Below are 285,706 nucleotides of genomic sequence, written 5' to 3'. Positions count from 1 at the left end.
GCAAATACCATCAGCCATGTTTTACGAACTTAGTAAGCAGAGCTCAGAAAGGCCCCACCTCCTAATACCATCAACTTAGGTTTTCTTTTTTTTAAGTAAATTTATTTATTTGCTTTTGGCTGCATCAGGTCTTCGTTGCTGCGCACAGGCCTTCTCTAGTTGCGGTGAGCAGGGGCTACTCTTCGTTGTGGTGCGCGGGCTTCTCAGTGCAGTGGCTTCTCTTGTTGCAGAGCACGGGCTCTACACACGCGGGCTTCAGTAGTTGTGGCGCACGGGCTTAGTTGCTCTGCGGCATGTGGGATCTTCCGGGATCCGGGCTCGAACCCGTGTCCTCTGCATTGGCGGGAGGATACTTAACCACTGTGACACAAGGGAAGCCCTCAACTTAGGTGTTCAATGTTACAGATTTTAGGGGGACACGAATATTTAATCTATAGAAATAGCTTCAGGCTGACTCAGGCAGACCATCCTTGAGCTAATCCCCAAGGCCGGCCTTGCCTCTCCGTCATTCCAGGAGGCAGGATGCTGGAATCCAGACCCCGTGATCCTCTCCGCTGAAGAGGAACTTGCTCAGGTTCCTGACTGGACGGTGATGGTGCTTCCGTCTGGCAGCACAGGCTCACAAAGTGCTCAGCATGCCTGTCAGCTGTCTTTTCTCACATGTGACGCCTCTCGAGTTTATGTTTATCAGCTCCCCCACTGGAAGGCCAGCTTCTTGAGGGCATAGGCTGATTCATTCACAACAGCAACTTCAGCTCTTAGAGCGCCTCCTGGCACGTAGCAGGTGTTTCATGAAGATTTGGGAACACCTGATTGCACAGCAAGGTACCATGGCAAAGACTGGGAAGGGTTCGTTTCTTTGGTGGAGCCGCACTTTAAACCCACACCAACAGGGTGCCCATCCTGGCTGGGCCCCTTATCTGCTGTGTGGTCTTCGGCAAGCTGCTTGCCGTCTCTGGGCCACAGTTCTTCATATGTAAAAAAGTTCTGGGGCCCTGTGCCTGGGGCCTGGCAGACATTGATTTCCAAACTTCACACTGAACATCCATATTCAGGTGAAGAAACTGATGATTGGGAAGTGCAAGGCTTTGGCACAAGGGTATTAGGCTACAGATACGTAGGATCAGGCAGTCCTCGTATGTAAACTCAGATCGCTCTGACTCCAAATTCAATTCTTCCTGCCTCCCTCCCCGATGTGTTCATTGGTCCCACAAAGATTGGATGATAAGATTTGGCAGGCAGGCATCACTTGGGTCCTTGGCCCTGGAGTGACCCAGCTCTCCCATCGCCTCCAGCCATACAGCCACAGCCTTCGGGGGAGGGCGCCAACTGAACGACGGCTGCTCTTTCCAGAAGCTGCCCGGCCGCGTGATGAAGGGTCATTTTCCTTCCTCTACAAAGGATAACTTTGGGGACAGCGTAGTTGCCTATTGTAACTGCTGTTGGTTGTTGTCATTTACATAACTTTTTAATCTGAAGTCATTTAAGACTCACAAAAAGCCACAGAAATAGTTCAGAGTTCCCACATACCCTTCACCTAGCTTCCCCTCATGATAATATCTCAAGTAACCAAAGTACATCGTCAAAGTCGGGCAACGGATGCTGGCACGATATTATTAACTCAGATGCAGACCTTACTCAGATGTCAGCAGTTTTTGCATGCGTGCCAATGGTATTGTTTTTAATTTCCAATTTTTGTCAGTTACCCAGGCTCCTAGTTAAGAGAGTGAGCTGGTTTAGGAAGTTAGTTAAGACAAGCGGCCGTTTCCAGCCCTTCTGCCCTGCGCTTCCTCTTCTCCAGAAACGGCCACTTCACTTCCTTCCGCTGATCATTCTGTGTTTAGCTCCCAATGGCTCCATAACCGACTTTTATCGCTATAAGTATTTTTTCAGTGTTAGGCATTCTCCATTGCTTCCCTGCTGTAGAACATGCAGTATTAAATCTCTGTCCTCTCCTGCTCCAACCCCACACTTCCATCCCTCCTATCCTCCCCAAATGGCTATGCCATAGCTTTGGTGACATTGGTACTCCGTGTTACAACTGTTATGATTTCTTCATTTGCTTAGTTTTCTGTGCCCTGATCACTCATTTTTTTCAACCTCAAACTTTGCCAATTGTCCCAGGCTTTCTCAATACTTTCATTCACATCCGACTTTCTATTAATTTCATCATCTTGAAAGAAGTCTCTCCTGGAACCTTCTGGCATTTCCAAACTGGACGTGCTGCCCTCTGCAGCTGGTACTCTGGGATCTCCCCTCCCTCCACTCCCCACCCCTGTTGCCCAGCCCCCATCAGCTTGAGGATCCCTTCACCTCTCTTCGGAGCTGGAATTCCTGCTTCCTGGATTCCACGTCTCCCTGTTTCTTGCTTTGCTCCTCATTTCAGTGGAGAGCATCCTCTCTCAGTTTCCTGAGAAAGAGTAGGTGGGAGGTACCTTTCTCGAGTGTTTGTCTGTCTAAGGATATCTTTACATTTTTGGTGTGGCCTAGAACTCTAAGTTAGAAACACTTTTCTTTCAGAATGTGAAGGTTTCGTTTCTTTATCTTCCTTCCAGAGCTACTCTCGAGAAGCTTTAAGTTATCCTGACTCCAGTTTTACTTCTGTGGAAGTCAGCCAACTCTTCCCTGTGCTGCAGATGTCCTGAGATTTTTCCCTTGACCTTCCCTGATGGAAGTCTGGCTTGTGCGCTGTGCTCAGCACTTGTGGGGTCCTTCTGATCTTGGGGTTCACATCCTTCACTTTGGGGAAATTTTCCTCAACTATTTTATCAATATTTCTTTCCTGTCATTTTCCTTGTCTTTCTAGAACTCCTACGATTTGAATATTCGAGTCCCTGTACCAGTCCTCTAATTGTCTCATCATTTATCTCCTATTCTCAACGATTTCTTTTGCTATATATTCTTGAGAAATTTTCTCAACTTTGTCTCCCAAACCTTCGACTGAGCTTTCTGTTTCTGCTATCGTATTTTGTTTACCAAGAGCTCTTTTGTTCGCTGTGTTTCTTTTTTATGGCATCGTGTTCTTTTTTCATGGATGCATTATCGTCTATCTCTCTCTGGATCTAGAGGTTTTTGATTTAATTATGATGATTTTTTTTTTTTAAAGAAGATGTTGGGGGTAGGAGTTTATTAATTTACTTATTTATTTTTGCTGTGTTGGGTCTTCGTTTCTGTACAAGGGCTTTCTCTAGTTGCGGCAAGCGGGGGCCACTGTTCATCGCGGTGCGCGGGCCTCTCGCTATCACGGCCTCTCTTGTTGCAGAGCACAGGCTCCAGACACGCAGGCTCAGTAGTTGTGGCTCACGGGCCCAGCCACTCCACGGCATGTGGGATCCTCCCAGACCAGGGCTCGAACCCATGTCTCCTGCATTAGCAGGCAGATTCTCAACCACTGCGCCACCAGGGAAGCCCATGATTATATTTTTTATGATTTTTTCCATGCTTACTGTCTTCCATGTCTACTGCCCGTTCTGGTGCCTTTGGTCTGTGTGTCTGTTTAGGTCTCTAAGTTTGCACTAACAGCTTTCAGACATGCCCAGTGATCCTTCATTGTCTGCTTTTGATAAAGAGCCAGCCGTAATAAAGGGTGGGCGTGTTGAGCATCTGTGGGGAATACTGGATGTCAGGGTCCTTAGATCTTTCCTCCTGATCTGTCAGCTCCCCAGGGAAGACGCTTCCATTCTCTTGTCTGGAAATTTGACGTCTGGCTGACAGTGTTCCTTATGATACATTCACTTAACCCCCTGTTTTCAGTATGGTGCCCCATCTTCCCCTGTGCCTGGAGCTCTCCAGGACAGAGACTCCTGCTTCATAATCATCAGAGAACAAACATGGAGTCCTCTGTCGGGTGGGGAGAAGCCGTCACCCTGCAGCACAGAACTGGGGAGAGGATCTGGGAGTGTCCCACTGCTTCTTCAGCAGCTTTCCCTGATAGCCCTTTCCTCTCCCAGGGCACCCCACTGCTTCCTGGTCCCCCCCACCCCCAGGAGCCCAGGAGGATATGACCATTTCCTCTTTCACTATGTCCCCAGGACCGGCCTGGGTTTGGTCCCCAAGGAAGAGAAGTGGCTTTTTAAAGTGAATCAGGCCAGAAAGAGAGCTCCAACCTTGATGGAGACAGGCCTCCTTGAGCCCCATCCACGTGTCCCCAGGCCTCAGGAGCACTGCAAGACCAAGCACAGGGCTTCCTGTTACTTTCCTGAGCCTCTATTTCCCCCTCTGGCCAACAGGAGTTACAATGTCTCAGCTCTCATTTAATGGGACTCTTAAAGTACAGACTGAAATCAAAGCTGAAAGATTAGAATCTGCAAATAGAGACCACATGTGCTTTCCCTACCTTCCCCCCACCACCATGCTAGACGTGGCTAATCAATCATGACACCGTTTCCCACTGAGCCTAGAGAAGAATTTCTCCCCTTGGGCAGACTGCCATTTGGGCAGGGTAATTCTCGGTTGTGGGGCTCTGCCCAATGCATTGTAGGAATTTAGCAGCATCCCTGGGTTCTACTCATTAGATGTCATTACCACAGGCACCCCATTTGTGACAACCAAAAACGTCTCCAGAAAATGTCAAATATCCCCTAGGGAATAAAACTGCCACTGGTTAAGAGCCACTGACCCAGACTCAGCCTCAGCATCCTTGTGGACACAGCACTCCAAGCAGCCACCGTCAAGCTGAGCTGGACCATGGAATGAAACCTGTTTGGCGAGCAGAGCTGACACTTCACATAGGGCCAGACCCTAGTAGGTCAACAGCCTGATTTGGCAATTCTGTGACCCAACTTAAAAGCCTTCTATTTGAGGGTAAGAGCAGCCCCAACCTGCCACTACTTGAGAATAGACAGAGAGCAGGGTTGGACTTGAGGGTCCCAGTCCTGCTGTGTAAGTCTCATGCTGACAGCCGTGGAATTGATCCCCCAGGGCTCCCAGACCACCTAAATGTACCAGGGATGCAGACTAAGGTGTTCTTTGTCTTGTCTGCAGAGTATGGAGAGAAGATGTGCTGGTGACCAGATGTCATCAGGGTCCCCCTCCAGACCTCTGTCTCTGGACAGTGCCTGGCCCCAAGCAGGGAGGTGGGATGGCCTAAGGGTGATCTTTAAAGTCTGACCCCAGATCTGCATCTAGATCACCTCTGGTGCCTGTCAGCATGCAGGTTCCTGGACCCCACCCCAGAGCTTCTGAATCAGCATTTTGGGTGTAGGATCTGGAATCTTCCTTGTTAACCAGCTCTCTGGGTGAAAACTAGTTCAATGGGTAAAACACAGACGTTGATCTTGATTCAAGTCCTGGTCCTTCTTCTTGGTAATATACAATCCAAATAGCTGATATGACTAAGAATGGCTAATATTTATTTAGTGTTTATTATGTACTAAGCACTCTGCCAAAATTGACTGTGCATTGGCCCAGTTGGTCAATCACTCTGTGTGGTAGGTTCTAGTTTTAACCTCCATAGTTTAAATGGGAAACTAAAGCTCAAGGAGGTTAAGTACATTGCTCAAGTTCGCGCACTTGGAAGTAAGTAAAGCTGGGATCTGAACTGAATGTTCCAGTGCAGGACCCTTCACAACTGTATGAGTCTAAAGAGCTGAGCACAGGTTTTAGCAGTGTTCTTTGCCCCACCCAGGAGGAGACCACAGGGATGACTTGGTAGGGACCACCACTCCCTGAGCGGTGGGTTTTGTAGTAGCCCCAGGATAGATGGACCTTGGGCAAGATACTGAGCCCCACAGTCTCCAGTCCCTAGTGAAGATGCCACTGGGTCACCTTGGAGCCAGGAACCTAGTAAGCTCCAGGGATGATATCTGAGAACATGAGACTATTCGGAAACTGAGATTTCTCCTCTCTGTCCCCTTGCTTAATTCCCCAGAGTCACTGGCTGTCAGAAGAGAAGGAGGAGGCAGCTCAAAAAAGACATGAAAATAGGTTTAATGTTTATGACATAACATTCTCAGATCCTTTTAGTCATGAGGCTCTTCTTCCAGGTCAAGAGAGGGTGTGTGTGTGTGTGTGTGTGTGTGTGTGTGTGTGTGTGTGTGTGTGTACATGCATGTGTGTGTTGTGGGTAGAGATTTATTCACTCATTCCATAAATATTTGTGTATGTGCTATGACCCAGTTAGGGACAGGCCATTTTATATAGCACCATTCATTGAGTATTTACTAATTTACTTCAAGTAAATTAAATATAAATACTTATTTTACAGCAGAATGGGTAAAATTGTGGATTCTGGAATTAGATGACTTAAAATCCTGCTCCTGTTTTCTGCTAGTGATGTGATCTTGGCCAATGTACTCAGTTTCTCTTTACCTCTTCTGCACATTGGGTATCCTGCCAGAAAATACTCTCACAGAACCATGTACTTCTGCATCATAGCACGAATCTTCATCGCAATTATATTCTTTTTTGTGTGCTTATTTTATTCATGATTGTGTCCACTAATAATAACACTTATGGAAATTTCTACTTCCAGAAAGGATATAGAGAGATGTAAAGACCTTTGTTCCTGTGGTAGCAACAAGAAAAACCCAGAAAAAATGAAAAGTATAGCTTTCTGTGTTACTAGGGAAGACTAGTGGACTCAAAGAACTGAATTCCAGAAAGAAACAAGCTCTTTATGGGGGAGCGAGAGTTTCGTGACAGCTTCCACACTTGGAGGAGGTTCTGGTCTGTGTATGTAGACAGAGGAACATCAGCCATAGATGGAGAGACTTTGCAGGGACAAAGGAAAACCATTCCAGCTTTGGACCAGGGTGTGGGATGACAGGTCAAGTTGGGGTCTTGGATGCATCCTGAATGAAACAAGACATCACTCAGCCCATCAAGATGGACAAGCCATCTTCTCAGTGAAAGAAGAGATCGTTTGGTCCAGCAATTCATCCTCCCAACCTGCCCTACCTAATCTTTTCTGAAAGGCAGCTGTGGAGGAAAAGTACATAAGTAGAGAAAAATTACATAGTCTTGTGCGTTCTCACAGTGATTGGAATGCAGGTAAACCAAAAATACCTGAAACTGCACCCAACTCCCTCCTAGCTCACATACTGACAAGATAAAAAAGGCAGAGGATGTTGGTGGTTGGGCTAATTACAGGCAACTAAGAATAATTGAAGCCATTTCTCAGCCCCAGCTCAATTATACTCTAAGCAAAATCTGGATGAGCAGCCTCTCAATCCAGCCATTAGACAGCAGAAAGGTTTAGACTTTCTAGGAAATAAATAAAACAAAACATTAAAATGACACTTCAATCTCAATTGTTCTTTTATACACACTTTTAAGAATATAATACAATTAAACACTAGACAAGAGAATAAATAGAAAAATGTGACCCATAACTAAGGGAAAGCAGAAGTAATAGAAGCAGACAGGTACCAGTTAACAACAACAACAACAAGACCTTAAATACATATATAAACATATGAAGACATTTGTAGGGAAAGAAATAGATAGAATGGTGAGGAGATGGGATTTTTCAGGATATCAGTGGAAAATCTAAAAAAATAACCAAATGGCAATTCGGGAAATAACAGTTAAAACATGAGAACTGAAAAGCTTATTGTATAGATGGTAGATTTGACACAGTAGAAGAGAAAAGCAGTAAATTTGAAGAGTGGTCAAAGTAAATTTAAACTTAAGCATAGAGGAAAAAAGATTGAAAAATAATGAAGAGAGCATCAGTAAGCTACAATATAATATCAAGCAGTTTGCAGACATATAATTGGAATCCCAGAAGGAGAGGAGAATGCAGTATCAACACAAAGAAAACCATAACTAGGCATATTATAGTAATGTTGATAAAAACCAGTGATAAAGAGAAATATCTTACAATCATCCAGAAAAAACAAAAAAGATGCATTACTTGGAGGGAGTAATGCATTACTGGGTAATGCATTACTGAGTAATGCATTACTGGGTTCTAGGCTTTCACAACTTCTTGCAAGGCTTACCTTATTTCAAAATAAAGAGTTTTTAAAAATGCAGCTCCCTCCAGGAGACAGGGATCAACTTTAATCCTGAGCTGGCAAATGAATTTCAACTCCTGTGCCAATTGCAACCAATTGATAGGGGTTCTCTGGATTACAACCCACAACATGAAGGATTCAGAGCCTGTATCTGGGCCCGGTGGGAATGAGTGCATTAATCGATTAGTGATGTCTGCTGTGGCCTCTGGGAATGACATGGGGGAGCATGCATCAGGTGCATGGCTCTCTGTGTGCCCAATTCCTGACAGCTCAGTGTGAAGCAAGGCCCCGAGAATAGGAAGACACTGACCTGAGAGAGGGAGGGAGGGTGGGGAAGGGCAAAAGCGGGCAGCAGGTGCACAGTATGATTCCATTTACATCCAGTTCCAGGACAGGCAACATGAAATAGTAGTGGCTTCTGGTGGTGGGGGATTGATCAGGAGGTGATGAAAAATGTTCTATTATCTTGATTGCAGTGTGGCTAAATATACAGTGTTCCAGCCACTTTGTAAAACAGTTTGGCAGTGTCTTTAAAAGTTAAACTTACTATACAACCCAACAATTCCACTCCTGAGATATTATCCAGGAGAAATGAAAATTATCCATGCAACGATTTTTACTGGAATGGTCATAACAGCATTATTCATCATGTCCTCAAAGTGGAAACAATCCAAATGCCCATCAACTGGTGAATGGATAAACAAAACATGTGATATAATCATACACTGGAATATTATTTAGCAATAGAGAGCAGCAAACGAATGATACAAGCTACAACATGGACGAACCTCAAGAACATTATGCTACGTGGAATAAATCAGAGACAAAAGACTACATATTGTATGATCCCATTTAGATAAAATGTCCAGAAAAGGCAAAACTACCGACACATGAAGTATATTACTGGTTGCCTGAGGCTGAGCGGGGGAGGGCGATGGTGAGTTACTGAAATGAGCACAAGGGATCTTTTTGGGGTGATGGAAATTTTCTAAAATTGCTTTGTGACAATGATTGCACAGCTCCGTAGATTTACTAAAAATCATTGAGTTGAACACTTAAAGTGGCTGGATTTTATGCTATGTAAAGCAAACCTCAATCAAGCTGTTAAAAATGGACTATTATAAGCAATTATGCTCCAATAAAGATATTTAAAAAAAAAAACCACGAAAACTAAAAAAAAAAATTGACTCAAAAGCAAAAATAATAGCTGTGTGCTGTAGGATTTTATATCACATACGGAAGTGAAACACTTGACAAGAGCACAATAGGCCAAAAGAGGGTAAGGTGGAAGTATGATGTTTTAAAATCTTACATTATAAGGAAAGTGTATAATATTAATTCAAGGTAGAATATGATAATTAAGGATGCATATTTTAACCCCTGGAGATGTCCCTAAAAATAAATAAAACAAAAATATATAGCTTAGGGCTTCCCTGGTGGCGCAGTGGTTGAGAGTCTGCCTGCCGATGCAGGGGACACGGGTTCGCGCCCCGGTCTGGGAAGATCCCACATGCCGTGGAGCGGCTGGGCCCGTGAGCCGTGGCCGCTAAGCCTGTGTGTCCAGAGCCTGTGCTCCGCAACGGGAGAGGCCACAACAGTGAGAGGCCCGCGTACCACACACACACACACACACACACACACACACACACACACACACACAAATATATATATATATATATATATATATTAGCTTAAGGCCAATAGAAGAGATAAAATGGAATACTAAAAAATTAATAATACTTGAGTAATTTAAAACAAAGTAGGAAAGGCAAAACCAAGGGACAAAGAAGAGACGATTACAAACAGAAGATAAATAGTAGGATGATAGACTCAAACTCAATGTATCAAAAATTACAATTGAATTAAATAAATGAGCTCAACAATCCAAATAAAGGCAGAGGTTTTCAGAATGTGTTAAAAAGCAAAACCCCCTCTGTGTCCTCCATAAGAAACCAATTTTACATATAAATACACTTTTCCCAGTAAAAGGCTGAGGAATGATAAACCATGCAAACACTAAGCATAAGAAAGCTGATGTGGCCATATTGAGACCTGATAAAGTACAATATAAGACGGGAAATACTATCAGGGCACTTCTTAATGATAAAGTGGCCAATTATCAAAAAGACCTAATACCCGGAAATGTCTATGTACGTCGTAATAGAGCGTCAAACTGTGTGAAGCAGAAATTGACAGAATTAGAGGAAGAAATAGAAAAAAACCAGAATGTTAGTTGGGAATTTAACACTCTTAATAATTGAGAGGCAAAATATTAGTAAGATTATAGGAGATGTAAACGAGTTGACATTTGTAGAAATTATACCCCAAAACTACAGAATATGCATTTTTTTTTCAAGTGTGGAAAGTTACAGATGATGTGCTCAGGCAAAAAAGATCTCTCAAGAAACGTCAAATGATTGTAATCATTTTTTATAAGATTAAACATCCATTACCTTATGACCCAGGAGTTTGTTTTCTAGATACCCAAGAGAAATGAAAACATGTCCACAAAGAGTCGGATGCAAGAATGTTCATCGCAACTTTATTTCCAATTACCCTCATGTGTGAACAGCCCAACAGTTTATCAACAGAAAAGCGGATAAACAAACTGTGGAATGTTTATATGATGGAATGCTGCTTAACAATAACAAAGGACAGACCACTGGTACACACAACGAAATGGATAAACCTCAGAAACATTAGGCTGAGCAAAAGCAACCAGACCCCAAAAAAGTACACACTGTATGAGTCCATTCATATGAATTTCATGAACATTTTCTAGTGATAAATAGTTACTATTCTAGTATCTATCACTACAGATCTAACACTATCTTGGGGAGGGAGATGGCGGGAATTGACTGGGAAGGGGCACAGGGATCTGTCCGAATGGTGAGAACGTTCCATACCGTGATTTGGGTGTGGGTTACCCGGATGGAGATTGTATACATAATTTGTCAAAATTCTTCTCACTAAACATTTAAGATATGTGCATTTCACTGCACATAAACTATACCTTGATTTGTAAAGAATACAAATAAAAATAAAACTCTTGAATGTCACGAATACCAGTCACAGATCCAAATTGTTCACATGCATTGACTCACAAAAGCTTCACAGGTCTTACAAATGGGGAAACTGAGACACCCAAAAGTAGTGTCACTTGCTCAAGGTCACACAACTCACTCATAGCACCACCCAGAGGCAAGCTTTGTGTCTGGCGTGCCCACCCTTGTGCCCAATGCGCAAACAGCAATAGAGGGTAGATGTGTTATTAACAACGCTTTGAGGCAAGAATCATTAGCCCCGTTGCCTGAAAGAAACTGAGGCTCAGAGCGGCTAAGTGACTTCTCTAGAAGGTGGTAGAGTCAGGATTTGAACCCAGGTCTGTGTGACTTCCAAGGCCTCTCAAACTTCCTCTGTTGAGTCACTCCCGTGCCCACTCTTGCGGGGCAAGTATGATCCAGGTGCAGCCCCTCCCACACAACCAGGTGAGTTTGACCTTTACACCTGCCCTTTAGGAGATGTTCTCATGCTCTGTGCAGGAACTCACCCTGTATCATCTCCACCTCGACCCAGATGGCCACAGACACTCTGTGGCACGGGGGTGGGTGACTTCAATGAATATGGTGAATTTTAAGGAAGAGGAGTTCAGGCTTTCTCGATTTCTCACCAGTTCACTCATTCAACAAATTTGTGTGAGCCCCGACCATGTGACAGGGCTGGGGATCCAACAGGAACAAAATAACGGGACTTATATCCGCTGGTATGAAACAGACATTCAAGCACATGAAATATATGCTCTATAACGCCTGATGGTGTGATGAAAAATAAATTAGGGGAAGGGGAGAGAGAGTGACGGAGAGGGGTCAGGGATGGCCACTCGCAGGAGGTGATAATTGAAGGGGTGACCTGCAGGAAGCCAGGGAGTAAGCTTTGGTTCTATGGGGGCAGGGGAGAGGGACCTCGGGACTGCAGGGGAGAAAGTGTGTAAGAGAGGGTGGGGGCAGAGGGGTGAGCGCAATATGACTGGCTGAGTGAATATAAGTCATTCCCAAGGAAATGGTCCTGGCCAAGTTCACTTGAGGTTTCCAAGACAATGAGGAGAAAAGGAAGTCACCAGCTCCGGCCAGACCAAAATTAGGTGACAGCTGAGGAAGGACTAGGGCCTGGCTTTCTACAAGGAGAGCAGAGAGACTTCCTTCCCTGGTGGCCTTGAGCACTTCTGCATGAGAGCAGGCCCAGAGCCCCACTGCTCTCCCCCAAGCACAGAGCACTTGGAGAACTTTCTGCCATCGAGCAGGTAATGAGGTCCTGCCATGTTGCAGGAACTCCATCAGGGGTTGTACACGCTGCCTCACTAAGCCCCCACAGAAATCCAGAGGTAGGAGATAGTGATTGCATTTTCCAACTGAGGAAACTGGAATTAAGCTCATTGTTGAAAGGTGCAGAAAAGGGGCTTGAGCACAAATCCATGCAGAATCCAGGTTCTTTCTATTCCGTGGTGCAAAGACCAAGAGCTTTAGAGGCAATTACCCAGGCTGCAAGGCGAGAAGCTCATAACATCCTGCGCCTTCAGTTCCTGTTCACTGGATGGATGGAGGGATGGATGGATGGATGAGTGGAGGGATGGATGGATGGATGGATGGATGGACGGATGGATGGATGAGTGGATGAGTGGATGGATGGATGGATGGATGGATGGATGGATGGAGGGATGGATGGATGGATGGATGGATGGATGGATGGAGGGATGGAGGGATGGATGGATGGATGGATGGATGGAGGGATGGATGGATGGATGGATGGATGGATGGATGGAGGGATGGAGGGATGGATGGATGGATGGATGGAGGGATGGAGGGATGGATGGATGGATGGATGGATGGATGGATGAGTGGATGGGTGGATGAGTGGATGGATGGATGGATGGATGGATGGAGGGATGGATGGATGGATGGATGGATGGATGGATGGATGAGTGGATGGGTGGATGAGTGGATGGATGGATGGATGGATGGATGGAGGGATGGATGGATGGATGGATGGATGGATGAGTGGATGGGTGGATGAGTGGATGGGAGGATGATAGACAAAGGGATTGACGGGCAAGTGGATGGATGAATGGAGAGATGGACGGATGGATGAGGACACAGATACAAATAGGCAAGCCGACACTTTTCTATAACTTATGTGCACGTATTTTCAAAAAAGATACTTCCCCTTTCTGAGTTTCATGTCTCCTTCCAGAAAATTAGACTGCAGAACTTAAGTAGTTGTTTTCAAACTTTGGTTTTAGTCGTGAAATCCTGTCTTCAGAGGCTATGTAATGAGCAAAGTTGGGCATGATAACAGAGAAAAAGAGGACGGGCAAAGAGGTGGGCAGAGTACCAGAAGCTCTGTACTCATGGACCTCACCATTATTCTCTGTAGGAGCACCAGAGACACCTTTGCAAAACCAAGGAAGGCCTAGGACAAAGGCGATACAGAACATTCTGTTTTCAGAAACAAAGACAGACATACTGGGGAAGGATGACAGAAGGATGAGGACCTTAGCCAAACCCTTAGCCTTTCCTGCCCACATCGACTGTCACTGCCTATCGGGTCAGCAAGGGTCCACCTAGCTAAGACCAGCCTAACGGAGCACAGCAATGTCTGCTTCTGGTTCTGAGGATGTACAAATGGGGGTACTGGGTGTCATCTAAACCCTGCCGAGTCATTCATTCAGCCCAGGGAGACACAGAGAGGAGTGAGTAACTCCGAGCAACCTCTGCCGCCTACTGTGTCCCATTTGAGGATCAGACCACAGAGTGGGAGCTGATCAACAGGACCAACCTCACTCACCGGGTGATGGGCTCTCTCCAAACGTGGGCCTGGACCAGGCACAACTTTCACTCGCTCTGACTGGGGCTATAGAGCACCAACCAGGCTGGGAGTTGCAGGTGGCCACTGGAGCTGGGTGGGGGGACCATTCTGCGTGCTGGCCTGGGCTGGAGGTTCGGAGATAGCACTCTTAGTTGGGTGAGGTCCAGTCCCAGAAAACTGGAGAAGGAATCCGTGTAGGCAGGATTCCCATAAAGTTCTTGGGAGATGAATGTCATAGTTTCTCTGTTGCACAACTTTCTGTTGAAAGCATGGTGCTGGGTGCTTGGGTATATGGAGTCAGCAAGACCTGGGCTTGAGTCCAGCTCTGTTGTCTACTGTTCAGATGACCCCCAGGAAGTTACCCATCTTCTCTGAGACTGAGGGTGGAGATGGGCATGCCTAGGGCTGTCTGGCCTGGCTAAACCCTATTAACTTAGGATGGAGTCCCAATTGCTTGGCACGGCTGACCTGGCCTCAGTCTACCTACCAGCCTTCCCTGGTATCACTCTCCTCTCTCTCTCTCTCTCCCGCTCCTTAGGGCTTTTATACTCGAGGTTTCCTCCAAAACGCTCCTCTCCCTTTCCTCTCCTTCTCTCTTCATGGGGTGTATTCTTCATTCCCTTTAAAGAACATTAGCTACTATAACAAATTAATTTCAAACATCCATGGGGTAAGGTAAGAGGAATAGACAGTGGGTGTTCCTGTCCGTGGGCAGCTCTCCTCCATGCAGTCTTGGGGATCCAGCCTCCTTCCGTCTGTGGTTCTGCCATCCCAACAGCATCTGTGTCCAGTTCTGGGAAAGAGATACTGAAGAAGACACACCTACTTCTTAAAAGCCTTAGCCCAGCAATGGCACATGTAACTTCCACTCATGTTCTACCAGCGAGATCTCGTCACTGGCTCACACCGGCAAGGAGAGGGCTGCGAGATGTAGCCCCCTTCCAGCGACAGTCCTACACCATGGAAGGGGAGAATGAATTTGAAGAGACAAACATGGCTGGTTGTCTCCACCATATCTGGCTAACTTCCCCTTATCCTTCAGGTGTCAAGTTAAACGTTGTTTCCTCCAGAAAGCCTGCCCTGAGTCTCCAGGTACGGGGAATTAGGTGTTTCTTATACGTGCGTCCAGCACCCTGTCCTCTCCTGTATCATATTGTACTGTTTTCTTGTTTGTATCTAGAAAGATAATATAAACACTTTACGGTTAAATTCTGTGTTTAACTGTGAATCCCCGGGATCCAGCCTGACGTCTGGCACATAATGGGCACAATATATTATGGGATGGATGGATGGATGGACAGGTAGACAGATGTATAAAAGGAAGGACACACACATCTTCCTCACAGAAGCCTTCAAGCTTGCCCATGCCTCAGCTGCTTCTTTTTTCTCTGAAAACTGGCAGTGGACTGGATAACTCCTGGCTATACATTCTCATGACAGCGCTGTGAAAACTCTAAAGTGAAGAGCCCCTTTCTCTTTCCAGGGGAAGGGCTCCGCGAACCCCACCAAATCCTTCTTCCTGCATCCCCTGGACAACTTCCGCTTTCCCTTCTGGTCCAGCCAGACCTCCCCAGTGCTGTCACAGACTCATTTTAGACAGAAATGGCATCGCTTCTTTGCCGCGTTGCTCTGTTCATGGACCCTCCATGGGGAACTAAACACCCCCAGCAGGTAGGGGGCAAGACTGCACCTGAAGGGTGAGATCATTCCTGGGCGCAGTGACCAGTATAAACACATGGCTCTCCGACAAGGAACTGGGAGGAAGGGACGTCGATGGAGGACAGAGGGCTTGAGAGCTCTCTTATCTTGTCCAAGATAGTGAAATATCTAGATGGTGCGCGTAAAGATGGCATCCCTTTACAAGGAGATCATCCCAGGGCTAGGGAGCAGAGAGTCTAACAGTGGGCATGCAGGTGGAGACAGGTGTAGGAGGATGGGGCCTGGGCTAGAGCTCACTCTGTGAGATCCAGACTACCTTGGGGAAGCCACATGGTGTTTACTTCCCTGTCATCTTCCTTTTTTGAGTATCCAGTGAGTCTCAGGTACGCTGCAGGAAGTCTGCCCACCCTGGCACCAGAGTGCTAAAGGGGGACGGACAGCAGCTGTGAGCCACGGGAACCAAAAGGAGAAGGAGAAGAACCACAGCCGTCACAGCAGCTAAGATCTACTGAGTGCGTACTGCGCACCAGGCAATACTATTCTAAGCTCTTCACTTAACTCACTTAATTCTCAGGCAGGCACTATTGCCGTCCTCATTTTACAGCTGAGGAAACTGAGGCAGAAAGATCTGACAACTTGTCCAAGGGCAACCAGACAGTAGATAGCAGGGTTAGGACTTTACCCCAGAGAGTCCCATCACCACGGGGCTGGTGAAACTCACGCCTGTCTGAGTATTTGGTCCTACCACCCCTCCCCCACCAGGAGGGATTCCTTCCAGTGAGAGCATTGGAAGTTGTTATGTTGTTATGTTGTTTTAGTTATGTTGTTTTAATGCAAATGGTTATGTTGTTTTAATGCAAATGGTTTTCCTTTCAGAGTTTTGCCCCTCCATCTCCTTCTTTTTTTAATAGAGGTATAATTTATATGTAATAAAATGCAAAAATCTTAAAGTATAGGTCAATAATTTCTAACAAACATACACACTGGTGTAATCACACTGCAATCAAGATAACAGAACATTTTTCATCACCTCCTGATCAATCCCCCACCACCAGAAGCCACTACTATTTCATGTTGCCTGTCCTGGAACTGGATGTAAATGGAATCATACTGTGCACCTGCTGCCCGCTTTTGCCCTTCCCCACCCTCCCTCCCTCTCTCAGGTCAGTGTCTTCCTATTCTCGGGGCCTTGCTTCACACTGAGCTGTCAGGAATTGGGCACACAGAGAGCCATGCACCTGATGCATGCTCCCCCATGTCATTCCCAGAGGCCACAGCAGACATCACTAATCGATTAATGCACTCATTCCCACCGGGCCCAGATACAGGCTCTGAATCCTTCATGTTGTGGGTTGTAATCCAGAGAACCCCTATCAATTGGTTGCAATTGGCACAGGAGTTGAAATTCACTTGCCAGCTCAGGATTAAAGTTGATCCCTGTCTCCTGGAGGGAGCTGCATTTTTAAAAACTCTTTATTTTGAAATAAGGTAAGCCTTGCAAGAAGTTGCGAAATTGGTACAGAGAGTTCCCATATACCTTTCCTCCAGCTTCCCGATGATAACATCTTACATAGCCATAGTCGATTATTAAAATCAGGAGACTGACATTGGTATAATACTGTTAACTATACTACAGATCTTATTCGGATTTCACCAGTTTTTTGTATGTTCATTTGGTGAGGAGGTGTAGAGTCCTACGAAATGTTATCACATGTATAGGCAAAGAAGCTCCCCTGCACTCCCCCTGGATAGTCACATCTCCCTCTCCCTGTCCCATAAGTGGATCTTCCATTCATCTCTGTGTCTCTCCTTCTGCCAGTATCACACTGTCTCGATTACTATAGCTACAGAGCAAAAGAACTGCATTTTAATGGGAATTCAAATCTTAAGGCAAAAGTTAGATGCTCTGATAGTGAAATTTTGTGAAGCCTGGGTTCTAGGCTTGAGGCTGTGTGATTTGGGGCAAGTCACCTTACAATACTGAGTAATTTTTCTTTATTAGTAAAGTAGGGATAATAAAAATAACCCTTTATGTTGTAGAGCTGAAGTGAGGAATCCAGGAAGTTAAATAAGAATATTCTTTGACCTCTGAAGTGCTAACAAGGTGTTAGTGTTGATGTTTTTGAGGGGGCCTGATAGATGCCTCCTCTCTTCCCTGAGTTCTGAACCAATTAAGAAATAAGAGAAAAATATTATCATTATTACTGACTAAGCTGATAATGGCAATTGTAACTTATCATCCTGGAGAAATGAGATGCCTAACGCTGAACGCTGGAATTAGACAGCTCTACCCCCAGCCCCACCGGAAACCCACCCCCCGCCAAGGAGCTCTGTGCACCACCCATCTGCCCCGGGACGGCTTGGGCTGCGGCGTCAGTGCCGAGATGGAGAGAAGTGGGTGATTCTGAGATCTTACGTGGAGGCGGAGCTGCTGACAAGGACTGCTGATGGATTGGATGTGGGTGGTGTGGGAAAGGAGGGAAACCAGGATGGCTCTTATGTTTGTAGCCTGGGGAATTGCTGGGAGGTGGTACCATTTACAGAGATGGGAAAATGGGGATTGGGACAGGTTACCTGGAAGGGAGGGAACCAACTCAGCCCCAGACTGAGTGATGGGCCACAGCTGGGTACTGACCCCAATTAGATGGACCCTTAAGCCTGGTCACTCTCTAAGTCCTCTCCCTACTGATGTCCCCAAACGTGTGCCTTTGGTGTCCAAAAGGTCCATGGACGAGTGTGAGCTAGAGAGGGTGGGACCCTGGGAGCACCATTTAGTGCCTCTCCAAAAGGTCAGCTGTCACTAGGCATCCCTCTGCCCAGGCTCCCACATTCTCAATGCAAGGGGCACCTCAAGGACTGACGGCGCACCAGGCCCTCTAGCGGGCCCTGGGGACCACAGATAAATAGGACTCTGGTCTTGCCCTTCAGGAGGGGACAGCCTGGTGGGAGAGGCCCACCCACGCTGAGGTTACAGCATCTTTTAAGAGGCTGAGTGGCCCAGACTCAAGCCCTATGACCCCCACCCAGTGCTTTTCCTGCTCCATCCACCTCCCATTCAGGACAATCCCCTTTCTGCCCAGGACACCATTCCCCAGGGGCTGCCCTCTCCCCCATCAGAGGGGACAATTGTAATGACACGATTGTCCTGTGGGCACCTGTGTGATGCTGTCTGTGCTCATAGGATACTGAGGATTGCCCCGTGCTCTCTGCCTCCTTCATTCCTTACAAACTGTCCCAAGGTCACTCCCAGGAGCGTTACCCCAAGTCACATACAGATTGTGTTCAGGAAAATATTGTTCTCTCCCCGCAGGGAGCCCAGCAAGCGTTGACGGCTGGGGTGGGTGGGGAGGGGTGTGTGAACTCAGCCCTGTGGGGCAGGGGTGCATCCCAGGCACTAACGACCAAGGGCAGAGGCCCTGCCTGCGTAGCATGAAGTCTGGGCAGCTCTCGGCTGCCTGATCCCGGCTTCAGCCAGGCTGACCTGCGAAGGCGGCAGGGCGGATGGCTTTGTGAGTCACGATCGGGAAAAACAACCACAAGGAAACCAGAGAACCACCTGGAAGGTGAGCTGAGGGCAGAGGGAAACAAATCTGAGTTCAGCACGCAGGTGGTTCCACCTCCCAGCTGCCGCACTTGCTCAAATTAGGAAACTGTACCACGATCCCAGCAACCAGGAACTGAAAAATGCAACTGACTCTTCCTTGGCCCATAAGCCAGTTAACGATGCATTTATTTAGTATTGTTTTTAGTGAATAAAATAATGTCATCTATTGAGAGTTCACTCCACTCCAGGCACCAGGCTAAATCCACTTATGCTTCAGCTCATTGGATTCCCTCATCAACTCTGGGGCCGTTCTTATCCTCATATTACTGAAATGATTTTAGAGAAGGTAAGTTCATAACCCAAAGTCCTGGCTAGGAAGGGGGAGGTGAGAACTGAACCAAGTTTCCCCATGCAAAACCCACCCTGTTTTAATTATTGTCACTCGATAGTGTGCTTTGGTATCAATTCGGTAAAATCTCCTTATCATTTCATCATTATTCTTGTCCAAAATCTTCTCGGCTATCCTCAAGCAATTACTCTTCCGCATGAAGTTTACATCCCCGCTGCTCTTTTCCCTGGAACTACCTTATGTTTGTTAATTATATGAGAGAGAATTGACATCTTTACATTTGGGACTTCCTTTCTAGAAACACCATTACGTCTCTGTTTATTCAGATATTCGTTTTTGTTCTTTTCCTGTAGTAAAGTGTTAATAGATCTCCCTCCACAGCCCTTGCAACGCTTCTTGTGAAGCAAATTCCTGATACGGTTTTCAGCATTTTCTTGCCATTATGAGTGAGATCCTTTTTCAAATAACACTTTTAAATTAAATATAGCAATTAGCTGGGAAAACAATGAATGTTTACTTAATTCTCGTATCTATGTTTTTTACTAAACATTTTTACTAGTGCTAATCATTGCTACCCAGGCAGAGTTGTCTGGACTTTTCAACTTAGAAATCACATCATCAGCAAATTGTTACCATTTTTGCCTTTCTCTTCCATGTTTATAATTTCTCTGTGTTTTCTTGTTCTTGGGACCCCCTGGAGCCATTCTCTCACGTGCTGAGAGCAGAGCCACATCCTAGTGAGCTAAGAGCCTAACACCCTTGTACATATCATTTACATTTCATATTTTGCACCTTCACATACACTAACTTATTTGATCTTCACAACGGTCACTTAGTCAATCAAAAACCGCGTGCCAAGCACCTCCTATGTGCCAGGTGGCCCGAGACATGTGTTTCTTGTCTCCATGGAGTGCACGGTCCAGCGTGAACCCAGGAAGTAAACAAGTGCACACATTAACTAAACAATCACAAGTAAACAAAACACAGGCCAGAAAAAAACCATAAAGCATCATCACCTCCATTTTACAGATGAGGAATCAAGACCCAGGGTGGGGATGTGACCTGCACAACGTCACATGGCAAATTAGTGGCTGGGCTGAGGTGCAAATGCTTTCTTGCCCCCTGAAGCTGGGGGCGACCTCCCAGCTTTCTCCAGTCTGTGCACGTGGTCCTTCCTGGGCCCAGAGGGCCAGCTATCTTCCAGGCAGCGCCAGTGTCTTTGGCTGGGGGCCGAGGAGAGAGCTCTCGGGATTTCCTCACCAGCCAGCCAGGGAGGTGAACGTTGCCATTGGCAGAGCTTCTGTGGAAAACCTTGAACACCCCAGCTGTTGCCGCTCGCCAAACCCTCAGAGTTTGCCCTGATGCTGAGTCCCACTTCCCTTCCTAGAAGGCTCTGCCCTAGGAAGTGAGGTCTGGCTGTGGGTTGTGACCTGGTTCCAGGACATGTGGCTTCAGGCCCAGCTGAGAACTGAGGCCAATGCCAGGCCTTCTAAAGTGGGAATGAGTGTGGCCATCGGAAACGAGGTTACACTCGTCTGTATGTTCCCAGTGGCTCCACGGGGGCTCAGAACATGGGGGTTGGGAAAGAACTTTCTATGACTCTTCTTGCAAGAGCAATCCTAAAGCTCCCACCCTTCGACTCTCCTCCGTCTGGTCCAGCCACATTTCTTCCTTCACAGCCTTCATGTTCAAGGCCAAATGGCGCTGTTTCCTGTTCTCCATTTGCTTTCCTAACTTACACCCTCTGTGTGTTTGCTCACTCTCTTCCCTCCACCACTCACTTTGTCTCCGTCTCATCCCAACACCCCCAGTCCTTTGTCTACATGACCAAACCCGCTCCATCCCCCACACCTGAGGCCGAATGTCTCCTCCAGGCCTCACGCACCCACCCCTGCTGGGAGTGCTCTTGCTTCCTCTGAACACCAGGTCAGACAGCCAGGTATTCTGACTGGGGGAGCTGGTGGACCTCTCTGAGCCTCAGCTTCTCTATCTGCAAAATGGGGATGCTAGTCCAGCTACCTCAGAGAATCATAGACTCGGAGACTAAAATAACAGTAGCTTTACAAAAGTTGGTGCTCTCCTTTCTCCTGGTCTATGAAGAGAGAACCAAGGTACAGGGAAGTGAAAGGACAGGTTCAAGGCCCAATCCACAGCTAAGGTGAGACTGTGCGAGGGCAGCCTGGCTCCAGCTCTCTGCTCTGAATCACCGTGTGATAAGCAATAAGTGTGCGTGTGTGCACCTGTGTATATGCATGTGTGTAGGCATGTGTGCGTGTGTGTGTGTGTGTGTGTGTGTGTGTGTCTATGTGTGTCTGTGTTATATATGTGTGCCCATGGGTAACATTTACTTTCATCGTTCCTTATCTCTGCCTCTCTGACTTGGCCCCTTCTACTTCATTTTATAATTCTTGTGCTCATAGCTTATCTCCATACTCAAGCTTCAGCTCCTGGGTGGTGGGGTGGGGAGGGCTGAATCTCCAGGGCTTAACCCAGGAGCTCTGACACCCTCCCCCACTTAGATTGTCTTTTCCATCTGTCTGAAGTGCACACATCTTGCTGGTTTGCCAGAGAGAGCCTTGCTTGGCAAACGCATCCCACGGCCCTGGGTGCAGGAGGGCCCCTGCTGCACGTGCTCTTCCTCTGACTCTTAAAAGGGAGGGCTTCTCCTCTCATTTAAGTCTCAACTCCAGTGTCACCCTCTCAGGGAGGCGCTCCCTGGCCACTCTTTCTAGAATGGTCTGCTTCTCATCGCCCTGTTTTACTTGCTTTGTAGAACACATTGCCATCTGAGACGATCTCATGATATCTATTTATTTGTCTGTTTCTGTCTCCCTTCCACTGGGATCTAAGCTCTGTGAGTAAAGGGTCCCTGTCCGTGGAGGGGTTTAGAGCAGAGCTTTTTACCTTATGGTGTGCAGGCAAATCACCTGGGGATCTTGCTGAAATGCAGATTCCAATGGAGCAGGACCAGGGCTGGACCTGAGAGTCTGCCTGTCTGACAAGCTCAGGTGATGCTGGAGTAGCCGTGCCCCACGCTCTGAGCAGCCAGGTCCCAGTGCTGTGGTTCTCAGCCCTATGGAATCAGAAGCTCCGGGGTGGGGCCCAGGGGTGTGAGTTTTAACAGGTGGTTGTGAGGCACGCTCAACTGTGCAAACCTCTGATCCAGAGCTGTGCTGAGGGAACCAGCCCCGAGCCAGGGCTGCCTCGGTTCAAATCCTAAGGTGACTCCACTTCCCTGCGTCTCTGTTTTTCCGGCTGTGTAATGGGGAGGATAACGGTCCCTTCCTCATAGGACTGTTTACAGATGGAGTGAGTTAACGCGTGTTCACTGTCACCACTCTGGCCGTTTGTCCAACGAGTGATTGGGCGTCAGCCAGAAACTGTCAACCGGAGGCGATGGGCGTCGGAACTGAAGGCTGTGCCAGGCTGGGCAGGACGTTCTGGCCCGCCTGCCTCCCTGGCTGATGAGGATTCCTGTTGCACTGACTCCTGTGCTCCAGCAAGGTTACAGGGTTGACCTAAGCACCAGACCACACGTACTCTGCGGCATTTGCCGGAGAGTTGGCCACGCAAGAAAGGAGAGGCCCTGGGTTGCCAGCAGTGATCCTTTACCTGGTCTTGTTCCGGGGACGCTGGCCTGGGGGTTGCCTGGGTACCACAGAGGAGGAGAGGTGGCTCTGTCATCAGCCCAGATGAGTGACATGTCACTGTTTATTGTGCTCTTTCCCAGGTGACCTCATTAGAGTGTGTGTCAGTCTGTGAACTGGGCCTTATTATCCCCATTTTACAGACAAGGAAACCGAGGTTCAGGAGAACTCCTGGAAGGATCCACAAACCAAGCTACCTGTCCCTGGTTGATGGGGAGGCTAGAAGGGCTGGTCCTGACCCAGAGGAATGTAGGTCCAGAACCCCTGCCCTAGGCATCACCATCCTTCATCCACCGACCTCTGCAGGCTGAGGGCGGCCCCCCAAACAAGCTCAGGGTCCCAAAACCTGCCTTGTAACTTAACACAGGGCCACAGGCCTGGCCCCGACAGCCGACTGAGAGCCAAAAAGAATCAGACAGTGTTATGCCCACTGGGGCAGAAGGTGAGCCAGACTCTTATAGGAGGTTGTGACCTTGTCTCTGTCATGGACCCCACTGGCTGCCTGTAGGAAGCCCCAGCGGCAGGTTTAATAACTAACATAATTTCAAAGTAGTGATAATAAATGATGAGCACAAATGATATTTCAAGGTGCCTGCACACCTAGCATGCAACATGGAAACACCTGGGGTTTCTCACAGCAACAAAGTCGCAGGTGCTGTTAATCACTGTGGTTTGTTGCCTACACACACTTGAAAGAAATGGTAAATTTCAAAGAATAAAGATGGGATTGTTTTCTCCATTCGGATCCATGGACCTCAGTCAGACGCTCTTTAAAGGAGGCTGGGGCTTCCCTGGTGGCGCAGTGGTTGAGAGTCCGCCTGCCGATGCAGGGGATACAGGTTCGTGCCCCGGTCCGGGAAGATCCCACATGCCACGGAGCGGCTGGGCCCGTGAGCCATGGCCGCTGAGGCTGCGCGTCCGGAGCCTGTGCTCCGCAACAGGAGAGGCCACAGCAGTGAGAGGCCCGCGTACAGCAAAAAAAAAAAAAAAAAAAGGAGGCTGGAGCCCAGGGGTAGAGCCCCGTGGCGTGATGACTGAGGGGGCTGCGGCTTTGGGTGGAGGGAGACAGAACATCACCAGGGCCCTTTGCCTTTGACCATCCCCTCTCTGCACCTCCCGGTCTGACCACAGATGCTCACATCCTGTATTTCACACTGCTTTGTCCCCTGACTTCTCAGCATAGTCTGAGCTGCCTTTGCAAAGGTCCCTTTGGGGAGAATGGGCTTATGGGGAAAGTCCCCTCCCAAGCCCATTCCCAGAGTCCACCTCCCCTGGATTTGCAAAGGATGTCTCCTCGCCACAACCAAGGCCAACGGCCCCTGGGGAGAGAAGTGGGGGTGGGAGGGAGAGCAGTTGCTGCACTGCTGACCAAGTCCACCCTTGGTAACAAGTCCTTGCTGTTTACAGCATTTTCTTGCTCGTGGTCTCATTTCATCTCCAGCGCCTTCCTGTGAGTGAGCACTGCCATCTTCATTCTACAGGCGAGGCTCAGAGAGGTGGAGAATTTGCCCAAGGTCACACAGGCAGGAAGCGTAAGTTGCCTCTGTGGCTACCGTCCTTTGCTTGGGATTCCTGCTGCTCAGAGTAGAAGGCGGGTCTTCTGTTTCTATGGCTGTGGCTGGCTGGCTGGGAAGCTGGAATTTCTATTTTGTATCTGGCTTCTTTCATTCAGTCATTCACTCATCCATCCAACTATTCATCCATCCATCCATCCATACATCTGACAGTCTGGCTGTGTGGAGCTTACGGTCTGGGGAAAACGACGCAAATAAATAGAAGCGGCAACAGTGCCAAGTGCTCTGAGGCAGAGGTGTGTGGCCAGGAGAATGTCCGCTGGGCTTTAGCAGAGAATGTCCGCTGGCTTTAGCGGGAAGTCAGGGAGGGCCTCCCAGAGCTGAGATCCAAAGGATGAACAGGAGACAGCCAGGTGAAGGGTACCAACTGGTGGGAGGGTGGGGTCAGCTGTGTAGAGAAGGGGTGAAGTGTGCAGGCTCTGGGGTCGGGCTGGATTCAGATCCTGGGGGTATCACTGACCAGCTGTGTAATTGTGATAAGCCTTCACACCTTGAGCCTTGATTTCCTGAAAATCAGGATTATAATAAGCATACCTACTTCACAGGAGGGTCATGACGATTTAATGGGGTGAAGTGAATAAAACTCTCAACGTGGTGCCTGGCCCCTGGTAAATGTTCTGATTCAGCCCTTAAGCTTTTAGGGAGTGTGGACACAAAAAAAACGAATCCATAAAAGCCCTTCAAAGGGAGGTCTGCCCACAGCGTAAACTGAAGGGGTGTGTGGAAAGTTCTACTGGATCGCCTAGCAGTGCTTCCAACTCGGCCGCATGTTAGAGTCATCCGGGTGCCCAGGGCACACCGCGTATCGACTAAATAACTAGGGTCTCTGAGGGTGCGTCCATCACCTGTAGCATTTAAAGCTCCCCACATGATCCCAATGTCCAGCCAGGACCAAAAGCCACTGTCTGGTAGGGAGGTTTCGTTACTGTGTGCAGCAGCTGGGGAAGGGTTCCAGGGAAGCTGGTGATCGAGGAGCTCTCCAAGAACAGAGAAGCTTTAGATACACAGAAAGGACCAGGGAAGGAATTTTAGACTTTGGAAAGAGGCTGAACAAAATCTTGGAGATTGGGGTGGAGCATGGCATTTGGGAAATGAGGTCTTTCTTTTTTTTTTTTTTTCCGGCCTTGCCGTGCAACCAGGGATCGAACCTGCGCCCCCTGCAGTGGAAGCGCAGAGTCCTAACCACTGGACTGCCAGGGAAGTCCCTGGGAAATGAAGTAAATGAAGGAGAATGCACTGGCTGGGGAGGAGGCTCACACAGCCGGGCGGTTGGACACAGAACTGAGTCAGCTGCTGAGGAGGCTTGAGGGCTAAGAGAGGCCTTTGGTCAGGTTGGACTGGGAATGTCGGGTGCCGTTGTTCCCACCGATCGGAGTAGCTGTTTAGAGCCCTGTGTTGAGAGAGATTCTGAGCCTGCATCTGAGTGTGGTAATTGATTAACAGTGGTGGCCAAGGACTTCCCTGGCAGTCCAGTGGTTAGGACTTTGCACTTCCACTTCAGAGGGCACAGGTTTGATCCCTGGTCGGGGAACTAAGATCCCACAAGCCTCTCGGTGCCGCCAAAAAGAATAAAGATCGATTTTTAAAAAACCCAAAACAACAACAAAACTTTGGTGGCCAACGGTGTGGTAGCCATCATGGCGGCACATACGCCAGGCACTTACTAGCCTGGCCAGGTGGGGCTGCAGGCAGCCGCTAGGGTAGAGAGTAGGCATTGGTTTTTACTTCTCTTCTGCGGTACCTTCCCAGAAGTTGCTTCAAGTAAGAGGACCTTCCCCACATCTTGGCCATGAAGAAGCCAGCCAGGGGAAAGGAGGTGGGTCGGAACTGGATAAATTACAAGGTGTGGTCAGGAAAAATGGAGGGCTGAGCTTAGAGATTCCCAAGATCCCTTCTAGTTCTGATATTCAGTAGAGAGGAATTTCCCAAAATGCCTTTGAGAGTTTGTGAGATCCTCGTCCCTGGAGGCATTCAAGGAAAAAGCTAGAGGACCAATGGACTGAACTGCAGAGAGACCCACATATCAAACAAGGTTGGTCAAGAGGACCTCCTGGGGGGATCCCAACATGGTGATTCAGTGATAACAGCCATCAGCTGACCAGGAGACTGAAAAGTGACTTGTTCCTGGAGGCAAGAGCAAGGACTGCAGAGGGCTGGGTCTGTGCCTGAGAGGCCCGGAGAGCAGAGCTTAGGACCCAGAAAGAGAAGGGTGAGAGAGGAGGAGGCACATGGAGCCCAGAGCCTAAAATAAAGATTGTTGACTGCATATCGGGTTCACCCGCCCAGCCCGGGCACAGGAGCCAATGGTGAGCAAATGGCCTCTCTGAGTTTCCTTCCTCTGAGCCAGATTTGGCCTTGGAGCTATTTGGGGCCTGGGCTGGTCTCCCCGGAGGCTCCATTCCAAACACAGCCTGGAATGGCCAGCTCTGCTCTGACCAGCCCTGTTTGCAGGGGAGAGGAATCGCTGACGGGGCACAGTGAACTTCCAGGACCATCCTTCCCACTATGGACTTGGGGCGCCCGAGGCAACGGAACAAGCGTCACCAAGCGATGCTCTGCACACGTTTTGAACCACAGGCTCAGCCTCCAGCCCCACGATGTTGCCTCTGCTCTGCATTCCCTGGGACCGTACAGAGCAGCCGCTAAGAGGCAACATGGACACAGAACCACCTCAAGACAGACACAGCTGCACACAACGAATTCTCCCTTTTGTGTAAAACATAAATTAATTAATTAATCTTGAAAAAGATTTTACTTGGCACTTTTATTAATTTTTTAAAATTTTGTCACATAAACATTTTTAAAAAAATTTTTATTGGACTATATTTGATTTACAATGCTGTGTTAGTTTCAGGTGTACAGCAAGTGAATCTGTTATATATATATACATATACCCACTCTTTTTTAGATTCTTTTCCCATATAGGTCATTACAGAGTACTGAGAAGAGTTCCCTGTGCTAGACAGTAGGTCCTTATTAGTTATCCATTTTGTATATGGTAGAGTGTATATGTCAATCCCAATCTCCCAGTTTAATCCTCCCCCTTCCCTTTCCCCCTGGTAACCATGTTTGTTTTCTACATTTGTGATTCTGTTTCTGTTTTATAAATAAGTTCATTTGTACCGTTTCTTTTAGATTCCACATATAAGTGAAATCATACGATATTTGTCTCTGTCTGACGTACTTCACTCAGTATGACAATCTCTAGGTCCATCTATGCTGCTGCCAATGGCATTATTTCATTCTTTTTTAAGGCTGAGTAATATTCCATTTTATATATGTACCACATCTTCTTTTTTTTTTTTTTTTTTTTTTGCGGTACGCGGGCCTCTCACTGATGTGGCCTCTCCCATTGTGGAGCACAGGCTCCGGACGCGCAGGCTCAGCGGCTATGGCTCACGGGCCCAGCTGCTCCGCGGCATGTGGGATCTTCCCAGACTGGGGCATGAACCCGTGTCTCCTGCATCGGCAGGCGGACTCTCAAACACTGTGCCACCAGGGAAGCCCGTACCACATCTTCTTTATCCACTCCTCTGTTGACGGACATTTAGGTTACTTCCATGTCTTGGCTATTGTAAATAGTGCTGCAATGAACATTGGGGTGCATGTATCTTTTCAAATTATGGTTTTCTCCAGATATATGCCCAGGAGTGGGATTGCTGGATCATATGGTAGTTCTTTATTTAGTTTCTTAAGGAACCTCCATACTGTTCTCCATAATGGTTTTACCAATTTACATTCCTACCAACAGGTGCAGGAGGGTTCCCTTTTCTCCACACCCTGTCCAGCATTTATTTGTAGATTTTTTGTTGATGGCCATTCGGATCGGTGTGAGGTGATACCTCATTATGAATTTAAAATACATGTACGTTTATCCACAGACAATCTCTGGAAGGGTATTCAAAAACCAGATACTCGTGGTAGATATTTCCTCGGAGGGAAACTGGGTGGCTGGAGGACAGGGTGAGGAGAGAGTCTGGTCTCTCATTATATTTCTTTTTTGTATCTCTTGAATTTTGTACCGTAGCACGAATTGCTATTCAAAATTAAACAAATCGTAGAGTACCGTTCTGCAGTCAGACTCTCTGGGGTCAAAGGTGAAGGATTGAGCACGTTACTTAGCCTCTCTGTGCCTCAGTGTCCTTTTCTGCGAAGATGTGACGTTAGCAGCACCTGGCTCAGAGGTTGTTGTGAGAGTTCACGAGCAAGCTCAGCACAGTGGTGTCCGGCACGCAGGAAGCCGGTGATGATGCTGAGCTACTGTGGTAACGATTGGTTAGCAGAACCATTTCCATCCAGGGAGGTTTCTGATGAGGAAACTGAGTCTCAGAAAAGTTAAGTGACCTGGCCGAGGTCACACTGTCGGGAGCTTGTTCTGGACGTGGGACCCAATGAGAAACGGTCCCTTCCCGTGTTGGAGGGTGAGGTGGGGACACACACAGACCGTGAGGACAGCTGTACCCAATGCAGTAAGTAGTGAGACAGAGACCAGTACAAAGGGCTATGCAAATGCAGAGACGGGGCCATTGATTCTTCCCCGGGAAAATGAGGGGCGTTGCTATGGACTGGGTGGATGGGTAGGCGTGCCAGGTGGAAGGCACAGCATGTGCGAAGCCTCAGAGGCCCTGATCAGCGGCATGTGAAGGGAAAGTGGAGAAGCTGAGTGTGAAAGGAACCAGCGAAAAAGAGAGATGACTGGGGAGGTGGCAAATTAGCACAAAGAAGTAGGACAGGAGGAAGCAAACAGGAACAGGAGACCAGCATGAAGTCAATGGGAGGGGAGGCTGAGCCAGAGTAGAAAGACAAGAATAACATTTTCTCTCATCTCCAGTCTCCTCTGCCTTCATCTCCCATCCATCTGATGGATGAGTAGGCGTCTCCCTTTACAGACACACACACACACACACACACACACACACACACACATATACTCGTACGTGCACAGAAGCACACTCAGCCTTCATGCTTCCCTCGTCTGGGGTGCAAGAGACAGTCACAATTTGGCACCAGTTTTATTGAAGCGAATTCGAGGACATCGACACGTGGATAGACGAAGCAAGATGAAGCTCAGAAGCCAATGTCGTGTCCTCCGCGGGGCCGTGCCGAACACGCTGTGTAAACCACAGCAGCCCTCCTCCACCGTCCCGCCCTCCGCGTTGTCCATCATCTTCCATCCTTCTGATAATTTACTTATTTGTTTATTGTCTGTCTGCACCAAAATGAACACTCCATGAGGGTGTGGGTCTGTTTTGTTCTCCTGTTGATCCCCAGGACCTAGAACTGAGCCTTGGACACAGTAGATGCTCAAATAACATTTGCCATGATTGGACAATTCTATGCTGATCAATTCTCATGCATACTTTATTTTACTAATTATCACAATCCCACACTGGGAGGTGGGTGTTCTGAATCCCATTTTACAGAAGAGGAAACAGAGGGTCAAGAGGGATCCAGTAAGTCACCACGATTTGAATTCACCTCTTTGGGTTCAGCCACACCTTGGAAAACCTCTGGGCGTGTTTCGGGCCCCTCAGAAGCAGGGAGGGGACAGCCAGGCTTCCATCACCCCACCCAAGCTGGGCACGGACGCCTGCAACTGGCCGGCCTGCGGGCCTGCAGGGGTTAGTCACTCCCACCAAGGACCCCTTCCCTTGGCCTCAGCCCCTCCTTCCGTAGCTGGAGGCAGCTGTGCACTGGGTGGTCACACGGGCTCTGGAGCCAGGGCATTGGATGCCACTTCGTACTGTTGGCCGTGTGACCTCAGCCCCACTTTCCCCGAACGTGGAAAATGGGTCGTGAGAGGTAAATAAAATAATTGAGTACAGTTTCTGACACATGCAGTAGTTGTACTAGTCAGGACCTCACCGGAAGTAGAGGCACACTCAAGGGTTTAACTGAAGAGAATTGAAGGAAGAGGCTCTTTACAGAAGGGTGCTATGCAAATGATCACACGTTTCTCCCTTAAAATGACACAAATTTACTCTGGTTCTGGAGGTCAGAAGTCCAAAATGCTGGTTCCTTCTGGAGGCCCCAAGGGGGAATCTGTTTCTTATCTCTCCCAGCTTCTAGAGGCTGAGGGCTTTTTTTTTTTTTTAATCCTTTTACTGAGGAGGAAAAAAGATATTTAATATTTTTGTTGTATAAGGAATAGCACCTAAGGCAGGTACTTCTACTCCTGACCTCAGCCCCAGGCGCTCCTGCTTTATAAAGCTATAGGACGGAGCAGAGTTGGAATGGAAAAGAAAGGTAGGGTAGAAGACAACAGATAAATTGTAAGGGAGCAGGGGGACGCAGACAGCATGATAACAGCCACAGGTGTGAGACTGAGGGCTTTTCCTAGCTCCTGCCCACATCACTCCAATCTCCGCTTCCATCATCAAATCACCTTGACCCTCTGTCTCCCTCTCACGAGGACCCTAATGATTACGTCCTTGGGCCCACCTGATAATCCAGGATAATCTCCCCAACTCAAAACCCTTCATTTAATCATACCTGCAAAGCCCCTTTTGCCATATAAGGTAACATATTCACAGGGTCCGGGGATTAAGGCGTGGACATCTTGGGGTCATTATTCAGTCCATCACATGTGGAAGTGGATGGAGAGGCAGCTGGGGATTAGCATCTGTGGGGAGCTGTCACCATCCTTAAGCCTGGAGTGGAAGAGGGAGAAATGACAACTGGCCTTCTCTCCTCCTGCCAGTACCTCTCATTGGCTGAAGCCCAACCAGAGGCAGAGGCACAGGGCAGGGCAGGGAAGGGATGGGGGTGAGGAGACGGAAAACAAGCAGCACAGTACTTGAGTTGTCTTAGCTATGACTGTGCTTGAGGCCTGGCCTTTTGAAGACGTGAAAGGCTTTCTGAAGGCCTTTTTACGACCCAGGGCCTCGGGCTGCCTGCCTCTGTCTGTCCTACCTTCCAGGGAAAGCAAAACCTCCTACATCATCCCAGGGCACTGGGTGCAGAGTCTGTTCTCCCCAAGCTGCACTGTTAGGATTTGGGGCAAAAGAGCTGCTGGGGAAATTCAAAGCAAAACAGCCAGCAGGCTCTTCAAAGCCCATCTCTGGAACAAAGGACTGAGAGAAGAAAAAGGTGCAGGCTTGCGGGGGGCCAGCCGGAGGAGCAATTGCCAGCCGGAGGAGCAATTAGAACCACAAAGGCTCTCTGATCTTCTGCAGAACCCCTCACAGTCCCTTCAACAAATCCCTCCAGCGAGCCGGAGGCTGAGCAGTGAGGGGCAGGGAGCCCAGAACTGGGAATCTGGGGACTGGGATCCAGACCAGCTATGCCCTTGAGTCGCTATGTGACCTTGAACATGTGATCCCCTGTGCACCTCGGTTTTCTCATCTGTAAAATGGGGATAATGGGACCCGGTGACTTAGGTCAGGTTCTCTAGAAACAGAGACTGAGACAAGGATTCTTGTGCAAGTGATTTATTGGGGGAAACCTGGAGGGGAGTAAAGGAAATGGGATGGGCTGGGGAAGAAGCCAGGCACAGCTGTGGGTTCAGCTGAAGTCTGGGCTCAGTCTGATCCCATAGAAGTGCGACTGGCACCACAGAGTTGTTCCCCTTGAGACAAAGGTAGGGCTTTTGTACCCATCTTGGGGGAGTCACATGCCCCCACCCTTCTCCCACTACAGTGGACTGAATAATAACCCCCAGAGATGTCCACATCCTTATCTTCAGAACCTGTGAATATGTTACCTTCTAGGTAAAAAGGGGGACTTTGCAATTAAGGGCATTGAGACAGGGAGACTATTCTGGGTTATCTGAGCGGGCCCAGTGTTATCACAGGGTCCTTATAAGGGGAGCAAGCAAGAGGGCCAGAGTCAGTAGTGGGAGAGGTGACAGTGGGAGCAAGAGGCTGCAGTGATATAAGGAAGGGGCCACAAGCCAAGGAATCCACACAGCCTCCAGAAGCTGGAAAAGGCAAGGAAATGGATTCTCCCCAAATGTCTCCAGGAGGAGCTCAGCCCCGATGACACCTTGATTTTCGACTTCTAACCTCTAGAACATTATGGTTTCAAGCCACTTTGTTAAAGCAGCGATAGGAGACTAATACACCTGCCAAGACACGGTGGCCACACAACTTGCCCCAGGCTCAAGGGTCCTGGTCCAGCTCTGTGCAAGAGCTGGCATGCTCCCACTTAATGAGGAGGTGGCCCCGATCCCCTTGGATCCTCTTGCCAATTTCAAGTGCCCTACCTCACCCCCCCTCCCCCTGGCTTCTGTGCACTTTGTCCTCTAACAGCCCGCAGGCCTGGAGACGCTTTGACCTTGGTGCAGAGATGGGGAAGCTAGGGTGACCTTGGGCCAGTGACTGATGGCTTTGCCTCGCGTCTGAGCAACTCTGAAGGGTAATCTACACTAGAGAGCGCCCTGACTCTGCACCTTGGGTCCCCTCCCCCTGACCCTGACCCTCACTCCCACCTGTTCCCCTGGTTCCCCTGGAGCACATCCCTAATGGACTCATTACACAGGAGCCCTCCTCTCGGGCTCTGCTTCCGGTGGGGCCAGCCTGAGCGGCCCTGTACCAGGAGCCTTTTCTATCTGCTCATCACAGTTATGAACCCAGGTTGGGAGGATGATGATTCTCATTTCACAAACAAGGAAAACTGAGGCTCTGACCAGCTCCCGACCACAGGGGTTAAGGCAGAATCTGAATCCAGACACAGGAGACAATGCTTGAATCCATGGACCCTGCCACCTTGCAAACATCTCCTTCCCCCGAGAGGGAGGGAGGGACTTTGCCCTTGGGAAAAATCATCTGCATTTCCTGGGGACAGAAGTGGTTGGGAGCAAAGAGCTGGGTTCTGTAGGAGAGGGATGCCTGTGGGTCCCTGCCCATCTCACCATTTTGGCCCCAGCCTGGGTCCCCGCAATAGGACAGTGGGGGAGGGGAAGGTCTAGGAACACCGTCAGACCCTGGAACGGGGTGTCAAAGCCAAGGCTCCGGGCTTCCCTGGTGGCGCAGTTGTTGAGAGTCCGTCTGCCGATGCAGGGGATGCGGGTTCGTGCCCCGGTCCTGGAGGATCCCACATGCCGCGGAGCGGCTGAGCCCGTGAGCCGTGGCCGCTGAGCCTGCGCGTCCGGAGCCTGTGCTCCGCAACAGGAGAGGCCACAACAGTGAGAGGCCCGTGTACCTTAAAAACAAAACCAAAAACAAAAACAAAAGCCAAGGCTCCGTGAAGCCATCAGCTGAAAGTCACACTGGCTTCACATAGATTCTCGGGCCAAATCCAAATCCTGCCCAAATGGAAAAAAGACACTTCCAGCAGCTGTGGGGCTTTCACCTTTCTTTTTCTGGATTAACAGGCCTGGAATGAGGGATCCATCTTTCTCCCTTCTTGGGGCTCAGAAGCCCAGGACAGACAGGGCAGGCCAGAATTGGACCAGCTGCCAGGACAAGGGGTTCCCTTCATCCCTCTGCCCTCTCAGCAGCACACGAGCTTCACCCTCTCTCCCATCAGGCAATCCAGTGGCCAGGCCAGAAGCCCCTCGTTGCTTCCCATCACATCTAGGAACTCAGCTGGGCACTGGGCCAACCTGAGGGGGCTCGGCCAATCGATTTTCTAGGCAAAACCGAAACTGGGCAGGGGAGGATTGGGGCCTGAACTTGAACCACCTCCTCTGTTAAAGGAAACCAACCTAGAAAACAGAGTGAAAACCTCCAGACCCACCTGCAGGGGCCTCACGCACGGGTGGTTGGTTCCAGCGATGCTGACCGTGCTGGTGGTCCTGGCTCCGGGCGGTGCCCAGGCTTAGGGATGAGGCCACACATTCCCACCCCTGGGACTGTCACAGCCTAATGGGAAAGAGACTGAAGGGGCTCCAGTGTCGAGGAAGCCAAACAACGCCCAGGGTACACAGACACGCAGCGAGGTCTGGCTGAAGAGGCCAAGGTCGCCGCTGACAGCAGCACACCGCGCAGCGCATCTCCTGTCCCCAACACGAGCCTCTCCGCCATCGTTGCTTTCGCTGGCTCCTCTGCTATCAGTCAGGGCCTTCTCTTTCTTTTCCTCTTCTCCTCCCGGAAGCAGTCCCAGCATCACTGGCTTCCGTCTGCTCTCTCCTAGACCCTCCTCCCACCACGCATCCCCTGCCTCCCTCCTCGCATGCTCCACATCCCCCCTGCATCACCTTCTGTTACTTGCATGTCCCCTCTGATCCTCCCACTGCCACCACCATCATCACCCTCCTCCCTCCCAAGCCAAGAGAATTCCAGAAGGGAATTCCAATGACTACAGATTTCTCAGCCTGATTTTAAATCAAAGGAAGCTCAGCTTTATCAAGGCTAAACTGCTTAGGAATTTTTAAGCTTAAACACATTTCCTGCTAATGAGATTAAATGAGATAATTTGTGGAGCTCGGCACACTTTCTGTGCTGACAGAGGCTGCTTGGACCGAGCCCTCGGGCCACCACCACCTGGGTCCTTGCTCTCCTTTGCTGTCAGGGCACTTTGGAGGGGAAGCTTGCAGAGCCTCGCAGGGTACGTGATGCTGGGGAACGCAGGAGACAGGGAAGCAGGGTCATACGGCAATCTTCAGGCACGAGCGTGTAAAGGGGCGTGTGTGCCTGTGACCTAGAGGTGAGGAGAATAGGAAGGAATGATGTGGGAGCGATCCAACCATGTCCTGCTGAGCCTCAGGTCTCCCTTGGGGTCTCACTCAGCTGCTGTCTTGCCACCACCACCATGCTGGCCTCAGGAGGTCACTGTGGTCAGCACAGTCCCCTCCGGCTTGGCCTGAGCCCCTTTCTCTTCGTTCCCCTCAACTGATCCAAGACCTGCTGTCATTTCCAAAGTGACTCTGTAGGAAGAAGAAGGTGAGCACCCAGTTACGTTTCTGCTGGCTGCACGCCCAATAGTTATTTCTTAAGGCCAGGTTTCTGGTTCCAAGAGCCCCCAAGGAATCAGCAAAGACATCTGCGGGCCTCCGATTTTCCACTTAGGATAACCACAGAGGCACATTGAGTGCCCATCCCGGGCCTGCAGGCATCCTCTGGACGCTCTCTACTAAGAAGGGTCAACTGTGGTCCATGGGCGTCAAGCAGGGGGAAGGCGACTTCCACACACTGAATTCCCACACTGCCCAGCCACCGTGCTAGGAGCCTCATGTGGTGAACTCACCCATTCCCCGTAACAGCATTGTGACACAAAGTCCAGATAGAGCAAGGCCCTTGTCTAAGGGCACAGAACTGGAAAGAATGGCTCCAGCTATGGAATGTCCTCTGAGTGGAAAGCTAATTCGTATCATAAATGTGATAGCACTGGACCCTCCCAAACCGGCAGTAAAAGGTTAGGTGCTATTCTTGTCCCCATTTTACAGATGAGGAAACTGAAGCTCAGGGAGGGGAAGCGATCTGTTCAAGATCTGCCAGCTGGCCAGAGGTAGTTCTGGGACCGTGGTCTGGGAGTGGGTGAGAGAAGCCGCTTCCCTTTATCCTCCCAGGCTTCTTGAGAAGGAAATGGGCAAATGCGGCAGCTCCTGACTTTCTAAGGGCTTCGGCTTCACGTTCCTACAGTCAATTCAGATATTCACAAGGGCTCAAGCTCAGTCTAGGCAAGAAGTGGGGGACTTTGGGGTGTAGCCCAAAGGAACTTGTAAGCCTCTGCAGGCCTCCTTCCCCCTCCCCTTCTCACCTCTCCCCTCCCCTGAGTCCTCCTACCCCAGCCTGGGCCACCTCCTGGGTCTCCGGGCAGCCCTCCCTCCATTCTAGCCCTCTAGCAGGATGTCTGCTATCTCCTCCAGCAGTGTGACCTGGAAAGGTAGGGCCAGCACAGCTTCCAGCACCAGGACCCCTGGGCTCCAATCCCAGGCCTGTGTGACCTCAGATATATTAACTCACCTCTCTGAGCCTGTTTACCCCCAAGTTACAATTAACAGTAGTACTCTACCCTAAAAGATGATGCAAAGCTTTCATCACCTCCACCCCTTCTTTTTTTTTTTCATTTTCAGCGAACACTATTTATATAGCATGTACTTTGTGCCAGACACTATTGTAAGCATTTGCATCCTAACTTAATCATCATCCCAACCCTATGAGGGAAGCACTGTTGCTATCTTATTTTACAGATGAGGACTCTGAGGCACAGAGAGGTTAAGTAACTTGCCCAAGGTCACAGAGCTTTGGGGGGGGGAAATGTAATTGACATATAACATTACACACAGCTTTTAAGAGGCAGAGGCAGGACTCAAAGCCAGACAGGTCGGCCCTAGAGTTCAGGCTTTTAACTTCCTACTCTGTACTGAGATAATGTGTATAAAGCATTTTAGTATTAAACTCAACCAAAGGGAAATGCTTACTTAAATAAGTGGTAGCTGTGGTGGCTATGTGACCTTGGGCAGGTCATTTTACTTCAGTAAGTCTCCATTTTTTTAATCTCTAAAATGGGACTAGGGATACTTCTCTGACAGGCTTGTGGGAGTACTGGGTGTGCAGTGTCCATCACAGACCCTAATGCAGAGCCGGCCACGGGCTCTCGGTGGTCTTCCTCTCTGGAAGGGACAGGAGGAGAGGGCCCAGGGCTGACTGTAGTTAGACACACCCACTGAGCCAGCAAGAGCAAGGTGTAGAAAAAACCACAGGCCTTGGTGTGGGGGAGGGCAGGTGAAGCAACAGGTAGCACAACAGATGTGCAGAGCATAGGTAGGTACAGGGCCTCTAGGGAGGTGGCATCTGGGGGTCCAGACAGGGGGAATCGGGGAGAAGGATGTGAACACTGATGGGGCCGTCTAATCCTCTCAACAACCCTGAGAGAGGGGACGTGACACACTTCTAGAAGGGGTGGCGATGAGCTTTGCATCTTAATACAACTTTGTGGTTTCTTTCCCGCTTTCAGCAGAATGAAGGGCCCCAGCTACAGAGTCACGGTCCAGGTCAGGAGGACCTGTTTCCTCTGAGGGTCCAGCACAAGAAAGGTGAGAGTGCCTCCTGAAGAAGTGTCTTAAACAGGCAGGTGCTGCCGTGGGGCACTGGGCTGGGCAGGAGGAGGGGTCCAGCTAGGACAGGGCAGGGGGATGGGGTGAGCCAGCAGCAGGGGTGACTCGGGCCAGGGAGGACACAGGGCCCAGCTAGAGTGTGGGGGGATCCCCATCTCAGAGCAGCTGCCACTCGGGGACCCAAACAGCTAGGGGGTGATGGGATTCCTTTCTAAGGAGGCTGTCTGTTGTCCTCAGAGACAGGAAAGCCACTTCCTGTAGGCCCAGCTGTGCCCCGTGAGAAACCAGTCCCCGGCCCAGCAGCCTCTGTCCTCACTATAAACCAGAGGAGGCCTGGGAGGGATTTACCCAGAGCCATTGCCCTAGGAGGGCAGATGCATTTTTTCGGGAGAGCATCTTCACAGCTTATCCATTTCCTCTGGTGGCAATGACAGCCCAGCCTGAGCCCAGTGGCCCCAGAGTGAGGTCACCACACCGAAGTCTGACCTCAGTGTTGCCATGGGAACCCTTAGGATGCCACCACCACCTGCGAGCGGTGGCAGGGAGGGCAAGCGGGAGGGGATGGTGTCTGATGTTGACTGTGTGTCACCCAGCTCCTGACTGCTGGGATTGTTTGCCCCCAAACATATGTTGTCAGATCTCAACCAAGCACGTTGGGCAGGGAACGTGTGGGGGGCCTACTGGCTCCATTGTGTGTGTCTGTGTGTTTGGGGCATGGGGGAGAGGTGTTTATGAGACCTCCCGGGGTGCTTCATTTTCCTCTCCCCCTGGACCCAGCTAGCGTGCTGACCGCTGTGCTCCTCCTGGATCCAGACTGACATTCACAGCAACCTGGTCTCCATAGCAACCAGCTGTGACATCACAAGGACACTACAGACGCTTTAGCTGAAGGAGGAAGCATGAATGCGTGTTCAGGGCAAGAAAGAGTGTCTGCTTCCCCTCCAGCAGCCCCCCATGTGATAGAGGAAGTGGGCGTAGAAACACGGAAAGGGCAAGGGACTCTTCTTGGAAAAACCAGGTTTTTCTGTGAGTTGCAAACCGAGGCTTCTCTGGAGGTTGAGTGGAGTCTAAATGAAGTCGCTCCCTCCCTTTCTTCCTCTTCTCTCTGTCCAACCCTTAGAAATTACATCTCAGTTTCCTCAACTTTAAAATGGGGATAACAGACATCCTTCTTTATTAAGGGCTTATCATGCGCCAGCCGCTGTTTTTAAGCACCCTGTGTGAATTTCCTCCTTAATCTCATAACAATGTAGTCTAGTATTTTCCTCTTAGTACTCCCCCTCTTACAAGTAGAGGAAAACGAAGCACAGTAAAAGGATTTGAACTCAGACAGTCTGGCTCGAGAGCGCATATTCACAGCCTCCCAGGCGCTCAGCGGCACCTCTATTTTCAGCCATGCTGTGGCAAACAGTTCCACGCGGGCTTCAATTCACTTTGTACTGACAGCATCTCGCCTTATGTGAGCACGAGGCATTTTTCTTTTTCTGCCCTGGGGCTTGTGCGGTGCCCAACACAGGCTGCTGGCAGGAGTACGCTCAGCGTGAGGATGTGTGGAGAGAAGCTGGCTTCCTCCTTGCCAACCTCAACCAGTGCGGCCCGGGAGCTGCGGGATGAATGCCCCGGCCAGCTCGCCATCTGGCCGACAAGTTGGAGCGTCCTTCCGTACGCTGCTTTTAGAAGGTCCCGGCAGCACTGAGCCCCAGTCACCCACCGCAGGGACCCTGTGATGCAGTGCTGCTACCTTGGATTTTCGGCTTTTCTTTTTTCACTCGGATTGGTCCCTCGTTTCTGCTTTCTGGGATCACCTCCAAAATAACGTCCCTGTACCCATGTCCGTGCACTGGGTCCTATTTTGAGGGGACTCTAGGCCAAGACATTTGACACTAGAGTGGCCCTAAGAGCAACAGCACAGGGTGGCATTCTGGACCTGGATCGCTTGGTGAGATATGGTGAGGACCCCATTGCAGTGTGATGGGCGGGTATGACAAGCTGCCGTACTGAGAGTCACAGGCATTGAGATAGTTGGCAATGGTAAGGATCGTGGGGCTGACTAGCTCTGCTAACTGCTTTGGAAGCCTTAAAGAAAGAAAATAGCAGGCTCATGTCAATCATGTGTCAATTCACGGCATGTCGTGAAGACCCGAACCCTCCACGGTACTGTTTAAAGACTCTCTCTTCCTGCAGCCCAAGGGAGGCTGCACCCTCTACAGCCTGTCCAGGGTGAAATTGGAGGGGGCGCGTAGGGCTGCAAAGGAGACTAGTGCACAGTCTAGACAGATCTCTGAAGCAAAGTCAGAGCCCTACTGGGGAAAGAGTGGGACCCTGAGACCTGAGATGGGGACCCTTGGGTGGGTGATTCTGAGAATCTTAGAGACCCAGATTCCTCTGAAACTTTGAGCACTGAACCCCTACAACTCAACAAAGCACTCCTTGGCCAGTTGGGGCAGGGGGCCACGGCTGGGCTGCCTCCAGGGAAGGCTGCCATGTCCCCCCACCCTGTCCCCTTCTCAGGATCAGGTCTGATGGAGAAACCCCAGTCTGGGACGGGTAGTGTACCTCCTCGAGCGGAACACCAGGCTCCCCAGCTTGTCTCGTTCCAAATGAGCTTGGGATTCATCTGGTCTTGAGCGGAAACACAGCCTGGCAAAGTGGGGACTAGACCTGGGCTTGAGCTCAGCAGGACCTGGGTTCGAATCCTACTCGGGGCACAGGCAGAATGCTGCCCGGTCAATCCCACAGGCAGAATGCTGCCCGGGGACTCTTAGGGAAGCTTGTGGATCCAAAACTCAGTATTGGTGGCCGGACAGGTATTCACGGTGTGCCAGGCACTTTGAGATGGGAGGCTGCCGCCGTAAGTAGCCTGTCTGTCTTTTCGAAGCACTCACAGTCCAGTGGGGAGCACAGACACACATAAGCAAACTAAATAACAGCAACAAATCGGCTTTTTGAAATTTCACTAAACGTCAGGCTTTGTACGGAGCCCTTCAGGTACGTGGTATTATAAGATCCTTAGAAGTACTCCATGCGGAGATTTCTATCCCCATTTCACAAATGCAAACAGGTGGTGGGGTTGGGATTCGAACCCACCTTACCTCCCTCGAAGCATGTGCTCTGCCCACATCCGCAGTCTGCTTCTTTCGGAGCGTGTGACAGCCACAGCAGAAGGATGTCCAAGATGCAGAGGAGAAAGACCATGCTGGTCTGATGGGTGGTCCAGGAACGCTTCCCAGAGGGTGACATGGCAACCCGCACATCTAAAGGGCTGAATAAGTGGGAACCGCGGTTAGGTTATTACTGAGCATCTGTAGTGAGGCCTCTGTCTTGGGATCAAGTTTTCAGAAACGGCTCAACACCACACAGACCAGTACAAGTATGAGCTCTAGCCACTGCCCCATACTCAGATGTTAGAGGGCAGCCCCTGGACGTTGGCAGCTTCTGGGGTTACAGAGCCCCAATTCTGCCCCCAGAACCCGAGGAGAGCAAGCACTCCCCTTCTCAGATCTTCTCTCCCAGGCTATCTGATGAACGAACCCTGGAGATGGGAGCTCCCCCATTGGGTGTTTTCTGGCCTGTACTGGTTGGGCTCTGGAGTTCTGAGTCAGAGAAACCAACTGAAGCTGGGTTCAGCAAAAAGGGGGGCTTCTTTATGAAACCCTGGCGGTGTCTTCCAGATCGCCCACGCTGGACAGGCAGGAAGGGCCAGGTCCGGGGAGACTAGAGCCGGACGGGGAGCCATCGCGACAATCTCTCCCTCCTCCACTCGGCTCCCCTCTGCCAGCTGGCTTTGTTCCTCTCCTTCTTTGCCAAGCCGCTGTTTCCCTTCCTCAGAGGCCCTGGCTGCCCTGAGCAGCTGGGGTCACTCTTTTGGCTCCAGCCTAGCCCCGTGGAGAGACCAGCCGCTGTGTCCCTCCCTCTCTTTCCCTTCCCAAATCCCAGTGTTCAAGAGAGGAAACTGACTGGCCCAGATGGAGTCACAGGTCCAGCTCAAGTCTAATTACCCCTAGCTAAGGTGGGGTCATGCAGTACAATCTGGCACCCTCCCTTGGGGATGGGGAGGGAGGAGTTGCTATAGAGATGGGGGGCCTTCCACTCATAGGCTGTGCAGACCTCCCCAGGAGGGGCTGCGGCCAGAGATCTACCTCCGCACCCACCTCCTACGTTCTCCCCTCTCCCTATCCCCACCCTGGCCAGATGCCCACAAAGAACCTTTTTTAAAAATGTTCCACTGGCCCCAGGTCTCGAGCAATCTGTAATTCATCAGCTGAAGCTCTGTCCCATCAATGGAATTAATATTTTCATCGTTATCCTTATTATTGTCTATCACTGATCGAGGTCTTCCTATCTTCCAGGCACTGGGCATAGCCCCTTACACGAATTATTGTACTTCATTTAACCTTCGTGTCAACACCATGAAGCAGATACTGTAATTATCCTCACTTTATGGAATCAGAAGCTAAGACGCAGAAAGGTGAAGCAACCCGCCGACATCCTGTGGATTGGCAGGGCTGGTACTGAAGCCCTCCAAACGGGCGGGTTCAGCTCTGCGCTGGAGGCTGCCGGGCACAGAGCTGTGGGGTTCTGCTTAGTTAACGAGGCCACGCCGCACACAACAAAGTCACGGCCAAGACTGAATGAGCACACGGCTGTGGCCTGGCTGGAGGAGGTTACAAGACGAGCTCCGAGAGGTCCTGATGGATGAGGAAGGGTTTCCTGGAAGGTGGAAGTTGAGCTTCAGAGGACAGGCGAGATTTGGACGGTGGAGAAGAGACATTTGAGAGAGAGAGACCTGCATCGGGAGGGCCCGTGTGAAGACAGCTGTGGGGTGGCCCAGGCTGGCTGCAGAGCGAACTCAAGGGCAGGCTCTGGGGCAGGTGGGCAGGCACCAGACTCCAGCAGGTCTTACTTCCCGCCGCACCCCTGCAGCCGAGCGCTGCTGAGCACGTGGCTGCCACTAGCATTTGCTGAATTGAATTGACTGGAAATATAGTAAGTAAAGGCGACCCAGAGCAGGAGGAAGGTGGTTTAAGCTGTGGCTGAATGAGACCAAGTCCTCTTACAGGCCCTTTATTTGTGTCTTATACATGCAGTGTCTCTCCAGGTAGATCCCCACAAGTCAGTAATGTCGACAAGGATCACTCTTCCTCTTTTCCAGATGAAGAAACCAAAGCACAGAGAGGTGGAGCAAGTTGTCCAAGGTCGCCCAGCAAGTGGAGGCTCAAACTCAATGCTCCTTATTACAAATTTAGGGTTCCTAGCGGGAGGGGGTTTGAGTGAACCTGGGGACAGGTTTCCAGTGTCTAAAAGAAACCATGAAATGCTAAAACACGGACATGTAGAGACAGAGGGAAGTGTTTTGGACCCACACCAACTTGGGTTCGAATTCTGGCTTTGTCACTTCCTAGGTGATCTTGGGCAAGTCACTTGTCTTCTCTGTGAGGACAACGGCAGTGCCTCCAAGGGTACTTGTGAGAATTAAAGGGGTCAATCGATACATGTGACGCATTCAATAAATTACCATCACAAGTTGCTTAACCTTTGAGCCCCGGTTTTCTCAGCTGTGAAATGAGGGTGAGCATTCAGAAGGTATCCTGAAGAGGGCAGTTGGGAAGACAAAACGAGACAACACACCCAGGTCCCACCTCAGCGCCTTCCCTCCCCCTCAGTCCTCCCTCACGTCAGGTTTACTCTGATAGCATAAATGACGCGCTGCTCTAAGAAAAGCACCGCTTGTGAACTTGAATGCACAGGCGTGAGCTCAGGAAGCATAATGCGTGCTCCCTCTCCCACCTGGTGAGAAAGCCTCCACGGACTTCAGGGTAAAACGGCCGGGTGCTGAGTGGGTACACTGGGTACTGCAGGGATCACGCTGGATGCAGCTCCCAAGATTCTCCTCGGAGCCTGGGGAGATGCAGGGATTGGGACCAAGGCAGCCGGCTCTGGCTGCAGACCTGGGCAGTTGGGGCGCTTCTGCAAGGAGATCCTTTTGGTCAGGGTTAGGTTGACCAGGGGTAGGGAGGAATGTTCGGGGTGCAAGGCAGGGACAACATCATCTCCAAACGACTAAGCGACAGACCTGAGGTCCCTTTTATTTTTCTTTTAAATAAACCAGTTAATGAGTACTTACTAAGTTCCAGGCACTGTGCCAAGCAGTTTACATGGATAATGGCCGCTACAATCTGTGCAGCCTCGGGCAAATTACTTAACATCTCTGAGCTTCAGTCTCCCCATCTGAGAAATGGGCTTAATATGGTGCCTACCTCCTAGGGACACAGTGGTCTTAGTGAATGATTAGATTTTGGGGGTTTTTTTGGTATACATTCATCAATTTAATCTTCATAATGATCCTGAAAGGTTAGAACAATTGTCCTCTTCTTCCCCTTACCCCCAGTTTTTTGTTTTGTTTTTTTTTGGGGGGGGGATGAATATTGAGAGGTTAAATTTGTGGCTCCTGAGTGTTGACCTGACAGCACAAAAATGCACGTGGAGGGCTTCCCTGGTTGCGTAGTGGTTGAGAGTCCGCCTGCCGATGCAGGGGACGTGGGTTCGTGCCCCGGTCTGGGAAGATCCCACATGCCGCGGTGCGGCTGGGCCCGTGAGCCATGGCCGCTGAGCCTGCGCATCCGGAGCCTGCGCATCCGGAGCCTGTGCTCTGCAACGGGAGAGGCCACAACAGTGAGAGGCCTGCGTACCGCAAAAAAAAAAAAAAAAAAAAAAAAAATGCAGGTGGAAAACATGTGATAAACCAAGTTCCTGGGCCTGAATCTGTAGAGGGTGATTCTGTGAGTCTAGGATGGGCCCGAGGGTGCGGTAATATGTTTGTAGTAGCATCCCAGGTGATCTATCTGGAAGTAGGGAGCTGCACTAGGCGATCTGGCAAAGCCGCCCAGAGGCAGGATTTGACTGCGGAAGTAGCGTCATTTACGCGAAGAGCACTTCCACTGGTGGGCGGGCTCCAACCTACCCTCCGCCACTCCCTGGGGCTCTGGCAGTGCATGGGGTGGTGGTGTAGTTCTGGCCCGGCCCTCTCTCCGAGGAGTGGGGCTGCGTGGGGCTCTCTGGAGCAAGGTCCTCCAAGCAGCCACATTCAGGCCACCCTGCCCCCAACATGGCTTCCTTCCCCCAAAGCCACCCAAGCCGCGGCACGCGGGCCCGTCAGCTCTTGTACCTTCTGGAAGGTCTCACCAACGATCAGGGACCTGTCCCCCTTTGGGTACCCACAGACTTCTTCTCCAGGGCCCGTCTCCGGCCTCTGGTGCCACTGTGCATGTGGAGAGCCTCTGGCAACTTCAGGAGCTGCCAGAGCGTTTGGTTACTTTGCTCATTTTATTAATAGATGTGTACTGATGCCAACAACATGGAAACTGCTGTCTGGGAACAGGAGTGGGAGCATGCTCTGGGGCGTTTACTGGCTGGATTGTGGCGACAGGAGAAACAGTGATCCAGGGGGAGAAGGGAGGCAGGCAGCCAGATGGCCCAATTTAGGGCTTCTGGGGGCATCCCAGGACCTCTGGAGTTTGTGAAGACCTTTTTGGGAAAAGGAGAGTTGGGAGGATGTGGAGAGGAAGGAACCTGGTGCCCTGACCCTCCAGTCGGAGCGCTTGGAAATGCTTGGGGCTGGAAGGCTGGCTTAGCCCAGCTGCAGGCAGCGGGACACATCTTCCCCTGGGTCTGCTGGACCCTGAGTGTATGATGAGGGGTGGGGGAGATGGCAGCAGTGCTGTACTTGTGGAGGATCTTAAACCCAAAAGCAATAGGAAAGCCAAGGAGGCATCTTCCCCCAGAGCGGCTGCCAGCCTGATGCTGGGCTCCGAAGGAGGGAAACAGTAATCACACGTGTGAAATGCAGGGCCTTGGTGTAGAAGAGGCCGGCAGGCAAACCTCGCAGTGGGCAAGCTCCTGGCCTCCAGAGCTCCAGCCCCGTGTGCAGCCCCTGGAAGCACCCTCTCCTCCAGCCAGGATATGTGTTCGCTTCTATTACTGGCCAGTGTATAAACAATCAGAAAGCCTTGCCAGGAGCTGCCGTTTACCCTTTAAGGGAATGAACTTCTGTTTCATTTGGGGAGTTTTAAAAAAAAGCTTTCCGGGCTTCCCTGGTGGCGCAGTGGTTGAGAGTCCACCTGCCGATGCAGGGGACACGGGTTCGTGCCCCAGTCTGGGAAGATCCCACATGCCGCGGAGCGGCTGGGCCCGTGAGCCACGGCCGCTGGGCCTGCGCGTCCGGAGCCCGTGCTCTGCGACGGGAGAGGCCACAACAGTGAGAGGCCCGCGTACCGCAAAAAACAAAAAACAAAAACAAAAAAAGCCTTCCCAGACAAAAGCCCTCCCATCACAGCCCAGGGGTCTCCGTCAAGCTTGCTCATGCCCTTGACACAGCAAAAAGTGCTGATCACACCTACTGAATATATTTATTCATTTATAAATAATAATCATGCATTACTGTACTAATGTATTATGAATATTATCAAACAGGCACAAAAATATAAAGTTAAGTTCAATTAAGTCAGATTAAAATAATATTTTTCAATGTTTTAATAAGTGTGAATGGTTTTATGCCATCATCGCTAAGATCGCAAACCAAAACTCTATACTTAGAGTGAGGCTCATTACTAATAATAGTGGATATAAATTCTTATTGCAAATTGTCTTCTCACTCATATATGGACTTTGGGGACCACTTTCTCTTTAGACCCAGCTGGATTATCACAGTGTTTGCTTCTCTGGTGGCTGTCGGAGCAGATGCCAGGGAGTGAATTCGAGTGCGTGCATTATGTTCAGAGTTTCTTCCTTTTTCGTCCCTCTTTTTCCTGCTTTCTTTTTAAGTCTTCTGTCCACTTGGTGAAAAATCACTTGAAGGGTATTCTTATCTAGAAATCTGCTGAACTGGTCTCACCTGAAGAGAAAAGTTCTTCAAAATGCTGACAGCAAAGGAAAAGGCCGGCTGACAGCCCAATCTTCCATGCAGTAATGTTTGACATAAAGACCAAATATGGACATCAGTGTCAATCTAGAAATACTGGGAAAACTGAATTCTTTTCCTTTTTTCTTGGATGAAATAGAAATAACAATTTTTAATATTCCTTTCACCTCAGAGAATTACCTTGCACACCTCCTGGGGTGTTTGCACCCCACTTTGGAGACCTCTGCGTCAGGCTCCGCACCGCCCCCCTCGCTCCCTAACCATCTCTGTTGCACACAGGAGCTGGCGGAGCTTACGAATATGTGGGTTTGATCAAGTCACTGCCCCTTCCTTGCACCTTATGGGCCTTCCATGGGTCTTGGGGACAAAGTAAAACTTCTTATAAGATCTGGCTGCTTCTCCCATTTCCCCTGCATTACCGCCTCCCCCATCCTGTCTCATTCAGCCTCTGCCACGAAGGCTTCCTGGGGCCCCTTGGCAAGTCACCCATCTCCACCTAAGATGACATGTGGCTGGCTCCCTCTCACCCTTCAGGTCTCAGTTCTAAGGTCACCCCTCGAAGAGGCCAGGGTCAGCCCCTCATCTAAAGATTATTCATCTCCCCTCCCTTCCACCATTATTCTCTGTCTCCGTGTTCCTTCATAACCTTTAAAGCATCAATCACACATTGTCACTATGTCAATCTGTTTGTGGACTCTGCTGTCTCTCCTACCAGATGACAAGCTTGGGGGCCACCGGGGAGCCCCCATGTCCACCTTTTTCACTACTATGAGCTGAGAGCCCAGCATGGTCCCTGGTGTATGGTAGGTGCTCGCTAAGCAAATGAGCAATGAAATGAATGACTACGTCTGGGTGAAACTACAAGTGTTTTCTTCGATCGGGCTTGTCTCCTGGCCACCACTAGAAGCTCCGCGACACGGGGAACCGGCTTCCCCCTCCCCGGCCTCAGGCCTCTCCAGCCTCCCTTACACCGGGGAGGCCAGATGTACCTGCACCCATCCAAGGTGCTCAAAGCAAGCCTGGAGTGGTCTTCCAGGGCCAGAAGAGGCTATGAAGCGTGAGGTGTCCACTCCCCTCCTTTGAGGGCCGAGAAGCCAGAGTATCAGAGAGGGGTAGGGTTGAACCTAAAGACACACAGCAAGGGCAGAACAGAGAGCACCGCCAGGAGCTCAGGTGAAGAGATAGTAGGAGTTTTCTTGGCTCCGGGGACCGAGGCAACCGGGAGGTGTGTAGCTGTTGAGGGCAGGGGTGCCGTCGCCTGGGCTGGGCCCCTGCGTGGGGCAGGGGCTGAGGCCTGGCTTCGCCCTCTCTGGGTGCTGGAGTTTGTGCTCACACGACCCTCCTGAGGCCCTCGTGGGGTGTGCCCGCAGCCTGGTCAGAGAAGCACAGATGAGGCTCAGAGACGGGTCTAAGCTCACACAGGCGGTACATAGTGGAGTCTGGACCACACCTGGGTCTGTCCATGCCCGAGGTGACGCCCCTCTCCCTCCCCGACCGCAGCCCCTCTTTGTGAGCCGGCGTTAGGAGGCTTTAGCAGAGCTGGATCGCCCTGTGATTCGCTTGTCCTCGGCACACAGGGAGGGACAGTTGCGGGCCTCACCTGGGTGTTGGCAGGCGCAGCTCCTCCCTGGGCACCGACCCCAGCTTCTCCCGCTCAGCGCTTGCCTCTGAAAAGAAATGAAATCTGACCCTATGGGAAAGCTTAGAGAGAAAGCAGGAAAAACATCTCGCTTTTCAAGAAACAGACCCAAAGGGACCCTGTTTCACCAGTTTCCTTGACAGCCTCTGGTAAAGTGAAGCTCTTTAATATATTTTTAAAGAAAACTGAAGCCCAGGAGAATGACTGGGGTGGGACGTGGTGGGGACCATTTCTAAACATCTTCCCCTTTTGGGGTCTCAGCTACTTCTTTACCATGAAGGGGTCAGCCTTCATCACCCAAAGCCAACAGCACGGGCCTCTCATTTCAGAAGTTTAGGCTCTGAGGATGGGCTGGAAGGTTCCCCAAAAGTGGGAACTTGATTTGGGTCTTGAAGGATTTGCAGCAGAAAAAATGTTCGCGTGGTCACACAGGTGGGCAGGCCAGGGCCAGGTCTGGGGAGGCAGCCTGGGTCTGACTGCAGGGTAGGGAGGAGGGAGGGGGGAGGAGGGAGGGGGAGGGGAGGGAGGGGAGGGGAGGGAGGGGAGGGGAGGGGGGAGGGGGAGGCTGTCGGAAGGGAAGGGGGAGGTATGATAGGAAGATCCTCAAACCGGGAATCAGGACACCTGGGTTCCACTCCCAGCTCTGCCGCTGACTTGCTGGGTGATGTGGAGTGGGGTCTCTGCCCCTTCCCAGGCCTCAGTTTCCCAGTCAGCAAAACCGGTGGGAGAGGTTTAGACTGAGTGAACCCCAAGCTGGCCTGGGCCAGGTGTGGCTCTGATAGCCACGCCCCCTCCCCACTGGGCGCCCTCCTGCCTATCTTTAGCTGAGGCCGCAGGTGTCACACGACTTCCCAGGTCTCTCCCGGTGGCGGCTTGCTGTCGGGCCCCACTAATCCCCCTTAAACCCACATCTTCCTGGCTGCTGTCGCCACGAGTGGCCTTCGGGAGCCTCCGCTCCCTGGAAGAGAGGACTCTGTGACTTGGCAGGGCTGAGGGGGGCAGGCCAGAGGCCTCCAGGCCATCTGTTCTTCAGGCTGGGTCCCAACACAGAGGCCATTCAGCGCTCTCTGCCTGTGTCTCTCCACCTCCCCGGGCCCAGGCCTGAGCAGATGGCCGGCTGCCACCCCACCCCGGAGGCTGGGGAGCCTTGAGGCCCAGCTGGAAGCCGGGGGCGGTGAGGTCTGCCCTCTTCTTACAGAAGTGGTCGTCGCCCGATGCCAGGTCCTGGGCCCCTACCTCACTGGGCCTCTGTTGCCAGGCCTGGCGCCCTCCTCACCACCCTCTGCCCAGCCAGCCCCACCTCTAAGCATTCAGTGAAGCACCATGAGGGTGAGGCCACACCCTCAGACACCACCCAGGCCCGTCCCCTGGGGCCACAAAGAAGGCACCAGCCACCTGCCTGAGGCCACAAGTTCCTCAAAATTTAAGCCAAGACCGAACCCGGGTGAGCCTCACCGCCTCACAGCTGTGGTCCTCAGTCTGCCTGGGCCTCAGGTTGACTTGGGGTGGGGAGCGGTGGTTAGATTCTGACTCAGAAGTTCTAGGGAGGGCCCTGTGAATCTGCATTCTTGATAAACGGTCCAGGCAATTCCCAGAAGGCCTCACAGGTGCTACCATCCTGGTTGTCTCCCCTGTTTATTTCTAGCCTGAAGGGCAGTTAAAGTTCTGTGATGTAGGCAAGTCGTTATTCCCATTTCACGGGCGAAGAAATTGAGGCCCCAAAAAGGCACACAATTTCACAAAGTAAATTTCACACAGTAAGGTCCTTCCAGAGCCAGGCCTGGTACTGAATACTTCTGCCTCCTTAGTTAATGGGTTTTGGACAACAGTCCCCTGCCATCTCCCCAGGGGAGAGTAGGAATGGCCCTGAGATACTCCCACCACTTCTTCCCTCTACCCACTTATAACACTTAAAGCCCGAAGTCCTGGGAAGATGATGGTGTCTCCCTCGATCCCCAGTGCAACCCTAAATAAAAACAACACTAAACTCTAAAATAGCTGTAAGGAAATCCCATGATGACAATAGTACTTTGCATTTTTAAAAAATTTAAATTCTTTAAAAACACCTCCCCTCATTTGATGGCCCACTTCTGTGGTGCCCGGAGCAATATCCTCCCTTCCTAAGAGATGACTCACTGTCCCAGGTGCCCTTTCCAATGTGGGAGTCTGGGCGAGGGGCCAGTCAGCCACTGAGAGCTGCCCTCTCATCCCTGGGCCTGGTCCCTCCCCACCTCCCCACCTCCCCCAGTTCCACCCAATCTCCTCCCCACAGAGCTGGAATGAACTCACCAGGGAAGCCTGGCATCTATCTCAGATGGGCCCTGGCAAGGCAGAGTCTCATTGATGAGGACTTGAAATGTATGCCTCTCATATCCTTGACCATCAGGCTTCTCTTCCTGTGGGGCTTTGAGAGAAAGGCCAGGCTCCCTCCTCACCCCTCTGTGGAAAGGGCTCTTCCCTAATCCCCTTTAGAGAGGGGAGAGAAGGGCAGTCCTGCCAGGGATGAGGCCCAGAAGCTGCCCTCTCTCCTCTTGGGACCACTGGCGTTAGCTGGTACCGGAGTATGGAGAAGCCAGGAGGGACTTCAGGGTCTATGAACCTTACTAAACTAAAACAGGACCTATATTCTAATCTTACCTTATAGGATTATCCAAAGGTGAAAGGAAATAGTACACACAGACCCACACACAGACACACACAGATGCACAGAAGGCATGTAGCACAGAGCCTGACTCGCGGTAAGTATTCAACACACTGTCCTTATTGTCGCTATGAACTAGAGTGACATCAGAAGAAAGAACACTGTAACAGGAGTCAAGGAACCTGCTTTCTAACTGGGGCTATGCCACTAATGGGTAGGTGGTTTTTAGCAATTCCCACAGCCTCCCTGGGCCTCAGTTTGCCCATCTGTAAAATGAGAGTGTGGGGCCAGAAAAGGTCTCTAGTCCCTTCCAGCGCCGACTCTCCCTCACTCCACCACTTTCCATAGCTCCCATTTGTCCTTCCCAGCTTAGTTAAATGTCACCACTTCTAAGAAGCCTTTCCCAAGAGCCCTGAGCTATGTGCCTTTCCAGGCCCCGCCCCCCAGCGCTGCATTCCTCTCACCGGCCCTGTGTAGGGAGACTATGTCCCTCCCATGGTGATTCCCACAGCAGCTGTGTGTGCCACCTTGACCTCTGATTTGCAGCCCCAGGGAGAGTCATGGGATTGTTATTTCCCCTGGGCCGGTATTAGTCCTTCCACTTTATAGGTGAAGACACTGAGTCCTGGGTATTAAACAACCCAAGCGGCGCAACTCAGGGAGCCTGGGAGTCCCAGAGCCTCAGCCTGCTTTTCTGTAGTGACTCAGGGCTTTGGCAATCATTACAGCAGCGATTACTCCTTAAATTGGGTACTTTTCACTGTTGACGCCACTGCTGCCAAGGGGGACTTCTTTTTTCTTTTCTTTTCAGTTTGCATTCACCAGGCGGGGAAGGAGGGTTGAGTGTGAAGCAAAGCAGAAGGGGAAAGAAAAAGAGATGGGGTGGGAAAGCTGGACAGAGCAGAGAGGCCAGGGTGACTGTGGGCTGCCCTGGACCCCTGGTGAGGGTGAGGGAAAGTAGGAGAGGGGCTGCGGGGTGGCGACAGCCGGTATGGGGTGTAATTCAGAGGGTAGCTGCACCCACTGGAGGTCTCATCTGGCTCCCTGGACTCCAGGGATTAAACCTGGGCCGGGGCAGCTGGGTGTGTATAGGAGAGGGGCAGCCGAGACCACCCCTGCTCTCACAGTCTCCCCTCATACCCCCCCCCCCACACACTCCCTGCACTCCTCAGACACCCACCACGTGCTGGCACTGTGCTAGGCACACAGGTACAGCAGTAAACAGACACAGTCCGGCCTGGAAGTAGCTCTCAGCCGGCCACAGGCACTCAGAACCTAGGTCTCAAATCCACCAGTGCCTTAAGAGAGCTGCTGTGGTTGGCTTGGGGGTCTTTGGGAACCCAGACTTGGGCTAGAGTATGGGAGGTGCAGGTGAGAGGTCAGGAAGGAATTTCCAGAGGAAATTCTAAGAGAAGCATGAGCAAGAGCCAGCAGATGAAGACTGGGGCGTGGTGGGGGAAGAGCATTCCAGCAGAGGGAACAGCACATGAGACGGATCCAGACACAGGACACAGCAAAGCACAGGAGGGCAACTGAGAGTAGTATCTACTCAGATGTCTATCTCCTCCATCAAATTACAAGCTTCTCTAATGCAAAAATCACTCGTTTTATGTATGTATATTCCTATATTCATTTTAGCTGGAACAATATAAGTTCATTTAAAATCTTGCAAAATGAAGTGGTAGGTCTATGACGGTCTTTACCCTTGGGCTGCTGGGTACCGCTGCACAGGCTGTGCACTGCAACACTCCCTCCACAGTAGGATTAATACCCATTGGTTCTGCTCTGCATTGTCATTTATTAGTAAATATTCTCAATACCCTTATTAATTTCCCTCTCTCTCTCTCTTATAGAATAAGGTGCTGGGAATACAATGGTGAGTGAGACAAATGACGTTTCTATCCTCAAAGAGGGTATATTCTAGAGGAGGCAGATAAAAGAAACAGATACATTTTTAAATGGAAAGATAATCTTAGATGGTGACACATGCTATAAGTGTAGTGAACAGGGGAAGCAGTTAGGTGATAGGGGTCAGCTGTGATTTGGTGGCTGGGAAGACTCTCCGAGGTGACCTATCAGATGACACCAGTGGTAACAGAGAGAGAGGCAGCCGTGGGAAGGCTTGATGGGAACAGCATTCCATGTAGAGGGAATGGCATGTGCCAAGGGCCCAAAGTGGAAACAAGTTCAGTGGATACAAGAACTAGGAAGGTGGTGGGGGAATTCCCTGGCAGTCCAGTGGTTAGGACTCAGCGCTTTCACTGGGCCTGCTGCGGGCCCAGGTTCAATCCCTAGTCAGGGAACTAAGATCTCGTAAGCTGCACAGTGTGGCCAAAAAAAAAAAGAGAACTAGGCAGGCGGAAGCAGTGTGGGTGGAGCAAAGGGAATGAGAGGAGGGCAGAGGATGCAGGGCCACGCTGGCTACAGTGATGAGTCCGGATTTTACTTGACGCAGCAGGGAAAACCACGTTTCCTAATCTCTGGTCAACTTTTTCAAAGCTCTCTTGGACTGCTGAGTAGAGAGAGAGTTGGAGGATGCAAAGCTAAGAGCTGGGGGACCGGTTAGGAGCAGTCCCAGTGAGAGCTGATCTTGCCTTGGGTTAGGGTTGGGTAGCACGTTAGGGTAGGTGCTGGTAGCTGAGTTGAAGAGACAAAATAGAGAGGGCACTCGTACTGCTCTCAATATGAATAACAACAATAATAAGATGATTCATGAGTACAAAGCACTTTTACAGCCACTTTTCTCACCTTGTGTCATGGACAGGGCACTAGTAATAGGCCCATTTTCAGCTATGTAAACTGAGGGCTCAGAGAGGTGAAGAGTCCTGTTGAAGTTCTCATGACCTGGAGGGGACCCACAGGAACTCTCTCATTGCCTCAAGATCCCCACTGACACCTACTCTCCCTGTAGGCCTGGCTGGGGTCAGATGTCCTTCCCTGCCCCAGGACTGTGGGAGCAGCCAGGCGGAGTGGTCTTCTGTTTACTGCCTTGGGCTGAAAATACATTTTAGCAATTGGCAAAACACACAAGCTGCAGCTCAACATGCTTAGACTGGTAAATGCACACTGTGCCCTTCTCTTAATATAAGGATATAAAACAATAATTTATTCATACTCAGAAACCAGAACACTTCCTTCTGCCAAGGTCCTCCTGCAACCCCTTCCTTCAGCCCCGCACCCACAGAGGGGCTCCCGGAATGGCCTGGGCAAGCAGTGGGCAAAGGGAGCTCTGTCCTGGGAGTTAGAGTGGAGGGGCACACTTTACTGAGCACCTACTGTATGCTGGTCCTTAACTATTTCTCATCCAATTGTCAAAATAATCCTGTAAAAGGGAGATTAGAAAACAGGAGACTTAGAGACTAGGAGCGTTATTTATCTACACAGTGGAGATGATAACATGGATAGAGTCCATGAAGTTGCCCAGCATATAGTAAGTGCTCAATAAGCACTAACTAGCTTCATGAGACTAAGGTTGCCATTGTCCCTCTTTGCTAATGGGAAAACAGAGGTGCAGGGATGCTACAAATTTGCCCAGGGTCACATGGATGGGAGTTGGCAGTGCCAGAGCCAGGGCTGTAGACTTCTGAAGCCAGGGTCTGAAGACTGTCACCAAGCATTCAATCCATCTCAGGGTTGCACCCTCCACCTCAAATTCACCCAGTTCTGGGAGAGGCCGGCTGTGTGCCAGCCTGAGGGTGGCTGTGTGAAGATGTCAGCCACAGAGCCGCCATCCCAGGGATGTGGCTTAATGGGGGCAGACAGATTACAGAGCAGTGTGTCAGGTGCAGTCACCAGGTGCTCCCAGGGCTGGAAGAGACAGCCTTGAAGGCTTCCTGGTACCTGAGTGATGCAGGGGGCGGTGTGCTGGGAAGGACCTCTCAAAAGTGAGACTGCCTGGAGGATGGAAGGAGGGCATTCCTGGCAGAAGGCCCAGCCCCGGCCAAAGGCCAGGAGGGCTGAAGCACTGGAGTGTTTGGGAGTAAGGCAAGGTCGGTTCCTGGGGGTCTGGGCGTGGTCAGGAGTGTGGGGCAGGGCGTGGCGTGCTGATCCCCACTCACCCAAACAGCCACCGTGTGCCCTTGGCGCCAACTGCTCGAGGAACACCAGCCTCCCAGCTGCAGCGCTGCTTGTGTCGAACCCCTTCCTCAGGCCCCGGATGGGGAGATCCACCCTATCCCCAGCATCTCCGCACTTGAACCCTAAATGGGGTACCAGAGGCCACAACTGATCCGCGGTGGTTATAAAGACCCCTTGTGGGGTACCAGGGGAAAACGGTGGGTTTTGGAGCTGACAGATGTGCGGCCTGGCATTCTTGGCGCGTGACGCCAGCCCTCTCTGGCCCTCGGATCCGCATCTGTAAAATGGGCCACGTCGCAGATGTTTGATAGGCAAGCACGGGTCTTGCACCCACAGGTTGCCCAGCCTGTTGTTTGTTCTCTCTCTACCCCAACTCCGAGCGAGGGTGGGGAAGGACGGACGGGCGGCGGTGAGTGGGGCTGGGGAGGCCCTGGCTCAGCCTCCGGGGGCCAGGGGGACTGGGGAGATCTGCCTCTGCGGGACCCCTCCTCCGGAGCGGAGGGCTGTACCCAGCCACGCAGGGGTTAACCTGCCTCCCAGCCGCAGGCTCGGGCGTGGGAGGAGACGAGCGCCGGGTGAGGACTCCGCTGCAGGCGCTCCTTCCACCCGCGCCCCGCCCAGAGCCCTGGCGCCCCGGAGCGTAGCCTCCCCGCCGGCAGAGCCCCCCGCCCTCCAAGTACGGGCGGCGGCCGCGGGCGCCCTGAGCCTCGGGCACGCGCAACCCTCCGCTCCTCCTCGGAGCAATTACATAATGATGCCTCCCGTGCGGTGCGCCTTTGTTTCTGCGATCCGCCTCGGCCGCGCCCCGCGAGTATTAATAAACCGATCACTCAGCACGCCAGGCTGGGCTTTATTTGTGTTGATTTGGGTAGGGACACCTCCGAAAGAATAATAAACACGGCCCGCCGCCTCCCGTGGGAAACAGGGCAGCGAGCTCCCCACCTCTCCCACCCCAGTCCCAGCCCCTCTAGTCAGAGTCCCTTCCCCTCCTCACCTTGGTCAGCAGTCTGGTCTCAAGAAGGAAAAAAGAAAAAAAAATTCAGAACGAAAAACTTGGGGTTCCAGGCCCACCTCTTCCATTTGCCTGGTAGGTGATATCTGGCAAAGAGAGACTCGTTACTCTTACCTGAAAAATGGGCCGAATAATACCAAAGTGTCAGTTTAGATGAGAAAATCTAGGAATTTAGTTTGCTTTGCAGACTCTAAAGCAGTGGTTCTCAAACACTCTAGCTCGACTCAGAATCACCGGGAGGGCTGGTTGAAATGCAGATTGCGGCCCGGGCAACTCTATCCCTTCAGAGTTTCTGATCCTGTGTTGTCTGAGGCGGGACCAGGTATTTGCATTTCTTTTTTTTTTTACATCTTTATTGGAGTATAATTGCTTTACAATGGTGTGTTAGTTTCTGCTTTATAACAAAGTGAATCAGTTATGCACATACATATGTTCCCATATCTCTTCCCTCTTGCGTCTCCCTCCCTATCCCACCCCTCTAGGTGGTCACAAAGCACCGAGCTGATCTCCCTGTGCTATGCGGCTGCTTCCCACCAGCTATCTATTTCCTGCAAACCTGCTTTGAGAACCACTGCTCAAAAGCCATTTATAAATGACCCTTATAAGTGTAAAGGTGATACCCTTGCCCCGAACTTGGATGACTACACTGGGGACAGGGCAGGCCAAGGAGGACCAGCCATCCCTGCCCAGGTCAGCAGCACAGCCAGGGCCGTCTGGGGCACTGGGCCTGGGCTTCCAATCCTGAGCTCACTGATCTCTGGGTTGTGGCCTTGAGCAAGTTATGTAACTCAGTGGGCCTCAGTTTCCTCATCTGTAAAATGGAGCTAATAATGGTACCAACATCATGAGATTTGTTAAGGTTAATACATGTAAGGCACCTAGACCAGGGCCTGGCACATGGTAAGGGCTCAGGAAGCTGTCTATTGAGAAGATGATAGCGCTCTCTAGGGTGTGGTACCCAAGGGGCCTAGCATCCGCTTGGGCAGGAGGCTGGTGAGGTGCTGCTCACGGCCCTAGCTGGCTACCCAAGGCCCAAGGTCCTGACCTCGCAGCCCAGAGTGGCTGCTCTATACTATCACTGTAAAGGGGTTTGGGGGGGCCTCCCAAGCTGAAGATCCACTCCCTGCTGTTCCCCCCCCCTCCATAGCAATTCTTTTTGGTCAGGCCCGGCTCAGAACTTTCAGAGAGCCTGAGGCTCTTATCTGACTTGCAGCAGTGTGAGCTGTGCCCACAAGGGAACGTCCACACTCTGTTCTGAGTTTTGGAAGCTGCCTCTCTCACACCAGCACAGAGCAACAGGTGTCCTGGGCCCCCAGACAGTGACCCCACCGCCCCAAGCCAGCTGGTGGAGGCTGGCTTTCCCAAAGGCAGTCACATGCACCTCCCTGTACCGCCACTGTCGCCTGTTCATTCATTCATTGGGTCAGTGAACATTAATTGAGCACTTACTGTGAGCCAGGCTCTGAGCTCAGGACTTACAGGTTGTACCTCACTTAATCCTCCAAGTCCCCTGTGCCTCGGCATGATTTTTCTCTCTCCATTTGACAGATGAAGAAACTGAGACTCAGAGAGGCTGAGTAACTCGACTAAGGCCACAGATCTAATAAGCAGAATTAGGGCCTTGACCCTAGATCCAGGTTGGTCTAACTCCCAAGTTCTGCTCTCACCTGCCCCCTTGAGCTCTCCCCAGTGGAAGCAGAAAAGCACTGGCTGTGGTCCTCTGGTCCCAGAGCTGAGCTGTCACGTCTTTCCTTTAGAAGGGCTGAGCCTCCCTGCTTCCACCCGCATCCTAATGGGTTGTCTGTCCCACAGGTGAGGAGCTGCTTGACATTCTGCGGTCCTGGAGCAGCAACAGCAGTGGTGGGGATGATTCATAGGCGGGAGGGGGGTGGTGGAGGGAAGGAGGCCTGGACAGTGTCCCTGGCGTGGAGGTAGGGGCCGGGCAGTGTCGGGGAGGCCTGTCTCAGTGTCCCTGAGCTCCCAGCAGCTTCTCCCAGTCCCCAAAGCTGTGCTCAGCCTGGGCCCACTGGAATTGGAGCGGAAAGACCCAGAGGTCTTCTTACCAGACAGGCTCACAGGGAAGGAAGATGCTCTAGAGGAAGTGAGGGGAACCAGCAAAGGGCAGTGGCAGGAGTTATGAAAGCCCAGCTCCTCTGCCTCACGCTGTGTGCTGGGACAGTGGCTCTTTCGGCCTGGGCCAAAATGATGCTCCTTATGGCGGTTTCCACCACCTCCTGGCTTGACAGATTTCACCCCAGAGCTACTTTCCCAGTTTACCAAGCGCTGGCACCTGCGAGGCCCTCTCCCTCCCTCCTTCTTCTGGGCTTCCTAGGAATAATGTCAGCAACAGTTGTCTACTATGTGCCTTCTCTTTGCTAACAGCTTAACATGCATCCTCTCTCTTAAACTCCCAATAACCTCTAGGAGATAGGCTCTCCTATTATTCCCATTTTACAGACCAGGAAGCTGAGGCTTAGAGAAATGAAATCACTGGCCCATCCCTAGAATTTGAACCCAAGTCTGTCAGCTGCAAAACCCCTGGGCTCAACCACCACAGGCCTCTGACAACATCTTTTTCCTCTACACGCACCGCCAGCCCCAGGGAGGGGTCCCTGGTAAGACCTATCCCCTGTCCCTAGCCCCAAAGACTAGGCCAAACCCTCACTCCCCCCAGCCTCTCTCCTTATCTCTTGGGTGCCAACACTAGTCCCACTGCTGGCATCTTTGAAATCTAATTGCCTCTGCATTCTTCTCCAGGGAGTCACAATCCACAAGTGATTTCTAGCCACAGACACGGGCATTCCCTGTGCCCACTCCACCTTCCAACACCCACCTGCACGGGCACACACACAGACACACAGCCGCAAAGGAGGTGCTGCCGCCCCTGCTGGCTGGAACCTGGGCAGATGGAGGCCCAGCTGCTCCCAGGCTCCTGTGGGAGGCTGGAGGGGAGTGACCCTCGCCCAGCCACGGGTCTGGGCTCCACCTCCACCCCACCCCCACCCTCCTGGGGCTTTGAGGGAAACATTTCACAATAATGAGAATCACAATAATCATGATAATAATAGGAATCAGCATTTCCAGTCTGCAAACCCTTTGCATCTCATCACCTCACGTGACTCTCACAAGCCCGTTTTTCAGGAGCAGCAGAGGGTGCCCCAGCTGGTTAGGAGCAGAGCCAGGGTCCTAACCCCCTTCTCTCGCCCTCTCAGTTAATGTTCCCTGTCCTGCACTGTAAATAATGATGACACCTCAGGGCCACAACGTGTCAAGCACCTATTCTTGCCTAGATTTGGGGAGCACTTTACAAACGTCGGTTTTTATCCTCTTTACACTTATGTCCAATGTAAAGATGAGGTGACTCAGAGATGTTAACGGCAGAATGGCAGTCTAAGGAATGTTCTGAAGAAGAGGCACATCACTTTAGAAAATCATATAGGAAGGAAGAGAACAGAGCTTTTAATGGGCTCCTTAGGGAAAGTGGACGCCAGGGGTAATGGAGAATGTCTCTTCCTTCTCCTCCGGCCCCCAAGCACTTTGGCTGTTACTGCGAGTTGTTTCCATTGCTGGGCTTGACTATTTGCGTGTGCATCTGTCTCCCAGGAGCTATAAGCTCTTCAAGGACAGGGACTGGGGCCCCAACAGCCAGCACCTCGCCTGGCGCACGGGAAGGGCCCAGTCAACATTGCCTCCTTCACGAAGGATGATGGGACGGCTTGTGCTCACATCCTCCCATCTGATGGGCCTGGGAGACAAGAACACAGGATCAAGTCACCCAGCGCTCAAGGTTTATCCACATCAAACACCACCTAAGGCATGAACTCCTCCTGTAGCACCCTCATCAACTCTTCCTTGGCTTCTGCTTGCATGCTGCTAGTGACAGGGTGCTCACTACTACTAAAGCAGCCCCTTCTGTGTTGGAGATCTCGGAGCGATGGTTATAAAGTCCCTCCGTCTATTGATAAAAGTCAGGCTCTCAGGTATATCCAATAGCCACACCTAGGGGAGCATTAGTTGTGTCTCCTAGTCAGGGGGGCAATCAGGGGGAACAGCGCACACAAGTGAGGCTGGTGCCTGCCCTTCAGCAACCCAGAGCCCAGAATGCTGGGGAGGCAGAAGGGGTGACAAATGAATTCATCATCCCCGCTTGAGCCAGCTCTGTTAAGACAGTGGGTTGAGACTCTAACTTGTCACAAAGACTACTATCAAGCCCTGAGACTTCAGTCAGGTGGGTTTGGGGTCTGTGCTTCACCCAACAAAGCTAGGAACCATCCTGATCTGCAGTCATATTCATTCACTCATTCGCTCATTGTTGGCCGTCACTGGCTGGGAGCAGGGATGGTGGCACTGTGGGCCACAGCACTGCCTCCGGATCAGAGTTGTTACCTTGGTAATCAGACAGCTAACCGTCACCGGGTGCTTACTATGAGCCAGGCACTTCCTGTTTACTTCTGTGTAAAGGGCATAGCCTCTCCTGCCCAGTCACAGCTGCGGGGAGGGCAACGGGAGCCTGCTTGGCACGCCAGCCCTGAGCACCTGGTACAGTCAGCGCCCAATAAGCGTGAACTGCTGCCATTTAAATCTCCACAACCACAGGTGCTCCTACTATTGGTTGCCCCCAGTTTGTACACCGAGAAAACCAGACACCTAGAGGTGGTTACTTGCCCATGGCCACACAGTTTCCAAAAGGCTGAGCCAGGATTTGGACCTGGGCAGTCTGCTTCCAGAGTCTGCTTGATCAACTCTTAAGGTACGGGTAGAAGCCTGGGGAACCACTCACCTTTCTCTGCCCCCTTTGCTTATCTTGTGAAATGGAGCTTGTCGTCAACCTCGCCTTCCTCTTTCCTCCAGCCCCCTCCCATTGTGACCATCCGCCAAGATAAAGAGATGCAGGTGTTCTTTTCTAGGAAGGAGGTTGGTGGGAGTTCGGGTGGGGACACACATTACTAGTCACAAAGGATTGAAATGAGCTCAGAATCTTGTGGGGGGGGGAATTGCTGTAGGAATCTAGTTGTTTTAGGCTGAAAGGCTCCCAGAGAGCCTCCAGGACCCCCAAATTCCATTCTTACCCCCCTTGCCCTCCACAGGATGTGCGGACACAAAAGGTCTTGCCACTGTGCCTCCTCCCTCCCCCATGTGCCAATGAGCCCCAGCTAAGATCTTTGTGCCTTGACAGTGCAAATTTGTAGCAACTTAGCTGAGGCTGGATTTTAGGATGGAGGATGAAGGTGTGCGTGTGTGTGTGTGTGTGCGCGTGTGTGTGCGTGTGTGTGTGTGTGTGTGGCGGGGGGGGGGTGTTGATGGTGTCATGTTACTTGACATGAGGCAAGGGAGGACTAGAAACGGTGAGCCTAGGCTGGAAGCCAGAAGACTAAATGAAAGCAAATATTAACAACCACCGTCTGTAAAATGGGATCAATCATCCCGGCCTCATATAGGTAGTTGTGAGAATCACGAGTTAACACTTGTAATTCCTTCAGCACACGGTGCCTGGCACGGAGCAGGCGCTCAGCAGACGGGGACCATTGCTGTGTAACTGTGTTATTACACACTTGGGTATCTACCAGCCAAAGCATTCCTTTCCGTTTTAGACACTGGCCTAGGCCCCAGGCGATACCCCAGGGATATTTAAGACAAGGTGGCTTGCCAACCTACGAGGGTGTTGATAGTCTCACGAAAGGGGCGCAGTCTGGAGAATTTGCCACGAAAGTCTCCCTGGGCGGCGCGGGCCCTCTGTTCGGATTCCCAACCGCCTTCCCCCCGGGCGTGAGCGCGCCCCCAGCAGGAGATCTCCGGGAAGGCCTCGGCTGGGGAGCCCGGGAGCCCAGTTCCCCCAACCCTTCTCTCCCGCCCGCCCCGGCGGCCACCCTCGGGGGCTAGGCAGCGCGGCGCGTGGGAGGGGACGGCGCGCCATTGGCTTGTGCACGGAACTGAGAGGAGGGACCAGCTCGGGCCGCCAGACTCGGGCAAAGCCCCGCCGCGCTGGGCGCCGCGCGTAGTCCAGCCGGCCCTGCCCTGCCCGGCGCGGGCGGCGCGATGTGAGTCGACCGAGGGCCCGAGAGTCCCCCTGGCACGCCAGCTCCGCGCAGCGCCGGCGCCAGCAGGCGCTAGGAACGTGAGTTCTGCTCCCCGCCGCCGCTTCGGAGCCTAGCACTTTCCCTTCCCGCCGCCAGCTGGCCGGTGCCTGCGCAGCGCAGCCCATTGGGGCTCCTGCGGCCGCAGGGACCGCCGAGGACAGAGAGGACCCCGTGCGCGCGAGCCGGGCGCCCCAGCACCTCTTGGCGCCGGAGGGTTCTGCCGGGACTCCAGGGATTCCCCCCTCCGCGGTTCTCCCGGGCGCCGTCCCGCAGTCCCTTCAGGTCCTCTCCTTCGCGCTCTCCGCTTGCTCCCTTTCCTCTGACTCGGTTTCCCTCTCTCCCTCGGCTTCCTCCCTCCGCCGTCTCCTCCCTCTACGACGGTTTATTCCGCCCTCCGCCTCCGCCTCTTGGGCTCGCGCTCTCCGCTTCGGAGCGAGGGAGAAACCGAGCGGAAAGCATTTTCTCCCTCCCTGGGGTCTGACTCGGTCCCCGCGCTCGGTTCTCTGTCCCCTCCCCCTCCATCCCTGTCTCCGTCCTCCCTCCATTGTTCCCGGGTCTGGGGTGTGTGCGGCACAAACTTGCGAGTCCCCTTCCTCGCCCCCTGCTGGGTCGAGGTTGGAGGTGGCGGGGTTCCCGCTGCCCATAAGTCTGGCCCGACCTTCTGGTTCGGGGGACCGTGGGGGCTGGAGTGCTGGGCCAGAGCACCGGAGGCGTCCGACAGCCAGGAGCTCCCGCCTGGAGCCCCCAGCCCTCTATGAAAGTGGGTGGGTATCTGGAGCTGGGAGATAAAGGACACATTGAAGGGGGGAGGAGCAAGACCGGGAGACCCCAGTCTCCAGGGGTGGGGGGAGCAGAATCGGAAGCCGAGCCTAAGCCCCAGTTGTTGGGAGGAGGTTAGGGGAAGGACAGGTGGAGACCGACGCTCCCCACTCTCTCCCAAGTCGCGCGCTCGGCGGACGGGCTCAGCGGACGGGGGCAGCGTGGTCCCACTGTCCTGGCGCTGAATAGCCTGGGACTGCCCGCCTTGGGCGGTATGCTCGTACCCACTCCGGGGGTCCGTAGGGGAACCGCCAGGCCGCCTCGCCCACCCGCGACGCCCCTATCACGGTTGGGCACTAGCTCGGCGTCCTCTCGCTCCACCCTCCCCCGCCCCTACCCCGTCCCGGGCTCCCGCCGCCTCCTCGAGGCCCCGGAGGGAGCGGATTTCTACGCGGGAGCGAAGGCGGCGGGGGCGGGGTCCGGGTGGAGGGTGGAGGCCTTGAACCCCGAGGCGTCTCCGTAGCCCAGAGCCCAGCGTCGACGGCCGAGGCCGCCTCGCCGCCCCACCGCCCCGCACTTCCTGGTTGATTTCCTTCAGACAAACTTTTCCCGGTGGGGCTGCCCTGCGGGGAGAAGGCACCGGGGCTGCAGGGATGCCCACCCCAACTGAGAGGCCTCTTGGACCTCCAGTCTTGGTGGTCTGTGGAGAGGGAGCCGACGCCCTCTCTTCCTCCGGCTCGCAGTGCCAGGGACATAGGGATGGGGGAGGGGGTGGGGAGGGAGGTGAGAGGGTTGTTGGAGAGCCAGGGGGAGGCAGAGTCCATTTTTTTAGCCGGGCCTCACACTTAGCCCAGGGGGAGCAAAGATTTTTCTCGTTGGGTTGTTAGTAAATAAGACTACGTATTCTCCAGGCCTCTGTTATCCCATCTGTGAAAGGGGTCCTCTGTCCCCCAAGGTGCCCTCCCGGCCCCATTGTCTTGGGAACCAGCCGACCTGACTTCTCCTTTTCTGCCCACATGCTGTCAGCTTAATCTGCCCTAAATTTGGAGTGGAGGGCTGAGGCCCAAAGCCCTCCACCCATGTTTGGCCGTCAGTACCTCCTGGATCCACAGCTCAGGCCCGCCACCCGCACCCCAAGTTCTCCAACCCCACACTCAACTGCCTCCCCTCCCCCAGGATCTTATGGTAGCCCCCCCCTCTGTGTCTGCTGGAGGAAGGGCCTGCCAGTCCAGGGGTTGGGGGTGGGAGGAACAGTGGAATTGACAGTGACCTGTGATATTCACACAGCGCTGAACTGCTCTTTACTTTCTTTCATTTATTGGACAAAATGTTTGTGAGAGCTGGGCCAAAAATGACTTGATGAACAGAGTGCCAGATACAGTTCTAGGCCCTGAGAGACAGCTGTGAACAAAATTAAAAGATTCTTGCCCTTCTGGAGCTGACACAGTGGGGGAGGGGCAAATAACTAATAAAGTAAATAAGCAAATTGTATAGTATATTGGGAGGTGAGGGGGAAAAGTTGAGTGTGGGGGGGTGTTGAGGCCAGGGGTGAGGTCGCCATTTTAAGTAGGGTGGTCAGGGAGGTCTCCCTGAGGAGGTGACTTATGAGCTAAAGTTTTGAGGGAGTGAGCTGTGGGGATAGCTTCGGGGACTAAAGATCTGGCAGAGAACAGCCTGTGCAAAGGCCCTGAGGCTGGAATGTGCCCGCTGTATTTGAGGAACTGTAAGGAGCCAGTGTAGCTAGGGTAGAGTGAGCGGGTGGGGAAGAGATAGGAGACAAGGCTGGCTGAGAGGGGATAAGCCTCCCCATTTCACAGATGAGGACAGTGATGCTCAGAGATAGCATAAGTAACCCCAGGGCTGGGCAGCCGCAGGGTGGGGTGCCTAATGTTCTGACGCCTAGCCCGTAATAATTTTCCCTTCACCCTGCATCTCAACCATTAATTCACAACAATGGTTGTGCCCCTCCGAAGGCCAGGCCTGGCCAAGTGCTGGGGATGTGGAGGGGAGCCACCCAGGCTTAGTACCCCAAGGGGCTCCGTATTCTGCAGGCTGTTGCCAGCCCCCTTCCCAGGTTCCCCTTGCCCACCTGTTGTCAGTACACTCAGGGCAGCATCTTCCTCCTGAGCCAGAGTGACCCTAGTTCTCTCTCTTCCCATTTCCTTCGTGTGGCCACTGCCTTGTAAGCACCCCACTCTGTATCCACATGTGGCTTCTACAAGGGGACCTGTTCTGAAGTTGGTATGGTCAAGGGGGAAACTGAGGCAAAGAAGTTGAATTTCCTTGTCTGAAAATAAGAGCAACATTATTTTTGAGCGTTCACTATAAACAGGAACTGTTTTAGGAGTTTTTTGTGCATCTTCTCATCAGTGGGAGATGGGTGTCATTATTACACCCATTTAACAGATGAGGAAACTGAGGCCCAGAGAGGTAGTATCACTGGCCCAAGGCCATGCAGCTAATAAGTGGTGGAGCCAGGATATCAGCACAGGCCTTTTGAGTCATGCCAGAGCCCCCCAAACCCTGGGGGAGATGGTTAGTTCTGGACTGTGGTTCTGGCCCATCAGGGTACTGGGAAAAGTACAGGGATCCTTCTGCTTGCCTCCCGCAACCCACCCAAAGGGCAAATAACTACTTGCTTTTGAAAAAGTTGGCTCAAAATAGTGGGACATCTCTTCACGGAAACTCCCTTCCCGCCCTTCTCTCCTCCTCTCCAAGTTTCTGAGCATCTCCAGGGGTGGGGGAGGTGGAAGGAGTGGGAGGGGAGAGGGTTATGGCCACCGCCTTTTCACAAGAGCTCTGGCCCCATGGGATCTGGAAGCACCAGCTGCCTCTGAGGGCCCTGATGTGGTCATTGGGCTGAGGGGGAGGCTGGCCCACTCCTGGTTTGGAAAGGACAGGAATTCTCCATGTGTTCTGCCCTTTGTGAGTGGCAGTAGGGACAGAGAAGCCCCTCTCGGTGACTTCTGTGTGGCAGTGGATGGCCATCCGAGGCCTGGACACCCCCTTGCCCACACAGCAGTTTCAGAGGGTGAGGCCCCCAGGGATGTCCCCTCCTTCTTACCCCTTGTCCTGCCCTGCCCTCTCACCCTCTCCAGCACAGCAGGGAATGTTTATTTTTTCTGTCCCTGAGGGCTTGGAGATATTTGTGATGAAAATGTGGGCTTTCCTCTGTCCTTCTGGAAATTAGGCAGCTTCGAAAGAAAGAGAACTGGTAGAGAAATAGCAAAACGTGTGTTTCCAGAGCCGGTGAGAGAGGTGCTAGGACTTGGGGGCGGGGCAGCTTGTGCTGGGGTCTTTGCTGGAGCTGGAGTGTGGCTGGTGAGTGACAAGGTTTGGAGGCCAGATCCGGAATATCACAGCCAGGAGGGGTCCTGGAGACCACACTTCCGTTTTTCAGGCGAGGAAGCTGAGTCCCAGAGCCCGGCCCTGGCTTACCTGTGATGGCAGAATCTGTTGGTGACCTCAGCTGTCTTGTCTCCCAGCCCAGTGACTCAGGGCTCAGCCTTCCAGCTTCAGTCAAACCCTCCATTGCCAGCTCCTGTGTTCCTGGAGTTCTTGGAAATGGGGTGTGGAATCCCTTTCTTGACTACAGAGCTTTGTCACGGGGACTGGTTTGTACGCCAGCAGGATTCGCATCGTGTTCTTCTCCCCCGCCAGTTCTACTCTGTCATCCTTGCCCTTGACACAGAGCCCTGAGCCCGGTGGTGATGCTGGTACAGAGAGAGATGGGTGATGCAGCCCCGCCTTCCACTGGCTCACCGGCGACTTGAGAGACAAGGCTGCCTAAGGCAGGCTGGCCTTTAGAATAATTGCACTCTGCTCTCGAGGGATACACTGCAAGGAAGCCCTGCCACGTGGCAGCCTCTCCTCAGCTTCTTCCCTTAGCCCGTGTACCCTGAGGAAACGCCCACCAGCAAAACCTGCACCCCAGAGGCCACTGTGATAATAATGTCGGTGAAGCAGCTGTGTGACTTCCTAGTTTAGTCCAACCCTGCTGACAACCTAGTAAGTCAGGCATTGTCACCCCATTTAGAGGCTCCGGGAAGTTAATCTGCCCAAAGACACAGGACTAATGATGCAGAACCCAGAGATCTGGATCCTTGAGGTTTGAGATTCACTCCGCCTGAGGTGGAGGGTTCTGGGCTGGGTTCTTTAGATCGCATCTCGCCCAGGGGGCTGATGGGCTGCCCCGGGAAGGGACCACAGGAAGGATGATGTGGACCCTCCAGTCCCCATGGTCCCCTTGCTGGGTCTCTCCCTACCTCCCCTTCCCTCTGCCCAGGGCCGGGAGGCTCTGTCTCTCACTGCCCCCACTCCTGTGCTGCCTGTCCCAGACCCCATTTCCAGCTATTTTGCACCAACGTGATAACCGAACAATGGGTCTCCTTTGTAGCCCTTCCCAGGTCCTGCTGGAGTCACAGGGCCTTAATCCAAAGGAGGCTGGACCCCAGGGAGGGGTTCAGATGCTGGCAACCTGCCAGGGACTTTCACGGGGAGATGTGATGGGGAAGATGGCTTAGAGCTGAGTTCTTTTTGGATGTCGTGTTCACCACACCACACCCCTGCCACACGCACATGTACATGTGTGCTCATGCACACGCGTGCACGTACACCAGCTTCTATCTGAATATCCAGTTAGGCACAGTTAGCTTAGTTTGAATTTCAGCTCTGACACTTACCCCCAAGAGACACATACGTAAGTCCCTTGGGCCTTAGTTTCCTCATCTCTAAAATGGGAGTCATAGTACAGCTGTTCTCATAGGGCTGTGGGGCTTACATGGAATTCCTGGTCTAGAAGTACTGGTCCCCTGCCTCCTTTCCTTGGGAGGATGTTTTGGGGGCATTTCTCCTTACCAGATGGGGAGGGACAGGTATGCTGCCCCTCCAACAGAGGGTCTTGTTTGCAAAGGTAGTGGCTCTTGGCTCTGACACTCAACAGCAATGACTCCCCCCTGAATCACCGGAGGCTGGTGGGTGCTCTGGGCCCCAGGCCGCTTCCTCTCCCCCAGCGCCTCTTAAGCCAGCCCTCGTGGTGGCACATTCTCCGTGAAGGGGACAGCTCTGCAGTCCATCTGTTTCTATGGAAACCAGGCTTTCTGGGAAGGCTACAGGGGGGTTGGGAGAGGTCCTACAGGACTGGCATGGGAAAGATGTCTCAGCCCCATCGGATCTGCTGCGAGGGCAGCGCCTGGACAGCCACCCCTTTAATATTGTTAATTACTGTCCTTTGGGGAGTGCATACCAGGGACCAGGCCCCTCCACTGCCTTTTCTCAGTCCGTCTGATCACAACCCTGTGAGCTAAGAAGTCGTCGTGTGGTTTCACAAATGAGGAAATGGAGGCTCAGAGAGGTTAAGTAACTTTCCTGAGGTCACAGAGCAATTAAGAGTAAGAGTTGGGGGTTTGAGTCCAAGTTTGCCTCATCATTAAGTATATGCCCACCCCCCGCCCCTCCCCTGACAGTTGTAACACTCCTCCCGTCGCCCCATGAGCCCTTCCCTTCCTGGTCCGATCTCGAGGCTCTGCTTGGCCTCTGTGCCATCACGGCCCCTTCTGTCTTGCCGCCGCCGCTAGGAGCTCTTTGGGGATGTTCTTTTCTGGCCTCAGATGAGGAAGGAGGAAGGGGCTACACGGGGTCAGATCTCGGCTAGCAGGGGGCCTCGAAACCCTTCCCCCAGCTTTACTTTGTCCCAAATTTTTGTTGAGCTCCTCCCATGCCTGGAGCTGTCCAGGCCGGGTGAACAAAAGCATCAGTAACCCCTGCCCGGTGGCACTCACCTAGGGATGGCTGCAGCTCTCTGAGGTGGTAGTGGGGTCTCGCCCAACGTTCTCACCCAACCTCCAGTCATTTCCTGGGCACCCCAGATGCCAGGGAAAACCCCATCTACTCTCCTGGAGTCTTCAGCAGCCCCTGACCTGCTTGTGCAAGGTCACCTGGCCAGAGGAGGCACCAAATTGGAACCCAGCTCTGCCTGACCACAAAGCTCCTTCCCGGCTCTCCTGTGTCACCAGCTCACGTGTGGCCTGGGGCAGAGCTTGTCCGCTCTGGGCCTCAGCTCTCTGGCCTGTCCAGCGTGTCCAGCGTGTGTGTGGAGCAGAGCCTCCCCTTGGGCCCTGCCAGGTCTAACTGAGTGTGATCCTGAGTGTTGTGGGTAGAGTTAGGGAGACCTGCTTGCCTTGGCCTGACCGTCCCTCATTCGCCTCTGCTGCCAAAGTGCCTCTGTGTCCCAGCGGGGCCAGCGGGGAGGTTCTCAGGTGGGCACGATACCAGCCCTGCCTTCAGATCACTGGATCTCGGGGAGCCCTGAAATGCCTGGCCCTGAAATGATGATGAGGATGGTCCGGAAGTGGCCCTGGCTGCCACTGAGGGTCCAGAGAGGGGAGGGGCACTGTGCCCTGGGAAGGCTCCCTGGAGGAGGGGGCATGCAAAGACCCTGAGGAACGGGGGGCATCGGGATGGAGGGAGTGGAAAGCAGTGGTTCAGAAGGGAGAACACTTGCTCGAAGGACAGTGATTTCCCAGTTCATTGGCAATTGAGGTCAGAGAGGCTGGCCAGGGGCAGAATGCAGAGGATCGTGAGCACGGGGTCTGGGGGCTGCCATCCACATTTTCCCTTCTCCTTACCTGGCAGGGCCTCCCAAGTGAGCATCTAGGAGCAAGGGCAGCCCTCCTCCCAGCCCTTCCCCTAGCCTTGGGCAGCCTGGCACCAGCCTGGCCCCCGGGGAGCCCTGGGGGCCCTTCAGGAGGCACAGGGGCCTGGGGAAGGAAGCATGACGGCTGTAACAGGCAGGCTTTTTCCACTGTGCATGGCTGAGTGAGGAGAGGGAAGGAGAAGGAGTGGGGCCCTGCCTGGGTCTGGGCAGGGCACTCTGCCACAAGGTATCGCCTGTTATATCTCCTCCAGCCCTTCTGCAGAGTGAGCCTTCTCATCAGCCCCATTGCACTGGGGCAGCAGCTGAGGCTGGGAGAGCTGCGGTGTCCTACAGAACCAGGATTTGAACCCAGGTCCGGCTGTCCCAAAGCCAGTTCAGCTGGGGTACAAGGAGGGAGTGGGGGAACTGTCCTCTGTCCTCTCTTAGGTTACAATGGGACCAGTCCTACCTGGAGTGACCTTGAAAGGGAGGAAAGTTCATGGGCAGATCAGAGGGGGTGTGTGGTGTGTCTCGGCGGTGGGGTACTTAGGGGCTGCTGTGCGCACACGTGCGTGTGTGTGTGTGTATGTGAGTGTGTGAGTGTGGCAGCTGCCCGCCTGCCCTCTCCAGGTGGGGTCCAGTCCTGCGGATGAAGGAGCAATGGGACTCAGGGCTCAGAGCACTTAACTCTGTAGGGCCAGGTGCTGGGGACCCTGCTCCCTGGACATGACGTTTAAGATCCCACTTTCCCTGGGAGGCTGTAGGGCCCTTTGTTGGTGGCGAGCTTGCGGCTGGGCTCTGGGCTCTGTGTACGGCCGCAGTGGGTCCCACCAGCCCAGGTACCTGATGGCTGTGCCGGAGTGATACCGGAAGTCAAATGGAGCCCAGGACCCTGCCCTGTAGCCCCCCTTCTGTACCAGCCCTGGGCCTGTGGTGCCGAGGGGAGCCCTGTGTCTGTGTTGGTGGGGAGGGACCATTGGGCAGAGGAAGGCAGCCGACCCTCTGAGCAGGGGTCGCTGACACAGCCCAGGCCTGCGGTGCTGTGGTCCGAGTGTCAGCCTTACGCCATGGGATTGAGGTCTGGGGGCTCTGCCCAAGGGGTGGAGACGTTAGGAAATGCTAGTTAGGCCCCTCTCCTGATGCTTCCTGGCCTCCACCCCAGAGCCCCTGCTCCATGGGGGACGTGGGGAGGAGGGGGTGTCTGTGTCTAAGTGCCCATCTCAACCAAGCACTTGGTACGGGCCAGGCACTACCTTACGCCCTTCACGGAGGTCACATCTTATATTCTCACAGCATCCCTGTGAGGGAAGACCCTTTGCTTCCCCAACTATGGATGGGGTGACTGAGGCACAGAGAGTGTAAGTGACCTGCCCACAGGCACACAGCTAAGAAGTGGTGGCCCTGGGATTTGAACTCAGAGAGTGTGGCTTCTGCAGCTAAGCTCTTCTGGCTTTAGCAGTTAGCTGGTACTTTATAAAATACTTGCTGTCCGTTATTTTGTTTCTGCTTTGACCAGGCCTAGGGAAGATGTAAGGATCGTTGTTTCCATTTCACAGATGAGAAGACGGGCTCAGAGAAGCAACTGGCCCTGATTCGTGCCTGACAGATCAGCTTCCCTGTCCCCACTCAGGCTGCAAGCTACTTAAGGGCAGGGACCCAATCCCACCACCTCTACATGGCTCACAGCACGTCCTCACTAAATGCAGTCCTTTCATTTAAATGTGTAGGTGCTGTGCTGCGTGCTCTTGACCAAGCTTCTCCTTTTGCCCCTGGATCTCGAGGAGCTGGGAATTACAGCTCCATTTCACAGATGGGGAAAACCGAGGCTCAGAGCAGTGTGACTTGTCCACTAAGCATAGGCAGTAAGGGACACAGCAGGACTGAGTCAGGCAGCCTGGGCGGCCTGGGTGAGAAGGGTTAAAACACTATGGAGACCTATATGAAGGGTTAAGTCAAGTCTGAGCATACCTGGTGCTGGCGAGGATGGGGGGTAAGGGAACACTCATGCATTGTGGGAAAGCGGAAATGGTTCACTGCTCTGGAATGCAGTCTGGCACTTTCTTCTAGAGTTAAACGTAGATTTACCATATAACTCAATATAATTCCACGCCCAGGTACTTACCTTCGAGAAATGAAAACTCATGGTCACACCCAAACCTGCACATGAATGTTTATAGCAGCTCTATTCATAATTGTCAAACTCTGAAACAACTCAGACGTCCTTCAGTGAGTGACAGGGTAAACGAACTGGTACATTGACGCCAGGTACCGGTACATTGATTCCCACTCTCCTGCTGAGAGGAAGGGAACGTCCATATACACAGCAGCCTGGATGAGTCTCAAAGACATGATGCTGAGTGAAAGAAGCCAGTATCCACGGTTATATACTACATGATTCCATTTATGTAACACATTTGAAAAAACAGAAACAAAACTACAGTGACAGACAACAGATCGGCGGTTGCCTGGGGTTAGGGGTGAGGGGAGGGTCTGACTGGTGATGCAGCTGCCCTGGGTCCTGATTTGGAGGCGGTGGTTGCCTGGATCTATACATGTGCTAAGATTCATATAACTACAGACCCCAAAGAAGGTTCATTTCACTGTATGCAAATTAACAAATAGAAGGCCAGAGCGGAGGCCGGAAGAGGAAGGGTGGCGACCAGCCCGCCTGGGGCTTCCTTCATGGAGGCATGGGTGAGGGGCCAATGGCTTGCTGGCTCCTTGGGGGCAGCCTCCCGCGGGTCCACCTGGCAAGTGGGAGGGACGCCAGGCTGATTATAGCTTCTACCTGGATCCACCAGAAGGTGGTAGCAAGCGGCTGAGGTGTTGTGACAGTGCCCGCCCCCCCCACCCCCCACCCCAGGAGCCTGGTTAAACCCTCGCTGCCCCAGGTGGCTGCCCCGCTGACCAGCGTCAGCCATTCATTGAGCTGCCTTCCTGGTCACCACCAGCCGCCGCCTCCCATTCCCCGGGGTGTATATACGTGGGAGAGGAAAGCATAGCTGCCCCTGTTTTACAGGTGAGGAGCTAGGCCAGGGGGCTTACTTAGGAGGGCAGTGGGGCCTGGACGTTACTCACTAAAGACCTCCAGTAATGACCTTGGCCATTATTTCCAAACTCGAGCTGGTATGCTCCCTGCCCAGTTCATCCAGTGTAAAGCCATGTTATCCAAACACCCCACGTTTGATTCTTTGTTCTGATGTTTATTTGCTGGGTGCTTTATTTTGTTCTAAGACACTGGGTCTTAGTGTCTTAGAGGCTGGAAAACTGGAGGTGACCTGGGGACATTTCTGTGCCCTGCCTCTGGCTGGGGCTGAGAGGGTAAGACTTGCCGGGGGCCACACAAAGACCTGAGTCTGATGCCTGGTTGGGGGGGTCCAGCAAGCCCACCTCAGGTCCCTGGTTGAGGGACAGGCAACTTCTGAGCCTTGTCTGTTATCGGGGGTGGTTTTCCTGCCTTTCTGGAGAGTAGCTGTGGGTGGGAAAGAGGTGCAGGGATATGGGAGGCACCCAGCACTGGTGCAGCACGTGATAGGGTGGGGGTACTACCATTTTTCAACCTGGTCTTCTATCGAGCCTCATTGAACTTGGTTTTCTCATCTGTAGAATGGGTGTAAATAGTACCCATCTTGCAGGGCGGCAAGATCACAGGAGCCCACTCAGGGCCAGCTTCTGGAAACCTTTACTTCACTGTGGTTTACACTGTTGTCTCCTCCACATAGATTTTGTGCTGACTGAAGGTGAGGACGGCCACTCAACTCACATCAGCGTCTCCACTGCCCGGCACACAGTAGGTGCTCAAGAGCTGGTCTGAGGTGGAGCTGGGGGGAGGCCGGAGGTTGGGGGCCATCAAGGATCGTGGGCAGACCTGGGGGGGGGGTGAGGGGAGAGCAGGGAGGGGCAAGGCCCGAACTGCTGCCACAGCCCTGCCAACTCTCCTGGCCATCCCTCCTCTGGCTCAGCTGGGTCCTGGGGTCACCCCCTCCCCTTGTTCTCAGCGCTGGCAGGTTAGAGGGAGGTTGTCTGGGAGGGTGGGTGGGAGGGCTTGCTGGGCAGAGGAATTGTCTGGGCAAAAGCTCAGTGGTGGCCTGGACTCCAGAACTCAGGAGCCCTACCCAGGCTTGGGTAGACCCTTCCCTCTTCTGCCAAGGCTGACCCAGGCCCCAGTTTACCCCCTGCCCCCAGGAACCTTTGGGTACAGTCTATCCAGGCCTGAATGCCTTGTCCTGGGCCTATACCTCCTCCAGGGCTGTCTGTAAGGCTCCCTCCGGCCTGGTTGTCTGGGGTGTGCCACATCCACTTAGGCCAGACGGGCTGGCGGAGCGGGAAGGCCTTAGGACCATCTGCCCTAACGCGTTTTACAGATGAGGAAGCTGAGGCCAGGAGAGGGCAGTGACTTGACCCTTTTAATCACACAGTCGGGTGGTTAGGGAGCCCAGTACTGCACCTGGACCCTCAGATTCCTCCTCCAGTGTCCACCTGCTGCCCCAGGTTGACGGGGAGGCCTCCCCAGGCCCTGGGCTGGGGTCTGGCTGCCCTCTGAGATCTGGAAGCTGGGCAGGACCCGTGGCTGAGGCTGGTGTCTCCCTGCAGCCCTCCTACAGAGGCCGGGCTCCAGGACAAGATGGCAGCCAAGCAGCCCCCACCCCTCATGAAGAAGCACAGCCAGACGGACCTCGTGAGCCGCCTGAAGACCCGGAAGATCCTCGGCGTGGGCGGGGAGGATGACGACGGGGAGGTCCACCGCTCCAAGGTGGGCGGAGCGCGGAGGAGGGGCCTCGAACCGGCCACATGGGGGTCTGCCTCCGAGCACCAATTTGGGGAGGCAGATCTGGCCCACTGTTTGGGGAGAATAGCTGAGACCCGTTGCAGCTGCAGGGAGCCCCCAGATTTAGCTCATATTTTCTAGAAGTCTAATGGATATGTCAGAGGAATAGTAGCAATAATGAAAATGGATCCTTAGAATTAGCTGAGTGCTTATTATTTGCTTCTTATGGCACCAGCTACTTTATAAGCATTATTTACCCTGGGAGATGTAGTGTCAGTTATTAACCCATTTTACAGATGAGGAAACTGAGACTCAGAGAGGTTAAGGACTCTGCCACCAATAAGTGGCAGAGCCAGCCTTCAAGCCCACATCTGGCGGACCTCTGAGCTTTCATCCTCAGCCACTGTATTTTCAGCTTCCCATAAGCCCCGGTGTCAAGAGGAGGAAGAGAGGGTGTGCCTCAGTGTGACCCTCCCAGCCTGGGTGACCCTTTGGCTAAGCAGAGCCACCTGGGCATCCAGGGGCCTCTGGGAGGGGGTGAGTAGGCTGGGCAGGCAGAGCTGCCTTCAGCCTGGTTGCCTCTGACCCCTCTGTGTCCACAGATCAGCCAGGTCTTGGGCAATGAGATGAAGTTTGCTGTTCGGGAGCCTTTGGGCCTCAGGTGAGCATCACGAGTTTGGTGGGGGACAGGGCTAGGGGGCGGGGCTCATCAGCTTGTCCCTGTGTAGTCTTGTCTTTGGTTCCATCCCGTCAAATTCCCTCCCCCAGACCAGCCATCGCTGGGCATCTTGGCTGGAGAGGGAAGGGTTCTGTGGCGCCTGGGGTGGCTCTGACCTTCCTCTCCACGCCTCCCCAGGGTCTGGCAGCTTGTCTCTGCTGTGCTCTTCTCTGGCATCGCCATCATGGTGAGTCCCTGCCTCGCCCCTGGGACCTGGCCCCCTCCCCTGCCCTGGAGCATCCTAGCTCCCATGGTCCGTGGTCCCAACTCCTTGTCACTGGAACCTCAGATCTTCTGTCCTGGTAGGGAGGGGTCGGGGGCAGTCAGTGTCCTGATCCTGGACTGCTACTGGGGAAAGGAAGGAGATGTCCAGGGGAAGTTTCCACAGTGAGCCCCTCACCCTGAGCCTCCCGCCCGCTGTCTGCAGGCCCTCACCTTTCCTGACCAGCTCTATGATGCAGTCTTTGATGGAGTGCAGGTGACCAGCAAGACCCCCATCCGCCTCTATGGCGGCGCCCTCCTCAGTGAGTATTGCTAGGGCAGACTCTGGGGAGGGGATAGGCAGCCGAGGGACCAATAGGGGCCGAGGGAACATGGGGAGCCTTCTTTGTGCAGGGGCTCCCCTTCTCAGAACCCACGCTTCAGCCAACAAGTCTGTCTCTGCTGGGTGTGTGCTGCCATCTTGTGGCCACTGGTAGACTGTCCCCAGGGGATTGGGACTGGCCTCAGCATCATCTGGGACAAAGCACTTATTGAGCGCCTGCTGTGTGCAGTGCACCACCTAGGCATTGGGGTAGAGAAATGAAAGAGGCCCAGGCTCCGCCCTCCAGGGCCTCACAGCCCAGAGGAGGAGGCAGAATCAACACAGTGTCTGTAAAGCCCTCGCCTTTGGACCGCCCATTTGAACCACTTCTGTTTCCTCTCCGACCTGAGTCACACGCAGCAGTGCCTGTTAGGAAGCTAAATGACAGCATTTAAAACCCAGCACTGGGGGTGTCCCTCCTCTTCTCCAAAACATTCTGTGGCTCCCTATTACCCGCAGACTGAAGTCCCAGCTCCTTCCAGTCTCTGATATTCAGGGTCATCTGTGGGGTGCATCCAGCCTTTCTTCCAAACCCCCCTCCCCCACATCCCACGGCGGGCCCCGGACCCCAGCCGCACCTCCTGAGGCCCCCGTTTCAGAAGGCCTCCACGACTTCGCAACACAGTTTCCCCAGCCTTGTGCCAATTGCACTTCTACTTGACCTTCAAGGGCCAGCGCCAGTAGCTCTGGGGTGGGGTTGGGGGGTGGGGACTGGGGCAGCTTCAGGCCCTTCAGCCTCGCAATGGGAGAGCTAGTGTTACGGGTTATGGGTCAGGTTGGATGACGAAGGAGTTTTAATTTGAGCAGTGGGAGTGGGGGCAGGGCATGTCCGGGATCCTGGTTACTTTGTCAAAGGGTGGAGGACCAGGCCCCCTGCCCGTCCCCCAAGGGGGCGGGGGGATCAGGCTACTCTGCCCCCCGCTCCCCTCTTTGTCCCCCACCCCAGGCATCTCCCTGATCATGTGGAATGCTCTCTACACGGCTGAGAAGGTCATCATCCGATGGACCCTGCTCACCGAAGCCTGCTACTTCTCGGTCCAGTTCTTGGGTGAGTCCTGAGGTGGGCAGTGATGGGGAAGCTGATGGGGTACAGGGTGCGGGCAGCTTGGCCCCTGGCCTCCCAACTCTTGCCACTTGTTTTCTGGGAAGCGATGAAAACCTGTGCGAGGGGGAGGGACTCGTGTGGCTGGGTTGACCTGTACACCTGCACACCTGTGCTCACGCAGCTGATAGGTGCCTGTAGCCTCCCGCATACACGCCCGTGCACCCACAGTCCACTGCTCACTTGTGGACCCAGCACAGGTGTGATGACACACAACCAGTTCTGCCCACATGATCGCCCCCCATACCTGCTACGGTTGGCCAGCTGATAGGATGCCCCAGCTCAGGGGGGGGTCAGTCAGGCAGCCACCCTGGGGCCCATGGCATCCCGTGCTGGGGTAAGGGCTATCCCCACCTCTGACCTGTGTCCCCCCGGCCTCTCTCCCACAGTGGTCACTGCCACGCTCGCCGAGACAGGCCTCGTGTCCCTGGGGGTCCTGCTGCTCCTGGCCAGCCGCCTCCTTTTTGTCGCCATCAGCGTTTACTACTATTACCAAGTCGGCCGAAAACCCAAGAAAGTGTAGCCGCCCGCCGGGCCGGGGGCCCCTCTGGGGCAGGGAGGCCTGGGGACCTCGGTTTCCCTTTGGTTCCGGAAGGCAGGAAGGACGCTGCCCCAGGCAGGCAGGAGTAGCCGCCTTCCTCTCCTCCTGGGCACTCCCCGAACGCTGTGATCTCCTGGGCCCTCAGGTTTGGGGAGGGATGGAGCCTCTGCACCCCATCCTTCCCCCCCCACAGTGTCGCCTCCTGTTCATGGGTGTCTCGGCCTCTGGATCCCCTGGACAGATGCGCGAGGACAGAGCCTGAGTCACAGGCATCCAGCCAAGGCCAGGCTCCTGCCCCTCTGTCACAAGACCCTTCTTTCTTGAGAGGCTGTGGACCGCCTCCTTGCTCTCCCCCAGGCCCCCAGCCAGTCTAGTGCCCAAGCAGCTGAACTTGGCTTCTGCCCATGCCTGGAAAACCTTAGAATTTGACCCCGGGCCCCTTCCCTTCCATGCGGGCGCTCTCCACATGTAGGGGACCCTCTGCCCCCTAAACACAGCGCAGCTGCGGGCTGGCAGGCAGGGGTCCGCCTTTGACCCCTGGTGCCTTCCCCTTCCGCCTTCTGTGAGGTGGGCTGCAGGTGGCAGGGCCTTGTCCTCGGCCACGGCCTCTCCTCGGGCCTCGCTCTTGGCTGCTCTGCCTCCACGCAGCTCCTGAAGGCCCCTCGGTGCCCCCTCTCCCAACTGGCCTGGGTCCAGAGGCTGCCAAGGGCCTCAGCCCCAGGCCGGCCCTGACAGATGGACACCCGGGTAACCCCAGATGGCGGCCACCTGTAAGTGACGGGGTTTGTGGTTGAGGAAGAGAGAGAAGCATGTCTCCATCACTCGGCATGTCCTCCAGGGTCCGAGGTGCACCTGGCTCAGCCCCCTTATCCCCCCTCCCCCCCTCCCCAGGGTGCTGCCCTCTGGCCTGGGGTGCCTCTGGGGCCGGCTGGGTAGGACTGGATGCCCTTCAAGCTCAGCAGGGGCAAAAAATAGAAATATTTCAGCAAGCCGCCTCCCCTCATGCCCAGCCCCCATCAGATGCCTGGAAGAGGCCGGCAGCCGGCTCCCTCAGAGATGAAGACCCCTGCAGGCCCAGCAGCCTGTGTGCCCCCCGTGAGGCCTTTACCCGACACCCCCCTTCCCTCCGGCACCCCGGGAGTGGCAGCCCCCGTGTCCTGGGGACAGATGTGGAGAGAAGCAGCCCCAGCCCCAGACTTGCTTCCCGTCTTGGAAGAGAGTGTTTAGGGGGCGAGATTATTGGTCCTTAGGTGCAGCCCAGCTCTGGCTGCTGCGTCCTGGGTCCGGGCCCTGCCCGCACTGGGCCTCGCTGCCCTCCCTGTGGCCTGCAGCCACACGTCCAGGGACACGGCCTGTGCCCAGCGGAGCACGGCACCGCCGCTGTTAACACAGCCGAGGAGAGAGGTCCAGCGGGTTGGGCGCCCAAGGCTGTGCTGCTGGTAACCGCGGCCGAGCGGAAGGGAGGCTGGACACTAAGGAGGGGCCGTCCTCCCCTGGCCTCCGTCTCGCGAGGCTGAAGTTTGTGCCTCTTTGCAGAATCCTGCCCCCAACCGCCGAGCCCCAGGCAGGCCCAGAGCCACGGCAGCCTTTGGGAAGTGGTACTGGCTGGTGGGCAGTGCCCCCAAGCCAAGGCATGTCCTCTGAGCTGACCCATGCTTTCTGAGGCCTGGCTAGCATGCCGCCAAGCGGTGGATGGGCTGTCCTAATGACCGCTGGGCGTGGCGGATAGATTTCCCCCGGGAGGCTAGCAGGGCAGGGGGAAGTCCGGGCGTCCGCGGGGGCTGAGCCAGCCAAGCTGAGGGAGGGTGGCAGGACCTTGTCCCCGGGGGTGGTAATGCGGGCCTGCTGGGACGATGCCGTCCTGGCTCTGTCCCTCCTAAAGGTTTGGGAGAACCCAGAATGCCCCTTCCCCGGTTCACTTGCCAGCCTCCTGCCTCGGCCCAGCTTCCCCACCCCGCCCCCAAACCAAGACCACCTTTCCTCACGGTCACTATTTATTCTTCGTTCCTTTCTCTTTTTGTAAGAAACAGTCACAAAAACCAGTGCAAAACCATCAGTGTGGGCGTCCTGCTTTATATTACAAAAACTCCTCTTGATATAGAATATAAAAAAGGGAGGCTCACAGGAAATAAACTTGATAAATTAGCTCTGCTACCTACCGCAAGGAACACTTAAGAGTTTTCAAAATAGACTTTCAACATAGGACCCACCGGGGAGGGGAAGAGGGAGCTTCTAGGGAGATGGGGGTGCTGGGCCTCGGCCGGTTTGGGGGATCCTGTCTGGGCCCCTTAGGCATGGAGAGGAGAGAGGGGACAAGGGAGGCTGGGGAGGGGCCCCAGTGCCCAGCCACTAAGCAGGGAAGGTGGCCTTCGGTGCTGGGCGGGGTATGTGACCAAGTGCAAGGTCGGGCTCAGGAAGTCTCAGCACAGAGACTTCCTACCCCCCCCCCGCCTCCCAGCAGCCCCCAAATTGCCATCTGCACCTATTAGGGGCTGTGGCCGCTGGCCTTTGCCTTCTCGTGCCCCCGAGAATGGCCGCTGGGAACCTTGCCAATAGCTCCCAGCCTGCGTTCATGCTACAGAGCAGCGACGCCTGCTTCCCCTTTCCGGCCCCAGAACGTGGTCAGCGGGGGCAGATCAGGGCTCCTTGGCCCCTTTCTGGAGAGCCCTTGGGGATGAGGGTCTTACATCTGCCCTCAAACCCGCCTCCCCCAGGTATTCCTCCACGACCAGCCTTTCTTCTCGGGGGCCCGGAGGGGGTGGTGCCCGATGCCCGGCTCTTCTTACCTTGAAGGCCTCAGATTCTCCTGGGCAGTGGGGACCAGATGGGGCCCTGACGCCTGGGGCGCCCCTGGACTGAAGTCACACAGCTGCCCAATTTGACCCTAAGCCCTGCCTAGCCAGCCTGATTTTTTTTTTTTTTTTTTGGTCAACCACACACCAGCCCTCTGCCTCTGCCAGGAAGTTGAAGCCAATTTGTGGGTGGTCTAGAGACCTGCGCTGGGGTGCAAGCTGCACGGCCCCCTGGGTCCTGGGGTTGCCCAGTCGCTAGCGAGTTCATAACATCATTTATGGAGTTGCCAAGGCAGACTGATACAGGGACAATCTGGAAGGACCCAGCCCACAATGGGCCAGGACTGGTGAGGACAGCAGCGTGAGTGCAAGGGGGAAGGGGAGAAATGGGGGGAGGGGCAAACCAAATCTTTACAGCAGGCACAGAGCTCCAGCCGCATCTCAGAAGGGGGTAGGTGGCAGAGCAGGGGAGCGCTGGGCTCTAGGCCACTGCTCTGTCTCCCAGTGGCTGGAAAGCTGGAGGGGAGGCTGGAAGCTGGCACAGGGCCTTTGAGATAGAATGGGCTCTTCCCAGACCCTGAAGAGGGACAATGAAGAGAGGAGAGCAGGCACCATACTGTCCCTTCCACACCCATCCCTCCACAAGCTTGAGTTGTTTGGCAGACATCACTAATCAAGATTACACTGTCCTCCCCCACTGAGCCCAGGCCAAGCCTCCGATTTTCCACACCGCCTCTGGCAGCCACTCCTGACTGATCAGGGTCGAGGCATCTTGCAATAGAGTTGCTAACACTGGTCTAGAATTTGAGACCTGCACATGAGGGGCTGATTTGTGGGTGCTGTGTGGGTGTGAGTAAGTCTGTGGGGAAACCTCTCCCTGCCAGATCCTGGAGGAAACACTCAGAAATGTGCTATGGACAGCGAAGGGACAGGAAAACCGTGTCACAGCAGAAATGATGAGGTGCCCTGGGGTTCTTTAGCCTGGAAATAACGGGGCTCGGGGGGACAACGTGTGGCCTTATCGCTTCGGGAAGGAGAGCAAGTGGGATGCCATGGACAGAACCACAGAAAAACAGGAACCTCTTCCGTGTATTGAGCTGATGTTAAAGTCAGAGCAGTCCAAAGAGAAGCCTGTCTTGGGAGGTAGTAAGCTCCCCGTCCTTGGAGGTGTGCAAGAAGAAGGTGGAGAAGTCTTGGCAGGGATCTTGTGGAAGACATCCGAGTGGCAGTTCTGAGTGAGGAGAGGAGAACCAGATGATCTTGGGGGTTCCTTCCAGCCCTGGGGGCCAGGGAATTGGTGGAGTCGGTGGAGGAAAGGAGGGCAGTTTAGAAAATGGGCTGTGGTGTGTGTGCATGTGTGTGTGTTCCTGGGACTTAGAGATAAGTGTGGGGAGGTGTCAGGGAGAGCAGGGAGGGCAGAGTCCAGAATTTTCTTAGCTGTGGAGGCGGGAAGAGGCAATTCCTGACCAGCTTGCCCGCTCTCTTCTGGGGAAACCAGGATGCAGAGGCCAGGGAGGGGTGTGAGCAGTAGGTCTGCTGGGACCAACAGAGCCTTGGAAGGAGTGACAGGCACCCTGGGGATGGCGGGGTTCTTGTTCAGAACTGTCACGCACGTGCTGTGTGACTGTGGATGAGAAACTGCTCCTCTCTGGGCTTTCCAGATTATTTGCTCCAACAGATGGGGAAGCACGGACCCTACCGGCTGGGCCATCCTTGGATCCAGCATCTGCAGCCCACTCTTGGCCCCAGCCTGAGGCAGGGACAACTCCATCCTCGGAGGACCGGGGACTCCATGTAGGTTCCAAGTCCTCAAGGACATGGTGACCAGATCTCCTCGGCGCCTCTGGGCTTTGCCAACTTCTCCACAATTTTCTTTTGCCTCCTTCTTGCCAAAATCCTTATTACTTCCTTGGCACCAGATCCTGAAGCTGTGAGTTGAGGGCGCAGGTCCCGGGCTGCCAGATCTGGCTGCAGCAAGGAGGGGGCCTGGCCCTGGTGTTGCTTTGGTCTCTAGTGCAGGCTGCATCCTGGGTTCAGGTGCCCGGGCCCCCGCGGAGAACCCCATGGCGCCCGTTCCGGAGTCCAGATGGGCTACATCAGTCCATATTCTTGCCTTCATTTTTTTTGTTAAAAAAATAGCTATTTTCCTCTGCCCCATTTCCTAGCCACTCATCATGGCCTCACCTCCTCCCCCGGGGCCAAGAGGGCAGGGGCGAGGGGGAGGGGAGGGCATTGGGTGCTGGGCAGTGGTGGGTGGGGTGAGTCTTCAATCTTCAGGCCACACCCTCTACTGGATGCCCCGGAAGAGGCACATGGCAAAGACCATGGCAAAAAGCTGCAAAGAAAGTAGGAGTTTGCTTGTCAGGCTGGGCTTGCAGCCCTCCAGGGGGCTGACCCTCCCCAACGAGAAGGGGCTGTCTGCTCTGGGACTGGAAGGGGGGTCCCCCATCACTCTTAGAACACTCCTGCTGCTGGCACTCCTGACACTGCCCTGGGGGCAAGCCCCTCTTGCCAGTCAATGGTCCCCTTCATGCCGTGTAGTCATGAAAAGAAGGGGGCCTTGGACATGGGTTCAAATCCAGCTCCCTTATTTGCCAGCAGCAAACTTGGGCCAATACTCAGTTCCCTTCTCTGGGCCTGAGTATGTATCAAGAGTCTACCATGTGCCAGGCACGGTTCTAAGTGCTGTCTCAGAAGCATTTTCACAGACCAGGAAGTGAGACACAGGGAGGTCAGGTAACCCACCTAAGGTCACACAGCTACAAATGGAGGATCCAGGATTGGAGTCTAGGTATTCTGACTCCAGAGACCATGCTCCTAGCCCCTGCACTCGCCTCCTTCCAACTCACAGGAAGGAGGTGAGATTGAAGTCTAAGGCAATTAACGATGTAATGAGGCCTGTTATATAGTAGATCCTTAATTAGAAGTTACCAGGATTGTTACTAATAGACAAGGAAGATGCAGCCCTTCTCCAAGCTAGGAGCACAATCACTGAACACCTGTCTAAGGGCCCTGGGGTAATGGGGTGTGTAGAGACCCTGACTCAGAGATGCCCATTTCTTCAGACTGGCTGATGCCCCTGTGCCAGAGCTCTTGCAAAAGGTCCCCGAATCATTCTGCCTGGCACAGAGGCCACAGCTGGGCTTGCGGGCTGGGCGTGAGGGCAGTAGGTCAGGAACACAGGCATTGCTTAGCGAGCCCCTATTACACGCCAGGCACGTAGTCCCCGGCACCTGCAAGCCCCACCGTGCCCTAGGAGCAGGCTTCTAGCACCATGTTGCAGATAAGGAAACTGTGGCTCGGGCATCCTGTGCGTGGGGCGAGGCAGAGCTGGAAGGTGAACTCTAGAAGCCCATGTTCTTCCTGCAGGGGACCCACGCCTGCGTTTTCCCAGGGGGTCTGGTACTGATTTGTGTTTCTTGTTCATTGTTTCTTCCTAGGAGAGGACTTGTTCACCTAGAACAGCGTTGGCACACGGTAGGGGCTCAATCTTTGCGTGACGAATGAATGAATGAATGACCCCTCCTTCTCCTCATCCTCAATAGTCTCCACAAAACTGCTCTAAGCAGAGCTGTAGGACACAGTAAGAAGCTAAGCAAGGCCATGTTTATGGTGCCAGGTGGGAGGGGGAAGGCTGAGGATAGGGTGGTCTGACTTCATTTCCTGGCTGGCCGAAGACTGGCAGCCCCTTTCTTGAGATGGGCGGGCCTGGGCAAAGCCCTCTGTCCAACCTCCCAGGGAAGCGGGTTTGAGATCCGGGAGAGGGTGGTAGAAGGAAGGGAAGGGGGCAGCTCTGCCCTTTGGCCAAAGCGCCACCTAGTGGTGGCTCCAAGAGTCTGCGGCTGCCTTTGAGGGGGCTCAGGGCCCTTCTGTCTTCACCTCTGGGGCTCAACGTGCACTTGTGAGGTCCTCAAGGCCCCGCAGGCCCTGAACACCCCACAGAGAATGGGCCTGATCTAGAAGCACAGGCTGTAGCCCCTCCCAGAAATCAGCTGCGTTGATCCTTCAGTCAGAGTTCACTCTGGACCGTGGGTAGGGGTGAGGGCAGCGACTCTCAGGGCCTGTCCATGCCCACCGCCCGCAGACTCGCTCAGATGTGTCCAGAGTCCCAGGGTGACTCGCAGGCAGCAGACAGGCACGGCTGGGCTTACCTGCCCATCGTCCCTGCAGTGGGGACCCACTGGGTCCTGGGTTAAGGCCCTGGAGACGGAGGCAGGCTGGGGGTGCCGGCCATGGGGCATCTGCCTGAGACCCTGTGCAGGTGTCTGTCTTGCTTCTGAGGAGCCACAGAAGCGGGGGCCTTTACTTACCTCGATGGCCAGCACCCCTATGGCGAGGGCTCCGGCCAGGTACACGTAAGTTTCGAAGGCGTTGAGGATCACCGTGTAACAGCCCTGGGAGGGAAGGACCAGAGGTAAAGCCATAGCCAGGAAGGAGGGACAGAGGTCAAGGGCCAGCCTCAGGACAGGGGTTTGAAGCCTGGGAACTGGCATGTGGCCCCAAAGCTCAGGCAGCAGCAGGCCGTCCCTGTCACACCGCTGCTGGGACAGTTTGGAGGGGAGGAGCGGGGGAGGCAGGAGGCCCATAAGCTCAGCCACTCAGCAGCAATGCACCAGAGACCCTCCTGGCCTCCAGCCCCTAAGGCGGGGCTGAAAACTGCCAACCTGCCTGCTGCCGAATCAGCCACAGACCCGTTCTTCTTTTCTGGTTGGAATATTGGGAAATTTCCCATAAATATCTGGGCTCCTTGCTTCTCTCATAAAATCAGAAGATCCAGCGAGGTAAGCCATCATTTCTACGTGGCAGTACCTGGGGACAGGTGCTCCCTGGGGAACCACAGTCGCCACCATCCCCTATTGTCCCACACCCACCCTCTCTACTCCTTCCCATTACTAGCCTGGCAGCTGGATTTTGGTTTGTAGCCTCTGCCCTAAGGAAACACAGCCCATTCTTCAAGACCCAGCACATATCTCACCTCCTCCAGGCAGCCTTCCAAGATCAGCCCAGCTCTCACAGGGCCCCTTCTAAACGGATTGAATTCTTGTGCTATTACTGCTTTCTCAAGCAGTCCTCAGGATGTACAGACTGAGATAGAGATGGACCCAGTAAGACAGAAAGAAAGAGAGGGATGGCATGCGAGCAAAGCCAGGAGCTGCCAGCACGTGACCTCAGCCCCATCCGACCCTGGGTGCCTCACATCTTGGTCATCTTCGTGTCCATGCTCCTTCCCCCGGCACCGTGCTGACCAGAGACTGATGCACAGTAGTTGCCTTGAATGAAATGTATTTTTAAAGGGGGAGAATTTTCTTTCATTTATGAGAAGCTGTATATTCTTTGGGCCCAGCCAGAGGACCTGCAAGGGGAAGAGCCCCCGGGTGTGGGTGGGGATCATGCCTGGTCCCTGCTGAGTGACTCTGGCTGTTTCTGAGCTCTGTTGAGATTCTTGGGTGTTCACGCCCATTGTCAATCACCCAGAAGCCCCGCCTCATTGGCCGGAAGTGGAAATGACGCCCCATGAGGCTGTGCCCAGGCAGGTGGATGGCAGGACGTGATCTGGGCAGAGTGGCCCGGTGGATAGCATGAGACCCTCCTGCTGGAGGCTGATGGGGGCTGGGCAGGGAAGGCTCCCACAGGCCCCCCCTTTGAACACTCAGCAGCAAATAGGATGTACCCAGATAAACAGACCCCTCCAGCACGATGTCCTGGATCCACAGTGCTCTTGGGGCTGACGGTGTGTCAGAATCATCTGGGAGGTGGTTAACAATGCAGATGCCAAGGCCTCACCCCCAAGACTCTGGATCAGGGGGTCTGGTGTGGAGCCCAGGAACCTACGTCGTGAGCAGATGCCCCAGGTGATTTCTAATGCCTTTGCCACGGCCGGGCTTTGAGACACCACAGTCCCGGCAAGGACAGCAAGGAAAGAAGGTCTTAGCTGAACTCGGGCCTTGTCTCAGCAGTGCCACTGGGGGCCCAGCTAAGGGCTGTGTGATCGGAGCCCTAAGGGCGCCCTCCCATGGGCCAGCTGGTCAGGAACCCAGAGTGGCTGGAGGCAACTTCAGAGCTGGCAGGGAAGCCCCATCCACCTGGCCAGGCCAGGGCCATCCTGGATCCGCCTGCAGAGCCGTATCAGGGCAGAACTCAAACTGCCAACCCCCTTGGTCTGTTTAACTCTTTTTAAAGCATCAGAACCCCAACACGTAGAGCCGTGGCAGCAGAAAGCTGGCCTGCTCTGGAGGGAAGGGAAGGGAAGGGAGACAGGGAGGAGCCTGGGAGGGATGCTTCCGGCCTCCCGTCATCCCCTCTGGCTGCCACCTGCCTCCCGGGGCCGACGACAGCACCCACTGCTGCACACCACCCCTCTACCCCGACACTGGCTTTGTCATGCAGTCTGGGGGCCTTCCAGACGAGAAGCACCAATGACCCGGGGAGAAGTGGTGGTTACACCAGCCGCTTGCTTACTGGGCAAACTGATAGGCGTCCCTCGTTTTACTGCATTTCATGGATATCGTGTTTTTTTAGAAATTGAAGGCTTGTGGCAACCCTGCGTTAAGCATGTTGTTGGCGCCATTTTTCCAACAGCATTTGCTCACTTCGTGTCTCTGTGTCACCTTTTGGTAATTCTCGCAGTATTTCAAACTTTTTCATTATTATTAGATGTGTTACAGGAATCTGTGATCAGTGATCTTTGACGTTACTACTACCTCTCGCTGATGGCTCAGATGATGGTTAGCATTTTTTTAGCAATAAAGCATTTTAAAATTACGGTATGCACACTGTCTTTTTAGACAGAAGGCTATTGCACACTTAATAAAGTGTAGTGTAAACATAACTTTTATAGGCACTGGGAAACCAAAAACTTCGTGTCCCTCTCTTTATCACGGTGGTCTGCAATGGAACCCGCAGTATCTCTGAGGTGGGCCTGTACTTACTTTTTCTAGGCCTCACTTGCCCCATCCAGAAACTGGGGCTATGCAGGCTAACTACTTCATAGGATTGTGTGAGGATAAAATGAGATGCTGCAGACAAAGCACGTCGAACAGGGTTGGCAGGGAGCCAGCCCTCGGTCCCGTTAGGACCATGCTGTCTCTCTCTGTGCCCCTGGGTGGTGGGAAATGTCTGAGTGCAGAGTTGGGTGTGTGGGTTTACCCTCCATGGCCCTGGGGATCCGTGCATGAGACACACACACACACACACCCCCTGGGGATCCGTGTGCAAGACACACACACACACACACACACACATACACACACGCCCTGGGGATCCATGAACGAGACACACACACACACACACATACACACACACACACGCCCTGGGGATCTGTGCACAAGACACACACACACACACACACACAAACACATGCCCTGGGGATCCGTGCACGAGATGCACATGCACACACACACACACACACACACACACACACATACACACACGCCCTGGGGATCCATGAACGAGACACACACACACACACACACACACACACACACACGCCCTGGGGATCCGTGCAGGAGACACACACACACACACACACACACACACATGCCCTGGGGATCCGTGCACGAGATGCACATGCACACACACACACACACACACCCCCTGGGGATCCGTGCAGGAGACACACACACACACACACACACACATACACACACGCCCTGGGGATCCATGAACGAGACACACACACACACACACATACACACACACGCCCTGGGGATCCGTGCACCACACACACACACACACACACACACACACACACACACGCCCTGGGGATCCATGAACGAGACACACACACACACACACACATACACACACACGCCCTGGGGATCCGTGCACCACACACACACACACACACACACACACACCTATACTACAAGGGGACAGGAGGAGCAGTGAATCCCTTCCTGAGTTTGAAGCTGATTTTATGTGCCTCACCCGGGCCGGTGGGTGGGAGCTGTCCCCAGAGGGAAGATGTCGCTCACCCCTCATCTGCTGTGGATGAGGCACCTGGGGCCTTAACTGCTCATCTGCTCTCTGTTGGGCTGTGGCACCAAAGACCCTTTGGGTCCCCGGGCTGAATCGAGCGGACCAGTTGGCTGATGGAGGCCCTGGTACTGAGACGCCCTCGGAGGGAGCAGTGAGGGCAGGGGGAGAACGGAAGATGCCGCCAGCACTCAGCGAGTGTCCGCCCTGGCCGGAGCTCTGCTGTGGCCTCATGTGCTTGTTACGACTCAGTCCCCATTCCAGCCCCTCAGGGAAGAGGAAAGAGGGGAGGGAGCAGCTGACTACGTGCTCAAGGTCACACCCAAGGAGGCCTGTTTACACTGAGGGAAGTCCAAGCTCCCGGGAGCTGCATCAGGAAGCCTCGGTTCCCGCTCACCCAGGCGGGGTCCCTGGCTCAGGGCCCGGAGCTGCCTACAGCCCGGGGTATCACCTCTTCCTCACCCTCAGGATGGATGCCCACCCCTTATCCTGACCCTGCCCAGCGAGACGCTGCAGGGGACCATCTCTCCCCCGGCTACCACCACAGACGGTGAGTCCCCTAGCTGTGCCGCTGTCGCCAGCACCCATCCTCCGTCTCTGCAGAGAGAGAACATCCTCCCACCCCTGGCTCCTGACCAGTCGCCCCCCCAACCTAATCTGACAGAGGGCAGCTAGGCCAGAGGTGCCGGCACAAAGGCCACCCGCATGTATACGTCTAGCATGGACCTTCCCCCGAGCCCTCTAAGTCCAGCTGTCCGCTGGCTACCACTGCTTGGAGGCCCCAAAGGCACCTCACACTCAGCTTGCCTCAGACCAGATCTGAGATCTTCCCCCAAACCAGGACCTGTGGAGTCCCCCTCATCACTGCCTCATCCTGCCTTCCCCAAAGTCGGCCTACCACCATGTCACCTCCTGATTCATTTCTCAGATCCGTACACCTCTCTGCGTCTCCACTGCCACCATCCTGGTCTAACCCAGCATTGCTTCTCACTGGGACCAGTGTAAAAATCCATCCTGTTCACTCAGGTCCGCCTCTAACCCCTGGTCGCTGAGCAGCCAGGGTGCCAACATGGCCACAACCCCACGTAGAACTCGACGTGGGCTTCTTTGCTTTTCTAGCATCTTTGCCATGGGCCCGTCAGCACTGCGTGGTCTGGCCCTGCTGACACCCTCGCTTTGAGCTAGTCTTGCCTCATTCACTGTGCTCCAGCCATACTGGCCTTCTCTTGGTCCCTGGAACACACCATGCTCCCTCCTACCCCAGGGCCTTTGAACAGGCTGCGCTCACTCTCTGGCTGGAGTGCTCTTCCCTCGTCAGGACGATGAGAGTGTAGTACTCTATGTCTAGAGGAGACACAGCTGCACCCACAGTCACAACCCACCAGGAAGCGGGTGGGGAGCACTGAGGATAAAGCAGAGAAACAGCGATGCTGTGGGGAGAGAACACTTAAGACCACCCTGACAAGTGGGAAAAATGGATGCTTTCCTCTTGGTGGTCACCATACTGGCCTGGAGTCAAGGTCTAGCAAGATCACCATCTCCTGGCACACTCCCTGATATTTTTTTTTTTTTCCAGCAGGGGAATACATTCTTGACTTGCCTGGGTGACTATTTTGACCCAGGGAAGGCTGAGGAATGAGCAGGAGAAGCTGCCATGGTGGATTCAACTCATACCAATGGAGGAGCCCGTTTATTCATCATGGATCACCTTTGGGGATTTCCTGATTTCTCGTCATTGGCACTCAGTGATAAACAGGGCTGGTGGACTAACTCAACACCCATAGATGAGTGCACACTGCCTTAGCTCCTGACAGCCATATGACTGAGTCCTGGCCAGTGAGACTGAAGCAGAAGTCTGATGGGGGTTTCTGGGAAAGAAGCTGGTGCCACCTTCTTCCTGTCTTCAACATGGGTGGGATGTCTGGAGCCATGGCAGCCATTTTGCCACCATGAAGTACTAAGCACAAAGAAAGGCCACAAGGATCACAGAGACTAGGCCTTGATTGACATGATGGAGCCACTGATAAATAGGAGGAGACACTGTCTTCCAGGATTCTTGCCATTTGCTCCAACCCTTTTAGTTTAGATTTTCAGTTACTTGGAATCAACCATGTTGTTCACTGACTCAGAACCGTGATGAGGATGTGAGGCAAATTCAGAAATGCATCCTGGGCTTCAGGGAAGTGGGCTTTGGAGAAAAATCAAATAGACATAATCCCTCCGCAGAGGCTTTTAAAAGGGAAGAATGCTCAGGAGGGATGCTAGTGTCTCAGAAAAGGAATCCCAGGAGTCAATCTCTGGGAATCCTCATGAGAAACAGGGGAAGAGTCATCGTAAAGAACTAATGTAGCCGCACAGGGACCTCTCTGATGAACTTCAATTTCAAAGCCATACCCAGGAGATGGAAGGAGGCATCATAATGGCGGATGAATCCAGAAATGGGAAGCATGCCAGGATGGAGCCCTAACAGAACAGGGCCCATGGGAAGCCTCCCTGAACACTTCACAAGTGGCCTTAGGATAGAAGCTCGGCAGTGGGCAGCAGGCGGTCCTAACGGTAGAAGTTTGTTTGTCTTTATCAACCCCCAGCTGTGCTGGCTGCTCTGCTCCATGGAGCTGTCAGTGTCCCAGGCGCCTTGATGCTCTGACGTTCTAGAGGGCCACCCTCCTCTGCAAAGTTTGAGGTGGCTGTCACCATGGCTGTCACCAAGATGGCTGTCACCACCAGCCAGGGGTTGGGCGGGGGGGAGAAGGAGGGCAGGCACCGTGCTTCCTCTTAAGGACATGACTCCGTCGCACAGATCACCTCTGCTCGCCTCCCTTCAGCCTGAACAGGGTCATATGGCTTAGCTGCAAGGGAGGCTGGAAAGCGGGGCTTTACCTGGTGGTCATGGGGTCTCTAAACCTCCTCTTTCCAAGGAGGAGAAATGAACCGAGCATGGCAGCCAGCAGTCTCTGCCACTGTGTCAGGAATCTGAGGTCCGGAGCGTGTGTCTTGGCCAAGGTGACACAGCTGCTCACAGCCCAGGTCTGCCTGACATCGCAGCCTGAAACACCCCCCCACGCCCTGCAGCCTCTCCTTACGGCTGAGACCTAACCCCTGGGGCGCTGCCCCTGCCCCCAGCTCACAGCAGCCTGATTCCAGGGCCTTTGTTTCTTTATTTAGGTCTCTTTCCCCCAGTGCAGGGAGGCCGGACCATAAGGGGTAGAGGAATGTGGCTTTGGGGCCTGATGGGTCCTTGGACATGACATGAGCAGGTGCAGGGGAGGAGGGTGCTGAGTTCATGAGGCGAAGCTGAGGCTGGAAAGAGTCTCATCAGACAGTCAGGGTCAGGCCGCAGCCCAACGCCCGCCCCCTCCGCTCCCCGGGACTCTAAGAGGCCAGGCTTGAGCCTTGCCCCCATCCCACCCCAGTCCCTTCTAGCCCATCATCCAGTTCTATTTTCTTTAGAGTAAAATTATTATTTCATGTGAAATTATGACTTGCTATGTGTTGGCTGCTCGCTTATCGTCTGCTTCCTCTAACCAGACTGTAAGCCCGGCAGGAGCAGGGGTCTTGTCTGCTGTCCCCTGCTGTGTCCCCTGCACCTGGCACTCTGCCATGAGAGCCTCATCAAAGGCCGAACCAAGCGAGAGGTGTGGGGCTCAGGTCACCCTCATTCTCCCCCCACTGCTCTGCCTAGCCTGGTCTCACACACACCCCTGAGGCGTATGGGGACTGGTCAGTGGGAAGGGGATCAAGGTCTAGGGCACTGTCTGCCTCACAGAGGGGGCAAAGCAGGTGCCCTTGCGGCCCCCAGAGGTGGCGCACACAGGAAGGGAAAGGGCTTCTTCTGAGACCGAGATGAAGTCCTTGGGTTGTAAAAGAAGCCAAGAAGTCTAGGAGCTTCCCAGACTCTGGAGACTAAGGTCAGGGAAACCTCGCTCCCGTGGGATCCGGAGGTGCTCCCACATGGCAAAGGTGAGCTTCCCTCCAAATAAAATGCACAGCAGAGGAGGGGCCCCCACTGTGTCATTCTGTTTCTGGCTCCTGACACCTGCATTACCAGAAGCTCAGGGAGTGTTCTACCTGGAACACTGGAAAACTCCTAGTCACCCCTGAACCCCAGCCAAAAGGCCCACTCCTCAATCAGTGCCTGATTGATTACTGATGTCTGTGCAGACATGCGAACAAGGCGGGCTCTGGAGGTCAGACACTGGCTGCACCGGGCATCAGGGCTCTGAATGCTCACGGCCATTGATGGACTGTCTGACATTCTCATCCTTTCCCCCTTTTGGTTGGATCTCAGGAGCACGCATGGAGCCTTCCTCAGCCCCCGTTCAGGAGTCCCATATCACAGCCAACATTTCCATGGGATTCCCTCAGTGCCTTCAGACTTTCAGGGCCCAAACTGTCACCCACCCAGCTCTGGCCACCCAAGCCCCGATGGACAGGCTTCCCCTGCCTGGGGGAGCGGGGCTTGGTACCTGCTTGTTCAGGAACAGGTCTCTTCCCAGGAGGCATTCCTCCCTGCTCAGCAGGACCCCGTCCCGACTCTGGGGTTCTCTCCGGCAGCAGGCCTCCGGCACCTCGTCACTGTCCAAAGTCAGGAGTCGGAAAACTGATGCAAACTTAAAGTCTTCAGGCCCGTTGACCCCACAGCAACCAAACTAGGAGGAGAGCAAAGAGAAGGGGGGATGGGAGCTGGACCCAGGTATGAGGGTGCAGAGACACACAGTCACTTCAAAGGCCACCGTGAAGCAGCGGGTGGGAGCAGAGTCAAGACCCAGGTGTGGGTTGGCTGCTCCTCCTGTGCAACCGTGGGAAAGTCACTCAGCTTCTCTGAGCCTCCAGCGTCCTCACCTGTAAAGTGAGGGTGGTGGTAACCACTCCTACCTCACCGGCACTTAGCACTCAATAAATAGTTGCTATGATTACTATCATCGATGACCGTTACAATTGCTCGAGGACTCAAGACAGGGAGAGCAAACAGGTTTCCTCCCGAGTCTGGACTGTGAGGCGTGGGCAGCGGCTGCCAGCTGTGCGAATGAGGGTTCTGAGGCCCGGTCCGGGCTGGGTGGATCAGTGCCTGATTGATTACTGATGTCTGTGCAGACACGTGAACAAGGCGGGCTCTGGAGGCCAGACACTGGCTGCACTGGGCATCAGGGCTCTGAATGCTCCCAGCATCCCTGGGGCCACTCACTGTGATCATGACAGAGTTCCAGGTGGCAGAGAAGACGTCTGTGTCGTTGTTGCCCTGGTAGTGCTTGGTGAGCTCCTTGGTGAAGAATTCGCGGGTGAGCTGGAGGCAAAGGGAGGGGGCAGGCTGAGATCTACAGCAGCTTGATACAGCTCCCCTCCCTGGCCTCTCCAGTGACCTGCTCCGGGGGATGGAGGGGGAAGGCCTCAGCGTCCTGGTGCCAGTGACCCTCCTCCCAAGCAGCTAACTTGGGGCAGGCCCTCACCTCCAACCCCAGGACCTGTGGCCTCCCTGCATCATCAGATCCCCGACATGAAAACGCAGTCTACCCACACGGACCTCGGCAAGCCTGACGCCAGGGCCACCTGGGAACCTCCACCGTCCCTGCAGCTCCTCCCAGAGGGAGGTCTGGTCCACAGTGGGGCGCTCGCCCCCTCATGCCGCCGCCACCCGCCGCCCTGAGCTGTTCCTCAGACAGAGCCAAGTGGATGCGCTGCGTCCCAGGCCCTGGAGAAGCCACCGTGTGAGAGGTATGACCCTGCTCCCTGCTGCAGGGAAGGGCGGGGACCCGGGTGGTTGGAGCCACTGATAAGATGGTCTATAGGGGCAAGTTGCCCAAATTTCATACTTGCCAGGGCCTCGTCCAAGAGGGCTCTGTCCTGTTCTCCCGCATGGCACACATTCTGCGCTGGGGGGACAGACTTTTTTTTTTTGCAGTACGCGGGCCTCTCACTGCTGTGGCCTCTCCCGCTGCGGAGCACAGGCTCCGGACGCGCAGGCTCAGAGGCCGTGGCTCACGGGCCCAGCCGCCCCATGGCATGTGGGATCTTCCCGGACCGGGGTACGAACCTGTGTCCCCTGCATCGGCAGGCGGACTCTCAACCACTGCGCCACCATTGCAGCCCCAAGGGACAGCCTCTTTGACTATCCTCAGACTGTCAGATGACTACTGCTGGGCCACAGCTGGGCAAGGTGTGGAATGGAAGATTCTAGAACCAGGTGCAGGGTTGCACCAGATGCTTGGGAAGAGCAGGGACCTTTAAGGGCCCTCTGACTCTGACCTTCTGGAAAAGCCCTTGCAGAGAGAGGCTCACTGGGGTCTCTCTTTGGGCTGTGGGGCCTTGCTGGGCCGGTGGGTTGTGATTTGGGCTGGAACTACTGGATGAGAGGGCACTGACTCTGTGAGACCCTCTGGGGAGGGAGGGGCTGGCCATGAATGGGGCCGGAGCACACGGGGCCCAGTACGTACGTTCTCCCTGAAGATGAAGGCCAAGATGGCCGCCGAGAGCTCCGCCAAGAAGATGATCAGGATGAACAGGAAGAACTGCAGAGAGAAGGCGGCAGGCCCGTGAGCCCCGAGGGTGGGGGGGAAGGGGGCAGGTGACCGCTTGCCGAGGCACCCTTCCATAGGTCACACGATTGACACAATGTACTGATTCTGAGAGACTGAGGAACTTAACTGCCGTAAGCCAGACATATTTCATAATAAACACACCAACAGTCCATCTTTGGAGCCAACAGGGTTGTCTCTCTCCCGGATCCTGTCTCTTCCAGTCACTTTACCCTCATCCCAGGAAGACCCCAGGTCATATACCCTCCCTGACTTTTCAGCGCTGACAGCAGCTGCCCCATAGAGGTCCCGAGGTTTCTCCAAACTCCTTGGTCTGAGGACTGCTTTCGGGGAGAGCTTAGGACGGAGGGTGAGATGATCCGTCCAGGATGCAGACATGAAACATCTCCTAGACCTGCCAAAGGCATTGTTTTGTTTTTTTCAAAGTCCAAACCCAAGGAGAGCCCCTGGCTTAAACAGATCAGCCAGCACAAGGCGTGCGTTGTTCACTCCTTACCCACAGGGGCTGGGGGTGGGGGGGAGGTCTCGCTAGGTTCAAGCCCATGGTCTCTGGTCTCATAGAGGCTTGCTTGGCATCAGAACCCGACACCTGTCCCATGGTCTCTTTTCTGTTTAGCCCCCATTTCCACAGGGGAGGAAACAAGCCAGAGAAGGAGAAAAACTTTCCTTTCCAAAGGTGTGCAGCTCAAAAATTTGAGACCACATCCTGTCCTCTTAATCCAGCTCCTTTCAGAGCACCACGCTACCCCTTCTCTCTCTCTGCTGAAGAGCACAGTTCAGGGCTGGCCTGGAAGTGGCTCTCCTGAACCCTGGGGCTCTGGTTCCAGCAGGTCAGGGGCAGGCTTGCTGTAGTCAGCTGTGTGGGGTGACCTTGGACTGAGGTTGGGAGTCAGAGCTCCCTAACCAGAAAGGAGAGTGACAGAGGGACACCTGTATCCCCGGGCAGGCTGCCCCTGGCCACGATGCCCATCCCATCCCCCTCCACTTCCACAAGCTCGTCCTTGGGCTGAGAGGTATGTTCCCCACCTCTGCAGCCTCTTACCCCTGTGACAGTGATGGAGGGCCCTGGCAGGGCTCCTGGCATCTCCATTTGGCTGGTGACAGACGGTCATCCAGTTCTCTTTCACGTGGCCTCCACGGAGCCCCGCCCCACCCTCTGCCCTTGCGGTGGAGTTGCTGGCTGTCCTCAGGCTGGCAAAGGGCGGCCTCGGAAATGGTTTCCACCCCAGCGGCGTGACTGAGCTGTCTCTGCCTATCAACCTCGGCCTTAGACAGTTATAAACTATGGATGAGACAGAACTCGGGAACTCCACGTGCTCATAACTCTGGGAGCCTGCGTGTGCTTTCCAGGGGACTTAGCACCATGTCAGCGAGACGATGCAGGTGCAGCGCTGTGCACGAGGCTGGCACGATGTGAGCACGGCTCAGATGGTGGCTCAGAACCAAAAGGAAGCATGGCCTTCCTGAAGACAAGGGCTGGCGTGGGCGATCTCCGGGAAAACAACAATAGCTACAATCTATGGGGTGCTTAACACCTAAGCACTGTGGCTCTTACATGGGTGATTTCATTGAACCCTCTGGGCAGCCTGGAGTAGCAGCTGCTGTTATCAACAACACCTCTGTTTTACTGATGGGGAAACTGGAACCCTGAGAGGGTAGAACTTGACCAAGCTGGCTCAGATGGGATAAACACAGGAACTCTGATTCCAGAACACAGCCTCCTAACATCGTGTTATCCTGGAACCCAGAAGAGCCTCCAAATCTTCAGACTTTCAGATGGCCTGCAGGATCTCTTGGGGATCGACACCAATCCTTTTGCTTTCACATTTATCAAATGCTTATATGTGCCAGGAACAGAGTTAAACAAGATGCATATTTTCTTACTGAACTCTGATCACAACACTATGTCTGGGAAGGAGATATTATGATCTTCATTTTACATATGAGGAACCTGAAGTTCAGAGAGGTTAAGTAACTGACCCCAGGTCACACAGCCAGGAAGTGGCAGAGCAGGGATTAGAACAAGGTTTTTCTGACTCCAAAGCCCATGTTCTTACCCACACCTCTGAGACCACCTCCTCTCTGTTCCTTCATTCTAGGGCTGTTTATTGAGCACTTACGCTGTGCCAGGTACCGTGCTAGGTACTGGTAAACCGATACACATAAGGCAGATGTGGTCCCCATCCTCATGGAGTTTCCACTGAGCCAAGGTTCATGATTCATGAAATGAAATTCATGAGATGAAATTAAAGAATGAACCTGGTAACTCACTCATTGATGGGGAAAGCGGGCCTCCCCAGAGGAAGGGGGTCTGCAGATCTCCTGGCCATTGTTCCTGCCTGGAGAAGGTCTCCCCAAGCATGGGGACTGAGGGATAACATGAGTGTGTGAGTTTAAGTCACCTGAAGGAAAGTGCAGGGCTTTGGGGCCAACGTCGGTAACAACGTCACTTCTGCTAACTTCTCCGGCATGAAATAGTTTTCTCCTGCTTGACAGGGTTACTACTGGTTATTTGGAGGCGTTCCTCCCGGACCTGACCACAGGGCTGATGCTTCCTGGGGCTTCGCCTAACCAGGGCCTTTCCCAGGGTTTGTTTGCCTTGAGTTAATCTGACCTCATCCCATTTGCCTAAGGACACATTTGCCAGTAATTCCTGAACTTACTGGACACATTTGCCAGTAATTCTTGAACTTACACTTATCACACTTTCAGGCTCAGAAAATTAATCAAGGGGTAAAAACTGCTCTTTTGCCTACTTGTGAGCATTTCCAGACTTTTCTAAGCCATCTGCCTACAGCATGTCAGCTTTTAGTTCTCGTTTTTGATAATATTTAGCAAATTTAACTACTTCATGAACAATTCAACTCATTTATCACTTTTAAATTACACTCATCTCTTTTTGCTGTTCTCTTTTCCAATGTAGCAGGTCTTGGTTATAAAATATTTTTAAACTGTGAATCTTTCTAAAAATGGGTTAAAAACATTCCTCGAACTAGTTATAGGTAGGCAACTAGGAAAAAGGGGATGCCACACAATCTCACCAATAGGCTGAAATTGTTCCATGGTACGTGAAAATGCTGTAAAACTGATCAACAGGAGTGTTTGGAAAATGTGTTTTTAGAAGAGTTGATCGTTAGCTGACATTAGACTCACTGTCTCCAGGGCTAAGGGTCACTGACACCCCTTGGGGTTTAGCCTCAGAGCGAGGCAGAGGGGTGCCCAGCTAACTCCTATCCCCAGGCCTCCTCTCTCTGCAAGCCTTTAAGCCACAGTTCCAGAGGTGACTAAAGTCACTCTCTCTTGGCTTCTCTCAAGGTAAGTCTTCCCTCCTTCCCTGAAGGGAAAGGAGGCGGCTCAGACTTCTTAAAAGGATGCAGTGGCCGGGAGGGGTGAGACCTGGGGCCCCTCTTCGGCTGGAACCACCACACAGCTGAGTCCAGTTTGGAAGAGAAAGCAGATCTTCCTATTTCTCATGAATCTTTCTGAAAACCTTCCAGAAGCCGTGGTGGCCCTAGAAACACGCAAGCATGCATACCACACACACATACAATAGGCACAGGCACACACGTGGAGAACCTGACATATTTTGCACCTAATTTGCGGTGAGTTTTGGATCACTTGAGTCCATTCCAGGTTAGGAGCCTCTGGAGCAGCCCTGGTCTGAGACAGCAGACCTGAGTCCAAGATTCCCCTGGCTTTGACCTGCACTGTGACCTCAGGGTTATGTGTGTTAGGGTTCTGAGAGAGAGAGGGGAGGGGCGGGGAAGGGGAGAGGGGGGAGGAGAGGAGAAGGAGAAAAGGAAGCAGGGGAAGTAAAGAAAGACAGAGGCAGGGAGAGGGGGCAGAGGCGGGCGGGGGAGGGGGAGTGGTCCAGGAGAAGGGCAAGGAAAGGCATTAGGCACAGAAACCAAGAGGAAGACAGAGGCCGAGAAAGAGCGAGAAAAGAAAGGGAGAAACGCACATAATGAGACTGAAGAGACAGACGGGAGGAAGGAGGCAGAAGAGGGGATGGGAAGGGGTGACTTCAAGGTTCGGTGGGCACGCCGGCCACAGCCGGGACTTAACTCTCTCAGGGGACTTGGGGCAAACCTCCTCCTACCCTGGGGTCTCAGCCTTCTCCCCTAGGCACTGCGGAGAGCGACGTGTTGTCCAGCTGGCAGGCTCTGCGGGAGCCACTCAGCTCGAGAGGGCGTGCGAGGCCAGAGCCCCAGCCCGGCTTCCTGTCTTGGCTTCAGGAATGAGCCCATTAACGTTGGATGAGCCCTGGGGGCTGAGATGCAGGGTGGGCAGAGGAGTGATGTAGGAAGGGAGCTCTGGTGTGTCCTGGGACCCATACTCAGCTCCTTTCAAAGTCCCCAGCTCCCCAAGCCCAGACTTTTCCCTGCACCGTCGGACACTGTACAGAGCTCTCCACCAGGGGACGCCCTCGGGTTTCTTTGTTTCTCTCCAGAAGGCAAGTTTGCATTGCTTACCCTGCTGCCCAAGGCCAGGGGGACCCAGGGCGCCTGAGTCACACACATCACAGCTGATTTCACTTTCTATCTGTGACATGAATGGAGAGTGTACAGTCTGTTCTAATCTGGGGAGGAGGCATTTGTGCCAGATCTCTGCCTCCCAGAGCCACTGGTGCTGGCTCACCGGCAGGAGCGGACAGACGCCTTGCAAGCCCACGTCACTGACCAGCCCACGTCTCCCTATCACTTAACCCCCGACCCACGCAGCTGCTCACCCATGAGGAGCGTCTGCAAGCTGGCCCTTCCACGCTTCTAAGCTGGGCCGTTTTTAACCTACCCTCCAGCAGGACTGCGCTCTACCCGGTTTTCCTAGCCCGCGGGGGCACAGGACCTCATAGGAGAGGAAGCCCCATCACCAAGGCCAGGGCAGTAAGCAGAGGCCCAAAGGGCCCCAGCCCATGTGAACCCAGAAGACCAGAGAAACAGGACATCCACCGCTTGTCTTGTTCAGCTCCAACCTATAGCTGAGCTGGTTCGTCCCTCACTTAACGAGAAGACACTAAAGCTCAGAGAGGTTAAGAAACTAGACCGGAGTCACATCATTAGTTACGAGACGGAGCAGAGCGCACACACAAGCCCAGGCCTGCCCAGCTCATCCTCGTGGGCTCGCCTGCCTCTCACCAGCCTGTCCACTGGGGAGGGGACGGCCACTCGGCCCCTGATGCATCTATGGCACCTAGTGACCTATGTGGCCTGTAATAGTGGGTCAAGGACTGTTTATTTAATGAATAAAGGCCCTTCAGAGGTCATATCATTTCTATTCTAGAAGTGGAAATGCGAAAGCTGAATGATTTATCTGATAGCTATCTTAGCTCTCTTACCACAGAGGTATATATTCGAGGTCTTACAAGCAAGTAGAAAGCGTCACGAGTCAGCGTTCTCAGCTGACCCTGCCTTGGAGAAGCCTGGCTGTTCAGACCTGGAGTCCAAGGCCGCTGTCCACGGGGGAGCAGCTCACCCACATGGCAGGCACGGGTCCAAGCTCAGATGCATGTAGGAAGGGCTGGTGGTCCTCCCGCTCCTGGAGGATGGCCTACTTGGCTCAGACCTCAGTGTGAGTCCCCCGTAGTGTGGACACAGGGCCCCCAACACCCAGCCCGCGGCACCCATGGGTGGGGTGGAGGATGGGGTACTCACCAACAGCAGCAGACACTTGTTCTCCCGGACGGCCCCGCAGCAGCCCAGGAAGCCGAGCAGAAAAAGCAGGCCCCCCATGGCCAAGAGGATGTAGGCGCCCGTGATGAGTAGGGGGTTGGCGGCCACGATCTCCCGGAAGCCGGTGGGGTCCACCATGACCCAGATGCCGATGCCCAGCAGGCAGGCCCCACCCAGCTGCTCCCCGGGACCAGTCAGGAGAGGGGAGAAGAAACAGGCAGACACGGAGGTTAGACACTCCACACACACACGCCATTTCCCTGAGCGAGGCCCTGGGGCGGAGGCGCTGAGTGCCCGGTGGACTGGGCACAAACTCCATTTGCTGCTCGAGTCAATGTGCTGGCAGCGTTTTCCTCTGCTCTGGATTTCCCTACTTACCCTGACCTGCGGTGTGTCACGCAACCTCCAGATCCAGTCTCAGACCCACGCCCCACCTAGGGCTGCTGAGAACCATGTCATGTAGAGTTTATCCACCAATTTTATATTCTCCTTAAATGTTAGAGCTGCTGGGTAATGAGGTCACTCAGTCCAACCTTCTGATTCCACACTGAGCCCCAGAGGGGACCAACGAACTTACTGAAGGTCACACAGCAAGTTCACGGCAGAGCCAGGGCTGAACCCCAGACCTCCCTGACTCCAGCCTCAAGGACCCTCGCCAAATCCATGAACATGCTCTGACACCTATGCTGGGAAAACACAGACAAAAGCCACCCTCTTTGTCCTCAACAGGAGCTCTCAGTTGGGTTGGGATCACCACTCTCACATCACATTCTTTTTATGTCTTCATCTCCATGGCCCTCGTCTCCATGCCCTACTTATCTTTGGAGAGAGGCAGCTTAGTGCAGAGAAAGGGCTGTACCACTTATTAGCTGTGTGACCTTGGGTAAGTGGCTTAACCTCTCTGAACCTTGGCTTCCCCGTGGTTAAAAGAAGACACTGTTTCCCACCTCCCAGGGCGGCCCCGAATAAGAAGAAGGGACAGAACGGAGGTGAAGGTGCCTAGCAGGGTTCAATAAACATCCGTTCCATTGGTCTTGGGCACAGACCAGTATTGGAAACAGACCTGCTGCAGGAGAAACCCTTTGGCATCATCAGATTTTAAAGGCTGGGAAGTGTTTGAAATCCCCGTGTCATGGGACGACCTGAGGAATGACAGAAACCTGCTGAGTTTTGGCTTGGCTGGGGGGTCTGTAAGCTAGGGGAAGAGCTGGATGGTTTGGGGCAAGAGGCGATATTTTCAGGTGCGGTGGTGGGACGGGGGAGGCAGAGAGGCCTGAGGGACCCCGGGACAGCGAACGACAGAATCTACATTTTCGCCGTCTGCTGCACAACGCCTTTCTCCTTGGTCTCCCCACAAACCTCCAGGGAAACCTCCTCATAGCTGTTGGAGGTTTGGGGGTTTAATAATTGTGTGCTGAGCTCTGCTTCAAGGGCGGGGCGCAGGCATGAACTGGGCGGCCCAGGATGACTCAGCTCCATTTCACCTAGGGACACTGGGGCTGCCCAGGGCCACCCAGCTTGGAAGTTGGGTCTAGAATTCAAGTCTGTGGGGCTCCCTGCTCTTCAGGATTAGGGGCAGGGGAGGGAATCCAGGAGAGTTGCTGAAATGTACAAAAAATAGATGGTGACAGACAGACCGACAAGAGTCAGTCTTGACCAGAAGAGGCCTCTCTTTCCTAGTGACCCTGCCCTGGGGGACATCAGTAGATGTTTACTCATCGAGGTCTTGGCTGCACTAAGGTCAAAGGTTGAGGTGGGGTCACACGATGAGCGTGGCTCTGCTCCTGGGAGAGGCCATGGGTCTGAACGGAGCAGGTGGGCTGTACTACAGGGCGCTGGGCTGGCCACCTGAGCCCCCAGGGCCTCTGTTCTTTCACACGTAGAATCCATAGGTTGGATGGGGATGGAGCTGACACATTCCAGGCACTTCCTAAACTAATCTTGCTTCATTTGCAAAAAACCTGTTGAGGGAGGAGATTAAAGGATGAAGATACTGAGGTTCAGAGGGGTGAAATGTGTTTCAGATCACAGCTGGAGAGATGCAGAGCTGGGCTTTGAACCCAGGTCTCTTGGTCCCAGAGAGGTTTCAGATTTCATCAGGTGGCTCTGTCAGCTCCGCCCATCCAGCTCTGCTGTGCATAACTGCTCTGCGGGGTCAGGGCTGGGTGGGGCTCCCTGCTGCCCTCTGATCACCCCCATCCTACCCCCCGCAACTCCCTACCAGGGGTCAGATTTCAAGATAGTAGCCAGGACTGAGGCCCCTATCTTTTCTTTTTTAGAGTCGCTGAAGCATCATCCCAGGCGCTCTGCAAAACATCTCTGCTGTGATGGTGGGCGCTAGGAGTGGGGTGGGCGCTGCTGGGGGCCTCCCTGCCGTGAGCCCCCAGCTGGGCAGGTAGAGCTGCTTCTAGCACTGGCCCCTGTTCCTGTTCCTGGGACTCAGCCCCATGTGACTTTCAAGCCGCAGTCAGTCCTGCCCACCCCGCAGAGGCCTGGGGAGACCCCGGGAATGTTCCAGGAATACTTACAAATATGAAGAAATTGAACACAAACATCAGATACTTCATGCAGCTCAGACAGTCGCCTTCCATGGTGCTCCCCCTACAAAACAGCAAGGCCCTCTCAGCCTTCCCACTGGGGGACCCCATCCGAAAAGATCTCCTGCCCCTCCCTCCTCTCCTCCTCCTTGGGGTGTCCCAGTGGCCAGCCTGCCCTTGTAGCCGACGGGGGAAGAGGGCAGCTGATAACAACCTCCTTATCACAGGGCCGGTGCTTTGCCCTGTGAGGCCAGAGTTAGGAGTGAGAACTCGAGAGCTAGCCTGCCCGGGTTCAAGCCCTGTCTCTACCGTTCATTTGCTGTGTGGTCTTGGGCAAATTACTCCACCTCTCTGACTGTTGCTCTCTCCAACTTGAAAATGGAGATTAAAAACAGAAGCTTCCTCCCCAGCAGTGTTGGGAGGATTAACTGAAATAACGCAGAAATATGCTTAGCAGCTACTCAGTGTGGCAGGTGCTCAGAGGTGTGACATCATGATGTTACTTGACTGCAGACATGAGCCTCCTATTTGGTAGATGAGACACTAAGGCTCAGGGCCTTGAGGGACTTGCTAAGGTCCTAGAGCGGGATTAGAACCCAGGTCCGACAAACTACCTACTACCCCACATACCCTCCGACTCGAAGGACCTGTCCAGTGAGGAGGGGTGTTGCAGGGAAAGAGCTGCAGGTACCTCCTGGGGCCCCAAGCCCCCAGATGCTCCCCCGCCCTGACTACCTCTATCGTGAGACTTAGAGCATCCCACCTCCCCCTGGAGTCTCCCCGTCCCTACCTAAGAGTATGCCCATGGTAGCGGGTCACTGAATACAATTCTATTCAACAAATATTTATTGTGCGACGACTGGATGCCAGGCACTGGGGCTTGAAAACAAGATGTAGCCCTCCCCCATGCCCGGGGGAAGCAGACGGCATCTGCTATCGCAAGTCATCCCTCAAGGTGCACACGTCACGGTCATATTCAATATACAATGTTCAATATTGCTACACTTTCTTCCTGACAGCCCTGGGGAGAGGATGGGCAGACCCAGGAGGACCTACCCCTTCCCTTGTTCCGGGCCCCATCCTCCCAGCAGCCAGTGGAGGAGGGCTGAGATTCAGTGGGGACCCATGGGTATGGCGGGCCTGTTTCGCTAGCATCTCTTGGTCCATGCCACGCCCACCAGTTGTTAAACCATTATCCTTGATGGTGGGTCATCCTTGTCTCTTGCATCATGCCCAAGCCCAGGCTCTCTTCCTCCAGAACAGGTCCCCACACCAAGCCACCAGCCCTCCGCCATCTCCTCCATCGCTGACCTTCTAGAAGCAGCAACTAACATGCATCTAAACATGGCAGTTCCAAGCATGGGCTCTGAAGCCAGACATACCTGGGCTCCAATCCTGGCTCGTCACACCTCTCTACCTCTGTGTCTTTGGTAAGTGACTTAACATCTTGGGCCGCAGTTTCTTCATCTGAAAGTGGGCATTTAGGACCTGCATCCTGGCGTGTTGTGAGGATTAAATGAGACGTCCTATGTCAGGGCTCTCCACGGCACCTGGCTCAGAGTGGAGTGAACAGCTCTTACTAGGAACACACCTAACTTTACAGTCATAGGTGACTCACTGGGCTATCATTGCCCATGAGATCAGGACCCCAGGACAAAGACTTGCACCCTAGGCACGGCGTGCTGACCCCTCTCCCTTGGGCACTTGGCTGATGCAACTCCATACATCTGCTGAGACCCTGTCGTCCTTGGAAAGGGGGAAGAGGACAGGAAAGAACATTCGTTGAGTACCGACTCTTTGCCAGCCACGCTCCAGCTCCATGAAGTGACTGTCCTGAATCTTTCAACAACCGCATGAGGCAGGAAGCACTGTGCCCATTTTACAGATGAGGACACTGAGCCTCAGGGAGGTGAAGGTGCCCAACATCCTGGAGCTTGTAAGCATGCCCCTCAGCTCACTTCAGATCCTGTGCTCCACCTGGTCCAGGGACCACTGTTCAGGCAGACAGCAGGGCAGAAAGAGCACTGGACTGGGAGTCTGGAGCCCCAGGCTCCAGCTCTGCGAGTCACTTCCTCCCTGGCCTCAGTGTCTTCATCTGCAATGGATGGAGATGCAGTTTGATGGGCTGTCAGCTCCTGCCATCAGGCTCTGACTTGGGTGGGCTTTTAGCGGGCAGGAGGGGCAGCCCCAGTGAGATGCTGAGAAGTCTGCAGGGGGGCCAGGCTCTGGGGCCCCCTCCTCTGCCTACCCAGGCAAAGCTGTTCTCCAGGGTCTGATCCGGCTTCAGCTGGCTCTGGCTCTCTGGCATTTAAGGGGCATAATAAATATGGCAGCTCATAAACGGGCTACCTGTATTTATTATGTACCACATTCATTAGAGATTACATCTAATGGGTGGCTTATGGAGTGCTGGGCTCCCAGACGAGTGCAGTAAAAGGGGATGTGTCTCTTGGGAAGAGCCTCTGACAACCTCAAAGGTGAAGCAGTAGAAAAAGAGATGATGTGAGCTGGAGGGTGGATGGAGATAGGGAAGCCCAGGCGTCAGCTCCAGGGCAGGGTGCAGAGTGGACAGAGGGCTTTGCAGCCTGACAGAGGATCACATCCCAGTTGCTTAGCTGGTGGCCTGGGGCACGTTCTTGAACTGTATACATCCGAGTTTCTTTTCTTTAAAATTAGTATAAAAAAATAATGCCTTTCTCATAATGTATGGAAAACACTGAGAACAGAGCTTGGTGTGTGGTAGCTGCTAACAGCAACAGCGAGTAGCAGCTGGCTGCCCTTGAGTTCTTACCATGTGCGGAGGAACATGCACAATCTCATCGAATCCTCGTAAGGCTCCTGGATTTAGGTAATGTCATTTCCCTTTGTTCAGGCGAGGGAATTGGGCTTCAGAGAGATGGAATCACTTGTCTTAGGTCACACAGCATAGAAGTGCCTGAACCAGGATTTGAACCCATGTCTGTCTTAATCCGGAGCCACATCATCATTTTCAATGAATGCTAATTCCCTCGCCCCATTTATCCATTTTCCTCCAAAATTCAGGCTCGTCTTCACACCTCTTATGCCATTTTATTTACCAGTGGCCAGAGAGACGGCCTCCTGCGTCATCGCCCACGGCCCGGCTAAAATCAAAAGACCAACTACTGCCAGCTCCACCAGCCACAGGGGCTCCTGAATGTGGGGACACACCTCCACGGCCAATTGGCCAGACAAAAGTGACAGACACATGGCACCTCCAATCGCTGCCTGGATCTGGGTGTTGGCTCCACCTACCCACGGAGCCTTTTGGACGCTAAGCCCATCACCACGCAGTGCCCTAATTTACTTATAAGGAGAGTAGAACATAGTCTCTGCAAGGCGGATTGAGAAGAAACTGCAGACCATGGAGGTACAAAGGCTTGGCTGTTCCTCAAAAAAGATGTTCGAAAGGCACTTATGAAGGAGACGGAGGGGGCGGATCTCTGCTAAATGGAAAGGCCATGCCCTCCCTGGGGCCAGGGGTGAAAGGCCCACTGAGGTTTCCCCATTCCACGGGGCCCACAGGGTCCCGGAGCGGAGGGTGGCAGTGACAGTGGGGCTGCAGGGTCACACGGGTCCTGGCTCCACCTCCTTCTAGCCCCGGGGCCAGTGGACAAATCACGTAAGCTCTCTGGGCCTTTGCTTTCGTGTCTGCAGAATGGGGCCAGGAATGCTGAGCTGCTCAGGAAATCAGAGGACTGAGGAATAAATGATAAATAACGTATGTAGGGCTTCTCACGCCAGGCCTGACACACGGCGGTTCCTCCCCTCCCCTCCTTGCCCTGCTTTCTCAGACCCTGAGAGGGAAGGACTCTGATCCGGAGGATTTCTGCTCAGGGAGGAGGAGTGTGGTCAGTGGTTTTCATACTGGGTTCCCCGAGGCTAGCAATCTCCTAAAGCCATTTTCAGGATTTCAAGTAACACCTCACAAATCATCCCCTCCGCACCGCCTGGCTCAAGGGGCAAGTGTCTTGGGTTTTGGAGCCATTAAACCACTCCAGGGTGGGAACCCTATTTGTCATGTTGTTCAGAAGCTCTAACTGCTAGGTATGTATGACTCGGCAGTAAATGAACTAGGGAGAAAGGTATACTTCGTAAATGATGACTTGGTAAAGGCAGTGCTGTTTGACCGATAAAATCCTTTAAATCTTTTTTTTTTTTTTTTTTTCTGCAGTACGCGGGCCTCTCACTGTTGTGGCCTCTCCCGTTGCGGAGCACAGGCTCCGGACGCGCAGGCTCAGTGGCCATGGCTCAAGGGCCCAGCCGCTCCGCGGCATGTGGGATCTTCCCGGACTGGGGCACGAACCCGCGTCCCCTGCATCGGCAGGTGGACTCCCAACCACTGCACCACCAGGGAAGCCCCAATCCTTTAAATCTTGAGGCCCAGAGAGAGGAAATGGAGGAGTCAGCATCACAGGCAAACTTGCCCTCATGCGAATTCAAATCCCACAGGTGCAGGGAAAGCATGCTGGGAAAGCAGTTCAGGTGCTGTGGATCCAGCTGCCCTTCCATGTGGGCGCCTGCCCCAGGGTGATCCTGGGTGGGAGCCGTGGACTTGCTGTCATGGCTCTCATGGTCTCGAGACACCTGTGCCCTTCACAGCAACCCCCCCACCCCCGCCCCTGCCCTCTGAGGGTTGGTGCTTACAGATGGCTGCTTTATCATTCAACGTGACCCCCGGATGCCACTGACTGTTTCATGTATAACAAAGCCAGGTGTTTAAGGGCTTTAAGGGGAACTTTTACGTGACACTACTGTTTGTGTAAGCACTGATTTAGAATCCAGCCCTTGTATAACTTATGTCACCAGCATTTCAATAAAAGAAGTTCTTGGCCATGAAAAGGTAGAGCAGCACTGATCTGGCCCAACACCCTCACCATGGAAATGGGAAAACCAAGGCTGTGAAAGGGAAGGGGAGAGTGGCCAAGTTACAAAACCAATTAGGGATCTGGGCCTGGAGACGTGTTTCTTTTTTTTTTTTTTTTGCGGTATGCAGGCCTCTCACTGTTGTGGCCTCTCCCGTTGCGGAGCACAGGCTCCGGACGCGCAGGCTCAGCGGCCATGGTTCACGGGCCCAGCCGCTCCGCGGCATGTGGGATCTTCCTGGACCGGGGCGCAAACCCGCGTCCCCTGCATCGGCAGGCGGACTCTCAACCACTGCGCCACCAGGGAAGCCCTGGAGCCCTGTTTCTTGAAGCCCAGGCCATTGCCCGGTAGCTACTCTCCACACTCAATATTTTACTTATTTATTTTGGTAGCACACACCTTCCCTTGTTAGAATGTATGCTTAGAAAGGCATGGACTTGGGCTTCCCTGGTGGCGCAGTGGTTAAGAGTCCGCCTGCCGATGCAGGGGACACGGGTTCGTGCCCCGGTCCGGGAAGACCCCACATGCCGCGGAGTGGCTGGGCCCGTGAGCCATGGCCGCTGAGCCTGCGCGTCCGGAGCCTGTGCTCCGCAACGGGAGAGGCCGCAACAGTGAGAGGCCCACGTACCAAAAAAAAAAAAAAGAAAAAAAAAGAAAGGCATGGACTTGCTTTGTTCACTGCCGTATTCTTAGTGTCTAGAGCAGTGCCTGGCACATGTGGGTCCTCAATTCCTATGTCTGAATGAATGAATAAATGCAGGAAGAGTGGGAAAAGAGAAAACAGACACAGAACAGTAGAGACTCAGCAAATCAGAGAAACAGACAAAGTCGGAAAGATGGAGAAAGACTGAAGGAGAGAGACAGGGAAAGAGACAGAAGAAGAGATACGGGAAGGGACAGACAGACAGACTGAGAAAGGTCTGCTGGGGAGACAGGATGGTATCAGGGGATGGCACAGGGGTGCACAGGGACGGGGAAGGGGGGAGCAATTGCTGACTTGTCACCTGGGCAGTTCTGATGTCAGCGGGACAGTCTCTTGTTCAGAGGGTTTCCTGTATATTTCTGTTATTGGCCCAGCTTGTCCTGTAAGAGAGAATATTCAATTATTCTAGAAAGGCTATAAGGAGCAGCCCCATTCAAGAAGCTGCTTATGGGGCTTCCCTGGTGGCGCAGTGGTTGAGAGTCCGCCTGCCGATGCAGGGGACGCGGGTTCGTGTCCCGGTCAGGGAAGATCCCTCATGCAGCGAAGCGGCTGGGCCCGTGAGCCATGGCCGCTGAGCCTGCGCGTCCGGAGCCTGTGCTCCGCGGTGGGAGAGGCTGCAACGGTGAGAGGCCCGCATACCGCTAAAAAAAAAAGAAGCTGCTTATGAACACCCGATCCCCCTTCGGACACGCACGTTCTGGGCCAGTGCCTTGCTGATCTGGGCCCGTTAGCGCTAATGAAAAGCTCTCAGCACCTGGGGCACTCCAGCTGGGGAGGCCCGCACTCCATGCCCGCCTTCTGCCCAGATGGCAGCTCCCGGGTGCCCTTGCTGGGGCCGCATGGGGAACCACATCTTCAAGAGACTTAGGGTTTCTGGCATGGGCTTCAGCTATGCTGACACGCTACTGCATGTGGCTGATGAACGGGGAGAAGAGGGTGGGTGTGGTGGCCCATACAACTGGATGCCCCCTGGATGCCACCTGGGCGTCTGCACTGATGCCTCAGCAGAGAGAGTGCTGGCAGAGCGCCGTAAATCGAACACCCGCCCCAGAAACTCTGACTCCCAGGGGAGAGAAATTTGATGCTGGAAAGTGTGCCTTAGGCTTTGCATAAGGATTTGCCAGAAGGCTCCTTTCCTCCTTTCCACTGCCAGCTCCCAGCAGTGGGAATGGGGGTGTGATTTCAGCAGTCAAACGGGCCCAGATGGAGACGCCTGTTCTGTCACATGTGTGGGGAATTCCATAGCCGGCTGCTGCTCAAACACTGGGCTAGAGGACATTTCCAGGGAAAACCTGAGGTCTGGGGGAGCTTGGGCTGCAGTGGGCCTTCCCATGGGCAGGAAGGGGGAATTTCTGCATCTTGGGTACCTGTTCAGATTTCTTCCCATTACCATCAGTGGTGGGGATGAGGGGCGGTAGGTGAAAGAGTCCTCTCCCTCCCTCCCTCCATCCCTCCGTCCTTCCCTCCATCCCTCCATCCATCCATCCACCCATCTGCTCAGCAACTCCTACCTTGCGCTGGGTGCTGTGTTAGGAAATGGAGATACAAACAAGCACGAACTCAACACTTGGGTGGCAGTGGGGGTAGGAGATTGGGGGAGGCAAGGGAAGGGATGATAATAGGGCTGGGGGCCCACAGGAAGGAGGACAAACTCTCCACTGGTGTAACTCCACTGGTGTAACTTCACTGGGGGCAGTTAGGGAGTTTTCACTGGGAAGGGGACAGTGCAGGGGAGTAAGTTTTGAGGGAGTGTAGATGTGGGGATGGGCAGAGGTGGGGAAAGGCAGGAGAAGGGGCCCCCTGAGAGCTCTCTGAGGCTCCAGGAACTGGTACCCCACTCCCGTTTAGCCTAAACAGACACACGTGGCAAGTCTTCAGCTGCCTGCCTCGGTATCTGCTGTATGGCTTTGGGCTGTATGCTTACATGCATGAGCTCATTAAATGCCAGGAGCAACACTAGGAAGTAGATATCATACCATCACCTCCATTTTACAATGGGGAAACCGAGACCTGGAGAAGGAAGTGACTTGTCCATCATCACACAGCTAGTAAGTGATGGACCAAGAAGCCACACCCAGCAGTCAGAATCAAAGCCAGCTTTCGTGGAAAGGGCTGCATTCACTCCCATGATATGGTGAATCCTCAAGACAGATCTGCAGGGTGGACTATTGCCCCATTTTATGGAAGGAAACTGAGGCTTAACTGTGGCAAAGCGGCTGCACCCTCTTGAGATCCGAGGCTCTTTCTAAAACTCCAGGCGAGATGTTAGAAAAACTGTGTTGGGGGCCAGGAGTGGGGAAGAGGGCAGAAGCCCAGCTGCATCTGAACAGTGACAGATCCCCTGAAATTGACCCCGGGGGTGTGGAGAAGGGAGGACACTGTCACTACCAGGCAGGACACTGCCACCTGGGTGGACATCTGGGGGGAGAAGCCCCCGGGGTCTAGGCAAGGCCCAAGGAGCTCTGGGCTGGAACTCTATCCAGGGATGGCTCACAGGGCAAGATGAAGCCAACTCAGGGTCCTTCCTAGAGCTCGGGTTTCTGTGGCCTAAGGAATGGAAGCCCCAATGTCTAGTTCAGGAGATGCACCCCACACCCAGCCCCAGGGCTCAGGGAAGCAGGGAGGGGGTCATAGTTTTCTCTTACCCCCGTTCTTCCCCTGCCCCGTCCCAGCCCTGGTGCCCCCAAAGCACCATCCTCTGCCCAGCATCTCAGGCTGGTGGTCATCTTGAGTGTGACACAAACCACCTTCCTCTGGACACTGAGGCTGGGATGAGAGGCCTGGGTGATGCAGAAGGCTCACCCGGGGGCGGGGAGGAGGTGCTGAGCTCCGCGTGAATCTCCAGCGTCTCTTCACCTCCTCTTCACCAGGATGCCCCCTCCCTGATTGTTTTCTCACCCAGTGAAGATCTACACTAAGGGGAAGCTGGGAAAGGACGGCCTGGGAGATGCCTGCCAGCTCAGCCATCACCACTGCTTCTGCACAGTCTGGGACGGCACCTGCCCTGGCCAGCACCCTGGAGGCCTTCAGAAAATCACTACTCTCCCTGAGACGCTAGGTGCTCCTATGAAAACTGTGATTCTCAGTTTTGAAGCCAAAGGTGGTTGTAAGAATTCATGAAGTGAAGCGATATGATGTGAAAACTCTTGGAAACACTGTTCCCATGGGGAGCTATTATCCGCATCCTCATATATTGAAAATAGGTGGACGCCCAAACCATGTTCACTGGTTATCAGTGGAGGCGGGCGTGGGGCAGACCATGGACATCTGGCTTGGTCAGGATGGATATAAATATCTTTCCTTTAAATGGCCCCAAAGTCAAATCAGTTGCTCCAATTTTGTGATAATTGAGCCTAATAGTAACTAGTAGTATTGAGCATTTACCATGTACCAGACTCTGCTAAGCATTTCTCCTGCATCCTCTTATTTGATCTTCACTTAGGAGGTAGGTATCATTATTATCCCATTTTACAGATGAGGAAACTGAGGCTCAGTGCATATAATTAACTGGCCTGGATTCATTCATATGGTTAGTAAGACCACCTGGCCATGAATCAGGCCTAAGTCTGCTAGACTCCAAACCAGAGCACCTGATAAGACATTGATCCATGGACGTGGCACAAGAGAGAGGACGCCAGAAAGAGGGGGCGCTATGCCCCAGTCTCCAAAGTTTCCAACCCAGTGCTGCTCTGCCCTGAGTCAGGCGACCAGGCAGTGTCCCAGTGAGCTGGCTAGCATCCTCCCCCATGCCAGCTGGAGGCCTTTGGGGGATGACCCCATCCTGCCATCCCTTGACAGATGGGAGTCCTGAGGCCCAGAGAGGGGCAGAGACCCTCTGTGTGTGAGGTCACGCAGCACTGCTGCATTCTCCTCTGCAGGCCCCTGCCTGGGCCAGACAACTTTATTAATCCTGTCAATCCCACTGCCCCAGATGGCGGCTCAGTCCCATCTGCATAGAGCAGGCCCAGGAGGGGTTCTCTGATTAAGAAGAACAGCTCAGTTCATAAATCACTCCTTTTACTTTCACCGCCCCCAGGCCCCGGGCATGCTTTCTGGAGAGAGAGAAAAGAAGGCAGGTGGACAGGGGTGATGGAGAAGCCCCCATCGGAGGGAAGCAAATGTAGACCTGGGCTGGAGGGAGCCGAGAAACGTCTTGTCTGCACTCTGGCCAGGTGAGGGCGCTGGGTGCAGGGAAGAGCCTCAGGGGGTCCCAGGGGAGCGGCCTCACCTGGGTCCCAACCAGTACCGGCTCTGCCCCCAACAAGCTGTGAGACGTGGGCCAGCTTCCTCACCACCTGCGCCTCCATCTCTCCATCTGTGAGACGGGCATTCTCAGATCTAACTCCCAGGGTCACTGCGTGGATGGAGAGATGGTGTAGGAAAAAGCACTTGAGCGGCTGTACGTCCAGTTCCTTCCTTCCTGTGCACGCCAGGCACCTGCTAGTGCCAGCACTGGGCTGGGTCCAAGGCACGGAGACCAGCGGCTTCCCTCCCTCAAGGACTCACTAGAGCCTACTGAGAATGAATAACCCGGTGCTCAAAGAGGAGTGTGAGCAGACACCTCAACCAAGGGCGTGCCGGGCAGGAAGGGAAACAAGTGCCGACTGCCTGGTGGGGCTGCAGGGGGAGCCTAGAAGCTGGGGGGCCTGTGTGTGGAGGACAGGGCAGGGACCGACATTTACTGAGCCTCAGTGAATACTGCAAGCCATTGTGTTATGGGCATTTACCTATAATGATCCTCCAAAGAGATCTGCAAGTTATCAGTAGATAAATCACCATCGTTCCCTTTTACAGAAGAGGAAAGTAAGTCTCCAAGGGGCTAGGAAGGCCCCAGAGCCAGAACTGACGATGATTCTTGTCATCAGGTTCCGAGCTGAGCGGGGGGGGGGGGGCGGGGGGGGGTTGGGGGTGGGAAGGGAGAACTTATTTGGAGCTGGCGGTGCCTGCTGGGCCTCATCCCAAGATACACGGTCTCATAAACAAGCAATTGGCCCGAAATCCTGGCGCGCCTGGTGATAGCACGGACACGGGGACATGGACACAGCTGATGGGGGATAACATCTAATTAGGCTCCTGGGGGCAGAGCCTGTGGTGGATGTAGCGGATCCTAAGTGACAGCCTTCCCCGGCCTCCACACTGGAAGCAGAGTGGCTGCGGCGTCTGGGAAAGCACGGTCTGTAGTCTGTGAGCAGAACCAGGTCTGGGCACTGCATGTTCCTGCCGCAAGCCCTCTCCTCTGCCATCAGAGAATCTTCAAAGAAGGAAGCCTTAGTGAGGGCTGACTCCAACTCTCTTTTTTCCACACTGGGGGATGCTGAGGGCCAGAGAGTGGAAGGGTCTGGCCCAAAGTCACACAGCAGCGTCAGAACCAGGAACTCCTGATTTTAAGCCCACTGCTCTTCCCACCACTCAAGGCAGCCCACTAAGACAAACGTCTTAATTTATTTTGACTTCTGAAAGCATTTTACACAGATTATTTTATCGAATCCTCCCAACCACCCCAGGAGATAGGCACTCTTGTTTTATACATGAGGAAACTGAGGCTCAGAGAGATGAAATCCCTGGCCCAAGGTTGGAGAAATTGCTGGGACAAAGCAGGGTTCCCATCCTTCTGCCCTGGCCGTCCTCCAGAGGTGTGGCCCGGGGACTCTGGGCTGCTGGTCCCCAGAGTGACCCTTGCCACAATCCTTGCCCCCTGCCCCATGGACCTGGACTGGACTCAAGCCACGGAAGGCGCTCATCCCCGACACTTCCTGGGATGGGTCCATGGCTCCATCCTCCTGCCTTTGCACTGAGATGGTCCATTTGCAAAGGCCTCTGGGAAGGCTCTGCACCTTCCACCAAAAGCTGGTGGGCAACCTGGCTGCTTCCATGGGATCCAGAGAGTGTCCACCCCACGGCCTCTCTGGATCAGCAAAGAACAAGTTCCCTCCCAGCCAACCGTTATTCTGTGGCAATTTATATCAGAAAACACTTCCTTTTTATGTTCTTTCATTCATTCCCCATTTAGTGAGCACCCTTGGCCTTTGGGGGGAACCCACAGCCCCGGGGGACCTGGGTCTGGGGGATCTGCCAGTATACTGTGTCTGCAGCTCCTCCCATGCTAGGAAATGTCACTGTGTCCCCAGCCTCCAGGCAGCCCTCTCCCCAACGTGGGTTCTCCGCCCAGCCTGGCACAGGAAGCGGTGACTTCAGGCAACACCTCTGCTTCACCTGGCTGAGTCTGTCTCATTATTCTCCAGGGGGCCTCCTGGAAGCTTTTGTTAGTCTTTATGCTAACCAGAGCCTGCAGCTAGTTAGCTCTTACTGTATACCTGGCCTTGAACTAACGGCATACAGAACCTCACAAGAATCCCAGGAGGTGGGTCTGCTCCCCGCCGACCTGTGATTGAATCAGGCTCAGAGACGATGAGCGGCCTGCCTCAGGTCACTCAGCCAGGCTGCAGGGGTCCCCTGGCCTGATCCCAGAGCTGAGCTCTTAGCAAGGGTCTCTCACTTTTCCCCCAACCCTACATAAGATAAAAGACATAGGATTAAACCAATTATATTAAAATATGGTTACAAGAATATTTAAAAAACATTTGTAAAATGCAAATACTTCTTTATCAACCTATTAAATTCAAGATCCAGTGATGGGTTCGATAACTATTGAAATCTGCAACAGTTTTGGGGTGCTATGAAAGTATCTGCTTCTATATATTGATGGCAACGTGACAAGTACAGCTAATGGAGCTATGGCTTGTTGCCTGTGATCATAGTTGGAGGAAATGCTCAATTTCAGTTAGATGTTAGTGAAAGCAAAGATATAATCTTCTCCCCCAAGTTCACCAATTCCTCAAGTTCCATGTCGTCCACGGACCCTGGGATAGGCACTCCTGCCTTAGACATAGCTCATCCCTGACAGTAACGCCCCACCCCACTTGCGGCTCATCAATCCAGTTTGTCACTCACAATCTCCATCCCTCCCTCCCTGAAAGGGAAAGAGGATGCCCTTTCCCCTCAGCCCCCACCCCCAGCAGAGGGGCAGAAAGTTTACAGCAGGAGCAAAGGGGACCATAGGGGCAGGGAAGAGGAGGGGTGTCAGAACCCTAAACTGACCATAGCCACACGTGGCCACCTTCCTGCCCAGGGCAGGCATAGGCAGCTTGGGTGGAAGTGGAGGCCAGGGAGCCAGCCAGTCTGAGAAGCCCCTGGGGAGTCTGTTCAGCCCTCGAACTTCCAGGTTCCAGCCCTGAGATTTGGATTCCGTGGGCTCAAGGAGAGGCCTACCGGTCGGTCTTTCCTTCTGATCCATCCCTGGGGGGTGGGGGGGGAGTCTACACTGTCAGGTTCAAAGACCTCAAGGTGAGAACCCCCCTGAGGACTATCTGGAAGGCCAGGGCTCCAAGCAGGCTGAAAATCATGCTCCCCAAATCTAGGAGGGTAACCATGGAACCAGCCAATGGCTGTGTGCCAGTCAGATGCCCAGCGTCCCTCCCCCATCACCCCGGGCAGACAGAGCCCAGGTTCTCCGACGTGACCCAGCCTCCAGCACGTGGCTCAGGGCCTCCTCCCAGCCTCCCCATCTTCTGCCTTCCCTCCAAGGGAAGAAAACTGAACGATGATTCCACGCCACTGGCCTCCTGCTGGGACCAGCCAGCAAGTGTCTGGATTGTCTGCAGTGGAGATTTTAATTCCCTGGAAATCCTCCTGCCTCTGAGAAGAGCCTGGGGCTGGGGAGAGAGGCAGCAGTCTTTTCTGTTTCCCCCAGGGGTTTGAGATGGAATGAAATATAGGAGAGGAGGTGCTTTGCGAACTGAAGAGCAGAGTCCAGGTGGAGATCAGAAGAAACTTGCAGGACTGGCCTCATCCCCTCGGGCTTACTTCCTAAGGGGGCACTCACAGGATGAAGTGGAGGGGGGAACAGGCCAGCCTTATGGTTTGCTGGTGCATCTGTGCTGGCCGGAAAGGGAGGCTGCCCGAGAAAGTGACTCAGAGTCACCCTCATCCTGCAGCCAAGGAGACTGGCGTCCAGAGGGGAAGGGACTTGCAGCAGAGCCAAGGACACACAGCAGAGTCAGGGCTGGACGGCACTGTCCAGACTCCTAGCCTGGGTGCCCCCTGCCATGCCTGAGGGCCGGCCTCAAAACGCATCCCAGGCGACGCCAGGCCCCTGGGAAAGGTGAGTGTGGAGTCAGCGGCCGCAGCCACTGTATACTCACACCGGGATCGGAGGGGACAGGGCCAGGGAACACTGGATGTATCCTTAGCACTTACCGTTGCTGGCAGACCTTCTCCACCAGACATAAGCCTTTGGTGGCCAGGGCTGTGTCTCCCACTTCCTCTGAGTCCCCTCAGGGCACACAGGGGGTACTGGATGGAATATTATCAATATAATAACTGCTACTGCTTTGCGTGGGCCAGGAGCCGTGCTGAGCACTGTTCCAACGTCACCTGAAATGGGTGAATTATCCCCAAGTTACCTGGGAGTACACGGGGGCCCAGGGAAGGTGAGCGAGTTTCCCACAGTGGCCCAGCTGGTGAGAGCAGCACTGGGGTTCAGACCCCAATCCAGACAACAGGCCCACAAGACGGAAGCAGGTGAAGAGAACAGGCTGGCAGGCACGAGTCCTGGATTCGAGTCCAGACTCTTGAAAACTGGGGAGAAGCCTGCCCTTTCTCTGACCCTCGAGACCTCTGGCTGTTTCCCACGGTGACTGCATCTATAAGCCCCGGTTGGGAAGCAGAAGCCCCCAGCCCTCCCTCCCACTCGCTCTTGCTTCCCACGGTTCATCCTTCTTAGGGCTGGAGCAGCAGGAGACCCTTTGAAAGACTTGGTAATCCATCCCAAAATATGCAGGGCTGTTGCTGGGGCAACCTGGCTGCCACACAGCCCAATTTAAATATTTAATGGCTTCGCGGGTATTAAGGGGCCCTGGGAACTGGGCGGGAAAGGGCACAGGTTTGAACCGGGGTAAGGGGGCGGGGAGCCGGGGCAGCTCCTGCCAGAGCAGCCCCTCCCCCATGAGCCCCATCAGAGAAGGGTGCCTAGGGCTCCTGGCTTCTGTTGCTGTGCTTAGTGTCTGAAAGGATAAAAACAGGAGCCCAGGCAGTGAGTGAGACACGGAATTCCACTGCAGGGGTATTGGGAGGGGAGAGGGTCCAGGGGAATCTCTGTTGCAGGTGGACTATTTTTCTTAAGTGCCTACAGTGCGGCGGACACTATGCTAAGGTCTTACATTCTCTCCTTTGAGCCTCACTATAATCCTATAAGGCAGGCATACTATTGCTCCCAATTTACAGCTGAGAACCGGGATCAGAGAGGTGAAGCGACTTGCCCAAGGCCACACAGCTGCTGAGCGGCAAACTTGAACCCAAGGCCGGGTGGCTCCACAGCCAGTGCTCTTTTAGCTACATCTATCAGGAGCCAGGCCAGAAACATCGCTGCTAGCTAATACCTGTAACAGCGGGCATGTATGAAGTCCTTTCTAAGGGCCAGGCACTGTGCTAAGGGCTTTACAGGCTCTAATTCACTTAATCTTCACCACTACCCTGTGAGGGAGGCGCCCCCATTTTACAGATGTGGAAACTGAGGCCTCGAGAAGGGAAGTCAGACACCAAGATCACAGGGAAGTGGGGAAGCCTGTATTCCAGCCTCAGCAGGACACTCCAGAGCGGGTATTCTTCATCTAGTTCTTAGCCCAAATTTAGAAAGTTGTGTAACAAAAACAACAACAAATAAATAAAGATCCAATTTAAAATCCTTTTTCACCCTCGTGCTTTGTCCTCATCCTCCCAAGATGGATAGGGCGGCAAGAGGAAATCCTTCCAACTGCTTAGTAATAAAGATGAGTCGCCTTGAGCTTTCTTGGCTTCAGCCACTTGCTCTACACACAAGACATGGGCACATGGACAACGATGTAGACACAGCCTTGCAGACACACAGACACATGCATAGACAAACATATAGTACACAGACACTCGTACAGACATCCAGGCAGATACAGGTACACACATAGGTACTTACACAGGCACACACACACACACACACACACACACGCAGATGTGGCCTCCGGTCGCTTTCTGCCTGATGGAACTGACTACAGTGTCAGGAGAGAGAGAGAAAAGACATCAAAAGTCATTTGGCCAATGCCTCTGCCAACCTCAAGACTATTTGAAACGGCCGCACTGATCTGATCTTATTCTTAAAGATCTTCAGGAAGGAGGACGATCCCCATAGCCTCATTCTGATGTCTCCTTCTGAAGTAGGGAAGTTCTTCCTGGCATCTAACCAAATTCCCTCCTGCTTTACATTAATCACAATGCAAGTCCTGACATCGGTATTCTGCTTACAGCTCCCAGAGCCCTCCTGTTTCTATGCTCTTGCTTGACCCCCATAGCCATCCAGCAAGGCAAGCAGAGCAGAGATGACTATATAGTATTTTATGGGGAGTAGGGCCCAGAGAAGTTAAGGAGCTTGCCTGAGATGACACAGCTCCCATTGGAGCTGGGCTTCAACCCAGGTATGTGCTGCTGATTTCACGGCTCCTTGAACTACACCAGGTGCTATCAATGTCCCATGGATTTCACTTTGTCTTCTCCTGTCTGCAGTGAGCCTCCTTGGATCTCAGCCTGTCAGTGTTCAGCGAGGGGACGGCACTGGCCCTGGCTCACATCCCTCCTGCCTGAGTGATGCCGTGGTGCAGCATGGGGGATGGGGGCGTCTCAGAGTTGGGTGATCCTGGAGTTGCCCCACGCAGAGGCGACCGCATCCTCCCTCCCCAGAAAGGAGTTTTCCCGTGCTGAGAGCAGACTGGTGAGGCTGTCCTCTCCTTCTCAGAGCGTCCTCCACCCCATGGCAGGCTCCCTCGACTCCCCAGGGACCAGGAACTGTCCCCAGAGCAGAACCAAGCCACGCCCCGAGCCTTACGCCCACAGGGCGCACTGCCCCACTTGCATTTGCTTGGTAGTAAATATTAGAGACACTGGGTCTTCCCAGGGCAACTGCAATTCATTCTAGTCACCTGGCCCGAATTAGGGAGGCCACAAGCCCTTGCCATAAACGGAATGACGACAGGTATTTGGAGCTCGAGTTAAGGAGGAAAAACAATGGAAAAGCAGAGAGACCATGACTGAGAGTCCTGCCTGGCTTGAGAAGATCCTGAGAGGAAATGAATCAAAAGGAAGATCCGGGGCCGGGGCCTGAGTAGACGAACAGGCAGGAGTCAGAGAGACCTGTTTTCTTTCCTCCCCATAAAATATCATCCCAGCTGCTCCTAGGAGCCCTCAAGAAAGGTGTGGGCAGGGGTGGGGGTAGGGAAAGGGCTGGGCTTAGACAGACACAGGAACCGGGCTCAGACAAAGGGAGTGCTTCATCCTTCCACAGAAGCCTGTTCACCAGCGCCACCAAACATCGGTGACTTACAGGCCAGGAAGGATGCTGGCAATCCCACCAGGAAGCCGCAGGGATAAGCAAGTATTTGGACCTTACAGGGCCCCAGGAGAGAATTTCTATTTCCTTCTGACAAAATAATAACTAATAATAAAAAATAAAACTTCTCCAGGCCTTTGTTTCTCCATCTGTAGAATGGGGCAGAAAGCCCCACCTTGTTCATCTAATGGGCCGGTAGTGTCTGGGCAGCCCTGGGCAGCCTGCCTGCTGCAGGCTTGGCCCCTCTCTGAGGCTCTAGTGGATGACTGATGACCCATGCAGAGCACATTACAAGCCGAGGATGTGCCCTTGGATTAGTCTGCTGTGCCTGGAAGGCCTCTTCTCTTCTCTGCTGAGGCCCAATAGCAGTTAGAAGGGGCGGGGAGTCTGGTGTGCAGTTTGGGTGGATCTGAGCCAGTCCCGGCTTCTGCATCCCTGGGGAGGGGCGCAGGGTGGCTCTGATGGTGATGATCAGAGTTAACACTTAGAGAGTGCTTACTGTGTGCCAGGCACCATTCTAAATGCTTCCTATCTATTAACCTCTAATTCACAATAATCTATGAAGTGGGTACAATTAGTATGCTCATTTTACAGATGAGGAAACCGAGGCACAGAGAAGTCAATTAACTTGCCCTGAGTCATACAGCTATTAGACTAGCATTTGAACCCAGGCAGGTAGTTCCAGCATCTGGGCTTAGAGGGTGTCCAAGATGTCCCGAAGTTTGTGGGGCAAACCACGGAGCTCTCCAGAATTAGGAAACCCACTAGAAAAGAGTGTTGCAGTGGGAACTGGGGGCTCAGGGTCTGGAACTTGCTCTGCTGCTAACTAACCATGTGACGTCGAGCAAGTTACTTGCCACCCGCCGGCCTCCGGGGCTTCTCTGCAGAGGCAGCTTGCAGAGTGGCCAAAGGCATCAGAATGGCTGGGTGGAACTGTCTCCCCGACTCGCTACCTCTGTGGCCTCGGCCCCTCTGAGCCTCAACAAACGTGCGATCTTGCAGGTCCTGTGAATGTGGATGGGACTGTGCTCCACGGAAAGCTCTAGAAGTGGAAACTTTTGTTGTTTATTCGGAAGCCACGCCTTTTGCTCATCCACAGTTTCGTGGCTCCCAGCACCAATGCTGAGCAAACACCTGGGTGTCATTGGCTCCGCTTTGGGTAGAGAGTACTCACTTACCGTCCTTTTAGAAATGGAAATGGTGGCCTGAATATTTGATGAGCAGACCTCCTCATTTAAAAATGTAAATACAGCCCGGTCTGTAGCCTCCAGAGCTAAATGTCAGCAAAATAAAGGGGTCGGGGCTTAAGAAGGCCCCGATGAGACAAGGACACTGGGGGCGGAGGGCAGGTGGTCTCGCCCCTTGTGAACGCTGATCTCAGGGTGCATGGGGTGTGTCTGAGCGTGGCGGCGAAGGAGGCCACACAGCCACTCACACGCGCTTCAGCTGCCCTGCAGACCACACAGATCAATGGTGCCACTTGCCTGTGTGCCCCCTATTTTGTCAGGGACGGGGTGCTCAGAGGGGACTTCAGGCCAGGCTCCAATCAGGCAAATTGGTACTTTTTCTGCAACCCCAGAGGATATAAGGATAAAAGGTCCAGGGATCTGGATTCAGTTTTGGACTTCACGGCTACCAGCTGGCTCTGTGGCTGGACTAAGCCCCCTCTCTCTGTCTCGGGTCCTGAGTGCCGGGCTTCCCCGCTGCCTCTCCATCTCCGAGTCTCAACTCTGTCTGCGCTCTCTTCCCTCTCTGAGTGCACGTGCACATGTGTGCACACACACAGACACACACACACAGACACACACACACACTACTGTGACCACTTCCTGCAGGGGTGGAAGGCTACCAGCTTATGGAGGCTGGAAACATTTTCTCTTAAAGCCCACCTCGTCGGGGGCCTGGACGTAGATCCCCTAGCCCTACCCTGGGAGTGTGACCCCCAGCGGGCAGTGGCCACGTTTACTTTAGAGGATCTGCACGTGTGAACCATTGTACAAAGCCTGCTTGCCCAAGGCAGCCTCAGGACTGCCGGCGCCCTGCTGGGGCAGAGGGATCTTGGGGGAGCCTCCTTGCTGAGAAAAGGAAGAACGTAGCAGGTGTTTCATTTCCCCCTGGCTGCCCAATAATTAAGAAAGAGGAAGACTCAGCAAGTTCAAGGGGCAAGGTTGGCGTTTCCCAGGGACCCCACAGGGATGGGGAGGGGGGTGGGTGTACAGAGCAGGTTTTAGGATGAGGCCATCCTGGGCTCCAGTCTGAGCCTATCCCCGGGCGCTCATGTGACCTTGAGCAAGCACCTCTGAGCTCCTCGGAGGTGACTCCAGAGCCACCAGGTCCCTGCCCGCTGTGCAGACCTGGGTCGCATCCAGGCAGACCTGGGTCGCATCCAGGCGGGCCTAGGCAGCAGGGCTGCACCCGGAGCTGAGGTGAGTGCTGGCCAGATAGTTCTGAATTTTGCTTCAGGCCATTACTCCAGCAACTGTCTCTTCCTGGGTGTAATTCTGAACAGTAAATGTTATTGGAGAGCAGATCCTGTGGGAAACATTTTCTGTAGAGGCCTCATATTGGACTTTCCAAGGTAAATGTTCCAGTAAGAGATAAGCCCAAAGAAAATCCTGGATCCATTACCCGAGTGAGGCAATGGGGGTGGGGATAAGCCACCTCCTAGCTGTGCCCTGGGGCAACAAGTGCCTCCCAGTCAACTGGGATGAATGAAATATGGAGTATGCTTAGAACAGGGCCTGGCATACAGCGGGGCCTCTGTGAAGGCCCACTCACATTGCTGGGCCCTGGGTGGAGAATATATATTTTCACATACATCCCACTGAAGGTTTCTGACAACTTTGCAAGGTATAATATCCTTGGTTCATGCAGGAGAAAACTAGGATGGAGACCCTGAAGGATTTCGGATTAGGGCTGACCTGTGTGCATTCTAAAGCCCAGGGCCGTGCCCTTCTCTCTGCTACGTTTCAGTTACCTCACGCCATCTCAAGGTCCCCTTTGCCTCCAAAATATGGCCTTAGGGATCCTTTGCCCGACTTCATCAGTGATGACCAAAGAAACCCTTTCTTCCCAGGATGTCTTGTCCTTGTCACGAGGTTATACCTGCCCAGCTGCTCCTGGAGGGGACTGGCCCTCAGGGGCAGTGGCAGAGGTTCAGGGGGTCTGAGAAGCCAGGACCTGGGAAGGAGGGACCCCGCCCTCATCTGCGGAACCAGTTCACAGGGACAGAACAAACAATAAGAATGTATTGCACGTCTACAGAGCTGCATGGGCCACACACGGTTCTCACTGGCTCTTGCAACCCTATGTGGTAGATGCTTTTATTACCCCCATTTTTCAGCTGTGACAACTGAGGCTCAGAGAGGTTAAGTCACTTGCTCAAGGCCACACAGCTAGAAAGCAGCCGGGCTGCTCCAGAGTCTAGGCTTGTAACAACAGCCTGACACTTCCCCCTCTCCCATCTGCGGTAGCAGGAGCCCTAGGCCTGTTGCAGAAGGACTGACGGCCAGAGCCTCCAGCCTGCAGGCCCGTCCCTCTAGGGCCACCAGGTGTATGTGGGGCCTGCAGTCTGCTGCCCCCAACCAGAGTGGAGTGGTGTCTCGGTGGATGGGCTGTCACGGAGGACTCCATCGCTTTCCCATCTTAGAGAACGTCAAGGCTTGAGGGGCCCCCGAGGTCCTAGAGTCCGTCTCTTTCATGTTAAAGATGATAGCTCTGAGGACCTGCCCCCAGTCACAGCATATTCTGAGGGGCTTCAGCGTTACGTGCTGGCTTCAGATGGTTTCGCCCTCTTCTGTTCACTTCTCAGGGGGGCTGTGGCCAGCTGCAGAGTCTCAGAGGTGACACTCGGGCTGGGCCCCAACTCCCAAAAAGTCCCAGGGAGGGAACACTTCCCATGTTCTACGTGCTTCGGCTGCCCTCTCATTTAATCCTCATGTCACTATTATTATCCCTATTTACAGATGAGATGGGGTCCCAGAGAGGGGACACCCCTTCCCCAGGGTCACAAAGCTTGGAGGAAGAGAAGCTGTGGTCCTCTGCCTTGAGGCCACTGGCAGGGAGCAGGGGTCTCTGCATAACCACTAGCCAGCACAGGACAGCTTCCAGCTCTGTCCTCCGGACCTGAGGCTGCCTGGCTGCCCCACTCCCTGGTATTCATGCTACATATCTTGGAGTTCATTTGGAGGAAGGGGACAAAGTTTATGAAGATGCATTGCGGTGGCCGCCTTGGGGGCTCTTCTGGCACAGATACCGTCGGGGTGCCTTTGGATTGGCCTTTTTTTTTTGCAGTACGCGGGCCTCTCACCGTTGTGGCCTCTCCCGCTGCGGAGCACAGGCTCCGGACGCGCAGGCTCAGCGGCCATGGCTCACGGGCCCAGCCGCTCCGCAGCGTGTGGGATCTTCCCAGACCGGGGCACGAACCCGCGTCCCCTGCCTCGGCAGGCGGACTCCCAACCACTGCGCCACCAGGGAAGCCCTGGGTTGGCCTTTTGATCGCACACAGCTTGCCGGAGATGGAGCCTCCCAGCCCTGGGACCAGGACAGCTCTTGTCCAGTCAGAGGAAGAAGAGAGCTAAGAGTCATCCCTCACCAACAGCAGAGGGGCTGCCACTCATTCCTGCCCAGAGACAACTTGTCTCTGGGTTTCCAGAGGATAATGGGACACCTTCATCCTTCCCCCTGTCATTCTGGCCTCCAGGTACTAACTAACCACGGGGGACCAGAAACAACCAGCTCTGGTTGAAGGAATCGTCTACCCCCCAGCCATTTAGTTACCCCCATCGCATCCTCACAACAGCTTACGAGGCCCCCCACACTTTGCTGAGCTCATCTCTGACCACCCGCCTCCTCCCTCACCCCACTCCAGCCAGCTCTAGCCACACTGATCTCTTCCACGTGGTAAGAGCACGTCTACCTCAGGGCCTTTGCACCTGCTGGTCCTTCTGCCTGGGACTCTCTCTCCCTCTGATATTCCACACAGCATATTCCTTCACTTCATTCAGGTCTCTGATCAAATTCCTCAGGGAGATATTCCCTGACCACCCCCAGCCTTGCTCCCCAACAACCTAATATAGTCCCTCTCCCCAGTCATGTCTATCCCCTTGTTGTTGACACTTATCTCCAACAAAGTTCTCTTCCGGTTATTTTTCTTCTGCCTCCTTCCCTTGAATGCCTGGTTCATTGCTGAATCCCAGCATCTGGTACAGTACCTGCCACAGAGTGAGTGCTCAGTGGACGTTTGGGGAAGGAAGGAAAGAAGGAAGAGAGGGAGGGAGGAATCAATCTCTGCACGGGCCTCTTTCACACATTTCTGATTTAACTCTTGCTAAAACGCTATCAGAAGATGAAGGACCAGCTACAGAATTTGTGGGGCCCAGTAAAAATGAGGCGTCTCTTATTCAAAAGTTATTAAGACTTTCAAGGTGGCAGCGGCAGAGCATTAAACCAAATGCAAGGCTCTGTGCCACTGCCCAGGTTGCACACCTGTGAAGCTGGCCCTGAGGAGGTGTTACTACCATTTCCACTGTGCTGCTCAGGGATGGGAGGATCAGAGAGGTGTAGTGGCTTGCCCAGTGTCACACAGCATTATGCTATGGCTTAGAACCTCACAAACTCTCCCTCCTCAGTTCCTGCAGTGGCTATGGAAGGAATTCTGTTATCCCCACTCATCTGGAAATCTGGGGGCCCAGCCCAGAGAAGAAAGTGGGAGAGCATAATTGCCTGGAAATCTCCTGTTTCACCTCACTTATTCATGCCATCTATATATATATTTTTTCATTTGATTGCAAAGTATATCCACAGTTGTTTTAATACAAAAATAAGGTATTAATCTTCCAAATCTTTGAGTGTATTGATGTTCCATTAGGACACGCAGGGCTAATCCTGAGATTCTGTGTACCCCCTGGCTTGGGGAGGAGTACCCCAGGCCCTGTGAGTACCCACAACTCAGTTGAAAAAGCACCATCCTAGTTAGAAGGTCCTAGCATAGGCTCAACAGCCAATACTGCACAATAAATATTAGTTTCATCACCTCACTCATTGCCTCCCTCCTGCTTGGTCCAAAGGGAACCTCCTCCAGGATGGCCTCAGACTCAGATGGCAGAGAGCCTTGCACAGATCTCATTATTCCAACAGACGGGGTGGGGGAGCCTCCCTCCTAGGGAAATGTGCCTCGGCCTGTTAACAGCAAGAGGAGAGCGTTATTCCCCTGCTCAGCCAGCCAGGTTCACTTGCCATGCTAACTGGAACACGAATGGTTTGTTAATACGGTCTAATTTGGGGAGGCCCGCGCAAGGGGTTCTCTGGGGTCAGGGTACGGCATGGGAGAGGGGGCTTCCAATGGTATCGCCAAAGAGGGCCAGGAACATGGCTGAAATGCTCTTTGGTTTTTGGTGTTTGCTTTGCAAAATGATGTCTTAATCCAGCATCCAAAGACTTGTAGTCTGTTGCGCTGCTGTGTGTGTGCGTATGTGTACGTGTATATGTGTGTGCACACAGTGAATATGATGGTCAGTGGGCGTGTACACCGTGCGTACGTTCACGATGCCGGGTATAGGACTAAGAGATGGGGGGAGAGGATAGAACACAGCTGAATCACACCTAAAGGCAGGAGCAGTGGTCCAATTTCGAGAGCGCAAACAAAGACGTCTCTTTTCCCATGACTAGCTCACCCAGCCCGTATTAACACTGATTAGGAGGACTGGGAATTCTCCATAACTTCATAATTACTGTTAACAGACTTCACAGGGGCCATGAAGGAAATGGAACACCCTGTCCTGTTTTCACAGCCAAGGTGACGATGGTTCCGGTGGTCACTGTGTCCCCCTGCTCCATCCACAAGGCTCTGGGATTCCCCCAGGGACCCCAGATGCCCAGACTGCCCAGGATGACAGAGGCAGGTGGGCAGGGCCTCCATCGTGGGCTGTTTTAACTACATCACGTAGGTGAGGGGGGCCCGAGTAAGGCCTCTGGGGAAAATTCGCTGGTGTTGGGGGCTGGGAGAAATGAGGCAGGAGTCCACGGAAGATGTGGAGCTACGCAGGAAGGGACCTCAAGTTTGGCCTTGGACCTGGAGGCCGAGGAGTGGACAGACCACCCCACGCCGATGCTGACCCACTGCTGCCAGCTCAGGCCGGCTGTCCTGGGCGCCCACCCTTCCCCTGCCCACTCCCCTCGTAGCCCCTGTCCATTAAGATGAAACATATTTTAAAGGTGGCGCCGAAGAGTTGGCAAGATCACAGCAGTGACTTCACAGCGTCCTTGGGCCCCTCCCCAGTCTGCCGTAGCCTGCAGCCAGACAGCTTAGGAAACCAGTTAAACCATTACGGGGAGCCCCTCAGCTGCTTGGCGGCGGACAGCCACTTTTGCCAGCTGACAGGCACAGGGGCTTCCTAGAAGCAGCAGTGCTGGCCCTTCCCACAAGCCTCATTCATGCTCAGAAAGACCCTGCCCTGGCCTCCCCTCCTCGGCCCTGGCAGTCCCGCTGCAGGCGCTGAGCTGTGCGGGGCCGCGGCGCTGTCCCGCTTCCCCGAGTGTCTGCCTGTGCGTCTGTCTCCACTGGTGTGATCTCCCCAGTCCCCACTCCCAGGAAACGCTGTCCATCTGTCCAGCGCTCGGGGCCTGGCTCCGCTTCCAGAAGACAGTTCTTTGTTCTTCCCTGTCTGCCTAGAATCTGAGATTCTCCATATATTAGGGAGCTTAAAGGCTCCTTTCTTAATCGTATTAAAAAGGGCTAAAAACGGTATCAAATATTAACTGCCTACTGGTGATTTTTTTTCTTTTATTCCTTATATTCAGGTTTTTTTTTTTCTTACTAGGAACATGTATTATTCATATAATTAAAACAAATCATTGCAAAAGGGCCATTTAAACCTCACGCTCTGAAGCTGCTGGGTCTTTGTGAGTATTGCAACCTGGGCCTGGAATACCTTTTCTTTTCTTCTCTGCCTGGAGAACTTCTTCTCACCCTTCAATGCCCCGCTTGATGTTGCCTCAGCCGTGAAGCCTTCCCCGATTTCTCCAGCATAGGCAGTGGTCCCTTCTGTTTCTTCCTTTTTTTTTTTAATTTTATTGAAGTATAGTTAACTTACAATGTTGTGTTAATTTCTGCTGCACAGCAAAGTGACTCAGTTATTTATACATATATATATATTCTATTTCATATACTTTCCCATTATGGCTTATCACAGGATATTGAATATAGTTCCCTGTGCTATACGTAGCTTATTGCTTATCCGTCCTATATATATGTGTTTGCATCTGCTAACGTTCTGTTTACTTCTGAGACCCTCATTTTGGAGATGAGAGGATGAGGCTCAGAGAGGGGCAGGGGCCTCCACAGGCCTCACAGCTAGGTCACTGGTAGTAAAGTTTGCACTAGAACCCAGAAGGGCTCCTTTTACAGCACGGGCAGTGGGGGAGGGGGAGGTCGGCGCAGGCACTAGTTGATTCTCAGTTCCCCCCTCCTTCCCTGGAGCCAGAGCCTGCCCTGTAGGAGAGATGGCCTTGACCTCGTCTTTGTTCTCAGGAGTGAGCCAGGGTGCTCTTCTCCCAGCCTCCAGGGGCACAAAGCAGTGAAACACGGGGAGTAGAAGCGGAGAATGGTCCAGTTGTTTTTCCACCGGGGGAAGGGGGACAGGAAGCACTGGGGCCTTTCCTCCCGCTCTGGACCCTGAGGCTGCGTCGGAAAGGCCACCCCGATCAGGGCCTCCCTGCCCACCCGGCTCCTGCCCTGGGCCCCTCCCTGGCTGGTCGGTTGAAGGCCGGGCTCACACGGGGCCAGGACTTTGTTGCCTTGAGTCTGAATCTCAGCTTTGCCACTGAACAAAAGCTCTGATTTCACCTATTTGAGGCTTACATTACCAGAAATACTACTATTTCCTAAAACAAACTACCGTTTATTAAGCACTGCTGGGAACAGGGGCCTGGTTCGGTATTTTATAAACACCATGGCTCATCATGACCGCACTCTGAGGCGCCTATTGTCACTCCCATTTTACAGGTGAAAAATTGAGGCTCACAGGGAATGAAACCACTTCCCCAAGGTCAAGAACTAGAAAGTGACTGAGCTGGGACTTGAGTCTAGATCTATTTAGAGGTCAGTAAGCCCGACTCCCGAGGTAGTCATATGGATCGGAGGAGATAATCGCACAGGTCAGCTGCTCTGCAGATAATAACGCACTGAACATTATAGCTTCTTCTCATTTTCCTTCCATAATGAGAGCGAGCGCTGGGGGGAACTGGGCTGTGGAACCAGCTCGGCTGACGGTGGGTAGGGAGGCGAGACGGCTGGGGACCTGGCAGGAGCGGGCAGACTCCCTGGCCACCCCGACCCCCCGGAAGCCCCAGGGTCCAGATTCGCTCCTAGACAGAGTATTGTTTCAGAGTAAATAGTTTTTACCCTCCAGCTTAATCCAGACCAAGCTTATCTCCCCACTGAAAAGCCCACGCTCCAGAGAAAGTTAAGCCCATTGCTGCTTTCCTAACTGCAGGCTTGGAGCTCTGCTTGGGGACACCGGTCCCCTGGAAAAGCCTGATAAGTGGTCTGGTATTTGGTAGTGGCATTAGAGAGGCTGGCTGTTGGCTGAGGGGCCCCGCGGGGGAGAATGTAGGCTAGGGCACAGGGGCTGGTTCCCGAGGGGTTCCCCCTTCTGCATGGGGCCTGAGACCCCAGCCCCTGGGCAGATCTAACTACAGTGGGGGTGGAGGAAATGAATCCTGCCCTCCTGTGTGATGCCAAGTCCCACTTGGCTGGAAAAGCAAAATGGGTCATTGGGCCGCCAGACCCCTCCTTCTCTCCCAGTTACGAGATGTCTGTTTCCCTCCTGCCAAGAAGAAGACCTTTGAAGTGCAGGCAGAACTGGTTCTTGTTCAGACCAGAGTCTCTGACATCCTCCACCATCAGTTTCTCTAAAAATGGGCCACTAGAGGAGAGAGGTCCGGTCTGTTGAGGGCTGGGGATCCTCAAATGGTTCACGGAGCCAGCCCGGGTCAAACCCAGCCAGGCCAGCCCTAGACCTGAAGGACAAACAATGTACCCACCCAGGCACCAAGTGTTCAACTAGTTCTCCAGTTGGTTCCCATCTCATCATTTTTCTCTTTCTCCCCTGGCTGTTTCTAGGATACCTGGGAAGAGGGGTGATTAGTGTCCCGGCTTTGCGATCAAGACAAACCTGGGTACGAATGCTTGCTCTGTTCTTGTCAGGTGGCCTGGGGCAACTTAGCTCCCTTCTCTGTGCCTCAGTTTGCTTGTCTGTAAAATGGGATCACTAAGACTATCTCATAGTATTGTAGGGTGGACTACATGAGATCATGAGTGTCCAACTCTCAGCCCAGTGCCTGACAAAGGTAGCTCTTGTGTTGGCTCTGCCCAGGGTTAAAAAGAAAGGAGGTTTTGCTCAGAGGCAAAGGCACAAAGACCATTGACTTTCCTGGGGCTGGATGGTCTCTTCTGCTTGAGAACCACCCTCTTCCCCACACCCAGGATACCTGGCTGCAGTCTCTGGTTGGAGGTGAAGGAGTTGGGGTAGACCTAGCATTGGTTGAGAAACTATTGCGTTTCCCACACTGTGCTAGGCCCACCCCCGTTTTACAGATGAGGAAACTGAGGGACCTGTGGTATGAAGGAGTTCGCCCAGGAGCGCAGAGCGCCCGTGGTGAAGGAGAATCGTGTTCTCATGCTTTCATACAAGGCTCTCCCCCATCCCACTCGATGCCGCACCCCCCGGGGAAACAGGCGGGAGCGTCATCCCTATTCTGCAGGCATGGCTCTGAGGCCCAGACAGGTCCTCCAGCTGACCTGGAGCAGTGAGTGGGGCTGGGATTAACCCAGCGATGCCGGTCTGGGAAGGCTCAGCTCACAAGAGCCCATTGAGGGGCTAATGCTGGTGTCTGTAAGTGGAGGTGTGCCAGCCCCCTCGTGGGCAGCCGCAACCTCCGGCCCCTGCACGATGCACCTGCTCGGAGGGCTCTGAGGAGCGGTACCTCCGTATCCAGGCAACAGGTGCATCCTTGGTCCTCTCCAAGTCACAGCCCTGCAAGTAAGGACAGTGCTCCCCGCAGACCTCCCTGAGTGGCTAATTTTCAGCTTTCCAGAAGGAAATAAACCATAAGGAATCCAGACTCCTTGGCTCCCCCAGGCTTCCGGAGGGAGAGGACTTCCAGCCACATCTCCTTGCTGCCTGGTTAAGCCTTGCAAATGCGCCTCCAGGTATAGACCCTTCCAGGCTGTTTCCTTTTCCCCAAAGGACTTGCCTACTATGAGTCTGCATATTCTTCTTTCTGAAGCCATAAAGAACAAGGCTACAGGACCCTGGAGATGCCACGCGATCCCCGGGATGGTCACAAAACCCCAGAAAATGTCTGGGACCCTCAGAAGCTGCCACAGTGCCCCTGGGAGTTTCCAGATCCCTGGGCTGCTGTTGTGCACCAAGATCACGCAGGTCCCTTGCATGCCAGAAAAAATTCCGGGCCACCGTATGATTCCCTGAACTGGCGTGGAACCCCTAGGTTGCCACGGGGGGCTGGGCTGCTCCAGGAAGTCTAGGCCATGTAGAAACCCTGTGATGTCAGAGACCCTGGGCCACCAAAGAACCCCTGTGCTGTCACAGGACCGCTGGAAAATCTTAGAATGGACATTATCAGCTTATGAAGCTTCCAGCAACCCACAACCGCACACTCTCACTCTCAGCTCCTCATTCAGGCTGTTCTCCTACCTTCTTCCTGATCTCAGCTTAAATGTTTCCTTCTCCAGGAAGCCCTCCCTGGTGTCTCCCTGGGCCTTGCTAGATGCCACAGCACGGATGTCATGTCTTGAGCTCCATGACAGCTCCCTGGGTTCGCCCCATGAGAGCACTCAGCACTCGGTACTGCCACTACCTGCCCATGGGTCTGTCTCCTCCGCCAGCCTGTGAACTCCTGGAGGGCAGGGGTTGATCTCCCAGCACAGTCAGATGGCCCTTAATGAATATTACTTGAGTAAATAACTGTATGCTATTAATTTACTAGGCGCCTGACAGCTGTTTGACCTGGGGCAAGTCACTTCACCCCTCTGTGCCTCAGTCTTCAACGGCACAACTGGGATACCAAGAATATCTGTCTCATACGGCTGGTGTGAGGGTTAAATCAGCTATGTAAAGCACTTACATAGAAAGCCTCGTATAGTAAGCATGATATAAATAGATGCTGGGGTTTTTTCCCCCTTTTTAAGGTGAGAACATTTAAGATCTACTCTCTTAGCAACTTTCAAGTATACAATACAGTGTGTTTAACTATCGTCGCCGTGCTGTGCATTACATCTGCTGAATTCATTAATCTTTTAGCTGGAAGTTTGTATCCTTGACCAACATCTCCTCATTTCCTCGACCCGCCAGCACCAATCTGATCTCTACTTCATGAGTTCAGCTCCACTAGATTCCCCAAATAACTGAGATCATACAGTATTTGTCTTTCTGTCTGATTTATTTCACTTAGCATAATGCTTTCAAGGTTCCTCCATGCTGTTGCAATGGTGAGATTTCCTTCTTTTTTATGGTTGAACATAAATATCTGCTATTACTATATGTGTGTACTCATTAGGGTTTTTTTTTTTAATTAATTAATTTATTTATTTTTGGCTACATTGGGTCTTCGTTGCTGCGTGCAGGCTTTCTCCAGTTGCGGCGAGCAGGGGCTACTCTTCGTTGCGGTGTGTGGGCTTCTCTTGTTGTGGAGCACTGGCTCTAGGCACGCGGGCTTCAGTAGTTGTGGCACGCGGGCTCAGTAGTTGCGGCTCGCAGGCTCTAGAGCGCAGGCTCAGTAGTTGTGGCGCACGGGCTTAGTTGCTCTGCAGCATGTGGGATCTTCCCGGACCAGGGCTCAAACCCGTGTCCCCTGCATTGGCAGGCGGATTCTTAACACTGTGCCACCAGGGAAGTCCCTCGTTAGGTTTTCACAGTGTCTAGACTTGCAGCAAGGATGGACAGGGGTTTCTTCCGCCCCTGAATTTAATGCTAAATGTGGCAGTAATAGCATCCACTAGTGTAGCTCTTACCGCATTCCAGGCACTGCTCTTAATGCTTTATACATTTACTCAATCTCATAGCAACCCTCTGAGGTTGGTGCTTGCTATGCACTGAATTGTGTCCCCACAAATTCATATGTTGAAGTTGTGACTCAGTGTGACTGTATTTGGAGATATGGCCTTTAGGGAGGTGAATAAGGTTAAATGAGGTCATATGGGTGGGCCTCTCATCCAACAGGATTGGTGTCTCTATAAGAAGAGGTAGAGCACGAGATCTCTCTCTCTCTCTCTCTCTCTCTCCCGCCGTGTGCACACACAGAGCAAAGGCCATGTGAGGACACAGTGAGAAGGTGGTTGTCTGCAAACCAGGAAGAGAGGCCTCACCAGAAATCAAATTCACTGGCACCTTGATCTTGGACGCCTTGACTCTAGAACTGTGAGAAGATAAATGTCTGCTGTTTAAGCCCCTAGCATGTGCTATTTTGTTAGGGCAGCTCTAGCTGACTAAGAAGGTGTAATATCATTCTTAATCCTATTTGACACATGAACAGTGAGGCACGGTGAACTTAGGGCACTTGTCCCAAGGTCACACCTGGGGGAGTGGCAGAGCTGGGATATGAACCAGGTGTTGGCTACTGAGTCCACACTCAACCACTACTTGAAACTGCCTCCAAGTTCAAGGGCATGCGCTGGGCATCCCAGAGGTAAGTGGCCAGGCCTGAGCAGCGGACAGTCTACATCAAGGAGAATGGATGGAGGAACTTGGCACATCTCAGTCAAGACGCTTAGGCTGCTTCCAAGACCTGCCTGCTATGCTCAGCATCCTGTAGGCTGGTGGTGGGAAGACGGACTGACCACATCCTGTGTGGCTGCAAGCGATTGTGGCTACTGGGAGGCCATCTTCAGCCTGGCCTAGAGCCAGAGCAACTCCGCAATGGAAAAGGTTCCCAGGTCAGGTGGTAAGCTCCCCGGCCCTGAAGGTATTCAAGTACTGTTGTTGGACCACCACTTACTGGTGATGTTTGGGAAAGAATGAACAGCAAGAGTAGATATTTTCAACAGTTCTCCCCAGCCTCAAGCAGCTGTGAAATATTAGAAGGGCTGGCAGTTAAAACAGTCCCTGGAAAAAACTCTTCCCGCCCAGCTCTGCCTGTTAATTCCTGCTCATTTTTCAAGTCCTAGCTCAGACATCACCTCCTCCAAGAAGTCTTCCTTAACTCTCTCTCCCACCTCCCCATGTCCAGGTTGGTGGTCTGTGTGAGTCTTACTGGCAAAACTAGAAACAATGGGTGGCAGTTACAGGGAGAGAGTTCACCCTGATACAAAGATAAGTATCTCATATCTCTCTGAAATCTGAGAGGCCCAAGGTTTAAATCCTGGTTTCCCTTACTTCCTACCTTTGGGTGAGTGCCTCTACCCCTCTGAGGTGCAATTTCCTCAGCTGTAAAATGATTTCCTCTCAGAGGATGGAACCAAAGATCAAAAGACATCAACAAGCTTGGCACTTAGCATATGATCAAGATATGCAAGTTTCCTTCAGTCTCTGGGGGAGTAGTGAGCTGCCCGACACTGGGTATATTCAAGCAGATGTCAGAGAGTCATAGTGTGGGATTGGGTACAGAGGATTTCTTTCTTGCACTGAAGTAAAAACTGCACTCAGTGTCCTTATGAGTTCTTCCAATTCTAAAAAAGCACACTTGCAACTTGGCCTTGGCTGGCTATGGGACGATGGGCACATCACTGAGTGGACGTAGTCTCCGCCCACCTTCACCAGGCTATAAAAACAGGAGTCCACACATGGTGCATGGTTCCCTTTATATGAAATGTCCAGAAAAAGCAAAATTTCTAGAGACCAAGAAGAGTAGATTAGTTGTTGCCTGGGGCAGGGAGTGGGAATGGGAACTGATAGCAAATAGGAACCAGGTTCCTTTTGGGGGTGATGGGAATAGTCTAAAGCTAGATTGTAGTGATGGTCGCACAACTTTGAAAATGTACTACAAATCATTGAATCATACCCTTAAAGTTAGAGAATTTTATGGTGCATAAATTTTGCCTCTCTAAAGCTGTTAAGAACAAAAACAAAACACCCGCCAATAAAGCAGGATTCCAGAGGAACCAATGGCGTGGTTGAGGGTGATGCCCACACCGCAGTAGTAGGTTGAGGTCAGAGGTCATGAGGCCTGAGGTCGCCTCCAGTCTCCTCCACCTGCGGCTTCACATTGGCACTTCCTCGTTAGCTTTTGCTCTGTAAGATGTGAGGAAATGGAACAGACCCACCAGCCGACCTCATTAAAAGCTGCAGTGAACCCCAGGCGATGTGAGGAGGTGGGATTCTGCAGAAGCCTGAGGGGCCGAGGGAGGGAGCATGAGGGAGGAGGCCTGCAGAAGACCGGCCTCCTGGAAGCCTTTGGTGACCAGCACTGGGTGGCAGCTCAGGGCACCTCGTGGTTCGGGGTCTCTAAGTTAAGATAAAAGCCAAGGACTTAGCCTGACCTTGTTTGTAAGGCACCGGTGGGTCCACTTGAGAGAGGAGGGGATGCAGCCAATCATCTGCTGAGCGCCTACTACGAGCCAGGGAGGGGTGGACATTCACCCTGGTGATGTGACTGGCCATGGGGCCGGGAGACCAGCAGAGAAACCCTGTCTGGGCACCAGGCCTATGCACTGTGGAAAGATCTGACTTGCTCATGGTGGTAAAGCTGTCTGGTTTAAACTTCTTTGTAAATGAGAGGTGGGCATTTATCAAACCCATTTAACATGAAAGGAAACCAGAGCTCTGGAAGCTACGTCACTTGCCTGAGGCCACACAGGAAGTAGCAGAAGTAAGACTTGAACCCAGGGCCTATGTAAAGGAGGAGAAAAACAGAGCGATCGGAATGAATGTTGATCTCTTGCTTAGTAGTGAGCTCCCCATTGCTCGAGGTATGTAAGCAGAGGCTTAATGAATACTCTCAAGAAGTCCAAACAGATGACCTTGAAAGCCCTCCCAAGTCCAGTTAGTTTGTGAGGCCACACATCCTTGCCGGTCATTTTCCTCGAGAGTCAAATCTGGACTGAGGGGAAAGTAGAAAAGCCTGAGCCATTTCCGAGCCCCGGAGGGAGGGGACCCAGTGGGCAGGGCCTGGCTGGCACCTCCTCCGCTGGAACCACAGCTCCTCTGAGCGCTTGCCACACACCACCACGGATTGCTGCTTGGGGCTGACGTGATACTTGAATACACACAGGCCAGGCCATGGCAAGCATCGCCGGGCTCCAGGCAATTGCACTTCAGCCTGAACTAGCCCCGGGATTGGGGCACAGGAAGCAGGAGCTGCCACCCCAGAGCTGCTGCTCAGCTGGGCGAATGGGACCCTGTCCGGCCCTCTAGCCAGCGGCCTATTTCACACCTGCCCCACCTCTGCCCCGCGGGGGGACCCCACTCTCCCTCTCCCTGGTTCTGGCCTCCCCGAGGACTCAGCATCCTCTCCGCTCTGATTCACCACAGGATGAGCTCATCAGAGGCCCCTTCCCAAACAAGAGCCCCAGGCCTGCGAGAGGCCCCAGCTCCCTTTCTTGTTCCTGCCTGGCCCTGGGAAGACTGAGAGAGGCTGGGGCCTCTGAGGCGGGGGCTGGTCTGGGGGCTTCCCCTGTCCCCTCCTCTCCAGGGGGCTCCCCAAGCCAGCCCTGAGGTGGGGAGGCCAGGGGCCCTCCTGACCCCCATTGTCATCCACCTTAGGGCCCCTCCCGGCCCCTCCCAGCCTTCATCCTGCTCCACCCTCAGAAGGAATCTCGGTTTGCTCTTACCTATGTTGGTGCCTCCACTTCAGACCTAGATCCCAGACATGCAGGGGGCACCTTAGCCTCCTCTACCCCAGAAACAGTAACTGGAGTCTCTGGGGGTGGAAGGCATGAACGCAGAGACTCAATGCAGTACAAGACAGTTACAGCCTCCTTTCAAGGTCCTAATGTTCTAGCAACAGGGCAGGACTCCTCCATGACTCAGGGTATTCCAGGGTCTTCTCTCCATCCACTGCAGGCTCAGCCCTGCCCTCCAGAAGACAGCCTGTCACTTGCTGTGGTCCAGGGGCCCCACACAACCGTCCATCCTCCCCACTCTCTTTCCTCTGCATAAACCCTTCCATGGCTCTGCAGCGCTCCTGGGGAAAAGCCCAAACTCAGAGCACAAGAAGCCTATTGATGATGCCCTCCCTCCCCCCACGCCCTCTTCTCACTCCGCTCCAGCAGCACCACTTGTAGCTCCCTGAACACTTTGGCTCTACCACGCCCCAGGGACTTTGCACGGGCTGATCCTTCTGCCAGGAATCCACTCCCCTCCCCCAAGTTACACACAGATTTCTTTGTCCACCTTTAAGTCATTCATAATCCGAGCCTTCCCCGGCACCTCCCCCTTCCAGCGTGGGTTCCTTCACTCCTTCTACGTGTGGCTGCATCACGGTGTTAGACCCCAGCCACCTGCCTGTTGTCCTCAAACTTGAGCTTGCATCAGAATCCTCTGGAAGGCAGCAGAGGACACAGGCAGGGAAGTGCAGGCTGTCAGAAGGTGGCTAGGGACGAGCAGTTGTCTCATCAGGAACACGGAAGCTTGGGCTGGACTGAGCCCTGGGGCACCGTGACAGAAGAGAGGGCCTGGGCACATGGCCAGACATGGTGTCTACGAGCCTCTCACTCCAAGCTTAGCCTGAATGTGGCACCTCAGGCCACCGCCCCAGGCCTCCAGGACACAGAACACTGGAGACCCTCAAGGCTCAGAGCAAACCGGAGCCAAGGACACACAGGCTGCCATGGCTCCAATAGGACCACTGTCCCCTCCTGACTGTGTACCTGTCTTCTGCTCTTTAAGGAGAAAAAAAAAGGAGAAAAGTTCCAGACTTGGGAAGCTCCACATGCAAAGAGAATGTTGCTGGGGAAGTGGAGGGAAAGAGCTGGAAGATGGCAGAGGGTGGGTTGGGGGACATTTGCTTTTAAATTTAAATCCTTTCTGATTATTGAAATTTTTAAGGAGCACATTACTTCTGTAATAATAACTTTCAAAAATAATTTTTGTCTTAAAAATTCAAAGCAGTCTGCAAAAATCTGTTTGGAAGAGAGAAGTTTATGGCCCATTAGCTTAAGGGGTCATTAACTACATCATCATCATCTTTTCTTGAGCATTTACCATGTTCCCAGAGCGCTGCTCCACGGTTTAACACCCATTATCTAATCTAATGCTCATCACAGCCCTATGGGTTGGAAGCTATTAGTGCCATCATTTTCTAGATGAGAAAACAGAATTTGATCGAGACTAAATAACGTGCCCAAGGTCACCCAGCCTTGGAGCGGGGGTCTGATCTCTCGTGAGTCTGACAGCTGGCAAGGTCTCGTCCTTAGATCAGGACACACACTATGCTGCCTCCTGAAACTGAAACGGAGAAACTGACAGGCCCCAAAGCCATTTGTTTCGCATCTACTCCACTGCTTGAGAACCGCTGGTTTCGCACAGGAGTCCAAATCAAATTGTCACAGAAAAACAAACCCAGGGCCTGGCGTCACCAACCACCTTGGAAATTTGGACCAAGGCTAGGAAAGAGTGTATGACTGTGAATCCACTGTAATCCGCCCACCTGTCTAACCCTTCACCAATCCCTGACTACAGACCCTGGCATGCTCAGCTCTGTGCTGGACGCTGGAAGACCAGAGCGGGGGAGATGCCCTTGGCCACCAGGAAAGGACCAGGTGAGCACAAGGCAGATTGGACCCCTCGGCACCTTCCAATCTGCCAGCTTTGCATCCTCCAGAAAGACCCCCAAACCCTTTGCAATTCCGGATCCAAACAAACATTACAGGCGGTGAGAATAAAACACAGCCCTGCAGTCCATGCTCGCTGGTGGGCTTCCTCTCTCGAATGCCTTCGTTTGCATAAGGTCCTGGTCTTGGCAGTCCAGTCCATCTCGCTGGTCCAGGGACAAGGCGAGACCTGCTAAATATGGTGGGATCTCTGGCATTTCATCCCTTAGCCCCAAGACGGAAAGGAAGGGGTTATACAAAGGCCCAGGAGCGATGGGAGGCAGGGTGGGACTTCTCCCCAGGGCTCCAGTCTGCAGATTTCAGTGCACCCCTGCTGGCCCTGAGCTCCTTTGGCCAACGGTGTCCATGGTGCCAGCCAGAAGGCGGACGCTGCTCCGAGCGCAGGCAGCTTGGGTGCCCCATTCAACAGGATCCCACGTGCATTTCAGAGGTCCTGGCACATGGCAAGTGCTCAATAAATGTTTGATGAATGAATGAAGAAACGTGGTTTTGAGGAAGGCAGCTCTGCCCCCATTTGGTGATGGGAGGGGTGTGACTCTCTGCCCCACCACCAAATTTTGGGGGACATGGACTTAGGCTGCCTTGCAGGCACCTATACAAAGACTCTATTGAGGACTCCTCCCACAGAGTTATGAAAATGAAAATATAAATAATAATAACACCAATAGCATCAGTGCTATCACAAAGTACTGACCCTCTGGGCAGGCGTGCTGTCAAGCACGTTATCTCACTTAGTTATTTCATTTAATCTTCACGTAAGTCCTGTGAGACACAGAGTACTATTACCCCCAACTTACAGATGAGAAAACTGAGGCTCAGAGGGCCAAGGCCGAAGTACTAGCAGAGTTGGGATCGGCACCCAGGTCTAACTTGGAATAAAAGTTTAAAGCTGGAAGGGGCCTCACCCCTCATTTTACAAAGGAAAAACTACAGCTCAGGGAGGCTGAGGTCACCAGTAACACAGCTGGGACAAGAATTCGAGTGCCCCTACTTCCAGCCCAGGGTCTGCCACTAGGCCTCCTGCTTGCAACACTGTAAATGAAAACGATTTCTAAGTTCTGTAAAGAACCTCGAGATGGGAGGATTAATTATTCTCGGTCCCTGTGCAGCACTGTCTTTTCTAAAGGGCCCCTCCAAAACTCCCTCTCCTGGGCTTAAAGGGAAAACAGAAGAGCCACTCAGCTCCAAACCTAGCCTGTGATTTAAGACAGCCTTGAAGATGGCCACAGGCCTGTGTGGCCAAGCCTGGAGGACTGCATGGAAGAGGCTGACTGCCTTCATCTCACTTCCTGCCCGGCACAGTCTTCCAAGCTCCAGGGCTCCCATCTCCAGGCCTTTGCTCTCACTGTTTCTTCCTCCTGGGATGCCCTCCCCCAGCATCCTCGCCTGTCCCATGTCCTACTCACTTTTCAAAGCCCAGCTCAAATACACTGCTTTCCCTGATTTCCCACCACTGTCACCACCCCAAAGTGACCTCTTGATCTGGTCTTGGAACCTCCAAGCCTTCCTTTATATTTCTGCTCTGAACCCTCCCATTCTCTACCTTGAATGACAGGATTTACTTTCATGTCTGTCTCCCTTATAACAGGCTGGCTCCTTGAGGGGCTCTCAGCGGTGGTCTCGGAGGAGCTGCTGAATGAACGGAGAGGGGCTGGGAGTGGAGAGGTTGGCCTATTCTTTTTGTTGACTCGTGCACACCCCTGACTGGGTTTGCATACAGATCTCAACCTGTGGCCTTCCCTCCCTCTCCAGGACCCATCACCAGCTGCATCTTAAACTCTAAGTCCTAGAGGGTGAGGACCAAATCATTCTAGTATCTCTGTAGCATCAGTCATAAGTGGGGGCTTTAAAAAATGGTGTGGAAAATAATTAAGTGGTGAACATCCAGCAAGTCCGGCTATGGTTTGGCATTGGATGAGGGGTGGGGGGCAAGACACCCAGAGGAAGGGTCCTGCCCTCAGTGGATCTCAGAGGAGACAGCAGGGATCCCAGAGGGCAGCGACCATTCGGCTTTGCCCGCTCCCAATCCCCAGCAAATAAACAGTGCCTGGCACACAGTACAAGCTCAATAGCCAACGGCTGAAGACATAAATTAATACGTATTGACCCAAGAGCAGTGAGCCTCCCATATAAGGCAGGGTGGTGCTGAACGCTGAGTTGGTCTACATGCTGAGTCAGAGCTGCAGAATTCGCAGGCTAGAGAGACGGGGAGAGAGAGAGAGAGAGACATGGGTGCAGGGCCAGGAGGTTTGTGGTTGACCGAAATCAACAAAGGACAGATCTTAAAAAGCGCTTGGCCACAGTTGCCTGGGAGGCAGCATCATACACTGCGGTTTTCCATTTTTTTCCTGCAAAGTAATCTTTTTTCAAATGAAATCATACACCGTACCCTAAATGCATAACAGAGCTTTCCCGGTGGATGTCAGCTGGGGCTATGAGGCTGGCCTGCAAACCAGCGGACTCTTGGGGCCGCTCCTGCTTGACCAGTGACGGCCTCCTTTCCTTCCCCTTCCCTCGGAGAGGCCCCAGGAAGGCGGTGGCTGAGGGCAGGCTTGGTCTTCAGGGAGGCCATTTAGGGCAAATAAGTGCTAAAGTGGCTCAAGGAACTTTCCCCAGTGATGAGGGAGTGGGGGTGAGGGTGGGGTGTAAAGAAAGCAAAAGGCCCTCCCAGCAAGTGAAGGACAACCCAAAGCGGCCAGATAAGCAGTGACTGAAATAGTGGCGTGGCCACTAGGGAACACGAGGACTCACTATGGGAAGGACTTCCTGGGGCAATGCTTTTGGAAAGTGAAGCATCGTCTGCAGATACATCGTGTGTGTGTGTGTGTGTGTGTGTGTGTGTGTGTGTGTGTGTGTAAATCAGGCTTTCAGATACCAGATCCACTGAAACCGAGGTGCAAGCCACAGGAAGGACCCATTCAGGACAAATCAGCCCCCTTACCCCCTGCCATGGCTCCGATATGGAGCAGCTGTTGTTTTGTCTGCTCAACATTCCTTCCTCCTTCTTCTGAAAATAGCACCTGGTTTTCCCTTTGGGGTACCAGCCCTCTGACACTTTCAGGCTGAATCCTCCCACCCATACACACAGCCCCAAACACAGACCCCTCAACGCTGACCAAGTCTGGTCAATCAGCATAGTCTCTCCTTCTGGTTTCAATGACTGGTCAGAGATGGTCATGTGACCCAAGGCCAGCAAATAAGCTTCAACTCTGGGACTTTTGTAGGAACTCCTGGGAAAAAGCAGCTCTCCTTTCACTGGATTTGCAATGAGCAGGATGTCAGTCTGGAGCTGCTGGCCACTGCCCCACTGCCGCGTGGGGAGTGCTTACTGGGGACTGAAACCCACGAGGACAGAAGCAGAGGGCACAGACCTGGGCATTATCTGAACCTTGGACACCAATAAACAGGCCCCCAGTTGCCACTATATTGGAAACCAATAAAAAAACGAATAAATTGCCTGTCTTCTTGCTTAATCAGGTTTGAGTTGAGTGCTGGCTTCCAAACAATGCAGCATCTGACCTCAGTTCAGCCTTTGGCTGGCCTCTCATAACCCCATCGCACCCCACCACCCTCACCCTGTCTCCCCCTGCAGCCAACCCTCACATCTGGCCCGTCATTGGTTCCTCTGACCTGGGCAGCAGCTCTAGCCTTCCCCTCAGACCCAAGGACTGGGCACAGGCCAGCAGCCTATACCCTAGCCTTCCCAGCCGTCTGGCCCCGCCTAGGGCTCTGTTTTGGCTGACCTAGTGAGACCCCTCCAATCTGGGCTCAAATTCACTCACTCTGCCCCCACCCCTCCTTGTCCTGCTCACTGAACTTCAGTTCTGCTGGGAGAAACAGACACTACATAGTGAACAGGGGCCTGGAATCCAGTCACTCCTGAGCTTGCAGTGGGAAGAGTTACCCCATGGCTTTGGCCCATGGCCTCAGAGAGACCTGCTATGGGCAGAGGCTGTGGGGTGTGACTGGGCTCAGTTGTCAAGCAGGTGGGGAAAGTTCCTGGATCTCTTACCTGCTGTATCACCTTGGGCAAGCTGCCCTCTCTAAGTCTCAGGATCCTCAACTTTTTTTTTTTTTTTTTGCGGTACGCGGGCCTCTCACTGTTGTGGCCTCTCCCGTTGCGGAGCGCAGGCTCCGGACGCGCAGGCTCAGCGGCCATGGCTCACGGGCCCAGCCGCTCCGCGGCATGTGGGATCTTCCCGGACTGGGGCACGAACCTGTGTCCCCTGCATAGGCAGGTGGACTCTCAACCACTGTGACACCAGGGAAGCCCCCTAGATGATTCTTAAGCAGAACAAAGTTTAAGACCTGCTAACAAAAGCCAAGAGGCAGCTGTCTCCCTGCCCAGGTCCACAGGACCCTGGCTGAGGTTAACATGGAGGATGGAAGTAAAAGGTGGAGTGACAGCCTGAGCATGTAATGTCTAGGAACCATGAGGCTGTCTTCCATCAGGATTGGAATCAGCCACATTCTCTCCACAGCACAGTTTTGCTTTGTTTTTTGGGTTTGTGTGTGTGTGTGTGTGTGTTTGTTGTTTTGGGGTTTTTTTTGTTTGTTTTGGGTTTTGGGGAGCTGCACCAAGTGGCTTGTGGGATCTTACTTCCCTGACCAGGGACCAAACCTGGACCCTCAGCAGTGAAAGTGCAGAGTTCTAACCACTGGACCACAAGGGAATTCCCCATAGCACAGATTTAAGGTCACAATAGAGAACGTGCCTGATTGCAGTGATCCAGGAATGCAGTACCAGTGCCTGCTGGGCAGAGTCTGAGCTTGGTCCTGGCTCTGATACCTGCTAACTGTGTGGTCCTGGGCAAGTCACTTCCCCTTGCTGGACCTCCCTTCCCAGTTTGTCAAATGAGGACGCTGGACTACGCTAGTCATTGTCAAAGGGTTTTTAAGCAGTTTGGCCATTTGTATATCTTTTTGTTTGTTTGTTTGTTTGTTTTTGCGGTACACGGGCCTCTCACTGCTGTGGCCTCTCCCGTTGCGGAGCACAGGCTCCGGACACACAGGCTTAGCGGCCATGGCTCACGGGCCCAGTCGCTCCGCGGCATGTGGGATCTTCCCGGACCGGGGCACGAACCCGTGTCCCTTGCATCGGCAGGCGGACTCTCAACCACTGCGCCACCAGGGAAGCCCAGGATCCTCAACTTTAAAGTGGGGATCATATCACTACATACCTGACAGAAGGACAAAAATCTACAAAACTTACAGCACCAGCTGGTGGTGAGGAGATGGCACAAAAGGAATTCTCACTTGTTGCTGGTGCGGATGCAAAATGGTGCAGCCACTTTGGAAGACAGCTTGGCAGTTCCTTAAACAGCTAAATATACCCTCACCATACAATTCAGCAATCATGCTCCTAAATATTTACCCAACTGATTGAAAACCTATGTCCACACAAAAACCTGCACATAAATGTTTATAGCAGTTTTATTCATAATCACCCAAAACTGGAAATAACCAAGATTTCCTTCAATAGATGAATGGACAAAAAAACTGTGAGACATCCAATGGGACATTATTTAGCAATAAAAAGGAATGAGCTTTCAAGCCATGAAAAGACCTGGAGGAACTTTAAATACATATTACTAAGTGAAAGAAGCCAGTCTGAAAAGGCTACCTACTGTACGATTCCAATTATATGACATTCTGGAAAAGGCAAAAAAAAAGGAGGCAGTACAAAGATCACTGGTGACTGGGGGTGAGGAAGAAGGGAGGGAGGATGAAAAACGTGTGGCGGTATCATCTTATCTGACAAGGCAGAGTGTGGCCCAGTATCCACTGCCCCTCCTTTCTTCATAAGAGAATTACAATTGGGCAGATGGTCCCCCAGAATAAAGACTCTATCTCCCAGCCTCCCTTGCAGCTAGGCATGCCACATGACTACATTCTGGCCAATGGGACCTGACAGGAAGTGATGTATGCACCCTCTTAAAGGAAGGAGCACCCTGTCCTTTTCTGATTTCCCCCTTCTTGCTGACCAGAATGGAGAGACTGGCATGGGCCATCGTGGGTCATGTAGACAAGCGATGGTTAGAGCTTCCGGACAAAAGGAACTTAGTCCCCTAATGTTTTGGTATCAAAGAATCCCCTTAGCTCAGAATTTTCCTTAGAGAAAAATCAACCTGTCTCATTTTTATTTTGCATTTTTGTTCACATGCAACCAAATGCTTATCCTAACAAATGCAAGGCCTTTCAAGGACTGTCCTGAGGATTCTGCATAATGTAGGTAAAACAGCTTCACTCACTCATTCATTCATTCAGCAAATAATAACCAGTTCACTCTGCTGGGATCTGGGGGTGCAACTAAGAACAAAACAGACAAACTCCTGTCCTCTGGAGTCCACACTCTGGTGCAGGAGGCAGCCTATCAACGTGAGGATGAATTAACTACGGATTGGCATGAGTACAGGAATACTATTAGTAACAGCTAATGCTCACTGCACCCTGAGCTTACTACGTGTCCTGTTCTAAGCGCTCATCATATATTACCTCATTTTATCTTCACCACAAACCCAAGAGGTGGGTGCTGTTGCTTCCTTGTTTGACCGGGGTGGAAGCAGCGTCACGAAAGGTTGAGAAACCTGCCCAAGGTCACACAGCTAGTAACTGGAGGTTCAGGATTTGAACCCAGGTCTGTTGGACTTTAAAGCCTTAACCACTGGGTTCTCCTGCTAATGAAGGAAATAAAACAGGACAGGGCGATAAAGAATGATAGGGCGTCCTCTGATGGCTGCTATCAGCAACAACAAAAACAGCAAAAGCAGCATAAAACCCCGTGCTGAACACCTGAGCTCCCTTACCTGGGTAGCCTGCGTTGAGAAGTCTGGAAAAAGGTTGTGCCCACGTTTTTAGAAGTTCAAATTCAAAGGGTTCACGTAGCTTGGATGATGGGGTCGGAAGGTCTGGTCCCTGCAAGCTCGGGGCTGTCCAGGAGATGCCCACCTGTCAAGACAAGCAGAATCAGCTGTGACTGCCTCGTGGGGGGGACGCCATCGCTCACACTGCCCGAGGTCTCATCTTTTTTTTTGAAATGTGCTCCGGGCCCTGAGGAGAGAGTGTGAAGGGGCAGCCGGAAGGAGCCTGGGCTTGGGCATCAGGACTGGGGAGGCATCATCTAGGTCCCAGCTGAACTTGCCTGCAAAAAATTCCAAGACACAAAGATACGTATGTGCCTGTGTGTGTATGTCCTGAATAAAAATACGCAAGTGTCACACCCACTGTGTCTAGCATGGTGCCCTTTGCAGAGCGGGAGGCTTGACAAATGTTTCCCGATTTGCTTTGATGTGAAACAAAATTTTATATGTCTGAGTGGGAGGAAACTCTGAGAGTTCACGCGCATTGGTGGAGAGATTCTTCCTCGTGTGAAAATGCATTCCTGAGATGCTCCAGCCAGCCAGACCAATGCCCTCATTTTATCAGTGAGGAGACCGACACCCAGAGAGGGGCAGTGACTCGCTCCAAGTCACAGAGCAAGTTGGTGTCAGAGTGAGGCCTAAACCCCAGGTCCCTCCTGACTCATCATGGCCAGGTGCTCTCTCCCGGGCCACACCCTCCTTTGTTGTTGACAGACTTGCACCCCTGGAGCAGCCTGGGCACAGGGTCTACTGCCTGCCTGACAGGTGAATGCTGGTCTCAGGCCAGAATGGAGAATTGTTTCCTGACTTCGTCCAAGCCCAGACAAGGTATGGGAGGCGGTGCCCGCGGTGGCCGGGAGCCTGGGCTTGGAGGCAGGTGGGCCTCGGTCACTTGTTGGGGCAAACTCTTTCCAGGAGAGAGAGAAACCCTGGGGAAGTCAGGTGTCCTCTCAGAGCATCAGTCTCCTCCTCTGTAAAACAGGGATAGTAACAGCATCTCTCGTTGAGGATTGCAGGGAGTGAAAATGACACTCCTAAGTCTGTGAAGCCCCAGCAGAGCATTTGGCTCACAGCAGTCACTCAATAAATGTTAGGGAGGCGACACAAGGGAGGGTATCGTGAGCGCTGCGGGGGGAGCCCCTTTGTGCCCTCGGCAAGTCTTTAGACAAAACTCTCTCAAGGCCACCAGTGACTCATGCCCGCTGCTCCCGCTGTCCATCCCTGTCTCTGCCTTCGTGCACCAGGGTGGGTCCCCAACCCAGCATACCTACCTCTCCCCGCAGCTGCAACTCCCCACCTGCCCACGGGCTCCCCACACCCCAGCCCACATTTCACCAGCCAGCAAAATGAAAATGTCATTAGCACTCTGCACGCTGGTGAGCTAATGTCACCAGACGGCAGCCAGTGCGTGAGAACTGGGGAGGGGGGAAGGTGGGGGGCGATTCCCCGGGAGGCGTGGCGTTCTCAGCTTTTCCCAATAAGGGTATGATGAAGAAATAAATAAATGGCTGCAGGAAAGAGGTGACGATGGAGACCGTTCTAGCAGCATGCTGTGGGGCCGTGCCTTTCTCCTGGGCTCGCCATGGCTGCCTGTGGTCCCTGCCTCGGCCCCTGTCCAGATGATAGATGTGTCTCAGCCTCTCTGGGCCTCCTCTTCACACATACAGCTGATGAAGAAGCTCACCAGGGGGACCCCCAGCTTCCACCTTTCATTTCCACCCCCGCCCACGCTCCCTCAAACCTGCTGAGAGAAGCAGACCACCCCCTCAATTAACATGGCAGTGGGGGGGGTGCTTCGTCTCCTAGGAGGAGGTGGCAGCATTGAACCCCACGGATCCGCAGGCAGGCATTCTGGGTTCCAGCCCCAACACGGCACTAACTCTCTGTGAGCGCTCAGGCACCACCTCCCCTTCGTGGGGCCTTAGTTTCTCCCTCTGTGAAAGGGGGCGCCGGATACAGCATCAGTCCCGACAACGTCTCCGAGTCAGCTCTGAATCCCCCAACTCACAGGCAGAGATGCCAACGTAAAGCTCCTTCTCTTCCAGTGTCCTTATGCCACCAGCACTGATGACACCCGCAGGCACGTTAAGGCTTCCTGGAGGAGGGGACAGATGTGTGTGTGTGGAGACGAGCAGGGCGCTCTGGGCAGGGGGCCTGGGTGAGCAGAGGCCTGGAGATACCCAGTTGCGGGGGGAGCACCTGGAGCCAAGGCTGCCCGACAGGCAGCTGGGAAATGAGATGGAAGAGTCCTGTGGTCAGTGCTTTCCACGCATTTTCCCATTTAATCCTGACACTGCTAGCACTCCCATTTTATGGATGAGAAACTGAGGCTCAGAAAGGTTAAGTATTGAGCAGACACATGGTTGTTAAATAGCACCGATTGGATTTGAACCCCGTAGCTGATTTAAGAGCAGAAGTTCCTGATGCTGTGGGGTGCCACTGTCTAGACTGTTTAAGATAGAAGGAGCAGGAGAGAAATTCAGGAGCGTTTGTGTCATAAAGGCATGCAAACGAGCTCACGTGATATGCAAGGGTGGGCAACGCCCACGTCTGCGGGGGAGGGGTGGGAGAGTTTAGCATGTGAACGTGTGTGTACGTTGTAAATGTGGGTGGCTCACTGCTGAGTGAAGCTGCTGCCCTGAGTCCGGGCCCAGAAATGCCGAATGGGGAGGATGTGGCCGAGTGGCCAGTGGGGCAGGGGAGTGGGCAGGCAGAAGGCCCTGGCCATCCCATGGTGACCCAGGCAGCCCTGCGCTGTGGGCTGTGAGCTGGGCCTGCGCTCATGGTCCTGCTGTGCGGGCCTGGCCTGCATCGCTTGTCTGCGGATCCCATACTCCCCTGACTGCTGCCCAGGAGAGCAGCATATCCTGCCCTCGGCCTCTTCCTTGACTTAGTCTCCCGCGTGGTCCCTCAGGATGCCTGTCCCAGCCGGGAACAGATCCTGTAGACTGAGCCTGGTATACGCCCGGGGCTGCTGTCAGTGGGCAGGGAAGCCAGCGAGTGAGTGCACCTTGCACCCGCTGGGGACCAGCCAGACCTACTCCAGCCACTAGCCACTGGCTGTGTGATCAGGGCATGCGACCGGCCTCTCTGAGCCGCAGTGAACCCTCACAGAGCTGCTAAGATGACTACCTAAGGGAAACGGCATGCATTCTATAAAGTGCCGTGCCCAGAGACAGGGCTGTAGTTCGAATCCCAGTGGCCAAGATAACCCAGGAATTAGTAGAGTTCCCTAGAGAGCCATGACTGGGAATCCAGCCAACGCCTTTACGTAAGTCCCCCTCGCCCCTCCCCTGGGCCTCAGTCTCCCATCTATAAAGCAAAGGGTCCTCAGGCTCAGATACGGAGTGTGCTCGGCCCCTGCGTGTCTACTTTTCTTCACCACGATTCACTATTAACATCACAGCTGGATTTCATTTACCAGAAACCAGAAGGCCATTCATGTAGCAGTAAGCTGAGTAAATAGGGCCCAAGACAGGTAAGTTTTGATGGGAGGAGAGAGGTTTCATGGTTTCACGTTCGAGTTGCTGACTAAGAAGGAATGTGATCATTCTAGGAAGACAGAAGGAAGCATGCAGGAACAGAGCGGGGCAGAGCTGTTGGAAGTCGACAGAACTTGGACAAACTCTCTCCCCAGGTTTGCATTGGACTGGCCCTGAATGCCACAGAGAAGACACAAGGAGTTCTGTTTCCTGGAGACCTCAAGGAATGGGAGCATTCACTCATTTGGTGAGCATTAACTGAATACCTGCTGTGTACTGGGGCCTCCGGGGGTGCCAGGGATGAGAGAGGCACCAACTCTGCCTTCAAAGGAGCTCCTGTTATGGGGAAGAGTGACAATGCCCTTGTCTCCATAGTTCAAGGTGGCTTAGGAGGACTCATCACATTGCTTTCAGTTCAGAGGAGGGAAGGACCCCTTCCTGCTTGGGCCCCAGGGAAGGCTTCCTGGAGGAGGAGGCAGATTTGAATGTATGGGGATGAGAGGAGGGCACTGTGAACAAAGGGACCAGGGTGAGCAAAGGCACAGAGGTGTCCAAGTGTGAGGTGAGTATTCAGGACCAGGAGGCAAGGCTGCCTGTAGGGATAGAATGGGAAATGAAATCGGAAGGGGCTGGATGATTAAGGTCCTTGAATCCTGGGCCGAGGATGATGAACTCTATCCATAGAAAAAGGGGAGCCACTGAAGGTCACAGAGCAGAGGTGTGCTTCAGGTGGTTGAAAAGCAGCAAGGAGCCCAGGCGAGTGCAAACAGATGATGAGAGGATGGAAGGAGGATGGGCAGGGCCTGATGGTGGGGCTGGATAAAGGGATGCTGGAGGGGTGGGGAAGGTAGGGGGGATATGAAACCGGCAGGTTGTGGGCAGGGGACGCAGATGTGGGATGATGACTGGATTTAGACATGGTGGATTTGCATCCCGGCTCTGCCACTGTCACCGTGTGCTCTCAGGCATGCCAGTTTACCTCTCTGGGCCTCAGTTTCCTCCCCTATAAAGGGAAAAAAATAAAACCGCTTCAAAGAGATGTGAGATTCAACCAGATAATATACGAGAAGCGCTCAACATAGTAAGTGATTGTTGGATGCCTGCTTCCTACAATGTAAGCATTTGTTGCTTTTATTAATTAGTGGTGACCTTCCCCTATTACAAGTGAGGACGCTGAAGTTCAAAGTCAAACAAGTGGCTGGAATTGGCAGTCACTGGGCCTCAAATCGTAAGAGAAGCAAATTATGAGCAAATAAACGTGGGATGACTCAGAAAAGAGTCTTGATTTTAAAATATTGCTAAAGAGAAGGGCTGTTTGATGACTTTTGTGCCGTATGCTTATTAAACCCAAGCTATATATGTGAACTAATAAGTAAAATGAGTTAATTAAAAAAATCAACCTTCAGGATGCATCCATGTTACCTAATGGCAGTCCATAAATATAAACATAAAATCTTAAAATACAAGAATGAATTGCAATGCCCAGCAGCTCCAAGAATCTGCAATTTCTCTGTCTGCAAATAAAAGCTACTGATTTTAGCTTGGGTTCTCATGGCTCATGAATGAGCCTTTGAGAAGTCATAAAGAAAGGAATTATTTCCAATTGTTTACTCACTAAGGATCATATGTATTGAATTTAAATTGTCTCTGATCCCTAATTAGTACAAACCAGATTAGAATCTGAGTACAGCAGATCTGGAAAGAGCCCTTGGAGACTAAGACCTTAAGCTCAGTTTTCTTCGTTTTATAGACCTGGAACCCAAGGGACAGAGAAGGAGAGCTACTTGCCCAAGATCACACAGCAAGTAAGGGTAGGATCCAAGCTAGAACCTGAGCTCCAGGCACCCAGGTTGGCATCCTGCTCGGGTCCCTGCAGCATCTGTGATCAGATCAATAAATCCAGCCCTAAGGGATGTGCAGGGATGTTCCCCGGGCCTTAGCCCGGGTGATTCCTATAATAAGAACTTTCTCCCCGCTCTGGGGAAAAGTAATCTGCCCAAGAAAGGACCCTCAAAGCCCAGCGGTCTAACACTGATAGCAAAGTTCTAAGACGCTCTAGCACATTGCTACGTATAGAACCCTTGAGCCCCTGTTCGCAACCTGCTTGCCAGGCAGCTCAGCCAGGAGAGAGACACACTGGGAGCGTTGGGTTCTGTTCTAAGAGGGGCTGCAGGCTGGGACAGCCCAGGCCCATGTCAGCTCCTCCCTGTGTTCCAGGTGGGGCTGGAGGCACAAAGGCCTCATTGTACAGTGGGGAAGGGAGGGGTCTCAACTCAGCCAGGCTCCTGCTCTCTATCTCTCCCTCCCTCTCTCTCTCTCCCTCTCCCCCGCCTCCTCTCTCTCTCTCTCTCTCTCTCTCTCTCTCTCTCTCTCTCTCTCTCACACACACACACACACACACACACACACACACACAAGAAGGAGCTTTGCATGTGGCACAGGCACGCATGCGTGTATGTTAAGCTTCAGCCTACACTCGATTGTGAAGCAGATGTTTAATTACTACCTGAGTGTTATTAATCAACACGATTAATACACAACCCATACCACATAATTACTTTGCAATTACACCTAAAAGAAATATTTTAGTGCCGAGGGTTTGTTAATTACCCGGCCTTGCCAAAGGACAGGTATGATGGGCAGCAATTTTTCTTCTTTCCTTTTCTTCCTTTTCTCCCTCCCCTGTCCTCTCATTAATCTTCTGGGCTGATGTCCCCACCACACAGAACGGGGAGCCCAGGCGGGCTGCCGGCCTCCTCCCCGAGGTGCCACTTCTGCCCTCTCACCGCTTTCATGTGATTCTAAATCGCCCCCAGTCCTCTCCTCTCAGCTCTCCAGCTTGGAAATGCATGCCCTTTCCAGAAATGAAGCCGGCCTCCTACTGGCCTGCGGATGGAGAGGCAGCGGCAGGCAGGGGTTACCTGGGGACGGTCTGCAGGCAGCTAGCTGCCTGGAGTTGGATCCAAGCTCTACCAGTTCCTGGCTGTGTCATCTCTGTCAAGTTAACTGTGCCTCAGTTTCCCCAGGTGCAAGATGGAGACGAGAACAGTAATTACCTCAGGGGTTTCTTGTGAGTATTTAATATGACAGAATGCGTAAAATACTTAGCCACTGCCTTGCACACAGTCAGACTCCAGTAATACTTATTATAACTATCACTGTTATTATTTACGCAGAAATGGCCCCTCCAGGAATCCTCCTAATCACAGAGTCTCCCAAATGTTCAGGTTTTTGGATTCCACTCTCTACCCCTCAGATAGAGAGCTCGGTCCCATCTACCTGGAAACACCTCCTTACATTGTCCCCTCCTCTCTACCTGCCACCTCCATGGGCTCCACTTCCCTAATCCAGGAAGCCTTCATCCTCTCTCACCTGGCCCGCAGCCATTAGCCTCCACACAATCTCCCTGATGCTCCCCACACCCCGTTCCATCCTCCACTGGGTGGAGAGACAGATCCTCACGGAGCAGAGTTTGGACTATGCCACTCTCCCGCTCAACAACCTTCTGTAGCTCACCATTGTCTATGCAGCAAGGTCCACCTGCCTCCGCTGGAAGATCACTAATGCCCCAAATTCCACCTTCATTTCTTAAGTTCATGAGCCCTAAGCTTTCGATGATGGAGGAAGGAATGAATGAATGTCTTGCTAGACTTGAGAAGCATACACACCCCCCAAGCTGGGACGCCCCAGTGCCTTTTATGCACCTGGCCTTGAGGTTTATCCCGGAAGTTGGGGTTTATCCCTCACTGTTTATTTCCCCTCCACTTTTCCCCTCCCCTCTCCCCCCGACAAAAATCTTTCCCAAACCAGCTGCATTTAAGAACAATCCATCTTTTAGGGCCCAGAAACCACAGGTCCAGCTGAGCAAAGAGACTATATAAGGACCCTCAGATGCAGGGGCCAGTGTGTGGTCTGCTCGAGAGATGAGTGTAAGGGACACGGTGACAAACTCCAGCACGGATGGCACACGGCGAGAGCCAAGGGGGAGGGTGCTTGTGTGTGCATGTGTACACGGTGTGCACACTTTCGTTTGTACAAGTAGGGCCTAGGTAGCTACCTGTGTGACTTAACTCCTTCAGTTACAAAAATATCAAGTAGTATGAGTCATTCATTTACTTGATAAACGTAAAACATTGGGCTCTGAAATCAGACCGTTGGTGATATAATCCTCTCACCTCTGACTAGCTGTGTGACTTTGGGAAAATTCCTGAACTTCTCTGAGCCTTGGTTCTTAGTTGTAAAACGGGGCTAATCGTAGCTCCTAACGATAGCGTTCTCATGAGGAGGTAACGCACACTTTGATCAGCACCTGGCACACAGGAAGAGCCAGACCAAAGTTAGCTCTTTTATTATTAATAATAAGAAGAATTAATAACCCCTGGGAACATAGAAACTCAATGACTGAAGCAGAACATGGCATGTAGTGCTAGACCAACGGGTGGAGAAGGCCCTGCAGAACATTAAAATGGAAGGTAGGAAAGTGACTTTTGTCATTCGCTTATTCATTCAGCAAACACTCATTGAATGCCTCCTGTATAAATCTCTGTGTTAGGTGCCGCGGGAGGGTGGAGGGACTCCCTGTCTTTGCAGTGAGGCCAAGTGGAAGGTGCTGTTCACAAGTAGCTGGAAGCGGGCAGAGGCTGGGGAATGTTCTAAACCACTCACTGCTGTGCCCCCAAAGCCTCAACTTGCCGGCCACTGGACACTAGATGAATGGATGGCAGCGCGGCTGAAGATGCGGGAGAGCTCCTAGGTGAGCAGACTCAAGTCCAAGGAGAAGGCAAAGGGGAGGAAAGGCTTTCCAAGCAGAGGGCACGGCCAAGGCAGTGGCTCAAGGGCCTCAACTTGCACGACAGGTGGAGGGAAGAGCAAGCAGGCTGTGCCCTGGCGGAGGCGTGAAACGGGAGAGGAGAGGTGGGTCACGGGTGCTGAGACGGAGCTTGGGCTAGCGGGGAGTCAAAGGAAATTCATGGAGGGGCTGATGGGGGCCACTTCAGGTCCAGGGTTTTCCTTCTTCGTCTGAAGTTCAAGCCTTGGTCTTTGGAGCTCCGAAGCCCCCTCCCGGGAGGCTGATGGAAACTTTTCCAGGGGACATTGGATCTATTTCTGTTGCCTGAGAGAGAAGAATTTACATAAGGTTCCCTGCGCAGCCGCAGGGCAAGGCCACAGGGCAAGTGCTCCGGCCACCAACCTCCGCGGATGCAGCACTAACCCAGATGACAAACAGGAAGCGTGACTCTCCAGGTAGATGTGGAGAGGGGCGCACAAAGCCAGGATGCAGTTGCTTTTACTCAGAGCCAGCCAGGCTCTGCTGGCCCGTGCTCAGCTGTATATGATGAAAGCGGCCGAGCAGAGATGTTTCCTTCCTCTCCCCATGGGCCTCCTGTGCCCCCTTCCCGACACATTGTGGCTCTTCACACACACACCCAGCCCCACACACACCCACACACACCCACACTCACAGCAAAGTCTGGTGTTGGCTTAAAGCAATAAGGTCGAAAGATCAAGAACGCGGAGTCACAGCTCTGGGACAGCTGTGCTGTGTGCCCCGTTTAGGTCATGTGCCCTCTCTGGGCTTCTACTTTCTCCTCTACAAAATGAGGTGAGGTATTCAATGATTTTCAATGCTCAAGTGAAAGGAAGGGGGCTAAGTCCCCGCAGATGGGCAAAAGTGAGGTGAGGAAGAATCTGAAGGGCCTGAGTCCCCGGGATGACATGCCCTGTACCTGGGAGAAAGCCAGGCCGGTACCGACGGAAACAAGAATCAGGGGCTCCTGCAGCCTCATCGGTGACTGAGGCTGAATTCAAATGCTGGGCCCACCATTCATTATGCTATTGGACACCTTATGTGAAGCCCTCTAAGCCTCAGTTTCCTCACCTGTAAAATGGGGACATGACACTTCTCACTCATAAAGTTAAACAAGAAGACACAAGGAGATTGCCCAGCATGGTGTCTGGGTGGAGTAGGCCTCAGTAAGTGGAAGCTTTTATTAGTATTACAATTACAGCTCCATCTACATCTGGGGGAAACCCCAGCCGCAGCTCCCTCACTGCTCTGTGGGTCCCTCCCAGACCCCTGGCAGCCCCGGCAAGAAGGGGAGCTTTCCTGACCACACCTCGGCCACATGCAAACATGGCTGTGGACTTAACATCAGTTTTCTGGACAAACCGTGGCGACTCCTCAGAGACGTGGGGAAAGGTACCTGGCATTAGGGCTTCTAACCTTTCCTGAAATGTGTCCTTTTTTTTAAATAAGGGGAATGTATCCATGTATCACTCGCTAAATAACAATGAGAATAAATCAATCGTTTGGGGACAAACACCTCTGGGGAAATCCCAGGCCTTGGCTGACCCCGATGCTGAAGGATCCGGCTGTGTTTCTCATTCCTGGCCCTGGGGACAGGGGTTATTAGAGATCACTAGTCCACCTCCCGTCTGTAGGAGGGAAGGAGCTCTCACGGGCCAGGCCAGGCCAGGCCAGGCAGGAGAGACCCGTCCCGGGATGGTTTCCATGCAGATGGTGAGAGCAGAAAGCCTGACTCCACCCACCCAAAAGGTGCTCAGGGGCTACGGTGGAGCCGCTGTCTCAATGGCGTCTGTGTGTCCTCCTCTGGATCCTATGTGGGAGGGGGGGTCTCTAAATGGAGACCCAGGGAGGTGGATGATTCTAGTAAGCGGTAGAAAGGGGCTTCACACCTAAGTCCGTCAGGTGCCACAGCCGGAGGAGTTTTCTTCCTAATTCCAAAGTAAGGGATTAGGCTGTGTGCGTCTGCGCCTGGAGGGCGCACCCCTCCCTCGACCGCGCAGGTGCGCTGGATGCAGAAGTCTCCACCTGCCCCTTCTCTGGGGGGGGATTGCTGGCCCTGCTGTTTGGATTCACATCACCCAGAGATGCCTGGGAGGCTGCACCCCTGCCCCACCCCCAGGCATAGCCCATAGCCCCCGACAGAGGGTGCTGGGCACAAACTCTGCAATGTCATTCGCTCTCCAGAGCTCCCCTGGGATCCGGCTGAGGCTAGAGCGCCCCTGAACCCCGTCCTTGCTTAGCTTCTTCCTCTGCCTCATCCAGCTCCTTTCTCTGGTCCCGAGAATCCTTCCTCAATAATTCACTTGCACAACCATCCCGGCTCAGGTTCTGCTTTCAGAGAGCCGGACCTCGGACACAAAGGAGACAGACGCGGTTCCTGCCTTCTCGAGAGTCAGCGTCCGGCAGGAGTCAAATCTGAGACACCGACTGACCCTGACACGGTCCCTTCAACCATGACCACCGACCGCCCCCCCAATCTTATGACATGCTGCGCAACCCCCTTCCCCTCCTGATATCACTGAACACCAGCGACAAGCCAGCCAAGAGGGTTTTTTAGCTCCAATCATATAGATGGAGCTGAGGCTCAGGGGGGTTATAGCTTGCCCAAGGTCACTTGCAGCTCCTACGTGGCTGCACTTGGGTTAGACCTCAGTTCTGCCTGACTGCTGGGCCCCAGGGCCTGCCTCCCACTAACAAAGGGGACCTGGATACATCTGCAGAGATGGAGAGCAGGGAGGCCCCGTGGTTAGGGCCATGCCCAGGGCAAAGCTCGCTGTCCCCCTCTGCCACCTCCTGGGCCCTGTGACTCAGGGCCCACAGCCTGGGGGAGGCAGTTCTGGAAGTGGAGAGGGAGTGTGGAGTCTCACCGGAGACTGCTTCCCTGGCGCCATTCTTCCACATCACAGGCCCGGGGGTCTCTCGCTCTTAAGTGATTCTCCCGGACCTGGCTCCTCCCCGGTCCCCCTCCCCCCAGTTCCTGTATGTCACAGATCACGCAGCTCAGCCAGGCGGGTAACAGGCAGAGAATGGGAATTTTTACCTGTTAATTTAGTTTCTGAACCCCTGCTGCTTGCCAAGCCTGAACAGCTCCATGGCAGGCTCTGAAAGAAGGAGGGGAGGGGGAAGGGCAGGCAGTGGCCCGCGCTCCAGGGGTGAATCCGACAGCCGGCCCCCTGGGTGAGGGCGGCACAGCGGGGCCAGGGAAGGCTAGCCTCCCTGGATCCAAAGGCAGGAAGGGGGCCTGGTTCCCAGAGCACCAGCCATCTGCTCCCTCTGCCCTATCCTTGGTGAGTAAAAGGCAGAAGGCCTCCAACAGCCCACTGCTCGGGGCAGAGCCGAGCCCAGCCAGGCACAAGGACCCCTGCCCCCTCATCCTTCCCGCCCAAAACCTTCAGCCCTCTGTAACAGGGCCTCTCCCAAGGTACCTTGAGCCCTCACTACCTTGGGCGTTGGACTTCATTTAATCCTCAAAAACCTTGTCTCATCTACCCTGTATGAGAAAGCTATCATTATCATCCCCATTCTACAGATGTAGAAACTGAGGTTCAAGAAGGGGACGCTTCCCCAACAAGTCCAACATAAAATGACCACATGACCCAGAAATTCCACTCCTGGGTCTATGCCCCAAATAACCGAAGCCAGGTCTAAACAGACACCTGTATCCGACTGCTCATAGCAGCACTATTCACGGTAGCCAAAAGGTGGAAACACCCCAAATGTCCGTCAATATTTACATGAGTACACAGGTGAACGTAATATAGGCTTTCAATGAAATATTATTCACTCAGAAAAAGGAATGAAGTACTGATGCATGCTACAATATGGATAAACCTCCAAAACATTATGCTAAGGGAGAGAAGCCAGGCACAGAAGGCCACATAGAGTATAATTCTAATCATATAAAATGTCTGGAATAGGTAAACCGATATAGACAGAAAGCAAATTACTGGTTGCCAGGCGCCGTGGAGAGGGGCCTTGACGTGTGTGGGGTTTCCTTTTGGGGTAAAGAAAAGGTTCTGGAACTAGATAGAAGTGGTGGTTGCACAACACTCTATTGAATGCCACTGAATTGTTACTTTAAAACGGTTAATTTTCTGTCATGTGAATGTCACCTCAATTTTTTAAAACATCTGGGGGAGGCTGGTGAGGGGGAGGTGATGTCATGCACGGAAGGTCAAAGAGCAGGTAAGTGGGGCAGCCCAGGTTCACACTTGGGTCTTGCTGACGGCAGGGCCTGCCCTTGGCCACCATCCTCTGCTGCCTGTCCTGTGCTTTCCCATCTCTGGCCTCTGCCTCTGTTGATGCCTTGGCCAGCAAGACCCCCTCTCCTCATTTCTGCTCTCGAAATCCTACGCATTCTTCAGGGGCCTTGGTTAAAAGCCACCCCCCTCCCCAAAGCCTTCCCGATCTCCTCGGAGTCCTCTCCACTTGGAGACCCCCGGCCCCGTGCCCTGCCCGGTCAGCTTTGCCCCACGCCTCCTGCCAGAGTTAGCAGTGCACAGGGCTCTCCCTCGCTCCCCACCAAGCCTGAGGGGGTCATCACACTCACAGGTCCTGGTGAGGGTTAAATAACACGAATGCCCGCGGGGCTCTCCACTCTGCGCTTGGCAGGCAGTGACCGCTCAACCACTGGTGCTTGTGAACGGCCAGGTTCACTCCTGAAGCGCTGAGACCCGCGGGCTAATCTCTGCTTCCCTGGCCCAGGCCCTGCTCCCAGTGGCACTCCTCAAACGACTGCGGAATGCGAGGGGAGAGACAAACTCCCGGACAAGCAGCCACTTTCCTACCTGTTCTCCTGCTGGGCAGGAAGCCTGTCTTGGTTCACAGTTTATAATAAATGCAACTCTGTTTCCTCTCGGCCGTGCTGGCCCCCAGCACGCACACACCCAAAGTCTGCTGTTTCTGTTAAATGTCTGAGGCTCCTGGGACCAGCCAGGCCCTGACTGAGTCCCGACGTTTTGCTCCACGAGGCACCTCCAGCCCCAGGTTCTGCAGATCAGGACAAATCAGAAGTTCTGGCCTCCGTAAAAGCCTACTGAACACGATCTCTCTAATAACTGTCGTCATGCTTATCTAATGAGGATGCAATAAGACATTCATCATGGAAGCACTTTCTAAACTAAAGGAATGATATACATTTAAGGTATCGGCATTAAGAATAATCCCAAACACCAGACAGTGCCAATCTTTTCAAGACGCTTTTGGAAGCTCTTTCGAATCTGCAATGGAATGTGAATTAGTTAAAGATGCCAAGAACTTCACTTCAAACAAAACAAGGCGGCTAAATTAGGAAGCCCTCACTCCAGGGAAGGCAAAGACACATGCACTTCCCAGATCTTGCTCTCTACTTGGCCGTTGATGGTAAGACAGGCCAAGAACAGGGGTGGGGGGTTGGGGGGGACCACTACCTCTTCAACTGGCACCCAAAGCAGAGAGAGGGAGCTTCGGGACCAGAGAAATCCAGCCCAGCCACTTGCCAACCCTGGGATCATGGGCCAGCTCTTTAAATCCCTTACTGTCAGGTGGTGTGGGGGCATGGAGAGGTGGAGGGTGATGATGCTTCCCTCCCTGAGCGGTGATGAGTGTCAGCTAAGGTGAGCCAGACTTGCAGAGCACCTGGATTGGCACAAAGGAAGCTCTCAATAAGTATTTATTCTCTTCCTTCTCAAACTATCCTCAGACCGTTTAGAGAGTGAAAAACAAACCTCAGACTGAAGGACGTGTTTGCAACACATATGTATTACAAAGCACTCGTATCCAGAATATGTAAAGAATGCCTACAGATCAATAAGAAAGTAAGAAAACAACCCAGTTGAAATTGGGCAAAAGTTTTGAAAAGATACTTCCCAAAAGAAGATATCCAAGTAGCTGACAAGTATATGAAAAGGTGCTCAGCATCATTACTCACCAGGGAAATGCAAATAAAAACCATAATGAGGTACAGAATCACCAGTTGACTAGGACTGAACAGAGGGCTGACACCAAGCGTGGGTGAGGAGATGGACAGACTAGAACATTCATGCACTGCTACGACCATCAAATGGTACAACCATCCTCTTTGGCACTCTCTATTAAAGTCAAACCCATGACCATTCAGTATTTCCACTCCCAGTTACACACCCAAGAGAAATGCCTGCATATGCCCACAAAATGGCCTGGACCACAATGTTTGTTGCAGCTTTATTTATAAGTACTCCAAATGGGAAACAACTCGATGTCCATCCACAGAAAAATGGATAAATCAGTTTATATATATATATATATATATATATATATATATATATATATATATATTCACTCGATGGAATATTACACAGCAACTAAAAAAAAAAAAAAGAACTGTTGTCATGGGCAACAACTTGCATGGAAGGATTATAAAATCATCACGTTGAGTGAAAGAAGCCAGGTCTGGAGGAGTTCATGCTATACGATTCCATTTATATAAAGTTCTAGAACAAGAACAACAGCCTGATGGTGATTGAAGACAGAACAGTAGTTACCTGGGGGTTGAAGGGGGTGAGGAAAGGAGAGTATCAACTGGGATGGGACACAGGAGAGCCTTCTGAGCTGATGGCATGGGTCCCTGCCAGCCTCCCCGGCCTTGGCTAGAACCACTCCCTCATCTCTCACTAGGCCCCAGCCATAATGCTCTTCCCTCCATCCTGCAACACTTGAATCCATTCCTACCCCAGGGCCTTTGCACGTCTTGCCTTCTCAATCTGGAACCCTCCTCTCCCCAGTTCTGCATGGCCAGGCTTCACCTATATTTACATCTGCATGGTGGTTACTTGGTATACAAAACAAATCATTAAGCGATATATTGGAGACGTATGTATTTTACTGTATATATATTATTCCCAAATAGGATTTTTAAATAAATGACCAGAGGATCAATTGGACCAAGCCATCTCTAAGGCCTATGAGCCCTATCAGTTTATGATCCTCAGAGCCTGGAGAATGATTCTTAGGTTCTAATGCTGGAATTCGGAGATGCTGTGCTCGTTTTATTCTTTCTCTTCCCTTTCACTTGCCAAGAGAGGCCCCTTCTCTTGCTCCCTCTCCCTCTCTGACTTTGTGTAAGTCAGTCAGCCACTCCTGGCCTCATCACCCCATCTGCAAAAAGAGGGTCGTGCTGCCAGGACTCCCCTCCAAGAGGGAGAAACATGGTCATGCACGAGAAATGCTCTGTGCATCACAGAGCAAAAATGCTAACTGCATTCCCAGAATTGCTAGCAGATGTCTCTTTGCATGGGGTCAAGTATATCCAGGCAGAATTGCAATTACTATGGCAAGGGTGTGGTTTAAAACTCAAACCTGGCCCACATGTATTTTTTGGTGTCAAGGGATCTAAGATGGTGGCCATGGAACAAAAGTCATCATGGGAAAGGGATGGCCACTGGTTTGACCTGGGAAGGCACAGGTTCTGGTGTGGTCCCTCAGGCTATCGGCCAGAGCAGTGCAGGGATGATCCTTGAAGGAGACAGAGGCGGTGCCTGGCCTGGGGCTTCTGCTGGCCTTTTAAAGGAAGGAGCACTGAAGCTGGAGTCTGGGGTCCTGGGTTCAAGGGCTGCTTCTGCCCTGATGTGCTGGGTGACATTGGATACCTCTTCTCGCCTTTGGGACCTCAGTTTCCTCACTGCACCTTACAAGGGTGGACTAGATCATATTTAGAAATCCTTTCAACTAGAATTGTTTATGACCTTATAAATTGCTTACTTCTTAAGGTCAAAATTACTTCATGTCCCTCTCCGCTTAAAACCTTATATACGGCTTCTTATTCAACTTAGAATAAAGTCCAGACCCATGACCAGATCCTCATGGTCAGGTCCCTGCCAACCTCCCGGCCTTGGCTGGAACCGCTCCCTCACCTCTCACTGGGTCTCAGCCATAATGCTCTTCCCTCCATCCTGCAACACTCAAATCCATTCCTGCTTCAGGGTCTTTGCGCCCCTTGCCCTCTTAACCTGGAACCCTCTCCCCACTTGTGCATGGCCAGCCTTTGCCTGCTTTAGGGCACCGGCTCAGAGGTCCCCTTCTCAAAGGCCTTCCCTGACCAGATAAGCAGTCCTCCTTCTTGTGTTTTCTTTTTCACTTTCATCCAATGATGACAACATGCGCTCATTAGATGAATTCGTGGCTTCCTTATTTTCTGTCCTCTGCGCTGGAGTGTAAGTTCCATGTGGGCAGCCACTCTGTCTGTCACCATTGAACCCTCTGACATATACACAGTAGACACTCAATAAATATCTGTGCAGGTTTTCATCCTCTCAGGCAGCACTACAGAGCTCTAGCCGCCCTCAGAAGCTCATGTAAGAATTTCCCAAAGAAAGAAAATGCTCATGTATAGAGAACCCAGCAGGTACTGTGACGATGCCAGGCTCTCTGCATCCTTGTGTCATTTAATTCTCACTACAACCCTCAGAGATAGGATTAGTTGGGTGACAGGCTCAGAGCAGTGAAGAGCTGTGCCCACGGTCACATACCAGAAGCCCTGAGCTTGGAGACAGATGGCTCTGTGCCACTTGTGACCATGCGATTCCATCTCTCCAGGCCGTGCTTTTCTTGTCTGTAAAGTGGAGCTAAGATCTCCTGCCTGCACTGCAAGCTGTGTCATGATCAAGCGGGATAATTAAGGTGGGATGCTTTGCACACCGGCAAGCAGCGTGCAGCTGCACTGACGTTGAAACAGAAAGAGCCTGAGGTTTGCTTTGCCCATCAGAGTCTGTGCCTGCCCCGCCAGGAGGCGGCCAACAAGGGGAAAGAGGACCTTCCGGAGCCAGCCTGTCCTGGATTGGAATCCTGCTCCAACCCAGCTCAGAGCTGGGTGCCCTCAGGCATGCATGTTACTTCATGCCTTGGAACTTGCATCTTCTCCTCTCCACCCCCCACCCGGGCTGTTAAGAGCCCAGCTCTGGGCCCCAGGAAGGCCTTCCTGCCTGGGGAGCCCTGGGGAATCAACAAATCGAGCTCACCTCCACCTCCTTAGATGGAGAGTCACTGGCCCACCCTGCCCTCCGGCTACTCCCCATTGGCCAAAGGCCCTCCTAACCCCTAAATGGTCCTTGAGCGTCTGGGAGCATCACTCTGTCACCTCCTATTCCCCATTGCAGGCTCAGCTCTGATGGTGCCAATCTTGGCTCCAGAAAGCAATTAGACGAGATTAGTGAAGCAGAGAGAAGACAGGTGGTGGGGGGAGGAGTTGGCAGAAAGAGACCCCTGGGGCAGAGAGACTCCGGGGGGTGAGGAGAGAGGGAGGAGAGAGGAGGCAGGCTGGATGAGAGGGGAAGAGTGGCAGAGGGATTTGGATTCGAGAGAGGATGTGCAGGGGGGACAGAGATGCAAGGACACGCCGGAGGCCCCGTGGGAGGGAGAGAGATGGACCAGAGGCCCCAGGAAAAGGGAACGAAGAGCCTGAGAGAGAAACTCAGGAGAGGGAAATAGGCGGACACAGGCTCATTTATTTGGCCTTGTCCCAGAGGGTGTCTGGGAAGTGGCTTCCCCTTGCAGGAGGCCAGGAAGCAGCCGTCATGGAGCGGGGGGGGGGGGGCAGGATGGGAGCTGGGAGACCGGGGTCCAAGGCGCTAATGCTCTGAACCACAGGGCAGCTCCCCCATGGAGGTGAATGAGCAGAAACGTCTGTGTGTGTCCACCACAGTGCTCATAGCAGCACTGTCCATGATAGCCTAAAACACTGGAAGCCATCTGTACCCGTCAGTTCTCCAGAGAAACAGAACCAGTAGGAGTCTGAGCTGGAAACTCAGACAGGAGTCAATGAGGTCTTGAGGCAGAATTCTTTCTTTCCTGGGAAACCTCAGTTTTTGCTCATACAGCCTTTCAACTGATTGGATAAGGCCCTCCTACATACCTAAAGTCAACAGATTGCAGACGGTAGCCACAGTTACAAAACACCTTCAGGGCAGCGCCTCGATTGGTGTTTGCTTCTGTAACTGGGTACTACGCCAGGCTGACACATCACACCACCTAATACGGTCTCCTCTGGCTGCTGTAATGAATTATCACAAACGTAGGGGCTTAAAGCAACACACAGTTATTATCTTACAGTTCTGGAAGCCAGAAGTCCTTTTAAATGGGACGCACTGGGCAAAAATCAAGGTGTTAGCAGGCCTGTGTTCCTTCCAGAAACACTAGGGAGAAGCCTTCTCTTTGCCTTTTCCAGATTCTAGACGCTGCCTGTGTTCCTTGCCTCATGGTCCCATCTGTCTTCAAGGTCAGCCAAGACCAGCCTCATCTTTCTCAGGCTGCGTCACCCTGACACTCCCTTTCTGTAGTCAAACCTCCCTTTGCCTCTTTTAAGGACCCATGTGATTAGAGTGGCCCCACCCAGACCTCCCAGGATGATTTCCCCAACTCAAGACCCTTCACTTAATCATGTCTACAAAGGCCCTTTAGCCATGTGAGGAAATATATTCATAGGTTCCAGGCATTAGGACATGGACATCTTTGGGGGGCCATTATTCTGCCTACCACTCCTCCCAAAAGCTCATCACCAGTGGAGTGGACACATCTTGGTGCCCCCACCCACCCAGTGAGACAGGACGAAGCAGGATCAGAGCTGGGCTACAGATCACTTTCCCAGCAGAATCCGCCCCTGGGAGTAGTCCAAACCCCCAGGGAAGGCACAGAAGGACTCTTAGGTGATGAGAATAAGATCTCAGCTTAGCACTCCAAAGGACTATGACATCTGCCAAAGGATTTACTGACTCCAGCCCCTGCATGGATGGGCTGTTCGTCTATAGGTCAAGGTCCTAACCTCTCTGTGACCCTCATCTTCATGAATTGTCCAGTGACTCTGATCCCAGATACCACAAGCTGCACACCCACTACGTGCTAGGTAACAGCTCCATATACAGCAGCTGTCAGGGATCCTCCGAGGCCCCCCTTTTGTGTGCTTCTTCCTCTGAAGGCCTGCACCTGCCACTCTCATGAGAAGGTTGCCCTTGGGCTGCTGGAACCCTCTGTCCCCGTGTACAGGGAGCCAGAAGTGTCTGGGAGCTTACATCCCTCCCCCATGCTCGGGGTGGCCCTCAGCCAATGTCTGAGGGCGTGGGAGGATGAGAGCCCAGCTCTCTTGTCGCAAGCTGAGACAAACCCAGAGATGTAACTTACACCCCAGAATTCCTGGCAGGGTCAGGCTGGAACAGCCTCTACAGGACGGCGCCTGACATCTCTCCTTTTCTTGGCTTCCTCTCCTTCCCTGCTCTGCTCCCCCAACTTCTTACTGGTTTTTTCTGGTTTCTTCCTTAATAAATCCCTTATCCACAAGTGCTCGTCTTGGAGTCTACTTCTGCAGCATCCAGACTATGATACGTATGTCATCTCATTTAACAGCAACCCTTTGAGGTGAGTGCTGTGATGATTCCCATTTTTCAGATGAGGAAACTGAGGCCAGAGAAATTTAGCAATATGCCCAAGTTACAGAGTTAAGTAGCCGTGTGGGATTTGAACCCACGTCAGCCTGACACCAAGCCTGCTTGCCTCACCTCCTCTCTGTGTGATGACTTCTCCAACTCCTTGAAGACGTAAGAAAATGGAGGAACGGGTGCCAGGGAGATGCATCTAGTAAAGGACAACGGATGAGAACCCCTTGTGGGGTCTTGGGTTTCATCAAAGTAAAAGAATAATAAAAACAAAATAGATTCAGCATTTGCCAACTCAGGCACACTGTGATCTGAAGCCCAACCTGTCGGGCCTTTCCCTGGGGCTGCTTCCGCCCCTGCCAGAGAAGGAACCCTTGAGGCTCTCTCCCTCCGAGCCAACGCAAAGCCCAGCTAAGGCAGGGATTTGTTTCTTCAGCAGAGCAGGGAGGCTCTAGGGGGCCATGGGAGCTGGCAGGTCCTTGTGCCAGAGCGGCCGAGGTACAAGGCTTGAAAGAAGCTAATGACTCAGTGTTCAGTGCCTCAATGCCCCCCCCCCACCTCATCTCCCCATGAGTCTTTTTGAAAGAAAGAAAAGAAAATCATAGATAGGTCCCTTTTTGCTCCTGGTCTCGGAGACCTCACAGTTCCTGCCTGGGTTTAAACCTTGGAAACAAAAGGCTGATCCCTGGGCTCCCTGTGGCCGGGCAGAGGGGGGCAGTAATTAACGATCTCCCAGCTGTCGTCATACATTCCTTTTCTGTGTGTTATTTACCTGCCCAGCAGGCTCCATCTGGGCAGGTTACGGGCAAAGCATCCTCCTCTTCTAGATGGGAGCGAGCACTTAATTGCAGATGATCAGGAATGCGGGGGTGTCTTTATTCCCCTGCAAGTCCCCAGATCCCAGAGACCCAGGCGACTTTTAAGAAGGAAAAATCAAGGCGGAGGTACAGTGTGGATTAGGCGCGCACAGCACCTTCTCTGCCCGGCAGGGTGGCCTGCCTGCTCCTGGTTCCTCTTCCCTGCTGGCCACCCTCCTGGCTTTACGAGGGTCCGCGGTGGATTCATCCAAGAGCTCCTTGACGTAAGATTATGTCGTTCACCCTCATAAGCTGAATCTACCATAAACGACAAAATCATTCAATAACTGCTCTAAGGGGGAAAAGTGGTCATTAATGAAGTGCTAGGGGTATAAAAGGAAGGAAGGACTAAGCCTGGGAGGCCAGGGAGGGCTTCCTGGGGGAGGTGGAAGGTAACACCCTTGGCATCAGGGCAGCTAGAGGCAAAGGAGAAGTAATTTTCTCACAGCCACCATGTGCGGCATGCCAGCATGGAGCTGGGGGCCTCACTTAGTCTCTAATCATTAAATGAATCCACCAAGGTAATCTTATTATTCCACTTTACAGATGACAGAATAGGATCAGAGAGGTTAGGCTACTTGCCCAAGGTCACTCAGCCAACAGGAAGGAAAGCTAGGATTTGCACCCAGGTCCCCGCCCTGTGCCCTGCATCATGAACAGCCAGGCACAGAAGTGGACGGTAAGGGGCAGACAGTGTGCTGCGGAGCTCCAAGTCGGGAGGAAGTGCTTCTGCTGGAGCAGTAGCGGCAGGCCCCCTGGAGGAAGTGTCTTCCAGATGCGGAAGCTTTAGGCGGGCAGAGAAGGGAGGAAGGGCTTTCCTGGTGGAGGGGACTGTGCGGGCACAGGCACAGAGTGGGAGTGCAGAGAGGTATTAGTGAACAGCCAGCCTCACTTGGTAGATGTCAAAGGGGCATTGTTGGCAAATAAAGTCCCACAGCTATCCAGGACATCCAGGCCCATCCTCTGTAGAAGGCCTTGAAAATGGCAGTGAAGACTGGCACTGGGAGGTTTCTTTGGACGAGTGAGTGAGCGGGGAAGCTGGTGAGGGGACTGTCCACTGAATGAACAGACACGCTGTTGCAGGACTGGGGAGAGCAGGCGCGCCGGGCTGCAGGGCACCGGGATGGCGAGGAGGGGCAGCTCTGGGAGGCCTGGCCACGGCAGACCAACATCCCTGGGCTGTGGGGCCAGAGGAGGAGGCTGGGGGGATGGGAGGCTCCTCCCTGCGGTCCTTGGGAGAACGAGGATGCCACAGAGAAACAGCTCTCTGGGGACAGTGGTGGTTTGAGGGGGAGATGGTAGGCTTGTTCCGGGCTTACGTTTCAGCTGTCAACGTGGAGAAAAGCAGCTCAGAGTGGGGAAGGTTCTTTCCAGACTGGGGGAGGATCTGACTCCAGACGTGGAAGTTGAGGGCCCTGGGTTGAGAAGTGGAAACGGAAGCTGGGCTGGGGAGGGACAGAAGGAGCAGAAGGGAGCAAGGGAGCTGGAGGAAAAAAGAAGAGAGGGGAGCTGAGGAGAAAAATGAAATTTCCTCTCCACTGAGAGGAAAACGTACAACAAGAATCACTCACTCGGGGCTTCCCTGGTGGCGCAGTGGTTGAGAGTCCGCCTGCCGATGCAGGGGACGCGGGTTCGTGCCCCGGTCCGGGAGGATCCCACATGCCGCGGAGCGGCTGGGCCCGTGAGCCATGGCCGCTGAGCCTGCGCGTCCGGAGCCCGTGCTCCGCAACGGGAGAGGCCACAACAGTGAGAGGCCCGCGTACCCCAAACAAAAAAAAAGAATCATTCACTCGTTCCCTCACAACATGGACTCTGCTAGGACTCGTGCTGGCTGCTAGATGTACAGACACTGGCAAGATGCGGAAAACGCGCTTGTGAAAAGGAAGAGACTCAGAGGCAGTGGGTTTGAATCCCACACGCTGACCACTCAGGATGGATGCCAACTTGGGGTAAGTTACTTAACCTCTGTGTGCTCACATCCCTCATGTGAAGAAGTGAGCCTCATAGTGCCTATTTCATAAGGTGGGGAATCAAATGAGTGACATGTGACACTAGGCAAGAGCCCGGACAGGAGCTGGCGTCTACCCAGCACAGTAAAGGGAGTGAGGGATTCCTCCCCTCGTCGCCTCCCCAGCCCCTTTGATCAATGGCCCCGCACTATTCCTTGAACACCCCAGGCTGCTCCACTCGGGGCATCTGGGCATCGGGTCACTGGTCCTCCCTCGGCTCAGAATCTCTGGTCCTGGATCTTTGCTCAGTTTGCTCCCTTATTTCATTTAGGTCTTTGCTCAAATGTCACCTTGTCCAAGAGGGCTTCCTGGACCACTCTGTCTTGGGCACCTCCCTACCCCACCAGTGACTCCCTGAAGGAGAGTTCCAGGGGGATGGAGACTTTGTTCACCGTTTCCCTAGCATGGAGAATATTGCCCGGCACAGAGTGGACGTCAACATACGTTTGTGTAATAGCCAAGACATGGAAGCAACCTAAGTGTCCATCAACAGAGGAATGGATAAAGAAGATGTGGTATATGTATACAATGGACTATTACTCAGCCATAAAAAAGAGTAATGTCATACGCAGCAACATGGATGGACCTAGAGACTACCACACTAAGTGAAGTAAGTCAGACAGAGAAAGACAAATATGTGATATGACGTACAGGTGGAATCTAAAAAAAAATACAAATCAACTTATTTACAAAACAGAAACAGGCTCACAGACATAGGAAAGAAACTTATGGTTATCAATGGGAAAAGGGGAGGAGGGATAAATTAGGAATATGGGCATTAACAAATACACATTATATATAAAATAGATAAAATAGAAAAACAACAGGGATTTACTGTAGAGCACAGGGAACCATATTCAGTATCTTGTAATAACCTATAATGGAAAAGAATCTGAAGCTGTACACCTGAAACTAACACAATATTGTAAATCAACTCTAGTTAAATTTTTAAAAAAACATACATTTGTGAATGAATCAATGGGTGAGTAATGAACGACCCAGACACTCTGATGACCCAAACTTCTCCAGCAGGACCAGGGAGTGGTGAACAGGCTTGTGAATAAGCACAGTGATGGTCAGGTGTGGATATGTAGGCTTGCTTGTTCCAAAGCCAAGTTCTGGGGTTCTTGGGGCTGGTAAAGGCCTAGGTGAAGGACCTTGAAAGCAATGAACAAAAAAGTGTAACAGCATTCATCAGCTCCAGTACTATGGCTGGTACCTAACTGATGCACCATAAAGTAGCTTCTTTCCTCAGATGGAGTGCGTGTTGAGGTTTACCGCAGTCCCCACCGCTCCCTAGTGTCTCCCAGACAATCAAGTCATGGTTTAAATGCCCATTATCATTGAGCCTGGGCTCCTGGTTTGTTTGTTCATTTGTCACTCAACCAACTCACTTATTTGTGCTTGCTGTTTGGCCCATGTAAAAATTTGAGTGATCCCTGGCCTAAGCGCCCTTTGTCTCAGTTTCCTCACTTGTAAAGTACAAATGATTTTTCTTCCTAAAGTCAAAGAAGATGAATGAATGTGGCCAGACTATGGCTGGTACCTAATTGATGCTCCATAAATATTTTCCCATCCCTTTCCTGTCTGGCTAAACTGGCCCAGCCCTTCCTTCTCCAATCAGCAAGTAAAAACTGAGCAATACGTTTATGCCAAGCGGCAGGCGTGACCCTGGGATGCATTTGAACAACAAATGGACATGTCACTGCCTCCATGGCACCTGCACACTATTATTAAGTCAAATCACTATCATTAAATTCAAATCAATCTGTAAATCCAGTTAGAGATACATGTGCCACAAAGGCAATAAATAGAGTGCAATGAGAGAGAAGAGGAAGGAGGGCTCCCCACGGAGGCTGAACACTGAAGAATGAGAGGGGCTGGACAAGTGCTCTAAACAGAGGGAACAGCCTCTGTGGAGCCCCTGAGGCAAGAACGGGCTCACAATCTTCTAAGAACTGAGATGAGGCTGGTGGGGATGGGGTGGGGTGGGTGAGGGGAAGGGTGTGGAGAGATGACCTGGGAGGAGGACGGGGGCGGACCATCACGGGAGCAGGGATTTTATTCTAAGTGCGGCGGGAGCACAGAATGCTGGCAGAGGCATGGTGTATCCCAACTGCCTTTTTCAAGAAGGCAGACAGGAGAAATGACATTATGCAGAGAGTAAAGCCATGCCCTTCCCCTGGACTCCCAGTGCAACTCCCCACACCACGGCTGACTCATGCCCTGGTCAGAACACAAGCACCTGTGTGTGTCTAGCCACAGGCCACCCAGATGTTGAGAGGCAGACCCACGGGATGAGGGGCTCTGGCTTCGGAGTCAGATTTCTGGTTTCAGTCCTGGCTCTACCACTTGTCAGCTGTGTGACCTTGGGCAAGTTACATAACCACTCTGTGTATCAGTTTCCTCATCTCTCAACCTAGTGAGAGGAGATGAGGCAGGTAAAGCCCTGTGCACAGTGTCTGGCGCCCAGAAGCTGAGGTGCTAATATTGGTGACATTTGCAGGCAGAAGACACAGGGACAATCGAAAAATGCCTGCAGTTCATGGACTGGTGGACACAAGCTTTTTTTCTCTTCCCCTGTTCCAGGAAAGCCCTTCTTTCTACTGTATCCCTCTAACTTTGGGATGTAAAGAGTATTTTATATCCCCTAGCTCCCACCGTCTTTCCTCCAGCCCTTTAAGGGAGATTTTATCATTGTTCCATTTTAATGATGGGAAACGGAGGCCAGAAGCTCCCGGGTCAAGGCCCCACAGTCAGGGGAGGAGCAGAGTGAGGACACACAGCCTGATTTCCGAGGCCACCGCGCCCTGCGTGTGTTGTGAGACATGCTGAGAAATCACCCGCCTCTAAACATTCTGATGGAAAAACAAGCCCCCCAGGGTCTCTGTGTATAAAGTGGGGGAGCTGAGAATCCAAGAAATGGCCTTGTAAAAGAATATAGGCCCCAGGTGATACGGAAACCCACAGACAACCCACCTCGACACATTTCTATCAGGCTCGAGGGCTGGTCCAGAGACATGCCAGAAACCTTTAAGGACAGCCAGACCCTGACTCCTGTTCCCAGCTCGGGTCCATCAGGAGGTCCCCCACAGAAGGGGACTCCTCTGGGGTGCATCAAGTCAGGCAAGACTAGCCTTGTCCTGGGCAGGGCTCAGCCTCTGCAGGAGCCTGAGGGGGCTAGGTTTACAAAAGGCGGCGAGACCCAGTGAGAAGTGTGAGGGCCCTGGAGTCCCACAGACCTGGGCTCCCACCCAGCTGCCCTCCTCCTCAGTGATGTGAACTGGGCCAGTGACTTAACCTGGCTGGGCCTCAGTCCCCTTATCTGTGAAATGGGATAAACGTCAGCCCTATCTCATAGGGTGTCCTGAGGATTAAAGCGTCACTGGGTTAATAATCTGTAAAGCTCCCACAATGGTTTCTGACACGTGGAAGGTGCTGGATAAATGTCAGCCTCCTAACTGATTGCCTTCTAAGAGTCCTTTGGTTTGGAGTCAGATAGAGATCAAAAAAGGGAACTCTCTGACCACCTTTGGCACTCAGGAAGCATTAAGACTGCCTGGGTGAGAACACCCCTGGCCTCCCAGCAGAGCCGTGACCAGTGAGCGCTCCCCAAAAGGCAGTGCATTGCTTCATTCTCAGGTTCATTCTGAACCCTGGGTGCACTCCTACTGTTCAACTGGCCGCACTGACCCATGAGGATCTGTTTGGTGTCTGTCTCCAGGACCAGAGAAGAGTTTATGGAGGACAGGGGTCGGTGGATGTTGATTTTCCTATTCCCAGTACCAAGCAAAGCCTTTGGTACCGATAAATGTCTGTGGCATGAATGAATGAATGAATGATGGCAGTGTCCCTGTGGAAGCATCAGACAGGCAGTCTGTCCTTGCTCAGGCTTCTCCTGAAATGGAATAATAATTTCAACAATCACAGCACAGTAAAAAGGGTACTGGCCCTGTAACCACAGGAAGCCCAGCCGTGTTTACACTGCAGCCTCCTCTCACTGGGGTGAGAGAAGCCAGCCTCCGGAATCTCAGGCATAGACCCCAGGGCCCTGGGCTTTATCTCCCTGCTTTCTCCTTCCTCCCATTGTCCCTGCTTGGCTTCCCACAGCCCCAGGCCAAGGGCCTGGCTTTGTTTGGAGGTCACTGAGTGGCCCTGAGGGGCGAGGTACAAGGTAAAGCAGAATGGCCCGTTCCCCTCCTGGAGACACATTCCTTTCGGATCTTTCCCAGGGACCCTCCCCCTCACAGCTTGGTTTCCTCAGAAACAAGGAGGCCTCCACATCCCCTGTTCCTGCCCGCATCCCTAGCTGGCTGGTGGATGGAGGCCCCCAAGAAGTCAAATGATTAGCTAAAGCAGGGAATATGCAAAACAAAAAATACCATGCCAAATAAGTACCCAATAGTACGCTAAATAATGACCGCCAGGAGGGGCATGGAATGGCAGGGGTGGGGAAGTGCACCACTCCATCTCTCCCTAGCAGAGGGGAAAATCCATGCAGGAGGGCATGCAAGCGCACCAGGAGCCTCTGGATTCCTTAGAACGCCACTTAGCTCAAAGAAACTCAAAGGCCTTAACTCCAAACCTTCGACTGTGGTGGGGAGGCAGGTTTTTCACTGAGGGAAGATCCAGAAAACAGGAGGTAGGGGTTGATGGGTGGGATTCAGGACCAAGCCTTGTCTTCTAACTGATTTACAGCAGCTGCCGGAGAGCAGAACTCCAGTAGCTGTTAGAGACGAGCGAGAAATAAGCCTCACTGATCCTGGTCTTCCAGTGAGTGGGACGGAGAGACCCGGCTCCCAGTGGCTGACTCCTTTCCCCTTCTCCCCTTCTTCCCCCGCTCCAGCTACTTGACTTCAAAGAGCTCCTCTTATTGTCACACAGAGGGATGGAACATGATGAAGGCAAAAATATCTCCCGGCAATATCAATTCTATTCATTTTGCCCTTAAACCTGAGTCAAGACCTTTCATTTCTGGTGATGTAATGAAGGAGAGATGACGTGAATAGTAGCAGCTCACGTTTACTGAGGGCAACTATATGCCGGGAGTGTCTTGCTAATCCTCATGGCAGCTCAGGGAGGATTTTACAACGACTCAGAACGTGTAGAAACCTGCCCAATGCCGTCCAGCTAGTGGGTGAAAGATCAAGTGCTCAAACGCAGCCCCTGCCAACCCTTAACTCCCTTAATCCCCTTAACTTGGTCTGGCAGGACTTAATATTATACAAGTGGGCAAACTGAGGCCCAGATCAATGACTTATCTCTCTTTTGCCCTCAGGAGCTGGGCCTGGTCTTCATTTGGGGTCTAACATTTTCTCAGTTAGATAGATTGTGTCTACTTAGGCTGCGGGAAAGTGCTCCTCAGATAGCTGAAAGGGGTTGTAATTCCTGGGCAGAGAGATTGTGCTCCAAACACTCATGCTCCCCTTCCAGAGTGAAGAACTATGGCTGGAAAAGGGCTGCTCAACCAGGAACTACATTTCCCAGCCTCCTTTGCACCTATGTGGCCATGTGACTCATTTCCACCAATGGGAGTGGGAGTAATGTGAGCTCTCCTAGGCCAATGTGATGAGGAAGCAGATGAACACTCTTTACCTTTTCTTCCTCCTTCCATGGTGAACTTGGAAGCCACATGTTGAAGACAGAAGGAACTAGGGGCCCTAAATTCTGTATGGAAAGCTGCCCTCCACTTTCAATGAACTGTTGCTGAGTGAGAAATAAATTTGCATTGTGTTAAAGCACTGAGATTCAAGCTTTTTACTTCTTACAGCACTCAGCACTGCCTTAACCAATACGCTAGCCTTGGGTTCTCATTTACTACAACCATCTCCTCCACAAGCACTATTGAGGATGCTGGGAAAGACCCTGGCAACCCCAAAGGCTCAGCTAAGAGTTCATTTAATTCAGGAGACATTTACGGAGCTTCCTATACCTGGCCTCATCTCACCAACAGGTGAAAGTCCTCTGGTAAACCCATTACTTTACCTCCCCCCCAGGCACAGCGATGACCCTCTCTTTTCTGCCTTTCACAGTCATACTTCTCACAGGAGTTGTCTACACCTCTCATCGCCATTTCTACATCTTCCACTCACTTCTCAACCCCCTCCAGTCTGGCCTCCATCCCCAACCATCCTAAGAAACAGACCAGTAAAGGTCATCCTTTCTCTATGCCCACCAAGGTCTGGAGTATCTTGACTTCTTGGAACCTTGGAACCTGCAACAAATGGCCTCACTTTCAGGAGCACAGCTGCCCACACAACCTACAAAGCTGACTCCTGACCCTCACTACACCTCAAGAGATCATTCAGCTCATTTCTAGAAATTCCTGTAGACACCTCCTATGTGTTAGACAATATCCTAGAAGTAGAAGAAGCGGTCAATAAGAAACCATCCTTGTCCTTGAGAAGCTTTCAGTCCAGGTAGGGTAATGTGTCCACATTTTTCAGATGAGGAAACAGAGGCTCAGAAAAGCTAAGTGTCTAAAATAACATAGCTGATTGGTGACATCTTGCCCATTGACCCAACACACAGGAATCATCTGAAAAAGAAGATCAATGAAGATGATGCACCTCCTTCAAAAAATTAAAACCTTATTATGAGCCTAACTCAGAATTCCCAAATGGAGACAAAGTGAAGAAATTGAACAATCCCAGGTTCATCTTCTCTTCTCTTTTATTTTATTATCTGTAATGGTCTAATAAAAGTCAAGCACTCTTAAGCACCCCCAGTGAGACCTAAGGAAATGTCTTGGTCTTAATTTTAGCTCCATGCCAAATAGCCCAATATCATATCAGTTAAAATTATTTAACTAATTATGAAATTATTTAAAGGTTACATCTCCTCTCTGTGCTTCAGCTTCCCCTTGTGTAATGATGAGAGAGCTAACCTAGAGGGATACTCGGGCTCCCTGCCATCCTCAAGGTCTGTGACTCTAGGATTTTCTCACTTGCTGATTAGACATTGGGAGTTGCCACCCCGTCCACCTGTCCCTACTGTTACGTGAACGTTTTATTGAGCGCTTATCCAGTGCTTCACAGATTGAAGTCATTTATCTTTCATAACAACCCTGTGAAGTAAGGGCTATCATTTTATAGATGAGGATACCAAGATGCAGAAAGTTTAAGTACTTTGTCCAAGGATGCACAGCAAGTAAGTGGCTGAACCAGGGTTCGAACCCAAGCAGTCAAGCTCTCGAGGGCTACCTTGGCAGCTCCCACAATCCCATCTATTCACAAAAGGTTCTGCCCCTAGCTCCTGAGGAGTGGACAGCAGACCACAGACCCCCACCCACTTGCCACAGATGATGGGACCAGGGAGGACACCTGTGCCAGGGTGGCCCACCCTTTGACCTTTGGCAGCCTGAGGCATGGCCTGATGGGGAAGGCGTTCAGGCTTGCCCAGGGAGGCTCTGAGGGCACTGGCCATTAGAGTGAAACCCATGAGAACGCAGGGTCGACTCACCAGGGTCAGAGTCCAAATTAGCAGACCCTGCTAGTCGAAGCTGAGAGAGCATACAGCTGCCCTGAAGGGCCTGACCACAGCTTAGAATTCTTCAGATGTTTTACCAGCTCTCGGAGCTTGGAAGTGGCCCATTTCTGTCCCTTGGATTGCTCTGAACTCTGGATGTGTCCTGACAGAAACCTGCCTTGAGTGGCTCCGGGGCGCGTGTCCGTCTGTCCCCTGCTGCCCCAAGGAGCTTGCTGAAACCAGCAGCTCTGAGAAAACTGACTCCGCTTCTGCTCGCCAGACGCCTTCACTGGGTCTGAGTGCACCTTTACAAAACCGACACACTCCTAATAAGTGAGCCATTGGCTCAGGCACTGGACTTTTCTGTAATGTAGAGATTTGCGCTGTCACCATATTTACTGTAATAGGATTTGACAAATAGAGTACTGGTGTGGAGACAGTTTGTATAAAAGGGAAAAAAAGAGAGAGAGAAGGTTTTTGCAAAAAAAAAAAAAAAATCCTTCCCAGCTCAAGAAAATGGAAAAAACAAGCAGAGTGCATAACAGAGGGGAGAAAAGTCAATTAAATCATGATAATTACTTCCGCTGCGGTGCCCGAGAGCAGCGTCTGAGCATCTATTAATTAGGATTTCCATGTTGACTGTGGCCGCCGTTTGACTTCAGCGAGGCTGCCAGTGGGCTCAGTAATAACGTTCTCCTGGAGAGCAAATGTGTGAAAATATTTTCACCCTGACAATTAGCAGTTTTAAAGAACCTCACACACACACACACACACACACACACACACACACACACACACGCACACGCACACGCACACACACACAGCTGGGTTCCCTGGGCCCCTGTGATTAGCATGAAATGCAGCCCCAGCCTCCAACTCCAGAAATCAAGATACCCCAACCCCACTCCTTGTAACTACCAGCTCCTCCCAGCTCTCTAATTAGCACTAAGATGCTGGTCAGGGTGCAAATTCCCACACAGGTGCACAGACCAGAAGCCTAAAGGAAGCGGCAGGGTTCTCTTGTCCAGAACCCTGCCTATGGCAAGACCAGCCCAAACCACCCAGGAGAGGGCCAGTCTTAACGCAACTTTGAAGGAAGGACATTCAGAGCAAGTTGATTCCATCCTCAGAGCCAGATTCACATCTAGAAACCAGAAGCTTACATACCAGTGGGTGTGCTACACGATCCGTAGAACCTGGGTCTGAGATGAATCTCCCTGTTCAGACAGGCAAAGGCCTGCAGCGTGTGCTCACGAGGGGCCTAGCAGGCCCGTCTCTAGAATATCAGGGTCAGGGGTGCTGTGACAGATGCTCGGCCACATGGCAGACGAGGAAACTGAGGCTCAGGAAAATCAGGCCATGTGCTTTCTAGTGGCAGGGCCAGGACTCAGGCCTAGGCCTCTTGAGTCCCAGCCGGCTCTCGGACAAACGCAGCACACTGGACCAGTCACCCCTCAAAACCCCGTGCCACCCTCCCCGCCCACCCTGATGAGTTGGAAACAGAGAACCCTGGCGAGGACCCCGGGTGGGGGGCCTGCTGCGTGCTCTCTGGCCAGCTGGTGCGGCCGAGCCAGGAAATCCTCCGGCCCTCGGGCCCCAGGCTCTCCCTGGCCTCAGAGCCCAGGGCAGAGGAAGGTCAGGGTCAGGGCCCAGGAGAGCTGCGTCCTGGAGGATGTATGGGAATAGCGTCCTCTCCAGGGGCAGGGCTCGTGGAGGGAAATGGGCTTTCCTGTCATTCACCGTCTGTTCCGCAGCGGCCAAGCCAAACAACAGAGACTTGCCTGCATCTCACACCTAACCAGAGCCAAAATCTGGATATCCTGACTTGCAGGTTAGTGCTCCCTGCCCTCCCAGCCTAATAAATATTTAAGGCTAAAAGGAACAGGTACTAGCACTCAGCGTGGAAAGAATCAGAGGTCTGCGGACAGACTCTCCGGCTTCCTGGATGGATGGGTGATCTCAGCCATGGGACTCCCTTCCTTGGCCTCAGACAGCCCATCTACAAAGCAGGAATAACCACAGGCACCTCTGGGGACGCTTGTCAGGGTAGACGTAAAGCGAATCCACACTGGGGGAAGTGCCTGGACCACAGTGACTGAGGGTTTGGACACAGGGAAGGGTGGCCTGGTGAGACGTCAGCTCCTAGGGCCTCATTTCCCCATCTGTGAAGGAGACAGGCTGGGGAATAGCTGCCACACAGGTGATGCACCTGAGGCACTTTGCATGGTACCTGGACCACAGTGGGTGCAAGGTGAGCAGGCGGTGGTACGTCAGTCCTTCTGTACCTTGGTGGTGGCTGGAGTTAGAGTTCCCAAGTCTTGCCTCCCCCGTAAAAGGATGACTCATCCACACCCTTGCCACGGCCTCACGTGGGCAGTGACCTCCCACCCCTTGACTTTGGGCCTGAATGGGTGACTTGCTTTGACCAACAGGGTGTCAGAGCAGAAGCACGGCTGTCCCTGCCTGGCTGGGAGGGCCCTCTTGGGTGCTGGTCAAATGCTATGAAAAGAACATGTCTCAGTAGCCACTGCGCCTCCAGCCTGGCCTGCAGAATAAACGTGCATAGAGCAGACCACGAGCCCCTGCAGCTGCTGGTCCAAGGAGGATGAGAGACACGTGCCACAGACTCAAACCCAATCTGCAGCCAGCGCCTGGAGTCCAGGCCAGCCCAGCCAAGGTGCAGTCAACCCACGGTCCCTGAACATGAGAATAAATGATGCCACTGAGCTTTGGGGTCTTTTGTTACGTGGCGTTATTTTGGCGATAACGAATGTAACTCCCATTTTACTATGAGAAAGAGAGGTTAAGGGACTCATTCAAGCTCTCGATGCTCAGTCAGGGCTGAAACCCAGGACGGCCCTCTGGGGCACACCCTCAAGCTGCCCCTCTAGCAAGGTGAGGCAGCGATGCCCACAAGGTGCCCCCAAGGGGGTGTCACCAAGCAGACCCCAACGTCCACCCCTCCAGCCTCACACTTTCCTGAGTAGCCCCATCAGACTGCATCTGGGCTGCTAACCACAGCTCTGGGACCAGAGCCCAGCTGGCCACAGGATCCCCTGCCCTAAAGGTTACCCTCACCCAGGGCTGGGCATTCTGATTTATCATCCCCTCACACTTCCTTGGCAGGGACAGACCCAGGTGAAACGGAGGAAGAGGGAGAGCAGACAGCGGTCAGAAGAGAAAGTTGCCAGGTTCTTGCTGGGCCACCCTACCTCCTGTACCCAGACAGCAGGCAGCCGGGGAGCCAGCTCCTTTGTGTAAGTCTACATTCACCTTGACTGGGAGGCAGCAGGCTTGCGGAGAGCAGGAGGGGACAGGAGGAGCAGGCAGTCAGCGTCTATTCCCGTGGACTCACTCCTCGTGTGATTCTCTGTCAGGACACAGTCTCCAAATGTGTGCAGGGCCCTCCCCTTCTCTGAGAAGGCAGCTGTTACAGCAGAAAGAGCATGGTGTTTGCAGTGAGATGGGTTCCATTCCAGGCCTCATCCCAGCTGCAGGACCAGAAATCAGTTCTCTGGGCCTCAAAACCCGGCATAAGGAGAAAAGACCTAAGACCTGCCCCCAGGGCTGCTATGAAGACTTCATGGGTTATGAGCACCAGGGCCCCGTGTAAGCTCTAAGGCAGTATAACGCATTAGCTAATACTATTCTCTGATGTGAGTCTGTGCCAAGGTGGTTGCACAAGTACTCAATACTCCGATGGACCAGAGGGGAAAATGAACAGATGCTGAAGACGGGTACGTGCACAAACACACCCAAAGCAGTTTCCTGCCAATTCAGTCACAGGTGAGGCAGGAACGGCAAAAGTGTGGCACGCATGCAACCACCTTCTAATGCCCACCCATGGCAGACATCACTAATCAATTACAGTACTTTTTGCTGATCAGCCCAGAAGAGTCCTCAGAATCCTTTCAGCCCAGTGCACTGGCAGCTGCTATCACTGGTCTGAATTGGCACTAAGAGTAAAACCTATTTCTCATCCTTGGTCTAGTCCAGCAGTCTTGTTTTACAGAGTAGAGGCCCAGAGTGAGCAACAGACTTGCCCCAGGTCACACAGGAAGGCACAACAATAACTCAGGTCTCGTGCTTTCCCCACCTCCCCGGAGCCTCTGCACCTGCTCTCACTCCCTCTCTCCTCTCCACTCCTGACTCACCACCTCCAGCTGCCACTCTGGAACCTTCGTGCTGCTGTTCCCCCACGCCAAGCCCATTCCCACCTCAGAACTATGGCTCTTGCCATTTCCTCTATCTGGAATATTCCTCTGTCAGGTTCTTCTCAGGCTTCAGGTCTTCATGCAAATATCCCCTCATCAGAGGGAAACACCAGACCCCCCACCGTCACTCTCTCCCATTATCCCGTTCCTTTATCTGTGTATCACTTTCACTCCCTAGAATCATCTTATTTCTTTGCTTGCTTTAGTTTTCCTTTCATCTGTCTGTTCCGTCTGACTTTAAACCCCATTAGGTGGTACCTAATGGCTCTGTGTTAGCTGGTCTATTGCAGCTCGAAAAGCTACTGATGAATGAGTGAATGAAGGATGGAGCCTTCCTGTGGGATCCATTCCTCCTGGAACTCCCCTCCGAAGCCCCAGCACTAGCTCGGGCATGGTGCATTGCGTGGAACAGACACTTAGGAAATGTCATCCAGTGAAGGAGCTGTCTTGTTTTCAGGGCCTCAGTTTCCACATCTGTAAAGTGAGGCATACGGACAGGTCAACACTCTTCAAACCATGTGGCTGGAAACCCTCCGGAAACGGTTCCCACCGGCTGCTTTGCCGCTGCAGGTTTCAAATCAGCCAATGAGCAAACTCCAGACGGGGCAGTGAGGTTTCAGGAAGATAAAGTCCTGTCCTTCCTAATTGGGGCGGAGAGGGAGCAAATCTTTCTTCTGTGAAGTAACCGTGCTGGGAGGTGGTAGCTGTCTTCTTTCAACATCCTTATTCTGCGACAGGAAGAGGTTGTCAACCAGATGCAGATGTCAGTCCTGACTTTTTTTTTTTTGGTAATTTTATTGGTAAAGGAAATGAAGTCTGGGTTCCCCACCCTGGTGCTCTGCAGACATGCCCCAAACAATGAGGCATTTTCCACCAACAAAGAAGAATTAAACCTCCCCAGGACTCGTTTGCTTTTGTCTGTTTCCTATTTTGGGCTCCCTTTGAAAAAGTAGTTTTACTGCTTTATAGAGCTCGAGGATCTCTGAAGGATCTACCGCCAAGGACCCGTCCCCATGGTCTCTGTACCCTTGATTCTTGTCACATCTTGGTCCCTGTGCTGCTCAGACTTTCCTCCAAGTCTGGGTGTGCTTGTCCAGGTGTGCAGAGCCAGGCTGATGGATCTGGAGGACACAGAAGGGGTCTGCCCAGTCCAGCTCGGGCCTTCATGCTGGTCTGGCAGTGCCGACTGCCCTCTGGCCCACACACTACTTTCTGGGCTTCTCGGCATCAGGCTTTGTGCCTCCTTCAAAATAAGACAAGATAACCGCACTTGACGTACATTTGCGGCGGATGCATCTGGGGCCCTTGGCACTGGGAGTCCTTCTTTTTTAGCTGCGTTCAGAGAGACCCACTGTCTTGTTCAAGGTCACACGGCAAGGAAAGGTGCAAAGCCAGTTCTTAGAGGTCTCCCTCCCAGCAGCACTTGATGAGCAGGAACTTCAAGAGCCCTCTGGCAGCCTGTCTCAGACGTGAGAAACGTTAAGCCTGTCTCCAATTTACTCACCCTGTGCTCATACCCCTGGGCGTGGAGTGCTTGGGCTGTGGCAGGCCCTGCAGGGCATCATCCCCACCACAGACGCAAGCCTGTGTCAGGAGCTCCACTCTCCCCTGTGGACACTGAGGTTTGGGAGGTTTCAGAAGTTGCCCACGATCCCACGAGGAGTCCGAGGTGGCGGAACCAGGATCGGGCCTGAATCTGCTCCACCCTCTTTGTGTCTGTCCCCAGGTCGTGGCTGCAGGTCCTTGTCCACAGGGCATTCAAGCTGGCCTTTCTCTGCATAGGGTCATTTCTCTAGAAGCAGCCTGGCTGAGTCCCTGTCTTGCAGAAGCAGGAAGAGCCAGGCTGCTGAGACCAGGAGCGGCTGGAAAAAATCTGGGACTCGGAGACATCAAAGCTTCAGGGCCGCTCTGAGCGAGACTGGGAGCTGAGCACCGAGCGACAGAAGGCTCCCGCCAGGTGAAGAGCATGGGAGCGTCTGCAAGGGCAGGCCTAGTGCTGGGGAGCGTCACAGAGAGACACGGCTGTGCTCTGTCCTTTCACTAATTACACACAGAGCATTTATCTCTGTCACAGAGCAAAACAAGTAATTTGTGCCCTTTTGTGCATGGTGCGTGTGTGTGTGCGCGCGTGCGCACTGCTAGGTCCTGGCATTCCTGGGAACCCAAGAGGCCCACTGGTGCCAAAAGCAACAGCATCACTGGGCTGGGGGCTGCTGGAGGCATCCCCTCACCTTCCTCGGGTACCCGCTTTGGCGAAGAATCTACCAGCCCCTCCTCCAGCCCAGTGAAGCTATTTCACGAGCCTGGCACGTTGCCTCAATGATCGTGATGCCCCGCATCCTTCAGGGGTGGGGTGGGCAGGCAGCTGGAGAGGTCATCCTGTCATCTGCTGAGCCCCCATTTCCGCTTGGGCGCCCTTTTTGAGTTCCCTCTTTGAGCTGGGGTTGGCTAGTTCTGTAGGGAACAACCACAGTAACTGCTCCTCCCACACCAAAGATAGACCCTAAATTCCAACCCTAACTTCCAACCCACCTTAGGCTTCATGTAAAAAGGCTTTATCAACCACCTAGAGGGGTGGGATGGGGGGGTGGGAGGGAGCCGCAAGGGGGAGGGGATATGGGGATATAAGCATAGGTATAGCCGATTCACTTTGTTATACAGCAGAAACTAACACAACAACAGTGGAAAGGCAATTATACTCCAATAAAGATTTTTTAAAAAAGAAAAAAGGCATTATCAGATCTCACCTTAAACACACCCATGCACCTGGAGACCTTGAGCGGCCTAACCTCAGAGCACTCTGCTCGCCTTGCCATGGAGGACAGGACATGCCCAGCCTGGAGGCCCATCTGGTGGTGATCCGCGAGGCTTGTTCGGATGAATCACTGAGAGGGGCGTTTCCACCAGGTGCAGCAGGAGAAACAGGCCGAGCACGGGGTTAACCATGACTGCTGTCACCCCAGGAAGGGAGCTGACCCTTCTATTCTCCTTCTGGGGGTTCCTCACTTCACCCACAGCTCTCTTCATTAAGGAGCTTGTCAGCACATCAAAATAGTGCTCTGGTTCACTCACTGAACAAATAGTTGCAGAGCCCCAACTTTACACCTAAAGCTAAAGAAAATGTTTTTTCAAAAAGCATAAAATATGGTACATGCCATCAAGGAGTCTGTCACTGGAAGATTAATTGTGCTTGTATTTCTGAGTCCATCTCCAAGGCTATTCTCCCCGCCTCTCTTTTGTCACATCCTTGGAGTCGTGCTGAGTACCTAATAGAGACAGTTATGAACCCAAACATCAGATTATGTCAATAACATCAACAGAAACTCAACCTCCCAGCCGGACAGCAACCAGCGCAAAAGTGGTGACTACAGCGTGAGAAGGCTCAGGGGTATGTGTGTGTGTGTGTGTGTGTGTGTGTGTGTGTGTGTGTGTGCACGCGCACATGCGTTTAAGACGCGAACCAGGGAAGTGGAGGTATTTAAACCACATTTGTAGAGCAGGAAGTCTGTTCTTTTGGGCGATGAGACAGATATTAACCAAATTCTTGAATTATAAATGCCTTCTGGTTTAGTAATATTAAGAAATGACTGTGCAACACGCATCTGCTTATTCCTTTACAATTTAAAGAAAGTGGGATAAACCCAAAAGATTTGAAAATACAGTCAAACAAGTCTATGTACATGCGTGCTCATGGCAGCCCTAGTCCCAACAAGCGAAGGGTGGAAACAACCCAATGCCCGTCAACAGATGAATGGATGACAAACTGTGGTGTATCCATCCCATGGAATACTACTCAGCCACAAAAAGGAATGAGGTATCGACACATGTGACCACACGGATGAACCTCTAAAACATCATGCTACGTGAAAGAAAGGTTCCATCCACAAAAGTTACATATTGTAGGATTCCATTGATATGAAACATTCAAAATATGTAAGTCTATTGAGAGAGAAGGCAGATGGAGGAGGAAGAGGAGAATGGAGAGAAACGGCTTAATGGGTGAGGGGTTTTACTACGGAGCGACGGAAACATTTTAGAACGGGACAGGGGATTGCGCAAGATTTTCAATGAACTGAATGCCACTGAATCGTTCGGCTTAAAATGGTCACTTTCATGGTACGTGAATTTCACTTCAATAATTTTTTTTTTTAAATTTAAAAATTTGTAAGAAAAGCCTGAGCTTTCCCAGTGATAAGAAGGCAGCGGGTGATGCAGGGTACTGGGTTACGAGTCAGGAGCCCTGGGGCTACTCTTTTTTTTTTTTTTTTTTTTGCGGTACGCGGGCCTCTCACTGCACAGGCTCCGCGGCCATGGCTCACGGGCCCAGCCGCTCCGCGGCATGTGGGATCTTCCCGGACCGGGACACGAACCCGCGTCCCCTGCATCGGCAGGCGGACTCTCAAACACTGCGCCACCAGGGAAGCCCCCTGGGGCTACTCTTGCTCAACCTTTTCTAACGCTGGAACCTAAGGCAATCATTTTTGTGCTCCCTCGACTCAGTTTCCCCCTCTATAAAACAGGGGCTTGCCGGGCTGTAGGAGGGTCCAGCAGGTGCTAGCGAGGGGAGTGATTTTGAAAATTAAGATGTATCAAGCAAACATTTATCGAAGACTCATGGGCCTGTTACTGTGCTCAGCATTTATCGCGTTTCTTTTTTCTCATTTACTCCTCATAACAAACCCATTTTACAGATGAGGATTATGAGGTTTAAAGAAAATCAGAGCTGGAGCCAGAGTTCAAGCCCAGGCTGCTCTACCATGACGCCACACCGCCTCACTCACATCATACTCCCTACCACTGTTCAGGAGAGCTGGCTAACGCTGTGCTCAGAGCACCTCGAGGTAAACACCAAGCATCACTCCCTCCAGACTCACGAGTCCACCTCAGCTAAACACGAATGTTCAGCGCTGAGCAAGGAGCTGGGTCATCCTGCCCCGCGTTTCACCGGCCAGCTGCCCCTGTGGGCTCTTTGCTCTTCAGACGGCTTCTTCCTGATCTCTTGCCACCCACTGCTATGAATTTCCCTGAAAGTGAACTTCAAATTCAAATCCTTTTTTTGCAAAAACAACATTATTGAACACTCTCTATGTGCCAAGTGCCATGCTGGGTCCTGGGGATGCAGAGCTGAGTAAGCCCAGGCCCCAGCTTCGAAGACCTGGCAGTGGAGAAAAATAGGAAAATAAATGAGAACTCTCAAGTGTCATAAACTCAGTGATCGATGTCTACTCAGGAGATACCGGGTGTGTGTCCAAGGAACTCATGGGAAACTCAGTGTGGCGAAGTGTTAAGAAGGCAGACTTGTCCTAACCCTGCTTCTCTCACAGCTGAGCTGTGTGTCTTTGGGCAAGTCACCTAACCTCTCTGTGCTTTACATCTAAAACGAGGCTAATTGTACCTGCCTCAAAGGGTTGTGCTGAGGATTAAATAATTGAAGACATGTGAAGTGCTTAGAACAAGACCTGACACGTGGTAACTGCTATACGATTAGTGTTAACTCTTATTATTATCACCCTGGTCTCTGCCTGTGCAGAGTGTAGGCCTGGGGAGGAGTTAAGGCACAAAGTTCAGACAGACACCCAGTGAAACACGATAGATCCAAATGCCAAACTAACTCAGGCCTGTTTTCAAGGGAAAGTCCACGTGCCAATGTGAGCCTTGTGTGAATAAGGGCAATCGGCAGTTATCACAACCATGGTGAGAGAGACGTAGCCCAGGAGACTGTCCCACAAATTCAGATCTACTGGGAAGTGAGAATATCAATTTCCAAGGAATGCCAAATTATATCTTCTTCCTTGTGTAGCTTCCAGGCCCTGGGGGGTAATTTCATGTTCAAACTGCTTTTTAATTCCATGTGATTGCCTCCCCCAACCCACCCCACCCCACCCCGTGGTCTCTAGAGGATGCATTTGGACAATTTTACTGGCTCCTATGCTGCAGAGAAATGTGAAAGCCCCAGATCAGATGATGATCCCTGGTGTCTCGTTTCTAGAAAGACAGGTGAAGTGAAGAGTATAAGCCTGTGGGATGCCTTTACTTAGGGGATCCTTATGTACAAAGAGGTGGAGGAGTTTCTGTTCAATTTCCTGTCTCTTCTCCTGCACCAGGTCTGTCCATCACCACAGCTGCTCCCTGGACCCAGATTCAGAAACACCCATCCCGAGGGCGGTAGGAGCAGGGTTTTGGAGCAAGACAGTGAAGGTTTCCAACCCTCCCTCCACCTCTTCTAGCTATAAGATCTTGGTCAAGTTACTTCACCTCTCTGAGCCTCAGAACCCTCATGTGTAAAATGGGAATAATATCACTTTTCCCATGGGGTTGCTTCAGGAGTGATAAAAATCCAAGGGAGGCACCTGGCACATAGTAGGAGCTTTAAAAAATCAAACCAAAGCTTCCTGAATTACTCAGTTTCTTCTCCTGGCCCCATTCCAGCCTCAGAACTGCAGGACGCTGCCTCTCAGGATCGCTCCCTAGACTCAAACATTCTACGGGACCCCTCCTGCTCAGAGCCCTGGAACTCAGCCAGCCCACACTGCCCCCTCTCTTGGGCAACTGGAGTTTGGATCCATCTTCCAATCTGGATGCCACTGGAGGCAACTCTGACTGCATAGCCACTTCCAGTCCATATCAGCTCTCCCTCCATGCCCAGAGCTCCACAGGGATGATCCCCTCTGTGCCATCGGATGGGGAAACTGATGCTCAAAGGCGTCAAGTGACTGGCCTGAGGTTACCAGGCCAGTAAGCAGTGCAGCAGAGATCCAAACCCAGGTATGAATGCCAGCCTCTCTAATCCACTCAGCTAGCGTTCCCCAAACTTGAGTCGCTCCCATAACCCCATCACAATATTTGCAATCTCCGCACCACTGTATACTCCCTTCCTTCACTCATTTTACCTTATTGATATCCCACCTATACTATTCTTTACTGCATCTTGCTCTTTCCAATGACTTAAAACTAACCCATTTTTTTAAACCTAACCTTGTCTTAAGCAATACTATCCAGGAAACCATGGGTTGGAGATGTGAAATATATTTTACCAAATACTCATTCAAATAGCTATATAACCATTAAAATGAAAAGTGCTCTAATTCATGTGCGTTCCACCTAAAATCATCTAACACATCACAGGCCGCTGACTGCTAATGTACTTCCTCCCGGCTCTGGAAGTGGTGAAGGAACTGGCCTCCCAAAGTTCTGTTGGACTTAGATCTGCCGAAGACTTCTTGAATTATACAGCCAATATTCCAACAGTTGTCGGATAGAGAGTCTGCAGAATCAGAACATGTTCTTCCAGCCCCAAGACAAGTGAGACAGAGTCTTATAGCGGAACAAGTGACATAAAAAGGCTAGCTCTGACAATTTTCTTTAGAGGTCCAAGGAAGTTTGGGGTTGTATAATGCAAACACCACTGGTGGTGTAGTTAAGCAGCTACATTTCTTGGGAAAAAGCACTGGCTTCTTAGAACCCGTCCAGCCCCCAGCAGGCCTAGCCCAAGTTCAGCTGATGCGGGCTTGTTAAGAAAGAAGCTGGGCTTCCCTGGTGGCGCGGTGGTTGAGAGTCCGCCTGCCTATGCAGGGGACATGGGTTCGTGCCCCGGTCAGGGAAGATCCCACATGCCATGGAGCGGCTGGGCCCGTGAGCCATGGCCGCTGAGCCTGCGCGTCCCGAGCCTGTGCTCCGCAACGGGAGAGGCCACAACAGTGAGAGGCCCACGTACAGCAGAAAAAAAAGAAAGGAGCTGACAAATCGAAAACAATGTCTTACTCCTCTTTGGAGGCCCTTCCCCCACACTCTGCACCCAAAAGGCACTCAATAATTGTTTATGAACTACATATGTGGAACTTCATAAAATACAATGACTCTTTAAAGGAGGAAGATGTACAGTGTTCCCCCCAAACGCATGACCATGGGAACCTTAGGATGTGGCCTTATTTGGAAAATGGGTCTTTGTAGATGTAATTAGTTAGGATGAGGTCATCCTGGCTTAGGGAGGGTCCTAAATCCAATGTGTCCTTGTAACAGGAGAGGAAGCACAGAAAAATAGACACACAGAAGGAAGACAGAGGCAGAGATGGGGGAGATGCAGCTACAAAGCCAAGGAATGCCAAAAGCTGCCAGCAACCACCAGAAGCTGGAAGAGGCAGGAAGGATTCTTCCCTAGAGCCCTAGATGGCCCCTTGATTTCAGACTTTCATCCTCTAGAAGTGTGGAAGACTGCACTTTTTTTAAGGCACTCGGTTTGCAGTAATTTGTTATAGCAGTTCTAGGACTAACAGAGAAGGTGAGTACAGAGACCCAGAGAGAGCAAAGGACTGAGCTGAGGTCCCACAATTACTTAATCTGAGATCTGGGACTGAAACTCAAGCCTTCCCGGCTGGATCTTGATCTCACGTTGAGAGGAACAGAAGCGTCGTAGAAACCAGCAGCTAGCACACGAGGTAAGCATATTCCCTATTTTAATTTGAACAATGGGAAAATACCTGAGACCGTATTTGCCTCAGTGGAAGCAGCTTTTTTTTTTCACTTCTACATCACAAAGAGCTGTGAAAATTGGCCGGAAATGCCACCTGTCATTAGCCAAGTCTCTCCACGTGTTCTCCCTGGCTGTCTGGACAGATGTGCACATCCACAGCTCCCACTTAGAGCTGGTTTTTTCCTCTGCCAAGAAGCCCCACCCAGGCATCGATCAGACCCAACTTTTATGCAGAGCGATAACCAGAGCAGTTCCTTCTGAGTGGACAACACCAGGCTGCTTCAGCCACTCCCACCAACACGCCAGACAGGCACTCCCCATGCCTCCCCCAGGTTGGCTGAGGTTTTCCCTGCTAAATGCAGCCAGCCAGGAGAAGGTCTATTACTTCTCCATAAACTGATTTCCTCCCCCTGAATCTTTCCCAGGCTCCCCACCCCCACACCACCCCCCCGGGGGCTGGGCTGGTTGCTCACCCCATTTAAACACCCCTGGCTGTTTTTATAGCTCTAACCTCCACCCCAGAAATCAGCAGGGGGTGGGGAGTGGAGAAGTTTTCTTGTTTTCTCCCCTTGCTTCTTCCCTCCCCCCACCACCCCTCCTCCTCAGAAATGCAGTCCACTTGTTGTTTTAGGCTGGGGTTTGTAAATGCCTTTGGACTTGAAAGAAAAATTTAGATCCAAACCTTAAAGATAAACACACCATTGACTGTAAGCATGGCAGCTACCAGAGGGGAGCTCTGAAACCGCAGCCTGCAAAGAATCACTCCTCCACTGCACACCGGTCCATGAATATTAGTTAAGAGGCTTCTGAGGGAGGGCTAGGCTCAGTGCTGAACTGAGATGAATAAGGCAACCCTCCTTCCTTCCCTCCCTTCCTCTCTCCCTTCCATCCACAAATACTTGTTGGACTCTTCTATTACCAGACACAGGAATGTATTCTGGGTCCACAGGAGTCAAAAAGAACAGCCATGGCCCCAAATGAATTCAACATCCAAAGCAGAAAGAGTCAAAGAGACAGAGTAAAGATGAGTAGCAATGTAATCTGATAGAGACCATACAGACGGGCTCTGGGCTGACAACATTCTATCCTTCTTTTCAAGCCTTAATAAATGCTGGTCTAACTTCTATCTCACTGCTGAGAGAATACTGCTAGAATGGAATTCTGATGTAGGAACAGTGATGGAGTAAGAATTATAACTCTTTGCTCGAAGCTGAGTTCATCATCTCCCTGGCCCCTCCAACTAGCTCTTTCCCCATCCTCATTGTTTTTCTTAGCAGCCCCAGCAATCTCTAGGCACCTCAGGTCAAAGACTCACAGACATGGTCATTTCTGCTCTTGCTTCTCCCAATTTGTACCAAAGTCCTACAGAGTCTGCCCATGGCTTCCCGCGTCTGCCGCTTTATCTCTGCCCCAGCTGCCCGGCTCTACCTGACACCTGCATCCTCTATTGCTTGGATCCCTGCAGTAGGCAAGTTGTTCCAGTCTCTCACTTCTTCGGTCCATCCTCTACACCCCTGTCAGAGCAAGACCCCTTACACCACTGGCTTGATCTGAAACCTTCAAAACTCCCACCATGCCCCGAATGGCTGAACAATTAAATCCAAACTCAGCAATTCAAGGCCTATAATCGGGCTCAAACCTACCTTTCAAATTTAATATCTCACTACTCCTCTACATGTTCCCAGAATTATCATCAAAAGAGATCGTTCCTTCTGTGCTGAAAGTGTACACCCCGTGCTTTCCCATGTCCAAGTGTTGTCAAATGCTGCTCCACCAACTGAAATGCCGTCCTCCCAACCCCAGTCCTCTAAGGCCACCTCAAGAAAGGCTTTGTTCACCCGTCTCGCACTTTTGTCCCCTAAAATGTCTTAACTATCCTTGTGGAGTTTGCTTCTGCCACCATTCATACCGTACTTTAGTGTTATAGCCTGTAATTACTCCCTTTCTTTTCTTTTCTGTTATTTTATTGCACAGATTTCCTGTTTTTATTGAAGAATAGTTGATTTACAATGTTGTGTTAGTTCCAGGTGTACAGCAAAGTAATTCAGTTATATATATACATATATATACATATATAGTTACAAGGTTGAATTCCTAGGGGCAGAAAGCAGTGAATACCTTTTAATACCTGATAGGGCCCAGAAAACATCAGGTTCTCAGTTAATGGGTGGTTAATGAAATCACTTCCACTGTTCCTCTCCCCATACACTATCCCCACCACTCTCCCCTACCGTCAAGAGGTTGGTATACCAGTTGACCATAGCCGCTCAACGTCAAAATAATAACATTTTAAAAATGTTATACAAAATAACACTAAAAATGTTTATTTATTATTAATTCATGTTTAATAACTTGAAAACTACAAACAACAATAATTAAATCAATAGCTTCGTGCACACTCAGGGGGAGCTTCCCTCGTAAAGTCCTCAGTATAATTTTCTCTCACCATTTCATCTTTCCTCCCACTATTTTGGGGACCAGTCTAGACAAACTGAGGGCCCCTACCTCCCAGCTAGATGCTAGGGTTCTCCTTAATTAGCTCCCACCTGTAGACCCCCAGCTGCCTCACCCCAGGTTCTTGAGCCCACCTGGCAGAAGGGTGTGTGTGTGTGTGTGTGTGTGTGTGTGTGAGCAATGATCACCTGCCAGCAGGTCTTTCCTGCGGGGGCGGCGGGGGGGAGTCCTGTCTGTGTCTCTGTTCCTCCAGATCCTTGGCTCCTACTTTGGGCCCTGCTGTAATCCATTCTCCATGCAGCAGCCAGAGATTTATTTAAAATGCAAATTAGAACATGGAGCTCCTCTGCTTTAAACCCTTTGAAGGTTTCTTATTGCACTTAGAATAAAACCCAGACTCTTCATTGCCTGTGGCCCACGAACCTGTCTCTTTTCCTCCAATCTCACCCCCCACCCACCCAGCCACATGGAGCTTTGCTTCTCTGAGTCCCTGAACACACCTCAGAGCCCCTGTGTTTGCGGTGCCCTCTCCAGGAGGGTTCCTGACGCATCAAAGACCCCGGGGATCAGCGCAGTGTCCCCCATTCTACTGCCTTCCCCACCCGCTGAGGGACCTTCCCCCACTTCCTAATGAGGCAACTCCAAGACCTACAGGGTAGTTTAAGTGGAAAAGGGAGAGAGCAGGGGCTCTGTCTTTGTCCAATACTTTCCTGGGCGCTAAGAATGATTATATTAAAGTTTTCAAGTCCAGTGCTGGCCACCAGGACCTGCGTTCAAATCCTAGTTTTACCCCCTACTAGCTGTATAGCCTGGGCAAGTTACTCCATCTTTCTGTGCCCCAGTTTCCTCATGTATTAAACTGGAAGAAAGATGGGAGCTCATCATCAGATGGACATGAAGATGACCTCATCAACGAGACACTGCCCTGCCCTGGGCCTGGCTTAGAAAGACCGTGGGTCTCAAGGGCACCCGGCTCGTCCCACAGACCTCATCCCTCTGGCACAGAGCTGGCTCCTTCACCCAGCTCTGAAACTGAAACTTCCTTCCCTCCCATCCACATTAGAGTCTGGGTGGACCCCTCAGGTCTGCAGAGGGACAAACAGCTCTCAGAACTGGAGTGGGGACTGGAGTATGAGGTGGAGGAAATTGGCCCCGAGTCACGTGGCAGCAAGAGACCAAGCCAGGCTCCAATCCGGCACCCGGTGCCTGGGGGGGTGGACAAAGCAGGTGACCCCTGGCACTGGTGCCCTTGGAACGCGCCTTTGACAGGTTCCACCTGCTCAGAACCCAAGCTCAGCGCTCCGCAGACCTCCTTCCGAAGGACCACTGCAGCTGAGTTTCTCCCTTGTTCGTGGAGATGGTGGGCCCAGGACTTTGGGAAACATACTGGAGGTCCTTTTCAGCCAGAGGCAAGCCAGAAATGAACAGCTTCCGTGAGGAGGAAAGCGGTGCTTCCCCAAAGCCTGGTCCAGCTCCTCTCTCTAGAAAAATAAGGCACTAACAGCCCTGCTTCGTGAAGGTGGCCTAGAAGGTCCAGGGAGGTTAAATGACACTCCCACGGTCACTTAGCGGACAGTCGGGGGACCTGGAGCTAGGAGAGTAGCCACTGCTTGGAGGCAGCACTCGGTATGTGCCAGGTGCCTAAAACCATAAGGGTGGTCATTCCACAGGTGAAGAAATGGGGGCTTGAACAGGGCAGAGACTCCCCCAAGGTTACAGGGAAAACTGGAGCTGGGCTTCCTCTGTCTTCTGCAGGCTCAGCCACTGCCCTGAGGTGCTCGGCCCATGGAGAAATTTATTATCTTCTCCACTATCCCCCACCAAGTCCCGGAGCTAGGGTGGCTTCTCCAGATGCTGTATGCATGCTGTTTTATTGCACAGGTATTTATTGGGTGCCTTCTATTCGCCCGGCTCCAAGCTAGCAGAAAGGGATGCACCAGTCAACAAGCCAACGCAGGAACACACGCTCCACGGAGAGACAGGCGTAAACAAAGAATAAAAGAACCGTGAGTTACCCTAAGTTCTGTGGACAGAACTTAGGACAGTTCTAGGGGCAGAAAGCAGTGAATACCTTTTAATACCTGATAGGGCCCAGAAAACATCAGGTTCTCAGTTAATGGGTGGTTAATGAAATCACCTCCACTGTTCCTCTCTGCAGAATGGCTGCAGAGAATGGTAACCTAATGTTTTCATTCAGAGAAGGCTTTTCTGAGGAGGTAATATTTAGTTTATGATTTTAACTAACGATTGTGGAAATTTTCAAACATACACCCAGAGAGAATACGGCAGTGAACCCCCATGGACCAATCACTCAGCCTCAACAATCCCGCCATTCTTATTCTGATGTGTAGTTGACAAAGCATCAGACTCGGGGTCAGAAGATCTGAGGTTAGGTCCTGCCGCCACCCTTAACCAGCTGTGTGGCCCGGGGCTGTAGGTCAAGCCCCCTGCAATCCCCGAAGCCCCGGTGGGGTCCCTGCATGGTAGAGAGCCATTGTGGCCTTCTGGAAATCTCCTTTCCCAGGAGACAGCCTTCCCTGAAAACACTGCGCCTCTGGGGGGAAAGCTCTGCGATTGGCCTTCATTTAGGATCTGACAGACGGCCTAAGAGGTCCCGACCCACACCCACCCCCCGTCCTGGGAAGCCACTCTCTCAGGGAGGGGACCACAGAGGGCCTGGGGGATATCTGGTCCAAGTGGGGAAACCAGAAACTTCCACAGGCAGGTGTCACCCAGAGTCCTGCCAGGAAGCCCAGGAAGAGGCTCCCCGGGGAGATCAGTCACGAATACGTCGTGCGCAAAGCTTCCCAACACCACGCAAACACAAGCCCGTTGGTCAGTCAGGAGAAGCCCCGGACTGGGTGGTCGGTTCTCTCACAGACAGAGGGGCTTGTCCAGACCCGAGCGCTGGTCTCCTGCAATAACCTGGCTTTCACTCACAGCACATGGGTTGTGTTGACCCTGACCCAAGGGCTCAGATGAAAATCAGCTGAGCCAGAAGAGGTTCCGATCCCGGCTCTGGCGCCTCTGGCAATTCCTTTTGAACCTCAGTTTCTCCATCATCGAAATGGGTGTTGTAATTCCCATATGGTCATCCTGGAGACCGGGATGGGAAAGGGCATCACGAATCTCGAGGCGCGTGCCCCCGAGAGAGGCTGTTTGGGTGGCAGAGACAATGCGTGGCTCACAGATGCTTGCGAAGTCCCCTGATCAACGCAGGGGATGTCGAAGAGCAGCTCTGAAAGCGGCCTGCCTGGGTTAGAATCCTGACTCTGCCACTTGCTGACCGTAACCCTGGGCAAGGAGCATCACTCCCCCTGCCTCTGTTTCCTCTCCTGCAGGAAGGGAATAATAGCAGCGGCTACCTCACAGGGTTGTTGTGACCACAGAGATCATAGCCGGCACATCATCAACGCTCAACCAATGCTCCTCCTGAAAACATCCTGGCCCTGGTCCGCTGCCCTTTCCCCACCACTGTGTCTGTGTCTCCTCCCCACTTACGAGCCACTGCTCGCTCATGGTTGTTCTCCCACACTGTGAGGGGCTAATAGATGTTTCTGGAATTGAAATGCAATTGAATGCGGGCTGGGGAAACCTAAGGGAAGATCGAACTGGCCGACCTAATAAAACCGCTAAACCCAAGGCTGACGCTGGGCTGCGGTTGTGCTGTTTGCACCATGGGTGTGGGCTGTGCAAGGGCAGTGGGGTGGGGGACAGGCTCCTGGGGCCAAGGACATCCCTCTCCCCCCCAGACCGGTTTAGTCTGGTTTTCCAAGGGGACAAGGTTCAGGGAGGTCTTGGGCAAGGCTGAGGAATGTTCCACAGGCCCCTTGGGGAGGGGGCAGGAGGGGTCTACAGACTCACAAGGGTTCCATTGTGTCCTCTCCACACCGGCAGGCCCAACAGTGGCCGGGTCTCTGGAGAGCTCCCAGAAGAACAAAGAACTGAGGGAGGGGAAGGGTGAGGAGGGGGCAGCACGGAGCCTGGGAGAGGGGGCGGGGGGGGGGGACCATAGGCCAAGTCACAGAGGCCAGGGTGGGAGGTGACTTCCCCGCGCTGGGCTCCCCTGGTCGACCCCAGTCCCCCTCAATTCAGTGAGGGATGGGAGAGACTAGAAAAGCAGGAGACGGCCAAGCCTGGACGAGGCTGAATAAAAGTCCTTTATTTGTCTTAATATCCCTTAAATGCACAAACTTGAAACCCTAAACCCTCCCTCTCTATTTCTTTTGGACGTGGCTGTGCCTGGCAGAATTCTCCCTCTTGCCTTAGCTCCTGACCAAAATTATACCAGTTTCCTGTTTAAAACTCTCCAATTCCATGGGCTTCTGAGATGCTCAGCAACAGCTCCGGGGATGGCTGGGGGTAGGGCGTGTGGTGGGCTTCCCAGCAAGCTAGCAACGCAGACACCAGATGGGGGGCACTGGAATGGCTGGGTGAGGGTACCGGCCCCTAGCAGGATAGGGTAGTGGTTAGGCTCGGGGAGGGGCATGCTCTGGGACCTTCCTGTGACTACATCCTGGTTCGGCTACTTTCCAGCTGGGCGACCTTGGGGAAGCCACTGAACCCTCCCAACTCCCGCTTTCCCCATCTGTAAAATGAGGATGGAGGTGACAGTATCCATGTCCCAGCGCTTTCAATGAAAGATGCCTGGGAACTGCTCACAGCAGCGCCTGGTCCAGGGTGTGACTGAGTAAAGAGTGACTATTATTGTGATGCTAATGACGGCACCATTTCAGAGTAATCCTCAGTCACAGAGAGTGATTTCCCAAGAGCCAAGTGTGGGAGGGCACTGTGCCCCTTGACCCTCTTCAATGACAGCCAGCGATTAAGCAGATATGAGGGAGGCTGGCCTGAAGAGCCTTTCTTGAAGTGTGTTCAGATGTTAAGTGCACCAGCAGAAAAAGGCCCCGGGATCAGTGAAGTCTGGGAAATGCTAGCTTAACCCAAGTTAAATAGGATCTTTTGTGCGGGACTCATCAGCGCCTTTGTTTGACCCAATCTGCATCTTGAATCTCCAGAAAGGGAGGCAGAATACACGCTGGTTCCCAAACCTCTCTGCGGCACAACAGCTTAGAGCCAGGGGTTAGTGTTCTATGCCACCCACTCTGGGAAAGGCCGGATGTCGCTCCACCTTGGGCCTGGGAGTGTTATTAATTCCTGTTTCATTTATTCACACTTTCCTGTCTTCATGAGGCCTTTCCCCTCCCTCATTCACATCTGCACTCCACAAACCATTCATGAGAACGTCATCCCACCAGGCCCTGCACCAGGCACAAGGTTGATCAAATGATGCATCTGGCACAGAAACAGTCCTGAAGAATCTTTTTGTCTCATCAGGGAGACATTGCAACTGTGTCTGTCCCCTCCCCCATTTTTGATAATGGCAGGACTCTTCTCGCAGATGCTCAGGCCCAAACTCTCAGCCGCTCTCTATCCCTCCTGTTCATCATCCTTCACATCCATCAGCAAAGCCCTATGTCCCAAATCTAATCACGGCTCACCGTTCCTAACTACTACTGCACTAGTCCCAGCGCCTGTCATCTCTTGCCTGGATATTGCAGTTGCCTCCTCACTGATCTCCCAGCTTCCCTCTTGCCTCACCAGTCTTTTCTCCACAGAGTTAAATAGAATCAGATCATGCCACTCCTCTGCTTAAAACTGTCTAATGGCTTTCTCTCACACTAAACCAAAGCCTGCCATGATCCCACCTTACCCACCAACTTGCACACAATTCACCCTGCTGTTCACTATCCTCCAGCTCTGCCAGTGTCCTTTAGGATCTCACCCCAGGGCCTTTGCACTTGCTGGTCCCTCTTCCTGCTATGCTCATCCTCTGGAGCTTCACACAGACGTCAGGAGTCTGTTTGATTATCCATCTTCTCTAGGAGACCCTCCCTGACCACCCCATCCAAAGTAGCTCCTCCCATCCCAGTGGTCACAGTCGTTATCACATTTCCCTCTCTCCTTCATAGGACTACCTCCATTTGAAAGTTTTGTACTTAACTTGTTTCCATGTTTCTTTTCTCTCTTCCTTCACTGTAAGGTAGGACGCTCCATGAGGCCACAGGATTCCCTTATGCATTGTTCTAGTCTTAGTATCTAGCATAATGCCTAGCTGTAGAAGGTGTCCCAGCAATATTTACTGATAGGATGAGTGAGGAAGAAAGCTCAGTAGACAGAGGTGGGGACAGTCACCGGGTTGTAGCATCGCCAAGGATGATCCCTGGTCCTGGTCCAACTGGGAAAATGCTCCTGTGCGCCGTCAGCCAGAGGCTCCAGGTGCGGAGCAAAGAGCCAGGAGACCGCCCCACTTGGAGAGCTATAGCCAGGTGCTGTGCCAAGCGCTGTGCCAGGCACTTGTACACACAGGAGGTAAGTTTAAACCCTTCACGTCAACACTGAGAGGTAGGTTTCACCCCTCTAATTATAGCTAAGGTCACACAGCCAGTCCGTAAAACAGTAGATCAGTAACAGATCTTTCACTCCAAAACAGTCCACCATCAGAGGCTGCGAGGGATGAATGAATGAATGAATGAATGGACCTTCTAACTGCCAAAATGGGGAGGGAAACAATGGTGGCCGTGGTGGCCCCCACCAAAGCCTTTCCTCTTCTCACTTCTCCCCCCTTCAGCAGCCCCTCAGCCCATCCTCCCTTGTTCCCTAACACCCACCCCCCATCAGGGTACAGCAGGGGCTCAAATGTCCAGAGTCTGGCTCGTGAACTCACTGGCCTTGTGCCTTGGGAGGAGTCAGCTTCCTGGAGCCTCTGGGTTCTCATCTATAAAATGGGCAGAGTGAGCCTTGCCTTGTCTGCTTTCCTGGGTAGCTGTGGGAAATCAGATGAGCCATCGGTGCAACGTGCTCAAAAGACATACATGGTCATCATTAGAAGTTCCCTCATGGCCTTAATGAGCAACGCCTCCCAGGGGCATCTGCGTTAGAAAAAATACCGAGGGCAATGCTTATCCCCAGAGAAAGACCCTCCCGTGCTAGAATGTCAGGTCTGGTGACACCTGGAATGAGATGTGTTACTTGGGGCCAAGGGGGTATCCTCAACACCCTCAAAGCTGATAACAGAAGACACCCACCAGCCACGGCTCCGATGAAACCCCAGTCGGGACCACACCAAGCCAGTGTCTCAGGGGGAACCATTTGATGGAGAAAGCCCTGCAGACTCAGGCCTGGGACCCAGGAATACGCATGTTCAATGAACTGTGCTGCGGTTGCTTTAATTTGCAGCCAGGGCAGGAGCACAGGGGCAGACAGCGGAGGGGTGGGTGGGCTTGAGTTGGCCTGGGGTCAGCAGGTCTGGGGTTCTTTTGTCGCTGTATGACTGAGGATATGCCTGTCCCTCTCTGGTCATTATTTCCCTCGTGCACGAAACAAGAGGGCAAGACCAGGGTGGACATTCTGCCCACCCTGATATTCCGGGTTCCACTGTGGGCACCGTGAACAAGCCACTCCCACCCCACCCCCAAGCCTGCCAGGGAGCTAACAATAAAATCCAAGGAGGAGCAGCCCAGCCTAAAACTGGGACGGAGGCTCAGCCCGCCCACGTGACCCTGAGCACTGGGCCCTTGGTTTATATGTCCGTGGTGTGAAAACAGAATACTTCTCCAGTGATGGTGGAGGAACCCATGAGGTGAAGGTGGAGGCAGAGGACCCTGACATTCCTTTCCCATGAATCAGCAAAAAAATCGAAAAAACAAATTTCTTACTCCATGCCTTCTCCATCACACGAAACACACACCTCCAGCCATTTGCCAATAAACTCCGAAACATGAGCACAAATAACTAAAATGAAATTACAGTTGTCAAAATAAATTAGCAACGAGCCAGGAGCCTCATTTCTCCTCCTCCTGCCATTGTGTGAGTCCTCAGCCGGCTGTTCTGTAAGAGCTGGCGATCGGGGGCGAAGGGTCTCTGGACGCTGAGACAGTGAGTGAGAGACAGCTGCGAGGCGGGAAGGGCCCAAGGGTGCTGGGGGGGGCACAGAGAAAGACTGGCAGGTGTGTATGCAGCCGTGGCACGCCCTTGCAGTTTGGGGTGGGCAGTGCTGGTGACAGGTCAAGTCTGTGGGCTATGAGTCCACATTCAGCAGGCCTAAGGGCAAGGGCTCTGGCCAGCCCCCGTTCACTCCAGAGTCACAGGAGACCCTTGGAGCAGTTCTGCTGTGGGCTCAGGGCCCGGAGGTGGTCCCACGTGCCTCCACTAAGGAAACAGGCGCATCCCGCAGCTACCCAACCTAAGGCTCCAACCACCTGAGGACTAATCAGATTCCAAGACTGATGCCTCCAGGGTGTCTGGTAAGAGAGTCCACCTTTCTCCCTGCTCCTAGAGCAGGAAATGGGGTCTAGACCACCAGAAGAGACAGGACTAAGAAGCTGGCGTTTCCTGGGTGTGAACTCGCTGGAAGTTTGGTGCACGTGTGATCCTTACTCCTGTGTGCCGCAGGTGGCCACCACCCTCATCTGCTTGGACTAATGCCTCCTACCCGGTCTCCTGAGCCTCTGCCCTATTATTTGGCAGAATGAATGAATGGGTGGAGGTAAGGCTATCATTAGGCCCATTTTACAGATGAGGAAGCTAAGGTTTAGAGAAATGATCTAGCTCACGTTTACTGGGGTAGGTGATGTGGGACAGTGGATTTGAACTCAGGCTCCGGGGACTGGACAGTGGCATCCTCTATATGATGTCAAACATCTCACTCACTGAGGAAAGAGCGGTCCCAGCATAGAAGCAGGTGGTATGAAGACGGGAACTGGCCTGGTGTGTTGAAGGAACCCAGGGAGGCCAATACGGCTGGAGTAGAGGGAGGGAAGGGGAGGGGGGGGAAGATAGGTTGGCAGGAGCCGGCCCGCGTGAGGGGTTTAGGTGTGACTTTAAGTGTGATGGGAAGACACTGGGGGGCAGGGTTCCAACAGCAGATACAGCAGCAGCAGCTTTTAGGGACAGGCCTGAATAACGTTGATTTCTGCCCAAAGCCAGTTATGACCCGTCTTTCATGCATCAACCGAAGTGGCACCATTTACCTCCACTGATTCAGCTAATAAATATAAATGCTTATAACTAGCATTTACTAAGCTCCTACTGTGTGCCAGGCAGTATCCTGAGCGCTGTGACATACATTCGTTCTCTCATTAAATCCTCACGCCTAACCCATGACGCAGTTTTCCTTATGACATGATTTACTTTACAACAATACACAGGTTACTTTTGTTATTATCTCATTTTACAGATGAAGAAACTGAGGCTCCACTGGTTAAGGAACTTGTCCAGTACCCCAGCCACTGGCAGAGCCAGAACTTGAAACTATGTCTTTGTCCTTAATACTAACCCCCCTGGGAATTCCCTGGCAGTCCAGTGTTTAGGACTCCAAGCTCTCACTGCCGAGGGTCTGGGTTCAATCCCTGCTGGTTGGAGAACTAATATCCTGCCAGCTGCACTGCACAGCCAAAAAAACAAAAAAAAAAAACAACCAACAAACTAACTCCCCTGAGCTCTACACACACACACACACACACACACACACACACTTTGGGGTTTAACTCTCTGGGCACTAGGAAACACTTGGTGGGGGTGGAGCTAGTAGAATCTAGAGGGCTACAATTTCTCAAACAAAACTTGACCATGGCTCTTTCTCTTTCTTCCTCTTGCTGTGCGTTCAGAGGCAGCTCCTGCTCTGGCCCGTGAGATGGGGCGCCAGGGGAAGGCGCCCCGCTTCTCCCTCCTCTAATGGCTCACGTTCATTTCTGGATAACACAATCAGAGCTCAAGGATTAATGGACGTGGCTCTTGCTTTCAAGTCCCACCCGCTGACAGATCGCCTAATTCCCTCCCTGTTCCTGAACCTTTCAGAAAAAAATACAGGCGGCTTGCTTATCTTAGTGTGGGGTTGCCGTGGAAACTGCATCCCTTGTGAGATGCACTGTCATAACATTTCAGTGCTGTTCGGAACGCTTAAAGACACAGCCTCCTGCTCTTCGGGGCCTCAGTCCACGGGCAGTTGTCAAGTGGTTGGGGAGCGGGTAGGAGGTGAGTGTAGTGCGAAGCCAGGAATTAGGAGGACCCCTGGTTTTGGAAATGTCGGCTCTCATCCTTCTGAGGCTTGGGGTCACCTGGTGCCCGGCAAGTGGAGGGGAGGGTTCAGGGAACAGACATTCTTCAAGCGGATTCTAGTCTGGGCAATGGGCTCTGCTTGGGTTATTCGTGATGAATCTCACCAGCACCCTCATGAAGTTGGCAGTAGTATTACGATCCCCGTTTTACAGAAGAGGAAACTGAGGCTCTAGGAGGTGAGGTCATGGTAGTGGCTGCTGTGGTGGTGCTCTGGGTGACTGACCATCCTGGTTTTAGTACTCGAAGTCCCGCATCCCAGGAAACCCCTTGGTCCCTGGCAAATGGATGGTGGGGCCACCTCCTGTGTATTTGTTTCTAACACCTACACCTGTGACTCTTCTTCACATGGCCCTTGGGCCCTGGAGCTGCTCTGCCCCCAAGCAGAGTCAGAAGTGCTCTAAGCCACCCACCTCCATGACGGGGGGCCCTGAGCCGACAGCCGACAGGAAAGCCCAGTTCTCTGGTCTTGGCGAGGACAAGCTCTGAGCTCCCCTGTGGGGTCCAGTGGAAGCCACCCTTTTGGGGGGACACTGCCTGGGATCCCCTGACTTGATGTCCTCCCCTCCCCTCCCTTGGCAATTCCCCTGCGAGCAGATCCTTAACAAATCACTTGCACAGAACCCTCTTCTCGGGCTCTGCTCCTGGGACAGCCTGACCTCGGTCACACAGTAGGTCATGCTGGAGCTGGTCCTGTACCCAGACCTTGGCTTTCAGCACTTCCCCATCCCCCGCACACCCTGGACGTCCAGCCACACTGAAAGACTGCCTTTCCCCACAGCCGCGCTCTCCCGAACCTCAGGGCCTTGGCCTGTGCACTCTGCGCGGCGCCTCCTTCTCAGGCTGCTTCCTGGGGCTGAGGTCCACGTGCCCTGCAAGGGCTGGCTGAGGCATCCCCTTGCCCGGGAGGCCCTCCCTGGACCTCAGCCACCGCTGAAGGGGCTCAGAGGGGCACGGGACCTCCTTGTTTCTACAACACTTCCACCAAAGCCCCATCTTGAAGAAGATGTACTTGGTGTCCCGGAGACAGCTTTGAGCCCCCAGGGCAGGGTGTGCCTTCGTCTCCGCATCCTCACGGCCCCTCTCAGGGTGCATCACTGAGGAAGTGCTAACAAACACCGAATGAGGGAATGAAAGCGCACTTAGGTAGTACCTAGTCTGTGCTGAGTGGTGGCTAAGACAAGCCCCACGGTTTTCACCACATCTGCAAGGCCCTATATGATGGCCCCGGCTGCCCCCCACCTCCTTGCACTCGTCCCCCCACTCACCACACCAGTCCTGGGACACGGCAGCCCATCACACCCTAAGTCTTTTATGCCTGCGGTTCCTCTGTCTGCAGTCTTCTGTGCCACAGAAGCCCTGGGCTTGTTCCCTCACTTCCTCTGGTCTCCACTTAATGTCCCCCTCAGAGGGCTCTCCCTGACCCCTCTATTGCAAACAGCTTTCCCCCTCATCGCTCACTGACTTTCTCACTACCTTCAATATATATTTGTTTATATATAAGAGCCTACAATAAATATATATTTAATGATAGGCATACAATTAAATATATAATATTTATATAACATAGATCAATTCATGCTGACCATATACTTAGTTGTCTGTCTCTCCCACTAGAGTACAAGGTCCAGAAAGGAGGGACCTTTGTTCACTGCTGTAACCCCAGTACCCAGAATAGTGGCTGCAGCACATTATAAATGCTCAATAAATATTTTTGAATGAATGAATGGAGTCCAAGCCCCTAATCGACTGCTGAGAAACAGTCCTTTGATGTACGTGCTATTACACACTGAAGCTCACTGGGTGGAATGACTTGCCCAAGGCCACAGAGACCAAGGGCGTCCTGGCTCCACAGTCCTGGGGTTTGACCACCAGACTTGACCATGAACCCTCACCAGCAACACCACACCTAGCGTGCTGCCCCGGAGCCTGTCGCCTCTTTCCAGAGCAGATGCCCAGATCCTGGTGATGGCTCCTCCATGGCAGGGGACACAGGGGCGACCTGGAGGAGGAGACGGTCCACAGAAGAGGTGACTGGGCTGCCTCTGAGCATCTCTCGGTGCCCACGAGGATGTGGGGCTGGTGGAGGCAGGGGTAGTTATTCTTCAGAACGGAGAGATGTCCCCACCAGCTCCTTAACCACTGCCAAGTCTTTCAGCCTCCCCACATTGGGGGTCCAGATGAAAGCTCTCCAGCCTCTTCACGGGACCCAATATGTCCATTATTAATTGAACATATGAGCCCATTAGCTCAAAAGTTTGCATATTATTATGGATGTGTTTCAGGCATACCTCTATCTCCCCCCCGCACCCCGCCAACAAAGCAGGAGGAGCAGGGGCCCAATGACATTGGTCCTTTTGCTCACTCACTAGGCCTGGAGGCCCGGGCTGGAGTCAATCAATGGCAGAGAGTTGCCAGGGGCATCCCCGCTCACCTTGCCTTCCATCCCTGCTGTATGTTTCAGCAGTGAGAGAGGAGTCGGGGGATGGGATAGGCCACCCTAGGTCCAGTTTCCAAAAGCTCACAGGGAATGGAACCCTCCAGAAGGCTGCCACTCACACTTGGGCTTGGCTGGAGCTGCAGAGGGCTGAAAATGAAGGGTCCAGCGTAGCCTTCATTTTCTGAGGGCCTGGAGAAGGCTCTCAGGAGAGACCCTGCCCTAGATGCGCTAGGAAATTCCCACCTCTGACACAAAAATGCCCTTTCCTAAAGGGATCCACAGGAAGAAGCCACTGTCACCAGAGCAGCCTGTTCTGGCTACCACTGTGCACCTGGCCCTGCACCGGCCTGTTCTCTACACCTGTGAATTAGCTTTCCACAGTCCCACTTTACAGATGAGGAAGCTGAGGCTCCTAGGGGAAATGCGGGATTCTAAACCTCGTGGTGTCCCCATTTGAGGCACCTCACTCTGCCTGACCAGGTTCCAGGGGTTCTTAGACATCCGCCATCCCATCTCCTTTTCTGTTCTCCGAGAGCCCAGAGCAAGCATGCATACAGGCACACACACACACACACACATACACTCACGTGCACACACACATATGCACATACACAGCAGCCAGGCATCTTCCCGGCCCCTGACAGCCCAGCAGTGAAGTTGCTGCCCAGGTAACTAACCAAGGGCGGTGAGTCCATGATGCCTGAGGTCTTCGAGACAGGGACAGGATGAGGACATTCTCATGATGGGTGTCCTTCTCACAGCCCATGATATCCCAAGAGACCCTGCTCCCTGGAATACCAGCTGGCATCCCCCAGGCCCCCAAAGCACTCAAAAGGGGCTCTGGCATGGGGCGAGGGCTCCAGAAGGGGTCCTTCTGGTCCGTGTACCCTACACAGTCCCACAGATAAAGATTGGGAGGAGGGGGCCAGGGCTGCCTTTTGAACATGGACAATTATTGTTTTTCCTTTTCTGATGCTTGCGGTGTCCTGCTGACAGACTATGAAAATAAAGACTCATTTCCCACTGATGTGGGATATTTTTCCTTTTCATTCCACAAATACCATAATTCTGGGTTTCTGGCACACAACCCACCCCTGGCTTGCTCCTGAATCAGCGTCACTAATCTTGAAGTCTCCTTGTGAACACACCTCTCTCTGGCATATCACAGCCCTGCTTTCTGTCTCGGCAAATTCCTCCCCCTGCGAGATATCATTGCCCACCAGAGACTGAGGTTCGGAGAGGTGAAGTAACTTATCTTAGGCATACAGCAAGTTCACAAAGGAACAGTCAAATCATGGAAAGCTGTTTTTCTTAGCAGATATGAAAGCCAATAGAGCTATTTTCCTTTCCAAGGTTCCAAATTGGACAATTTCATCCCGGCGTCGGCTAAAGATGGGAAAAACCCTATAAGATCTACCACTGGGTGATTGTTTCATTCCCCGGCCCATGACTTATTTTTGTTGGGAAGTGAGAACCTCAGCTTTTCTGACCATCCCAGCCCTGCCTTGCGTAAACATTCTTAAGCTGTGAAAGGAATTCATTGATGAATTCATCCAACACTCCCTTCTCCCTGGGTGAATGAAATCCAGCGACTGACACGAGGGTGGTATTTCAAGGCTGCTGCACGTTTCTCTTCCTTTGCTGTTCCCGTTCCTCTCTGGATGCCCAGACACCCTGCACAGCCTCGTCTGCAGAAAGGCAAAGGCGGCCAAACGCCTGGGTTCTTCCTTTCTCTTGCTCTCTCCTCTCCTTGGAGTAGTGGGGAGGGAATTAGTGTAAAATCAACTCTGACACGTGACCTTCTCAATCCTGGCCAGCTTCTCCAGGTACAGGAGAAACAAAGCTACCAGCGAGGTGTCACCAGTTCTTGTCAAACACGTCCCTTTGCAGGAAATCCCTCCTCCAACCTGCACTCTCCACTATGGCAGCCGCTAGCCCCATGTGGCTATTAAATTTCAATCAATAAAACGTAAATAGAATTAAAGGGCCTGGGAGCAAAGTTCTGCTTTGCCAGGTCCAGTCAATGACCCGATGCACACAGAGTAGAACAGAGAGGGGGGAACCTCTGGACAAGGGGAACACTATGAATGGTATAAGCCACCGTGCCAAAGCCACAGATATTTTGCGGAAAAAACTCACAGTGGGCTGCAGCGTGGGCCAAAATGAAAATGAGGCATTTGAGGGGAAAGGCTGGCTTCAGGGTGTGGTGGGCCGTGGGGCACACATACCACCGGGAGAATTTGTTTTTGTCAGTGGAAAAAAAATCACCTATCTTTCTTCCCTTTTAACAACTGCAGGGGTGGGACCAGGAGATTCCGTAACGCTTCCCATGAGAGTAGACCTCTACAGGCATTTGCTGGATAAATATTTCAATGAAGAGAAAATATTAAAGTAACGGATGTGGAAAAGCCATAAAAAAAATAAAAATAAGAAAGCAAGAGGGGGATAAATGTAAACTCCAGGATGGGAAGACGCTGGCTCAGGCGGGGTGAGGTCTTTGGTGTTTCTACGTCGGGGCGGTGGGTACTCACGTGTTCAGTGTATTGTTATAATTGGTTCCCTACACTTATTTGATAAATATTCTTTCGCATCTGATCAACGATCAACAGAAGCATTCACACATGAGACATATCAAGTCCCTAAGAAACATCTGGATCTTAGCACTAACCCTGCCCGTATTTAGAATCATGTTTTGTCTTTATCGTGGTTAGGGATGATTAAAATCACCAAGGACATTTTTAATGATACCTTTTATTTATATCTAACACTCCACATTTTTATAGCATTCACCACTTGCCTTATTGGGTTTAAACTTAGAAGGAAGGAACGCAGCCGTCGTAGGACAGAACTGCTAGAACCCAGATCCGCCTTCCACCTGTGACTCTACCCCTCGTCAGCTGTGAGACCTTGAACGAGCCACTGAACCTCCTGGAGCCTCGGTTTCCCAATCGGGAACATGGGAGGATGTACTTAGTTGTCTGTCTTGTCGGGTGGTTGTTGGTTAACCTTCACTAATTGGTAACATATTCACTGAGCAATCCCTGTGTGCCGGGCTCAGCCCTGAGTGCTGGGGACAGGGCAGGGGATGCAGCAGAAGACTTCTCAGAGGCTGCAGTCCAGGAATGGAGACCGTGGACAAAGGATATTATAATAATACCTAGTTACAACGAGAGAAATATGAGAAGTGATAGCGCAGGGTCCCCAGAGAGCTTATGGCAAAGGGTTCAACAGGTCTGAGGGGCAGCAGTGGGGGCATTAATGCCTGAACACATTCTCATAATCTGAAGGCTTGTTGGAAAGGTAATGGGTTGATATGAATAAAAAGGCTTTAGAGAAAACAGGGTAAAGGCAAGACCATGGGCCAGGAACAGAAGGCCGACTAGGCAGTGCCGAGAGCCCAAGAGCACAGTCCTGCCGTACGCTGGCGCTGGCTGGTAATTAGCTGTTGCTCTGGGCTCCAAAGTCTTCCCACAGCTTCCCCAGCCCCTCCCCCGCAGCTAAAGGAGGGGACGTCTGCCCCTGCCCTAGAGACCTCTGGGACCCAGCACTATGACCAGTGTCTACCTTGGCTGGTCAGTGCCAGTACCCACCTGTCATTAAATAGCTGGCATTTTGCCCCTGAGTCAAAGGATGGGGTTCTAAATCATATCTCAATCTCTCCGCACAAGCCAGCAACGCAGGCTGTACCATGACTCCGCCCCTCCCTTCCAAGCCCCGGAAATGAGCCAGGCTCTGCCTCTGGGGTCCAGGGAAGTTCCCCTCAGGAAGCCACACTGGAGGTGAGTTCTGAAGGGGTAGGAGAGGTAGTGTGAACAGCCAGGAAAAGTGTATTCTCGAAGAACAGCCTTTGTGAAGGCAGCTCCCCGAGGGAAAGGTTTTAAAACCTCGAGAGACTGAGAGAAAGCCAGTGGCACAGATAGTGAGAGGGATGGGGCAGAGCCTTGAGGCCACGTCGAGGACGTTGGGATTTACCCTTTGAGTGCTGGAAGTTCAACAGGGGGCGAGCCCGAACAGGGCAGTGTTTCAACAAAGAGCGCCCTGGCTGCTGGGGGAGTGGGATCTGTAGGACCTCATAGGTTTCAGAACGTGCCTGCCATAAGCTAGTCCTCACACATGGTTGTGGTACATCCTGGGCACGTGTGTTATGATTTTCTTCTACTCCGTGGCTTTCTGATTCATTTTCTTGACAGAAGTGAGCAGAAGTTTTAAATTTTGGTGAAGTCCAATTCATCAGTTTCTGCTTTAAAGGTTCTTATTTTTACTGTCCCGTCTAAAAAACCTCTGCCCACCACTAGGTCGTGAAGCTATTCTCCCATGTTTTCTTCCAGAAATTAAAGAATTCCTTTAACTCAGTAATAAAAAGACAAACAATCCAATTTTAAAAAATGGCCAGGGGCTTCCCTGGTGGCGCAGTGGTTGAGAGTCCGCCTGCCCATGCAGGGGACATGGGTTCGTGCCCCGGTCCGGGAAGATCCCACATGCTGCGGAGTGGCTGGGCCCGTGAGCCATGGCCACTGAGCCTGCGCGTCCAGAGCCTGTGCTCTGCAACGGGAGAGGCCACAACAGTGAGAGGCCCACACACCGCAAAAAAAAAAAAAAAAAAAAAAAAATGGCCAAAAGAATTGAATGGATGTTCCACAAAAGAAGATACAGATGACAATAAGCCCATGCATGGCAAGATGCTAAACTTCACTAGCCAAACAGGGTACATTAACACCACAATGAGATAGCGTTACACAACTACAGAACGTCTAAAATCAAAAAGCTGTGTTGACCATACCAAATGTTGATGAGGCTGTGGAGGAACTGGAATGCTCAGACACAGCTGGTGGAGGTGTGAAATGGTACAACCATTTTAGAAAACAGCTTGGTAGTTTCCTGTAAGTTAAACACACACCTGCCCTATAATGCAATCATTCTACTCCTAGGTAGTTACATGAGAGAAAAGAAAGCACATGTCCACAAAAAGACTTGCACTCAAGTGTTCATAGGAGCTTGATTACATAGTAGCCCCAAATTGGGAACATCCAAATGTCCATCAAAGGATGAATGGATAAATAAAGATTGTGTATACAGAAGATGGAATACTGTGCAGAAATGAAAGTAATGAGCTCCCCATACAGGCAACAACATGGATGAATCTCAGAAATATCAAGCTGAGGGAAGGAAGCCAGACACAGGAGGGCAAACTGTAGGATTCCATTTACAGGAAGTTCTGGAACAGGCAAAGCTAACCTACAGTGATAGAAAGCAGATCAATGGTTAGCGGGGAAGGGGCATGAGGAAACTGTGCTGACGGAAGAGTTTCCTGTCTTGCTGGGAATGTGGATTACATGGGTGTAAACAAGGTCAAAATGGAACGAACACTTTAGATCTGTATACAAATTGTACCTCAATAAAGTTTCAAATTCTTTGCGGGGAAAAAGGAAAAAGTTGCTGGATGAAAATATACCTAAGTCCTTCAACTATTTTATTTATGTTTTTAACAAGTGTATTTATTTATTTATTTAAATATATTTGACATATAACATCGTGTAAATTCCAGGTGCCCAACTTGTTGATTTGATACACATATACACTGTAATGGGATGGCCATTATAGCGAGAGCGCCTCTGTCATGTTGCATAATTGTCGTTTCTTTTTTGAGGTGGGAATAACTAAGATCTAGTCTCTTAGCAAGGTTAGTGATTTTAACACAATAGTGTCCATACTCGCTAGACCGTGCATTAGCTCTCCAGGACTTATTTGTCTCCTAGTTACAAGACTGTACCCTTAAAGGACACCTCTCCTGTTCCCCCGTGGTTTAGAGGCTCCACAGTCTGGCATTGTCACCAAACATGCCAGGGACAGGGGAGAAAAGACAGAGGCAAGCTGCTGGAACATTCCATTCATTCCTCATCCAACAAAGATCTGTTACCCCTACTGTGTGCTATTATGGCCTCTGGAGCAACTAAGGCCAATAAGGCGACGTCCCACCCATCAATGAGCTAACAGTCCTCCTGCGTGTGTGAGTGTGTGTGTCTCGCTTCTCAAGAAGTTAGCCATCATAGTTTCCAATAACCAATAAAAGTGTAATAATATTAAAAAAAAAAAAACCTCAGCCACTCAGCCACCTCTTCATCCCCCCCTCAGCAGCTCCAACAGCTGGACCTTCATCAAGGAGGCCCTGGAGTAGCGGAGGGAGGGGGGAGGCAGGTGAGGAGGGGGCGGGTCTCTCAGTGGGATCTGGTGACTGTGGGCGGCCCTTCAACAAGGCCCAACAAGCTGCAAGGTTTTCCAAGCCGCCAACAAGGCTTCACTATCTCGTCTCTACAGACAGCACAACTGGCTGGGGGCCCGCCGGTGCAGCCGCAAGAGGACGAAGCCACCGGTTTCTGGCTGGTCCTCCAGCCCTCGGCAGAAACCTCTAGAGCCTCACATTTCCTTAATGTGTGTGATAAGCCAGTCCTTTCTCAATCGCTTTCTCTTAAGGGGACAGAAAAATAGAAACTGACCAACCACGGCTGAAAAGTAGGCATTCCACATGCAGGCCCAAAGACACACCAGGACTGCTCATTCCAGCCCCAGGAAGCCTGCAGGTTGCAGGGAGTTTATTTCACCTCATTTCATCCCTGTTTTAAGGAGGGTTTTGATTTATTTTTTTAATTGTTGTATAATTGGTTTACAATGCTGTGTTAGTTTCTGGTGTGCAGCAAAATGATTCAGTTATACATATTCTTTTTCATATTCTTTTCCATTATGGTTTACGACAGCATATGGGATATAGTTCCCTGTGCTCTACAGTAAGACCTCGTTGTTTATCTATTTAATATATAGTAGCTTGTATCTGCTAATCCCAAACTCCTAATTTATCCCTCCCCCACTTTCCCCTCTGGTAACCATGTTTGTTTTCTATGTCTGTGAGTCTGTTTCTATTTCGTAAATAAGTTCGTGTCATATTTTAGATTCCACCTATAAGTGATATCGTACGATATTTGTCTTTCTCTGACTTACTTCACTCAGTATGACAGTCTCTAGGTCCATCCATGTTGCTGCAAATGGCATTATTCTTGTTTTTGACTGAGTAGTGTTCTATTGTATGTATATATACCACATCTTCTTTATCCATTCATCTATCGATGGACTTTTAGGTTGTTTCCATGTCTTGGCTACTGTAAATAGTGCCGCTATAAACATTGGGTGCATGTATCTTTCTAAATTAGAGTTTTCAAGGAGGTTTTGTTTTTTTGTTTTTTTTTTTTTTGCGGTACGCGGGCCTCTCACTGTTGTGGCCTCTCCCGTTGCGGAGCACAGGCTCCGGACGCGCAGGCTCAGCGGCCATGGCTCACGGGCCCAGCCGCTCCGCAGCATGTGGGACCTTCCCAGACCGGGGCACGAACCCGTGTCCCCTGCATCGGCAGGTGGACTCTCAACCACTGCGCCACCAGGGAAGCCCTCAAGGAGGGTTTTAATGATGGATACAGAAGTCCCCAAGTTGGTGTTCACGGCTGCCATCCACAGGGCCCAGCGCTCTTCCTGGGATGAGGCACCATGATCCCCATTTTCCAGGTGGGGAAACTGAGGCTCGGGGATGACAGGACACGACCAAGGCCACACAGCTAGCAAGTGGCAGAAATTTGACTCTAGAGTTTCCGGGTCTAAATACAAGTATCAAGTCCCCATGTCATTTTCTCCTTTGCAAACCTGAGAACCCTGAGGTGAATGCCTGGTTCACTGCTATCAGTATGTGCTGGAATGAATCACTGGGTGGATGAAAATGTGAATGAATGAATGGATGGAGGGATGGATAGACGGATGGATGGGTGTGTGAAACAGGAGGAGTCAAGAAACGCACCAGCCTCACAGGGCACTTACACTGGGCCCAGGATTAGTCCCCAGTTCAACTTTCCCACTCTCCCCGGAGCTCTTGCTGGGCTTAGTGCCCGGGTAAAAGAGTCCCGGATAACCCAGATTTCTGCAGGCCAAGAGCTGAGAAACAAGCAAGATCATCCAAAAGTCTGGTTGCCACCTGTGCGTGCGTGAGTGTGCGTGAGTGTGCGTGCGTGTGTGTGCGTGCGTGTGCGTGTGTGTGTGTGTGCGCACACACACACATGCACATGTGAATAGTGGGGCAGGGCAGGGAGGACCTGTGTTTGGAGACAGGAACTCTGTGGGAAGGACAGAGTGTGCATAGGAAGGCCGTGGGTGGGAAGTGGGAGCCGGGGTGGGTGTGGAGGAGAGGCACGTGCAGGAGTGCGTAGGTGTGCGCAGGCGTGTCGTAGGTGCACAGGTATGTGGTCAGCCTGTGCGCGGGACGGTGAGCACAAAGGCATGGGTGTGGCAGGTGTGTGTGCCCATGAGAAGCAGTTGAAAGCAATGGATCTGTGTCTTAACAAGACCACGGTGGCGGGCTCCATCAGCTCCCGGGGTAACACATTTCAACCACAGCCCTGATCCCAAAGGCTCCCAGCCTAGGAAGTTTGCTGCCCCCCACTAACCCTCCCTGGGATCTGCCCCAGCTGGCCTGCCCCACTCCCTCCTGCCTATGGCAGGTCAAGGAAGGCCCTCCCTGAATGCAAAAAGCGAAAAGGCGCGCATAGTGCTTTTCTTAGCATCTGAGGGCGCCAGGCCAGAGGAGGTCCTAGACAGTTCTGAAATCTCTGCTCCCTCCCTGGCCCCATTTCAGAATACTGAGGATAAAGGGCTGGTCTTCCTTCACCTGACCTGGGATAAACTAAGGACGCAGCCAGCAGGGAACCTGGGGAGGGGTGTTGAGGAGGAACACATAAAGCTGGAAGGAAAGTGAGCACGATAGAAGATAGAAGGTTCTCCCTGCTGAGAAGAGCCCAGGGGGTCAATCCCGGGGCAGGCTCCCAGGAAATACAGGCTGGGCCCAGCCTGCAGCCCTCACAAGGCCCACAGTGACCAGACTAGCTCCTCCCTCGGCTCAGCAGGGCCCGGAGCCTGGGCCGAGGTTCTCAGTGCACAGGTTAGACCTGATGGGCACCTGACCAACCGGTGTGGGGATGCCTGGTGTGTGGGCCCAGGGACCAAGCCCGATGTCCCAAGAGAACCCCATGCCCTCTGGCCACCAGACAGGTGGCCACATAGATTGCTATCTGTCTGGAACAATCAAGGCCCCCAGCCCTGTCCTTGGTCACAGCTGACCTCACACTTAAGATTCTGAAAACCACAGACCACAGGACCGTCAGCTCAGACCAGGACTGGAGCCAGGTCTTGGCTGCCTGACTCACCAGTATGTTCCTAGGAACCCCCTCCCCAGTGCCAGCCATGGTACGTGCACAGTGTGGAGAGAATGAATGAATGAGTGGATGAACAAATATTGACTAGCCACTGGGAAGTTCCTCAGAAATCAAGTGGGCCATTCCTGTCCCCATTTCACAGGTGAGAAAACTGAGGCCTGGAGAAAAGAGGCAATTTTCTCATCGCCAATCCATTGCCAAGGCTACCCTAAGGTCCCGCCGTCCACTGTAAGGCCTCCACCTTCCTCCAGGAGGGCTGGTTTACACTTGTTATAAGTACCCGCCTCCCTTGCTTTACTGAGGATTCTGTGTCCAGCGAAAGTGCCACAATCAATCAGTGATGTCTCTGAAAGGGAAGGAGGAGTGACAGCACATCTGCCTCATATTTGCTCCTCCTGGCCTCAAGGGGAGGGGGGAGGGGAGGCGAAAATTCCCATCTCTCAATAGAGGCCTTTATTTGCCAACTTAGTCCTTTACCACAGGAGGCGGGAGGCGGGCTCAGCCCAGCTACTTCTGGAAACTGGGCAACCCTGGGCCGCCTCTTCCCTTATCAGTACCTTCCCCAGCTCAAAACCAGAAATAATCCGGCCGAACCCACATTTCGGCAGCTCCCCCTCCTGCTTCCTTCCACAGGTGCTATGTCCCTGCCCCCCAGGAAGTGCTGTCCTTCACACCTCCAAGGCCCTGTGCTCTTCCCGCTGCCCCAGTTACCCCTTCTGCTGAGAAAACAAATCCTTCCAGGCCCAGGACAAGAGGCAGCCCCTCTGCCCAGCTTTCCCCAGAGTCATACGGACAGAGCCCATCTTGCCCATCCCCCTGCCCCCTCAGGTCTCGAAGCAACTGTTTCCTCCAACAGACACTGCTGTTCTTTGTTCACGTGCCCCCTTGAGAGAGAGGCCCGGGACGGCGGGTGAGCTGCTCGTCTCAGTACCCGCAGCACCCGAACCGGGGCTGGAATACAGTAGGTGCTCGATAAGTGCATGGGGAATTATACTGACACATCTCCTCGGCTGCCCCTTCTGGAGCTGGAGTAAAGCCTACAAGGAATTGCAAGAAAGGAAAGGGAGGGTTTCAAGAGGCAGGCGGTGGGGAACCACAGTGTGATCTGTTAACAGTGGGAAAGGAGAGAGAATGAATTCATTTCCTCCCCGTAGTAATTTGCCTGTAAATATTCACAAAACACGCACTTTCTCTCAGCCTTGCTGTTAAAGATAAATGCATAAATAAACCAGCCTACCCAGGGCTTTGCACCCAGGCTGCTGTTCCTGTCCTAAAATACCAGAGTGACTATTTTGTTAGCCACAACCCTCGTGCAAGAGTCCCAGAGTGGGAGGGGGCTCAGCAGAGGTAGGGGTCAGCGTTGATGACTCTGGGGCTGGAGCAGATTTGCCTACAAGGCCCACGGGGTTGTGGACCCAGCAGCCCAGACGCCAGAACAGGTGGCCTCATTGGCCGGGGTTTGGCTTGGAGAAGAGTACTCCCCACCCCTCAACCCTGACCCCAGGGAGGGTCCGGAGGTCACACACAGGCCTCTGTGCTCCAAGTGGATCCCTTGATAAGGAGAAAAACAAATGCCTTCCTGAAATGCTAGAAATCCATGACATACGGAGAGGGAGCACGAAGGCCTCAGACAGACAGGCTATTGGAGGGCAATGACCTCTGGTTAGGGGGCCCTGTCAGGGCAGAAGTCTTCCATCCAGTGACCAGGGCCCCTCATAAGTTACCACGGCTCCCTCTTGGTGTCCATCTCTGAGCACCTGGGGAGGGGTAAACGTAAGCCAGACAATGGCAGGAAGAAAGTGGGGCTCTTTCCTTCTCCCCAGACTGACCGTGCAAGCTCCCGGGACACCAAGAGGGAGCTTGGGCCCAAAGCCCCCTCCTGTTTACGTGCTCAGGATATGGACCAAATCCTGAAAGACTGGTGAACCTGGACTCACGTAAGCAAGTCCTAGAAGGACAATGGCAAATCCTTGCACAGCACTGGCCTGGACAAGCTCTCTTGCTTTTAATCCTCATGGCAGCCCTAGGAGGCAGGTTACTATTATCCCCATTTTATAGATGGTAAAACTGAGGCCCAGAAATACAGCCACACAGGGAGTGGGAGATGGAGTCAGGATCCAAACCCAGACATTCTGGCCCTGGACTCTCGCAAAATGACTAGCGCACAGAGGAGGAAGGACAGCAAAGCGGAAAGAAGCTGGACGCAGGGTCCCAGGACCGGGGTGTGTGGGACTTTTGAGGGTAAGGGAGTGTGTGTGCTGTTTTTCTTTTAAATATATAAAGGCCCAGGTATGCAGCCCACCCACATGATTACCTCACTTAATCTCATCAGTAGCTTTGTAAGGAAAGGCTATTATGCCCAATTCACAGATGGAGAAACCAAGGCTCATGAAGCTTAATGGTCTTCTTCCAGCCAGGAAGTGAGAGCCAGTATTTGAATCCAGACAAACTCACCACTGCCACCTCTACTGGCTTCAGGCCCAGCTCCTCTACCAGCCAGAGTGACTTGGAGCAAGTCCTTCACCTGGTGGGCCTCAGTTTCCACATCTCTAAAATGGTCCTTTCCTGAGCCCCAGCCCAGGGTGGCTGGGAAGACAGTGTGAGACAGTAGCGAAAGTGAAGGAAGGGCCACTGCACAGAACACAGCCTACGCCGCAGGCTCTAAAGCCCAAGTCCTGGCCACACCTAGAGGACTGACATTTACAACAGCGCACCCCGACGCCCACAGGATACTCTGCCAGCAAAGAGATTCAATTATGGTCATTATGGTGCACTTAGGAAAACCAGGGAGCAGCCTGATACATTTCAGAAAGATTTGCAAGAGCAGAGGATGAATCAAAATGAGTTTTCTACTTAACCCTCAGTTAAACAGAAAATCCATTTAACCACAAGGCATCACTCTGTCTTCCCACTCTCCAATCATTTTTTTTCTTTACTGTCTGCCACTTCGATTTATATTTTTATTCCCTGAAGCTGCCTTAGAATGAAAAATAAGTTCATTGATGGAGAGAAAGATGTCATAAACCTCTATGGGTCTGCAGCCCTGTATCAACATCCTCAAACCTTTGCTCTCTCTAACAGGGCAAAGGCGAGTACACTGCCTATATCCGTGGCTGCCAGAGGAGCTGGCGGGCTCTGGAGGAAGCAGTTCCTCGGGCCCAAGGAGGAGTGCTAATTCACACCTCCCACCAGCCCCTCCTCCTCCCTTCACAAAGCAAACCAAACATCTGCAGTCCTTGGAAGCTTCCAGAAAAAGGCTGGGGAAAGGATGTGCTCGGAGGGACCACAGGGGCTGGATTCCTTGACCTCCAAGTGTGTTAAGCCACAGAGCCGTGGTGATCAGAGTTGTCGGGAAGGCACGATAAATCAAGAGCAAAAAAGGATAGATTCAAGTTAGGGAGAGTGTTCCCCCCATGAAATAGGAAAGAAAACACAGCAGCAGCTAGTTTTCTGTATCGTTAAATAAAGCAGCATTGAATGCCTACACGCCACAAGACACTCCAGGCACACAGTTGCCAGATAAAATCCAGGATGCTCAGTGAAGAGTTTGCATTTCAGATAAACACTAAATAACGTTTTAGCTTATGTTCCAAATAGTCCATGGGACTAATACTGATGGGATATACTCGCACTAAAAAATGATTCACTGGCTATACAAAGTTCAAATTTACCTGGGCGTCCTGTAGTTTTATTTGCTAACCTAGCGACCGTTTCCAGGAGGCACGCATCTAGCATCTAACATTGGTGGACACTGGAAGCGAGCTGCATGCCCACAGAGGGGGCCCCTAACCCAGTGCTGTCCAGGAAGGAGTACTACGCGATTGTTTTGCAGCGGGAGCTGGTGCGCAAAGAAAAGCAGGAAGTCGAACTCGGCGGACTTTCTGGAGGCATCTTTGCCGAACATGCTCCTGGGTGGGAACAAAAGCAGGAAAGGAATGGGCCTCTTGTGCTGAGAGGGGCACTGAGCGATTTCTCTTCCCTTCGTTTTCCAAGCTCTCTGTAATGTTGTTTTGCAGCCTTAACAATAACAGCGTGCGCTGGCACACACGCCCAAGCGCACAAAGGGCTCGACGTTTCTTAGCTTTGAGAGGAATCAGGTTGTTCTATCAGATTTTGAGCTCATTGAAGTCGAGGACTGGGAATTTTTAATCCCTGTATCCCACTGGATGCTCAGTGAATGATGGAGGGAAAAAGAAAGGAAGAAAGGGAGGGAGAGAGGGAGGATGTGTCGGCGCAAATGCCAAGAGCTGGGAAATCAGCACTGGGAAAGGGGCTCCTGGGGCCCGAGGGGACCTCCCAGGCTGGAGGAGCCACTCTATCGCCCTGGGTCTCCTCGCTCCCTCTCCTGGCTGAGGAGGTCTCCACCATCATGGGCCTGGGTGCTATTTGGAGTGCAGGCAGTACACAGCCGCAGGTCTGAGACCCCCTGTCCCGCAGTGCTCTGCATGTGCCCAGAGCCACTGCCCATCAGGGTGATGCACCACCAGAAGGAGGAACGGGCCTGCGGAGCTTCCCCCAGAGACAGACAGCAGATTCTGCACCCTCCTGCTTTGCCCTGTTCCCCTCCGGTGGGATGCGCCTGCCTCTCGGTTCAAGTTCAGTTTAAACAGATGTTGTGTTCCTAAGAAGCGAGCCCCGTCTTTGAAGCCCGGGAGAAAATCTCAGCTCCGAAGGGACGTTTCCTACCAAGAAGGCTCTCCAGGGAGCCTTGGAAGAGATAAAAACCCAAAGTCCTGGATGCTTTTCTCCTGGTATTTATGAGATTTTTCATTAGAACGGCCGTCTTCACGGACTGCTCTGCCGAAAGGGAAAGGGAAGGAGAGAAAGGGAGGGAGAGAGGGTAGGGATCCCACTGGGCAGGCCTGGATGTGTCCCCGGGAGGGAGGTAGCCTCACATCCACCAGGGCAAACCGTCACCCACGGATGAAGCTTTCGGTGCCCGACCCTCTGTAATACTAAACTCTGTGCACAGATGGTACTCAGAACCAGGGTGGCCTTTAGGAACTAGAGCCTAATGCCAACCTACTCAGGGTCCCCCAGGACACCAGGCTCCATCCTGCCTCCCTCTTCAGTGTGTACTGGACACCTGGAAGGCCTTTCTGCACCTATGCCCACCTGCAAACTAGCTGGCCATACTGCAAGACCAGCCCACAGGGTCTCCCCCTCAGGGTCCCCCGCACCCTCCCCTCCATCGCCCAACAGCCCTCGTGGAAACATCTCCCAAGGGCGGGGTAGTGGGAGCGGTCTGCGCAGGGTCCATAGGGGATGAATTGCCTGTAGGGAATTTAAAAACAAACATAAAACCGACTGAAAGCTGACAATTCTAAACAATGTCAATGATAAAACATACTGCCTTAAAAAAAAGTCCTGTTGCTCCAGGCTCTAAACAATTGCTGTAATCACAGCTGAGTTTTAATAATACGTGTGGAAGCTTCAAATGAGCACATTTTTATTACTTGACCTTTAATAAACATTGTGTTTACATGGACATTAGTTCAGAGAACACCCACTTATTCCCCAACACAAGCCAATTCTGCTACACACGTTCATTGTGAGAATAAGGATTCAGAACGCTGGAGTCCTCTTTGAACATAGTTCCAGTCCCTATGCCACCAGATATTCTCACAGTTAAATAGCAGATTTTAACCAGGCAATGACAGCGCAGTGACTTAAGGATGAGGAAACAGAGACGGATTATCGCCAAGGCCGCCACCTCTGTTCATTCTCCCAACCTTGTGGGGTTCACTCTTTTGGAACTTTGTGTATTTTTCTCTTTTTTCAAAATATACATTAATGTAATTAACAAGTATGAACCCATTACCTTTTCCCCCATTTTTTGCACTGTAACGTCTGTTTGTTTGTTGACTGGCCTGGTTCTATATACGAAGTCCACTAAAGGGAAAGTTTCACTGTTTCTTTTCTGGCCGTTATTAGAATTGGTTTTATTTCACCACTGTTACTGAAAATAATTTTGTTGTATAGGGATGACAGGTGTTTAAAAGCCATCTTCCCCAGGTGTTGAATATCCTAGGTATGTCCTGCTGCTCCTGTTCTATTTTATGTCGGTCACTGACAGCTGAACGACGTCCACCTTCAGGGCAGGCTAAGCCCGGGCTTGCTCTTGCAGCTGGTTTCTCTTCTGGAACAGTCCCCAGGACAATGCAAAAATATCTGTTCACCCTGGTGTCCTGGATGGGCCACCCTCAGGGCAGCTCCAGGTAGCAGCCAGTGGGCACCTTCTACAGGTCTTCCAAGACCGTGCACTCCCCAATCACCTTCTCCATCCACACTCACACCCAGGGGATCTCATTAAGCACTAAGGCTTGAAATACTCTATAAGCTGATGGCTCCCAAATTTGTCTCTCCAGCCCGGACCTCACCCCTGAACTCCAGGTTTGTATCTCCATCCATGTTCTTGCCACGTCCATTTGGATGGATAAATGTCTCAGCTTAAAATGCCTCAAAAGGGAACTCAGTACGTTCTCCTTAGACTCCTCCAAAGCCTAGCCACCCGGGCTCCTCCGTTTACAAAACTCTACGGTCACCCTTGACACCTCTCTTTCTCTTCCACCCCATCAGTGAGTCTTTCAGCTCTACTTTCAAAACAGACGGTGAACGTTTTGGCTTCGAAGCACCTCCACCACCAATTTGTTCTTCCAAATCACCTCATCTCTTGCCTGGCTTCTAACATCAGTCTCCACCCCTGTCTCCTTGTCCCCTGTGGTCTGTCCTCCACCCTGCAGCCAGAGTGATCTTGGTAAAATGTAAATTCGATCCTGTCTCTTCCTTGTTTACTGGCTTCCCATCACATTTAGAGTCAAAATCCAAAGTCCTCACCTAGCTGGCAGCTCCCTCCTGGCCTCTCCTTCCTTCCCTCCTTCCCTCTAGCACCCTGGCCTCCCTGCTGGTCCTCCAACATGCCAGCTGCCTGCCTGCCAGGAAGGCTCTTCCCCCACATGAAGTCAAGACTCATTCCTCACTGCCTGCAGGTCTCTGCTCAAATGACATCTGATCAGGAAGGCCTTCCAAGCACCCGCTATGCAAAATAGCACAGCCCTGGCCACTCCCTGCCTCTAATACTGCCTGACATTCAGCTTGTTTGACCTCTGTCTCCTGCAACTAGAAGCCAAGCTCCATGAGGGCAGGGACTTCGCTCTTTTGTTCACTATGATATTCCTAGAATGGAGAGCAAAACCTGGTACATAGTAGGGGCTCAACAAATACTTATTGAATCAATGAATGTGGACTCACATTTGATATCTGCCCTCAAAGAACACTGGGCTAAGTATTGTTGCCGCAATACCCATTCTGCAGATGTGGAAACTGAGAGAATAGAAGGGGTATACCCTCAAGATCCCTCAGATAGTGACAGATTAAAACATATGCTTCAAAGGAGAGGAACTCAATAGAGAAAAATCAATAAAATCAAAACTGGTTCTTTGAGAAAATTGATAAAAATAAAAAAGCCTCTAAACAGGCTAAGAAAAAAAGAAGATACAAATTATTAATATCAGAAATGGAAGAGAGGACATCACTATCGTTCCCACAAACATGAAAAGAGAAATAAAAGAACACTATGAATAATTCTATGCCCATAAATTTGATAACCTAGATGAAATAGGCCAATTCCTTGACACAACTGGCCAAAACTCATACAAGAAGAAATAAACAATCATAGGCCTGTATCTATTAAACAAGTTGAATCACTAATTAATGACCTTTCAAAAGAGAAAACATCAGGCCCAAATGGGTTCACTGGTGAATTCTATCAAACATTTAAGGAGGAAAGTGTACCAATTTGCAACAATCTCTTCCAGAAAATATTAGCAGAGAAAATACTTCCTAACTCATCCCATGAGGCCAGCATTAACCTAATACCAAAACCAAAAAAGACATTCTGAGAAAAAAAAAAACTACAGACCATACCTCTGATGAACATAGAGGCAAAGATCATCAACAAAATATAAAATATTAGCAAACAGAAATGAAAAAAGTATAAAAAGAATTATATACTACGGCCAAGTGGGATCTATCCCAGGTATGCAAGACTGGTTCAGCATTCAAAAATCAGTTAATGTAATCCATTATATCAAAAGGCTAAAGAAGAAAAAGCACATGATCACATTAATAGATACAGAAAAGGCATGTGACAAAATCCAATACTCATTTATGATAAGACTCTCAGAAAACCAGAAATAGAGGGAAATTTCCTCAACTTGATAAAGAATGTCTACAAAAACCCTACAGCTAACATCATCCTTAATGGTGAGAAACTAGAAACTCTCGCATTAAGGAGCAATGCGACAAGTCTCCCCATTGCTTTTTAGTTCTGTCCTGGAAGTCCTAGTTAACGCAATAAGACATAGGGTTTCTTTACTTTCACAGATTGGGAAGGAAGCTTTTTAAATTTTTACAGGTGTTTTAATTTTACAGATTGGGAAGGAAGAAATAAAACTGCCTTTGTTCACATATGACATGATTGTCTACGTATAAAATCTGTAAGAAATGACAAAAAAAGGGGCTTCCCTGGTGGCGCAGTGGTTGAGAGTCCGCCTGCTGATGCAGGGGACATGGGTTCATGCCCCGGTCCGGGAAGATCCCACATGCCGCGGAGTGGCTGGGCCCGTGAGCCATGGCCCCTGAGCCTGCGCTTCTGGAGCCTGTGCTCCGCAACGGGAGAGGCCACAACAGTGAGAGGCCTGCGTACCCACCCCCCCCCCCAAAAAAAAAGAAATGACAAAAAAAACCTTCTTGGAACTAATAAGTATTTACAGCAAAGTGAGGTTGCAGGATACAAGTTTAGTATACAAGAGTCCATTGCTCCCCTATACACAAGCAATGAACAAGTGGGATTTGAAATTTAACAAAATAATAATACATTTCCATTGGCACCAAAAGAAATGAAACAAGGTAGAAATTTAACAAAATATGTACGAAATCTATATGAGGAAAAACTACAACACTATGATGAAAGATATCAAAGAGGAACTAAATAATTAGAGAGTATTCCATGTTCATGGATAGGAAGACTCAATATTGTCAAGACGTCAGTTCTTCCCAACCTGATCTATAGATTCAATACAACCTCAATCAAAATCCCAGCAAGTTGTTTTGTGGTTATCAGCTACTGATTCTAAAGTTTTATAAAGAGGAAAAAGACCCAGAATAGCCAACACTATATTAAAGGAGAAGAACAAAGTCAGAAGGCTGACACTACCCAACTTTGAGACTTACTATAGGGGGCTTCCCTGGTGGCGCAGTGGTTGAGAGTCCGCCTGCCGATGCAGGGGACGCGGGTTCGTGCCCCGGTCTGGGAAGATCCCACATGCTGCGGAGCGGCTGGGCCCGTGAGCCATGGCCACTGAGCCTGCGCGTCCAGAGCCTGTGCTCTGCAACGGGAGAGGCCACAACAGTGAGAGGCCCGCTTACCACAAAAAAAAAAAGACTTACTATAAAGCTATAGTAATCAAGACAGTGTGGTATTGGCAAAAGAATAGACAACTAGATCAACGGAAGAGAATAGAGAGCACAGAAATAGACCCACATAGATACAGTCAACTGATCTCTGACAAAGGAGCAAAGGTAATACACTGTAGAAGAAGTAGTCTTTTCAACAAATGGTGCTGGAACAACTGGACATCCACATGCAAAAAAAACTAATCTAGACACAGATACTATAACCAATAAAAAAATTAACTCAACATGGATCACAGACCTAAAAGTAAAACACAAAACTATGAAACTCCTAAAAGATAACACGGGAGAAAGATCTAGATGACTTTGGGTATGGCAATGACTTTTTAGATACAACATCATAATGCATGAAAGCAATAATGATAAGCTAGACTTGATTAAAATTTTAAATTCTGCTCTGTGAAAGACATTGTCAAGAGAATAAGAAGCCACAGACTGGGAGTAAATGTTTGGAAAAGATATATGTAAAGGACTATTATACAAAATATGCAAAGAACTTGTAAATTTGTAAGCTTGCATTGTAAAACTCAACAATAAGTAAACAAATAACCCCATTTAAAAATGACAAAAGACCTGAACAGACAACTCACCAAAGATACACAGATGGAAAATAGCGTATAAAAAGATGCTTTACACCATATGTGATCAGGGAATTGCATACATTGGATACCACTATACACCTATAAAAATGGCCAAAATCCAAAACTCTGACAACACCAAATGCTGGCGAAGATGTGGAACAACAGGAACTCTCATTCATTGTTATAGTGGGAATGCAAAACAGTGTAGCCACTTTGCAAGACAGTCTGGCAGTTTCTCACAAATTTAAACATACTTTTACTGTACAATCCAGCCGTTGTGCTTCTTCGTGTTTACTCAAATGAGTTGAAAACTTATGTCCACACCAAAACCTGCAGAAGTTTTATAGTAGCTTTATTCATAATTGAAAGCAAACAAGATGTCCTTCAGTAGGTAATGCATAAATAAACTGTAGTACAACCAGACAATGGAATACTATTCAGTGCTAAAAAGAAATGACCTTAGCATTATTCACAATAGCCAAAATGTGGATGCAATCCAAGTGTCCATCAACAAATGAATGAATGAGCAAAATGTGGTTTACACATACTGAGAAATATTATTCCGCTTTAAAAAGGAAGAAAATTCTGACATACGCTACAACATGGATAAACCTTGGGGATATTACACTAAGTGAAGTAAGCAGTAAAAAAAAAATAATAATGTACGATTCCACTTACGTAGGTACTTAGAGTAGTTAAAATCACAGGGACAGAAAGTAGAATGGGGGGTGCCGGGGGCTGGGAGAAGGGAATAGGGAGGTATTGTTTGATGGGTATAGTTTCAGTTTCACAAGATGAAAAGAGTTCTGGAGATGGATGGTGGTGACGGTTGCACAACAATCTGAATGCACTTAATACCACCAAACTGTACACTTAAAACGGTTAAAACATTAACTTCTGTTATGTGTATTTTACCACAAACAAAAAAAATAGGGGAAAAAAAGGAGTTATCAAAACATGAAAAGACATGGAAGAACCTTAAATGTATATTACTAAGTGAAAAAAGGCCAATCTAAAAAGGCTCTGTACTGTATGATTCCAACACTATGACATGAAGAAAAAGGCAAAACGATGGAGACAGTAAAAAGATCAGTGATTGCCAGGGCTTAGTAGGGAGGGAAGGATGAATTGGTGAAGCAGTGAAACTACTCTGTATGAGTAGTTTCCACTATAGTAGTATCCACTATAATGGTGGATACATGTCATTATCCTTTTGTCAAAACCTATAGAATGAATGTACAACACCAACAGAGAACCACAGTATAAACTATGGGCTTTGGGCGATAACGATGTGTCAATGTAGGTTCATCAATTGTAATGCATGTGCCACTGGGTGCGGGATGTCAGTAGTGCGGGAGGCTGTACATGTGCGTAAGGATGTATATAGAGACAGAGAATGTGAGAATTCCCTGCACTTTCCCCTCAATTTTGCTGTGAATCTAAAACTGCTCTAGAAAATAAAGTCTATTAAAAAAAAAAAAAAAGCTTCAGAATCCACAGCCCGATCTCCTTCCTCCATCCCACAGTGCCTTTCTTTCATAACTTAGCCCTGACCGTGGCCCAGAAAGGGAAGACAGCTCGGCAAACCCCAAAGCACAGGGAACGGCCCCATTCATTTCTTCTCAGATAATATACTAACACAGCCACCAAACATCACTGTCAGCCAGTTTGGACTTCTTCCTTTATTTGTAGGCTATAAATTAAAATACATTATTTTACACTTTTAACTAATAAAAGACGCAGCTGGGTGCAGCAGAATGATCACCAGTCCAGGTCAGAAGACTCACAGACTGAGCCCATCTCTACCACTCCATAGCTGTGTGACCTCGGGCAAGTCACTTCCCCTCTCTGATGCTGACATGCATCTGAAAATGGGGTTTCTTTTCCCTCCCTCTTTGCCACATCTGGCTGTTTGAAAGTTCTTCAGCTGTGATTCACAATGTGGATATAGGTCATTACTTAAAAAAAAAAAAAAGCCATTTAAGGGCATGTTTTGCTAATTTTTGCTGCATGAACAGAAAAACAATGATTTGCTCATTCTTTAGAAGAGGAAGTTTAGACTTATTATTATCTCTCCATGATGTTAAGTAGTGGTCACCCCACAGAGTGAGGGGGTGGTCTGGCCTTGCTCTCACAGCCGACCAGGTGAGGGAGAGGGGGCAGCTCGGAGGGAATAAGCTCCACTGGCTGGGCTTCCCATCGGGGACAATGGGTGTGTGGTCCTGGGATGAACCTTCTTGTGCAAATTTAAAACAACTTGCAAAACAAAAGAAGGAAAAGGTTTGGGATGGACAATATCCTAGAAGGCAGAGAAGGACCAGGTTGCTGTCATGAGTCACATATGGACACAGGGCTGGCCCCAGGCCAGAAGGTTCTGGCAGACTTTGAGCTGAGTAAGCAGGAAACTGGGGTGGTGAGAACCTGTCACCCTGTCCCCTCACACACGTGTCCCAGAGAGCGAGGGGGAAGCCAGGAGGGAGACGAGGCCTGGGGCTGCTACCCCTTCCTGCCCTTAAACTCAGGGCTTGTGCGCCATCAGTCAGAATTGGACAAAAAGGAAGGGTGGTACTGGGACGACACAGGTAATGAGATCCACCACTTCCTGGAATGTTGTCTCCTTCCTGGGCAGTGGGCTACACACTTGATATCCATCACCTCATTTAATCTTGACCATGAAGCCTGCAGTTGTAATGACTATCTTCATCTAACAGGAGAGTACACTGAGTTCATCTGCCCCAGCTGAGAAATAGCCCTGAAATTCATCTAATACCAAAGCTGTGCTCTCCCTCCTGGATTAACCTGCCTTATGGTTTACAAATAATGCATGGAAATGTGATGTAAGCAGCAAGAGTGAATCCCTTTTCTACTTGGTCAACGAAAAGATGGGAGCTTGAGTCCAAACAGGATGCGGGAATCCCTGGATCCCAACGCCACGTCAGCTCCATGAACAGACATCAAGGTTCTGGACTGAGGGAGATGATGGTCTCACCCACCTTGGCTGGACTCAGAACACAGCTGGAGCTCTGGCCTCAGCTCTGAGGGCTGAACTATGATAGTGCCAAGTTCAGGCCAGAGTCCACCCAGAAGAGGGTCAAGAGAGCAAGAAGTGCAGAGAGCACCTCGACCTGCATCCTCAGAGGGAGGCAGAGGTAACTACGACCCTGCACCCAGAAGATGAGAAGCTGTGGGGTGGGGACACAGGAGAATGGCCGGGAGGGAAAGGGGTGATGCTTGCTCCCTTCAGCCCCACAAAGCAGGTTTGGGGCAAGAAGATGGAAGGCACAAGGAAATAGATCTCAGTGCAGCACAAGGAGGCATGTTGACCTGTCAGAGACAGCCCAAGGCGGCCCAAGGCAGCATAGGCTGCGTTGGAGGCTATGAGCCTCAAGTCCCTGGTTGGGCGGATACTGACAACCACCTGGCAGGAACTTTGGGGTGGAGGATCTGCCACGCATTCTCTGCCAAGGATCTGTCAAGGCCTTTAAGTCCCTTCCAGCCTTTGCAGAGCTGACCCGCTTGACCCACACCCAACCCTCTGAATGAGCAGGCAGAGAATATCAATTCACCTTACAGAGGCAATGGAGGTGCTCAGAGAGGTTGAGCAACTTGCCCAAGGTCACACAGTGGAGCAGAGCTGGACTGGGACTCAGGTCTTCCTCCAAATCACACTGGGGTGGGTAAGAGGTTAATCAAGCTCACCTGGACCACTGGCTTCCGTTCTCACCTTTGGCATCTCTAAAGCCTTCCCGGAATCAAGGAGAATCAGGATGTCTCCCTCGCTAACCTCTTTCAACTCTATCATGGCCTCTTCACCCCCACGATTGAAGCTTTAGTTCAGGGCCACATCCTCTCCACCCTGCACTGCCCTGGATCATTCCAGCAGCCTCTCAACCAGCCTCCCTAACTGTGCCTCATCTTCCTCTAAACACCAGTAGTGCAAAAACTTTGGTTGCACATTGGAATCACCTGGGGAGCTTTAAAATATACTAATACTTCTCCGTAAGTTACACATAAAGCAACAGTAATCAAAACAGCATGGTACTGGCATAAGGATAGATATATGGACCAGTGGAAGAGAACTGAGAATCCAGAAATAAACCTACACATCTATGGCCAATGGATTTTCAACAAGGGTGCCAAGATTATTCAATGGGGAAAAACAGTCTCTTCAATGGTGGTCCTGGAGTAACTGGATACCCACGGGCCAAAGAATGAAGTTGGACCCCTACCTCACACCATGTACAAAAATTAACTCAAAATGAATCAATGACCTAAATATAAGAGCTAAAGCCTTAAAACTCTTAGAAGAAAACACAGAGGTAAACCTTTATGACCTTGGACTTGGCAATGCATTCTTAGCTATGACACCAAAAGTACAAGCAACAAAAGGAAAAACAGGTAAGTAGGTACAGGCTCCGCTGTGGCGGCAGCCAGGCCCCCTTCACCACCACCCACCCCCACCAGCCACCTGCTTCCCACTGTCAGATCTCAGCAGGAGGACCATCTAGAGGCCTCCTAAAAATTGCCTTCACTCATTTGCTCAGCCTGCTATAGAGGGCTGGCTGGGGAGACAAAAACATCAAGGGATTCCCCTTTCTGCCTGACCTCCAAACTCCATGCAAGGCTGGGTGGAGAACGCAGGAGCAGTGCAACCATGGGAGCTGTGGGCTGTCACTGCAGGCATGTGGGATGCTCTGGGGACACATGGGGACCACCATGAATGCCATGGGGTGATGCTGTGAGTTCCTGGGGGGTGCTTCACGAATGACTTAGGGGGCTCTATGGGCACCATGGGGAGCCACTGTAGTGCTGTGGGGAGTCCCTATGGACACGCACAGGGCACCTCTGTAGGTGTGGAAGGGTGCCTTTGCGGGCACTGTGGGTGCCGTGGGTGGCTATGGTAAACACACTATCCTTAGGGCAGGAGCCCCATGTTTGAGTCCTAACCTTGTTGCTTTTTAGAGGTGAACCCTGGAATAATTTACCACTTTTCTGAACTCCAGTTGTCCTCACTTAAAAAGAGCTCATTACTCCCTGCCTCTTGGGGTGTGGGGGGGATCAGGGATTACCTACAGAAAGGGCCCAGGAAAGATCACCAGGAGCGAAGTGTAAACCATGGGATAAAGGCTCAGGGAGAGCTGTTCACACCCGAGATGGCCCCATGCCCCAGCGGTGTCAGAACAGAGAGCTGACACAAGCCAGGCCCTTCATCTCAGCCCTTTTTTAGACCACGCACAGAGAGAGGTATGTGTCTCCAGGGTAACCCCACTGTGTGGCCACAAACACCCAGCTTTCACATCCCAAGAGCCTGAGCCTTTTCAAGGAGGTCACCTTGGGAGGCTCCCCACATTATTCCAGGGGGCTGCCCTCGTTCATCTAGCCGGTGATTTCCTGGCCCTCATAACCACCTGGGGGTGGGGTGGGGTGTGCAAGCTGTTTGCCCATTTTATAGATAAGAAAACTGAGACTCTGGGCAATCAAAGCACTCACCCGGAGTCAAACAGCTACTGAAGGGCAGAGCTTCGACTCAGCCTCCACCAGCCCCCAGCAAACATTTCCCGCAACAGCTCACGCCTGTCTGCCCGTCGCTGACACTCATCTTTGGATTCTCCCTGTGACTCTATAATTTCTGTTTCCTGACTAACAACAGGGGCCAGGCAAAATTACTCTGCCCCCTCAGCAGCCCTGCTGAAGGTAAAACAAGAACGACGGCCCCCTTGCTGCTTTTTTCTGTACTTAAAGAGATTCTTTCCTCTCGTCTGAGGCCCACGGCTTCCCCTGATGGAGAAACATCCCGAGGAAGTTAAGCTTTTTCTGACTCGCTTCAGTGCCTTCTCCTGATTAAGAAAACCTGGTGGGATCCAGGCTCTGTGATAAGGTGAGAGCTTCCTGCAGGGACCAGGGCGGCTGCTGCCAGGAGACTTACAATGTAGATTATGGCCCAGGAGGCTGGCAGAGCAGGGTGAGCTGTGGGACACAGACGCTGTCGAGGGCGTGAGAGAAGCCTCCCAGGCCCTGGCCTCGCTGCTCCTCTGCCACTGACCTCTTGGGTGGGCCTTGACGTGGCCCTGTTTTATCTGCTGCTAGGACCTGGCCACCCTGTCTTGGATTCCAGCCTAAAATAATCCCGGCCGGCCAGGGGGCACATCCAAAGTTAAGAGGATGGGCTTGGAGACCAGGTGAATATCAGATCAGTGAGTCAGAAAGTGGCCGGTGCTTCCCAACCATGGGCACCAGAGGCAGCTGAAATCGCAAACACCATCAGGCGGCTGGGCGCAGCACTTTAACGTGGGTACACGCCACCCACGCTCACAGCAGCCCCAGGAGGCGGAAGGCCGGTGGAGGGGGTCTGTAGGGAGGGATGGTGTGGGGAGATTTCTTCAGCCCCCTCATCTCATCTTCTCCCCAAAACAACCCCATGAATAAGTGCGATGTTCCCATTTCAGAGATCAGAAAATCAAGACTCAGAGATTTTTACGAAGAGCCCAAAGTTTAAGAAAACAATTCTAGGAAAGAACTCACTTCCGTGCCTTTTTCAGGAAATGAATTTTGGAGAGGTGATTTGGCTTCAAGGAGTTTTTAACCTTAAGATTCAAGTCATAGAGCTGGTAAGCAAAAGGCACAAGAATGCTTGGGTAGCTCCGGGAGGGGATTCAAGTAAGCCACATTACTTACTGCTGTGTGACCTTTAGCAAGTCGCTTAACTTCTCTGAGGCCTGGTTTTCTCTTCCCTGAGATGGAGGTGATAACACGGCTGCTGGTAGAGGGGTTGCACATAGCCCTCCACTTGGCACGGAGAAGCCCTCAGTCAGTGTTGGTTAATCTGGCTCTTCTCATTAGTTGCGACTCAAACACAGTCGCATCTGCACCTCAGACCCTGTGGTCTTTCCCCTGAGGCTCTGAGTCATCCTTTGCTGGCAATCGAATCTCCTCAGAGCTTTCAAATCCCCTCTCCTCTCCACAGCCATGCCCAAGCCCCACCTCCATCTCTGCCTCCCCGCCGCCCCCAAATCTGCCCTTCCCCCAGCTCAGCCCTGGTCTTGGGACCTCAGCAACTGAGGACCTGCGGGCTGGAACAGAGATTCAAGTCACTGCTGCCCCACTTTACAGATGCGAAAATGAGGTCCAATGAGGGAAATGGCTTGTAAGGGCTCTAGAGGCAAAATGGTGCCACAGACTGGGCCAGAGGACAGATATCCTGGCTCCTCATTCAGGAACCTTCCCTGAGGCGACCCAGCCCGTCACCAGTCCTGGGATTGTGGGCAGCCCAAGAAGCTCCCAGAGCCCAAGAAGCAGACCAAGGCTTCTCCGTTCCCAATTCCGTCATGGAATTTGGTGATTGGTCCTAGTCCTTGTGGATTTGAACTTTATCCAAAAAGACAGTCCTGGAATGGGGGAGGGGATGGGGTGAGGGAAGGGCTGGAAATCACCCCAGGAAGGCATTTCCTTCCCACAATCCCAAGACCATGGTGGGTGCGGAGGAAGGGGAGGCGTGGCAGGGGTCCTTGACAGAGGCGGGACCCTCCGTGGTCCCCCCAGGAGCTCTGCTTTCCCTTGGAGGGCTCACTCCCTCCAGCCCTTCAACCCTCACTTCCTGGATCGACTCAGGACCCAGCATGACCTTCGGCCCCGTCAGTGGGGTGGCACCCAGTCTGGTGAGACCCCATCAGCCTCTGTCTCCTCACCCCTCACCTTCGCTCCCCAGCCCCGAGCAAACATCTGGGGGTGAGGACAAGAGAAAAGCCGCCCTTTGCCTGCCCTGCCCTCCAGCACGAGCTGAGAGCTTTCTCACTCAGAAATGGAGAGTCTGGAGGGGCAGGGAGCAGAGAGAAGATTAGACCCTCTTATTTGAATACGTTAAGATCCACACACCCATGTCGCCAATCATACCTCTTTCAACTGGTGTCTTTTCCTTTCAGGGGTGTCAAGATTCTCTTGAAGTCTCTTTCTGATGGTAGCTTCAGGATAAACTCTAGAAGGAAAAGAGGGAGAAATATATTTTAAAAAAGCAAGTGTGGGGGGCATGTGGCTTCTGGGGGCCACTTCGTCCAGCTGTGCACCCGCTCCCTCCTCCCATCTCTGAAGGTGCAGAAGCCACAGGCCCCGTGGCCAGAAAGACAGAAGCAAGCACCCAGCCCCACAGAGGGTCCCAGGATGGCATCCCCAGAGCCCAGGGACTGGGGCGTATTTTCAGTCTTCCAAAATCAGGAAGCCTGCACAACGTCCCTGTGATGAGACGGAGCGTGCCGTAACCACAGCGACACATTGGATCACTTTGCTTCTAGCTAGAATAGTATCATGTTGGTGTGGGAACTCCATTTTCCTCAGGCAGAAAAAAGGCTTTCTGAGTCATTTTGAAAATGCAAAAGCGAATTAATCATTGCCTAATGAATGCAGGCTTTGGGGCAGACGGAGATTTTCAAGACCTGGTATCCGTGAAGAGAGAAGTAATATGTGGAGAAATCTTTGGTGGTGAGAAAAGCAGCTCAGCCCGAGTGCAGGGGCGAGAAGTCCAGCCTCTCCCCCGACCCCTGCCTCCTCTCCGTCAGTTTGACAAAGAGCCCCCAGGTCACGGGAGAAGGATCAAATTCACCATGTCCAGGCCACGTACCTGTCAGCCAAGGCTTAGGCCGGTCTCAGGGGACCAGCTTGTTCACAAACCCAGCTGAGTAACAAAAGGGCAAAACTTCACAGCGGAATGGGAGCGGGGAGGGCTAAGCACCCCCGTCCTTCCCTTCCCCACAACCTGGCGGCACAGAAGCAGCCCTGATCAACTTTCATATTGTCTCAAATGACAATGACACTAATCCCCACGCCCTCAACAATTCCATGAGAAAGTGTGGCCACTTTAGAGATAAGGACCATGGTGAATTCAGAGGCATTAACTCACCCAAGGTCTTACCACTGAAAAGGGGCAGGGCCAGGGCTACACTCAGGTCCGTGGGAAGTCAAGTCCCTTGCAAGGGCATCTCCATGGTGGGAGAGGAGCAATCAGGAGAGCCATGAGTTCAAGGTCGACCCTGTAGATCCCAACACCAGTGCCCCCGGGCACGTAAGAAGTTCTCAGAACTCCCTGCTAACTGATGGGGAACAGGGCTTGGCCAGAGGACGTGATCTCGCTTTATTTAGCTATCTCTGCCTCAGACGCCCACCCAGGCAGTGTCAGCCCAAGGGACCTCAAGTGTCATGGGCCAGACTAAGGCTAGTCAGAGGAATTCATGATGCATATACACGTCCGTATACATATACAGCCATATCCGTATCCACACACGTGCATATACATACGGATGAAGATATATAATATAATATAATATAATATAATTTTCATTTTTAACTATAAAAGTGAAAGTTTGTCCATACTCGTTCATTCTATTTAACAGATAAACCCACTGCAAAATCTTTGCAATATGACGTTGTAGGCTATATTACATGTAATCACACATGTGTGTACATGTGTGCAGAAGCATGGGCCCATGGGGGCCCACAAGCAGACAGTGGCAATTTTTTACACAAATGGGATCTTACCTCGCATGTTCTACAACCCCAGTTATCAGTGATACCATGTCTACCTCTGCGAGTGAGCACACGTGCATCTTCTGGAGTCTTTTTCACAGCTGCACAGTATCCCATGGGAAGCGTGGACCACAATGCACTCACCTCTCCCACCATGGATACGTGGATATTTCCATCTCTGGCCATTACCACTTTGCGGCAACGGTCCCCTCGGTGCCCACATTTATGTGTGGAAAAGTTCATGCAGTTCCAAAGCCCGGATGCCCCGAAGTGGGACCGCCGGGCAGAGGCTCTGCACACATCACATTTGGCAAACTGCCTTCCCAAAATACTGGATCAACTCCCCTCAAATAGCAGGGCAGGAGCCCCTTTGCTTGAATGCAAATTTGAACCCAGGGTTCAGCCTACAGAGTTGCTTTTCTGCTCCCCTCCCGGAGGCCTGGGAGGTCGCATCCCCGGATGAGGGAGGAGTTTATTTCTTGGCTCACGCAGAGGTCCGCCCCTCCACTCCCCCCAGAGCATCTCCCAGTTCCCGGCCCACCTGAGCTGGGAACTACATTTACAGGCTCAGAACTGATAATGAGCTTTTATGAGCTCTGGGGACCGCGAAGAACACGTATTAATGTCAAGTGTGCTTGTCAGCCACGCAGCCTGGGAGAATGTTACCCATTAACAAAATTAAAGGCTGCAGCCACGCCGGGGAAGGAGCCGAAGGCTGCACATCTGGCAGTGTGGGCAAGACCCGTCACTAACACAATTACTTTTCAGGTTTCGCACTCCCGAGCCTGAAGCCGGCTCCCATCTTCAGTGGAATTCTGCCTTCCTGCAGACTGAGAGGAGATTGGCTTATTACCAGCCTGCCAGGAGAGGCAAAATCCAGCACTAATCCTAATTCCCATTTAAGCAGATCTGCGTTGTGTGAGGAAAACCAGCTGCGCTCGAATTTCTTCCCCCTTTCCCCTGAGATCTCATTCCAGCCCCCTCCTCTCCGTGGGGGAGGGAGGTCACTACAGATGTTAGGCCCGGAGCCCTCCCAGGAGGGGGGAAAAGAATCCCGAGGTTTAGGGCCAAGACGGGAACTGGGGCTGGGTGACAAGAGGCAGCGTTGAAAGGTGGTGGGCTGGGTGATGGTGGTCGCCGTTGACCCGGCTGTCTTGTGCCGTGGAAGGGAGAGGCCCCCATTGTTCTGGCCCCAGACCTGCTCTTGCTTTTGTACAAAGATCCCCGCCGTCCCCAGGTTTGAAGTGGCACAGGTTGGGATCCTGAGTCCAACTCTAACTAGCTTTGTGACCTTGAGCAAATGACCTTCCTATTCTGTGCTCAACTCCTCATCTGGAAAACAGGGTTAACAACAGCTGATGCCTCCTAAGAGGCTGTGAGGATTACGTGAGGAATGTATACACAGGACTTAGCCGAGAGCCTGGCACACGATACCCTATTTCTTGAATGTAAGACTCCGTGGGTTATAATCGTACCATTATTATACGGACTTCTAAGAAAAAGAAAACACTGCCCGTTAAACTAATTATGACATGTCACTTTTTGTTTGATGCATCCTGGTTTTAGAGACCTTAAAATATATATATTTTTAAAAAGTGTGCCTTCGAATCCATGAAATATATAGTAAGAGCTTAATCAGTGGTACTTAGTGATATTGGCCAGGTGCGCCCATTTTGCAAGGTCTAGTTCAAAGCTTAGACCTTCTTCCTCCCCTTCTTTCTTCCAATCAAAGCAAATCTGCACTGGGTGGGGATACCAGCCCTCAATTTATAAGAAAAATTCTGATAGCCACTTCAGTATCCTGGATAGGACCCGGATGAGAGACTTAAATATCTACCCTGATGATTCCTACTCTAGAACAGAGCACCCCTGTGTAACGGGACACCCAGATCAAAGACTCTTCACTCTTCTCCCAGTCAATGTTTCTCTACCATCCCATGTCTCCCAAATCATCCCTGCCTCTCCATCCTCACTGCCCCTGCCAGCCCCGCCTGGGCTCAGCCTGATCGTTGCCTATCTGCTTGCTGCAAACGAGCTCCTGCTGGACCGCCAGCCTGCAGCTGTCCCTTCCAACCTGCCCTCTCCTTTGCTGTCAGACTGAGCCCATAAATGTCTTTCTCTCCTGCTTCAGTGGGTTCCCTGGCCTCCCTTTGTCTATACACAGGGCCTTTTGTCATCTGATCCGCAGTTGCCTTTTCAGGCCCATCTTCAGGTCCTCGCAATACGCACAGACCCAACAGTTGAGCTGAACTCACCTGGACTCACACGCCCCACCAACACACTCAGCCCAAACTCGCTGCTGTTCACTCTGCCTGCAAGTCCGTTCTTCCTTTCCTAACCCTGAACTGCAGCCCCACACACACTCCCCAAATCACCTGGCAAACTCCTACTCATCCTGTAAAACCTTCCTTCGATATCTCCTCTGAGAAACCTTCCCAGACTTCCACAGCCATGATTAATCACTGTTCTCTGGGCTCCATGAGTTCCTGAAAGATGGCGATGATGTCTCAATTCCTGACTCAGATAATAATAGTGGGATGAATGGATAGTTGCTATGATAGATAGATGGATGGGTAGAGAATGGATCTATACAAGAACGGAATGGTAGAAGAGAAAAAGAGGAACTAGGCTGTAGTTGGTTTCAGGGATGGATGAATAATTGAAGGGATAGAAAGATGAATGAATGGATACATGCATGGAGGCATGCAGAAATGGATGGACGGATGGATGGATGGATGGAGAAATGGAGAAATGAACAGGACAGTTGGAAGGTGAATATATCTGTAAAAGAATGGGTTAAATGAAGAGTGGGAAAGCAAAACCAGGTTAATAGAGATAAGAGAGGGAACAACTCTCAGCTACTTGTGTAATTTTCTCTGGACCCCGAGAAGCTGAGCCTCTTGCATCTATGAATGTACTTTGCTTTAGTCCCTTATGGATCCTAGCAGAGACCACTCAGTCAAACACGGTCAGCCCCCAGCTCCACCCCATTTCAACACTCACTCTAGCTGTGGAGCTACAAGTTGAGGCCTCAGGAAGGAGGGGTCAGAGTTACCTCTTGCCTTGGCCTTGGCTGACGCAGGCGGTGAAGCACAGCGCCACAAGGAGACCAAAGTTTCCCTGTGTCTGAGTCAAGCTCCGGTCTGAGGGGCAGTTGGTTTGCCAGCTGTGTGCAATAGGCCTGGGACAGGCCAACTGCTGATGGAAGTTCCATGCTCCCCTGAAAAGATGCCATTTGGAAGAACCCGAAAATGGCTGAAGGGTCAGGGCAGGTAGACAGTGTAGCAGCATTTGGATGGTCACCTGTTAGTGGGCTTTGGAGGGGATGAATCCCCCACTACAGCCTGCTGCCTCTCTGCAACGTGCAGCAGGGTAGGTGGTAGGTGGGAACCCTCCGCATCAAATGGCGGTAAGGACTGTGGCCTATTCCACAGGCCTGGGTTTGAATCTCGGCTAGGCCAGCTGCCGCCCGTGGAGCCTTGGGAAAGTTCCTTAACCCACTAAACCTCAGGTTATTCACCTGCGAAGTATGGGCCATCACAGTCCTACCTCACTGGCCTGAGCTGCGGATTAGATGAGCTAACGGATTATAAGTGATTCCCACGGTGCTCAGCACAGAATTGGCCCTTGGAAGCCCCAGGAATTATGTAAAGTAGAACCTGCTGATACTCTCTGTAAAAAGGGTAGTGGCCATGACCACCGGTTCCACAGGGCCCATACTCCTCAGGGCCCTTCCCTCTCTCCCTTAGGGGTCCACATTCAGAACAGATGGAGTCTACACCCCATGTATACATCCTACCACTTAATTCACAACAGCTGGTCTTTCTGATCGTTTATATATTAGGTTTCCACATGATGTTGAAGGTGACTGATTTAGAGCCTCTTGATATCCTAGAATCCCAAGTCAGTAGGATTTCAGAGGAGGTGGAGAGCTGGGAAGGCTTCCTGGAAGAGGCAGCAAGGAAAGGCGAGAGGGAGGAAGGTGATCAGCTCAATGATGAGCCTCTTCCTGGCTAGCTCCTGCTAGAAATCTCTCCCCAACCCTCCTCCACTCTAGCCACCCAAAGTGGACCAGCCATCCTTCTGAGTTCTGTGACCACAAGGACTCTTGGTCTTGTGCCACAAGAAGTGGCAGCAGCGTCCTCAGCGAGTCCCAGAAGCCGGCTCAGCCTCGGGCCCCTCTCCCCACACTGATGCCAGGCCACAGGATCCAGGCTGGGCCACTGCCAGCCTGATGCATCGCTTGTTGACGGATAAAAGCTCGCAGTTTATGGCTCCAAAGCAAAGCTGGGGCTTTGTTTTGCTTTGTTTTAAATTAGCAAAGCAGGGGGTGGTGGCGGGGAGAGGGAGAGGAGCCAAGGCTTATTCAGGACAAGCTCCTGCTGCGTCCTGCATCTCAGCGATTCCCTGGGCAGCCCTTAATGAAGCCGCCTGAGCGCATCGTGCCTCTGCCTTGTCTCTCCACCTGCACTTGTCTGGCTGGGGGAGTCAGAGCGCTTCCCAGTGCCGCCCGCCCTGTCACTCAGCCCCATCACTCTCTGTTCCCATAATGAGTCCCTGAATGAGCCTGTTAACTGTGCCCCAGGGTCACAATGGGGCTGAAGGGGGAGCCATGACAGCCTCAGAAAGACTGGGATTTACGATTTACTTTTGCTCTGGGAGCGGAGGGCCACTCCCTACCTGTCATTGGGCACAGCACAGTGGGTGCTTGCACTGCTAGCAAGGGCCCCGGAGGGTCTGCCCGATGGGCGAGGGACTCCCAATCTGAGCCCATTGGCTCTTGGTGGCTTGGGGAGGGTGAAAGGGCCCAGAAGAGGGATGTACCAACCCCATAAATTAACATGTGAAGCTGTTTATTCTCAATGCAACTGTCATTAGCGATCATCTCCTCTGCACCTGCCGGCAGGTCTGGAGCTTTTCTGCACATGCCAGCCAGGGTCTCCATTGCCCTCCCCCGTAGGATGCATACAACAGACGCCACCGCCAAGATGCTCTACGGAGCAGGAAGGAGAACTGGGGAGACCCCCTGTCACCAGTGGGCATTGCCCTGCATCTGCCCACCCTCTTTCCCGTCTGGAAGCACGTTTTTGGTACCCGAGGAGGGTAAGGACAAGGGCTATGCATACACTGGAGCTGACTTTACTTCTGATCTTCACTCCCCTTCCTCCCACACTGCAAGAAAAATATTACCCGTCTTCCCATTTTACAGATGAGGAAAGTGAGCCTGGGCCACAGCATTTTTATGTAATTAAACATCGGTTCAGTTCATGGGGAAAGGGAAACAGAATCAACAGCAGTGTCTGCCAAGGAAGGCTCACTCATTCTCACAAGGAGATGGGGCTCCAGCAGACCTGTCAGGCAAGTGCCCAGCATTTGGTCCCAGAGGGACCCGGAAGCCCTAATCGTTTAAGGGACTTATCTCTGAAGATGTAGCCTGGCTTGCCTGGCCTTTGTTCATCTGTGTGAACAAAGAAATGAAAGATGTGAGCCCCACAGCTCTTGTACCAAGTGGCCAGCATTCTCCTCTTTACTAGCAAAGGAAGGAAGGGATGCTCAGAGAGGTCAAGCATCTTGTCTGCAGTGACAGAGCTGGACCAGGCAGAGGGAGGACCAGAACCCACCATTTTGTCTGCAGCCAAAGTCTTGGAGACACTTTGCCTGAGGCCAGCCTGCATTAGGCTAACCCCATAGTGTCTGTCCTTCCAACAGTGCATCTGAGAGGTTCTCAGGCCATTGGGCTGTTCAAACAAAGATACCTGGTGTTTCAAAGGCTTCGAGAACAATCCAGCACTTGTAGCACAGGGTTCAAGAAGAGCTAAGTCTGTCTCAGTGCTGAAGCTGACTTTGGCACAAAATGTGTCTCAACACACTGCAGACCTTGAACTCAACGGGGATCCGCTGTGCAGTCGGTCATACACCTACGGGAACGCCTGTGAGAGGATATTCTGTGTCTGAGAGAAGCAGTATTAAAAAGCCACACGACAGTAATAGAGATGTTTCCAAACTGGCTGCCCTGCTGCTAGAAAGGAAACCAAAAGCTGAGAACTCATCACTAAAGGGCCAACCCCACAGCCAACCACAGCTCTCCTCCGCAACGCGGGGCTATTAATTCAGACTTTATAACCCACAGGGCTGCAGTGGAATCTGGGCAAAGGGCACCCCAACTCCTTGTAATTCTTCCCTGCTCAAGCCCCTGTAAATATATTCCGATGCAGAAAAGCGTCTGCGGGAGGGAAGATGGCAGATCTATTAGCATTTTGATGGGTTTTCCCAACACGGAACAAGAGAGCTTTAAAATTCACAGCCCAGAGATTAATCCTTCCATCACATCTCTCCCTCCACAGCTGGAAGTGGCCAAGAACTTTTTACCCCTTTCAGACCTTGATTAGGATAGAAAGTTAGGAACTCAGAGAGCTCAGTCTTCAGAGTCCTACAGAGAAGAGACAGCCGGGTTTTCTAGACCAAGTGTATACAGCCCTCCAAACACAATTAAACGGCAGAATCAGGGATGGGGAGGTGGAAGGCCGTGACACTGTGCGGGGGTTGGGAGCGTCTGTGACTCAACAGAAGAACACGGCCAGTTCCGGAGAGGAGCCCTGCTTGTTCCAACAGCAAGGTTCGCCTTTTGTAACTGACAAAGGCCAGGCTTCTTAACATCCCTGTTCGCTCACTCAACAAGCATCTTGGAAGAATCACCATGTGCCACATATTAGGTACTTGAGAGGGAAGGATCAGGAAGATAGTTCAGCTCAACAAATCCCTGACCTCAAGAAACTCAGTCTAGGGGCTTCCCTGGTGGCGCAGTGGTTAAGAATCAGCCTGCCAATGCAAGGGACGCGGGTTCGAGCCCAGGTCCGGGAAGATCCCACATGCCACGGAGCAACAGAGCCCGTGCGCCACAACTACTGAGCCTGTGCTCTAGCGCCTGCAAGCCACAAATACTGCCACAACTGCGTGCCTAGAGCCCGTGCTCTGCAACAAGAGAAGCCACGACAATGAGAAGCCAGCGCACAGCAATGAAGAGTAGCCCCCGCTCGCCGCAACTAGAGAAAGCCCGTGCGCAGCAACGAAGACCCAACGCAGCCAAAAAATAAAAACAAATAAATAAATTAAAAAAAAGAAAAAAGAAACTCAGTCTAGATGGGGGGGGGGGAATGGACGAACACAATAAAATGCAGCAGGCGACTGAGATCAACGCAGTTGCCCTGGGACCTCGAGATGGCAGGGGATGGGGCACCTCAATCAAGCTGGGCTGAAGAGCTGGTCACACCCTTGGGGATCCTGGTCCTTCCTCAAAACTTTCTTTTGAAAATGAATGTGATGGAATATTAAGTGTAGAAGGCAAGGTGTGTAGTTTTCTAGTGTATGATCAGAAAGAATATACAGATACCGCTAAGGTAAATGATAAGCAAACTTTCAACATCATACTGGAGCGCTGTTTAGCAGACTCACCCAAGGGGTCATTATCTAGGGGATTCTAGAGAAATGTAACTTTGACTCATGGGAGGTGACAGGTGAATTTGTAGATTTGTTTTGGCCCGGTAGAAAAGATAACCCAACGGTTAGGATTAACCTGTGTGTATACAATCCAACCATCTTCCAGTTCTCTTCCTCCCATGCCTACGTAACCGCTGTTTCTCTCATCTCCAGCTTAGCCAATGAGCATCTCCTGTTGGCTTCCTCATTCACGAGTCAAATCAGTCTCTGACCCACGTTCATTCTAGATGTCCATGTGATTCTATAGGATTTATAATTTTTTGAAACTTATACTTTGACAGCACATGCCCAATTACACACACACACACACACACACACACACACACACTGCACAGGGATAAAAATGGAAAAAACTACAGCAAAATGTTACCAATGGGTATCTTTAGGTAGCTGGCATTTGTATACAAGTGACTTTTATAATCAGAAAAAAAGTGATCAACATTAGTTTTTAAATGAAGAAACACACACCCATGTAAGGTTCCCCAGACTAACAGTTAATACCAGTTTCTTGCTTATCCCATCTGTCAGTGGGCGGGGCTCTAAGCACTGAAGAACACCACCTCGTCAAGGCCTCGCCGTCATACCACGCCACGCCAAAGGCACCGTTACTCTCCCCATTTTACAGATGAGGAAATGGAATCACGTAGTTAGCCTCCGCTCACAGATCTCAACAGTAAGAGCTACGATCTGAACCCCAGGCAGCCTGGCCCTACAGGCTGCCTGCTTAACCACCCTGCCAGACGCCTGCCTCCCAAGTGGAAAAGGAAGAAATAAACACATCTGCCGGGCTGCCAGGGTCAGGCTTGGAGAAGACCGTGTTCCCACCCCCGCCCAGAGTACAGCGTGCCGGGAAGCCAAGCGCGAGGCTCGCCAGCCTTGAATTGAATTCACATGTGTCTCTCCTCTCCCGCACTTGCAGGCAGGGACCTGCTCTTCTCCATTCTTGAACCTCCCATCAGGCTGGGATTGGACCCCAGTGGATGCTCAGCAAATGTCTCAGAGCACCTCTCTCCCTGCTCTGATAGCACACTCCATTCAGGGACTCTAAAAGCCAGCCTCTAATTAATAGTTCGCTCCATCTCTCTCTTTGCCCACACAGGCACTACAGACCGGTTTATTACCTAGATCATAAAGCAAAGCGCAGCCTGGCTTCAGCAAAGAGGGGTTTCGGTGTGTTGGAAAGGACCCCGACCTAGGAACCTGGAGGACGTGGGCCCTCCCTTTAAATCACTGTGTGACCTTGGGCAAGTCACCAAGCATCTCTGGGCCATCACCTCACCTTTAAAATTTGCAGGGGGACCCACTGTGCTATGATGCCCCAGATGTTTTGCCAGCATCAATCTCGCTTTCGCTGCCGGGGTGTTTTACATGCAGCAGGCGTGGAGCCCGCACCACAGACCCACACCTATTGATTCTCACTAAAGCTCTTCACGTGGCAGGTCACTGCTGGTTAAATCTGTGCGGAAAATAGGTTTTGAGGGAGGAGTGCCTTGTGATCTGGAAAACCAAATTGGGGTGGAGGGCTGCAAAAGGGGGAGTGGGGAGAGAGAGATGCTTCATCTCAATAGGGCTCTTGAGAGCCCCTGCGCATCACCCCATCTCTGGGTTCATTCTGGTCGCAATGTATTTATTTTTATTTGGGGGTCATATCCGCTTGCAGAGGCAGGCACGATTGTTTGGGTAAACACTGTTTCAAAAGATTCCAAATAGAAAGCTTCATTTTCCTTGATTTAACAATAAATGTCCATCCAGCCTCTACCTATGACTGTGAGGAAGGTAGGAGACAGAATAGCCGTCAGCCACGAAGTGAGCGTCCATGTTGCAAGACGCATCTCTAGGTGATTAATTAGGACCAGTGGCCAAAAGAAACACAGGACAGCCCTCTTATAAAAACGGAAAGGACACTGCTAATGAAAATGATTCTAGCAGACGTGCCTGCTTGTGATTCCTGGGTGAGTTACTGCCCCTTTCGGGGTCTCACTTTCATTCTCTATCACCTAATGGCCTGTGATTCTCAGAATGGGTTTCCCAGGGGTTCCTCAGGAGACACCCAAATGGAGGCGGAGGGGCGGAGGGGGGACCAGCCCCCTATGCCTGCTTCAACAGGGCAGCTCCCTTTCCAGTTATTCTGGAGGCTCTGAGGCTCCACGGTGAACTTTCTTTGAGGTCTGTGACTACAAGTAAGTTGAATGTCACTGGGCTAAGTCATCACAGCTTCTTCTCACTTTAGCATCTTGAATGTACCTTGGTTAGGAAACTCCCAGGCATTCTGATAGGCAAATGGTTTTTACTCAAAGGCATCATGGTGGTCCATGCATAATATCACTTGGCGATGGAACGCCTCTGACTCTGGGATGGGTTGTCTATGTCAGGTAGCAAGCCCACATCCCTAGCAAAAGAGTCTGCCAAGACAGATCATAAAACCACAGTAAGAGCTGGCACACATGCGAACACTTACACTGTCCCATATACTTTATCCCTCTCAGCGCTCGTGGCCACTTTATGCAACAGGCCTTGATCCATTTTGCAGACGGAGAACCTGCCCGTCAGAGAAGTTGAGTAACCTACCCATGGACGCACAGCTCTTCAGCCCAGATTTAACCCCAGCACCCTGTCTCTTTTCTTTTATGATTCCATTTATTAAAAATGTCCAGCATAGGCAAATCCATAGAGATAGAAAGTAGATTAGTGTCGCCAGGGGCCGGGGCAGGTGGTGGAATGGGGCAAATGGGGAGTAACTGCTACCAGAGAGAGGGTGACTTTTCAGGGTGATGAAAACGTTCTAAAATCTGTGGTGGTGATGGTTCCACAACTATGCAAGTATACTAAAAGCCACTGAATGTTATACTTAAAGTGGGTGAACTGTATGGTATTTAAAATATATATCAATAAAGCTGTTGTATTGAAAAAGAAACCTCAGGGTTAAAAAAAATTCAGGGTGTTCATCTCTGCAATGAATAGGGAAACGATCACCTCGTATCGGGACCCTTGACAGTAATGGTCAATGAATTTCCTTTTTAAACATCTTTAGGTTAGTCACACAGATCAGAGTTATTAACATTTGGAATTTATTTTTTAAAGAGGAGGTGACCATCTTACCCACTGTCCCAGGAAAGGTGAGGTTGAATAGTGGAAATAATTACCTAAATCCTAAATAATTACCTTTGCCTCCTGCCATTGCAAAGGCAGAAGAGCCGCTCAGCATCTACATTAAACAGATTATCCACGTGATCAGATTGTCCATTTCAGATTGATCCCAGTACCCTGTCTCTTAATCACTGCCTGAAATCACTGCGTAAACTGCCCCAGACAGCCACAAGATATCACGCCGGAAGGGGACTTGGGGATCAGCTGGTCCTCTCCTTCATTTTACAATGAGTGACTGAGGCCCAGAGAGGGTAAGGGACTTACCCAAGGTTCGTAATGAGTTTGTAAGTAGAACAGGATTAAAACTCAGACTCCCGTCTTGAAATCCTATGTCCTTCCACTCCACCTTGGCACCACTGGGCCACGTAGGACAGCATGCTTTGATGGTCAAAGCTTAGTGTGAGGGCAGGTCACTGCCCAGTTACAGACCCAGCTGTGCCACTGATCGACTGTGTGACACTCAGCCTCCCAGGCTCCTGTCTCACCATCCTTAAAACAGGAATGATTTTCATACATAACCTGCAGGGCTGTCGCAAGGATTCAGCAGGACAGTATATGTCATGTATTCTCAATAAATTCTAGCTCTCTTAGGGCCAGAACCTGGGGCGGGGACAGGCACACAAAATAAAGGGGGTCCTTCTGATGGGCTTGGCCCAGGAAACATAAGGTCCTAGTGTCCACAGCCCCTCCTCCATCAGCAGCAGCAAACTGACCACCACCCCTGTTTCCCTGGGCACCTCTACTGGGGACACCGAGAGGAAGAGGAATGGGACCCAGTGAGACGCTATCACATTGTGTCTCTCCAAAGTCAAGAACGAATGATCCTCTTGAACTTTCTAGTTTCTCCTGACCCCATGTTAATTTCTAGCTCCAAATAAAATGATGTATCTTCAGTATCAGGAAAAGGCTAAAGAGTAATTTCAGGTTGGCACACGGTCCGCCTGATGAGATCGGATCCACTCATTTGCGGAGTCGGGGAAATCAAGATGCGGGAAGAACCTCGTCTCAGACCATCTGAGATACTGCAGAAGAAAGTGATGATCTCTTTAAAAGTAAAACTGGCAGCTCTGCCTCTGTTGTGAGGGAGGAACCAAGGCCCAGAGAGGTTGAGTGATTTGGCCCATGTCACACAGCCATAGAGGCTTTTGATAAAAGAGACAGAGTGAGAACCAGATCTCCTGACCTCATGGCTCTGCTGGCACTTGGAGGGGCCGGCGGGGGGAGCAAGAGACGGGAGGGGAGTTTGAGTGTGAAAATGACTATTCATAACTCTGAGTGTAAGTAGTTGTGAGAGCATGAGCCTCTGAGGGAGAGGGAAAAAGCTGTGGGGCATCTGACGTGCCACCTGCCCTTGGGCTGCGAGCGGATCAGTGTGAACAGGTGTAAGCAAGAGGGCTGTGAGCGCGGAGTGAGTGAATGAGTGAGAGGAAATCCGAGTGCTGGAGAGAGAACAAGAGGAGGAAAAACATTTGGGCCGTTTTCAAATTCCCACAGTCAAATAAATCAAAACAGATTGTTCTGAGACAAAGAGGCCATTTCAAACCACATCCTTTACACCACAATAGACCCTCAGTGGTCCACGTGACGCTTTCTCACAACCAATAATAACGGCGACAGCAATGTTCACAGTCATAGTTAGGATTCTTGAGCGGCCATGATGAGCAGGTGTGATCAATGCCCACTTTCCAGATCAGGCCACTGAAGCTTGGAGAGGGTAAGTCACGTGGTCCCTACACCTCCCTGCCCGGGTGATTCCCGGAATCAGGAAGCCTGGTGCGCAGCGGAGATGCAACCAGCAAGTGTCACCTGGAGGCGCCAGATGTTCCTGAGAACTGTCGCCTTGAGGCAGGGCCACTCTGGCTGCTGCAAGCAGGATGGAGAAGCAAGGCATCGAGGAGCAAGCAGGGAGTGAAGACGGAATGTTCCTAGCTGCCCCACGGGGCAAAGCAGATGCCCGTCTGCGCAGGAGTGCCTGGCGCCATGATGGTCACTATTAGCTACTAAGGAACTGTGCTCATCGCCTCACCTGGACGCCTGGCCCTGACCAGCCAGAGGAAGGCCCTGCCCTTCCATGCAAGCTGGGGCCCGATGCACAGGACTGGGCCAGAGAGGAGGGCACTGCCAGGGCCCCAGAGAACAGGTCTCCCATCTCCCACCTCAACCTCAGCAAAGGGAACCTGGGTCCAGGCGGCCACGTCTCAGTAACCGCCGAGTCTCTGCTCCCAGTGGGCCTGAGGGGACAGCACCAGGCCTGCTGTGGGGAGGAGGGAAATGTAGCTCTGCCAAAGCAGCCACGGCCACCAGGCACGCCGTGCGTTTTCTCCTCGTAAACTAGTCCCAACCCCCAAACAACCCTATGACGTGCTGTTACTCTCCTCGCTTTACAAATGAGTAAACCGAGGCTCAGAGAGACTCGCCCAAGGTCTCCAAAACTGCAAGGGTGCGCACAGTCCGGACTGAACCCAGCCTGACAAGGAGACCTTGCTCCTTCTACCTCATCCATCACTCACCCGCAAAGCCCTTCTCTCTGACGGAGGTTGGGAGTCCCAGAGGGCAGCGTTTCGTTACGAGTTTCAAAGGCAAATCCCAACAAACAACCTGAAACAGAAGGGGAGAGAGGTGTGCACCCTCCCAAGGGGGCAGCCCCTGCTCACCCCCTGCCTGCTGTTGCCACGTAGGGGCCTATTTGTCAAGGAAGGAAGAAATCTAGAGTTTTATGCTACATCTCTTTTTCAACTGGTTAGAATCCTCTGTTTTGTTAACAGAATTTAAAATTTTGAAATATATATACACAAAAGTACATAGGTCTGAAATGTACAACTCCATGAATAGTCACAAACTGGACACACCTGTGAAACCACCAAGCAGAATAAGAAAAGAAAGAGACCAGCACCCAGAAGCCCCTCATGCTTCCTTCCGGGCCCTCCCCAACCTCTGCCCAAACGGAATCACTATCGTGACGTTTAACACCATAGCTTCACTTCGCCGACTCTGAACTTTATATAAATAGAATCATTCCGTGTAGATAGAATTCTGTATAAATAGAATCATTCGCCTTCACCTCTGCTGTCTTCTGCTGAACATCAGGATTCTGAGATGCCCCCCAGATCGCCATCAGCAGCTGGAGTTCATTCATTCTCTGCTGTGTAGTACTCCCGCATCCATTCTACCATGTATATACATTTGGGTGGTTTCCAGGCCTCTCATAGAGAATGAAGCTACGGACATTCTTACACATGCCTCTTGGGGAGCACGTGTACGCTCTTCTGTTGCAAAGAGTTCAATTGTTGGGTCATACGGTGTGTGTATGTTTTAGTTACATTTCCCAACATTTTAATGTTCGGTCAGTTTCACGTTTGCAACATTGCGCACATTAAACAAAATACACCTGTAGCTTGGATCTGGCCTGCAGGCCACCACGTTGCACCTTTGGCCTGTGTGCCTCATTCATTTCAGCCACTGGCCAGACCATCTTGCTTGGTGCCTCACAAATTCATATGATACGTGGGGAAAATTCTCACAATCCCCTCCACCAAACCGCTGAGTGAATGAGGCCTCAGTAAGCTATCAATGGCTGTCCTTCCGTGAGTGCTTCTCTATGACAGCGGTCCCCAACCTTTTTGGCACCAGGGACCGGTTTCGTGGAAGACAATTTTTTCCACAGATAGTGTGGGGGGGATGGTTCAGGCAGTAATGCGAGCGACGGGGAGCGGTGGGCAGCGGCAGGCGCGGCTTCGCTCGCTCGCCCGTCGCTCACCTCCTGCTGTGCGGCCCGATTCCTAACAGGCTACGGGCCGGTACTGGTCCACGGCCCGGGGGTTGGGGACCCCTGCTCTACGAGGATGAAATTACATTGAAATCACTTGAGCAGTCTCTTCAAAATACACATGCCCGGCACTGCACTAGTACCAACCAGACTTCCTGAGGATGTGGGCAGCCAAGCATGATTATTTTGAAATGTAGCCCAATTAAGAACCACTGCCTGAGGTCATAGAGCACAAAGCCAGTGACTGCAGAGCACCCAGGTTCCCAGTGGCTAGGCTCTACCTAGCACACAAGGGTTCCCCAAATCTACCCTGTGGGCTAGCACTCCACCCTCCTGCAACTGTAACAGACATCAATAATTGATCTTGGCACTCCTTCCTGCTGAGCCCGAATAACCCAGCCTCATCTACCCTTCAGCAGGCCCTACCAATCGATCAGCGTTGGCATTTGAGATGACATGCATTTGCCACACCTGCTATTCAGTGTTGGACCCCGGAAACCCTTGCCATTTTCTCAAGTGGCTCAGCCTTCTTATTCCCAGGATGGGTAAGAAACAGAGAAAGAACCAGACCCAAGCCTGGCCCCATTCTTTAGCTTATTTGACCCCGATTCCCACGCCAACCCTACGACGCTTGCCTTGACGATAATGTATGTCTGCCCTGGGGTGTTTTTGTTGGTTTGGGGTTTTGTCTACAGGTTGTATGGGTGGCAAACAAGCCCAGAGAGGGCTAGTGCCTTGCCCCAGGGGAACTTGAACCATCTCCCCATTTCTAATTCAGGGCTCTTTCACTCCACTCCAGGGGGCCTCTCACAACCAGTTAGGAACTACTAGAAAAGCCAGAAACACGATGGGAACCTCATTCATCTCGACCCAATCACATCTGGTTCACTTCTCCCTGCTAAGCAGTAAACAGTGGAGACAGCACCCAGGCTGGCTGCAGGCTGGGATCTCAGCTCAGAGACAAGGCTGCGGCCAAGAGCTGGTGAGGAGTCATTCTCGCGCTGATCCCTGGGCTCTAAGAAAGAGATTTTCCTTAATGAGGCTGAGATCGGTGATCCGACACCACTAAAAATTGCCCTTTTCCAAAGCGATTATCCACACAAACCCAGGGAGGGGCTCCAACGTGGAGGTGCTTCCAGCAGCAGCCCAAGGGGGGGCCTCTGTGGTCCCACCACTTTCTGTCTTTATTAACATTTGCAGAAAAACTCACAGTGTGTTTTGAGGCAAATGAAAACCAAGCAATGTCATTTTCTTCCCTCAACCAGGCCACAGGGCTCCTCCTTGCCCTTCTCTCCTCACTCACACTAGAATTTTTTTCCTAAGCTCAAAAATACTAAAAGTTCCCTGGCATCTGCAAATCTGCCTTTCAAGGTCATTTTTAGCCAAAGGTGCCCAAAACTGAGTTCATCGGATTGTGTTACGACGGCATCTCCTCCCTCGGGAACAGCTGTATCTGCACCTCCAAGTCTTTGCCTTCTATGGGGATTTGGGGCTTCCGGGGGCGGCAGAGGAAGGCACCCAGCCTGCCCGTCCACATCCACGTCCATGTCCACATCCACGTCAGCAAGTGAAGGCAAGACCAGAAACAGCTGCAGCGTTTGGGAGATTTCTGGCGACTCCCAGAGGGCGCAGGACTAACGCGACGGGAAAAAGGACCCAGGCAGCTCGAAATGTGAGGAGTTCCTATTCCTGCACACACTTCTCTCCAAACTTCTGGGGACTCGTGTTCATGGCGGGGGTCCGACTCGGTTACTCAGCCTCCCACCAACCTGCACTGCTGTTACCTAGTTTCACGTGGAACGGAAAGAAGTATCAAGGCTTTACCAGCCCGAGGTCACACACGCCAGAAAGTGGCAGGGCCAGAATCCACCCATGATGGCCTGACCCCAGGCCCGGGCTCTAACCACTGCCCCACGAGGCTCTCTTCCCATTACCTACTGAACTGACCAGAATGCACTTTGCCCTAATCCCGTCCCTCCTCCTTCCAAAGATACAGTCATCTGCTGCCTTCAACAACACACTTATTTCCAACAAGGCTCTGGGTGACACCTCAAGGCCCAGGTTCAGGGCCAGCAAAACCCATCCAAGTGCACACATGTGTACGCGCACGTGCGACACCAACTCCTGAATTCCTTGTTGTGGGGAAAAAGTGCTGCTTCTGTTCACAGCCTCCTGTTAACTGGCAGGAAAGACAAGACTACAGATGTGAGCTAGGAGGATGGCCCGCCACTCCCCATGGCGGGGCTCTTAAGGACAAGGTTCTCTCAAGAACCTCTAGGTACCGAGACAAAGACAGTCTCAGAGAATCAGGCGGCATCAGGAGTGTGAGGGCCGGGAGCCCCGCCAGGACCCGGCAAGAAAGCATCTCTGGCAAAGGGCAACTTTGTACGGCAGGGAAGGAGGGCAAGGTGGGTACTGGAGAGGCTGTGTCCCCATCAGTCTCTGTGTGGCAGCAGTACCAAGCCTGAGTCACCCACATAAGGGGCAGGGGATCCTCCAGGTGAGACCAAGAGAGCAGAAGCTCTGCGTCCTCAGAGGGAGGGGCCGAGGGGGCCTGAGACTTGGGAGAAGCTTGGGAGGTGAGAAGAGTAAGCGAGAGGGCCCAGCCTGAGTCAGGGACCCAGGAGAGAACTCCTCCTGGTGGGTATGGCTCAGGGGCTTCAAGACCAGAAAAGACTGCTGTGCAGTACTGGACTGGGTGGTTACACACCCTCTGGATGTACCATCCTCCACCTCAAGTCTTCAGTAAGTCGTCCCTCGAGACTAGTTACAGGGCCTCCATGGATAGCAAAATCCACTGATGCTCAAGTCCCTCATATAAAATGCTACAGTAGGGGCTTCCCCGGGGCTTCCCCGGTGGCGCATTGGTTAAGCATCCGCCTGCCAATGCAGGGGACACGGGTTCGAGCCCTGGTCTTGGAAGATCTCACATGCCACGGAGCAACTAAGCCCGTGCGCCACAACTACTGAGCCTGCGTGCCTAGAGCCCGTGCTCTGCAACAAGAGAAGCCACCGCAATGAGAAGCCCACGCACCGCAACGAAGAGTAGCCCCTGCTTACCGCAACTAGAGAAAGCCCGCGCGCCGCAGTGAAGACCCAACGCAGCCAAAACTAAACAAAAAATAAATAAATTTATTTTTAAAAAATGGTGTAGTGTTTGCACATAACTTACACCCATCCTCCTGTATCCTTGGCGTCTCTAGATTACTTATAATACCTACTACAATGTAAATGCTATGTAAATAGTTGCTGGAGTGTGGCAAATACAAGTTTTGCTTTTTTGGAACTCTCTGAAATTTTTATTTTTGAATATTTTCAATCCGCAGTTGGTTGAATCCACCAATGCAAAATCTGTTGATGCTGAGGGCTGTCCGGACACACGATGGAAGAAAGAAAGAATGAACGAACGCCTACACCAAGCAACACCAGAAGCTCCTTTTCTGCATTCAACAGGCCTCCCAGGCAAAGATCCCCTTACAGTGGAAAAGGTGGGGCCTTGCAACGTTTCAGAAAAACCCTCCCAGTTTCCCACATCCCTCCAACCAACTGGGTGATCTATGGAATTCCATAATCTCAGCACCTCAGGTCTCCCTTCCATAAAACAGGGATTAAAAATCTCATCACAATCAGACTGTGGGGCATCAAATGAGATCATATATATGGGTCTGCTGGGTACATGGAACAATTCTGCTGTGCTTCTGGAGAGGAAAGGGAATGAAAGAGAGCCGACGTGGCCGGTCACTCCAAGCCCTGGACCCAGTGGGTCCCGCTTGTGCTGTCCCTTTTTCTTCCAGATGAGGAAACTGAGGTTCGATTAGGATAAAAAACTTGCCAAGGTCATGCAGCTTGTGAGGGGCAGAGCCAGGATTTGAGCCGTTCGATTCAGAAGTGGGAATTCCCACTTGCTTACGGCCCTACTCGAATGCCACCTGGACTCTACAGCTGCCTTCGGAACTCCTTCTCGAAGAACATTTAACTTTAATCCGTACATTCCTCCCCAGCAGACATGCACACAACTTTATTTAAATATATCATCATTATCATTGTTTGGCCAAAAAGATTCCTTATCGGTGAGATCTTTTTCTCTATGCACACAAACACACACACGTACCTCTCCAGCAGGTTTGAATAGATCTTTGTGAGCGGTAGGGCTACTTAGAAACAAAATTTGCCCATTATATCAATTCAATTACATAGCAACCACTTTTTTAAGAGCATATTTATTTGAGCTTAGTGTGCGGTGAATCATCAGACATTTTCTTTCTTCAAACTCTTTTGGGAAGAGAAAATGATCAAGTGAAAGGGAGGAAATGTTATGCGTATCATCCCAGCTATTGAGAATAATGCTGATGGATTTTCCTCTCACACTTTTAATTTACTTAATTCCCCCGCTTCCATGAACAACCACGCCTTGGCTTCCTGAGCGCTTGTCTCCAGAGGGTTCGAGGCTTTCCAGTTGCAGTCCCCACTGCAGACTCTAAAGGGAGGTTCTAGAGTCATGGGACAAGTAGCCCCACTCCCAGCGTGTGGGCGCGATGTCAGCGGTCCTCAGCCGACACGAGCACTAGTTGGAGCCCAAACGGGGTTCGGCTCCAGTTTCTGACTCTCTGGACTCCCGGTCCAGGGCTCTCCCCATCTCTTCAGCTGGGGACGCTAAGGACGGCAACTCGGGGGTTGAGTCTAGTCTGTGGTCCAGCCCTCTTGGTGACCCCTCCCTGCTCCCCCAAATCCCAGGCCTCCTTGAGCCCATCAGGCTCTGAGCTCGGCCCCCGTTGTCCCCATTTGGTCTCTGGGCTCAGAGGAGGGAAGGGTCCCCGGGGACAGCCGCCACCTGTGGCCCCAGCGCTATCCCCTCTGCAGTGCCAAAACTTCATCTCCTCAGCCTCGCAGAACCTGCAGGCAGTGCCCTCAGAGGTCGCTCTGTTTGCCTTGGCTCCACAGCCTGCTTCCCCAGCAAGAAGCCGCTAGAAAGGAAAATAAAACAACAACAAAAAGCCTTTTGATCTGCCAACGGACGTCCCCATCCAGCCCTGTAGGAAGGTGGAAACCACCCTCTGTAGTGACTTGCTGGCCTCCCTCTCACAAGTGTTCTCCAAAGGCCCCCAGGGTCTTTCAGAGACCCCACCTAGCCCAGGCTCCTGGACCCCATGAGATGAAAGGGTCAAAACGACATCTGTGGGGACCAAGTGGGGATGGGCAGGGGGCAGGAAGAGGCCAGAGAGGACCAAGCAACTATGGGAGAGAGAAGATGGCCATTGACCCAGCTGGCCACTCCACAGTAGGTGGTCTCCACAGATTGTCTGCTGGGTGGAGCGGCAAGAAAGAGGTGTGTTCCAGAAAAGCAATTCAGTTCGCCCGTAGGGAATCAGGCAAAAACATCATGGCTGTCCACGCAGGGATATACTAGTCATCCATCACAAGAGGACGTGGTAAGTAAATGACACGTGAGCTGTGCCTCTCCCCTACACCGTGGTCCGCCCTGGAGACCCCCTACAGCTTCAGGGGACAGTTCCGCTCACTCTGGTAGCCCCTACACAAGCACCTCCTTCAGTTTCTTGGCTTGAAGGCAGCCTGGAAGCTTCCAGAAGTTGATGTCCCCAGGAGCAACCCTCAACCAATGAGAGACGGAAGTCGGTGACCACTCGCGGGGTCGATTCTGAGGTGTGCTTCACACAGTCCCTGGGAGGGTCCCCAGTGGGACAGGGCCCAGGTGCCCACAGCGGGATGCTGCTCATTAGGGCATCTTTCGTTGGCTCCCCTCCCCTCCCTGCTCACTCACCTCTCTGGAACCAACCTCATCATATATAAACTCTGCGTACCCAGATCCATGCTCAGGGTCTGTTTTTGGAGACCCCCAACTAAACCAAGGCAGAGGTGTATGTGCTAAGACGGAACAATTGAAAAGATGCAGAGTTGAAGGGATGGAACACCGCAGGGGATATAGGAATGGCAGGCACCATGTACACAGCTGTGCTCATTTACTGGGAGAACAACCCAGCAGAGACGGGGCTGCCCACACTGGTGGTCTCCCAGTGAGGAGACTGGTTTAAGACTCAGTTTCCATTGAATACGCTTTTGATCTATTTCCGTATTCTCTTACTATGTTTACTCTGATTATTTTTTCCTTAGGTCTTTCACCAGTAAAAAGTGATTCATTTCAAAGAGCTTGTGGTAACTCCTGGAAAATCAAATAAATGAACTACGGAGAGGGAGAAAATCCCAGAATCGATAATCCTCCTCACTTCCTAGAACCCTCCCACTTCCTTCTCACCTCCTCGTACCCCCGGCCTCCCTCTCAGCCCACATGCAGGACAATAGGTCCCAGTCCCCTTAGGGGTTTGACAGCTGCCATTGAACAGGGGATTAAGGACTGGAGGGGAGCAAAGGGCCAGGTGAGAGGCCTCCGAGACCCCAGATTCTGATTTTCTCCCACTCTGGCTGTTAAGACATGGACTTAGGGAAGACCCTGGTGTCCCACAGAGGAGCAGAGCCAGGGAACAGACCATGTAATGCTGGAGAGCAGGCTTGGGGTTCAGACCTCCTGAGTCTTTAAAGAGATGATTAAATTAAAATGAGGCTTTTAGGGCAATCTGACTAATGCCCTTATAAGAAGAGATTTGGACCCCCAGGGGACACCAGAGGTTCACGTGCACAGAGGAAAGACCCTGTGAGAACAGTGAGAAGGCAGCCTTCTGCAAGCCAGGAAGAGACCTCAGAAGAAACCAAGTCTGCCAACACCTTGATCATGAGCTTCTAGCCTCCAAAACTGTGAGAAAATAAAATTGATAAGAATTAACTTATTTAGTCCTCACAACAACCCAATAAATTAGGTATTATTTTTAGTCCCATTTTATGGACAAGAAAATGATGAACAGAGAGGTTGAGTAACTTGCCCAAGGCTACGGAGCTGCTGCGTGGTAGAGCTGGGACCCTAAACCATTCTATTGGATGAGATTAGACTCGTTAAGTGCCTGGCACACTGAAAGTGATCAATATGTCAGCTGCGCTCATTACCCAAGACAGCCTGAAAAAGACTGGTCTACAAAGGGAAAAATGGGGGGAGGCATTTTGTGAGCACCTGCCAGGTGCCTGGGATGGATGAGCAAAGACAGACAGGGTCCCTACCCTCCAGCGGTTACGCTAGAGCAGCGGAGATGGAAGTTGAATAATCACACAGACAAGTCAACAATTGCTCAATCGTGACTAACTCCTGTTAGGGAGGGGATGGTGGAGCAATCAGAGCCAATAGGTGGGAAATTTGGCCCACTTGGGAGTCCAGGAGGGCTTCTTGGAGGAGGTGATGGGATCCAAAGGATGAAGAGGAGTTGGGTAGTTAAAGAGGGAGGGAAAGCATTGCAGGGATGAGGGAAGAGCATGCAGAGCAGACCTGTTTGGATTGGGGCAAGGTGGCTGGTGGGCTGGAGCAGAGGGAGGCAGGCCTGGGTGGGGGAGGGGCAGAGGCTGCAAGAAAGCCTTGTGAACACAGGTGAGAATCTATTGAAGCGCCTCCGAGAGGGCGCAAGGCGGCTAGCACGATCACAGTACACAACAGATGTTTTCCCTAACAAAGTGTGTAAGTCGAACTTCAGTAAACTGAATTTTATTTTTAAGGCAGTAGGGAGGAATGGGAATCTGAGCGTTAATCTGTCTGTAAATTGGATGAGGATCCTCTGATCCAGCTGGCATTTTCACAGATCCGGCCGCCTCGAGTGAGGTACACCTGTTAGGTAGTAATACCGGAGGAGGACTGGCCTTCCATGTGTCAGGGTGTGGGCGGGCATCTCTGCTGGTCGAGGCTGTCTGTTCCCCCATAAGTCGCAGGGACACCTGACACTGCAAACGTGGCTTTCCCCATGGAGCCATCTCACAGCCTGTTTCCTGGTGACCACGACTTTCCAGGCCGCCCTTCCCCATCTCCCCCTCATCCTCCAAGCTTTAACTTGTGCTTACTTCCACGGGGAGGCCTTCACTGCCCCCGCCCCCAGATGTAAGTGCCTTTCATGACTCCCCACTGGCACCCCTGGCTCCCCACTGGATTTGTCCCCATGCTGTCCGCAGTGCCCCCACCTAAGGGGCGTTACGGTGCATAGCAAGGAAGGATGCGATCCCTAAGAAGCTATGACTAAGAATTCATCATTCATTCCCTCACTCATTCATTCTGCGTGTATGAACGTCTACGAACATCTATTCAGTCCCAGGCACTGAGCTACACACTGCAGGCTCCGTGGAGACTGAGACAGACAGGTCTCTGCCCTCATTCCGTTGAGGGAAACAGATCAGAAATAAAATAATCAGAATCATTCCAACATTCACTGAATACTTTTAAAGTGCCACCTTGAATCCTAAAAGATACATTTATGTATTTTGATCTTATTTTATCTTCATAAAACCTTATGAGGGTGATCATTTCGCAAAATATACAAATATTGGATAATTATGTTGTACACCTGAAACTAACATAATGTTTTATGTCAATTACACCTCAATTTAAAAAAAAAAAAACCTTAAGAAGTGAAATGGTGGTACAGGGACTTCCCTGCTGGTCCAGTGGTTAAGAATCCACCTTCCAGTGCAGCAGACACAGGTTCAGTCCCTGGTCGGGGAACTAAAATCCCGCATGCCGCAGGGCAACTAAGCCCCTGTGCTGCAACAAAAAGACCCTGCATGCCGCAACGAAGATCCCGCAGGCTGCAACAAAGATGCGGCACAGCCAGATAAATAAAGAAATATCTTTTTAAAATAAATAAATAAAACGGTGGTACAGAGAAGTTAAGTATCTTGTCAAAGGCTAAACAGAGGCCATGGACTGTGGCTGAACGGGGACTTGAACCCGGGCCCTTATGTTCAGAACTCCTAACCCCGATGGCGTGTTGCCTCTCACGCTTTCAATGCATGGGGATGAGGCGGTGTATCTGAACCCTCGGCCTCCACAGCTGAGCCTCCAAACCCTCCTGGGCCCCTGTGAGATGGGCGCCAGAGCTGGAAGCCTTGGCTATTTCCTCCTAGGCCCCCTTCTCTTGCAGAGAAGTCCAGACGACCTGCCAGGGAAGAGGAACCCAACTTGCCGACATCACAGTGACTTCCAGTGCTAAAGGTGAACCCAGGATAAAGAGCGAGAACAATTCATCTGGACCAGATATTCTCAGCCCGAGAGGAGATGGAGATGGCAGGCAACTCCAGAAAGACGAGTTGAGAAAAACGTAAATGGTGCCTTTCACGAAGTCCTTTCATATTATTACTTCTAAAAAACATCCTATCTGCAATTGGTTATAATTCACATGCACCCATGTTTCTTAAGCCCACACTAACACCCAGCACCCTTCCAGACCTGCTGGGAGGGAAAAAATATGGAAAACAGCATCTGACAAATGTTAGCAGTGGACAAAGTGTGTCTGATGCAGACATTTACTCTTTTGATGCTTAGAACTAGGCCACGAGGTGGGTATAAATCCCCACTTTATTGATAAGAAAACTGAAATGTACAGAGATTAATTTTCTTGTTACTTACTAGTTGTAGAGTTGTGTGACCTTGGGCAAATGACAATACTTAGCCTCTTGGGTTGGTTTTCTTGGCTGTTAAATGGAGCGATAACAGTACCCACCTGTTGTGGATTGAATGGTGTGCCCCACGTATCCTAACCCCTGGTATGTATGAATGTGACCTTATTTGAAAACAGGGTCTTTGCAGATGTCATCAAGTTCAGATGAGGTCATTAGGCTCTAATCCAATGTGACTGGTGTCCTCATAAGAAGAGGAAAGCTGACCTGGTGCAGCTACAGGGAGAACACCGTGTGATGACAGAGGAAGAGGCTGGAGCGATGTGCCCACAAGTCAAGAACACCAAGGACTGCCAATAGCCACCAGAAGCAAGGAAGTAGAACCCTCCTCTAGATCCCTGCTGACACCTGATTTTGGACTTTTAGCCTCCAGAACTGTGCGAGGATGAATGTCTGTGGTTAGAAGCCCTCAGTTTACGGTACTTGTTACTGCAGCCCTAGGAAACCAACGCATCACCTCACCGCGCTCTTGAGCTGGTCCACAGCTCTGCCCCGGTGTTTCGGGGTGAGGGGCTGCAGAAGCTGAGGTCTGGGGGCAGAGTGAATGAGATGTGTTTCAGGGACCCCACGTGCCTGACTCACTGCCTAACCGGCCTGCCTCCCACCAGCACTTTTCAAGGAAGCCAGGAGCATCCTGGTGCAGCTACAGTGGGAGGCCCCTCTCTCAGTGCCCCCAGGAACAAGCATTCACTATGCCAGGGGGCCACGGGCCACGTCCGAATCCCGTCTTGGGGAGCCATACTCTCTCAAAGACCCCTCCACCCTGGTGTCCAGCTCGCCAGTTATCCCTGTGAGGTCTTTTGCAGGGGACAGTAAATCCCCATTTTTCGAGGCGTGCTTGTATTTTGGCTGGAGAAGCACCTCATTCCCCTGGGGGCTAAAAACTCAGACAAGATGAGTACCCTGAGCTGGCCCTGCTGGAGAGAGCCCTAAATGTCAGGCACCAGGTGGTGGCGGGCTGCCCCCCAGGAGGCCGAGGCGCACTTGGCTAGCAAGAGTGCTGCAATCTGTCCCAGCCGGAGAGGCAGCACCCTCAGGCCCCGCGCCCACAGCAGTAATTAGCCGTGAAAAGACGGGCCTAAATCCAAGGACCGGGGCTCCAAATTCTTCTCCCATTTCCAATGGAAGCCATAGTAGTTCAACTATTATGAACTAGAGAGCCCAGCCCCAGGCCACCCAGGATGGGAGCCCAGAGCCTCTCCATCCAAGAGATGGGAGTGACAGGCGTGTGTGCAGGGGCGGGCGGGGGGGGGGGGGGCGCTTGGAGCCTCTCCTCGGGTGCTGGCCCCTTGCCAAAGGCATCTCTCGTTTCTTACTCAAGTGGGCGAGGAGCGATGTGTAAACCTATTGACACCTACTAGGTGCCAGGCACTTGATCAGCTTTCTACATTCTTCCCATTTTGCAGAGGAAAAAACTGAGGCTCAGAGAGATGAACAAGGGTTAAAGTAGAGGTGTCAGGATTTGAAGCTAGGTCTGACCACCTTGCTGTTCTCAGAAAAACAGGGCTAGAAACCCTCATCAGGCCCCCTCTCTTTACCTGCCCAACCCCACAAGGAGTGAAAGGGGACAGCAGGAGGCTGCATAGATGGGACAGGAAGCACAGGTAGCCTTCTGTCATTTGGGGGACACCCCAAAGCTTGAATGCACAGGACTTCCCAAAGTAGTGTACATGGAGCCGAAATTCCTGTGGCTTTCACGATGAATATTTAAAATTAAGGCTTCTCATGCCCCTACACTACTCCGTCAGCTTCCAGATAGTTCCTGCAGCCTCCCCCCCCGCCTTCTCTGCCCCTGGCCCTTCTCCCCCTGCCCCATGCACACACAGAAGATGAATACAGAAGCTCTTCCCCATTAGGGCATGGGAGGAGGAGACAGGAGCAGAAGTAGGTGCTGGAGGGTCCTGGAAGAAGTTCTAAGAGCAGTAAACTTCAATAAGGCAAAGGAGGCCATGGGAGCTCTGGGGTGAAGGTCAAGGGTCTGGCTTAGTGCCCTTGCTGTGTGCTCACTGGCCAGCCCCTTGGCCCCTCCAAGCCATCCCCACCTCCAGTGTATTATGGGCAATATATGATCTGTCCAGAGATCAGTTCCATGGACATGGTCTGTAATCTCTAAAGAGCAATGCACATCAGGGATCATTAAGGAAAGGAAGCATCCGTGTTTTAAGGACTATGTGCCAGGTCTATACTAGAAGCTTTAAATGCATCATCTCAATTAATCCTCGAAGTACTCTATCCAGGAAATATAAATGCAGGGAGTTAGTGCTCAGTAAACACCCAGCCTCCCTTGCAGAGGGTTTCAGGCCAGGTGACAAGTGCTCAGTAAATACCCAGCCTCCCTTGCAGCTGGCATCGGGCCAGGTGACAGTTCTGACCAATGGACTGGAGTTGAAGTGATGTGTGTCACCTCCAGGGGACACAGTGGAGCGTTAGTGTGCCTTTTCCTTTTGCATTGCTCTCTTCGCCTTCTGCAGTAACCATGGATGCCACATCGTCCTGGAAGTGCAGCTATGAAGATGGTGGAGTCACCATCCGCCTGCGTCCCTGAGTAACTGTGTACAGCAGAGATCCATGTTAGACAAGTAACGTAAGTGAGAATTAAAGCCACAAGGTTAAGCCACTGAGAGTCTGGGGTCATCTGCTGTGGCTGCTGGTATTACGTAGCTTAACACTCTTATTGTTGCTGTTATTCTGCTTTTCACAAATGCGGAAACCAAGGCCACATAGCCAGAAACAAGATGCAAGTTCACATCTGTGACTCCAACACACATCCTCTTTCAATTACAACCTTTTGTTGCTGAATAAGATCATCCCCTTCCTGTAAGCAACCTTGTCCCCAAAAGCTCCTACCCCTCAGTGTCCCCAGGATGGCTGAGGAGTCAATGCAGGATGAGAAAAGAGAATCTCAGAAAGCACTGTGAGCCTGGAAAATGAGCAAAAGCAGGGAGGAGGGGGCCCGATCGCATCTCAGGGAAATCTTTTCTGGGGCTTTGGAGCTCACAGGAGGGTTCGATAGGAGAGGAAACATCACAGAGTGGTTTCGAGCACAGAAGGGAGAATCGGACCAACCTAGGATCAAATTCCAGTCCTACCACTTGCTCCCTTGATTTTTCTGAGCCCTACGTCCTAATCTGTAAGATGGGGACAATATCTGAACCGACTTTGAGGGTGGAGGTGAGACGAAGCATTGTCTAGCTCCCGATGGTGCGCACTCCCCAAATGTCTGCCGCAGGAAAGATCGTCAGGCTCAGAGAACAGCCTTTGCTGGAGGGAGCTGAGGACGAGGTGCAGCCAGAGGCTGCCCCGCCAGGATGGCTGACGCAGCCCAGACAGCAGACCTGGCCCAGCTCGCATCCCTGCAAGAGACCAAGGGGCAGAACCCAGAGAGCGGAGCGGGGCCAGCCAGACACAGTGCGACGCAGCAGAGGAGCCAGATTTTTTATTTTAGAGTCGAAAGTGTCTTCTAGGAGGACGGCCTTTTATTTGGGTGTATCTCGGAGTTATCAGCTTAAACTCATTATCTGTACATATGGTCTTTGTACTATAGTTAAGGGTGGGAAACAAAGGATGGAAGGGAAAGGATGGGTATATACTAGCTGATGAAATATCATCCCTCAACTGCCAGTAACCAGGATATGTTCAGTGACATCACATTGGGCTTCCTGCCACAAGGATGGGGCTATCATGAGAATACGCACAAGATTTTAACTCTGGAGTCCCTCAGTGAGGCAGGGAAAGGAAGAAAAAAAAAAAGAAAAGCAATTTGTTTTATTCACCCTTGTCTTCCACCTCAAAAGCAGACACACACACACACACACACATGCACACACACACTGTGCCCAAAAATATCAGAGCTGGAAAGGATCAACGTTGATCCCTCCCTCCCACTTCACAATAAGAGTATTAGTAATAATAATAATAATGACAATGATGACTGTATTTGTTGAGCATTTACTACCTGCTGTGCACTGTGCTAAGTGTTTCACATGTTTTATCTCGTTGACATTTCACAACACTCTGATACAGTATAATTAGTCCCATTTCACAGATGAGGAAACTAAGGCACCAGAGGTTGAATGGCCTAAGGTCACACAGCTATTAAGTAGAAGAAAGCCGACATTCAAACCCAGGCAGCCTAACCGCCTCACAATGCTGCGTCTAGAGAAATAGGGAAACTGAGGCTCAGACAGGGGTGGTGAGTCACTCGAGGTCCCACAGCTCCATGTATAACAGAATTGGGGCTAGAACACCAGTCTCCTTACTCCTGGTCCAGCTGGTCCAGTGACCTTTCCACTCCGTCCTGTTGCCAATCAGTATGTACACACACGCATAGGACTAGTGAACATGCTGTTGCTCAGCTCCAAGTTGTTCAGTTACTAATTAAACTAGCAGTCTTGGGTACAAACAAGGGGCAAGGGCTAGACCTTAAGATAACAGGTGCTGAGATGAAAGAACTGCTTTGCCAGCTGCAAACACTGGGACCCATCTCCCTCTCCCTCTCTTTTTTTTTTTTTTTAGCGGTACGCGGGCCTCTCACTGCTGTGGCCTCTCCACTTGCGGAGCACAGGCTCCGGACGCGCAGGCTCAGCGGCCATGGCTCACGGGCCCAGCCGCTCCGCGGCATGTGGGATCTTCCCGAACCAGGGCACGAACCCGTGTCCCCTGCATCGGCAGGCGGACTCTCAACCACTGCGCCACCAGGGAAGCCCTCCCTCTCTTTTTAATGAGTGTTACATTATCTGCACACAACCCCACCCCCCAGTCAGAGCACTGATGCGGGTCCAAGGTGGCAGCCCGTGCGGCAGGAGGAGCCCAGGCTGGCGGGTTACTTAGCAGCATCAGATTGCAAAAATACCCCATCAAGCGATCATCTGCTCTGGGGGACTAAAGTGCTGGTTTCCAAGGCCCCCTCCCTTTGCTGTGTCCCAGCTGAGCTTGAACAAATGTTCCTGATTTTCCTTCTCAATGGCTGATGAAATAGACCAGAAGAGCCGCCCTCTGGAAAGAGGGGTCCCTAAGAAGGGCAGTCCAGCCATCACTCTTTGCTCGTAGCAGGAAAGAGGAGGGAGTAAAAACTGCACAGGCCTCGAGAGAAAGGTAACATGCAAGCTTGCAGACAGAAATGGGGATCCCAGCAGGAGCTGATCACCAACATCACCCTCTCCATCCCCAAACCGCAGTGTGATGGAGGACAGGCACCTGGTTCACTTTGCCCTGTCAGGGCGGAGCGGGGCAAGACGGCCAGGAGCGGTGCCCCCCACTGGACAGAAGGCAGAGCAGGGCTGCCTAGCGCCCTAAAATGTTAGACTCTCCTGACTTTAAGTTTCAAGCCCCCGCCTCCTCAACCGCCACCCCGGCCCCAGACCATTAAAACGTCACTAATTCAGGGAGCTGTTTCCAGGCTGACAAGGCAGTTTTTAAAGGAGGAGAGGGTACTACCTGGATTAGCCCAAGGTGTCCTAACTCCAACTCCAGATGAACTGATGCTTCTAGAAAGTGGCCTGGAACTTTCACTGATATACCTCCATTTCAGCCTCAGGCTGGGTAAAGATACGCCAAGCGTCTGCCATTTGAATGGATCTGGGGACCAGACGACCAGGAGACACAGTGCCCAAGACCTGAAATTTTGCTGAATCAGAGACCTTGGAGTTTGCCTGGAAGCAGTCTGAGTCCACACATGATACTCCACATCCAAACAGGGACGTCAGCAGTCCCAGGGGTCTCAGTTCCCTCCCATCTTCGGGGCAGGTTGGGTGTGAGTGAGGTGCAGGGAGCAGGGGTAGAACGCAGAGCCGCCAGCCCTCTGGGGGCCCCTTGCTCACTCCCAGTTTCCAAGGGCAGGGCTGTTCCAGGCAGGCTTCCCTCCACAGAAAAACTAGAGTCATTAAAAACAAAACAAAACAAAAAAACAAAACAACTCCTTTTGTTTTCTGGCCCCATGGAATGTCTTGAAGACAAATCCAGAGACAGCGGGCTTCTCCACCCTTTCCTCTGTCTCCTCCCTACTCTTCTGTCCTCTTCTATTCAAAATAAAAACCATGCTGATCTTTCTTTACAGCAACTTTGTCCTCGAGCAATTTGAGAGCATCCAACAAAAACATTTGCTACACTGAAAGCAAGAACCTCAACTCTCTTTCAGGGACCACCCTTTTCCATCACCTTTGCAGGGGACTCTGGGAACATGAGCGGGGGGAGGGGGGCTGCCCAATGAGCCCACACTGGCATCCACGAGAAAGATGAAAACTTCCGCCAGCCACTATGAGACCATGCACGTTCTTAGATTTGCTCATTTGTACTCACTTGGGGTGCAGGGAAGAGGGAGGGAATTAGAGAGAAAGATGAGGCCACAGTGCTTCAGGGTCCCTCCAATGTCGAACAGCCCACACACGACAAAGATGATGCTCTTCATAGATGCCAGCAGCCGTCTGGCTCCCTGAGGCCTTGGCACAGACCCACAGACTCAACACACAGGGGCCCTGAGGTCCCACAAGGGGACACGTGGCAGGTTTCCACCAATAATTGTGAAATGACCACATGAATGTGGCCTGTAGACTCCAGACCCCAAGAGGAAATGAAATTTACCACTTGAAACTGGACTGCTAAAGCCTTTAAGGGCCCCCATCAACCCCACCCTGTGCCTCCCAGTTTATTTGTGCCCAGAGAGGGGATTCACCCCAAGACCCTCAACCCACCCACACCAGAAAGGGATCTGGCCAGATCCAGGGAACAAAGGTACAACTTTTACCAAAAGGGTGCATTCAGCGGTTTGGGTTTCAGACCCCAAAGAAACCTCAGAAAGTTAATGCTCCCATACACTTACTCCACACCAATTCGCTGTTAATGTAAAGTTCCCCTCCTTTTGGTTTTTCTGCGGGTGAATTTTTTATTCACCCATACATCCTGCCAGCTCCCCCAAGAAAAACCAGCTCCTGAGAGCCAAGCTTTCCAGTACACAGCGCAGTTATAACTGGGGCATCCCAGCCTCACACTCCGACCCTCTGCCCCATTCCGGCTGCGGTGGGGTGCTCCTCAGGGCTGGCCCCTCGTGTGTTGGGGGTTGGTCTGCGGTTGTCGGTCCTGGATTTCGGTGCATTTGTCTCGCAGGAACCAGAACTCGCCTTCCTGTGGGTGAAACGGCCAGGGAAGGGCGCCCCCTCGCGGGAGCGAACTCACCTCAATCCAGCCGGGACTCAAAGCCGGCGCGAACCCACCCGTGCCCTCCAACCCTCCAAGAGGACTCCCGCTGCGCCCCCTAAATCTGGACGTGCTCGAGCCTCGGATCCAACGAGCACCCAACGGAGTCTCTGCTTCCCCAAACCGCACACACCGAGTACGGAATAAAGGGGGCCCCGAAGGAAAGCGTGGCGCCCCCGCCCCGCCCCGCTTCCAGGGACTCCGAAGGCGACCCGCCCTCAGTGGCCCTGCTGGGCCCGGCAATCCTCACGGCCCGGATCCTCGCTCCTAATCCTTAGTCCCTACCTGCCCTCCTACAGAGTGGCATGGCGCGCACCGCCTCCCTCAGGACGCAGCCCTCGCCAAGACCCCGACTTGTAACCACACCTGCCACCCCCGCCATTCTGCTGCCCCCCCACCCCCAAATACCCGCCCAGAGCGCCAAGCAGCGCTGCACCTGTCCCGGGGGAAGCCTCTGGCCCTCGGCGGATTCGGGGCAGGGATGGGGACGAGCACGTCTCCCCCCGCCCCTTCCCCAGCCTAGCCGAAGTAGAACTTGAACATCCTGGGATCCCCCCATTCCACCCCCACCCCCACCGTGCCCAACAGTCGCCCGGGGGGAGGCGGGAAGCGCGCTTGGGCCCCCAAGGCCCCCGGGGCGCGGCGGCGGGCGCACGGAGGGCACTGAGGTGCGGAACCCCTACCTTCCAGCGGCAGTGGCCGGATCCCGCGCCAACTCCAGTCGGCGGCCGCGGGGGAAACTTTCCCCGGGCGGAGAAGCGCACTCGCAACTTGCTAGGCACCGGCTGCCTTCCCGGCTGTGGCGGCGGCGGCGCGTCCGGGGACCGGCTGGCGAGAGGCGGCGGCGGCGCTCGCTCGGGGCTCGGGCTCGGGCTCGGGCTCGGGCGGCCTCGCGCGGCTCCGCGGTGGATCACTAGGCGCTGCGTCCGCCCCGCAGCCTGGAGCCCCCGAGACGCCGGCGGCAGCTGCAGCCGCCCGCCCGCCGGCCCCACCTCCCCGCCACCGCTCCGTCCCTCCCTCCCTCTCCCCCGAGCTCCCTCCCCTCCCCAAACCTCCTCCCCTTCAGTCTCCAGTCGCCGCCGCCGCCGCCGCCGCCGCCGCCGCCGCTGCCTTGGCGGCCGACGTGAAGGCACGTCTCCTCCGGCGAGCTGCCCCACTTGCCCCCTCCCGGGCTTGGTCCAGCATCCAGGCCTCGCTCCGGGGGGCCCTGGGGCCACCCTCTGCCCTTCTCCCCTTCTGTCACCCCTGCCCTCCTCCCCACTCTGCTCACAGGCCCTCGCTTCGTCTGAATTCAGGAGATCCGTAGGGGGAGTGGGGAGCTGGGCGCGCTAGACCGGAGTATTTATTCCAGGGAAACTTCCACGCTGCCCCCCGACCTCCGTGGCCGGACCGCAGGGCTGCGGGGTGGGATGATCCCCCATCCGGACCTCGCTCCTCATCTTCCCGCTGCCCTGGAAGGACCTGTTGAAAGCCAGGGTGATTCACCCTCACTGGGCTGCTTTGGACCGATGCCGTTAATAGAGGAGACTGGAGGGGTTGCAGCAAGAGGTTGGGGACGCGGGGGTGCCCACCCCAGACCAGATGCAAACGACTTGATTGCAAGAGGCCAGACCTGTGTCTCCATCTCAGGGCTTATCTTTTCATCTTTGTACCACTGCCTGAGCCACAGGCCCCCTCCCCAGCCACTGACACATGACTTCACCAAGACATTTAACCTCTGAACCTCTTCTGTGAAGTAGCTACCCACCGCCTGCCCCAGACAAAATGGGCAAGCAAGCAGATCAAAGCAGACAGCCCAAGTGAAAGTGCTCTCTAACCCCCCAGAGGAGAGGGGCTCAGATTGCCCACTCCTTGTCCCTGGGCAACAATTTTTTGAGTCCCAGCTCTGAAGATTCCACACCCAGTGCCTGCCTGCCAGGACATTCAAACACACACAAGTTCTGCAGGAGGCCCCTTTGTCAACTGATTTGCACTAAGGGGTGAGTGACTGATAGGAGTTGAACCTACTCCAGTCTTGGATAGGAATGTTGGTGATGTCAGGCCACAGGGCAGCATTTGCAGGGGCAGGAAGTCTCTGCCTTTCCTTGCCCACATTCCAGGAAAAGGATACATCCTTCTAAGGACTTGGAAGATGTCAGGTCCTTTCAACTATTTCACTGAGTAAATTGAGGAGGGCCTAATACAGTAGAGGTGTGGCTGGAAGAAAAAAACCTGGATCCACAGTTTTCAACTGGACCCAGAGTGAGCAATCCTTAACCCAAGGGAAGAAAAATCTCTACTAATGCAATTTCTGTAAAACAAGGACAAGGAAAACTTGAAAGGGCTTCAGGCTCCACATTCACCCCTTCAGCTGCCAAAACAGTGTTGGGGGAGAGGCTGACCATTTGCCCTGAGAAACCTCACAGGCTCTTCGTTTCTGGAATGCTGTTGGGAGAGGCCGTCTGTGTGCGCCTCCTTGGCTGCAAGGCACCACAAAAATTTAAAGAGGAAAAAAGCGTGAACCTACCATGAGGGTGCTGGGGCCCAGGAGGTGGAGGCCAGGGGCAGCGGGAGGGATGGATGGAGTTTCTGGGGATCCACAGGATGGACAGAAGCAGGCGGGAGGAAGTGGGAGAAAGGAGCACAGGGAGGTGAGGACAGAGCAGGCCATTTGGACAGTCAGACACCCAGCTGGGAGGAGAGCTCTAGTTCCAAGTCAGAGTTTCCCAGACCTCAGCAGTTCTCTGCCTCCGTTGAGAATCTGGCCCTATCTGCACACCAGGTAGAACCATTTGCTTAATCGCTTCCTTTAAATCAACTCTTGGGTTTTTTATTTGCTTGTTTTATTTTTTTTTTAAGTAAATGTGCGTGTTTTACAAAGAAATGTTACAGCATTACCATAGATGGAAAATGGGCATCACGTTACTATAAATAGAAGGTAACCATAAAAATGAATACAATGCAAATAAAACGGTGTTATTAAATTCTAGCAATATATATTTAACCACAGTAAAAAAAAAAAAAAAAAAACTCCAACACAATACTGCTGCTTAGGGAAGGTGTGAAGCCAGAGGCCCCACTGTCTCTGGAAAAGGGAGATTAACAAGGATAGAAAGGTGTTAAGGACACAGCAACAATAAACCAATAAACCTCCTTCCCAGGAGGTCTGTCAGGGTACTGAAGACCCCTTATATCTCCTTCACTATCTCTACTGCCCCACAATCAGGAAACACAATTCTGAATATATTAGCTAAGAAGTACTTTCTGGCCAAAGTCAGGAACCTTAAGAGTTTAGTCCTGCATGAGAGAAGGTGATTTGGGTTACAGAGAGCCGGCCTTCCTCCTGCTCACAGGATGGCCTTGGGGAGGTCCTGCCTTGTCTGGCCTCAGTGTGGCCACCTGCACCACAAGGGCCTAGGGCAAATGGCTTCTAGAATCCTTTTTGGTATCCTTTGATAAAAGCAAGAAAGGAACTAAATTTGTGGCTTGTTGGGAAACAGAGAGGGAGAAGGCTTTACTGAGGAGAGAGGCCGGAAAAGGGAGAAAATGTTGGGAGTGGGGAGGGCTGAGGGTCAGCAGTCCCCAGGAGGGAGTGAAGGTGGTGTTAAGACCACTGCTGACCAATTGGAGTCTAGGTGGTCACGAACCCAGAAGTGGCCTGGCCCAGAAGGTTCTAGATTCCCCATTTGCCCACCCTGGAAGGAATCTTGTGGAGAATTCACTGTAATCCAACCCCTTCATCTTACAGATGGGGAAATTGAGGAAGAACCACAGACTATCGTCTCCTCCTCGTGGTCAGAGAGCTGCATTGAACCAGGCCTCCTGACTCCGAGGCCAGGGCCCTTTCTACTCCCCTGTGTTTGGGGGTCTAGTAGAAATAGTTCTTCTGAAAATATTCACCTCTTCTCCAAGGGGGCTCTTAGACTTCATTTTTCTCCGTCATCTGGGGAAAAAAAAAATGTTGAATTGGCGTGAAAGCCCCAAACTCACCTGAGTGTGGCCAGGTGGGCAACCCAGGTATTGTGCTCCAGCCACTGGCACAGGACACCTGGGGTGAGCGGCCACACATTGGTACCTTGGGGGCACTAATGCAGAGCAAACACTCCAAACCACGGGTCCACAGACCGAAGTTCCAGGCCTGGCCATCTTGACAATTCTCTTCCCTCTCCAGGCCTCAGTGTTCCCATCAGTAAAATGAGTGAGATGTTTGGGCGGGATCAGTGGGTTTCAAGTCAGGCTGGCAGTTCCCACTCCTAGGTACCTAACGATCGTGGAAGAGGGAGGGAAACTTCCCTCCCAGCTTTAGCCAGAAGCAGGTTCCCTTTTCATCTGTTTTGTACGCTGGTGTCTCACGTAAGATTTCAAGGAGAAAGTGTCCTTCACTTAAAAAGAATTCGAAATCACTAGATTTGCTTCTAACATTTATAAATTTATGGCTAATCAGACTGTAAGCCTCTCAAGTACTGGGGCCCTGCCTTGTCCATCTCCAGGGCCTCTGCACCTGGCAGAGCCAGCGCTCAGGGGATGTTGGGTGCCACTTCCTAACTGTGCCACCTTGAACTGTCCACTTAAAAACTCTCTGAGCCTCAGAGAATTGATGCATTTCTAGATGGGAATTGTAAACGCACCTCTGGCATGGGGTGGCTGTGAGAGTCTCATGGAAAGCCCCTGGCATATAATAAATGTTCAGTCAAGGTGAGCCTAATGTGTGAACGGATGGCTGGATGAATGCTGGCCGGGCTGGATCCTTTCCCCAGGAGGCATCTTGACCTTCCAACCTAGCTTTTGCAAGGCAGCCTGCGTTTTAAATATTTAATCACTGCCTCCCTGATTTTTTTATGAATTGTCTCTTTTTATATGTAATTTGCAATCATTTCTCCCAAAATGACAGTTCATTAAACGTACAACTGAGTGTGATTGAATTCGTTTATCTTTGCCATGATTGTCATAGAAATAAATTTGCAAATCCCAGGAACATCCTTTGGAGCTTTGATGAATATAGTTTTGACCCTCCCAGACCTGGACCAGTTACAGAGTCCCCCTCTTTCTCTCCTTTTCTCCCTCCAGCAAGCTACCTACAGACACTGGCCAGCCCCTCTGAGGTTTTCAGCACCAGACCCGAGGGCCTGTCTGCCAAGGTCCTCCTCCATCCCCAGGAATGCTGCTGGCTGGGAGCTGGAAGAAAGGGAAGGCCCATGTGCTCCCTCCCCCCAGCCCTCTGCAGGAAAAGAGGTGGATTCTGGATGGTTGCACTGGGAGGGGCCCAGGGTCAAGCTTCCTCTGGGTGCTTTGTAGCCCAGCTTTCCAGAAAGCAGCTCCCTGGAATAGATCCTGCCAGATAAGGATACTTCTGAACCTTCATCATCACCTTCATTTTCTTTATTAACTGATAGTAAGTAATGCAATGCTAGCAACTACCATTCATGGAGTGCTCACTTGGGTAGAAGCTCAGGTTATAAGGTTGGATAAACCCAGGTTCAAAGCCTGGCTCTTTTGTTTACCAGCTGTGTGGCTTTGGGCAAGTTACTTTCCCTCTCTGTGCTTTAGACTCCTAATCTTTAACAGGAGGAATGTGTACTATATGCCAGGCACTGTGATAATGCTGTTAAAGCACCAGCTCTCTAAGCCTCCAAACAACTCCATTAGGTAGGGATGGCTAGGAAGCCTGTTTTACAGAGAGGGAAACTCAGAGACCTCCCGTAAGTTGTCCAGCAAAAAAAGAACAGGGATTCAAACCTTTCCCTTTTCATTACCTTTGGAACCCTATGCTCATAAGACAGGGAGAGAGTGCTAGGCAGGAAAGAGGTCAGGAGAAGACCTGAGACCAACCTGGCATTGAACTTTCTGGCTGTGTGACCTTGGCCAAGTGGCCTAACTTCTCTCAACCTCCCTCTTCTTTTGTAAAGGGAGATGATAGCATCTACCCCACAGGGCAGTTGTAAACATTGAAGGAGGTGATATCTGCAAAGGGGCTTTGAAAACCAGAAAGCAAGTAACAAATCTAAGTTCTGGGTTTTTAAATCATCTTTATCATCCATGTTTAGAACTCAGGGTCCCCCCTGGTACAATTCAGTCATCCAATAAATATTCGTGAAGCTGCAACTGTGGATCAGGAACCGGCTCCATACCTGGACATCCAAACCTGAGTAGTAACAGAGAATGTGTACGGTCCCTACCTTCCCTTGATGACTGAACAATCAACACAATCAGAAAATTTTTAAATTTAAGACTCATCTTGTGCAATAGCCCTCTTAGTTTATAGATGAAAACACTGACGTTAAGTCCAGGGTGGGCAGGGGCCACTTACCTAAGATCTGCCAGCAAATTGACTTCAGGGCTTAGGGGAATTTGGGTCCTGCTTCCAAATGGGTATTCTTTTTTTTTTTTGCATTATGCGGGCCTCTCACTGTTGCGGCCCCTCCCGTTGTGGAGCACAGGCTCCAGATGCGCAGGCTCAGCGGCCATGGCTCACGGGCCCAGCTGCTCCGCGGCATGTGGGATCTTCCCGGACCAGGGCATGAACCCGTGTCCCCTGCATCGGCAGGTGGACCCTCAACCACTGCGCCACCAGGGAAGCCCTGGGTATTCTTTTGAACAAACCACCTGCCTCATTTTCTGCTCTCAGACGGAGTGGATACTGTCTCCCCTCTATGAACTATTAGTCCCCACACCTTTGCTCCCTCAACTAAGAGCCTATGTCCACCCTTTCTACTCTGATGCAAGCAACTCCCGAAGAAGGACTTGGCAATGCACTTGATTGGTCAATCGGGGGCCTCAGGCAACATCCAGGAATTGCCCTAGACCTGGGTCTTTGGCCAAGGGCTCTTCCGCGCATGGGCAGTAGACACCTCATCTGGGACATTTAAGCCAGCAGGGAAGTCATGGGGGTTACGATCAGTTTTCTTGCAGTGTCAGCATGTTGCAGCTCTTGGACTCCAGGCCAGGGTAGACCTGGGCTGTGACTTAACTTCCCTGAAGATCAGTTTCCTCCTCTGCAAAATGAAGATAGTAAGTACCTCTTGGGGTTTCGGAAGGTTCATTGAAATAGCACACGTAAAGTGCTTCCAGCAGGCACAGGCTAAGTACTCAAGACTGTTCTACCTATTTTCCTTGCAGACCAAGTCTCACTGATGCACGAAGCATTGCGAGCCTACTGTGTGCTTAGAGGGAGGCTAAGCTGCAAAGGCCACAGCCAAGAACGTTATCGAGCTCTTACTAAACCCCAGGCACCTCACTAAACACTGTACCTCCATTCATTCCTCTCAAAAATCCTATGAGGAAGAGTCTATGATTGTCCCCCTTTTACAGAGGCTTCGAAAACTGAGGCTCAGAGAGGTTATGTTGCCTGTCCTCGATGCCCTAGCTTGTCAGTGGCACAGCTGGAATTTGAACCCAGGCAGTCAGTCATATTCCAGAGCCCAATTTCTATATCCTGACTCACTGCTTCATACCCACGGTCTCTCTGTTTTTCCCAATAACGCTGTGGTTATTAGTGTTGTCCCCATTTTACAGATGAGCAAAATGAGGTTCAGGGAGGTAGAGTAACTCACCGAGCAAGGCAGCAGCAGAACTAGAAAGAACCCTAGATGTTCTGACTGCGATGGCCTTGACTTTTGTGACGCAGGGCAGGTGACTGGCCTATGAGTTCCCTCTAGCCTGGAAGAGCTGCCTCCTTTGAAGCTAAGTGACCTCACAGGAGTCATATGGGGCTCTCAGGCCACTGGGGTGTGTGCTAGGCATAGTGACAAGAAGGCGAGGCCACCTCGTGGTCATCGATTCTGATGTCCATTCCGTGCCCTGGGGCGCCAGTCAGCTACAGAGAGCTGGGCTGAGAAACCTGGCTCCCTGCCGGGCCACCCTGAAGTTCAAGGACAGATCTGCACCTGGCTGTCACAGTGACAGGATTTGTGAGCTTACGGGACCTCAGAGATGGAAGGAGCCAGGATGGTTGGCTAGCCCTCTGCTTGAGTGTGTTTGTGACACGTCTGTGCTTACGATGTGTGTACACGGGTAAATGTAATGTCTGTGTGTGTGTGTGATGGTACATGTCTGTGCTTGTGTAAATATGTGTGTGTTGGCACACGTCCACACGGCTTCATGGCATCTTTTTTGTTTTTCAGAGTGAGGCTGATTCACTTAACCAAATTAATGTTCACACGGTGACTGACTCATCTAATGGGAACAGCTAGTTCATGTACCAATAAATGAACTGACCCTCAAGACCCCTCCACCAACAAAATACGAAGTGGATCTCATTCCTGAGTTAACAAGTATTGGGCAATGGTCAGCTTTTTTCTGACTTTTTCTTGTTTTTCACAGTGGTGTCTGCCTGCCTCCGTCTAGCATTCTGACAAAAGAGGAAGTGTGAGAGCTTGCGAAGGAAGACAGGGAATAAAAACGCCCAGAAGAGAGGAAGAGGGGAGTATTTCACGGTTTATCAAAAGTGATTTTACTCAACTGACTTTCTGCGCAGATGAGGAACCTCACAGATCTCAGGGGGTCGAAGGCAGCCAAGTTCATCCACTGATTTTCAGCATAACTGGGGTCAAACCCCACTGGTCCAGCTTCTCTCCTTCTGGTTTTTCTTCTTCCCAGGATTTTCTCTTTCTCTGCTACTGCCTGCCAGATCCCTTACTTTTTATTCCAAATATGTAAACCTCAATAAACCTAGAGACAGGCTCATGCCTGATTTATCACCAGTTACAGAGGAGCCCGAGCCAATTATAAGGTGGATAAAAGGCCCCATGTGCGGTTTGTAAAAAGGCTTCCGCAGCGTGAACAGCTGAACTCCATAAAGCGCCCCCAGAATGTTTGCATAGTGGCTGCATTTTTTAAGAGGCTGAGCTTTGCGACAAGACCCTGGGTCCACTCAGACCATCGCACTGCGGTGGACCGCAACGGCTCACCACTGGGTGTACGGAACCAGCCGCTTGTCCGCTGTCTAGTTCACAGCACCTGGCACCTTGTAAGGGTTCGATAAATATCTAGTGAAGGAAGGCATGAATCAAATAATCAATAAACATTAGTTTTAGCAAAACAGAATTAGAAGATTAATTCCTCTAAAGGGAAGATAAAACCAAATACATATTCTTTCTGGCCAAAAAGATTTTGTTCTTCTGATTATCTGTGCCTCTGAGTCTCCTGGATTCAGAGACACCATGCTGCATTCTGAGGCAGGATCCTTTAACACCATGCTGCATTCTGAGGCAGGATCCTTTAACACCATGCTGCATTCTGAGGCAGGATCCTTTAACTCAGAGGTTTCCTTCATCCAGTCAATGTTTTAGAGTCCTGTGCATGGGCCGACTATGCCCGGTAAATGCTGGGCCTATAATGGTGGATCCGACAGACGTGGCCCCTGCTTCTGTGATGCTCACAGGTCGTGGGGAAAGCTGTCTACTTTGGGATTGACTGAACACGAGGCTGCCTGATGAACGCAGAAGCAGTCCCAGTCCCACCTCATGTTCCACGGCAGGGAAAGACCCCCAACCCCCAGTTATGGGAATAGTGGGTGAACCCCTCTGCCTCTGCTACGAGGCTAAGCTAAGTGTCAGCACTTTATTACTAGAGAGAAAAACCCACTGAACAATTCTTACTCCACTTTCTAGAGCCCGGAACTGCTACCACCTAAAACAAACTAACAAGAACCAAAGGGAGCAATTAAACCCAATGGGGCTCCACGGAGCCCTGAACACGCACAACGCCTGGAGGCAGCAGGACGTGCGGGCGTGGGGTTTGATCACACTGGACATCAGTAGATCAAGGTTCCGGCTGGAGCTTTGCCGGTAACATGCTGGTGGCCTGGACAAGGCCCTGCTCTTTCTGAGTTGTCCAGGTTGGATGAGATGAGCCGTGCGTCCCTTCCAGCTCAGACCTTCTGCATATGTACAAATACCTCTATTTCTCTGCCCTCTCCACCCCTCTACCTCTCGTCCCCCTACTCAGGATCCTGCTTATGCCTGGATTGTCCTGTGTCATTCTCCTAGCGTGCTGTCACTCTCAAAAGCAAGTTTCCTAGGGAACCACTGGCCATGTTGAACCCAAAAGACTCAGCCAACCCCAGGTCTGGGAGGGAACCCCAGCCTTCACTGCTGCGCTCAGAAGTCAAAGGGCAAAGATGCCAGTGCTGGTGGTCCAGGGGCACAGGGAGCACCTGAGCTCAGGGTTTAGGTATCCCCCGCCTCTGCACGCCTGGCCATCCTGTGGCTTGCCAGAGACTGAGATCCAGGCCCTTCCTCTCTGTCATCCACAGGGGGGTTCACTCCTACCGGGTGTTTTCCCACAGAACACCCCCACCCCAACGCAGACCTCTGAGAACCAGAGTAGAAGACTGATCAAAGGGCAGCCCTGCCTGTCCTTGCTGCTTCTCAGAGTAAAAGTTGAAGTTCTGATAATGACATGCCAAACCCAGCCTGACCTGGCCCACTCACTGCTTTGTATTGTCTCCTTCCACCTTCTACTTGGTCTATCCCGCCCCAGCCCTACGGGCTCCAACAGCAGAACGCCAGCCATATTCCCACCTCAGGGCCTTTGCACTGGCTGTGCCCTCTGCCTGGAAAGGGGGCACCACTAAGCACAAATACCTCTGTCCCTCTCAGCTTCATCATTGGCTCTGGTGCTCCTGGCAGAGGGAGGCAACCCTCCGGGGGCCTCTTTCCCCCACCTGGGCTCAAGTCCCCAGTACAGTGAATGAAAGGACAGAAAAGACGGGACAGGTGAGCTTGCTTGGTTTGCTGGGGAGGAGGTTGGCGGAGAGTCCATTTGTGAGAGGGGCCTAGACAGAAACGGGACTTGCTTTTATATTTTATCTTATTTTATTTTCTTTTATTATTTTCTTTTATTATTTTATTCACACGGCACGTGGGATCCTAGTTCACTGACCAGGGATCGAACCCACGGCCCCTGCAGTAGAAGCTTGGAGTCCTAACCACTGGACCACCAGGGAAGTCCCAGAAACGGGATTTATTTTGTCTTCTTACACCTGTCTTTTCTTCTCAGATTTCTCTAGTTCAGCCCGTATTTACCCAGGCCCAGGAGAGGCACTGGGGACACTGAAAAGCACGGATAGTAAGTTGGGCAGGCAGGCACGTGTTCATTCAGTGCCTACTGTATACAAGGCGCCATGCTAGAAGTCACACCAGAGGGCAACTTGGTAAAACAATCGGGACAGCCAACAATGATCGAGACCTGCTATCAGCTCTACTCCAAGCTGTGTGTGTGTCAGGTGGCTTAATCCTCATGGCAGCAATTATCAGCTATTCCTACCATGATACCCCCACCTCACAGAGGCTGTGGCTTCAGAGGGTCAGTTATCCAAGGGATGGTGTGAGCCTAACCCTGACTGCCCTCTTTCTGTGACCTTTTAAAGGTCATGAACATCTTTGAGAACGTTGAGAATGCTGAAGACCCCTCCCCAGAAAAATACACATACACGGAATTGTTATGGACTGAACGTGCACCCCCACATTTATATGTTGAAGTCCTACGTCCCGATGGGATGGTATTTGGAAGTAGGGTCTTTGGGAGATTATTAGGCTTATTAGGTAGAACCCCATGATGGGATCAGTGCCCTTATAAGAAAGGGAAGAGACACCAGAGCTTCCTTTCTCCACCATATGAGGATACAGCAAACAAGTAGCCGTCTACAATCCAGAAGGAGGGTCGTCACCAGACACTGAGTCTGCTGGCACCTTGATCTTAAACTTCCCAGCCTCCAGAACTGTGAAAAATAAATGTTTGTTGTTCAAGCCACCCAACCTATGGTGCTTTGTTATGGAGCAGATGAAATAATTTTGCATACAATTTCAGGGGCCTTAGAAAGCCTTGGTGATCCAAAGACGTCAAAGGCCGTTTAGATCTGAGCTTCCCGGGCAGCCAAGGCCAGAAGGAGATACTGGGTTCTATAGCTCTCATTTATCTTCGGAGGAAAAAAAGGCACATTAAGTTCTTTGAAAGAGAAAAATCTCTTTCCTGGCACCATCATCTGGGAGGAATTTCTCTCTTGGCGGCAAAACAGTAGCTCTTCTTTTTCCACTAAGCAGAAGCTAGCTGCAGGTTGCCTGGGAATCCCAACCTGCGAAGATGGCAACACCTCGAAATGTAAAACACTTCCTGCTTCCTTTCTCTGACAATAGACTGTAACCCTCCCTGAGTGTAAATACAGCTCCCAGTTTGGAAGCAGGTTGCTAAACATATGCACGGGACATATGGAGGACCCGGCGAGTGCAGCCGCCCCCAGGAAATACTTCAGCAGCCAACCTGCTGCACCGCCGCCGCCGCTATTCCCTGTGGTCCCCACTGAACAGCCAGGCCCGTCGCATCTGGCCCTGGGGACACACTGATGGGACACTGGCTGTTCTTCTGGGGAGGCAAGGCCCACAGTCCTGATGACCTTTCCTGGAGCAGACTGGGCTTCTCCCGGTCCCTCATGGTAGGGCCTCCGATCCTGTGTGGGGCGGGGCTGGGCGCCCTCTGCCAATCTGATCATTTTTCAGCCTCTATCGTTCCACTCCCTTTCCTGCTCATCTCTCTTATTTCTGACTCTTTCTCATTTTGGGTCATTCTCATTTTTTTCTGTGTCTTTTTCTTTCCTCTGCTAGTCTCTCGCGCCTACCTTCTCTGTGTTACCTTGTTGATTCTGATTCTCTGCCCCATGTTTCCTCTGTCTTCCTTTCCTCTGTATCTAGTGCTTCCTCTGGCTCTGTCTCACCTTCTCTTCTTTCTTTCATTCTCTGTCTCTTATTAGCTTTTCCCCTTTGTCTCTCCATCCATCTCTGTGTGTCTCTCAGTCTCCATGTCCTTGTGTTTCTTTCTGTCTTCCGTCGGTACTTTTTTTCTCTATGTAGGAATCTGCCTCGCTCCTTTCTCTCTGTGCTTTCTGCACCTAATAATCTCTCTCTTCCTCCCTCCCTCCTTCTCTCGGTGGTGGGCTCTCTGCCTCTCTGCCTCTCCTTTCCCAGTGTCAATCAATCTCTGTCTCCTTACCCCTCACTCTTTCTTTCTTGTTCTCAGGGAAGGGGGCTGGGACCCAGAGAACCCTGCACCGTATGAAGCACAAGGACGGTTAATCAGCTCAGAGCCCTGAATCTGTGCCTTACGGATCCCCCCCCTTTCCCACAGCCATTTCACCCCCTGGTCTTTGGGATACCCCTTTATTTCCTCCTGTACCTGACACACACACAGTGACCCTGGAGTCCAGCCTGCCCCGCAGGCCTCTCCATGGGCCTGGCTCCATTCCACTCCTGGCTCTGGTGCCTGGTTGCCATGGTTACCCCGGCTTTCCTCAGAGGCCACAGGGGATGCTGGTGCCGGTGGCTTGGACCAGAAACACCCCCCTGGCTCCCGTGCCTCCCCCACAACAGGCCTTTCTCCTCCTGTCCAAGGGATTCCAGCCTGGGGAACCTCCCATAATTCTCTAGGAGGCCATACTTGTCTCAAAAGGACACTGCTGACAGTTTGTTTGAAAAGAGACATTAGGCCCATAGCTAGCTCATCTCAGCTGAGCTCATGACCAGGATACCATTAGCCAAATGTGGGTCAGACCAAGATCAAAGCTGGGGAATCCTTACTAACACTCACTCATCCAGCCATTCAATTATTCAAACATTTGCAGATAGAGGGATGGATAAAGACAGGTCCCTGCCTTTGAGAAAACCCTGCAGATAATAGGGACATAGGGCCCTGGAAACACCAACCTCCTTGAGTCTAGCTCATCAAAAAGGTCCCCAGAGGAAACTGTAATGGCTGGGCCTTAGAAGGTGAATAAGGGTAGGAGAAAGAGGGTGAGTGGGATTTGAGGCAAATGACACAGCCTGTGCAAAGGCACTGGGGTGTGTAGAATGTGATCATGGGACAGTAAGCTCCATGAGGACTGCAGCCTTAATGCCTAATTCAGTGCCTGGCATAGTAGATGCTAAACAAATGCTTAGTGAGTGAATGAATGAATGAGCTGCCAGAGACTCAGTAGAGTCTGAACACATAAGGAGCATGGAGGAGGTCGAGGAGGAGCAGCTGGAAATATATGCTCAGCAGGATTCATCGACTCCCTGTCCATCCATGCTAGAGTGGGGACTTCATGCCTTAGCCACCTAGAGTTCTTGTTTACTTGTTCATTCATTTGTTCATTTGCTTTTTAAAGAACCATCACTCTGGCAGCTGTTTTGAAGATTAATGGAAGGTGAGACTTGTAGATTTGACCTGCTCAGAACCGAACTCTCGATCTTTCCCACCGACCCCGCCCCCCTTCCGCCCAGACCTGCAGGAAGCAGGAAGCGCCATGGTTTTCTCTACCCCGTTGATGGCGACACCATCCTTCCAGCTGCTCAGGCCAAAATCCCTGGCGTCATCCTTGACTCAGCTCCTTCTCTCCCCCCCACATCTGGTCTGTCAGGAAATCCTGTCAGCTGCACTTTCAAAAAGTGGCTGGACTCCATCCACTTCTCCCCACCTCCACCGCCACCATGCTCACCCAAGACACCATCGTCTCTTGCCTGGGTTGTTGCAATACCCACGAACTTTCTGTTTCCCCCTCCCCTCTTCTCCCTGCACCCCCTCAAGTCTCTTCTTGCACAGCAGCCAGAGTGATTCTATTAAAATGTAAGTATGATTATGTCACTCTTCAGCTCAGAACTCTGCTACGGCTCCATTCAATGCTGAATAAAAACCAAAGTCTGTGCAATGGCCTAAGGGCCCTACAAGGTCCATCCTTCATCCCTTCTCCTCTTCTGCAACACTGCATCCCTCACTCACTACTTTCTGGCCGCCTTACTTTTCTTCAAACACTTCAAGCAAGTGCTTGCCTCAGGGCCTTTGCACTGGCTGTTCCCTCTGCCTGTGTGCTGTTCCCCCAGACACCCTCACTGTCTTCACACCCACGTCCTTCACGTGTTCGTTCAAAAGTCATCTTCTCAATGAGGCCTATTTGATCATGGTGTTAGTTTCCTAGGGGGCTGAGTAACAAAGTGATACAACCTGGGGAGCTTAAATCACAGAAATGTATTGCCTCACAGTCCTGAAGGCTAGAAGTCTAAAATCAAGGGGTTGGCAGGTTGGTTGTTTGCGAGGGCCATGAAGGAGAATCCGTTCCATGCTCTCATCTAGTTGGGGTTGTTTGCTGGCAATCTTTGATATTCCTGGGCTTGTAGATCTCTGCCTCCATCTTCACATGGTGTTCTCCTTATATGCAGGTCTGTGTCCAAATTCCCTCTTTTTATAAGGACCTAGTAGGAGCCCACTCTACCCAGCCTGACTTCACCAAATTTAAAATTGCAGCCCTGCCTCTGATCTCCCTCATCCGGAGGTCACCGTCCCACCTGCTGGTTAACTTACTTGTTTGTTAGGATCATTGCTTCTCCCCCTGCAAGAATATAAGCTCCACGAGGGCAGGACTTGTTTGTTTTGTTCACTGAAATAACCCAAATGCCTAGACCAGTGCCTGACACATTGTGGGAACTCAGTGAGCTTTGTTGGATGAAGGTGGACAGGCAGGAACGTGAGAGACCACTTAGGAGCTGTTGTGGTTCCCAGGCTTTTGTAGCCCAAACAAAGTCCACACAGAAGGGATGACAAGCAGGGGACAAATTGAGAGGATATGATGGAGTTAAAATGCACAAGAGTATGTGGCTCTTAGATGATCAAAAAAGGCGGATGGAGGTACAGATAGAAGACATTCCAAAATTTCCTAATCTCTTTCTAGCTACTAAGTGTCTTGTGGCAGACACTGCTGGTTAACTCCCCCAAATCCTGCCCAGCCCCCAGCTTAACACCATAGGGGGAAGGTCAAGAGAGAGAGACGCTAGCAGCTCTGACGTTGCTATGATATTAACTCAACACCAGCCATCCCTCCCCTCAGAACTCTTCCTGAATCCCATTTATATCTGTGGGGCTCCTGGGTTTCAGTATACAACATCACAGAGCTGCTTTGCTACCTGAGACAAATTCAATGTGTCTCAGATGTGACCAGGGTTCTCTTCCATCACTAGGTTGCTACATCCTAGTGTAGCATGCAAATAATATAAAGCCCAACTCAAAGTAGCCGAAAGAGTAAGGACATTCCATTTTCTCATATAAATAGAAGTCTAGAACTAGAATACATAATTTATGCTCAGTGATGACATCAAAGACCCAGGTTTCCTCCATTTTTCTGCTCAGCCATCCTTGATTACCTCATGGTGCAAAATGGCTGCCACAGCTCCAGGTCAACATGCTCAAACGACAATGTCTACAGATCTGAAGAGAGTGGGCCCCTTCCTCCTGCTGTTCCTTTTTGAGAGAGGGAGAAAAACCTTCCAGAAGCACCTGACCTGACTTCCTATTGCATCCCATTGGCCAGAATTGCACATATGTCCTTGCTCCATGCCTGGTGTCTTAGTTTGCTAGGGCTGCCATAATAAAGTACCACAACCTGGGTGACTTAACAGAAATATGTTTTCTCACAATTCTGGAGGCTATAAGTCCAAGATCAAAGTGCTGGCATGGTTTCTTCTGAGGGCTCTCTCCTAGGCTGTAGATGCCCGTCTTCTCCCTGTGTCCTTACATGGTCTTCCCTCTGTGCGTGTCTGTGTCCTAATCTCCTCTTCTTACAAGGACACAAGTCATATTGGATTAGGACCCAGCCTAGTGACCTAATTTTACCTTAATTACCTCTTTAAAGACTAAACACAGTCGCATTCTGAGGCACTGGTTAGGTTAGGGCCCCAATATGAATGTGGAAAGGACACACTACAGCTCAGAACACCTGGTAGTAGCTCAATAAACATGAGTTATTGGTATTTATATTTGCATTTGTATTCACACTTGTGTGGGTTTTAAAAAATTATTATTGTATTCTCTGTCTCTGTAATAGAAAGTGAAGGCTGCTCTGATTGAATTGTTTAAACCAGATTAAAAGATCATATAAGAAATATTACTTTGCAAACAAAAATCCTAACCCAGGAAGGAGTTACTGCTAGTAGGATTCAGGGATAGTAACCTCCAGAGAACAGGGAATGTGCTCTTCGCCCCTGGCTCCTGCCTGATTTGCTAGGTAAAGCCTGGAGGCCTACCTGATGGTGGTATCCTGTTGTCCCTGGCCTTCTGTCTTGCCTGGAGTGGTCACAGCTGAGTGGGGTCACTTGGCAGCAGGGAAATCAGCAGTTCCTGGGGAGGGGTGTGGGAGAGGCTGGTGGGATGGACCACTTTTGGGGCAGGGCATCAGGCATGGCAGCTGACGGCTGATGGGTGGAACACACCAGAGCAGATTTGGCCTTCTGGGGGCAGACTATGTCCCTACTCTGAGCTTCTTTTCAGCTATTCCCAGAGGATTCCTTCTCACCCTGATTGGTTTCCGGGAGGGAGAAGGTAAAGAGTGGAGGAGGAGGTACAGCCAGGATGAACAGAGGGCCAGAGGTGCTTTCGTGGCTGTGTCCCTCAAGGCCGAATGTTTTCATTCGATCATCCATCATCCACTCATCCATTCAGCAAATATGTATCAAGTGCCTTTAGGCTGGGCAGGCGCTGTTCTGGGTTCCAGGGATATGGTGGTGAACAAAACAAGTTCCTGGCTGCATGGAACTTACAATCTAGGGAGGGAGACAGACAATGAATAAACCAGCCAGTATTTATAGAATGTCCTGTCAGGTACCATGATGAAAAAAGAAGGGTAAAGGGGTGGAAAATGAGAGAGTGTGGTGTTTAAAATGGGTCCAGGAGGGCCTTCTGAGAGATGACACTTGGGTGGATACCTGCACGCAGTGGGGAGAGAGCTGTATCCACGGGAACGGGACTCCAGACTGAGACGACAGTGCCTGTAGGAGACCCAGGAGAAGAATGCGCTTGGCGTGTCTGAGAAGCAGCCGGAAGCCAGTGTGCCAGAGGGGGTGAGCGAGGATCCTGCAGGCCCTCAGAGGCCGTGGAGAGACTTGGACTTTCACTTCGAGTAGGAAGGGAAACCACTGACACGTGTGAGTAATGGGAAGACGTGGTGTGATGTGCTGTGGGCAGAACAGGAGGGCTCATACCACACAGTGCTAGCAAGGACAAGGTGCCGTACTTCTCCAGAAGTCTTTATACACTTCATAGAAGTGTTGTATGAGGTTTTTAAATTAGGACTGTTGCTATCCCATTTTACAGAAGAAGAAACTGAGGCTTTGGGTGGGAACTCACTTGCCCGAGTTCAACCACTAGCAAGTGGTGGAGCCGGGCTCTTACCAGAGCCTGGGCTCAGCATCCCTGTGGATTGGAGATCCACAGACCCGCATCCCAGCCTTGGTCCTGACGCTTATTAGCTGTGACCCTGGATGACTGAATTCCCGTGGTTCCATTTCTGCCTCTATAAAATGGAAGCATGGCAGATGGGCTCAGAGTCGGCGTCCGTAATCCTGCCGCCTGGTGTTCATGGCCTTGTGTAATCCTCTCCACGGAGTAAATTGCTTCTAACCAATAGACTACAGCAGTGTTGAGGGATGCTACAACCCTGATTCAGTGAGAAAAGACCATGAGTTCCATCTTCCTAGGAGACTCTCTACTGCTTTCTGGGCTTGCAGACTTTGATGAAGAGAGAGGCCCATGTGTAAGGAGCTAAGGGCAGCCTCTGGCCACAGCCCACAGAGAGCTGAATTTTGCTAACAACCACTGAGTGAGCTGGGAAGTGGACCCTTTCATGGTCAAGCATTCAGATGAGACTGAGACCATGGCAGAGGGCTCTACTGCAGCCTGGGAGAGACCCTGAAGCAGAGGGTCCAGCTAAGTCCTGCCCAGCTTCCTGACCCACAGAAACTGTGAGACAGTAAATGTGTCTTACCTTAAGCTGCTGAGATTTGGGGTAATTTATATTACCCAGCAATAGATCATTGAAACAGGGGGTAATACTTGTGGGAACCACTGATAGGTGTTTTGGAGGATCAAGCACAATGTTTCGTATAAGGTATGTAGCCTCGAGCCTGGCAGAAAGTGAGTTCTCGATAAATAGCAGTAGCTGTTTTCACTTTAATGATTAAGTCCTCCCAGAGGGCAAAGGAGAAACCTGTACTCCCTGGACTTCAAGCATGAACAACACACGGGCTTGCTAAGATCTAGGTCTAGAAAGGCCAGGCTTGGCCCTCCTGCTCCGAGGACAGGAGCATCCCTGGCCGATTTCCCCACTCTGGGGCCTCCCAGTCATGCTGACGTCCATGACCTGGCAGATCCCACACTGGGTCCTGGACTGGTTTGCACCCACAGTGACTCCAGGATTTATGCTCCTGCCCCCACCTTCCCACTTCCAGAAGCCCACCCTTCTTGGGGAAAAGACCTCCCTCCCTAATCCCAGAGAGGAAGGGGTTGGGGTGTGGGAGGAGAGCACAGCCCAGCCAGAGGCTCAGAAGTGGGCTCAGCCTGGCCTCTCTTTTGGGGGCTAGCTCCTACCCATCAGAGGCATCCAGGCAGTAAGCAGGCCTTGGGGCACCCGGCCTTGGCTCCAGCATCCCGTCCTTGCCAGAGCTGTCGTGGTGTCGTTCTCCACATGGGCCATACGCCCCACTGCATGCACACAAGGCAGCAGCCTCCAGCCATGAGTCATCGGCTCCAGCAAGGCCTTACGACCATGACCATTTCTCTTGAAGAGATCAGGAGCCAGCTGTTTTTCCACTGTCTCAGAAGCAGAAGCAGGACACACCATATCCAGGCACCTGGTCCATCCTCTGGTCTCCCTCACCACATATCCTGGCATGTAAGGAGGTCTTGGGACCCCTCTCGTTTTGTCTCTCTCTCTCGGTAATGTTGTCTGTCCTCTTTCCCTCTCTCTCTCTCTCCCTCTCTCTCCCTCTCCCCACTCTGCCACCATATTGCTTTCATCACTTTCCCTCTGCCCACCTTGCTTCAGGGAGGCCCCCTCCAGACACCTCCCACTCCCTGAGGCCACCTTGCACTTTCCTGCCTGTGTGTCTCCTGAGCCAGCGGAGCCCACCCCTTGTCCCACTGCCATGTCCACACAGTCAAGTCCTGGCTCAAGGGCCACCTCCTCCTTGAAGCCCACCCTCATTACCTCCTCATCCTCTGCTGTCCTAGCTGCTACAGAATTGCAAGCCACCTCAGGGAGCTGGGGAAATGGAAGCAAGTATGAAATGATAATTGTGATAAATGCCATAGAAACAGAAGACCAGGGGCATGGGAGCTGATGCGCTACGCTCCTTACCCTGGAATTGGCTGGGGGTGGGGTCTGAGAAGGCTTCCTGAAGGACTTTGTTTCTCCGCTGGGACCTAAAGGACAAGTTAGCGAAGTGAAGAGGAACGGAAGAGTGTTGTGGACAGAAGGAACAGCAAATGGGAAGGCTCAGAGGCAGGGAGGGGGAGGCAGGATGGGTAGACAGATAGATGAGTGGGTGGGGTGAACTGGTGGCTGATTGAATGGGTGGGTAGATGGATGGATCCAGGAATGCACGGAAGATGCGAGAACGTAAGACCTGCTTGGCCTGCTATAGTGTCAGAGCACCTACCTCTAGCAGGAGGCAAGGGGGAGGGTCCTGGGTCAAGCCTGTTATCTGCCGTCTGGCTCTTTGATCTGAATCCCAGGCAGACACTAATGACCACTGCCTCCACCCCCAGCCACAGAGACCAGACCCTCTGACCTCAACCCCTTTCCTCCTCTCCTGGGGATCCTGGAGATAGGGTATTTATAGCTGATAACCTCCCTGCCCCCTGCCCCTCTTGCCTCTCTCTGGCCATTTCCTTCAATTCTCCTGCCCTGATCATGGGAGGTAGCAGCCCCACCCTGCGCCTCAGAGACCTCCCCCCTCCTTTCTTTCCTCCTTATCTCTCCTGGCACGTTTCCTGCCCCAGGAGATAGGGAGAGAAAGGCCGACCCGTGAGCTTTGCCATAGTGGGAGCGAGGCTCTCAGAGGCTCCAGGGTGGGGTGGACTGCTCAGGGCCTGAGGGTTCCCCTGTCCAGCTCCCTCTGCCAGTGTGGGAAGCGCCTACACTGCACGTGGGGCTGGGATGGTGACGACGGTGTATGTTGCGGGCAGCTAAGAGCACATGATTTTGCCTCTGCCTGGCTCTGTCCTCGGTGAGTCACTGCCTCCCTCAGCCTCGGGTTCCCCGTCTGTGAGATAGGGCTGGTGACAGTCCATCTCCAGGGCCGGTGTGGGACTTAAGGGAGACAGCGGACATCACAGCACGACTGAGGACGTTTAACTTCTGTGATGAGGGCAGAGAATCTTTTGAGGAGCTCTATGGGGAGGGAAAAGGGGGTGCAGGACCTCAGGTAGGTCAGGGGCAGGGGGTGGGATGCAGGGCATCTTGGAAGCCTGGGAATTGCTTAGGAACCCCTGCCTTGGGCATCCTGCCTCTGGCTTCCAGGAGAGACTGGGGATATGGGTTTCGGGCTCCCTCCATCCTCCCACCCCTCCTACCCACCCCCAACACCCACACACAGAGCAGGAATGGAGGGAACTTGCTCCCACTGTCCTCTTGCAACCCATGGGAGAAAGGTCCACAGAGACCCCGCCCCACCCAGGCTTCCACTACGAGCCTGATACACCCCCTCCTAGGGGAGGGGCTCAGAGAGAAGAGCTGACACTCCCCTCTGCAACTTTAAAGGACCTCGAAGTGAGGAGAGGTCAGGGCTGACATCGAAAGAGCCCAAATTGTGACTTTCAGGCTGCTCCCAGCAGTGAAAGCCCGGAATCCTAACCACTGGACCACCAGGGAATTCCCTGCAGGGGCATTTCTGAGTGATTCTGGGCATTTCTCTCCTGATGACATTCTGGTATCTCATTTGTTCACTCAACAAACATTTTCAAGCACCTACTGTGTGCCAGGCACAGTGTTAGGCCCTGGGGAGACAGAAGTGACCTAAAATAGGGACGAGCCTGGCTCTCTTATATGGAACAGAAAACAAGCAGATCAAGAATAGGGCCTCCCTGGTGGCGCAGTGGTTGAGAGTTCGCCTGCTGATGCAGGGGACGTGGGTTCGTGCCCCGGTGCGGGAAGATCCCACATGCCGCGGAGCGGCTGGGCCCGTGAGCCATGGCCACTGAGCCTGTGCGTCTAGAGCCTGTGCTCCGCAACGGGAGAGGCCTCAACAGTGAGAGGCCCGCGTACCGCAAAAAAAAAAAAAAAAAAAAAAAGTAATAATTACTGATTGGAGTGAGTATTATAACGAGACCAAGCAGAATGCTAGGACAGGAAATAGTGGAGGGACGGCTTGTCTAAACAGGGTGGTAGGGTCAGCCTTTCTCAAGAGGGGAACTTTAACAGCCCTGGCCACGGTGAAAACTGGGAGAACCAGTTCCAGGTAGAAGGAGCAGCAGGTAGAGAGACCTGTGGGAGAAAGTTCCACATCAAAACGTCCCAACCCAGACTGCAGCTCGGCTCGAATGTGTTTCTCCTCCAGCTATTCCTGCTTTCCCGAGTCGTGTGAGGATCCTCCTCACCAGGCCCCACGGCCCGTCTGTCACGAGGCTGAGAATTCTTCCTCTGACCTGGCTCTGCCATCATGCTCCCATCCCCAGCCTGGACTGTTGAGACACTCCGTCACTGGTCCCATAGCTCGTCTCCCCACCCTGCAGTCCAGCCTCCTCCCTGCTCCCAGGGATTGTTCTAAACCAAAGCCCTCAAGTAGCTGCCCTGCTCTAAAACTGCCCAGGACTCCCTATTGCCCACCCGACCCAAACCAGACCCCTTGGGTGCTTCACATCATACCTGCTAGGCCCATGCCTCTGCACCCCCTTTTGTCCCTAGGAGCCTCCCATAACGTCCTGTCCTTCATGCCTTTACGCGTGCAGTTCCCCCTGCTGGGAACGCCCTCCCCCCAGTGCTCCTCCACCTCCATGGTCACTCCTCCGCTGCACGTCCCCTGCCTGCCCTTCACCTAGGCATCTAGCTGTCTCTGTTCCCCAGGAGGAATGCCTTTCTCATATTTGGTCCCCCAGTGCCAGCCCAGACCTGATAGGAGGGGA

The 285,706-nt window shown here is 52.2% G+C and overlaps 3 protein-coding genes across 6 annotated transcripts; 1 reads left to right on the top strand and 2 right to left on the bottom strand.

Moving 5' to 3' along the window:
* Positions 1 to 60,548: 60,548 nt before the first annotated feature.
* On the top strand, positions 60,549 to 78,643 carry TP53I11 (tumor protein p53 inducible protein 11). 3 transcript variants are annotated; one of them, XM_060018761.1, is made up of 8 exons: positions 60,549 to 60,569; positions 73,012 to 73,079; positions 73,883 to 74,042; positions 74,660 to 74,718; positions 74,914 to 74,962; positions 75,203 to 75,299; positions 76,305 to 76,406; positions 76,850 to 78,643. In XM_060018761.1, the coding sequence occupies exons 3-8, from the start codon at positions 73,914 to 73,916 to the stop codon at positions 76,981 to 76,983; spliced, it is 570 nt and encodes a 189-aa protein (XP_059874744.1). In that variant the 5' UTR covers positions 60,549 to 60,569; positions 73,012 to 73,079; positions 73,883 to 73,913; the 3' UTR covers positions 76,984 to 78,643. The 3 variants fall into 3 exon arrangements, with proteins under 3 accessions (XP_059874744.1, XP_059874742.1, XP_059874743.1); XM_060018759.1 differs by lacking the exon at positions 60,549 to 60,569 and adding an exon at positions 61,789 to 61,934; XM_060018760.1 differs by lacking the exon at positions 60,549 to 60,569 and adding an exon at positions 62,642 to 62,660.
* A 480-nt stretch (positions 78,644 to 79,123) lies between these two features.
* LOC132429888 (uncharacterized) lies at positions 79,124 to 81,951 on the bottom strand. The gene is given in 2 exon segments (XM_060018755.1): positions 79,124 to 80,925; positions 80,928 to 81,951. Coding segments are annotated over 2 exon segments (1,047 nt in total). The 3' UTR covers positions 79,124 to 80,902.
* A 40-nt stretch (positions 81,952 to 81,991) lies between these two features.
* On the bottom strand, positions 81,992 to 263,791 carry TSPAN18 (tetraspanin 18). 2 transcript variants are annotated; one of them, XM_060018756.1, is made up of 11 exons: positions 263,497 to 263,791; positions 230,032 to 230,113; positions 145,097 to 145,238; positions 108,395 to 108,473; positions 102,498 to 102,570; positions 99,952 to 100,146; positions 94,199 to 94,273; positions 92,953 to 93,051; positions 92,234 to 92,416; positions 84,104 to 84,187; positions 81,992 to 82,128 (listed from the first exon to the last, which is right to left on the bottom strand). In XM_060018756.1, the coding sequence occupies exons 5-11, from the start codon at positions 102,558 to 102,560 to the stop codon at positions 82,081 to 82,083; spliced, it is 747 nt and encodes a 248-aa protein (XP_059874739.1). In that variant the 5' UTR covers positions 102,561 to 102,570; positions 108,395 to 108,473; positions 145,097 to 145,238; positions 230,032 to 230,113; positions 263,497 to 263,791; the 3' UTR covers positions 81,992 to 82,080. The 2 variants fall into 2 exon arrangements, with proteins under 2 accessions (XP_059874739.1, XP_059874741.1); XM_060018758.1 differs by lacking the exon at positions 108,395 to 108,473.
* Positions 263,792 to 285,706: the final 21,915 nt, after the last annotated feature.

This window comes from Delphinus delphis, chromosome 8 (genome assembly GCF_949987515.2).
Source record: "Delphinus delphis chromosome 8, mDelDel1.2, whole genome shotgun sequence".
NCBI lineage: Eukaryota > Metazoa > Chordata > Mammalia > Artiodactyla > Delphinidae > Delphinus > Delphinus delphis.
The sequence above is the reverse complement of the archived record's forward strand: the minus strand, read 5'-3'. Positions and strand labels throughout refer to the sequence as shown.

Bases quoted from the DNA above. Each gene is read 5' to 3' on its own strand.
- TP53I11 (XM_060018761.1), top strand. From the start codon at position 73,914: ATGGCAGCCAAGCAGCCCCCACCCCTCATGAAGAAGCACAGCCAGACG. The intron at 74,043-74,659 runs GTGGGCGGAGCG...CTGTGTCCACAG, and splicing joins GGGAGGTCCACCGCTCCAAG to ATCAGCCAGGTCTTGGGCAA. The intron at 74,719-74,913 runs GTGAGCATCACG...ACGCCTCCCCAG, and splicing joins CGGGAGCCTTTGGGCCTCAG to GGTCTGGCAGCTTGTCTCTG.
- TSPAN18 (XM_060018756.1), bottom strand. From the start codon at position 102,560: ATGGAAGGCGACTGTCTGAGCTGCATGAAGTATCTGATGTTTGTGTTC. The intron at 100,147-102,497 runs GTAAGTATTCCT...CCCGGGGAGCAG, and splicing joins TGTTCAATTTCTTCATATTT to CTGGGTGGGGCCTGCCTGCT. The intron at 94,274-99,951 runs GTGAGTACCCCA...TTCTCTCTGCAG, and splicing joins ACAAGTGTCTGCTGCTGTTG to TTCTTCCTGTTCATCCTGAT.